This window comes from Pseudochaenichthys georgianus, chromosome 23, assembly GCF_902827115.2.
Source record: "Pseudochaenichthys georgianus chromosome 23, fPseGeo1.2, whole genome shotgun sequence".
Classification (NCBI taxonomy): domain Eukaryota; kingdom Metazoa; phylum Chordata; class Actinopteri; order Perciformes; family Channichthyidae; genus Pseudochaenichthys; species Pseudochaenichthys georgianus.
In genome coordinates this window covers 12,884,205-13,172,562 of record NC_047525.1, presented here as the reverse complement: position 1 = coordinate 13,172,562, position 288,358 = coordinate 12,884,205, and the positions used below count along the sequence as shown (strand labels likewise).

At 41.6% G+C, this 288,358-nt stretch overlaps 9 protein-coding genes across 14 annotated transcripts in view; 3 read left to right on the top strand and 6 right to left on the bottom strand.

The window, feature by feature from the left end:
- parpbp (PARP1 binding protein) overlaps positions 1-11,753 on the top strand; it is a 19,031-nt gene extending 7,278 nt beyond the window's left edge. For both annotated transcript variants that reach the window (XM_034074987.1, XM_034074988.1), the window contains exons 7-11: positions 13-196; positions 303-484; positions 5,006-5,087; positions 10,159-10,345; positions 10,865-11,753. In XM_034074987.1, the coding sequence (XP_033930878.1) occupies positions 13-196; positions 303-484; positions 5,006-5,087; positions 10,159-10,345; positions 10,865-11,187 (958 nt within the window). In that variant the 3' untranslated portion in view covers positions 11,188-11,753. The remainder of the gene's footprint in view (positions 1-12; positions 197-302; positions 485-5,005; positions 5,088-10,158; positions 10,346-10,864) is intronic.
- Positions 11,754-11,850: 97 nt separating this feature from the next.
- On the bottom strand, positions 11,851-15,528 carry pmch (pro-melanin-concentrating hormone). Of its 2 annotated transcripts, XM_034112290.2 has the most exons (4): positions 15,471-15,528; positions 13,986-14,176; positions 12,258-12,399; positions 11,851-11,923 (listed from the first exon to the last, which is right to left on the bottom strand). In XM_034112290.2, exons 2-4 carry the CDS (start codon positions 14,145-14,147, stop codon positions 11,874-11,876), a joined length of 354 nt encoding a protein of 117 aa, XP_033968181.1. In that variant the 5' UTR covers positions 14,148-14,176; positions 15,471-15,528; the 3' UTR covers positions 11,851-11,873. The 2 variants fall into 2 exon arrangements, with proteins under 2 accessions (XP_033968181.1, XP_033968180.1); XM_034112289.2 differs by lacking the exon at positions 15,471-15,528 and having other exon boundaries at positions 13,986-14,222.
- A 4,149-nt stretch (positions 15,529-19,677) lies between these two features.
- igf1 (insulin-like growth factor 1) lies at positions 19,678-41,147 on the bottom strand. The gene is made up of 5 exons (XM_034074970.2): positions 40,822-41,147; positions 39,369-39,528; positions 29,736-29,992; positions 29,249-29,284; positions 19,678-23,514 (listed from the first exon to the last, which is right to left on the bottom strand). Exons 1-5 carry the CDS (start codon positions 40,867-40,869, stop codon positions 23,455-23,457), a joined length of 561 nt encoding a protein of 186 aa, XP_033930861.1. The 5' UTR covers positions 40,870-41,147; the 3' UTR covers positions 19,678-23,454.
- Positions 41,148-46,762: 5,615 nt separating this feature from the next.
- LOC117439231 (zinc finger protein 11-like) lies at positions 46,763-54,259 on the bottom strand. The gene is made up of 7 exons (XM_034075046.2): positions 54,082-54,259; positions 52,661-52,863; positions 52,172-52,273; positions 51,970-52,065; positions 51,730-51,840; positions 49,924-50,047; positions 46,763-49,591 (listed from the first exon to the last, which is right to left on the bottom strand). Exons 1-7 carry the CDS (start codon positions 54,107-54,109, stop codon positions 47,013-47,015), a joined length of 3,243 nt encoding a protein of 1,080 aa, XP_033930937.1. The 5' UTR covers positions 54,110-54,259; the 3' UTR covers positions 46,763-47,012.
- Positions 54,260-61,406: 7,147 nt separating this feature from the next.
- Positions 61,407-250,124, bottom strand: btbd11a (BTB (POZ) domain containing 11a). Of its 3 annotated transcripts, none has more exons than XM_034075211.2 (17): positions 248,568-250,124; positions 112,316-112,465; positions 94,091-94,301; positions 90,170-90,322; positions 88,658-88,823; positions 80,337-80,426; positions 77,947-78,048; positions 77,142-77,235; positions 74,971-75,106; positions 69,284-69,516; positions 66,229-66,407; positions 65,403-65,508; positions 63,286-63,388; positions 63,128-63,209; positions 62,571-62,639; positions 62,359-62,472; positions 61,407-61,784 (listed from the first exon to the last, which is right to left on the bottom strand). In XM_034075211.2, exons 1-17 carry the CDS (start codon positions 249,430-249,432, stop codon positions 61,521-61,523), a joined length of 3,117 nt encoding a protein of 1,038 aa, XP_033931102.1. In that variant the 5' UTR covers positions 249,433-250,124; the 3' UTR covers positions 61,407-61,520. The 3 variants fall into 3 exon arrangements, with proteins under 3 accessions (XP_033931102.1, XP_033931105.1, XP_033931104.1); XM_034075213.2 differs by having other exon boundaries at positions 61,408-61,751; XM_034075214.2 differs by lacking the exon at positions 77,947-78,048.
- LOC139433008 (uncharacterized) lies at positions 134,373-187,764 on the bottom strand. Its single transcript, XM_071201840.1, has 3 exons — positions 187,647-187,764; positions 136,580-136,850; positions 134,373-135,362 (listed from the first exon to the last, which is right to left on the bottom strand). The coding sequence occupies exons 1-3, from the start codon at positions 187,762-187,764 to the stop codon at positions 134,465-134,467; spliced, it is 1,287 nt and encodes a 428-aa protein (XP_071057941.1). The 3' UTR covers positions 134,373-134,464.
- Positions 250,125-253,851: 3,727 nt separating the features above from the next.
- Positions 253,852-266,463, top strand: cry1a (cryptochrome circadian regulator 1a). Of its 2 annotated transcripts, none has more exons than XM_034074864.2 (14): positions 253,852-254,740; positions 259,898-260,006; positions 260,093-260,235; positions 260,806-260,990; positions 261,107-261,195; positions 261,391-261,531; positions 262,209-262,520; positions 262,947-263,098; positions 263,525-263,727; positions 264,401-264,508; positions 264,614-264,712; positions 264,895-264,936; positions 265,199-265,301; positions 265,698-266,463. In XM_034074864.2, the coding sequence occupies exons 1-13, from the start codon at positions 254,583-254,585 to the stop codon at positions 265,297-265,299; spliced, it is 1,842 nt and encodes a 613-aa protein (XP_033930755.1). In that variant the 5' UTR covers positions 253,852-254,582; the 3' UTR covers positions 265,300-265,301; positions 265,698-266,463. The 2 variants fall into 2 exon arrangements, with proteins under 2 accessions (XP_033930755.1, XP_033930753.1); XM_034074862.2 differs by having other exon boundaries at positions 264,895-264,957.
- A 258-nt stretch (positions 266,464-266,721) lies between these two features.
- Positions 266,722-269,494, bottom strand: mterf2 (mitochondrial transcription termination factor 2). Its single transcript, XM_034074949.1, has 2 exons — positions 269,411-269,494; positions 266,722-268,557 (listed from the first exon to the last, which is right to left on the bottom strand). Exon 2 carries the CDS (start codon positions 268,548-268,550, stop codon positions 267,411-267,413), a length of 1,140 nt encoding a protein of 379 aa, XP_033930840.1. The 5' UTR covers positions 268,551-268,557; positions 269,411-269,494; the 3' UTR covers positions 266,722-267,410.
- Positions 269,495-278,703: 9,209 nt separating this feature from the next.
- tnnt2c (troponin T2c, cardiac) lies at positions 278,704-279,995 on the top strand. The gene has a single exon (XM_034112288.1). The coding sequence runs from the start codon at positions 278,857-278,859 to the stop codon at positions 279,691-279,693; it is 837 nt and encodes a 278-aa protein (XP_033968179.1). The 5' UTR covers positions 278,704-278,856; the 3' UTR covers positions 279,694-279,995.
- The last annotated feature ends 8,363 nt before the right edge of the window (positions 279,996-288,358 follow it).

Sequence of the window (288,358 nt, the reverse complement as noted above, 5' to 3'; positions counted from 1 at the left end):
TTTTATTCTCAGTGTGTGTGGAGCCCGGCTGGTGGCTGCCATCAGGGCGGTGCTGGTGAAGGGACGCAGCAGTGGAGATGCAGTGTATGCTGTGTCTGAGGAGACAACAAAGGAGCTGAAGGAGAGGATTTGCCAGCTATATCAGATCCAGAAACAGATTGCTAAAGGAAGCGGGACTGGGATAAGCCCTGCCAGGGTAATGCATAACCTCTGCTCTTTTTGGAATCCATACAATTGTATAAAACCCACGTAATCTTCTCCAACAGTGTACTGATTGTGGTTGTGTTGTTCTTCCTCTTCAGCCAAAGGCGCACACAGTCAATCACTGCACTGCGTACGGAGGTCGGGACACTGTGAAGGTGCTGCTGGCTCTGCTGGATGAAGAGGCCCTGGCTCCCCCGTCTCAGAACAAGGCGGACCTGCTGTCTGAGGACCAGCCCGTCCTTAGTGGGGCAGAGGGGACCTGCATCCTCAACTTGTTCAGGTTGGCGCAAACACATGCAGTAGAAACTGAGACATGCCCCTTTGTATTTTTGAATGGGAGCATATTCTTTGGTTATACTTGTTCCCACAAGCTGTGATCCTGGCTGTTTGATCATGTGTATCTCTCTGTCTGTCAACAGCTAATCTTTAAAGGCCCCCTATTATACTCTTTTTCATCAATATGGTTATAGTTCTCAGTTATATACAAAACATGTCTCTGGAGTGTTTGGCTAAAACGCCAAACAGATCTTTGTAGCATCCCATAATCCCCTCTGTTTCAGCCCTGTTTCAAAAGTGCTGATTCTCTGTTACTTTAGATGAAAATAAGGAGCCACTCCCCACGCCCAGAGGTGGGGGACTCGAGTCAGACTCGAGTTGCATATTTTTGGACTTGAGACTTGCTTGACTAACATTGGTAAAAGACTTGACTTGACTTTGACTTGGTATTCATGACTTGAGACTTGACTTGAGACAGATGACTCGAAACGACTTCACTTTTTAAAATTGAATATTTGCATTTGTTTTTGTATTGTACGGAGCCCCTAAAGAGCAATGGAAAAAAAGAAAGATACTGTATCTCGTTCGTACGAGAAAGTTACCAAGTAGGAAGTGGAGCACACAGGAGACAGCCGTTTCATTGCAGACTGTTATGTTTATGTTGGGAAATGGCAGTCCATACATTATTTTAGATATATTTCGAACTCGGACTCTCATTCACTTCATGAAATCGCGACAGCACCAGGAGTAGGGCTGCACGATTTTGGGGGAAAATCCAATTGCGATTTTTCTGACAAATATTGCGATTGCGATATTTGTTTTTAAGCAACCCAATGGAAGTTTATTGTAAAATGTGGCCATAACTCCGGCTAGGAAGGTCGTATCAATGTACTCCCGTCTCTAGCACCCCCGCAGCCCGAGCTACGAGTGAAAGAACTAAACTTACATGAAACTTCCGTTGGGTTGCTTTAAAGTCGAGCTTCAGTTTAAGATTCACCCTGTAATAGAAACATGTGATGGAGCATTACTAACCTGACTCAGATGGTTCACCAAACCATCTAAAGCTCCATTGGAAGCCATTTGGAAAGGGCAGGCACTTTCAAAAAATACTTGGCAGGTGATTGGCTCAATCTGTCTATCACCTTCTATCATGGGCCACTTCTGATTGGTTAACAATGGATGGTACATGTGGAGCACAGCACTTCTGATTGGTGTGGATGACTGACACACATGAAAGAAAAAAAAATGGTAAAAAAATGGTAAAAGAAATCGCAGCCTTTGCGATTTGATAATCGCAACATTTCAAATTTCGATTTAAAATCGATGAATCGTTCAGCCCTAACCAGGAGGTAGCGGGGTGTGTAACTCCGCCTCTGAAATGCAGCACCAGCGCGCAAAGAGCTGTGCCTTCACTGTGTTAACTTTCATTAGAACAGCTAAAGAGCGACCGCAGGCTGCTACGTTTTAACGACACACACCTCTACACACATCGAGCTGCCCGATTAATCCCCCTATTACTCGTTTTATGAAGGAGATGTCCGGTCACTAAGGCGCATGATGTGTGTTTGTGCTCTGCTCAGCTCTGCTCTGTGTGTGTTTGTGTGTTCGACAACGGCATTTGTTTTCAAATTACCATGAACAGTAATTTACACACATCTGGCCCAATTTATAGGGTTATAATTTCAGCGCCCCACTCTCCATTGCTGTTTATGTTCAAATAAAACGAAACTTTTCATAACCACAATATTTTTAACTGATTTAAATGCGGAAACTGGGGTTATTCATCAGAATTTCGTATGACTTGTGACTTGCTTGACCTGAGCAATGACTTGACTTGATTCTCACCAAAGTGACTTGGGACTTGCTTGAGACTTGTAGGTTAAGACTTGAGACTTGCTCATGACTTGCACACGTAGGACTTACTCCCACCTCTCCCCACGCCCCTCTGAGAGATATTTGGTTAAAAAAAAACACAATGGTGCTCTAGGGGGAGATTCAGGTGATAAGTTGGGGGGGTGTTACCTTGATTGGTTAGGACAGGGGTTCCCAAACTGCCATGCCAAGGACCCCCATATAGCATTATCGTCTGGCGGGGACCCCCCTGTTGCAATTTCTTTTTTAAATGAGGAGTACATTATGATGGAGAATATGACAAATTAATCATACAGCTTAATACATTTTCTTAATATATATTTGTATTAATAATCAGTTCTTCTAAAAACAAATTTTATTTATCTTTTGTTTGTCATTCATTACATTCATTGTGTCTTCTGTTATAAACATTCTTAACACAATATTAAACCGTAATATCAACAGTAAACATATTTTTAAAGTATTTTAAAAGTGATTTCTGTCTTTATAATATTATATAATTTTGAACAGTAATATGAACAATTAACATATATTTTTAGCATTTTTGAAAGCTACTTATGCCTTAATAGTATTATATTTATATATATATATATATATATATATATATATATATATATATATATATATATATATATATATATATAATATTCAACAGTAATATTAACAATAAACATATTCATATATATAAACATCAATATGTGCTACATCCGTGCTCTCATCCAGCTGCAGAGCGAAATATTCACTAGCTCTCACTTGCTCCAAAAGCTGAGCAGATACTGTTTCACTCTCAGTAGCGGCAGCTCGATTCTGATTGGCTTGGTCGTGTGATTTAAAAAAAAAAATATATATATATATATATATATACCGTACTTTTCGGACTATAAAGCGCACCTGCATATAAACCGCAGCAGCTAAATTGTCCGTCTGTCTTGCTCTCGTTCTGTCTCTCGGTTCCACTTTTACTTTGGCGCGTCTCTTTTCCGGACTCCAGCTTTTCCTGCTGGAGCCATGGATGTATAGGCTGGAGCAGAGCCATATAATAGAATAATTCTATTATATAGCTCTGGGCTGGAGCAGAGCCATGGGCTGGAGCCCGCCGCTTAAAGGTGGCGGGCGCGGATCGGTCATAGAGCCCATAGTGTTAAAGGTGGTTAATTTTACCTGTCAAATCCATAGATTTAGGAGGTTCCCTAGTGGCCGTTAGCTGTACAAAAGAAATTGGGGGGGGGGGGGGGGAGTCGCCGCTTACAGTCTGAAAAGTACGGTATGTATATATGTGTGTATATATGTGTATATATATTAATAAGTAAAAGATTGGCATCAAAGGACACATAGATTGATAGATATGCAGTTATTAATAAAATCCAAAAAAGAAAAGTAACTTTAAAAAAAAAAAAATTCCCCTTTCCCTCAAACTTTGCGGCCCCCACTTTGAAAAACACTGGGTTAGGACATCACAAAGTGGCCAAAATGTGATCAGCTCATTTTTAGACAGGTTTTTATAGATGGATCAGGACAAAAAGAGAGCAGGGCCTTTGTTCCTGAAACTTTCAGAATCTCGTTACACAGAGGGGACACATGTTTACGTATTAAAGACATTAAAAAGTGAATGCAAAACATTTTTGCATAATAGGTGACCTTTAATATTATACTACTAGACCAATAAACCTGATGCACTCAGTGATTCACAATTTATGAAAAACCCATTGTCTCAACAGTTTGATACCTCACTTGCGGCCTCCTCTGCAATCTACTGAGAGCACTTTCCTACATACATTTAATTGAAGCACCAGTATACCATCTGTAGACCATAGACGGTGAATTTCAATAGGTCTTCAACGATAATTCAGTAATTATTTTACTAGGAAAAAGACACAGAGCTGTAAATTGGATTAGACTATTTTCACTACCACAGGAGGCACTCGGAGTGGGAAAGCCCCTGAAAAAGCCATTAGACCAACATGAGACTGTACAACGCTCCACTGAAACCATATGGAGGAAAATCCTCCCACACCACACTGGAACAATTTCTCTGGTCAAACATCTGAAATAAAAATAATAGTATGAATAGCCACCGTGGGGGGGGCTCTACATTGGGTTGGAAGCGCATGACATTTACAGTGTGCGAAAAAGCACACGTCCCACCGTCTGGGACGTGTTATTTACAGTATCGGACAAGTAGATCTTTCAATTGACTTGTCCGAAGGACAAGTGACGTTTTTCGCCCTCATTTATTGACAAATTATAGAAAAATTCAGTTTACAAAAGGCAGAACTCGTTCGCAAATTGTCCGTGTCCCCCATTGTTCGTTTAGAAATGTTAGTTTCGGTTCTGCTTGTCGATTCCTAAGGAAATGCATCTCGCCGCTTTCTGTACTGTTAGACGGGGGCGGGGCGGGGCGGGGCGGGAAGTGTAGCACAGTGTCAGGGTTGGGAAGCAAAACTCGGTTCCGAGTAGGAACAAAGGACAATTGTCCGGTACCGGGATTAATAAGAGTTGTAAGGACAGGAGGCGAGGCATAAAAAACATTTTTATGCATAGAACATATTTTTCCTGTTAGAAATATGATTTATGTGGAGCTGAAATGAAAACGGAACATTTTTTAGGACCATATCACTTTCTAATTCATAAACCTCTTGTCTTTGCCCCTCAGATCCCCTGAATTGTCATCTGGAAGCTCTCCAGAGCCTCTTAAGAACCGAGTCCAGAGTCGGCGAGACCTGCTCAAACCCAAGGTAACATGGGCCCCAAATCCAAACCATCAGTTACTACAAATTGAATCAGATGTACAAACACTGAAAATAATGTCTTTACATGCTGTAATTTCTCCCTGGTATTATATTATTTATTTGCTTAGCTGAAGCTCACATCTTAACTGACTTCCACCGTTCACATTTGCACAGCTGTGTTTGAACTCTTAGTGTTGGTTTGAGGGTGCCGTTTAAATCTGTGGCATAAAACGACTTATTCGTGGGGGATTCAAACCATTAACCAGTCCTGATGAGAAGTTATCCTGTTCCGGCTCTGGTCCATTTGCTTACAGTGCACAATATAACACACTGTATATCTGATATCAATATCTCCCTCTTCCTTCCTGGCTGTAAGCTCAGCTGTTCTGTTTTTGTTCATTGATATCTTTTTAGGTCAGCGTGAGAGAATCCGTCACTATGATTATGCAGCCTTGGTTGCAAAAACAGTGGGCCAACTTAACTGATGTGTTTTAGCAATTCAATCTATGTAAATGGTTTCATTTCATCCAAATTGATTTAGCACTTGCAACTCTTTGCATACAGTTAAATGGTTTAAGTAACTTGGTACATTTACCTAGTTATCATTTTAAGGTACTGCTACCACTTAAACGTATAATATTCCACGAAAAGGTCGACCGATGCTGTCATTTCAAAACTGATGCCTATAGTAAAAGCATAACATTAACTAAAAAACAGAAAATTGCAGTATTGAAATATACTGGTTTGACATGATTATAGTTTGTCTACAAAAGAATATTATAATTTTTTGTTTGGTTTTAAAGGAAACACAAGTTTTGCACATTGGTCTATGAAAAAGGTTGTATGTAAGTGGATACTATCATAACACACCTCAATGTCCAAACTGTCTGGAAGCATTGGCTTTGCATTATGGGTAATGTAGGCACCAGGTTTAAGTCGAGTTCATTTTATGTCCCACAATGTTATAAATGTACAATTCTAAATTAGTTAATGCTTTTTAAGGGATTTAAATCAAGGTTTTTGTAAAGGGAAAACAAATCAATCGACCTTCATGCTTCTTCTTATTTCCACCACTGTATACACTCCACAATTGCTGAGTCACCCAAAAAACAACTGACAAGACCTGCTTTAGATTTGAAGGTAGGACTGGTCTTTTTGAAGTAAAGCAGCTTCACTATGTGAACTCCTTTTTGAACATGTATGCTAAACACATTTTGTGAAATGGCTCCTTTATTTGATTGCGCTAGCAGATGTCATTTTAGCTCCCCACAATCTGGCCGCCTTCCTGTTTGAGTGCGCTGTAATGGTCCCTGGGCAGCTCACCGCTTCCTGAACTCTGCGAGCGGAAGCTTTCTGCATCAATTTCACTTTGAAGATGCCATATCAGTCGCGTAATTCGACTAGCAAGGGGAAAACCTGAAAGGTTATTGTTTCCTGTTGTCTGCTGAACAACTTCATCCCAGACTTCTCCAGCGGTTTCATCATGCACTGACGTCAACTGGCACACACAGAGATGGACAGATTTTGTTTCTGCTTTTGGAACCTATCCAAATCCTTGTCTCTGTGCCACAGACGATCCAAACACAGATATTTGTTTTGCTCCTCTGTGACGTCAGTGAAGGTGTTTGTGAAAATATCCATTCCATTATCTGGGATCGGTCTCTGATGGTGATAATAGTAATGTTGCACCTGTTCTCACTTCATATACCTAAGAAGCAAAGCTGCAGAAATTGCTTGCACCTGTTTTGGAAGTACATCAGGAATGTGTTGGTCAGGTGTCTCCAGCGTGGGGTCAGTCGGTGTGCAGAGGTTATTTAATGACAGGCATCTCCTCCCCAACGAGGGCTCTCTGACCACATGGTGCCATGTTGCGCTCCCACCTGTTGTAATTGGATTAGACGTTATCCGTCAGTCATAGTTTGGCTGTGTTCACTCTTCTGTCCCCTCCCATTGTTTCAGGGGCATTCCAGATATGTTTTATTAGCATGCAACCAGGGCAGCATACATTTTTAGCTCCATTATTAAAGTGTGCCTTGTTCCTAGGGTAGCTGTTGTTGTAGGTGCTCCTTTTTAAGAAGTTATTTTGAAAAGCGCAAAGGCTTTGATCCCTTTTTGTGCTTTATGGACCCACACAGCTTTGTTCACTGTATTTTTCCCTCAGAATGTTCCCTCCCTACTGTGGCCTGAAGGGTGAAATCCTTGGATTGTGATAATCCCAAGCAGGCGTAGATCAAACAGTGGTTGTAAAGCTGTGGATCTGCGTGCCCCAGGGCCAGGATTGTAGCCTTCGGTATCATTCACTTTCTTATTACCAACTAGGCTATCCAAAGAGGATTTTAATGAGGTGCTGCTCTACTGTCTCAGACATGTAATTGTGATAAGATTGGACAAACAGAATGTCCTGTTTTAAGTGCTGTAATGCTGGGCTAGTGTATGAACTGTCCCTTATCAGTGAGTAAGGCAACTGACAAATATTTTATAACTAATGAGTAATATTTTAATTGTTGAGTCTCGGCAAAACATTTTCAGCCCAGTTTTCTTAAATTATTAAGGCAAGGCAAGTTTATTTATATAGCACTTTTCAACACAAGGCAATTCAAAGTGCCTTACAAAAATGAAAGACATTAAGCATTAAAAAAGAAAAGCTAATAAAATAAACGTTAAAAGGAAAAATACATGGATAAAAGTTACAGTGCAGTATAAGATATGAATAGTTCAATTAAAAGCAGCGGCAAAAAGAAAAGTTTTCAGCCTGGATTTAAAAGTAGTAAGAGTTGCAGCGGACCTGCAGATTTCTGAGAGTTTGTTCCAGATATTTGGAGCATAATAACTGAACGCTGCTTCTCCATGTTTAGTTCTGACTCTGGGGACAGAAAGCTGACCAGTCCCTGAAGACCTGAGAGATCTGGATGGTTCATAATTTAGCAGGAGGTCAGTAATGTATTTTGGGCCTAAACCATTCAGTGCTTTATAAACCAGCAGCAGTATTTTGAAATCTATTCTTTGACACACAGGAAGCCAGTGTAAAGACTTCAGAGCAGGAGTGATGTGATCCACTTTCTTAGTGTTAGTGAGGACTCGAGCAGCGGCGTTCTGAATCAGCTGCAGCTTTCTAATAGATTTTTTAGTGAGACACCATTGCAGTGGTCGAGTCTACTGAAGATAAAGGCATGCACAAGTTTCTCCAGATCCTGCTGTGACATTAGTCTTTTAATCCTCGATATATTCTTTAGGTGATAGTAAGCTGATTTAGTAACTGTTTTAATGTGACTGTTGAAACTCAGGTCAGAGTCCATGACTACACCTAGATTTCTGGATTTATCTGTTGTTTTGAACATTGCAGGCTGAAGCTCAGTGCTAACTTTTATACGTTCTGACTTGGCTCCAAAAACCATTACCTCAGTTTTATCTTTTTTTAATTGGAGAAAGTTCTGACACATCCAGTCATTGATTTGTTCAATGCACTTACTCAGTGTTTGAATTGGAGCATAGTCTCCTGGTGAAATTGTTACGTAAATGTGTGTGTCATCTGCATAGCTATGGTAACTTATTTTGTTGTTCTTCATTATCTGAGCCAGTGGTAGTATGTAGTTGTTAAAGAGAAGAGGCCCCAAGATGGAGCCCTGAGGAACCCCACATCTCATATTTGTCAACTCAGATGTGTATTTACCTATAGAAACAAAGTTGTTTCTGTCCTTTAAGTAGGATTCAAACCAATTTAGAACTGTTTCCGACAGTCCCACCCAGTTTTCCAGTCGGTCTAGTAATATGCTGTGGTCAACAGTGTCAAACGCAGCACTGAGATCTAATAATACTAACACTGAAGTTCTGCAACTGTCTGTGTTTAAGTGGATGTCATTAAAGACCTTTTACAAGAGCAGTCTCAGTGGTGTGGTTTGGACGAAAGCCTGACTGGAACACTATTTAAATGCAAGAAATTACTCAACTGTTGAAAAACTACTTTTTCAATGATTTTACCTAGAAATGGGAGGTTTGATATGGGCCTGTAATTGTTCATTACTGAAGCGTCTAGATTATTCTTTTTTAAGAGCGGTTTAATGACTGCAGTTTTCAGGGCCTGTGTAAAAATACCTGAGTGAAGAGATTTGTTTACTATATGAAGTAGTTCTGAGGCCATGCAAGGCAAAACATCTTTGAAAAATCCTGTTGGAATAATATCAAGGCAGCAGGAGGAGGATTTCAGGAGTTGTATAATGTCCTCTAGGTTTTTATCATTAATCTGATGGAATTGTGTCATGATGTCTGAATTGATGTTAAGTGGACACAGAGACAACACATTTGCTGTTCCTGATGCAGAGGCACTGACTGCTTGTCTGATTTTCTGAATTTTGTCAGTGAAAAAGGAGGCAAAATCATTGCATAGAAGTGTCTGTCGACGGTAGCAAACAAGGCATGTGCGTTGTTTTTGCTTTTGGTAATGATGTCAGAGAAGAACGATGTGTCAGAGAAGAACGACAAAAGAAGACAAAAACAGGAAACTCCATATTTTAGAGGTTGAAAACGGCATTATCACGGTTTTCAAATAATTTCTTATTTATTTTTCCTGAATAGACTGTGTGTGGACTGTAGTTGTAAAGTCTCACATAAAATAAAACATAACATATATTTGATATATATATATATATATATATATATATATATATATATATATATATAGTTTTTGCCCCATCCTCTATTTTTGAGAGCACTGTTTTTCAGAACAACAAAATAAAAGTATAATGTGAAGGCCATGTACTTGGCCACAAGTCCAGAGTCATTTAGACTGATCAACAACCATTTTACATTTCTGTTTTTAGGTGAAATCTGTTGACAATAGCACAGATATTCAATGTTCCTGGAGGATGACTTTTAAGGGTTTTGGGGATCCCCTGCCATCTGATTTATTTAGACATTCTTGAAATAGCAGTGTGTTCAAGGGGGCTTTTTGGTTTCAAACATCAATATAAAAGCCGGGAATTAGGGAAATTTGGGCCAGCTGCATTGAGCCATTGATAATGATCATCAACTATGTGACAATATATCAGATGGACTAACAAGTTTCTTTCTGTTCACCCAGCCCAAAGAGGGGGTCATTCGATCCCAGTTTGCATGCACATACAAGGATGAAGAACTGCCACTCAACCGTGTGCTGGAGTTCCCCAGCAGCAGCCAGATGCCCACCTGTGTGCACCCAGCACCCAAACCCCAAAACACCCCCCCTGTGGACAAGGAGTGCAGCTCTGATGTGGTGGTCAAAACCAAAGGTACAAACTCAAGCTTAAACTCCTCAAATCCTATAGTAATTTCTGTGCTCCACTACATGCTGAGAAAAGCTTAAAATGTCAACACAAGCGGTGCAGCATTCCCTTTCTGCTGGGATAGATTTCTGTTTCCTCTGACGCACACAGCTGGATGGAGGCCCGGGAACGCCTTCTCAGCTCCAGCCTTGAACCTTTCACAGCCCCGGCCCTGGGACTGGTACTTACCCATTAAACGAATCCCCATTCTATAAAACCTGCTCACACCCACAACTGTAGTAAAAACCCAAAAGCACACACACACTCACAGACTTTTTGCCCATTTCCCCTTCTGTCTTTTGTTCCGTGGGAATTCAGGCTCAGCTCCATCGAGTTACGTGACAAATGTTACATTTCAGCTCCACAGAATAATCACACTGCCTGCCTCCACTAGCGGCTAACGTCAGCAAACTCGTCACAGCATTTCCCCCGGTTTTTCTCTACCAGGTTGTCACAATTGCTTTTGCTTTGTTTCAATCTTTCCAGCCAAGTCTACATCTGAATGCCTGAATAAGGAGCAGAGCGGTGTGCAGCAGGGGGCTGTGCTTGGGCCAAGAAGTGGAAATACCCAAAAAAGAGTTGCAGGCCCGGGCATTAAAAAGAAAACTGGCACTCAGGCGCAGGGAAAGGGCAACAAGAGGAAGCAGGTGGATTCTGACCATCATGAAGGGTCGGAGAACGAGCCCCCAGAGAAGAAGCAGCTCACTGCTGTCTCAGTCAAAATGCCTGGCAAGAATGTTAGTAAGGCCTTGAGTAAGAAGAAGCTGATAGCTGGACAGGGAAAGCTTACAAGCTTCTTCAGGGTCTAATGAATAATTTTTAATCATTTTATGATGCAGCTAAATGTTATTCAGTGTGTGAATGTTCCAGTTAAGGCTGCAACTAATCATTACTTTCAGTCTCAGTTGATCTGTTGGCTGTCATTTCAGTGAATACCTTTTGGAAAATGTTTGTTAACTTGATCAAAGATGGATGACGGTATGTTAAATTCGAAGCTAGCAGGTTTTATGTTTTAGCATAGAGCAGAGCTTTGCTAAGCTAACTGACAACCGGTAGCGTTTAGCATATAGATCATTTTAAAGTTTTAAGACATTCTGTTAGTTTTGAGAAAATCATGGCACATTCATTTTCTATTGATTTACTATGCAAATCATGGTATCCTCACTAATCTACTCACTCAACAGTGAAACATGTGGGTTTATCAGTTGATAGCAGATCATTGGAAACTTGGCCAGTACATTTTCTTTCAAGAAAAGTCCTACTTGAAATATTTATATCACAAGTTGTACAGTTTATTTAACTTGTTCCTCAGCAAAATCAAGTATGTAAATAAGATGCAGACTTTTCACTTTTAATAAACTTTTATTTTGTTTTACATGTTTGTGAGCTCTCATTTTCAACAAGGGAATGTATTTCAGTGTAACATAAGGAAGAAATTGTACAGCACTTTCAGTGCAGGAGGGCAGCTCGGGGGGGGGGGGGGTGGAGGGAGCCTTTATGCTTCCCAGCAGGGTCGGTACACTCTTCCTATCATACATCGCATAACTAGAAGTAAAAAATAAAGAACGTTAGAACAGTTAGCAAAAGTTAATATGAACATCAAGACATTTGATATTGATTTTTATGTATAGTGGAATAAAAAATGTTTCCAATGAAACAACCCCCATCTCTCAAAGAAAATTAATTAAAAAAAATATATAATTTTAAGAAATGTTTACATTCGTGAATTTAAATAATAGATATACAAATTACCATAGGGATATTGTAAAAATATTTGTAAAAAAAGCACATTTCTGGACAAAACAGATATGAAGGAGTATAACATTTCTAAATCTTATCTTCACAATAATACACAATCATGGGTTTGACAGGTACTTACTGTCAAGGTCAGTGTTTCGGCGGTCAATTTTCAAAATGTGCTCAGCGGGGGTGCGACTCACGCTTCGGTCTGTGAGCAGAGGAAATCTGTGGGCGAAGGCCGGGTTCAGCCCACGAATACTCTGCCCTCTCAGCCCCATGTCCTGAAACAAAGCATTGATCAGTATCACATGTGACACTTCAAGACCACACACATTTCCACACCGCAGGATCTGAACTCTGGATCATCACAGTTGCAACAGCTTTTAAAGATTATCTTTTCACTTGCAGGCAGCACAGGTGTTGGATCTGCCTTAACCCAGCTGATCCAAGCCACAGGAACCCCAAATGGAAGAAATGTGTTCCCCCGTTTTTAATTTTATCACAGTGGACCATTTCTTCCACCCAGGTGGCTTTGTTCTCTCCAACATGGCTGCCTGTTCCCCATTACCGCAGAGATAACCACCATGTTCATGACACACAGGAGACACAACCGCCAGATAAACTCTTAACACATCGCAGCCAAGCGTTTGAGGGAACACAGATATATCATCATTCTTCCCACTGTGATTCCAATAAATCTTTATAGGGTTGTGATCATTTGAACTTTCTCAGCTTTACCGGTTTTCCAGTGCTGCTGTAAAAGTTTTTTTTATAGCAGTGTATGGAATATTGACTTAACAGTCGACATGGGGATGGCGACCAATTGAAAGGGGTCAAATGTTCAGTCAGAGGATGGAGATAATCTGCTCTCTGTTGTTTTTGAACTACGGTTTACTGCGGTTGTTTATGGAAAGAAATGTCGTACCATAAATAGTTATGATGCATGACTGTGTTGGTGGAGTTCAGTGGGTGGGTGCAAGCTGAGACTAGCTAGAAACAGTACATTTATTTGGGATAAGTTAACCAATATTATGCCAGTTAAAGGTGGGGTAGGTAAGTTTGAGAAACCGGCTCGAGATACACTTTGTGTTATATTCCATGGAATGCTCTTAACATCCCGATGGCTATGAATATCTTAAGTACTGACAAAAAATCCATAAATGTCATCTGTGGAAGCCGTAGTACTGTAAAAAGCACGACCAATCATTTTTGCCTGCCCGGCTAAAGTAACTGGATGGCCTACCTGCCTGTCAGCCTTCCATCTGTGCACAAACTTATCTCGTGCCCTCATTGGTCATGTGCGCGTTCGTGTGTGTTGGAGGAGGGGCTCTGTAAGGAAGTGGCAGATTTTTTCCCCCACCTTTAACCGGTACATTTAGATTAGATTAATTTGAAGTAGAAATAATGGATTATAAGGGTTGGTTCATTCAAATAACAAAAGAAAAGATGCTCACAACAATAAAGAATGACAACTTCTCCATCCATAAAGCAAAAGTCATGTTGAAATCATTAGTAGAGATTTATCAACCACTAATAAAGATAACAGCTTAACACTCAGCTGTTCTCCTTTCTAGATACATTTCCGAAGAGTATCTTTTAAAATAATAAAAATATCTTTCTTTTGTTGTGTTTGGTAACAAAGAGAACATCTGCTTAAAACACACCAACTCAAAGAATGGAATCACTTAGCAATATAAATGATAAGGTTGGAAAGCTAGCTTTGTAACTGCAAACTAATACTTTACTAAAGTTAAAACATTTCTATGTTGATAACTTGTTAGAATCTTAAAATGTACAGTATTTTATGTTAGAAGCTATTTGTTAACAACCTCAAACTTGAAATCAAGCTCTGCGATGTGACACTTACGGAGACGATGATGATTTTCGGACTCCCGTCTTCATCCCTCTTGTTGGTGTCCAGCACAAAGTTCCGTCTGTTGGCAGCGGGAACCAAGGCGGGCTCAGTCATGGGTTCGTCCTCCAGGAAGAGGCCATCCTGCTCCATCGCTCCGTCTTTAGCTGCAGGCATTGCTCCAGTGACATAGTGGCTGCTCAGCTCTGAGAACAGCACCAGAGTGTACAGGAAAGAGTAGACAGAGATCATGGTATCTACAAGGTTTAGTTCTGTTCTGCTTGACTGATCTTCTCTCAGCTGACGAGTGGTGATACTGGGCTCACAGGCGTCTTTATATTTTCAGTGAGAGGGTTCTTTGCTTACAATTATAACTGTTACGTGTCAGAAAGCGTCATGTCTCCTGCAGAGGTGCATCCGTCTTAAAAGCCGAAGGTCACAGGAAGATTAAAGGTCATTTCATTGATAGGTGTTCCTTCGTGGGGAAGAAGGTGAATGGCTCTATTGTGTCTGTTTAGAGATGTGATGAATTCAAATGGATAATGGTGGTGAAACATGGAGGGCTGTACTTTTCAAAGGATCACAGAGCAGCGTCAAGAAGGCTCACATCAGGTCAAAGGACAGGAAATAATCATCAATCTTTTTCATCAAAATCCACATGCTGAAATGAACCCAGCAGGTGAGAGGACATACACTGACAGAGCTGAATTAAACACGCCTTTTCATAAGTGAAAGAATGTAATTTTCTCTGAATGTTGTACATGGCTTAAAAATACCCTACAATGAACCATCCACAAAGGTCATTTACATGAATGAAAGCCTCTAAACCTTAGCCACTGCTGAGACCAAAGATAACTTACTAATCCAATAAAAGAAAAATACATTTAAAAGGACATTTTAGGAAATGCCAAGAGTCAGAGTTAGCATGCTAACATGCTAAACTGCACTGGTGAACAAAGATAACATTACACCTGCTTAAAACCAACTTTTCCCAATGTTAGCTTTGTCAATGTGGCTAGCTGGCTATATTAGCATCCAAACCCTTGGATAAAGCTAATGGGAACCCCCCCCCCCCCCCCCCAAAGTCACATTGAGAAAAGCCGTGCCACAAAATCCAGTGGAAATGTGCGGGGCGGAGGATAGCGTCACAGAGGCGTTAGAATGGTTGAAGATGTTTCTCTTTCTATGGCATACACTTGTTATAGTACAGATTAAACGAACATGATAGAAGATGTTAATTGGAGAGCTTTGAGATATATAACTGATGGTTGAATCAATCTTCTCATCTAACTCTCGACAAGAAGGCAAATAAACATATTTCCTACTACTAACTATTTATTTAAATAAGAATGTGATATGCTTCAGCTCTGTAATCAGGCCTTGGGCGCATTTGATCGACAAGCTCCCACACCATCATCAGCTAACAATATTAAGGCGGAGGCAAGCAGAAACCAAAAGGTCTTAATGTTGACATAGCTCTTCGCGGCTCAAAAGGCTTACCTTATTAACATCACAGGAGCCGTAGCACAGGGGATGGAGAGCCGGGGCATGAATAATAGCTATTGAACTCAGCTGAAGTGATTTTACTTGGAGCGGTCAGCCTTTATTTTGTAAGTATTATTGTTGGAGGGCGAGGACTTCTGAAGAACTGAACTGACTCCACAGGGGCACGGCCGTTCCAGCAGAAGCACAACTGAACTTGTGAGCTTAATGCTCTGTTGTTGTAACCTTTTTCGCTCTTTCTCTCCTTCTGATAATATCCCTTCCCATTTCCCCATATTTCTCCTGATATAGGCAGCATTAACGTACTGATATGGACAGCAGACAAATCAATGCCTCCAAATCCAAAGCTTCTTGGCTCCTCTTCCTTTGCACACTCGGGGGAATATTCAATGAACTTTGAGCCGTGGTGAAGGACATAATCTGGTAACGGTGATTTCTCCATGTTCTGAATTTTCTTAGAAACCATTACCATAATTCTTTTACGAAGAACATTAGCAAAAAAGCCAAGATTCAAATAATCTTATGAGCAACAGATGTGAAATCGGTGGGTATCCAGAAACATCCACAACAAAGCTTGCAAAATCTTCAACGTGTGCCAGTAAAGTTTATTTAACTACTGATTGCGCTGTCTCTTATTCCTATTTGGTCTTGTTTGTATGCTTTCTAATTTGGTTCAGATTTGATTCAGCATCGTAAATGGTTCAAATGTTTTATTTGAGGAAAGCTGCAGGAGAGTTTTCTTCATTGGCTGCTTGCATCACCTGTCAGTTGCCATTGCTGTGTTTTAATCACACCACCACAGTGTTTATGCATCAAGAGACCTTAGAAGTATGGGCTCTATGACATCAGTAGCAGAAATGTTTTATAATGATCAGTGGGAAACACATACGTTTCTCTCCCTGTATTGACATGCTGCCTTTTATCACTTGTCTTCTAATTGAAAATATAAAACAGTGGCGCAGCAGAAGGAAATGTGATGCGCTGATGCTCCACGCATGGTGTCTGATATCTGTGTGTTACTGCTGAGGAGACTTGAGTTGTGCCAGAGGCCAGCGTGCTGCATTCAACAGAGATGCGGGTGCAAAAAGAGGGGACCACATCTTGGGCAGTTTTTTTTGCCCAGAGAACAGGCCATGGTTTCCTGGAACAATGCAGCTGATGAGAGTCCCTCCAAGGAAAATAAGGCTCTGACATCATGGGTTCTTAAAGCACACAGCTGAGCCAACACTCTCTCCTGCTATAATCAAGCCTCAGTGAATTTCCACTGTCGACTGAAATTGAGAAAGAGGGAGATTCTCCTCCAATGGTTTGGACTAACACTTTCCTTTTTTGTCTTTCACAGAAGCTTTTACCAAAGTCCTCACATCCCGTGGTGGCACGAGGCTCAAGGTGCACTTGTTGGACTCAAGGTGTGTCTGTTTCCTTTTACATCTGGCCTTGGATCAAAATAAAAAACAGCTACCTGTACATTTGTAAGGATCCTCTTATCACAAGCCAACGCTGGATGCTAGCTTTCAGATTTGAGAGTTTTTGTGAAGAAACAAATGCTGAATTGACAAACGCAGAAGCAAAAGTTAAACGCAGCATAGTGAAATCGTGTGTGGTTTATTGGTAATAAAAAAAGAATGGTTGAAGACTGATGAAGCCTTACAACCTCTTTTCCTGTAAAACAACCAATAAAATAAGTAGTGAAATTGGTGAGTGTAGTAAAGCAGACCACAAGGTCATTCTAAAGACAATTGTGTGCTTAAGATGAGGAGTTGAAGAGTGTGGAGGGATTGTGTTTCAAAGCTTGGTCCAAAATCTGTGTCCTCAGATGCACTGAATCCTGAGTGTGCGCAGATCAATGGGAAACCGATTGTTTTTTTCAGTGTGGTTTTGAGGTTCTTAAAACATCATTGCATTGCACTTATTGAGTCACCATGTAATCCAAAATTAGCACATATAAGAGGATAAACAGAGCATTTTCAAGACATCTTGGGGTTTGTATTTTACTATAATTACAACTGGATGATACCGAAACATCCGTATTATATTTTGGCTTATTTGTGATGGCTTGGTTACTCGCCACTGGAAAGGACTCTGCACACATTTTCTCTCAGATTTATTTGAACTCTAAATCTTGCAAGCTTGCAGCCTGCAATTGGACCATTAGGGTGAGATAATTGATTCTGTATTAGCCATAGAGACAGATGAAATAACATCCAGGGTGGCCGGGACCTCGCCAACCTCCCTGCTGCTACTCCACATTTTGATATCCGCCGCCTGCTGTGCGCCGGCCAGAGAGAGAATTTATTAGGGTTTTATTGTTGTCCAACATTCATCCGTTGAGAGAAAATGCTGACAGTGAGTGAGAGCTCCGTGCTGTCACTGTGAGCATCCTCCAAAGAGCTGAACATGCAGCTCCGGCCTCTGGGAGCACCACGCCCCGCTGTGTTTGCTTTGGCAGACTCCGCCACCTCTTAGGAAGTATCACTTTGTCATTCAGCACACACTCAGATTCACAGTGCACGATTCAGCTTGAATTACGGCTTCATATGGCAAATATTTCTTATAAGATTTGCACATGCTTAAGAGAAAAACCTCAGCTTTGGGTTCATCATAATGGTTGTAGAGTTTACCAGTGTGTGATGTTGCATAATATGCCTTTGGAGCAGGGAATCTTGACTTGTTTTGCACTATTGCAGAACGAAAGGGGCTCATGGCCAAGTGATATAGTCTATAGTCAATTTGTATGCTTTTTAATCCACTCAGGGCATAGTATTTACATTGAAAGCACATTATTAGTATTGTAAATCAATTTATTTTCATTCTGCATAAGAAAATGGTCAGCATGCCACTTGGCTGCTATTTTGAACCAAATGTGGCCCCCAGGTTGAGTATCACTGCTTTACAGTTATGATATTCCATGGTGATTTTAAAAGTGTGCAGTGGAATCACATAGAGCTGAACACCTTCACATTTTGTTATGTTTTAGCCTTCTAATACAATTATTTAAACAAATTTCCCACCTCATCAATCTCAGATTGTGCAAATTGATTGAAAGGTTTCTAGGGTATAAAGCAACAAGCTGTACAGCTATTTTGCAAACTCAAACATGATTTCCAATGTCTTTCACGAAGGAGATGCAGGAATGGTTGTCCTTCTGGAAGTTTCTTGCATTCACAAAAGGAGCTCTGAAGCTCAGTTAAACTTAATTTCTTGGTCACGTCCCTTAACAAAGTAGGATATTTGGGATATCCATCGTAGCCAGGGTTTACGATCAGTTTTTAGGTGAGTTGTACTGAGGAACAAGTATCACAGCACCGACGGGTGAAAAATAGTGTTATGGTAACACGGGGTGTTCAGGTAACAATTAAAGCCTTTGTTATGAAACACAAAGCAGAGTAGGGGGCTAGTACACCCTCCTGAGGGTCCGATTGTGGATGTCATGCGAGCATAACATGGTGAAAACAATCAGTCTAAATTAACAATCGGGACGGAAATGTTCGGATTTCCAAAGGGAGGTTCTTTGAATAAATTAAAAATCAAGAACCAAAATAATTGAACTATTCATATCTTAGACTGCACCGTAACTTTTATCTTTTAATGTTTATTTTATTAGCTTTTCTTTTTAATGACTGATTTTAAATGCCATTTTCTTAATGTCTTTAATTTTTTGTTTTTCTTTTAATGTTTCTTTTATTATCTTTTACTGTTTTTAAATGCCTTTGTCTGAATGTCTTTCATTTTTGTAAAGCACCTTGAATTGCCTGATGCTGAAAGGTGCTATATAAATAAACTCGCCTTGCCTCGCCTTAACAAGGCCCTTTTCCCCCTAATGTTGAGTATTGCCTGATAGACAACTCTATAGTATGCCACTGTGCTCTTAAATAATTTCAGCAGGCATTTTGTGTAGCCTTTTCTGTATATCTGTGCCTCGACACAATCCTGTCTTTAGGCCGGTGGATCAGATGTGAGGCCTTTATATATCAGGTGTGTGACTGATCTCTAATAAGTTGAACTCAGGACAGGTGGACTCCAATCAAGGTGAAGAAACAGCTCAAAGATAATCAAGCTAAATGTGAAGCACCTATGTCATAGCAAAGGACCCAAATACTTATTTCAATGTGAGATTTCCGTAATTTCGTCCTTTTAAATCAGAAAATATGTAACGTATGTACATGCTGCATTAAAAAAGACTCTCCAGGCATTTATGTGATGTTGACAAGTGGTTTATTCAGCAGGAATGGTGAAAAATGTGTCAGTATTTTTTTTCTACAGAAGGCAATAGAGCACCAAAAATAACAGCGCTCTAATCAAAAAGTTTTCTTGGACAGTGATGGAAATTATGTTTTCTCATTTAACACCTCAAAGAGTTGTGAATGTTTCAGCACCACTTTGTAAACTTTATTGATCATTATTTCACACAGGTCACAAACAAAAATGGTTGAATCATAGTCACATTGAAGCTGGTTGCTGTAGCTTTCTTTAAATATATCAGACACACAGAAGGACTTTTGTCTGGCTAACCTTGCTATTTATGACATTATAAGCTATATTTCAGGTACCAGAGACAAGTTTTTGGATGGCGTTTTGTAGCTGCAGTGCACTTCGTACCTCAATTGATATAGAATGATTTGATTCATGGCATATTAATGCTGACTGAGGCTTTGTTCTATTAAAAAGTATTTGGTTTGTACTTTATATCTGAAAATCTTCGAGAACCAGAATGGCTCTAAAAGCAACGTTGTTAACATTTTAGCTCTGCATGTCGATTATGTAATTTGTAAATAATTAAAGAACAAAAGTAAACTAGCAAATTCCTATGTTGACAGATAAAAACAGTATTCAATATTGATCGTTGAAAATATTAGTCATTTAGCTGATATAGTAAAATGTTTAGTCAAAAATGCATAATCATTTCCGTGTTTTAGGACTCAGCCCACAACATCAAGCTACATCCAGAAGCCAGTTAGCTTTGTTTGGCATAAAGAATGAAACAAGCGGGAAAGCTCTCGTGGCTAGCTTGCCAAACAGTACCCCTACAACGTACATACTAATATAGAAATGTGTTTGCTAAAGGTGGGGTAGGTAAGTTTGAGAAACTGGCTCGAGATACACATTTTTTTTATATTCCATGGAATGCTCTTAACATCCCGATAGCAATGAATATCTGAAGTGCTTTGACAAAAAATCCATAAAAAAAGTATCATCTGTGGAAGCCGTAGTACTGTAAAAAGCACGACCAATCATTTTAGCAGGCCCGGCTTATTTTGTGCCCTCATTGGTCATGTGCGCGTTCGTGTGTGTTGGAGGAGGGGCTCTGAGGAAGTGGCAGATTTTTTCCGGCTGTGTATTTTCAAACTCTAGCGCACTCGAGCTGGTTTCTTCATTCTTACCTACCCTACCTTTAAATCTGTAAGTAAAACAACTGAGGTGTAAAAACGACACCATGTGGCGTATTTTGTTGACATTTCTACAAAGCAAAACTAGATGATCCTCCTGTTACCAATCTGTGTGTTTAGCTAAGCTAACCGGCTGCTGGCTGAAATCTTGTGTTAAACAGAGGAATCTGAAATTGCTTCTAATCTTCTAATTTTACAAATTGTCCCAATATTTTTTTTAAAGCTAGCCGCTGTGCAATATTAATAAGTAAATTGGCTGACATTATAGCTCTTCTCTAACTGTGCTCTTGTTACACTACAGGTTAGCGTGACACAGATAACATGTTGGTGTCGGACTCATGAAGATCTTGGGAAACAAGTCTAAGGAAAGTTTAATTTGCACTTATATCATAATTACAACTTGTAGCCACAGTGGCCGCTGTTCAGCAAAAGTAGTGTAGTCTCGCGATAAGTTTTTAAAAATCAATTATTTTTCTTCCAGTGAGGTGCATGTAAACACACATCTTAGGACAGACAAAAGCACACCATGACTTTTATCAATCTCAATACAATTGGAAGAATCACAGTTCACAGTACTTTTGTCAAGTTATTTGGCATAAGGGATGTATATTGAGAAAATAATTCAAAAACAGTAGAAAAAATTGCATTTTGCCTTCTTGGGACCACAACATTGTATTTTCTTGTATTTTTTGATCTCCATGCATTCACATATTTCACACAGATACATTTACTCGCTTACACTACTACCTTACTTAAACAGCTTACAAAATAAAACACTATTAAAATGGTGGCCACAAGGCTGTGCAAAAGGGAAGACCTCCAATGTAAGCCCTGCCATCTGTCCGACTTAGCCATCTCTTGCAAGTAACAAACTACAAAATAGCACCATTATACAGTGGATAGGATTCTTAATACAGTTTTAATATATGAAACTATCATGTACAATGAATGATAGTGATGCATAGGTATAACATAAATGGGAGTACTGTTTGATTATACACAGGCAGAGATGAGATGTCTTGGGCGGTTTGTGCAATAAAATGACTTTAAACTTGCATGGAGGCTTGAGCAAACAGCCAGGGCGGTCAGTCCTCATGCAAGGACTTCTTAGAACTGGCTTATCATGAAACGTGTGTGTTTTATGTGTGTGTTTGACTCTTGCTCACAGTTACACAACTCTCATTTACACTGTGTGTGCTTTGTCTGTGGGTTTGTTAAATGCGTGCTGTATCTCATATCTCCAGGAAGACTTCTCATTTTGATTTGCAATATTAACAAAATAGATTTTTCAGGTGGACTTTGCAACAGATGCTGTGGAGTTTTGTTGTTCTCAAGCCGTAATGGCAGGTAATGCAGTCCAAGCGACAACTGAAGTAGAAACTAACATAATATATCAGCCCAAGATTGATATCTATATTTAAACCTCCCATCTTTGCCCCTATTGGAAGAACCTCACCTTCTTTTGTTTCAAACTCAGGTATTGACAGATTTGGGAAAATATTGTTCCAGAACAATGTTCTACTCTTTTTTGAAAGCTTGTTGACTTGCCGTGACTAAACTTGCATGACTTGCGCTTAACCTTGAACACAGGCCTCCACTCAGGGACTGGATTGTTGACAAAAAATGTGATTTGGCCACAACAAACATTTTTGCCTGATTATCGTAATTCCACTTATTCCACTGACGTATGTCCAATGCACTTTGAGTCCACTGAACGACCCCTTTCTAAAACCACACAAGCACCATTTAATGAATAGCCAATACACTAAATATCAATTTATCTTCAGGTTAATCTTCCTTAAATTCCTCTCCAATTGGGTTTGTTTGTAGTTATAGAAGTTTTGGGATTTTACACTCAATCTTCAGGTTTTTAACACTTCCTGAAGATTTCAAGGGACCTTTAACCTTGGTAGAAACACTGTGCTAGACTATAAGAATTAGGGATTTTAATTTGACCCAAATATTACTACAACAATGTTTAAATGTTAAAAGTAAACCACCTGGTCTTTGTCCTTTAAAGCAAACCTTGATTTTACTAATTCTCATGCTGCATAAAAACTCTGACGGTAAGGTAACCAGATGTTAACTGGGGTAGTAACTGTTATGACCAGTGAAAAAGTATCCTGTGAAACCAAAGGAGTGAATGAATCCACTCTCTCAGACTGAATGAATTTACCTCCGTTAAGTTCAGGGGACAGGATGGACAACTCATTCAGATGCACAGCCTGCTGCTCTCTGATTGGCTGATGCTAAGATCCATTCAAACCTTTTCTGAAGCCAGGGGATGCTGCAGCCAACACATGGAGGTATAATAAGCTCTTGTTTGTGTCTCAGCAGCTAAACTAGTCTTTTACATTGCATTAACAAAGAATTCCTCCCGATATGGAATGGTGCAGTGTATAAAATAATCACAAGATTCCTCATCAAACCCTTAAACACAGCTTAGCTTTCAGGTTTTAATAATTTTGAAGAGCTTTCCGGACCTTTGTTAGCATCATTTTTGTTTTTCAGTTAACCATTCCACAGGGGTACCAGGTAAGGCCACTCCCTTCTCTCTTCCCAAGCAGCTGGGCATTTGTCCATTCGCTTCTTCCCTACATTCTGTAATTTCTGCCCCCCGTGTTGCCTCGACTTGAGTTTTTCTGATGCACTTCCTGCAATGAAAGAGAAACGCATTTTAGACATTGAACAGAGACACCGTAGAGACAGGATAAAATAAGCAGGCTTTGAGACAGATGTAGGAGTTCTCATTCATAACACTCCGTTCGATGTCTCACTATGGGATGCGCCTCATCGCGGAGCAAACAGAAGCATCAATATCATTACGCCAATCCTGATTAGCTGGTGAACTTGACGTCAACGTCAGGGGAAATCACCCCCTATAAGTAGCCTGCGCCACGACGCATGCGTCATTCAAACACCTCTTCTCGCTTCAGAGCACATCTCTAATGGTAGCCGGGCTAGCTTAACAGTCCACAGACTGAACCAAAGCTAACTGCGGTCGACGGGCGTTAGCCGGCTACTCTTTCTGCTTTGCAAGAAGACTATAGTACTAACACACCAGTTAGTATTATAAATAATCAACCCCGCCGTTCTTCCTCTGGAATTAAGGTAAGGTTTTGATTGTTCAAGCTAGCAAAACACCCGTTGCTAGCTTGTTTTTTCCCTCACTGCCGACACCACGGTAGCGAGGACGCTTTTTTCTTTTCTCTTCTCACGGAGAGAAAAGGATTAAAAGAATATTACCACACCAGGTAATATTCTTTGAGAAAAAAGACCCACACCGTCCTTTTTTCTCCGGATTAAAGACAGGTTGGTAACACTTTTTTCTCGACGTACCTGTTACGAGCGAGTCCTCTCCTCTCCACGTCACGCGGCGAACGAGATGGACGCCTCTCTCCCTCACACCAGAGGAGTCAGGGACTCGGAGGCTCGACTCTGTGGCTGCGGGTTGAAGGTATCAGGCACAGACTCACACCAGGTCTGCTCGTCCTGCCTCGGGCTGGAACACGCCCAGGAGGCTATTGACAACCCCGGCTCGTGCGGGCATTGTGCCCGCTTCACCATGAAGAGCCTCCGCCGACGGTTAGCACGACAAGCTAGCTTGTCGGGACAGGATCCCCTCATGTCCATTGATTTGCCGTCTGGCAATCAAGACGCGGGGGCGTCTGCCGCAGAGACTGAGCCCCTCACCATTACGGTCTAGGGCTCATCAACAGCGGCAGCCGCGGAACCGGATTCCCGCGCCATATCAGGCCGGGACCCGGTGGCGGCAAGAGACGCGGGAACGGGGCCCCACGCTCTACCAAGATGGGGCTCCCGGCTGGACCTCACCATGGTTTCACCCGCGGAGGATGTCCTAGAATTGGATTACATGGAGTACGAAGAGGATGCCTCTGAGTTCCTCCTGTCTGATTCGGATGAGCAAGAAGACGACATCTTCATGTCATCAGCTCAGGCTGCAAAGCCGGGAGCGATGGCTGCTCTCCCTGGCGATAGCACACCAGCTTCGCCCTGTCTAAGCATGGACCTGCAGGCCGTGTGTCAGCACACTGCGTCCAGGCTAGACATCCCATGGCCCGAAATGGCCAAGGAGACCTCCAGGTCCCGTTACGAGGGGAAACATTTTCCCCAAACAACGAGGACAAAGAGGCAACTCCTTCCGGTTGTCCCGGAGATGTTGGATGAGGTGTCGGTCTCGTGGAGAGACCGGCCCTTTAGCAACAAGGCCCCAATCCAGGGTGCCTCCTCCCTAGACTGTGACGGTATGGAGAGGCTCGGCCTGCTCCGCATACCGCCTATGGAACCGCTGGTGGCAACCCACCTCCTACCAAGGATGGGCCCGTCACCAAGCAGGAACCCCACACTGCCAGCAAAGGCGGACCGATTCCAGTCGACCATGACTGAACGGTACTACAGAGCCGCAGCGCTGTCCGCCAGGGCTCTGAACGTTTCCTCACTGCTAACTGCATACCAAGCGGAGCTCTGTGAGGATCTGTCAAGCAATCCTGGACCGGCCGCTCTGGACGAGATGGCTGCGGTCACAGACATTTGTCTCCGTGTCCAACGCTGCGCCGTCCAGGCCACGGGCAAGGCAATGGGGATCATGGTGGTGCAGGAAAGAGCTAGATGGCTCAACCTCACCAACCTCCCAGACCGGGAAAAGGAGGATGTGCTTGACATGTCCATCGTTCCCGAGGGGATTTTTGGCTCCGCTCTCGCCTCCATGTAGAGGAGATGCGAGTTGAAAAAGAAGGAAGACGAGGCCCTCCACCTCTGCCTCCCTCGAAGGGTCCAGCCGCTGCCTTCACAGCGGCAACCCTTCGCCCAAGCTGCCCCGAACCCTGCTCGGTTTAAAATACCGAAACAGCAGAGGTCGCAGCCCGCCCCGAGTCCCCAGCCCAGGCAGGAGACGAAGGCGAGTTGGCCTAGAAAGTCTCCGGTTCCGGCTGCAGCCCAGGCGCAGCCAACCCAGACTTTCGACCAGCAGTCGAGGAAGAAAAAGCGAGCGGCCTGACAGCCCCCGCTTCTCTTCTCCGTGAATGTGTTCCCGCCGCCTCGAGAGATGCCTCAACACCATCCTCAAGTCCGCACAAACACATGTCACACACTGGTTGATCACTCTGTCATTAAACATTTGCCGCTGACGCGTCCAGGCTTCAGGCTGAGGGCGCAGCTAAAAAAAAATGAATAGAAAATCAATAAAACCAATAAACAGCCCGCCAATTCTTCCCCTTTTGAGAGCAGCTACGGCATCTCTCAAGAGGCGGATTACTGACGGGTCCGTGAAGACACCACCGCCACGCACATGCGCAGTGCCGGCTGGGGTCATGAAGGCTCCACCGTCACGCGCATGTGCAGTGCCGGCTGGAGCTGTAAGCGTGACATCTCAGCTGGCTCTAAGGAGCATACAGCAGGAGATACTCACGACATCTGCCTGGGCTTCTCAAAACAGTTACACTTTATCTGTTTTCAAAAACCCAGAGAGAGTCAACCCATATTCTGGAGAGAGAGGTTCTCTCTCTGTTCTCTCTCTGTCCCTAGAGCAGAGACCTCCAGCGGGCACACGTAAACTACCCGGAGCTTTTAGCGGTGTTCCCCACCCTAAAACGCTTCCTGCCTTCTCTCAGAGGACACCATGTCCTCGTGAGGACAGACAACACGATATCGTGTATGAACCGCCAAGGGAGGTTGCGTTGTCTCCAGTCACACACACTGGCACACAAACTGATCCCTTGGAGCGGCAGACGTCTCCTCTCTCTGAGAGCGACACAGGTACCGGGAGTGATGCACCTCGGGACAGAACTACTGTCCAGAGGTGCACCACTCTATGCAGACTGGACTCCACATCCAAGGATCGTGAGTCCGCTGTGGGTGCGTTACGGCGGAGCCGCGTTAAGTCTGTTCGCAAAAAGGAGAAAATGCTCAATGACAGCTGTTCTCTTTAATGCACGATTTAAACGCACTGTTAGGCGGGGACGCACTCGTACACGATCGACCTCCGGGTCCTCTGTACGCGTTCCCACCCCTGGCTCTGTTACCCCCAACTCTGGCCAGAGTGAAGGAGCAACGCCACACACTTACTCTGATGTTTCCGCCCTAGCCCGCAACGTACGGGCTGGCGGAGATATATCAGCTGTTGTGCGGGCAGTCATGGCAGCCCCCACCACGCAGGGACAGATTGTCTCAGGCGGGGGGGGCGATCCTTCACCCACGCCCTGAGCGCGGGGCACTATGGGCCTGACCCGTGAGTGGTACAATCTGAATACAGTGGGACTCCCTCAGAAGGTGATAAACACTATTCAGAGTGCGAGAGCTTCCTCCACCAGGTCTCTCTACGACTGTAAGTGGAGGGTGTTTGAGGAGTGGTGCCTTCAAGAAGGACACATCTCTTTTCAATATCCTGTCGGGGTGATTTTATCATTTCTACAGGACTTGATCAAAAAACACAGAGCTTTCTCCACGATCAAGGTGTACCTGGCTGCTATTGCTGCATGCCATGTGGGCTTTGAGGGTAAGACGGCTAGCCAACATTCTTTGGTTTGCCGTTTTATGAAGGGAACTCGCAGGCTCCTCCCTGTCTCCAGGTCGCTGGTGCCCTTATGGGACCTGGCAGTGGTTTTAAATGGGCTCAGAATTACCCCATTTGAACCCCTGGAAAGAGCTGACATGAAACATCTGTCACTCAAGACAGTGCTGTTACTGGCCCTGGCATCCGCCAAGCGGGTCAGCGATATGCATGCACTGTCTGTACATCCCTCATGCACTCAGTTCGCCCCAGGGCAAACGAGAGTGTTGTTGAAACCCAACCCTGCCTTTACACCAAAGGTGGTTGGTTCGTGTACCCCAATTGACATTGAGGCATTTCCTCCGCAGCTGTTTCCTCCGGGGAGCAGCAGCAGGATCTGTTGTGTCCAGTCCGGGCTTTACACACATATATGGACAGATCAAAAGAGCTTCGTCTTAATGACCAACTCTTCGTGTCCTGGGCTAATCCTCACAAGGGTAAGCCTGTTACTAAGCAACGGCTCTCCCACTGGATCGTGGAGGCAATTGCTTTGGCCTATACGAGTCAGAATCTGCAAGCACCTTCGGGTCTGCGGGCTCACTCGACTCGGGGCCTGGCTACATCCTGGGCTTTGTTCAAGGGTGTTTCCATCCAAGACATCTGTGCAGCGGCAAGCTGGTCTTCGCCGCTCACTTTTGTCCGCTTTTACAGACTGGACGTCTCCGCTCCAAGCGTGGCCCGAGCAGTGCTGGGCACCTTGTTGAGTCGGGACTCCACCTGTTAAATTCTGGTTGATCGGTGATCTTCGAGATAAGCTCGTCTGGCAATACGGGAGCTACAATATCCCATAGTGAGACATCGAACGGAGTGTTATGAATGAGAACTATAGGTTACTTACGTAACCCCATTTCTCAGAGTAACATGAAGTGAGATGTCTCACCAGACGGCCCTCCTTGCTATGGTGAAGCGAGAAGAGGTGCTTATTTTGAATGACGCATGCGTCGTGGCGCAGGCTATTTATAGGGGGTGATTTCCCCTGACGTTGACGTCAAGATCACCAGCCAATCAGGATTGGCGTAATGAGATTGATGCTTCTGTTTGCTCCGCGATGAGGCGCATCCCATAGTGAGACATCTCACTTCATGTTACTCTGAGAACTGGGGTTACGTAAGTAACCTATAGTTTCTGTATCTACAATTTTTGGATGGTGAGAACAAAACTTGGTCACAGAGGTACAGTAAGTACTTTCCTTAAGTCAGGAACTTTTTAATAATTGGCCTGCGAAGCAATACGAGTTTGCTATCAGGACAACAAGCTGTAGGATAAAATGTGAGTCCAATGAGACATTCTTCAGATTATTGGGCATTGGAATAATTGACCATCGGAATAATGGGCCATGAGAATAACTGCTAGTTCCAATATTGAAATGGAAAAAAACAAACTAACTATACAAATGTGAGGGTAATGAAAAGATACGAGTGCTTTGAAAGTCACTGCACACAGATATGCACTGAAGGTGATAGGCTTCATATCTGGACCATGCATGTGTCAGTCTGTTTATGGTGAGATGCCAACATTTCCGCACATAATGTACAGTAGCAGAGTGGAAATTCTGCCTGGGGAGCAGGAGTGCTACTGGGTCTACCACAAAAACCACTTAGTTCTGTCTCTTGCTAATGGTTTTCTTTTTTGAGAGAAGGGTAAAAAGCACAGTGGAATCTTAAAAGGATCACACTCTCCTGCAGGTTTGCAACTCGAGGATGAAACAGAGTCTGCATTTAGATCTCAAGTTGTCTTTCTCGGGCCAGATGAGACAAAGATTTCAGAACGGAGATCTAAAAAATAACATGTACAAAAAAGGTAGCCAACAACTTGCATACCTTGAAGGAAGAATGACTATGTCCAGGTAAAGGTCTCTGTGGAAAGAAAATGAAGATATTTAGATTAGATGTATTCATTTGACTTATAGGCCTACAGCAAGTTAGTAGCAAACTTGAACTTACTTACTGACCATTTAAAGTAACTGAATTAGATAATAAGTTTGAGACCACTCCAATTTAAAGCTGAATAAACACTAACCACAGCCTTCAGCTAGTTAGCTTAGCTTAGCATAACGAGTGGAAACAGCTAGCCTTAGTAGGCCAGGCGTTTTCACCTACTATCAATTTGTAAGCTTTGGGTTAGGTTATCTATTCAATTGGATAAAAGAGTGGTATCAATCTTCATCTAACCCTTAGAAAGAAAACAAATGGATATCAAGTATGCATGCTCCGATAGAAGCTAACAAAACATTCATATTTGCTTTTTCTTACAAATTTCCTGAAGAGTACATTTTTTCAGAGTATATCTGTTTGATGCTGTGCTCACCTTCTTGTTTTTTGTCTTGTCTGGCTGCTGTGCTGTCCTACGCTCTGTGCCCTTGTCCACTTTGTGCCCTGCGGTACTAACCTTAGGTGCTCTGGGCAGGTCTGTGTGGCGCTGGGCCCGCACAGAGCGGGCAGCCTTGTTAGGCTTGACAGGTGCACAGTACATCTCCAGGCGCCGCAGCTCACAGCTTTGGAAGCAGCACTCGTCCACAATGCCACGTGACCGCCGTGCATTGGGGCCATAGCCTGTTGGTTTACCTGTTTGAGAGGAACAGCAGAAAGAGTCAAAGTAAGTTACATTTGGGCAAATACAAAGCTGGCGATTATGGAAGCTGCCCATTGTTCTGATGGTATTATTACAAAACCCCAATGTGAGGATGAATGATTGATTGGACTGAAAACCTGTTTGTCTGAAGTCTTGCTTTTGCTGAAATCCAGAACTCTTTGTTCTAATGGCGCATTTACTACAGCGTGGAGCTTGCTTTAAACATGCCCGGCCCGTTTTTGGTTGCGTTTCCACTTGGCGTAGTTCCGGCTAGCGGGTACTATTACCTGTTTTTCTGGCCCCATAAAATCGAGGTTCTTTCCGGGCCAACAACCAGGCTGAGTCGGGCTGAGTATGCTAAACTCGAGAGAGAATCGCTGGCAAGGGGGCTACAACTACAGCAAAATGAACATATTTGACCGTGATTTAATTGTAATACACGTTTCAAAATGATGCCGAAGTAACAACATACTGATACCGGTTAGTAAAAACCATGAATTAATGCTTTGACAAGTCTGCAGACAGACGGCAGGCAAAAAACCTTTTTAAAATGCGTGTTTTCTGAATGGAGATCGGCTAAGCTAACGCAGTATATGCTCCGACCGTCCACACTCACAACAACGGCCTATACAGACATAAATAAACCAGCGACTGTATTCGCCATGACACAGACAGTCTGTGGTTTGTACTTGTTTAACTTTTGTCTAGTTTCTGAACAGATATGAGGAGCTGTGAGCTTGAGTGCTAACAGCTAATGTTGTTTTTCTGGGGTTCTCATTGAAGATGACGTCACAGCTCCACCTACACTGCGTTAATATAGTTACTGCCCCAGCTACTAAACTGTAATGGAAACGCAGCATAAAGTGAGCCAGTCCTAACAAGGCCTAACGAGGCCTAGCCATAGAGAGCAAGGTCGAGCGAGGCCCTGTAGTGGAAATGTGCCATAAATGTACTAAGACATTTCGGTCGTAAATCTCATTATGACAGAAAGTTTAACAAACATATACAGTTACTACGGGGTTTTATCAACTTAAGATCATTTTTTTTACTTCTACATTGCTTTATCAGGGTTAGCAGATTTAATCAAACTAATTGTGGCTAGTGGCCAAACCCTATGCTTGTAATAAAGCAGTGATAATGGCCAGGTCAGGGTCTGATTCCTCTGATGTATGAACGCTGAACGGCCTTAATTATATGGATTTCTTCCGCGTATAGTTTACAGTGTATCACATTGCACACTATGGACACTTTTTTGGCAGCTGCTTCCCTGTAAAAAAATTAGCCGCAGTCACCCAAACGTTGAGAAAATCACGCTCAGCCATTTTGGCCCAGGTATCTTTTACACAGAGTCTCGTCCAGCGGGGCCAAACCACAGGCCCTCTGGGTCTGATCAACCTGCAGAAACAGCCAGGCAGTCTTGGAGGCCTCACCCCCATTGGCTCCGCTGCACGGTTCATTCACATCTTTGTTTGGCAGAAGCCCTAGCCCCCTGGAGCCTCTCTGCTAGAAAATGGGTGCAAAGATGGTGGCATGATGCAGCGTGTGTACAAGTTTAGTAAGAGATGAGGTGGAAATATATTATGTATATTATCACTTAAAGAATGTATAAAACCTTATTTAAAGGTGTGATACTCTAGTAGACTGAGTGGCCACATCAAGTTACCATGACGCAAATATTCACTTCCTCTTTCAACTCCCTTACCCCCCCAAAACCCACCCTCGGTTGGTGGCCTTTAGAAAAACGCAGACTCTCCATTAAATATTCCCTACTCACCTTGAGCAATATAGCCCTGATGGGCTTTTCTCTTTTACCAAATAAAATAATAATAATTTAATATGGCATTTACAAGGAGGAAATGCCTTTCCCTCTCAGAGTTAATAGCTCTTGGCTCAGAAGCCTGCCAGTGCTGACAAAGTCCATTAACTGCTGCTCTCTGTCTGCCTTGTCCTAACAATGTTGTTCTGGACAGAGAGAAGCTTTCATTCAGAAACAGAAGCATCTTTCTCCTCGGACCCCCAGACACAAAGCCAGGTAATGGAAGTGTGAATGAGAGGGAAGGCAAGGGGGACAATAGGGAGGCTTTCGTGTTGCACATCAGGTAGAATGATGCTAAAAATACATTGTGCACCTGCATTATTTAGGGAACAGGAAGAAACAGAATCACACAGATCTCAAACTGCCAAAAGGGATGTATTAAATGAAATATGGAGATGACAAAAATCTTATTCAGCTTTTGACTATGCCAGGTATTCCACTGTCATTCTTTCTTTTTCCCTGCAGTTTTCCTTTGCATGTTATATATTAACAACTGATTTAGAAAGAGAGAAACATGAAGTTGAGCCCTGGCTAACGATTATATAATGTCTGCTGAAAGCCAAAAGAGGGGCCATGCCTTGTTGCCTGGCCTGTTTTGGCAATTCCTCCCAATAAAGCCTTACAAATTAACATCCGCTATTATTCTGGAAATAGCTTGCAACGCTGCTGCACAAACAGCTGGAAGGGAGAGAAAAATCAGCTGGCACCGGTTGTAACATGTAGGATAATCAGCTGGGGCAGGTTTGGGAAAATCATGCATGTAATAATGAGGTCTAAAAGCTTTGCAAGGTTTTAAATGCTTCAATAGCATGGATAGCAGCTGTAATCCCTCATAAAAGAGGGCTGTGGTTGTGACTGTTGTAAAAGAAATAAGGGCAAGCAACCTTTTCTGCCAGTGCTTCCCGCCTCGCGGCCCCCTGCTGTTTGAAATGGACTCTAGATTAGGGATGCACGCACGCTGATGAGGGAGGGTTTCGGGTCAGATTAGAAAGCGTGTGTCAGCATTTAAGCCATCATGACGATGCAGAGTGCAGTTAGTGGATTTCTGTCCTCTTACATGTATGATTTACTATGTTGTAGGGGAGAAATGGCAAGCGTTCTGTACCCTTTCAAACCATATGCAGCATTACGTAAGATGCAGTTCTGTTCTGCACTATTTATGTACAAAAAATACGAAGCACCACCAGAAGTAACTGTTGTAACTTGAAGCTTGAGACATGGAATGAAGAGTCCAACAGTGTTATAGAAGTGCATTACTAAATACGAAACATGTTTGAGTTTGACAGCTTGTCGGAAGCCAAAACACTTCTGACAGTGCCTTTTATTTTAACAATGTGAAGAGTCAACATGGGGACACAAATGTAATCCTCTGTCTTTACATGAATGCATGTGTTTTAATGATCCATGCAGAACCTATGCAGATGTTATAATGTACTTTGGCAAACGTTGAGTAAGAGAAAATGCTGGATGACATTGCATTTTCTCTGATGGATCTGCTATTAAAAATGAGTTAGGATGTTTTATGAACACTGTCTTATGCTCCAGTAGTGTGTTCTATAGATCTTTTTTTATGTTCTTAAAATGTTTTGGTTAAGAAATGGTATTCACTGAGAATCCAAGCTGACTACAACTGTCACCCATATGAGCAGGCTTTTCAGAACCACCTTCAAAATGCTTAGTACTATAAAGAGTATGCCTTTGAAGTGGAATGCCAGTAGCCTTTTAACAGAAAACTACCCACTGTCAAATGTAGCGTAGACTAAGTGTTTCATCTGATGCCACTCCACTGCTCCATCTAACATCTTTTGCTTCAGTGTTTGACAGCCTCAGCACATAGTGTTCATTCCTCCAAGGAGCGGCACTGGAGAGAGATGGCTGGATTCCCCCATTCCAGAGTGGGACAGAAAGCATGGTCAATAAAAACCAGTGGATTCTTGGAGCCTGTTTTTATTATATGTACAGCACTTTGGCTCGACCAAAAGTCGTTTATAAATGTGTTATATAAATAAAATTTGATTTGATTTGACACTGCTCTTCCTGCGAAGTGTCAAGCCGTTTACAGCGGGGAAGGGATTAAGTGCTGCTAAAGTACTGGAAACTACCTCTTTATTATTAGTAGCACAAAGACTTTATGGAATGGGGGACGTGTTCCTCACACTAATGGGCCACTACAATGAGTGTTGGTCACAGCTTTATCAATATAGATCAAAAAGGGATTTATTATAAGACATCAGTTAGAATTCAATGAATGGGGGATTTTGTAACGAAGAGATTGGACAGGGTTAAAAAATGCATGGTTATCTTAAACGTAATGTTAATTAATCAAGCAGGAGTTAGACGAGGCTGCTGAATGCAAATGGATAACAACTTTTTGTGGATAGGTGGGCTGGTACAAATCTCCTGACTTTGTTCCAGCAAAAAAACAATGGATTTGCCCACTGTCGCTCACATGTACAATAATTAGAGTCATGGCAAACAACCAATCCTATCGTTCTAGTATAAGGGAGTGTTGGATCAATAGTGTGCAGTAAATGGAAGACAATTTATGAGACCACCTAAAGTTAAGAAGAAAGAATGCCAGAAAGGTCCAGGAAATCAACCATGAACCTTGGTGATCTCTGCACTCATGCAACTAGATACGACAGTCCCCGGTTTTCTTTGTACATGTCCTACAATATGTGGTGGGATTAAACTGATGACAGGTTTCAAAGGTAAAGTACTGTTTGGTCCCTGAGTGTCCTCAAATCCCTCGAGTCTCAACTTCAGCTAATGAACAGATCTAAGTCTGGGGGGCGCCTGCCTGTTCTTTTCAAGAGACGCCTCTTTGTTCCACCAAGTAGTAATTCACTGAAGGGTCTGAGATTTTTAGATCAGGTCTTAATGGGAAAAGGACACCTTTTCTCATAATGGAGAGGACACAGGAGGTCTTTCTTCAGATCTCAGCCTTCCGCCGTGTGTTCAGTTCCAGTGTAAAACTATGGAGGAGAGGGGGTGTCCTGATCATCCTGTAATCCACATAATCCCCTGCTGCTAAGGGACAAGACCTAGCTTTGTGTGTGTTTGAGTGTGTGCGTGCATGCCCGTGACATTCTTGTTTGCACATTCTACCTCCCACCAGCTCCAGTGGCTTTGAATAAAATGGACAGGGACAAACACAGAAGAGGAAATCTCATCAATGGCTGCTAAAGGCAATGTTCCTTCTCTTTTCCACCTTCAACTCATGTCATCACTACAAGCCAACACACCTAAAATGGTTTAACCAGAGAGGATATTTGGCTGAACTTCGTATACCAACAATTGGCTCTTGACCCAAAATGATGGATTGTGCCATATGGTTGTAATTCAAGAGAGTTTGAGCATCAATCATTTCACAGAAAACAATCCTAAGATTATATATCATGTACACTCGAGAATAAATGTGAATACTTTAACATGAACTGATAAAATATGAAGTGATTTAGGACTGGGAGCCACTTAGCCCTCATACTACAGCCAAACAAATCCCATAACATCTGATTCATGGAATGAACATTGGAGTGAAATAACCCCAAGGTCCTGCCTGCTAAAGCATTATAAAGACAACTGAGGATTTCTAGGTCAGGCAAATAATTGGAAAAACTGACTACGGTTGTGGGTTTTTTTCAGTTTCATAGACTGCAGTTTTTTTCATTATGTAAAAAAAGTATTTCCACCAACTAGTATTTAGCATTTCTGTCAGGGTTGGAACCCTGCAGTCTCTAAATGAAAGTGGGCTATTTTACTGGTTGCAAGTGTAAGGTGGATTGGCAAAAGCACTCTCAGCACAGAAAGCCCTCTGTCGTTGCAACACTGTCTCTGGACACATTATCAATCAGACGGCTGCCAAGTTTAACACGGTCAGACTGGAGGGGAAGAGTTCAGGGAAAGGAGTGCGCCTCCGTTGGCCAAGCTGTTACGCTGCCGGCTCTCATAGATGACAAATGGATTATCCAGATATTTTTACTCAAACAGCCACTGGTGCATGTGGCGACCGAGAGAGAGGAAAAGGAATGACAGAGAGAATATGATAGAGCGAGAGAAACAGAGGAAGACTGGGAGCAGCATATTTTCCAGGGCACAGCACCCTGCTGCTCAAACCTCATCGTCTTTTCAGAAAAAGGATGGAGTGTCTTTTTTCAATACAGGAAAATGTGGTATTGATAGATGGACACTGTGTAGTTCAGTGACTGCACAGTGTAAGGTAATGCGGCAAAGACAAATATATTCTATGCACCACAAAAAGGTCTGTTCCTGTTTAAGAAGTCTATCCTACGTAAGGATTCATGAGTAACATTGGCCTCCATTCAACACTTTCTCATGAGATGAATACGGACAGTACTGCTATACGTATATAGCCTGTGAGAAACATGTACAAAGCTGTAGTCAAACTCTGCAGTAGCCAACACGTTATCACATGCTCACATCATCCAATCTCTGAACACTCTCATACCTCGTCAAACATTTCATCAGCTTTACGCTACAGCTGCAGACACTTCTTGGAACATTTTACAAACCTTCAAACTGAGATTTGAATCATTAACATGGGATTTACCATTGAGCAAGAAAAGATTGACCAAAGTTGAAGAAGAGAATGACAAGACCCTTGCAACACATAGATGCTACATGTTATGCACGATCCAATAAAACCCTCTCTTTGATCAAACAGTCCATGGTCTTCCACCATCTCTCAGCTTACACGAAGAGAACATGGTCATATATGCAAGTGAAATGCTGAAGCAGAGGGAATCCACAGACCAAAAAGTCTTAACTGGCAGAAAACTGGCAATGGAGCAGGCTGTCATGACCACTTCACAGCATGCAGGGGTTGCCAGCAGCATCTGGATGAACAAGACTCGCAGCTTTGCAGCAGCTTGGTCGCCCTCCAACAAACTATGTGGCAAACACTGCACAAAGCAAAGGGCTTGATGCAGAGACCGATGTTGACTGGTCCTGGAAAAGCTGCATGCAGGGGTGGAGGAACGAGGCAGTGTCATGGGGGGGGGGGGGGGGGGGTGCAGCAGCAAGGTGCATGGTGACACAACCTCAAGACAATACGTTGGTATTGGAGGATTCTGGGAAAACTTCAGACTATGTTCGTGGAATTTTTGGAATGGTCCACTCAACCGTTTTATCAGGGGTCAGGGATGGATGTTGACTGGACACAAAAACCGGCATGGCCCCCATTCATAATCCCAGACTTTTATTTTACATTTAGCTATATAGAGCACTACTTTTTTAACTGGTAGTATTCGTTGACATTGGACATACATTGTGTAACCAAACCGACCACTTTAATATACTTGGCTTTGCAGTGACAAGCCTGTATACCTTGGAGTTCCCTCTATATTTGACTAACATTTAGGGTACATCTAATCCAATATGCAGTGCTAAAGCAGAAAGTAGTGGATTATTTATGTTGGCACATGCAGGAACGTTGGGGTGGTGGATAATCGTGAAGCACCTTCTTCAAAAAGCTTTCCCTACCCTTCACCTACCAAACACTATGCAGAAAGCAAACATCTTTTAAATTGTTGACATTGGAAAAACATCACTGAACGTAATCCTGGGTTTTGTGGAATTGTCCAACAATCATGGTTCCATGATCATCCAACCAACTGAGGCAAAGCAGAGCTGTCACCATCACATGTGCTTCAAGAGCACACTGTTGGACCACATCTTCAGCTGCCTTGAAACAAGAAGCTATGTCAGTACCATAATTGGGTGCTAATGACTGTAGCAGGTATTATTTGCAAAGGCCCCGTCAACAGGAAAACATAGTTTAACCAATTGGGTTTAGACGGGGTAAAAAGCCTGAGCCAAACAGGAAGTGTTGGCATAAAGGAGAGCAGCTCAAATTCGCGGATGAAATACCAACAAAGGCGGCCAGAGAGTACAGAAGTGAACAGAGGGGTCATGAAAGAATTGGACTGAAAAGCCAAGATCAAGAGCAACCCCTGCAGGCACTGGATTGGTTGGAGTTCCTACCCAAATGGACTGTCAAGGATTCACAAGGCTATGAAGGTCATTGTGGGCTTTAAGATAGATCTAGTGGATGATAATTCTAGATGGATGAAACTTTGAACAGACATTCATGGTCCCAGAGGATGATAATGGCAGCACCTAGGGTTCTGAGGGAAATGTCTACAGGTTGGGTTTAAATAAAATGTCTTCCACTTCATGATGAACTGTATCAACTTTGGTGATTCATTTAATGTTCCTAAAACGCCCTGATCAAGTCAATATTTCAGATTTAATAAATACTTTGGTTTATGGCTGATATCCCACAAAACATATGCTCATAAGCATTTAGCTCAAGCTCCACTGTACAAGACAGTACAGTCTTACAAAGCTAGGATGGCTAGACCACTTTGTCATCATCTTGCCGATAAAATGTACTTAGGTTTTTGGCTTGTACCTGCGTTTGATTTGCATTATTATAGTTTACATTGGGCCAATACTACATTTATTTCCTTGCTGTACTGTGGCAAAGACTGGCCCCCTCCTGGCCCCTAATCCTCCATCAGTCACCAGGTTCTCCAGAAGGTGTATCCTCAAACCACTCCAGGTTCAGGTTCCGGTGAAAGCAATAAATGACTGGAAATATAAAACTATATATGCTGCTGATTTCCCACAGAAATCTTATATCTTCTTCTTTCTCTTTTCTTTTTGAAATTGGCAGCTGACAAAGTCTACCACATGTGGAAAATCTTTCATAACTTTGGGCCCAAACCATTAATAATGGATTTTTATGTCAAAGCTGCACGGAAGTCACCGGGACAATCAATTATTATGGGAACTTTAAAATGACTTTCGTGGAGATACAACGCTCCTCCAGGACATTCAATGTAAATTGGGTTAATTGGATGGAGGTCAGCCAAATAAATGTGAATAAATCTTAGCCCTGTTGTGTGTGAGCCAGCTATATTGCTAATGTACGATCACTCTGTTAGTCTTTGACAGAGAGATCGGGATACATGTCCGGACAAACACTGACAGCCTGTGGAACATTGCACCTAACCTCCGTAGCTCCATTTATCCTATGCTGCTCGGTTGTACCATTAATGGAAAAATCTGAGATTTAAATCCTGGATTGTTGGTGGAGGGTTTTCTTTGGGTTGCTTTCCCTTCTCTGGTGGAAAGAAGAAAAAACTTCCCTGTAACATTTAGTTTCTACCCCTCCCCTTTTTTTGACATAGTCAGCCAAATTCCACTTAAAACACAGTGGGCAAAACTGTGATTTGCAACCAATAATAGGTGTTATGATTATTCCATAGTTCATTAACATTTGCATGTTCAAAATATGGTTAGCTGTCCATCAATGAGGATTAAGCATTACAACATATGTGCAGGGATGACTGTGAACTTTAAGAAAGGATGTAAGAGGAATGATTGAAGGAAGAAAGGGAACATTAATGAAGGGAAAGCCAAGACAAGATGTCAAACTGGCTGCTTTTTTATTTATGAGCTCGCTGGAGGTGGAGAGCTCTGGGACAGATACAGCCAACGTTTATGAATAAATAAAAAGGTGCACTTACTGAAATAAAAGCCTCTCTCTCCACACACAAACTGCAGCGTGTCGACCAGCTCCGCCCCGCACAGGGTCTCTGGGCCCGCCCCTGTTGGCGTCGGAGTCAGGGTGAGGACGCACAGCAGTAGTGAGAGGGTGCGGCTACAGGAGATACAGCACATCGCACTCTGCAGCACAGGGAGAGAGGGACAGCTTTAACATTTCCACTGCTGTTAAACACAGAGCATCATCACAGACAGATTTCATTTTCATTTAGTGTAAATCATGTTTTTATTAAGCTGTCACATAACACTGCTGGCCACTGAGTCTATCTGCTGTGATCGTTGGTGGCACAGTGCCTTGCTCAATGATACATCAGAGGGTGAAACACTAAACATTTTCCCACACAAGGTTTTTCCCAGTGAACTGAAGCCTCGTTTCCCCAACTTCCACTTTGCTCTGATAAATAAGAAATAAAAGAAGAAATAAAAGTGTCCATGGCCACAGATGGTAACTTTACAGGGGTTTGGAGATGTGGAGGAAAATGACTTAAATCCAAACTTCCACTTGGTGCCAGAGTCAAAGAGTCAAACAAGAGGCTGGGCAGCTCTGATGCTCCGGAGCGCTTGTGCGCAACGAGCAGAGCGTGTCCAAATTGAAAAGACACATTTCATCTTGTCATCGCACCACTCAGCCCCTGTATGCGTTATCACATGGTAATACAAATCAATATTAATCAAGAACCTTTTAAAATATATCATTAATCAAATCTAATGAGGCAGCAGTTTTCCCTGTATGCGCATTATCACGCACAGAACTGGACTAAAAACGTAAACATTCAAAAAGCAGAATAAGAGCTGCAAAAAGCGCCAGGGATCTTTCCGCGAGATGGAAAACGGCTCTCCCGCAAAACCCGGTCGAGGAAGCTGAGTGGGTCAAATATAATAACACGAATAAACATAGGACACTATCCATCTGCATCCAAACACAAACCGCACGGTCCCGACGCCGTTAAGCATTTCATGTTAAGCTGCTCTGTCTTAACCCCGCAGCCTAAGGTTGGATATTAAGCTCTTAATAATGCAGACTCAGCAGTAATTATGTGAAAGTTGCAGAGCTGCATTAAGACTTTCTGGAGAAAAAGAGCGCACAGAAGCTCTGAGAATGAAAACCCATTCATCCGAGCAGTAAAACTCATGCACGATTCATGTCAAAATCTCCAACAGCAAAAAAAGTCAATTAAAGCACAAGGGACAATTTCTAGTTAGAATAAAACATCATTAAACGTATGCAGCACAGTTTCTCTGTAACTGAATACAATGATTAAACATATCGAAATAAATCCACATCTGTCATGCATGTAAAAGCATTGAAATGATCTGAAACTGAAACAAGTATTCTTACAGTTAAACCTGAGGATGCTGTGTGCAAATAGTGAGCAAGTGAAGGTGAATATATACAAAGGAAAGCAGGTAAGTTACCTTGAAGACATCACATAAATGCCACTGAAAGGAAACAGCGCTAGACATCCCCACGGGTCTCCGCAAGACAAAGCCCGGCGAAAATGAACTTGTTTGAAGTCATTAAAAACGGGGAGAAAGAGGATGAGATGCGGGCAATGTCACATCTCAATATTCCGACTTTGTTCCATTGCGCAGGCTCGTTTTGGAGAAGTGAGATTTAGCGAACAGGAGACGGATTTAGAGAAAATCCCTCACATTTATCTACATTACACAGACATTTTCAACAGGAAACAGCTGGGGCAGCATTTGCCTCCTACTCGTCCTAAGTTATTCATTAAGGATTTTGGGCACATATTCAAATAACGTCATTTCTCTTTTTTTCTCAGAACGGGATTGAATTTTGATCTCTCTAAGACTTGGTTAGTAGTTCAGATGTAGATAGAAAAGCGGTTCTGCCCCACCAGCAGCAGCTCACACTCTCACACATATGCGCTGAAAGGAGAAGTTAAAGGCGAGCTGGAGGTTTTCATAAGAGTGCTGGTTGTTGTACGAAATTTGGCACAGGCTTTTATCCAAAGTCTGATATGATAAAAGCAATAACAAGCCATTAAAACAGTTTGAAAAACAACTTCAATACAAAATAAATATAATAAAATAATCTCAATATTTTTTTTTATAACGAGTAGAAAGACATAACATTGAATTAAAATACCTATAGAGAATATAAAGCAGATATAGCCAGAAAAGATTAGTCTGAAGTCTTGTTCTGTCTAAATGTTGTTCTTCTATGCAGTATTTGTTGATTTCCTATACCTTATCTTTATCATTTCGAGTCAGAAATTAAGTAATCTCTGTTTTCTCTGTTGAAATTAAGTCAAAATATGAAGGTTTACCTGCAAATCAGATGTGATCACGTGATGCTTTCATGAACCGAGGGATCTGAAAATAAAAGTGTGAAAAACAAAAGACATGTGACCAATAAGACATTTTTCTCCTATTTTTCAGATTCCAGCCAACTCCTTGGCACAGACTATAGCCGGATGCTTTGCTCCTGGGCTGACAAACACTTGATGGCCCCCGCTGTGCAGAGCCACATGTTAAGGTGAGGGCCCCATGTTCCCACTGTGCCAAGCTAAAAAAAAAAAGCCCCAGCAATGACAGGAAACAGCTTCGCACGGAGCGGGGCTTAACAAGACCTGTTTTCAGCAGGGACGGCAAATAAACACTCATCCAAGCACTAAACATGAGATAAGTGCTGTGACCCAATCACATCAGCACATATCCCAGCATGCTCAGCCAGTGTGCAAATGCATCAGGAGCAGGGTGGGATCCAGAGGGGCCGAGGGTGGAGACACGCAACAGTTAGGGTTGTTGGGGTAAAGTGGGTCAGAACACCAGCACGTCCACACAGGACACCGAAACGACTCACACGCCTATCCAAAGTTAACTACTGGTTTACAACATGAGGATTGGGGGGTCAGGGGCCACAAGATCAATGTGAGGGGTCACGAGATGAGAACATTTGTTATGAGATAAAGGATTGTTTCGTAATGATGCACATTCGTAATGTTTGCCACACCCATGGTTACAATGATGTCAAATGTTTAAACACAGAAGTCAATGAAAAGTAATCACGAATTTCTGATGATCAATCCTGGTAAGTGCCAACTGGAACAAATAACAATAACAATAAATGGCTGGTTTGAAATAAAAGCCAATCCCACAAACAGTAACTCAACCAGCGACCATACGACTCCAGGAAGGTGAACAGTAATCTAAATCTGGCGAGGGAATGGCGGACCCCACCACAACCAATAAACAGTACTATATGAATAAAATAATTACTGTGTAAGTGTACTGTACGTTTAAAAACATGTTGCTTTGCAGAACATAATGCAGATCAAAAATAGAAGGTTTGGAAATCAGGATGAAATTCGTACTTAAATCTATAACAACTTTGATAATAAATGAATCATTCTAAACCAAAATTACTAAAAGCTTTTCAAATGGGAATATTTGTTTACTCATCCGTCTCAGATAGTAAATTCATCATCTTTGGATGTTTGGACTGACCTTGGAATGTAAATAAACAGAATAATTAATAGTAAACTGTGTTTCTTATATATGTGGCCTGTTAGTTACACAAAACATGTGATGGGAAATTCTTACTTTGCATTAATCGATAATGACAAATATTGTAGTTTAAGCCCTGCTTTATATAGTCATATTTACACACAATGCAGACGGTCAGTGCATTAAATTAGATATCTGAATTCAATATCTCAGCTCCTGTCTCTGTGAACGCACTGATCTCTGCTCGAGACCCCGGGCAGGGTCTCTGTTTGCCTCCCTGGTGGGTTGCGTCACCATGAAGAGCTGCTGATACAACGTGGAATATGATGATGATGCTCCTCTGATTATAGAGACAAAGCTGCTTTCAGACCAGAGGATGACCTTGTTAGCATCAGATCAGGACGTAGCCGGTCACTGATGCCCATAAGCCCCTCTGTCAGTAGCTCGTCTTAGATGTGAAATTCTCCTCTTTCCCTGACTCCTGACATTAATATAACCCTCTGCGGAGCGTGTAAACGCCTCATCACAGACTCTGCTGTTATCACTGTGGTCGGCCAGTATTGATGATGGGCTTGTACATTTGCTGATGCAGGAGTAGGAGGAAGAAGAAGAAGAGGGGGTGGGCTGACCTTCCCTTGTTCGCCGTCTCTAATACCCTTCACTCTGTACCGTCTTGGTGCCAGGTTTCTCTCCCTCCCTCTCTCCCTCCCTCATTCTCGCTTTTCTCTTTGGTTGCAAGACTTTTGACCCCCCCCCTGCAGCCCTGTCTAAGGAGACGTCCGCCCCAGTGAACTCATTGACCAGGGAGAGGCTTGTTTTCACTCCCTTTTGGTAGAAAGAAAGAGGAAGATTCACTGCAAAAAAATGTGAAATGTGCATCTTCGCGATAAAATCTGTGAGAAATGTGGCAGCAAGCAGAGTTATCTCACCCCATTTGGAAGGCTGTTTAATGCGTTAACAAAAAGGCAATAATTGCTAAGAAGCAGACACTTTTTGCAGTGTTAACAGCATCTTGTCTGGTGTCTCCTGCCAAACAAAATGTCCGAGTCAGAGAGAAACAGATACGGACAGCGGTGCAGAATGCAAACGAATGAAAGTGGATCAAAGGGAGAGGACGAGGACGAGGACGAGGGGGGGGGGGGGGGGGGGGGGGGGGGGGGGAATTAGAGAGTTTGAAAATAAGATAACCCGTGTTAACAGCATGGCGTGGAGGGATGATAGAGGGCTGGTACCCAAGATGGGAGGGAATGTGTGAGGCCGGGCACACACACAGGTTCACATGAGGACACACATGCAAATGTACACACTCTTGTTTAGTATAATCCTTCTCTATTCTCATGATTAGTCCGAGGGGTTTCCAGCACAGTGGGTATGCGTTACCTTTGTTATCATCGACTAAAACTAAAGCTTGAAGGGAGTGTGGCTCTGTTGTCCATGCAGTAAAGGCAGATATTGTTATCAAAGCCCTGTTCTGTGCCATATACTGTTCATATGGAAGAAATAAAGGTGCGTCATGGAGCAAAAGCAAGAAATGTGGCGCTTGTTTTGATACGCTATGTTTCCGTAGTAACTCGCAGGGGTCAAAGTATTTTGGCAAAAAGGCCCGGAAATTCTGTGGTGCCTGTTGATGATCAAAACCTACTTTAAAAAAAAATATCTCTGGGACAGTTTAACTGTTTGTGATCGCTGAACATGCTGGAAGAGACTGGGTTTTCATCAAATCAGGAAACTAAAGTCTGGAGGCTGCACCCCCTGATTTACTGCTGATGAAAACAAAGGAGCCACATGCTCAATGTGGACTCCCAACTGCAAACAAGCTGGTAGTTATTTAACTGGTAACAACAACTAAAGCTAATGTGATTGGGCCTGCGTAGCTAAACAAACAAGGAGTAGCTTTACCATTGAAGTCTAAATAAAGCTTATCAGTTAAAGCTGCACAAATCAATATCCTTATACAAAAAATGTACGAAATGGCTTGGTGTTATATAAAAGGTGTTGCTCATAACGACAACTGACGAATAATCTGCTTGAAAACTGGTGAAAACAAACATGACTTAACATAAATATTACTTCAAGTCTGCTAGGTGTAAAATAAAAATAAAAACCTGTATGCAAACAAGCTCATATAAATTAACAAGGTGATATGTCAGAGCTGTGTCTTCAGCTTGAAACAGTGCCTCCATGTGGCCAAGCACTGTTATTGCAACACTTTGCACTGAATTAAATAACTTACAACAATTGTTAGTGCTAATGCAACAGCAATAAATGCCCATTTACTCATATAAATGGCTTACTTTAGAGTTGCCTACTGGAATACAACTCTAAAATGCACTCGTCTTTCATTTGTCACAACAAACTCCTTAAAACAATATGTTTACTGTTCAACTGTAAATGCCCCGTTATGTTCAGTAGTGCTGTGCTGGTTTACACTAAGTTTATCCAAGCTTTTTTGCTGAAATAATGCTCTCTATTGCAGCTGGAAAGAAAGTGAAAAATATCTAGTATTTTCAAATGAAAGCAAAAATGAAAGAAAACTGATTTAAGTCCAACATAAATATCGTATCTTTTCTATAATACTTGTTCATCTTCTGTCCACATGAACTGCAGGTGCAACGTATGGCACACACTGCAAACACAATGGGGGACTTAGCCTATTCGTGGGGTGTTTACATTATTTTGTGCACAGTAACCTGGAGACCTGTCAGAGCGTGCAGGCTTGTCTATTATAAAGTCCGGGAATGTTCCACTGAGTCACGAACAAAAAAACAAAACAAATACTAAAACAAAAGCATGTTCGGTAATTACAGAGTTAATATATGGTTCCAGTAAACACAACTAGTCCTGGAGACAAACCAAATGCGCACATTCAGGACTTTTGATAATATGCTGCCTCATTCTGAACGAGGGCATGAGAGATGCCCCCAAGCATGCAGGGAAGTGTACCGTTTGTGCCGGGTTTTTTTTGGGGGGGGGGGGGGGGGGGGGGTCGAGGAAGGACGAGGCTATGTCTAGGGAACAGACCTCTGCCAGGCCTCAATTACAGGGGGAATAATCCAGGACACACTGAAGCAATTACAGCCCCATATAAATCAATATGCTTCGGGTTAAAGAGTGATATGCTCCCTACACTCTGCAGAAGCTCTGACTCAGTCAGCCTTTGATTTTTTTTGGAGAGATGGGAGCAGTTTCTCTGGGATTGGGCAGGGATGCTGCTGCTGTTGAATCCGTCACTCAGGCTGAGCAAACATTCAGGTGACACACACTGTGAGGGAGAGCAGAATATAACTATTGATTTGCAGACTTTGAGCCTCTGTAAACAATCTTGGGGAAATGTATGTTGCACAAAGTAACACGCTGACTAAATAAAACAAGCTTCGCCCTGCAAATGACCGTGTAAACAGACGTCTTTATGCATGCTGTACTGGAGATATGGATGCTAATGAAGGATAAACACTGTGTGATGGATGTGAAAGGAAGAAAGGGCCTCTAATACAAGCTGTGGCAGGGGGAGGAGTGTGGGGGGGGCATTCTGACAGCTGCTGTGCTGGCTGCTCATTATCACTGCTGTGCTGCCATCTTCTGGTTCAACAACAGCACTGCCAACATGTGGTAAAAACAGCTTTAAACTTCTAAAAGGTCACAATCAAATCTCGAGATCTGAAACAAAAACACTTTGAAGTCTATCACTCAAAAATATGTTTCCCTATTTTAACTTGGCTAACACTTTACTATAAGGTGAACAGCATTTTGACGAGTTACCAGAGGAAAAAATGAGGAACTAACTGCTAATAAACCCCGTATTTGTTATTCGTTAAATGCCGCATTTCTTTCATTGAACTGATTTATTGACAGCAATACTTTTACATTAAAGTGAAGGAAGCAAGAATACATTTAAGATAAACTTTATTTCAAAACGCCATTTAAGCAGAAAATATGAATTGGCTTTGAATATATACATTCCTCAGATCTTCAATGTGGTTCACAGAGCATGTGACTGTGTAGTTAACAAGCAAAAGAGAACCAACTAACAAATTGGTCAAAATCAAATAACGGAGAGCAAATTAAGAATGAAGTGATTTGGTGATGATGCTCCAATTTATCCTCATATAATATATAGAACTAAAACACAGGGATGTCTATTGAAATTCTATTCTCACTTCCTCAGTGAATGACGGTTCGACTTTCACCTCGTGGCTGAGCGAGTGTTCCCAGAGGGCCTTCTTATGGAGGAAGGCTAACCCACACTCCTCACACACGTAGCTCTTTAGCTTCCCGGCGTGCGTCCGCCGGTGTTTCTTCATGTGATAGGACAACCGGAAACCTTTATCACACACGTCACATTTAAATGGCTTCTCTCCCGTGTGGATGCGCATGTGCGACTTGAGATACCCCGACTGGATGAAGGCTTTCCCGCACACCTCGCACTTGTAGGGCCGCTCCCCGGTGTGGTAGCGGTTGTGGAGGCGGAGCTCGTTGGCGGTGAGGAAGGTCTTCCCGCACACGGTGCACTGGTGCGGCCTCTCCCCTGTGTGGATGAGCTCGTGCCTCTTCAGGGACGTCTCCTTCATGAACTGCTTCCCGCAGCTGTTGCAGGGGTACCGGACCCCGATGTGCACCTGCTCCACGTGGTTGGTCAGCTGCAGCTTGGTGCGGTACGCCAGATCGCACTGTGTGCAGCTCCAGGGCCTCTCCTCGGAGTGAGTGCCCATGTGCACCGTGAGCTCCGAGGCCGAGCGGTAACACTTCCCACACTGCCAGCACAGGAAGGGCTTCTCCCCGGTGTGTTTCCTCAGGTGCACCGTCAGGCAGTTGGAGGACCTGAACTTCTCGGGGCACATGCTGCAGATGTACGGGAACTCCCCCTTGTGGATCCTCTGGTGGATGGCGAGGTACGAGAGCTGGATGAAGGTTTTGTCGCACTGAGGGCACGGGAACGGGCCGGTGAACTCGTGCTGCTTCTCGTAGTGTTCCCTCAGGCGCCGGAGCAGGGTGAAGCTCTTCTCGCACATGGTGCACTGCATGGGCCGGTGCATGAGCTTGTGCCTCTCGAAGGCCGGCTCGTTGGCGAGGATCTTCCCGCACTCCTTGCAGTAGAGCGCGTCGTGGATCCTCTGGTGCACTTTGAGCATCGTCATGCTCTTGAACTCTTTCCCGCAGTCGCCACATCTCATGATATCGCTCATTTCTACTTTGCAAACGTTCTCCTGGTGCTCCTTCAAAGCGAACGGGTATTCAAAGTGTTTGCCGCAGTTTGAGCACCACACGGGTATTTTCAGAGGAGTGCCCTGTTGTTGCTCAGCGCCGGCTGCTTCGCTCTGGCTGGGCCCTGCTCTCAGCTCTTTCTTCCACGAGAATCGGGTGATTTTCTTGTGACAAATGGCGTAAATCTGGTGTCTCTTTAGCCCGTGCATGTGTTTGAAGCGCTTCTTGCAGTGGATGCAATGATACGGACGGTCCTCTGTGTGACACTGTACGTGCCTGTTCAGAGTCTTAACACTGTCAAAGCCCCGCGAGCAGACGGGGCACACTTTAGGGCCTTTTTTCTTCACTTGTGGCACAGATGCAGAAGCCGATTCCTCAGAACCTTCTGCAGGTACGTCCAGCTGTTTCTTATCAAGGTTACATAAATCAGCCTCAGCTAAAATCTGTTCCACCGTCTTGCACTGTTCCTCCCTGATCCCCTCGTGACCGTGGATGATCTGATGCTTCTTCAACGTGTCCTTGTACTTGAAGCCCTTTTCGCAAGTAATGCAGATAAAAGGACGCTCTTCCGTGTGAGACCGTAAATGCTTTGCGATGTCTGCAGTGCACGGTAATATCCTGTTGCAGATAGGACACACTTTGCCCTCCGTCGAGCCCTCGGTCGGTGGCTGTGGAGTCGGGCGCTGGATCTCTTTCTTCTTTGGCCTTTTCACCTCTCGGCTCTTACAGATCTCCTGCTTGTGTCTCTTTAAAACGTAAGGATTCTTGAATTTCTTCTCGCAGAAACAGCAGTTGAACGGCCGGTCCTCTGAGTGGGACCTCATGTGCCGCTCCATGTCTACTTGGCGGCCAAAATACTTCCCGCACAGGGAGCAGTTTTTGTTTTCCGACAGCTCAGAAGTGCTGGGATCTGCTTCCTCTTCCTCTTTAGTGCTGGTACCGTTCTCGTCCTTCTCGTGAACGCGCATGTTGTGCCGGTTCATGTCGTAATGGTCCCTGAAGCGTTTGTCACAGTTGGAGCACTTGTACTTAAACTCCCGGTTAGCAGAGTGAGTTTCCTGGTGTCGTCTCATGGCTGCCGCCCGCAGGAAGATCTTATTGCACACAGGACACGTTTTATTGTTAGGGAACTTTTTCCTTTGCCTCTTAGCCGCCTCAGAGTCGCTTTCTTTTTTAGCTTTCCTCTTAACCTGGAGCCTTTTGCTTTGTTTCAGCGGTCGAAAAGCTGCTGGCTTTAGAGCATCACTCACATCCTCATCCGTTTCCTCTTCGTTTATTTCACGCTCTTCTTCCTCGTCAGGCTCAACCAGAGGCTGAGCCTGCTCTATCTGTATGTAGTCCAACAAAGTCACAGTCTCCCCTTCCACCTGCACCGTCACGCAGCCCTGCATCTGCTCTGACTGAGGCTGTAGGTGGATTTGGTCTGCGTCAATCACAACCTTCTCCAGCTGAGGGAGGGACAGCGAGGACAGGATGCAGTTCCCAAAGGAAGAGGGAATGCTCTGACTTTCATCTGCGGGGGGAATAAGAATCCCATCAGTTTTATGGTAAGCAGGTATAAACAAAAGAAAATTAGATGCGAACAAATATGGTAATTCATTACACTTAGTGGTACCGAAATTAAATGTTTCAATCTTCTAAATATCTGAGAATTGTGCAAGCTAGCATGCTCCCTTTTAATGAGAAATAACCTGTACAGAAACTGAAGATAAAATGGCTTTCTTATATTGAAATAAAGCATGTTTTCTGAATACAGGAAAATACAGGAGATACCTGATTCAATAAAGATATTATAATAACTTATCATATCGGAGAAAGGATGTGCTATGGTCAGAGGTGACTCACCACATAAATCGTAATGTCCCAGCGTGGTGTGGTACTGGAGGACGGTCCTCAGGTGCTGAGGGTCGGGAACAGAGTGCACACACTCCTCCAGAGCAGAGGGGACCGCACTGAGCATGGAGGCAGTCTGGAGAGGAGGTACGAGATTACAGTAAGAAAGAGTACACATTTCATTTATGTATAACTTGTGTGTTTTTAAGTGTGGCTACTCAGAAGTTGATTCATTTGCATGCCAGTTGTACTGAACATGTTAAGAACAAACAACTGCATATGTGAGTATAAGGGTTACAGGAATAGAAGGACCAGGTTGATGGGTTATGCTGAGGTTTAGTAATGTCAAGAAATACTGATAGTGAAAAAGTTAATAGATAAATGTAAACGGGAAGAAAACAAGTCAGTGAGATTCAATGCACCTTTAAAGGTCCCATGACATGGCCATTTCTACTGATCATAATTGCATTGTTGAGGTCTACTAGAATAGATTTACATTGTGCAATGTCCCAAACTCACATTGGTTTCTCACACAGCATCTCTGTGTAGTATGTGTATTCACTCTCTGTCCTACACGTCTTGTTGGAGCTCCTGCCTCCCCCCTCCCTGTGAACCCACTGTGCTCTGATTGGTCAGCTCGCCCACTCTGTTCTGATGAGTCCACCACCGTTACAGCGGAACATCAGTGTTTATGTGTTACAATGGCGTTTGTTAGCAACCAGGAAATGACACCAGTAATGACAAACAGATGAGAATGCTGCGCGGGGTCTGGGGGCCGTGTTGGCAGGACGTTGCGGGGCTCGCTGCTCCGCCCTTTGAGGCTCGAGGAGCGGACAGTGTGAGCTGGATTACTGGTGTCATTTCCTGGGTGCTGCGTGGGGTCGAGACAGTGAGACACCGCAGAACTCAGCCTGAGTACACACACACACACACACACACACACACACACACACACACACACACACACACACACACACACACACACACACACACACACACACACACACACACACACACACACACACACACACACACACACACACACACACACACACACACACACACACACACACACACACACACACACACACACACACACACACACACACACACACACACACACACACACACACACACACACACACACACACACACACACACACACACACACACACACACACACACACACACACACACACACACACACACTGTTCGCCACACACTCACAGCCTGAGAAAAGATAAGGCTGAGTGAGTGTTTCTCCGCGATCCCAACTCGTCTATTACCAACGTTCAGGGAGCTCTATGCAAGTCAATGGGACTCCCTGATAGTTGAAAATCAACGCTAAAGGTCCCCCCACTGCATTTGATAGTGACGCCAAGGGATCCTGGTGTGTGAGGAGCTCCACGGATTGGTCCATTTGGTCGTCGTTAAGTTACTTAAACCAGTAAGAAAATGATGGAAAAAGAAAAATGTCCAACGAGGCGTTCTGGGGAAGCACAGACAGGTCTTTTCTGTGTTAGAGTTTTACTCGCTATAGGGTGTACTTTGAGGATTTGTGACTCTGCAGACCGTTCACATGCAGAAAAAGCTACATAACGCACAAGGGGACGGGTGATAACCGGAAAAGCATGACATGGGACCTTTAACTTAAGCCCTATATATTAAGTTAGCGTTCCCTATTTGCAATTTGCTCACGATGTAAAGAACATTTTTGCTGGTTAATTTGAAACAAAATAAAAAAACCTATTGTCTTGGGTCTGTAAAGAGCATCTCTTTTTTATTCTATGTATCCTAAGCTGATTTATGTTTCGTTACCTGTTGAATGTCAGGTACAGGTAGAAGCTTCTCCAGCCTGGAGAGGAAGTCCAGCATTAGCACCTGAAGAGCACTGTCATAGTCAGGCCCAAAGTCCGTAGGAAAAACCTCCTGGAAGAAATAATCACAGTTTAGTGAACCTTCAACCTCTATTATATATTCTGTAGAATTTCAGATTGCTTCAGTAAATACAGGAATCCATCCTATTAGTAAAAAGTTGAATACAACATAAATTCAAACCTGGAAATACTTCTCCTTCTCTTCGGGGTCTTTCAACAGCAACTCAATTTGATCCGCAAAGTTGGATTCTGGAAACTCGACCTCTGCAAAACATGGCTGGAGCAAAACAATGCAAACATGTAAATTAAGAAGAAGAAACATGATCATTTGTTGAAAAATGTGACAACACTATGACCTACAGATCACATTTAAAGAAGCTAACCTGCGCCGCCCAAGTGGAAACGAGGGTCTTGATCCGCTCCAGGTGCATCTCGATGGTTTCTGTGTCTTGTATCTGCTCAGCACGACACAACTCCAGAACCACCTGCAACACAAGGTCCACCTCAGGGTAAACACATCTGACAACACTGCACCTGGAGATATCATTCACTCAAAGGACTCTGCACTGGAACATTTAAATCTTTAATAACTCTAACCGATGAGACATACATTGCTTTGCAGGTGATATTTTCCATCAGAAGAGATATTAAAACCCTTCATCAGCTGCACCTTGACACTCTGCGAGGCAATCATTTAGCTTTTTATTGTTTATATGCAATGAATTATGAGGTCATAACCAACTGAGCTTAGGGAGACTGCTAGAATAGGTTTTTACACCTTGTTTTGACACATAAACATCTGCAAAGAAGGAGCAAACTTGATTTTTCCTTAAAGAGTTCAATACATGAGTGAAAATATCCTTCAGTCTTACCCGGGCTCGGAGTCCGAGGAGGAGTTGAGCTTTCTGATCAGCGTTCAAAAGATCAGGAACAATTTCTGAGACTGTGCTGATGAACTCCTCCACCATCCCATAGTCGTGCACGCTGCCCCTCTGCACCACCTGCCACATGGCCGCAGACACCAGGCGCAGCGGGGGGATGAAGAGGCGGAGGGACGGCAGCAGGAGAGGGGAATCTGGAAAATATTTTTACAATGTCAGGATCTGAATTTAAATCAAATATAACTTCAATACAATTACTATTTGTACAGAGAGGCTTTTACATGAGTTATATTTGTAATGTAAATGAATGGATTACACACCAATAGGAATACAGTATAAATACATGACTGTTATAAATAACACACTTAGGAAACACTTAATACCTCCAGTTTTCATAATACAATTATATGAAGATCATTAAAAATGTAAATCATCAAATGGTAAAACAAATATCAACTATTATTTATGTCAGAATAAGTTCAAATTAAAACACAAAACGTGTATTAAAGCTGTTTTTCTTAATTGTTTATGATAATACAATTGATATATTTTCAATTTAAACCATCAACTTCAGAAATGTATGTATTTTTCGCAATTGGTTGACATTGTCTTGTCTTTAATATTCACTAAACATACCATGGTTCAGTGACTGATAGCTTCAGCCAAACTTCTAGTAAAGGACAAAACAGCTGATTACTATAGAAGCTCAAATAAACATTGCCAGCTGAACCCAAATGACCCAATGGTAACATATATTAATTATAGTGTAGTAAATAAAACACATGTACCATTTCTGTCTAAACAGTAACAAAAAGAATGTCTAAAAACTGACATATGTTTATCCTGGCCATGGTTGCCTTCATGGACTGGCAACTGTGTCGTAATTAACAATTACCACACATGATCACCATATCAAGTGATGAATATGGCTTCGAAAGTCGTGACTTTGCTACACAAGTTGATGGAACAGTAAGGAAGTTGTCCTTTTTTGGTAATGTATCACGACTTTCCTTTAGCTGGAATGACAAACGTTAGCCATCTGTCTTGTATTTTTAGCCACTAGCTAGTTTTAGCTATGGAGTTTGAGTTGTAGCCTCAAAGGCAGCATCTGTCAGCCAGTTACACTGCTAGCTTTTAGCTAACTAATGTCAGAAAGATGCTCATCTCGTTTCGTTAAAGCATAACTCTCATGATAAAATGCCAGTGTGTATTAACTAAGTAGCTAGCTAAAACTCGCTTAGCTAACGGGAAGTTCCTTATAGTATCTACCGGACACATCGCTAGTAACTTAGCACAAAGCCACCGCCATCTCACAGCGGCGTACGCCATGTTTAGAATCGGACGCACACAATCCTAAAGAAAACCCCATAACTCTAGATGAGTAATACATGTTGAAACTATTCTTGGCTTACCGTCATCACAGCGATACAGGCTCTCCATTTTATATCGGAAAATGTTCAACTAGAGGAAGAAATGAACCCTGGGTTGTTGTGAGTTAACGTCCGCCCGACCCTACGGCGCGAGCTGGTGGGGAAGAAGGGCGGCTCGATAATCGATGTGGTGCAGAGTGCGCATGCGTAGTAAACGAAAACAAACCCTGGTTTTATTCAGTAACGGTGGTTAATTACAGGTCTGTTTACTCATATGCCCTGTTGAGACAAGCATTATGTTAATTTCAGTAAAAAAAAAAAACACAAAGTGAAATTATTTTAAGAAGATTGATTTTAAAACCAGTCTTCTGGAAATAACATAATTAAATTCTTATTTTTTTGTTGAACTGAAGGGTTAACTTAAGCGATTTCTTTATTAAATCACTTTGCCATATATGTCATGTATTCTGATGTATTGTTTGAGTTATTGTAGATTCAGATTAAGTATGTATTGTAGTGCCGAGAGATAGGGAGTCTGAGGCGGTGCAAAAGGGTACTTTATTGGAGAGCAATAAATGTTGGTCATGTTGTCCGGTTGCATTGCAGTCCGGGAAGAAGAGAGGAGGGCACACAACATATATAGTAAAACACATAACATGTTCGTGTGGGAACAATACCCCCAACTGTAGTTCCATGTATGAATTATGAACCCAGTGTATAAATAGGTGGTCACCACACAAGCCCCCCCAGAATTCAAACATGGCAAAAAATCCTCGCGTGTGGAGGAAGCACCACAGGGGCCGAGGAGGGTGGGGTCGCAGGTGAGGGCCGGGCCATGGAACGGGCCGACGAAAGGGGGCAGGGGCCCTACATAAAGTAACTCGTTACTTTACTCGCAGGGCCGGCTCGCCCCTCCCTGCAGATCACGCAGACTGCTAAAGTTTCAAATGTTCTCTTTAGTTCAGTTTCCATGATCGCATAAGACTGATCTAGATCCTGAATGTTTTCCTATCTGACCATGGCTGTCCTCTGTCTCCTGCTATCTGTATATTTTGCGCAGTCTGTCTCTGCTCACGCTGTTGCGTCGGCGTGTTCTCCTGCGTGTTGGCCATGCTGCACTGGAACCAGACACCGCAAAGACTTCAGCCGAGCACGTACGAACTGCGCATGCGTGAGTGGCAATAACTCCTTACCAGCAGGCGGCGGTAGTGTGTATTCGTCATTCAAAACAGGCAACAACCGGAAAACAGAGAAGAACAGAATACGTGATATAAACAAACAAATAGCTGTGCTTCAGCTTCACCTTAGCATGTGTTCTTTGCAGGAGTTTGTTGAGGTTTGATTATGACTGATTTTAGTAAGTAACGAAGTAACGCGTGTCGGGGCAATGTTAGTAACTGTAGTGTGATTACTGAATTATAAAAGTAGCGCGTTACACTACTCCGTTACCGAATAATATTATTACAGTAACGCGTTACACCCAACTCTGGTCGTGGCGGAGGAAGGAGCAGTCACCCCGGGAGGAAAGAGCGCAACCCGGCCGCAGGCAGACGCACAGCGGCGGCGGGCTTGAAGTCCTCGGCAGGCACCGAGGTATCCCCGGGAGGAAGGAGCGCAACCCGGCCGCAGGCAGACGCGCAGCGGCGGTGGGCACGAAGTCCTCAGCAGGCGTTGCGGTATCCCCGGGAAGCAGGAGAGCAACCCGGGAGGAAGGAACCGTGGACGGATGAGAGGCCAGACAGGGTCCCGGAGCGCGCCACCCATGGGCCGATGGCGCATGGGCGACGTCCGGAACTGTCGAGGCGAGACGGGGTCCAGGAGTGCGCCACCCAGGCGCCGATGAAAACGTGAGTGGCGTCTGGAACCGCCGTCGAGGTGGTGAAAAAGGTGAGTGTCCACACGAGGTCAACCGGCTGGTCGAAACTCCTCTCCGGCACCGGAAACAAATGGTAACAGTCAGATGTTAAGAGAAATACATCGACAGCCGTTAGCTGGCAGCCATGGGTATCTGCTAGCCGTCGTTAGCCCCTCGTGGTTAGCCGCTAGTCGTCGTCAGCTAGCGCAGCCGGGACGTGCAGCCGCACGCTCTGAAGAAACAAGCCCACGCGATAGCAATCGGTTTGCTGGTCGACCCAGCAGGTCGTGCATCGTCCCCCTGTTGGATGGAAGGCTGATGCGGGAATGGCGAGCAACGTTCCCAGCTCTTCTGCGGGGCGCGCACCGAGCCTCAGTCCGCGTGCCGGTGGCAGCCACGGACGATTCCAAAAAATCCCCTGCCGTGTTCGGGTCCGTCCCGGAAACTTTTCGTGACGTTTCGGGGTCACCAGTGTAGTGCCGAGAAATAGGGAGTCTGAGGCGGTGCAAGGAAGGTGCAAAAGGGTACTTTATTGGAGAGCAACTACTAAGGTCATGTTGTCCGGTTGCAGTCCGGGAAGAAGAGAGTGAAGTGAAGAGAGGAGGGCACACAACATATATAGTAAACACATAAAATGTCCGTGTGGGAACAATACCCCCAACTGTAGTTCCATGTATGAATTATGAACCCAGTGTATAAATAGGTGGTCACCACAGTATCCACTTATTTTCATGTGAAGTTATGGCACTGAGGAGGATATAATTGCCCTTTTAGTCCTCTCATAGATTTAGGAACTGTTTGTTTCAGCTCTAATATTATATCTGTCAAATTCTGCACAAGTAAATCTACCATGTAGCACCATTGTATTAGCTATTCAGGTTTTCTTTATGCAATAAGTGCCTTCACATCCGCAATGGTGTTGTTACAACCCATATTCACATTCACCTTACCGACTACTACCAGATAAAACATTGCACAAAATACTTATTCTACTAATAGGTATAAATGAACTATTATTATTAAAATTGCTAAGGTGGTATAATACTTTCATGGATGAATGGCCAGTTCCTTTTTGTTGCAGTGTATTCCTGTGGAGACAGAACAAAACAGGAATCCCCTGTAAAAGGGGATCACGGCCAAATTCTCCTCAAGACTTTTTATGACCTTGTTTTTCTTCATCAGTCTCACTCTGTGACAGTCTGCTGGCTCTGTGAGCGCGCTGTCACGACTTTAAGTACTTTGAGTCATTTGCTCGCTGGAAGTAAAAGGATCAATAAAACACCTTGCTGCTGGGCTGAAGCCAGATATGTCACATTTTCATTCAGGGGATGCTGCAGTGTCCTTGGAAAATAATACAATTATTCCAAGGAAATGTTGCTTTACTTACTTTCGTCTGTTATATCTGTGTTGCTGTAAATTGTCCCTAGATTGTGTCCACATTCTAAGTAACTTTTATAATAAATAAAGCCAAAAAAAAGACTTTGATACAGTTTAAACTCTGGTCATTTATTAGCTGTCCACAAAAGCATGTCATGGAACAACAGAAACTGCAGCATGAGTATAACATTCGTCTGTGTTGTTATACTCTACCACATCCCTGCTTCTCACACCATGTATACTTTATATATATATTTTGTACAATATACATGTTCTCATCAAAGGAAAAAAGAATAGCACAAAAGTTCAACCCCCGTCCCCCTCGTTGATGCATGTTTCCACTGCGTCTAGGTGTCACCATGTTGTTTATTACCAGGAACAAATACGCAGGCACATAAATGCTCAGACAAACTAAGAGGAGAGTGTTGTTTGACAAAGCTGGTGTACAAAGCACATTCTCAACAACATTAAACAAGAACAGCCATGCAAACCCACATTTAACAGCTTTGACCCAGTTTCTAATCAAATCGCAGAACAGGGGCAAGCTAACGTTAGCCTTTTAATAGCATCACATTAAGACTAAGGCCCATTCCCAAACCGCCCCCTACACCCTACCCCCTACCCCTCCGTTTGCGCGTTCACGCGGAGGGTCCGCCATATTGAGGGCTGTTCCAAAGCAACGAGTGTGGAGGGGGAGTGGGCTATCAAGCCCTCAGACAGCGAGTCTGCAGCGGTGCTGACTTGAGACCGGTCTCTTTCTGACCGGAGTCACGCTGTGTGTGTCCGTCAGGAAACACGCTGTTTACAAGTAGTTCCAGCAAACATCCACTGATAAACTGCGATGTTAACGACCTCATGATGACCTCATATCTTTTTAACTTAGGATCAAACCTGTGTTTAGTCTAGAAAAAGGTAAATGTGTGCATTTTATTATAAAGTTGTGTATATTTACAGACCGTTGCAAAAACTAAGAAGCTTATAAACATCAGGTTTAAAACTAAAAGAGCTTTGAAACACAATGAAAGATGTTTGGAGTTTTATTTGAGTTATTCATTTAAACTTTTTGTCTAAGATGCTGATTTGAAACCGTTGTTACATACAGTTACATGCATTTCCTGTTTCTTCCGGAGAGAGGGGAGGCCGTCCCAAAGCTTGCTGCTGTATTTACTCCCTCCATCTGACAGGAGGGAGCCTCGTTGAGCTGCGAGTGTGGCTACAGACGGAGTTCACTCCATCACGGAGGGGTAGGGTCGAGGGAGTGGTTTGGGATTGGGCCTAAATAAAAAAAGATTCCGGCGTATTCTCTTATTCTAAAGCCATATTCAGCTGCTGTTTATCACAATAAGACTAGCTCACTGTTATAATGCTTCTGAACGTGTGAGAGTAACACTTGCACAAGAAGTGCTTGACATCATTATGAACCTTTTTATCTCAGTGGAGACAAAATGGTTTGCATCTTTAAGTTACATTTACCCTTTAAATAACATGTTTCACTTAAAATGTGGGAAAGTTTGATGATTCGGTATAAAGCTTAATGTTATTTATTTCAGTGTTAAATCAACAAACTGGCACTCTATAAGTTATACAATTTCTTTTAAAATGAGGGAAATACATACAAAAATGGAATAAATGGGATGTCACAGAAATATAAAGACAGCTATTATATTCAGGGTTTTTCAGTCACTCATTTGTTTTTGCTAAGTGTCGTTCAATTCACATTTATACTGTAGCTCAATATCCTGTGGCATATTCACCATACTACTCAGAGTAGTACAGTTTCACATAAATATTGCTTGATTTCAAAACATCTTTTTATATAATCTTTTATAACTTTTGTAAAACAAAATAGCTGTGGAATGTAAAATAAAATATAGAGTGCTATGTAAGTAGGTAAGAAAATAAAGCCGTAGGTTAATATATATATTTCCCTTTCTGTAACTATTTACAGAACTTTAAACTAACTCTTATATGCTTATATGTTTCTGTTAAAACGTGGTTGGGCCTAACACATATATAATTTATCCATTTTGAGTGTGCTACAATAATTTAAGGTCTGTCCAAAGGTAGAGTCGGATTCCTTTAGGAACAACATCACAAACTATGAGGGCACAGGAGACACCGTTTCATTTTTTTGGTATGCTGCTGGACTAAAGATATTGCACATTTTTGTAAATATTAAACTTCTGTTGCATTGTTACATTCAATCAAATACTGTAGGTTCAAGGATTCCTCCTAAATACAGAGTGACGGGGCTCAATTTAGAATAAAAACAACAAAGGCTGCTGCTGAAAAGAAATGTGGCCAGTTTAACATTTTGGTCCTTTCAGATTTGATTAGTATTATATAATCCACATGTGGTTGATAGTTCTGTAGAAAGAATATGTGGACAAAAATGTTGAATTTCTGCACTGAGTTTATCAAAGACACAATATTTTGGTAGCAGATGTTTCCCAGGATTCACATTATTAAACAACACATCTTTATACTAAAGCTGCTGGCTCTGACTTCACACGGTCACACCTGAGACGGATAACAAAACGCCTCGAACCGTCACATTAATAATTTATATTGACATCTGAATGTGACGATCATTATTTTTTAAAACAGGTAGAATACAAATGAAACTTGGGTATGAAACTTGAACTGGTACTTTTCAGATCTATATTTGGACATTTATTGATTGTCTCATTTTAAGTATTTTATCTTTGATTAATTATTGCTGTGTTAATAGTCTCAGGTGTTTGACATGTTGCCCTTTATTTTGTGTTTGAATATAAAGATGTGTTGTCTTAAATTGTGAATTTGATGACAAATGAAGGTCAATGGTTTAAGAAATATAGTGTTCCCAGAAAATGTTAGGTACAATTTGAAAGGGTGCGTTAAAGCAAATGGAAGGGATGCACTACATGTATAAGTCACATAACTGTGTCTCTAATACATTCACTGCCTACAGTGTGATGGAATTCAACCTATCCTTGATGTTATTGAGGTAAAGCCATGACTTTAAAATTCATCTGAGTTACCTACCCTGATCATATGGAATTCATCAGAAAAAACAAAGTAATTGATGGTCTTTTTGACTGGTCTTTTTCCGGAACAATCCACACGCTGCTCAGCCTACCCATCTACACGGAAAGCACACCTAAAGCGAAACGGAGGATTCAAACAAACAAGATTAAACATGCAACGTTTGCAGAAACAGACACATACAAACTGTTCAGGAGAACATTCAGTGAGACTGGTGTCATCAGCCAAACGGGTGTGGGAGTATACTGTACATCAGGTTACAAAAAAGAACGACCAGCACGATGACTTTAAGGACGTATTTACACTTTGCTTCGAATAAAGTCCCTGCCAATCCAAATCCATCTCAGCTCAGTCAGTTTTGCGATGGGTAGAAAGTTAATAAGCAGCGTTTCCCCTTCTCCCCTCTGCGAAAGTAGTCCATGAAGAATGCTCTGCATAAAAAGCAATATCAGGGCAGCTCAGTTGAGGAGGTGTCATGCAAAGAACAGTGTTCGTGGAGTTATCACAAGTTAATTTCCCAGTTGGACATCCGTGTTTCAAGCATACGTCAGCATAGATTCCACTGAGCGGTGAAACTTCAGGTGTGGAAGTTCCTGTGATCAGTTTGGCCTCTGCACACAGTAGATATAACAGTGAAACTTATCCAACATAGAAGTGACAGAAATGTAAATAAGTCCACGTAAAGTCCGTCTGCTGGCATTGCTACGAGTCACTTTTATTGGTTGTACAGTATAGTAGGAATATATTTTGGCATGTGTCAAACTATACTGCGATGGCATCCACTTCCATAAGATGATGTTTGTAAACCTAAAGTCTCATATTAGAGATGATGAGAAAGCTGCTTTTATTGAGTGAATATCCTACTTCTAGAACCTTTTTAAGCAAAAAAAGGTGTACAGAATTAATTCATGCATGTATCCTATATGAATTTCATAATCATGATTAGGTCCAAGTGATACTGCTGAGTGGAGTCAGTATTTGACAGTTCTTGTACTGTGAGGTGATCAGTGCCATTTTGACGAGGAAGAGAAAGTTCTCTATTTGATTTTGTCATCTTTATCCCTTAAGGGGGGGGGGGGGGGCTGCAACAGGCAGAATTAAAGGGAATCCCTGACATAAAAACCTCCCACAGCCCCCCCCCCCCCTGAGCAGTGGGGGCGGGACAGCTGTGGCTGGATGTTGGAGGCGGTGTTACATGGACGCTGTGCCTGGTTGGAGGGCTTCACACCACGGAGCCCTTGGAGGTGGAGAGGTGGATGGAGTGGATGCGGGCGGCCAGGGTCTTCTCCAGGTCCAGCAGGATGTCGGAGCAGATGCCGGGGCTGGAGGCGGGGCTCTCGGGGGCGGGGGGCTCGTACAGCAGCTGCTTGAAGCCGTCCAGTTCAACGAGCAGCACCATGTTCTTCAGGAAGTAGCCCTCGATGAAAGCCGTCAGCTCCGTGGCACCGAGGAACTGTGGTGTAAGAGATGAGGGGTTTTTACTATTCTGAAGGGTGATAAGAACATCAATATGAGACTTTTTATATGATGGAAGTATCTTTCAAATGATCAAACATTGTGTTTGTATTCCTGGTTAAAATCAATGCAGTGTTGTGCTCTGTACTTTTGGCAAAGCTCCCTGGGAAACAAGACTTTTAAGAACATGCTACAATGGCTATGATCAGCAGGAGAGCCACTCTATTTTGTGTTTGTTGTTTTTGACTAAAATGGGTTAAACAGTATATTATGAATTTTGGAAATAGGAAGGCCGACACCTGTCGTTTTAAAAAAATCTATTTAGTTTTTTGGACTTAATGCACTGGAGTCATTGGACATGTTGTTTGGATTGCTAGCCATGACTAGAATATAATTCTACTGAACACATTTAAAATCCAAATAATGAGTGAAAAGATGCTAAATGCTCTGAAAATGGGTGATAATTATCTAAAGATTCACACATACAAATAAATGGCTCCCTTGATAATATAAAAATGAGCAATAGAGAATCTTTAAGAGACGGTTTGATTTGTGTGAAAGGTTATTATTATTAATTTAAACTGCTTATTAACAATCTGTCTCACCTTGGCGTGCTTGTAGAGGTCCACACAGGTTTCCGTGGTGATGTTCTTGGAGCAGATGATCTCACAGTGTCTCTGAAGGGCCTCGAGTTGGAAGAATTTGGCTGCAGAGAGGAGCTGCAGGGAACAGTAGAGCCACACAGAATGAGGCACAGGACTCGGGATTAGAAATGCTAATACTGTCTCTCTGCAGGCTGCGAGCGAGTCCCTCTTACCTCCATCACTTCAGTGTTGCGTATGTGCAAAGACTCAGTGCCTCCACAGTACAGATACTGCATGACCAGCTGAAATACAGAGGGCAGGGCTCAGTCACGCATTAGACATTAAATCCATTCATCAATCCACAAACAAATAATCACTAGGCAACACTTTTGACAAGTGAGTATCTTTAAAACAAATGTTCAAGCTAAAATGTTAGAAAATGCAGTTTCTAACCCCTCAAATATGGAGATTTCCTGCTTTTATCTATTTCATATAATAATAAACTGAACATCTTTGTCTTTTTGACTGACAAAAAGTGCATTTTAAGACATTACCTTTGATATAAGTAACTGGGATGGACTTTTTCTTATATTTTATGACATTTTATGGACCAAATAATTAACATATTAATCACTAACACGATTTGCATCCCGAACCTATGGCAGGATTTTGATTGTTACAGTTTTCATTGGGTCTTTCTATCCTGGAAGACTTTATTTGCAGCCCTTACTTACTGCATTTGATAACGAAACCACAACGTACCTACATTGTTTTACAACACATTTCTTACATGGAAAATATTGTACTTGACGTGGCTGATCTCGATGCAGGTGTTCTCTGCTGCTGGTCGGTTCTGGAGCAGCGACTTGAACCTGGATGAAACAGAAGAAATAAGTAGTACAGCTGTGTAAGGAAAGAAATACAAATAAACGGTTATATCGCCCTTACCTGGCTGAAGCTGTAAACAGCAACACTTTATGTGCATAAAATGGTTTCCCCTCCACCAGGAAAGTCACATCAGACATGTCCTTGTTGTTGAGGAAGTGGGGGTCTGAGGGAGACGACAAAAAGATCCAATAAAAGCACCAAAGATGTCTCATTACTCAAGCCTGCTAAACTACAGAGGCAGAACCGCAAACAACAGAAGATTAAGCTAATGTGGTCATTAATTCTTTCAAGGGTGATTTATCACTCAGCTATCAGGGCAGCTTTATCAAATACAACAATTTCCATTTCATTAGCATTCTAAAAGGCCGGCGGATTAATTTAAATCCGCTCCTCTGAGCCACTTCTTTAATTGTAACCTTGAACATCTTGATCAATTAATTAGTTGTCAAAGGCATGATTATCTGAGTAACAAACATTAGGTTATTGTAAATGATCTTAATACTGATAATTCAAACACTAGGTGGTGGTGCTGCTACATGTCACTTCTCATGCTCTAATTATGTGAAATTAAAAACAAAATAAAATGTGGAAATGTCTATGACCTTCCTTACTTTAAAGGAGCTTTCAACACCTGATCAGACTGACAAATCAAGTCATTACGAACATGCAAATACCTGCTGAAACATGATTTTCATTAACGTTAAATAGGATTTTATAAATGTGTAAGGTCTCCTGCAATCCCATACAAACATGCTAACATTACTGACTCCAGCAGGCAAAAGAAAGAGTGACATTTTGTAATACCTTGCAGAGGTTTTTTATTATGCAACCAAAGTGAATGGGTTTTAAAACTTGGTAAAAGGAGACCGTGAAAAAAATCTTATTTTAAAGCGATTTATCAAATGCCAAGAAGAAATTGATGCATTTGTTAAACAGAGGTAAAAATGATCTGTGTTACATGATGCGTTTGAATCATTAGTTTGTGACATTTTGATCAGTATACAGTTGCAAGAAAAAGTATGTGAACCCTTTGGATTCTCCACACATAGCGTTGTGTGTTCCTTCCAAACAACTCAACTTTGGTTTCATCTGTCCACAGAATATGTTGCCAGTAGTGCTGCGGAACATCCAGGTGCTCTTTTGCAAACTTCAAACGTGCAGCAATGTTTTTTCTGGACAGCAGTGGCTTCCTCCGTGGTGTCTTCCCATGAACTCCATTCTTGTTCAGTGTTTTACGTATCGTAGATTCGTCAACAGAGATGTTAGCATGTGCCAGAGATTTCTTTAAGTCTCTAGCAGACACTCTGGGATTCTTCTTCACCTCATTGAGCATTCTGCGCTGTGCTCTTGCAGTCATCTTTACAGGACGGCCACTCCTAGGGAGAGTAGCAACAGTGCTGAACTTTCTCCATGTATAGACAACTTGTCTTCCCGTGGACTGATGAGCATCAAGGCTCTCAGAGATACTTTTGGAACCCTTTCCAGCTTTATGCAAGTCAACAGTTCTTAACCGTAGGTCTTCTGAGAGCTCTTTTGTGCGAGGCATGGTTCACATCTGGCAATGCTTCTTAAGAATAGCACATTCAAAAGTGGTGTGTATTTTTTATAGGGCAGGGCAGCTGTAACCAACACCTCCAATCTCGTCTCATTGATTGGACTCCAGGTTGGCTGACTCCTGACTCCAATTAGCTCTTGAAGAAGTCTTTAGCCGAGGGGTTCACATACTTTTTCCACCCTGCACTGTGAATGTTTACATGGTGTGTTCAATAAAAACATGAAAACATATCATTGTTTGTGTGGTATTAGTTTAAGCAGACTGTGTTTGTCTATTGTTGTGACTTAGATGAAGATCAGAACACATTTTTATGACCAACTGATGCAGAAATCCAGGTCATTCCAAAGGGTTCACATTGACATTTTGAAGAGATGCATTACAAAAGCAACTCAAATTAAAATCAGCTCCAAAAGCTGGAAAACAAAGTCACAGAGGAAAATTGGAACCCATCTCCTAGCAAGTGATCTTTGACCTTTTCAAAAGTTGGACACATTTTCTTCCCGGAATAACAAGAATCTCTCAGGTTGCCACTTTACCTCTAACCCTGCTGTCAGGCCGTCAGTGTCATCAAAACAGGAGAAGCCGTCGAGGAACAGAAACTATTTTTAACTCGCTCTCTTACCCAAGCGCGAGGTTTGCTTCCTCTTGAGCTCTGTCAGCTTTGGGATGGGGAAGGGTCCGTAGCACTGGGTGAAGATGACTGACAGATGCTGGCTTATCACCTCGTTCTGCAAACACGAGTGAGGACAGAAACTATACTGGTTACAGTTTTCCATGTGTTTGGAGTGCAACTAAATATATGCTAATATGAGAGTTAAAGGTCTCCTATCATGTAAAATGCACTTTTCGATTTGTCTTTTATACATAAATATGTGTCCCCGGTGTCAGGGAACTCACAAAGTGTCAGAGAACAAAACCCTCTCTCTTATGCCTTATACCCAAATCTCTAAAAACGGGGGTTCAACAGAGCTGATCCAGATTTGACATAATATCGGAAATGTGGACTGGCTTTACGCCCGCGGCCCTATCAGAAACGTTGCTATCAGAAACAATGCCCGACGTGTTTTGGAAGTAATATGGTCTTTGTTTAAATAATCCTTAATGTGGTTTTGAACATGATATGGCGTTTAATCACGGCAGCATTTAGCTGCATCCGTTTTGTTTTTTAAAGCTTTAGACCCAGAATCAGCACTTCTCTAACAGGGCTGAAATAGAGGGATATTAGGGATGTCTAAAATGCACGATCTGTTTGGTATTTTGAGCAAAACACAACATAGACATGTTTTCTATATATATTTTTATATATCTGAGACCCATAATATATTCCTAAAAATAGCATGATAGGAAACCTTTAATGTCACTGTAGCACATGAACGCAGGACAGTTTGTATTCCCAGTCTTATGAGTCTGATGTTGTTGACATGCACATGAAAGAAAGCCACGGTCACCTTGCTGGTCCGGAGGATCTGGAACATGAGCGGCAGGCCGAGTGTGATCAGCTCCTCGGTGTACTCGTCCTCCTGGATGCAGCTGAAGTCTTTGAGCAGGCCCTGGATCAGCGGCCGGCGGTGCTGCATGAAGCAGGTACGCAGGGACTCCAGCCAGGTGTGCAGCGTCCAGGGAACACCTGGGAACACCAACGCAGCGACAGTGAACACACAGCAGAGCAGAGCGGAGCGTTTCAGGGGAGGCACCGACCATGTTTCCATCAGTGAACTGAGGGGCGATCGCATGGTAATTAGTGGGAAATCAGAGGCTCCAGCGGGAATGCTAAACACCACTTGTGTAATTAAGGAGTGTAAAAAGAATGGCTACAGTATGATGAGTGAATGTGTATGTGAGATTAACATAACTAATGGCATGACAGAAGAGGCTTTGTGTTTCATATCTGCTGAAATGAGCAGATTAATGCAGTAGAAAGCTATTTTTGTTAGCGAGTTATCATTTATCGAGCTGAGTCCAGCTTCTCAAATTTGACTATTCTTTCTATTTTTAACGTTTTATATATAAATAGTTTTGTTATCTCTGGATGATAGGATTTTGGTCCGAGAAAACAAGCAATTTCGATTAAAGTTCATTCTTGAGCTTGGAAACAGTAGTTGACAAAACAATCCCACCACAAGGCCCATTTAGAAGCGACAGCCAGAAGATGGTTAGCTTAGCTTCGCACAAAGACAGGAAACAGTTAAGACTTGAAAACACTTCAATACATAAAGCGGCAGACTTGCACACAGAAGGCGGACACACACGTACACTTATACAAAAAACAGTTTGCATACAAAGACATGTGCTACACACTAGACATTATGATGGGGAGCTCCTGACAGCAAGAACAGGAGTTCCTTTGTTGGTTGTTTTTGGCTGCACAACATGAACATGTCAAAACAGAAAACAGTGTGGGACTGCTTTAGGAAAATAGGAGAATATAGTACAAGGGCTCAGTTTACTTTTCTGCTCAAGGACCGGCACAGGGGTCTATAAAGACAGTCTTGGGTATGTCATAAGCTTTTATGAATTCACCTGCGCCTGTTTCTATACAAATGCAACAAATTCAGCTTACCAGGATCTCCAAGAAACTATTTGTATCTCCATTCTTATCGAGTATTTCTTAAAGGTCCCATGTCATGCTTTTTCTGCATGTAAACGGTCTGCAGAGTCACAAACCCTCAAAGTACACCCTGTAGCGAGTAAAACTCCAACACAGAAAAGACCTGTCCATGCTGCCCCAGAACGCCTCGTTGGAGATTTATCTTTTTCTTCCTGCGTACAGTGACGTATTGTAATATAACGGCTCCAAATGGACCAATCCGCGGACTTCGTCACACACACTCAATCTTTTTTCTCAGCTGCAGCTCTGCGGATTTCTCAGCCTGAGACGGCGGGACGCGGCGAGGCTGTGAGTCTGTGTGTGCTCGGGCTGGTTTCGGGCTGGGTTTCGCTGTTTCTTGCAGACGGCCACTCGGCTCACAGGGAGCGGGGGGGCAGGAGGTCCAACAAGCCGCTTAGGACAGAGAGTGAATACACATACTATACAGAGATGCTGAATGAGAAACCAATGTGAGTTTGGGACATTGCACAGTATAAATCTATTTTAGTAGACCTCAACAATGGAATTATGATCAGTAGAAATGGCCATGACATGGGACCTTTAACTAAATCTTTACATTTATAGCTGGCAAGTCATTTGTCTTTCAAAGCGTCATGTACAAGATTCCACCTGGGTGAACTAGATACTACAAACATAACAAACAGTAGTGTAACAATAAACAAATTGATACACCTACATGAAGTCAAACAAAGTCCAACACGATCCAACTTCTTTGGAAACAACAGAGCTCGGAGGCAATGCGCACATCAAACAATAAGCGACCTGCTACGCTGATAGTAGGCATTTTTAACACTTTCTGTAAAAAGGCGGCACTGAAGTCTACCTTCAATACAAACAACTAATGGAGACATTCTGAAGACAACTCAAGATAAAGCCTGACTCTAAGATGGTGCTATAATGGACAATAGAACAAGTGCACATGAATTTAAAACCTCTCCCAGATCTCACAAGTGTAACATTTCTATAATTTCAGGAAAATTGTTGAAACTCTATCTGCTGAAAAATCATCCAACCAATAAGCAACTAAAAGGTTCTTATGAAGAGACTGTTTTGTCAACTCAGATAAACTAGTCATTAATCCTACTCAGCCTCATCAGTGAAAATGAAGTGGAAAATGTTGGGGTGAAATCTGATGATTGCCACATGTATAAAATGAGCTTGAGGACACTTGGGTAAATAATCCTTTTTACACCTTTAATCCAAGCTATAGAGTGGTGCAGGAATGAGTCCTAAAACTCAGGAATGAGTCAACATTTTGCCACTTCTGGTTCACAAATGTAATGCTTTTGGTTAGATGCCTGAAATACGGTCTGAGGTAAACACACGCTTAAAACATGTTCAGCCCACTATGTGTCTGAAGCTATTATGTGACATAAAAACAGTGGTTGCTAACAAGTAGCTTAAGGAAACTACTTAACGTCATCATGCATCACGATCATTAGCCGCCTTTAGCTGAGCGGTGGTGACGTGAAGTCATTTGTCCATGATGTAGTTAGTTTATAGCCTACCGTAGCTTCTTCTACTTGTAAGACTACACTTAAAAAAATCCAAAAGGTGTTGTTAAAATGCCGCGGTTATTTTGCTGAACAAATTGTCTAAGTTTCATAAAGGTGTGTTTTCCACAGATCTTATTTACTGCTATATTCTGAAACCAAATTGAAAAATCCCAACGCTTTTTGGCGAGGGAGACGTTAACTTACGGGTCAGCCAAGAAAAATACATCATCACTGAACCACTCTATTATCACCTTGGATATAAAAAGCCAGGCCCTGCGACTGGTTGATGGTTGGATGAGTATTGGTGAGTGCTGAGCGCATGAGCACACCACCAGGACAGCTGGAGGCACAGGACAGCCATGCATGTGTGCCAGTGAAGCATGTATTAGTAAATCTGACCTAAGCTGCGGATGTCTATGGTGATGTCCACATGGCCGTGCTCTGCGCTATGGTACATGGCCTCTCTCAGGGCCCTCAGTCTGGCCTTTCCTGTTCGCAGCGTCCCTCCTCCGTTGGCCTGCGGCGGCAACCTCTTCTCCCCGGGCTCCGAACTCTCGGCCAGGATCTCCTCCAGGGACAGCACGTCGCCCTTTTCCTGCTCCGACTGGGACAGGAGCTTTCGAAATACATTCCTTGACGAAAAAGAGGAGAAAAATTGAACCCAGACAGAGATTATTTCAGTTTTATGGTCAGGTTAAGAGATAAAAAAAGATCAAATAGGTTGAAACCAGAGGTAAGACAAAAATAAGTAATTTTTTATTATTTATTATTATCATTACTTAATTAAATGTTACAATTCTTTATATTGTGGATTGGGAATGACATACAGTAGCTATTATAAGGTTTTTTGATAATTCTCTTATTTCTTTCTCTTTTGAGAAATCAGTATTGTAAGGAATCTTAATTCAACAAACACAGAGTATAAAAAAACCGAAATATATAGAGCTGAAATCAAAGATCTCCTATGTAAAAAAAAAATCCAAAACTGTGGAAATGTCGCAAATGCACACTTGTTTTAGTCTGCAGATTCATGAGAGCTCTTTCTGCAACAGAATGATGTTCCTCATAACGTATACGGTGTGATTGAAGCCAGAGGATGCATCACCGCACCATCTGCTTTAGTTAGGGGGGGGGGGCAAAGATCAGCACAACATCATATCTTGTTTTTTTAAAATACGACTATTGGCTAAGACCAAGTCGTTTTTATCTTTTAAAGACCTAGAAAGGGTTATTAACGCCTTTGTTACCTCGAGACTGGATTATTGCAATGCTCTGTATGTGGGTATGGACCAGGCCTCAATGAGACGCCTACAGCTAGTGCAGAACGCAGCTGCACGTCTTCTAGCTGGCCATAAAAAGCGTGACCACATCACCCCAATTCTGGCCTCATTGCACTGGCTTCCAGTTCGGCTCAGAATAGATTATAAAATCCTTTTATTTGTTTTCAAAGCCCTAAATGGGCTGGCTCCGGTCTATGTAGCTGAACTCCTCCATCGCTACACCCCAGGCAGAGCCTTAAGGTCGGCTGATCAGCTGCTGTTGATAGTGCCTAAGACCAGGCTCAAAACCAGAGGGTACCGAGCATTCGCAGCAGCGGGCCCCAGGCTCTGGAATATGTTGCCCCTCCATGTGAGGTCGGCCCAGACCCTGGGGGTTTTTAAATCAACACTTAAAACTAACTTTTTCTCTCTGGCCTTCTAGGCTTCTCTTATCAAGAATAACTTTTACCCAAGACCTTTTCCCTCTCTAACCTCTCGAGTTTTATTAGAGGGAAACGGTTTGCAGAGTGGCTTAGACAAGCCAGGGAGTGTTACGATTCGTAGACACAGCGTACCTCCTTATCTCTCATCAATTTCCAACTAAGGCTCCAGTGGGGACCTTGTTCCCTGAGTGTGCCTCTCTCCACCTATGTTTCTTACTCAATTACTTGCTACCCTTTGCCCTCAACCTATTCTAAGGGAGTGCTTGTTCTTCCGTCTGTCTGTGTCTGTGTATTCTCTTGTTCCGATTAACCCAGCCAAATGTTTTCTTGTCTTGTGTCTATATCTACGCCGGGATCCGGAGTCGAGGCTGATCTTCTTGCTGTGGTCCTGTATCCTCTATCCTGAGTTCTGGATTAAGTCGTGGACTTCGGGTCGTGGCTAAACCTGTCTCTGCGGTCCTGCCTGGGTCTCGTCTTGCTGCTTCCCTGAAGGCTCCCACAGGATTGTAGCTGACATCTTCGTAGATTCATCTTCTTATTCCAGACACATGCATTTCCTAACATTTGGACTACCTATGCTGCAAAATGTATTATCTCTTCGATTTACACACGGCATCTATTGCACGTCTGTTCGTCCTGGGAGAGGGATCCCTCCTCTGTTGCTCTCCCTGAGGTTTCTCCCATTTTTCCCCCTTAAACTGTGGGTTTTTCTCCGGAAGGTTTTCCTTGTACGATGTGAGGGTCTAAGGATAGAGGGTGTCGTTTTTTTCTCTTACTGATATTCTGAACAATCTTTGCTGTTGTATTTTCTGTAAAGTGTCTCGACTGTAGGCTATTTTTATTATATGTACAGCACTTTGGTTCGACCAAAAATAGTTTATAAATGTGCTATATAAATAAAACTTGATTTGTTCTTGAGATTGTTTGATCACACTGATGACAAGTTGGTGGGAGGCTCACTGCCCTCACTTTTAAGCTGTTCATAAAATGTTGTTGATGTCCCTGGAGTTCAAGCATACTGCAGCGGTATCTTCTCTGGTTTAGACCATCGTTCGACATTACATGGGCAAAAATATGAAGACACCAAACATAACACCTCTAAAACTTAGGGTGCATTCACACCTAATAGTCCGCTCTCTGGTGCGCACCAGATGACAGTTTGATACATTGTTTTATTTTTCAGAAGGTTCGGTTTGCGTTCACACGGGCAAAACTCAAACGGACTATAAACTTTAAACACAAGTCATGTGCTCGGAAATGCTGTTCAACCATTGGTCAGACATTAAGGGGGTACAAACGCAAATCCCGGCAATTTCTAGCGGAGCCTCCGCCATGGAGCATCGGCACTTTCGGCAGGTTATTCTCATGCTGCTGTTAGTCTGGAGATCAACAGACATATGATTATATAATCAGACAACGTCCGTTAAAAAACATTATTACATGCTTTGTTGAATATTCAATTCTGATTGGTCAATTCAAAAAACGCGACACGTTTTTAATCCAGAACAGACAGACCGCTGTCAAGGATTTATTGACCGTTGTTAAGGACGCTCACATCTGCACAAAGAAGTCCGTTCGATTTAACTGTATACAGTTTGGCTGAAACGAACTGACAAGAAAACAGCGGAGAAGTAACGGGCAGAAACCCTCCTTTTTACGCAGCGGTCCAGACATAGGTCAGACGGCGACACATATTCAGTTGCCAGTTACTTTGGCATTAGGGCAGGGATATCTAGATACTTCCCAAGGTTAAAAAGGTCAAAACCGCTATCGAAGCAGTTCCTGCCGTTGCTACGTTAGTTAGACCCTCCAGAAAAACGCGATTCTGCGATCGCAGAATTTCCCGCATAATCAGCAAAATGGCGCAGATTTTTAAAAAGCCGCATATTTATCAAAAGGCCGCATAATCCCCGCATTTTTCCACACAAAGTTGAAAAAATAAGTGAACTCGTCTTGACGTGAAGTGATGATGATGCACGACGTCATCAGCTCGCGCATCACAGAAGGTAAACAACACCGTAGAGTGGACGTGTGGAGCTCACACGATGAAACAATCTAATCCATCTCATTTACCGACGAACATTTCTGCTAAAGACCGGGCAAAGCAGTACCCCGATGTCTTGCACGAAAGTGGGGGGAAACTATTCTGCACCCCGTGCAACTGTGTTGGAGCATAAGAGAACATCGACGGTGACGACCCACTTTGATTCATTCAAAGATTCGAAAATGCTTTCTGCTGCTGCGGACAAGAAAGCCAAACAACTCACGTTCACCGAGGCATCAACCTCCAAAACCCTTTCCAGGGCTACAAGAAACAAAGTGAGAAGCCTACAAGACTGAAGCTGGTCAGATAACGAACGAGTAAATGAAAACAGAATGAGGCGGAGAAGTGTGTGTGTGTGTGTGTGTGTGTGTGTGTGTGTGTGTGTGTGTGTGTGTGTGTGTGTGTGTGTGTGTGTGTGTGTGTGTGTGTGTGTGTGTGTGTGTGTGTGTGTGTGTGTGTGTGTGTGTGTGTGATTAAAATAGCCCAATTGCTTTTACAATAAATAAACATTGATTGTGTTTAATTGAATAGTAAAGGGGTTTAACGTTAGTGGCAGGTTGTGTGTGAGAGAGAATAAATAAATAAGACAGCCCAATATTTATTTATTTCGCAACTTTCCGCATATTTTGCAACTTCCCGCAATTTCACCGCATAAAATCACATAAAACCCTGCATGTTTGATCGCATAATCAAGGATTTTAGCCTGCGTTTTTCTGGAGGGTCTAGTTAGTTCAAACGGTAACAACGGACTATTTGTCTTAGCAGATGCATGTCAATTTAAATACAACTATTTTTTAAATCAATAAAATCATTTTCTAAATCCACAAAAGCATTTCAATTAATATTGGGAGTCATGTCGTTACTTTGTTGAGAATGTGGCCGTGTAATAAGCGGGATAATGTGCAGCATTATCCATGAGAGACGTTCTGCAGAGGAGGGGCGTTTCACCGACGACAGGTGTTCTTACTTGTATGTAGCTGACGGAGAATTTTTACTTTACACGACACTGTTCAACACTTAATTCTGCTTTACTCTTTAACTAAACAACCGCGGATGTCTTGAAAGACTCTTTCGCTAAAGATTTTTGAAGATATCCGCGTTCTTGTGACACGTAAATACTGCGCTTCCTATGTTTTGGTGCGGACTGCGTTCACACCAGCAATGAACCGCCCCAGAGTTCGCAAGCAAGCGCTCCGAGGCCACCTATTTTAGCGGATCAGAGTCCGGTTGTTTAGTTCACTTAAGAGGTCTCGGATTGTGTTCACACCGACCCAAATGAACCGCACCAAGCGGCTAAACGCACCAGGGTTCGATTCAACCGGACTATACAAGGCAGGTGTGAACGCACCCTAATTGTGGGATCAAGCTCAAATCTTTAAAAAGCAGCCATACCGAATACAATTTTGTGCAATGTCCTTATATTTTTATGTCATGCAGGCTAGGTCCACAACAGTTAAAGGAAATACACTTATATACATTAGATTAGAAGATCAGCAATTTAAGCTTTTTTAAATGTTAATTAATTATTAATGTATCTATTTAAACATTATAGTTTAATTTAGATAAAACTTCCTTTTTAAATTCCAGCTTATCATACAGATTCATGTGAACTTTGGCCAAACGTGTCTTGGTCCAATCTGGCAAACTAACTCTAATAAAAGCACGGAATAAATGAATGTCAATATTCTAATCTAATTTAAGGTAAAACTAGTCACATTTCTGAAGAAGTTTAAAAGGGTAATTATATTTTTTAATCCTGACGGCTCATTTCCAATTCTTCTATTTCTTTTTGCCTTAAATAAAAACATCATGTCATGTGATCACTTTTACACCCAACCATCTCAAACCAATTCTAATGAAGTTTGAATGCACTCACGACACATTGCTGCACTGTAATTGACTGTCTTAATAATGCTGTATTGTGTTTTTGAGTACCCACTCCACTTCCTGACAGCTCTGACTGCTTTGAATGTTAGCAGGCTTTATCTCACTGTGCTGCGGGGTGAATGATGTCAAACTGACGCCATAAGTGCTGCTAAATGGACCGCAGCTCTTATCGTCGGCTGGAGTCTGACAGCGAGGGATCGACCTCTCATAATCTGCACGACTTTGTGAGAGGCAGATGGACCAGAGCACAGTGTGTAAATGGATCAATACTGTGGTAATAGACACGTCTCCGCTGACTGGCACTGTGTGTGTGTGTGTGTGTGTGTGTGTGTGTGTGTGTGTGTGTGTGTGTGTGTGTGTGTGTGTGTGTGTGTGTGTGTGTGTGTGTGTGTGTGTGTGTGTGTGTGTGTGTGTGTGTGTGCGCGCGCGCGCGTGTATGTTTTCCCGTATTACCTGTGGCCATGTGCTGCTGCCAGGCTGAATGAGTTCATGTCGCCCAGCGGGAGGGAGGAGATGCCGTTTCGACACATGGTCCCGATCATCGGGTTGGCCCCTCTCTCCAAAAGCAGACTCACCAGCTCAAAGTTACCTAACCAGGGCGAAACATGAATACACTAAAATACAGCATACATCTGATGTTTTACAACTATTTACGTTGATCAGTGTTGTAACGGAACTATGTGCATTACCACATTGTATTAGAGCTAGCCTATGAACATTTCTGACATATCTCTATCAAATAATTTAATTTTTTCGCTACTTTATACTTTGACACCACTGCATTTAATTTCATAATGCTCATTCATGTTTTCATAACATTTTGCATAATGTGTAATCCTGACTTTTTAATATTCATGACAATGCTCATTTAAAAATCAACTGATATTCGCATTGCTTACTCAACTTTTTATATCCTTGTTAAGTACATGTGAGAGTAAAAATTAAAACAGCAGAAGATGAGTCTGAACCTGAGTACAATTATTCTGTGTTTCACTTATTGCTATTCATTATCTAAATGTGCACTGGAATTATGGTCTTTATTTCTTCTGCATTATTTATTATCTAATGAGCACGGTGTTAATAGTGTTCATTATCTGAGGCTGTGTGTTTTGAATCAGTTGTTACTGTGGCAACGCGCGGCTGCCTACACTTTTCGTGAGGTCAAAATAAGATTCACTGTTGTATGTCAACTTGTTAAGTTCAATTAATGTTGAAAACACTTCAATTAGGAATAAATTATATAGGACAGCAGCAGTGCAGAAGGCTTTATTCTAAATAAAGAGACAATCATTGGGTAAATACAGTATGTGAAGTATTTAAAGGAACAGTTTATTTCTGTCAGGTTGATTTGTGGCTACAGCTAGCAGCCTGTTAGCTTAGCTTAGCATCAAGACAGGAAACAGGTGAAAGCAGTCAGCCTGGTTCTGTCCAAAGGAAAGAAATATGCTTCAAGCACCACTAAACTGAACTTTTTATTTAACTCTTAATACAAATTGGGAATTCATCTTTTCAAAGTGTTAGAGGTGTTTATGTACTAGACTAGAGTCAGTGGCGGTTCTAGACCAATTTGACTGGGGGGGCCACTGGGGGGCCAGTTATTTTCTGAGGGTGGCACAATAAATGCAGGACGAAAAAGAGAACTAGACAGTATGAAGTAATTGCGCATAAGAAAACGATGTAATACAGTTATTGGTATTTGTTTCAGTACACTTATTTATTTCAGATAGATCTTATAGTTATTACTGTTAGCTTCAGCTTAAGTTATAGTACAATGTTTGCACTAACACCATATTTATATAAAAATAAAGGCAATGAACAGTTACATCTCTACTTTACATAAGGGTGTCTGCACAATCTCACATTACAGCAACAAAATCCTGCGGTTTTTGGCAAACCGAGTACCAGAAAATATACATTTAAAAAAACCAAAAAAAAAACCTTTTCATTGTTAGGGGGGGCCACAGGGGGGTCAGAGGTCTGTGTTAGGGGGGCACTGGCCCCCCCCCTAGAACCGCCCCTGACTAGAGTATTTCTTTGCTGGATTTTCCACTGGTTGCCTGGCTACCTCACCTTTGACAAGACTTCTTCAGTTTGTGCAAATTAAACCCATTAAAGTGTTCCTTTTTTTTGTATGTCTATTTTATTACATTTGAACAAGCCAGGCTAGCTGTTTCCCTCAGTGTCCAGTCTGTATGCCAAGCTAAACTAACTAGCTGTTAGCTTTAGCATGATATTTAAAAGGATCTCTTCTAACTCTCTGGAGAGACAGCAAATACACTCCCCCAGGTGTCAAACTTTTGTGCAAATGCACATTTGCTTCTGCTTTGACAGATACATCCAGTCAGATTAATAATACATTTGACGGAATAGAAATATCTGTCGCAGGATCTTTCAGAAGTGGCTGCACAGCAACACAACAATGAGGAGGAGCAGTTCAAATTCAGTGCATTCATGATTCTCAGATAGTAATTGAAAGTGATGAATTAATTAGATAACTAAGGCAGAGTGAGAAAGCCTTCTGGGGGGCTAAGCATGTGATGACTAATCCTTTAAGCCAAGAACAAGAATACTTGGGTCATATAAACGCTTGGAATCTAAAAATAGAACATATTAGCTGCTTGTACCTGCAGCAGAGGCCAGCTGAAGCGGGGTCTCCGTGTAGTTCTCCGCCCCATCCTGCAGGGCTCCCTCCACATTCGCTCTGTTATCCAGCAGCAACTGTGGCAGGGAGGGGGGGAGGGGGAACAAACCAGGAGGGAGGGCAGGGAGGGAGAGACGCTATGTTACACTCATGTTGGCAAAACAGGAAAATCCTCAACTATGGGAAACCTAAACCAGCTCATTTAGAGAAGAACTGTGGACACCAAACACTCTCCTACCCTCATTCCCTCATCAGCTTCTTATTGTTGGGGATGACATGCCTGAGCTGAGAGAAGAGCAACATGGTTTCTTGTTCTATCCAAAAAACTGTGTTGATTAATAATTGAAAAAAGTCCTGAGGGTGACGCTGCTCATCAGGCTTTCAGCAAGTGTCAGCTCATATAATAATGAATGCAACACAGTGCATTATATATTCAAAGAAAAAAACTAAACAGAAATCACCCTGAAATCAGGCTGGCCTCTGGAGGTATTGTTGGACCAATACTGAGATCAGTTCTGGTGAAAAGCACGGGCTGGATGACTACACATGATAAAAGCATACATTAATACAAATATATATATATATATATATATATATATAATAATTTGGAGAGTTTGCCTTTTCCTCTTTCACATAATTATTGCAGATATCGGATAAAGAATGGGAAATGTAAAGGATATATGGCATTGAATATTGTTATTAATGTGATGCACCATAATTATAATCATCATTATTGGTGCAGATTTCAGGGGTACAGGTTAAGGGTTACAGGTCAGAATTGTCACTACCTGCACAACAGGCACGTGTCCGTGTAACACGGCGAAAGTGAGAGGCGTCCCCTGGCGCGTTTCAGGATAAACTGAGGGGTGCTTGTTTACTGTGCTTGGCACCTGGGAAGTCATAGGTGAAGTTCAGGGAGAGAGATATACAGCCATTAACATTCACAGCTCAGGGTGGGAGATAGAGAGGGGAGGGGGAGCGAGAAGCAGTGTGCAGGAGGAGAAGTGTAAGCAAAGAAGGGCAGGGTGGCACAGGGAGAATTCCCCTTTTGAGTTTCACAGAAAAGTTGAGCTTCTACATCTCTATCCTAACCCTTAAGTGAATATTTTCCTAGTTATAACTCACTGACCACACTATCTGCTGAGCTGAAGTGTTTCATTTCAAAGGGGAATGAAACTGGAGAGAGAACACAACATTGGCAAAGACTGAAAACACTGTGGAGACGGGCGGTGCTGACTCATGAACAAAGCGGCATTGGAGTAAAACTAAACAGCCATTCAATTCACAGAGTGATTTGCAGAAATGATTCCTAAATGTAGCCAGGAGGACGGCCTAGTTTCAAAAGACGTTTAATGTAATGTCACATCTCATCAGAGCGCTGATGCTAAACAACAGTGGGACTGTTAGTGTTGTTTTATTCACGCTGATGAATTATGAATTAGTTTATGATAAAACCGAGACTGCAAAATATCATGACTCTAGAGAAGTATTTCAACAAAAGGTTTTACATAGTGGAATGCTCAATCAGTGTTATGCAACTTCATTTCATTCACTCAAGGGCTCAGTTCACCGAATTACAATCAGAAAGATGCTTCTCACTTGCCCTGCGGCGTATTGAGACATTTTGTCAAGGTTTAAAGAATCCTGTCAACACCTTGATACAGTTGAGGTGATTGGTGATTTAAAAAATGTATTACGCCAATTTACCTCAGTGACCTCCCACCTGATTTTTTTACCACCACCATTATTTTCTAAATCCCCACAAAACCTTATGAGAATAAAGTCTGTGGACAATGTTGGTGTTGTGGTGGAGTTTTTTTGTTATCCTTTTAGGCTTTTTAGCCCACAAAATGTGGAAATGACTTCCTTTGGCACCAATCACAGGTTACAGCTATTTTGCTCTAAACACCAAATGAAGCATGTTTAGAAAATAACAATGCTCTTTAATATAACACATCTAGACATAGCAAACCTTTTCCAACTGAAATTGACTTTCAAAAATAATCTTTCACATGCTAAGCATCCTTGAAAAAAAGTGTTGATTGTAATTAAGTTAATTGATTCTTAAAATATTTATTCCATGAGATGGACTCAGGTAGCGCTTTGCTTTAGAGTCAGCACATCTGCACTGAATACAGCCACTTAACAAATGGAGAAATCACAACAAAACAAAAAGAGGGAGACAGAATCAGGATGTATATTAACAAAGCCTGACTGTTACTTTGAATGCTCAGAGCTCAACACAAGTGTAATGAATGTCATGCTTCGTTTGGTAGCAGGTTACACTAAGTGCACACACTTGTACAGCAGTAATGCATTATTGATGCGGTTCAAAGCTACTAAATGCTTACAGTGTAAAAAGTAATGAAGTAACTGGTACACTGAGGGACTATCAGTGGATTATAGAGTGGTGCAGTAAGGACCTGGAAGTTAACATCGCAAGGGCTCCGTTATGACAATGCAATTTCAGAATATTGCAGAAAATAAGCTTTGTGGCAAACATACATTTATTTATTATCCTTACACATATCGTTCAACAGGATAATCTCCACATGTTAACACCAATTTATAGTTTTTTAAGAGTCAATGCATTCACTTGAAGTAAATTGCTAATGTTATAAAGGCTATAAAGAAACTACATGACAGTCACATAACTTTACGTTGCGGCCCCTAAGCTAAAGGCGGCTAATGTTTGGCGTGATGTTGTTAAGTAGTCTCATTTAGTCACTTGTTAGCATCCGCTGTTTTTAATACACCTGTCGTGTATTGACTGACATTTTATGTTGTGTAAAGTAAACCTAAACAAATGTCTTTAGCTTGTATTTACCACAGACCTGATTTCATGCATCCAACAAAAACACGTTCAAAAACTAGTTGACTTCGAGAATTGGAACCGGAAGTCGTAAAATGCTGACTCATTTCTGGGTTTTTGGACTCATTCCTGCACCACTATTTTCACTCTATCCTTTATTGTTATCGGTGCACTTGGTGTAATAAGCTGCCAGGAGAAGGGGGAGCATGCCGACAGGAAAGGGGGGGACGACAGAGAGGGGGGAGAGAGAGAGCAACACAAAGTGGGTTCATCGTTTTCACACAACAAATGTAAATGAACATTTTGGACAAGAACAAAAAATGTGGAATTTATGTGACATTTTGAAGGTATCTGGTGAGCACTGACCTCACTGTTGATGTCGGCGCCGGCGTCCAGCAGCATCTGAACCATGGCCTCGTCACCACGGACACAGGCGTACATGAGGGGGGTCATCCCCTGTGGAGAGGGGGGGGGATTCATTTATACAATGTACTTCTGTAGAGGAAGGGTGTGTCTTTCAGATTGTTTGCAGCCAATCACAAACTGAATTTATTTAATTTCCAAATAGTAAACAAGCTTTATTGAGCCATTCTTTAAATCTTAAAAATCTAAAATAGAGATTTCCAGGGAATTAGTCTCAGTTGTAAACAAAAGTTATATTATGAAAGATATATATTTGAAAAAAGTAAATCTGTTTCACATAATCACAAAGACTTCATTGAGGATTACAGTGCCCAAAACAGAAGATTTAAGCAGAGTTTGGATCATCATAAATTAGATTAATTATATACATAAATAGTAATCAAGATGGATCCAAAACAGCTCCAGAATATTTAACTTTTTTGGAGAATTTTTTTTAACTATGACATGGTGAAATTATCATCCAATTAAAAATGACCACAGATTTCGTTATAGTATAATTACAATAACTACTTACACTACTTACACTGGCAGATATAAAACAAACTAAATATAGTGTTTTATAACATGTTCTCTCTGTGAAAAAGGTTGTTTGCTTTTTGTCTGTTCATTCCCAAATGACAGTGTTCAAGTGCTCTTTTTATGGATGAACAGCTAATTATTTGAATGTACTCGGCTGCTGGAGTTGAGCATGTTGATTCATTATCACACTTAACTAACACACATGAGTCTTTGGTCTTTTCTCTTTTCTAGAACATGAAACATGTGGATTTTAGCATGAAGCCCTTTAGAGACTATTAGCAGATATTTTAGCAGCGCACCAACGGCTGTGCTTGTTCGTTCTATAGGTAACCAGGAAAAATCTCTCTTAATGTTCTCTATAGTTTTTAAAGAGAACCTTTGAAGTGCCATATGTGCATGTTCACTGCTGGATACTAATCAGCCCCAAGACTAAAAATCACACTAAAATATGCCCGGTATTCATTCCTTACATCCAAATCCATGCCAATTACCTTGCAATATGTCAGAAATTATGTAGCAGTTGTTGGTGGATCTAATACATTTTAGAAGCTGCACTCCTAACATCATATTTTATATTTCTAAATTCCACCATATGCACACAGTGCATTAAGATCTTTTTTATTTGTTACAGACATAGTGCAAACTACATGAGGAGATGCTTGTACAATTAAACTTGTTGTATCCTAGATACATCAATGCATGTCTATTCTGTACATTATTAGGACATACTGTACAACCTTATTGGTAATAATGATTTTCTATCAAATACAAGCACAATTGTCACAATTCAAAAACTGCCCTTCTCTTACCATCAATGCATTGACCACAATATTATCCTAACAATAACCCATTTATAATAAGAATACAGTGAACTAAATAAGAGAATAGAACAATTCTAATCAAATTAATAATAGACTAATTAATAAAGAGGTGTGACCAGAGTTCTGGTATTAATGGTGACCATCTTTCAGCACTATCTGTTTCTATCTTTAATCCTGCTGTAATCCTTTTATTGTATAACGTTTTCTACCCTGTCTCTCCATTGCTTTATGCTTGGGGGCTGCGTCTTCCCACATTAAACTGTTATACATTTGCAATAATAGGTAGAGTTCTCAGTAAGGAAATCCCATTTCTATCTGTCAAATTATCGGGCAGAGTACCATGAATATAAAGGGCTGGATCCAAAGTGAAGGCGATGCCCAACACCTGCTTGAGCCTGACATTATGTGAAGGCTCATTTAAGTGTTATTGCAAGGTGAAACATAACAAAATCATTTTCTATAAAAGGCAGGTGGTGAGTTTTACCCATTTATCAGATGTACTGGTCTGAAACAAAACCGGTTTTAAAGTGGGCACGCTTCCATTAAACAGCCTTCAATCATAAGCCAAATCTGGGCTATTATGTTCAACAAAGGCCTTTTACGACTCGCTCATAACACGGCGAAGCACTTTAATACTGGTATCCCTTTGTGGTGATTCATTCTTAAATATTTCCTGGATGCCGATCCACTTAATCAGCAGACAGCTAAAGGGCGATATGTTTGTCGGACCCTGGTGATCATTGTGATGAGTTCAAATGCCTCTCAGCCGTGATGGCAGAACACAGCTTTTACTTTATTGCCATGTAATGCTGCCTGGCCCACTGCACCATTTATTGGGTTTTTACAAGTGAATCAAAAACGTGTATGTCACCACAGTTTGTTATTTATTTAAGGAGTGAGGGAGAAAAGTGTCAAAACAACTTCTTAAACTCAAAAGGACCTGTTAATACTGAAAACAGTGAAACAATCTGACTGAATGTGAAATGAATCAACCTGCCGAGAGACCAAAATGGAGGTAAGGGCCTCCGTCCACACATCCATTCTTTATATGGGTATCTGAGTAGAAAGAGCTTCTTAAATGAACTCAAACAAGCAATGGCTTTCTCACCACAGAAAATCAGATTGCACTATAAGCTTCCACTTAACAGCCCGAGGAATAACCAATATTTCCATTAGGTAGAAAATCCCAAATGCCATTAACACGTGAATGCAGTAAGACTGAATATCGACCCGAAGGTGGAATTAAACCCAGTCTGGGAAAAGTGTTGCAGTATCAGGCAGAGGTGGGGGACTCGAGTCACATGACTTGACTCGAGTCAGACGAGTCGCATATTTTTGGACTTGAGACTTGCTTGACTAACATTGATAAAAGACTTGACTTTGACTTGGTATTCATGACTTGAGACAGATGATTAGAAAGGACTTTACTTTTTAAAAATTAAATATTTGCATTTGTTTTTGTATTGTACGGAGCCCCTAAAGGGCTGCCTCGGGATGGAATACGCCCGAGGCGCTATCGACAACCCCGGCTCATGCGGACATTGTGTCCGCTTCACCGTTAAGAGCCTCCGCCGACGGTTAGCACGACAAGCTAGCCTGTCGGAACAGGACCCCCCCATGTCCATGGACCCGCCGGCCGGCAGTCAAGACACGGGGGCGTCCACCACAGAGAGTGAACCCCTCTCCGTGTCGGTCTGGGGCTCATTATCCGCGATGGCCACAGAACCGGAATCCCGCGCCCTGGCAGGCTGGGGCTCCCGGTTAGACCTCACCATGGTCTCACCCGCGGAGGATGTCCTCGAGCTGGACTACGAGGAGGACGCCCTGGCGTTCCTCCTGTCCGAGTCGGATGAACAAGAAGACCTTCATGTCATCGGCCCAGGCTGCAAAGCCTGGAGCGAGGGCTGCTCTCCCGGACAATAGCAAACCAGCTTCGCCCGGTCTGAGCATGGACCTGCAGGCCGTGTGCAAACGCGCTGCGGCCAGACTCAACGTCCCGTGGCCTGAAATGGCCAAGGAGACCTCCAGGTCCCGCTACGAGGGAAAACATCTTCCCCAAGCAGCGGGCAAAAAGAGGCAACTCCTTCCGGTCTTCCCGGAAATGTTGGATGAAGTGTCGGTCTCGTGGAGAGACCGGCCCTTCAGCAACAAGGTCCCAATCCAGGGTGCCTCCTCCCTAGACTGCGACAGAATGGAGAAGCTCGGCCTGCTCCGCATACCGCCCATGGAACCGCTGGTGGCGGCCCACCTTCGGGAGAAGGTGGGCCCCTCACCGAGCAGGAACCCCACGCTGCCAGCAAAGTCGGACCGCTTTCAGTCCACAATGACTGAAAAGTCCTACAAAGCTGCAGCGCTGTCCGCCAGGGCCCTGAACGTGTCCTCGCTGCTAACCGCCTACCAAGCGGAGCTCTGCGAGGACCTGTCGGGTAGCCCGGGAGCAGCCACTCTGGACGAGATGGCAGCGGTCACGGACATTTGCCTCCGTGTCCAGCGCTGCGCCCGTCCAGGCCACGGGCAAGGTAATGGGGATCATGGTGGTGCAGGAAAGAGCAAGATGGCTCAACCTCACCAACCTCCCAGACCGGGAAAAGGAGGATGTGCTGGATATGCCCATCGTTCCCGAGGGAATTTTCGGCTCCGCTCTCGCTTCCATGCAAAGGAGGTGTGAGACGAAGAAGAAGGAGGACGAGGCACTCCACCTCTGCCTCCCTCGAAGGGTCCAGCCGCTGCCTTCGCAGCAGCAGTCCTTCACCCAAGCCGTCTCGAACTCTGCTCGGTTTAAAGCACCGGACAAGCAGAGGTCGCAGCCCACCCCGAGTCCCCAGCCCAGGCTGGAGACAAGGGCAAGTTGGCCTTGAAAATCTCCGGTTCCGGCTGCAGCTCAGGCGCAGCCAACCCAGAATTTCGGCCAGCAGTCGAGGAGGAAGAAGAAGCGAGCGGCGTGACAGCCCCTCCTTCTCCCCTCTGTGACAGAGCTGGAAGTTCATTCCCCGGCTCTGAATGTGTTCCCGCTGCCTCGAGAGATGCCTAAACACCATCCTCAAGTCCGCACAAACACATGTCACACGTTGATTGATTCTTTTGTTATAAAACATTTGCCGCTGACGCACCCAGGCTTCAGGCCCACGGCGCAGCTAAAAAAAATGAAAAGAAAATCAATAAAACCAATAAACAGCCCGTCAATTGTTCCCCTTCTGAGAGCAGCTACGGCATCTCTCAAAAGGCGGATTACTGACGGGTCTGTGAAGGCACCATCGTCACGCGCATGCGCAGTGCCGGCTGGGGTCGTAAGCGTGACATATCAGCTGGCTCTAAGGAGCATACAGCAGGAGATACTCACGACATCTGCCTGGGCTTCTCAAAACAGTTACACTTTATCTGTTTTCACAAGCCCAGAGAGAGTCAACCCATATTCTGAAGGGTTTTATCTATAATGCCCACCGAGCAGAGTCAGATTACGCAGACAAATGTCCTCGTAAAGCACCCGCTCAACATGGGTCTCATAATAAAACTAAACCCCGCGCGCCACGGCGTGCGGAGAGTATTGGTTATTATGTAATGCGTAGTGGCACTACACCCGACTTTTCTAGTGCGGGACGCGCCTAAGGGTGCTGTCCTTTCACGGAAGGTGGTCACCACGGACGCATGTCAGACAGGCTGATAGGGTATTTACGAAGGTCGCCCGGTGAGAGGTCCCTAGAGCAGAGACCTCCAGTGGGCACATGTAAACTACCCGGAGCTTTTAGCGGTGTTCCCCACCCTAAAACGCTTCCTGCCTTCTCTCAGAGGACACCATGTCCTCGTGAGGACAGACAACACGATATCTTGTATGAACTGCCAAGGGAGGTTGCGTTGTCTCCAGTCACACACACTGGCACACAAACTGATCCCTTGGAGCGGCAGACGTCTCCTCTCTTTGAGAGCGACACAGGTACCGGGTGTTATGCACCTAGGGACAGAACTACTGTCCAGAGGTGCACCACTCTATGCAGACTGGACTCCACATCCAAGGATCGGGAGTCCGCTGTGGGTGCGTTACGGCGGAGCCGCGTTAAGTCTGTTCGCATAAAGAAAAAATGCTCAATGACAGCTGTTCTCTTTAATGCACGATTTAAACGCACTGTTTAAACTCCCTCAGAAGGTGATGAACACTATTCAGAGTGCGAGAGCTTCCTCCACCAGGTCTCTTTACGACTGTAAGTGGAGGGTGTTTGAGGAGTGGTGCCTTCAAGAAGGACACATCTCTTTTCAATGTCCTGTCGGGGTGATTTTATCATTTCTACAGGACTTGATCGATAAACACAGAGCTTTCTCCACGATCAAGGTGTACCTGGCTGCTATTGCTGCATGCCATGTGGGCTTTGAGGGTAAGACGGCTAGCCAACATCCTTTGGTCTGTCTGTTTCCAGGTCGCTGGTGCCCTTATGGGACCTGGCAGTGGTTTTAAATGGGCTCAGAATGACCCCATTTGAACCCCTGGAAGGAGCTGACATGAAACATCTGTCACTCAAGACAGTGCTGTTACTGGCCCTGGCATCCGCCAAGCGGGTCAGTGATATTCATGCACTGTCTGTACATCCCTCATGCACTCAGTTCGCCCCAGGGCAAACGAGAGTGTTGTTGAAGCCCAACCCTGCCTTTACACCAAAGGTGGTTGGTTCGTGTACCCCAATTGACATTGAGGCATTTCCTCCGGGGAGCAGCAGCAGGATCTGTTGTGTCCAGTCCGGGGTTTACACACATATATGGACGGATCAAAAGAGCTTCGTCTTAATGACCAACTCTTCGTGTCCTGGGCTAATCCTCACAAGGGTAAGCCTGTTACTAAGCAACGGCTCTCCCACTGGATCGTGGAGGCAATTGCTTTGGCCTATACGAGTCAGAATTTGCAAGCACCTTCGGGTCTGCGGGCTCACTCGACTCGGGGCCTGGCTACATCCTGGGCTTTGTTCAAGGGTGTTTCCATCCAAGACATCTGTGCAGCGGCAAGCTGGTCTTCGCCGCTCACTTTTGTCCGCTTTTACAGGCTAGACGTCTCCGCTCCAAGCGTGGCCCGAGCAGTGCTGGGCACCTTGTTGAGTCGGGACTCCACCTGTTAAATTCTGGTTGATCAGTGATCTTCGAGATAAGCTCGTCTGGCAATACGGGAGCTACAATATCCCATAGTGAGACATTGAACGGAGTGTTATGAATGAGAACTATAGGTTACTTACGTAACCCCAGTCTCAGAGTAATATGAAGTGAGATGTCTCACCAGACGGCCCTCCTTGCTATGGTGAAGCGAGAAGAGGTGCTTATTTTGAATGACGCATGCGTCGTGGCGCAGGCTACTTATAGGGGGTGATTTCCCCTGACGCTGACGTCAAGATCACCAGCCAATCAGGATTGGCGTAATGAGATGTATGCTTCTGTTTGCTCCGCGATGAAGCGCATCCCATAGTGAGACATCTCACTTCATGTTACTCTGACACTGGGGTTACGTAAGTAACCTATAGTTTTATGAAGGAGATGTCCGGTCGCTAAGGTGCATGATATGTGTGTGTGTTTGTGCTCTGCTCAGTGTGTGTGTGTTCGGTGTGTTTGTGTGTGTCCGAGAACGGCATTACCATGATCAGTAATTTACACACATCTGGCCAACTCCATATGTATATGTGGGTGTTCCCAAATGAAAGAAATTTGTTTAATCTTAATGACGCACTGTCTGCACACACACATATCATGCGCCCGGTACATACACTATTCGGTTGTATTGGCTTTGATGCAATATTTATTTGTGCACAGACACAGTTAGGAAAACAAAGAGACAGTGTCATATGGGAGCACCTTAGACAGGGGAAATGCTGTGACCCTGCTGAGGGGGAGCCAGGGCAGGAGGCTTAATAGTTGATGTAAAATATGTGTGTTGTTGTAGCCTACTCCTGTTATCACTTTAGAGCCCTTTTAGAACTTTTAGAACTTATCATTTCAGCGCCCCACTCTCCATTGCTGTTTATGTTGAAAATAAAACTAAACTTTTCATAACCACAATATTTTAACTGATTTAAATGCGGAAACTGGGGTTATTCATCAGAATTTCGTATGACTTGACTTGTGACTTGCTTGACCTGAGCAATGCAATGACTTGACTTGACTTGCTTGACTCTCACCACAGTGACTTGGGACTTGCTAGAGACTTGTAGGTTAAGACTTGGGACTTGCTCATGACTTGCACATGTAGGACTTACTCCCACCTCTGGTATCAGGTACACATGGACCATGAGAGCAGCCTTTCCTCTCCATTTGTTGGATAAACAGTCAGGATTTAACAACAACTACTATAAGTCTTTGTGAAAAACCTCTTTGTTTGATTCATACCGCAAGATGTTAGTAATCGTGAAAGACTATTTTACGATTAAACCATTAAGCTTGTGTCATTTTAAATGCAAAACTGCCAAATGATGATTACTTGCAGAATTTTAATTGTGAGCATTTGCTGCTTTTATGTGGTGATAAACAAACTATCTTTGGGTTTTTAATGATGGAGCAAACCAAATCAACATTTCGCATTAGGGCTTTATGCCTTAGCAAGATTTTCACTTTTAAAATGTGCCCTTCTCATTATGTATTTATGGGGTTTCTTTAATGGACGTTAGAAATGCTGACACTCATTTAAATGTTGGGTTTAGTTCATAGTTAGGATATTAAGCAGGTTTTATCTTCACTGAGTAATGACGAATTATGACTTTAGCAAATATGCAGATGTTGTATTTGTGTGTTGTATCATGCCATACACCTTTAGAACATTGCATGAGCCAAGCATCTGTTTGCGCTGGGATGGACGGCCAGGTAATACTTAAAAATCCATTTTGGTTTATATCTCCGCTCCTCTGCTGTGTAGGTGTGTGATGTTAATGATGTAGCTCTGTGTTGTTAAGTGTTCCCGACCTGTTCGCTCATGCTGTTGAGGCCATCCGGACCCAGCAGGTTCACGGCCTGCTTCACTAGGTCCGTCCGTCCGCAGTTGAGCATCCTGAAGCCCAGGTCCTGCAGGAACTTGGCCTCTGTGGAGGCGGCGTCCAGCTTCCTGGTGGCACAGAAACAATCCTCCGCTCTGCAGAGGAAAAATGACTGAGTGACTGGGAACACTTGTAGCTAAACCTCATCTTTTAAGTTTAAACACTTTTTGCACAGCAGTAGTTTGCCGTGCAATCAATATATCATTAAATAAACTTAATATGATTTTATCTTTAGTGATTTAGGTATATTTTGATGCAAATACTTTCATACTTTTGCTAAGTACTTGCTTCTGAATGCAGGACTTTTACTTGTAACAGAGTTCTTCTACACTGTGGTAGTAAAATATTTATGTACTTCTTCCAGCCCTGGCCAGACTCTGTTAGAAAAACATGAGAAATTGTGTTTAGGTCAACTGATGCTTTATACATTTATTATTCCCATTAGAATTCTACTTTTACAAAGGCAAGGCTTTAAAGCAGACGCACTAAACAAATGGAGAAATTACAACAATCAACAAAAAGGTCACTAGGTGAAGCGACAGAAACAGGATTTATAATAATAACTGCACTGGGATGTTCGAGTATAATTCAAGTATTGAGCTCTTTGCACATTTTCTATCTATCTACTTCCCTTCATTCCTAAAGTAGCTTTTCTCCAGGAAAGGCTTTTGACTCATGACTCATTCCTGCCTCCCCTGAAGCCTCTTAATCCGAGCTGTGAGCAGCTGTCACTGCTGATGTTGTCACTGGGTCACAGAGGAGCCGTTTCATCATGTTTGTCAAATGTTACGAGACAATTATACCTGACATATGTAAAGTGATGTTAATTGGCAATTCACACCTCTAACCGTATCATTTATTATTTCTTGGTGAGTATTTGACATTTGACTCTTAACCCACTGACACAGAAACAACGTCACCGACAAACATTGTGCAAGGCTTTGTGACTGCTGGGCCGTGTGAAGGAGAAAAGGAGGAGAGACAAGCATGCAGAGAGAAGATTTATCCCAGAGTCACGATCTGCCTCGTTTGTCCTTCCTGCTCCCAGAGCTTACAGCCAATCAGCTGCCTGCCTGCTCTGTTGCCTAGGTTTTAGTCAAACTCAAAGTCAACTTTATTGTCAATCTTTCAGTTTGTGTGTACAGACCTATGGTACAGACAGAGAGATCGAAATACCGTTTTCCACAATCCCGAATATAACAAATATGTATATACCTATATATATATATATATACACAATCTACAGACACATGTATAGATATTTAGATATAAATAAAAGCAGAACAATCAATATATACAAAATAACAGTCACTTCAATAACTTTGAGAAATGTGCATTAGTCCAAGACTGTCCATAGCAGCGTACAAATTGTCTGGTGCTGGGTTTGAGTGTCAGTGTGTGTGGTGCTAAAGTCCAGCTCCAGACAGCATAATATTCTTACTTTATTTGTCTGGGTTCACAGTCAACACCGGGCAGCAGCAGCCTGGCGGCCTGCCTCACATCGTCGCTGTCCACAGAGAAGCTTCTTCGATGCTCCGTGTGAGCGACCGCCACCCGGATCCACTCCATCAGGGGAGGCAGCACCAGGAACGGCCTGAGGGGGAAACAAAAGTGTGTTCAAATGTGCAAATCTTACATACATTCTTTGCTTGTGCATCCCAGATAAGCCTTTTATGCATCTGATGGAAAATGAGAAATAAAACTGGATTTAAGGATACAAAAAATTACTTTAAACTATTGAGATAAAGGGATTTATCTGTTACTTACTATAATAACTCACCACGTCCAGAAGAGAAAGAGATATGGATGCTGCAACCGCCCTCAACCTAGATATTACCTTCTTTAATCAAAATCAGTAATGGGTCTTCTTGCCTGGCTGACATGTCCTTCTTTCATAATTTACTTCCAGAATGTGTGTGTGTCGCAAATCACCTCGTCTTTTTCTCTCTTTATTTGTTCTGTCTGATATTCATCTTTTCCCCCCACAGAGCAACAGCAGCGACATTCAGGTCAGTCATTCATCAGACATTTAACGTCAGTTCATCACTATTAATCAGTTAACTTAGCATTATGAAATAGCTATCCTTATCAAAAGGTAGACTAAATCCGCCCCCACAATCCATGAGAACATACGTTTTCTTTAACAAAACAAAGACAACAAACTGTTTTACTGGACTTGATGGAGTTCATAGATCTGAGTTATTGAAGTCCATCTGCTGGCAGTGTACCTTCAGTCAATCCTTTACATCTGTATAAGTGAAGTGATGACAAAAGGAACGTCTTTGGTATATATGGCTTATAAAGGCCTTTGGAAGTCCCTATTATTAAAGCAGGTTGTATATAGATAAAAAGAACACTTTCACTAGCTTGACGTTGTTCCTTTTTGTACTCAACCATTATTACTCTGACCCTGTGAACTCAACTGTTCAGGATACATTTAGAAGCACATGCACTTACAGTAGTTTACAGGGAACATTCATTATAGTGCAGCTGTATGCCAGGGCAGGTTTGCCTTCACCTACTGTACGGGGCTCAGTCATTGGTACATGTTCATATATAAAGCCATGTTTGGTAAACTCCCATCTGATGTCTGCTCTCTGATCACACAGAGAGTTGCAGGTAGCTATTGCCTGAGATCACATGATGTGGTCTTGTTACATGTGCCAAGTGCAAGGACTGACTTAGGTACGAAAGCTTTTATGTGCGCAGCTCCTCTTGCTTGGAACAGTCTTCAAAAATAATTAAAACTGAGCAATTTGGCTCCATTGCGACTCCTGACATTTCCCTGTGTGTGATTTTTTATTTGTGCTGTTGTATTTGTTGTAAAGTGTTTTTATTGTAAAGTGCTTTTATTGTATGTACAGCACTTTGGCTCGACCAAAAATCGTTTTAAAAATGTGCTATATAAATAAAACATGATTTGATTTTGCATGTTTTTAAAGCTCGGATAGGTGAAATACTGTTGGTACTTGTAAATGTCGATAGGTATGTAAATGTAGCCCTGTAAATATGCTATATGACGTCCTTTATTGTTTTATGTTGTCTCTTGAAAAAGAGATCAATGATCTCAATGGGACCTACCTGGTTAAAGAAAGGTTTGAAATGAAATGAAGAGTAACTCTGACTCACCAGATCTCAGTTTAAATGTAATAAGACTAATGTTCCTTTTGGGCTTTTAAAACCACGAAGCAGATGCACATTAGGAAACCTTACAAACCTTCAATTAAATTGTCCAATCTCATGTTCACAGTCAGTTCAATTATATTAGGAACCCATCGGTAAAGGTCCCTGTAGAGAGTTATTCCTTCATGGCCCTTTGGCAACTACCATTTCTAACATTTCTTGAACAGAAGCACAGACTTCTGTGGTTTACTGTGAGCACATGTTTAATCAAGACAGCAGCTTTTATATATTGACACACTGTGTTTGACTTTTGTGTGAATCAGATTCCACCACCAAAGCTATCCTCGTCTCTACACCTACAGTCTGCCAGGAAATGTGAACTCTGGCAAGGATTTAAAAAAAAGAAAGGTCTCTGCTGGTGTTTAGCAGTTGGCTGACTAATGTGCAGACCTCCTCCCTTTGCTCAGAGCTTATGCTTTAACTGATGTTTGCCTCCCCAACAAGACATATCTGGCTGTTGAAAAAGAGGGAGGGGAATTTCATCCAATGATTCAGACGGCAGGCCTGCAGTGACAACCAACACCCAGAGCTGCCAGTGCAGAAATCCCTCCTTGGAAGCAAAAGTCTGGGCCAAAATACAGATTATATCACTACCTTAAATCTCCTGCAGCTCAATTGCTGTTTAAAATTCATCTAGATTCTTCACCTTTCTTACAATGTAAAACAATTGGAGTAATACAAATATTTTTAGCAATTTATCTCCCCTACAAAAGGCATAATTCAAGCTTCATGTCATTATGAGAATCCCCATTAGTACTAGCATGAGCACTGGCATTTCTTGGATATTTCATCAAGGGTGGAAGTGAAAAACATCCTACCACCTTAAAGCATCATGAAGCCAAAGGGAAATTAACCATCAAACAATTTCCTGAATGATGAATAACACATTTCCACTATAAATAAATAGTAATGCATGGCAAACATACATCTAGGCCTTGTCTGAAATGACCTTAAATGTTATACTATTCTATATTGTGCTTTCAGTTGTCGAAATTCCAAGAAAATATGGTATTAAAAAGAGAATAACAAACCCTAACTCACATAATCATATTCCCCCTCACTCTTATTCCACTTTTTACTCGGCTTCAACCTTTCAGCAGAATGCTAAATAGAGTTTTCTCTCCGGGGACCGAGAGCCTGCTGACATGTCACTCCGCCTGACATTCCCACTGCTCCCCAGGGTCGTCAGGAAGGAGTTTTTATCTCCTCGGATTGATGGAAAATTCTGTCCATCCGTCCATCCCAGTGAAGTCCCGTTCCGATCAGTCTGATCGGGGAGTGTCACCAGCCCACGCAGCATCTTATACAGTCTAAATATCTGTACTAACCTTTTAGTCCAGTTGAAATTAATCTAGCTCAGGAGCGGCTCTCACTGACAGAGGCAATATGGTTGAAATGATATATGTGTTTACCTATCAAGACAGAGAGCTTTTACAGTGTGTGGAGTGTGCCAGAAATGTTGGTGATGGATGTTTCGGGAGATTGGATTTCGACTTACAGACACATTTCTCACAGATAGAAATCATCTTACTGCTTGATTTATTGCCTGATGAGAGGAGGCGAAGCATAATATATCATAGTGTACAAGTTAGCTAACTGACACAATGTAATGGATCAATATGTCTCTTTTTTTGGCTCTTTGGGAAACTTTGGTGTATGCTGTGGCTTGTCCCATTTTAAACGCCTCATAAAAATCACAGCCAACATGGGTAAATGTTTTAGAAGGGTTCAAATGATCCTTGAGGGGACTTTTACTAAACCTGGTAGTTGTTTTGTCTGAACAATACCAAGTAGTCTTGATGCATTTTATTTCTCTTACGAGGTTTAACATCAACCACATATATGAAAGACTTGAATGATTTTGCAGTTGAGTTACATGAAAATATAATTTTGTAGGCGACAAAGAATGGAAAATGATGTTTATCTCAACAAATTAAACAGCCACTTCAGTGTCAATATTGGTAGCCAGACCTACTGTACATGGCATTGTGTGATATATATATATATATATATATATATAGATCAGAAGTTTCCTCTGGTAGCATGTCCAAAACCAATCCAACACTACATTATTTACTTGGACTTGGATATGGATTCTTGGTCCACTGCAAACAAGTTTTCTGGCAATCTGTTCCTGGTTTTAGACCAACCCAAAACTTGTGGTTTCTGGTGGACTCACCTCTCGGTCTGTAAGGAGACTTTGGAGGGCTCCACGTTGGGGTTCTCCCACTCCATCTGTGGGCAGTGCATGAAGTAACACAGGGTGTAGAGGGCCTCGGGCTCCCAGTGCACCGTGGTGTTGGGGGTTTTCTGGTGGACCGGGGTCCCGTTGCTGGAGTTCTTGATGTGCAGGGGCTGCAGGTGGTGCATGGCCCGGGATACCAGATCACCTAGAAGATATGTTCATACATGAGAATGAATACATTCCAGAAATAGAAACTCATTAAAGATGACGTGTAGCACACCGAGGGAAGATCCAGTCATAAGGTTTTTCCTACGCATTGCTATCGGAGCACAAATTCATTTTCTCCACCACTCCTTTGTCATGAGAGTTCTCGCAGCACTTCTGTGATGGAGTAGAGACTCACTCCTTCATTTGCACACCCTCTTAATCATACACATATACCCACACAGGCCTTGCTGAGTGGGGTATTGCTGCCTGGAAATGAACTCTTACACACGTCATGCTTCTCTCTCTTATGAGTAAATTACTAAGGAGGATGAGCTCTTATTCTGTCCTCTTTAGTTCTTATTTTTCTCCCACTTTCCTTGTATGATCACTAAGGAAACTACTATACATGAGTCAGTGTGCATGTGTGGGTGCAAAATCTCAAATGAATGTGGAAAGGATTTTTTAAACTTGTGAACTTCCTGTCATGAGAAATGTGATAGTAGGCTAGGATAGGAAAAACACACAGAATATTTTTTGAAAATGAGACAAAGCAAAGTTAGCGTGCCCCCCTGTTTATAGGCCTTGAGCTGAGCTAAGCTAAGCTAACACCAATCACCAATTATTTGCAAAAGGGTGGTATTATCCTTCAAATGTGGACTTATTTTGTATTTAAGGTTTGCTTTGATGTTGAGATAAAACAGAATGCATCGTCTTACAAGAAAAAACAAATGTGTATTTTAGGACACATAACTCAACATTTTTATTCTGTGCATTTTACAGTTTATTCATGATGGAGAACATTGATTCCCAAGATCTTGAGAGCTCAAACAAAATAGTCAGTTGAAACCTGAGTCAGAGTAATCATTATATATATGTATTCAAGAACTATTCCTGATATTGTCTATAATTACTTTGATCTATTACTTTGAGTATGAACTTATTTCCAGCCGTAGCAGGAGCAGCGAACAAATGAAAGCCATTTTCTAATAGTTCGGAACCCCAGAGGGGTTTTGAAATTCTAAGTGTGAAAACCTGCAAACCACAGCGGCAGATACTCAGCACTGACATATAGAGTCATTATTCTCTGCTGTAAGATTTTATCGATGAGTTCATTAGTGATGCATTTAAGAATAACGAGAAAGCTCTGGAAGGGGAAAATACTGCAGTGAGAGCCTGCAGTGTCGATTTCTCAACAAAAAAAAGAATATCCCATTGATCTGTTTATTTACTTAGATGTTTGAGGCTTACATGAGAACAAGACTCTGCATTCAGATAGAAAACATCACCGTCCCGTGAGTTTATGCATTCTCTTACTGCATGCACGACTAATAATCGAATGAACAACATGTGTAAAAGTGTGAAGCTCTGAGCTGCAGCACACCCTCTCTGATCCTGTTTGATTGTTTGTTCCAAAAATACCCAGGCTGCTGAAAGTCGGCCTGTCTTAAAACCTCATTGCTGCGACAGAATGACACAGTGACAGTGTGCTTAGAGATTCTCCATCCGTCAGACTAAAGGCCCCTGACAGAGTTCACAGGCAGACATTTGTAAACACAGTGCCATGCTCATAGCTAAGGCTTCAGGCAGCCACGTAGTTATCTAGAAATTCATCAACAAATAATTGAAAACAAGGGAAATCATGCCCTGTTTCTATGATTCAAGATGTATGGCGGGATAAGACTTCCATCTTCAGGTATGACTTTGGACAAAAATGATTTGGTCATTTTATGCCTAAGTGCTTTTTGTAATTTGCCATTAAAGTTTTCTCCATTTACTGTTTTGTCTGAGCACTTCTGACTGGTTTGAAAACTTCTGTGCACTGAAGGTTGGAGGGTTTTTGTTGTGATCAAACCACATCCAAAACAGTCCTGAGAACGCAGATCAGGGGGAATTGTGACTGTAAATACTAGAGTTTTACATTATAGCTTAAAGGGGACCTATCATGCAAAATGCACTTGTTGATGTCTTTTATACATAAATATGTACATTTAGAAAAAAAATAAAACCCTCTCTCTTTTCCTCCGTAGCCAAATCTCTAAACACGGGGCTACAACGGAGCTGATCCAGAGATTTTTTTTTTTTTTTACCTGGTTAAATAAAGGATATATATATATGATCCAGATTTGTGTCCGATATGACGTAATATCGGAAATGTGGACCCACGGCACTATCAGAAAGTTGCTATCAGAAAGAATGCCCGACTGTTTTGGACGTAATATGGTCGGTGTTTACATTAGCATCGCTAACACTCAGAGCTAACCTGTACTGGAGAGCACGTGTGTGAAGAAGCTGGATATAAAAAGGAACTCACCGGCAAGAGAGAAAGCCTTTGAGCTCCATACTGTTTCAGAAATAATCCTTGATAATCCATGATATGGCGTTTCATCACCGCAGAATCTGCCGGTAGAATCTCTCCTTTTTATTTTATCAATTTTTTAAAGCTTTATACCCCAAATCAGCACTTTTGAAACAGGAAGTGAAATAGAGGGATATGAGGCATGGCTAGAATGGGAGATCTGTTTGGTATTTTTAGCAAAACACTTCATAGACATGTTTTTTATATATATTTTTTATATATCTGAGACCTATGCTATTGCTTAAAAATAGCATGATAGGTGCACTTTAAGCATTTGATCCTGTAGAGATAAAAAGGTTTTAAATGACAAAAACTGATTAAGATTTTCCTATCATTTAATTAGGAATATTCCTCAACCTTAACCCATCAGAGGAAAAATGACACTTTGCAACTGTGATCTTTTATGTTATTTGAAAGGGAATGACAAATTATGCCAGATCAGAAACCACTTACTAATCATAAGACAATGAAAAATGCCAGGACTGCTCCAATAACACAATGTGAGACAGTATTGGATGTTTCCATTTATTGTGATTTAAAATCCTTTGGGCTTTATACTGCTGACTAAACATAAGAGGCAACTAAATAAGTCCTCCTGGGCTTTGGAACGAATTATAGCTAATCTTTCACAATCTCGTAACAAAAAAATCAATAGATAACTCATTAACTGCAACAATTGTTACCTACAGCTCCCCGGAAACCACAGGAATAAATGTGACATGGTTCCTCGCAGCTTGCAGATTGTTTGCTGGGCATGTGTGGTACTCAGCAGCACTTCTGAGGAAACATCAACCAAGCGGATTAATTCAGCAAAGAAAACCTCTCCACTCCAGGTACTCAGAAAGTCCCCATGCTCCTCAGTGTGAGTTTACGCAGTGTGCTACCGGCCTGACTATTAAGGAGATTAAACAAAGAGGGCTGAGATATGCATTTCATTTACAAAACCTCCTGCTCAGTGGGAAACTAAAAATGCTAACCACCAAACAGAAAGCAGAGGAGCACCAAGTCTGTCAACGCTCCCTTGAGGTTTAAAAAAGAAGGAAACAAAACTCTAAAACCAAACCACGTCAATAAACAAAAGGAATTTCCTTTTTTAACCACATAAAGCAAATGTTTAAACCGCATGGGCCGATAAACAAGCTTTCTCTTCATCATTAATTGTGACTTTGGTTTTGTTCTGTTCTCCTTTGCTGTAAATATTCAAGAAACACTCCTAGGGATCATGCTTCATCTAATTTGCTCGATCACAGGGGAGAGAATAGTTTCTTTCTTTACTCCTAGCCAAGTCCTCTCCTCTTGGAAGGACTCATTAAAAGGACAAAAATGTTCTTTGTTCCTGAGACAAAAATGTATGACATGATAGAGCAGAAAGTCCCTGCTACCTTAAAATGTCAACACTGTGAATTCTGTCATAGAGAAGCTATGTAGTTAACTTGTCTTTCTCTACTGCATTACAAGCAATAGATAGGAATCCATGTACAACAAGATAAAAGTCAAAACTCTTTTCACTACTTTCTCAACAGTCAAAAGTGTGACTATCAATAAGGCTTAGTTTACAGTATTACTTTTAGATAAACGCTAATGCTAACATTGAAACATGCTAATAGGGGGAATTGATACTTGGAAAGGTTTAATTGTCACCATGTTCATACGCTTAGTAGAGCATGTTAGCATGCCAACAAGCAGGAGTGGTGCAAAAATAATTACCTAATGGCTTTTTAGCACTTTCAGGTTCCCTTGTCTTGAAGTCAATGTTTTTTAGAATGATGTTTGGGTTAGATGCCTGAAATAATGTATGTGGTTTATAAAAGCTTACAAGATTCAAATGTTTTGTTCTGTACGGAGCCCTGGAGGGTTCATTGAGAGAAAAATAAATAAAACGTGGCCACGTTTTACTTTCTCGTTCGCACGAGTTAATAAAGCGTGGGCACGAGTTAATAAAGCGTGGGCACGAGTTAATAAAGCGTGCGCACGAGTTAATAAAGCATGGCCTCGTTTTATTTAAATTGAGGGATTCCTGTCCGTGACTCACAGAATCTGCTGCTGCCCACAGCTGTTTCATAGAAGGAAAACATCCTTCACTTTATGAAATCTCTGTGGCACCAGTGGCCTGTACTACGAAGCAGGATTTGCTATTTACACTATTCATTCATGAAGTATGACGCTGCGCTGTCAGCACGCGTCTCCATGTTTGTGATTGGTCAAATGTTGGTAACCCCGTCCCTTTCACGTGAACGCACTCTCAGCCGGACAGAGAAACCCTGGTTGGTTTGCTGAGTTGATAACCAGCTTCGTAGGACCGCTTAGCGACATCGCGTTTGTTAGGGTTAGTTAAGCCGGGTAAATCAAACATATCCAGGGTCTGTTGAACTGGCTTCGTCGTACAGGGCACTGGAGGCAGTACCGTGTAATTCAGCAGAATCTGAGAAGAGCAGCACCAGCTGCAAAGAGCGGTGCCTTTTACTGTTTACTTCACTGCGTTGCCCTTCATTAGAACCGCTGGATAGAGATCGTTTAACCACACACACCTCTACACACATCGAACTACCAGAGTATTCCCCCTCGTTTTATGAAGGAGATGTCCTGTCACCGGGGCGCATGATGTGTGTGTGTGTGTGTGTGTGTGTGTGTGTGTGTGTTCGGTGTGTTTGTGTGTGTCCGACACCCCCGGCATTTGTTTTCAAATGACCACGAACAGTAATTTACACAAATCTGGTTCTCCATAGTTGTATGTGTATTCCCAAGTGAAAGAAATTCGTTTAATCTTAATCTCGATGTGCTATAGTCCTGCCGGAGTGCACCGGAACGAACGATACTATCATAAACAAATGCCCACACACACACACAAAACGAGGCCACGCTTTAGTAACTCGTGGCCACGCTTTAGTAACTCGTGCGCACGCTTTAGTAACTCGTGCGCACGAGTTACTAAAGCGTGCGCACGTTTTATTTATTTTTCTCTCTATGAACCCTCCAGGGCTCCGTAGTTCTGTGCCATAAAATACATCAATAAACATGACATTTGTGAATGTCGTGTCCTAAAAATGGCCGTTGCTAACAAGCTAACATCATCACACCGGACCTTAGCTGCCTTGGTGACGTGAAGTCATGTGAGCGTGATGTAGTTTATTTATAGCCCAGTGTTTTTACTTGAGGCATTTGCATTTATGCTTCAACTATTAGCTTATCCTGCAAAGCAAAACATTTCAGTATCAAACATTTGTTTGCCAAAGAAGCGGGAACATTTGATTTCTTCCGAGGGACCACTTGCGATGCTAACATCTGGGTCGGCTCAAAATAACACGTCATCACTGCAGCACTCTATTGTCACCAAAGTCATTACGACTCACCCTTATTTTTTTTTGGTTTAATAGTCAGCAAGCAGGCCTGTAATTCGAGCAGACAAAGTGCAATGAGCTAAATGTGAGCAGAATCAGATGTGACCTGAGATTATCCCGGCGAGACAACTGTTGTGGCCCTTAAATGAGGACAGAGATGGAAGATTCCTCAGCTGTCCTCTGACACACTGTCACGGCCCACAGCTCCCCGCGGGCCGCAGCGAGGACATTTAATCATCACTCGCTAATACGACTCTGCCTTTGGGGCACATTAGCAATTCCATGGCAACTATTAATCATAGTCAATTACAGAACACGTCATCATGCATTATACCGACGGTAGGTTGGGTCCTCTCTGCATCCCAACATCCTTCATTCCTATATTTTCACAAGTTTTGCCTTGACAAAATTGTGATCATTACAATTTGGATTTTGCTCTTGTCCATATTGCGATCACCAGCCCTATTTGCAGTCCTAACTGCTTTTAAGACTATATTTTATTGTTCTCATCTTGGTGTTTTTTTTAATCTAGAGTAATTTAGAGTAACCTGACAAGGATGCCTTGAAAGGCTGAGCGACCATCTGGAGTTTTTGGTGCAACAGGAATAAAAGAAAAGGGTAAAGATATAACCGAACATGTTCTTTCCAGAGTTTTCTACAGGCTCCATAGAGGGAGGAGAAGGAGTTGGTCACGAGGGTTTTTATACACTGAACTCTGTAAGGTGACACACTGTTCTGAGTAAATCCAAGCAATATGGAAAAGCAGCAGGACACCATCTGCAAAGGTGGGGTTAACACAAATGAAGAGCCAGGCTACACATGCTAAACAAAGATGTATCCGCTCTGGGTAAAACCATTAGTGACGTTCCAGACATTATACTGCGATGAAACACCGCTGAAAATATCAGACATTACTCACATGGTTTGTTCATGATTACCAAACAACACAGTAAATATAAAACTTGAAAAAGACGAGATAATACATGAGCAAATATACATTTTGATAGCATACTGCACAGATAGGTGAATGCTTATAATGTTTAGGCTGTATTGATTAATGATTATATCTCATTTCAAAGGGATCAATCTCGTGGAATCACTGTATATGGGAGCATGTATCTTTGCACATCTGAAGAGCATTTTTTGTCAGGCTAATGTATTTAATCAGTTCAGCCAAGTTTCTTCAACCCTCTTTCCAACTGCACCAGTTGAATGTATTCATGCCATGTAACCATACTTGCCAACCCTCCCGATTTTCGCGGGAGACTCCCGATTTCATTGCCCTCTCCCGGTTTCCTCCCGGGGTCATATTTCTCCCGCATTTCTCCCGATTTCTGACTAAATCAGATTTACTCACGACTGTTTCCACTCGGACTTTAATACAGCTACACCATTGTTTGGTTTCCATGGTAGCGCGTCTCTTTAGTAGCGCACGCAACTGAAAGTCAGGGTGAGGAAGATAGTCACAGAAAACGGAACAAGAATCGACAACTCGACCCTCTGCTCACTCCTTTCACATATGCTCCATCAAGGATGGTGCTACAGGCCGCAAGGCACTTAGAACTACAATAAGCATGTTAATGTTAATCTAACAGCTCCGGCGATCCACTAGCCCCCCCCCCCCCCGCGGTGGTTTTGAAATGCTCCCGATTTCTGAGGTCTCAAGGTTGGCAAGTATGCATGTAACACAAGTCTGAAGAACAAGGTAATACTTAGCTTGTGATGTGGAGCATCTAGCAGCTATATCCATATGTTTCTGTGGATCTGGCACATAAAAACTAAGCAAATATTAGACTTTCATTTATCATTTGGCCAGAAAGACGCTCAATGTAATGCTAATGTTGCTACTTGTTAGATGGGTGTGTAAATAGACACATCTTTGCTGCATGTAAGTTATAGCAACATGGTGCCGTTCAAGGATTGACTTGTGAAGTGTGTCACTTTTCCAAAGGTATTTTGAAAAAAAATGCTTTTTAATAATGCAAGAACATCATTTTATTTCCATCATATGTTATCTTTTTAATGTTATTGCTTTTCCTATTTTCCAAATCACCTTTGGGTAATTTATTTCCATTTAATTTGTATTGTTGTAATAGATTTTATTTAATCATTGCAGTCCTAATTTTAATACAGAAGTAATAACTTTTTATAGTGCTGTATAAAAAAAGTAATCATTATTATTATAAGGATTCAAACTTGGTTAATGTGCAGTTTCTAAGCAGCTACTTCCTGGCAGAATATGTTATCTCTGGAGGTGGGGGTTTAAAGAACACTTGCAGGCAGCAGCAGCAGCTTGATGCCATCTGTTTTACCCCAGGATCTATCTACATAACAGGAGGGTACAGAATAATTCATTACAATGTTTAGTTTTCCATTACCTTTATCTAAAAAGTATATATATTCATTTCAGAACTCTACTTGTATTGAAGTATCAGGGTCTGCCAGGGTCAAACGTTCAGAGTTGTTGTTTTTACCCCCCAGGCTCCCTGGAGGATATTTTGATTAAATAAGTGGAATAAAGGTCCCATGATGCAAGATGCTGCAAATATCAAATGCTGTTTCTGTATTATGTGATAGTTAATGCTTCAGAAACAATTACAATTTCTTATTTTTTGGCCATTTTGGCGTCAAACAGAAGCCCCCAGAGCAGCTGTGTTTCCTGGACTGATGACTGTGAGCGAAAGCAGTGACACATCACCAGAAAAGCTCAGTGCACGGACCAAAGAAGTGATGGCTCATTTGTCCCAGAGCAACTATTGTGACACTGTGGGAAACAATACCAGACTTCTCTCATCATCTTGCCTTAGTTCTTCCAGATATTTCCAGTCAGTGGCGATGGAGCGGGAGATTACACAAACGGACTCCCTCGCTCTATTGTCATCATCTTTCTGTCAACTCACAGGAGGCGACTTCTGAATGGCTGCTACTTTATTCTGTCTAATGGCTCTTTTAGGGACATTAATGGCCCTTCTGTGAAGATCTGCAGCAGCACCACAATATGCTTGAATAGCACTGCACCAGTCATGTTTCAACTGAGGGCTTTTTTTGTTCCTTTTTAAGATGTGCTTCCCAATCACATCTCCGATGGAAATGACTATAGCTGCTGCTTACCGAAACACAGCAAACAATCAAATTCAAATGACAATTTTTAAGGCAAACTCTATGCACTTGAGTGAACTGCAAGGCAGCAGCTCATTATGTGTAGAGAAAAACCTAATGTAGAACATACAACAGTAAGGTATAATATACACAAACAAGAAACTCTGTAAAGTTGCACTTGCCAACGTCACCATGCTGACATGCTAATTACTGAGCAGGTTTGATTATGTTCATCTCCTTATAAGGCCAGCTGTTGGTAATTAGAACAACACACATTGCACAGCTGAGGCTGATGGGAATGCCATTGGTTTACCAGTGTTCAGGGAAGATGACGTTTTTTTCGACCTGATGATGACACTAATGGAAATGTGAGATGATGACCAAAGTCATTATCAATCCACAAGTTACCTCCTAATAATGCTAAATAAAAAGGGTTTTCCTTACATTAAATGGAAGTGTCTACTTATAGCAAATGACTGATGAGTCACTGATAAACTGGTTGTGTGAAGCCAGAGGATGACACCCTTCTTACGACAGAAGTTCAGTTAAAATACAAACAGCTATTAGGCCCTTTTTGTGAATTCCTCTTTCATCGAAGCAGTGCTATAAACAGCTGCCTATATTTGCCTCTAACAGCTGCCCTGTCTTTCTCTTTTTTGTTTTTCGGCAACAGTGAGGTGAGAACTACAAGCAGTCTGTTCAATTCACCGCCTTATTACCACAACACTTCCATTAGCCTTCTGGGCTCTCTGTAAAAAACTCTAATTTAGTGTGCTTGCATTATCTCTCAGCAGCACTGCTGTGAAGTCTACGGCCTAATGTCCGTCGTATTATTGCAGCAGGGCTTAAGAGTAAAGTGGAAGTTAAACTTCAGCTTGTCCAGAGTAGTGAAGGAGCTGAGAGAGGCAAGCTCAAGTATCATCAGCTCTCACATGTCGGGCTGATGGGTAATAATTCATTAATAAAGCACATCTGCCTGTGGGTGTTGTACCCCTCCTGGGAGGTGTCACACACTTGAACACTCACAGATGTCGGTTCAGTGGCGTGGACTCATCAGCCTCGTTTAAAAATACGATGCGTTCAATAGACTTTAATTAGAATCCAAAACATGGGCTGCCCGACAACATGGCAACAGCAAGATCAAATTACGACATTGACAAGGGACGTCGATGGAAGACGCTGACCTGAAAGACAAGCAGGACACAAAGTAATCAGCTTAAACAGCAATTTGGTGATTATTAACTTGAAGAGTCCTCAGTCCATGTTTGTGTCCTTGTGAAGGCTCTCAAGAACATGACAAGGAGAACGCGTCGTAGCCTTTTGAATTGGTCCTGTGTTTGTCGTTTGATGTTGTGTAACAGTTGTTTGGCCGTGACAGATTATTCTGTAAGTGAGTCTTTGGCTCTCCTTCGCTCTCCCCCATTCGCTGCTGCCAGCCAAGTCTCCATGTGATGTGTGCTCAGTTGGCAGGTAACAGGCTGGAGTCTCTATTCCCCGTCCGTCTAAAGGACACGCTGTAATGCTTTTAAAGAGAGACCCAATGTGATTAACAAATACAAGAAAGCAAAGTTGATACTTGTCCTTGTTGGAAGTATTCCTTTTGGATAGTCGATGAAAACATAGTTTATTTTTGCCAATAAAAGTCAACGAAAGAAGAGTGGATACAAATTTAATTTGAAGTAATACTATATGTAATTGTTTGTAAGTGGAATTGAACTAGCTATAGTCATGTGTCACATTATAAGTAGTAGACATATAGTCGTTGGAATGCTGTTCAAACTAGTTTATGCATTTCTTAGAGGTCAACTACAATATTGTTTGTTTCATATATCAAGCTTTCAATTTATTTAATTCTTACATTTGTAGTTTCTTGTTGTATTGAATTTTCTTTGCTTTCAGCTACATTTTACCTGCTTTTGACCTTGACGTCTTTTGACCTTGAAATGACCAACATCATGCTTCCAGTTGGAAAAAACAACAATGCAAACTGAGGAAGACCCACAGTGTCTGAGAGATTTAGCCCAGATAAAGTGGTTTAATATCTTCCTTTTGAAAATACTCGATTTGTTGCACAAACAGCTCTTTAATCGCTGTTCTAATCTTTGCAGCACTGCGATGAGTGAGTGGGATCCTGTGGCAGGTTTCGAGGGACATTAAACCATTATACCATAATTAATCCAGCTTTGCATAATTACTGCAGCAACGGCCTACAACATTTTCCAGCATGAGTCTTTTGTGCGAGATGAAGAGGTGTGTGTCTGGAGGATTGTGAAGAGGGTTGTTTGTGTCAGCATTTCCCCCCCCTCCTCCTCCTAAAGGTGCTTGGAGACAGATAAGGAAAATGGCCGAATGTGAAAGCATCATCTTTACCGCCAAGTCAACAATTTTCTCAAGCCATGGCGTCTCTAAGATGGACGGACATGGAGCGGATGGCACTGCAGACCTCTGAGAGGACAGAGAAAATGAAATGAAGAGGACTACATGACAGCAGGGACCTTTCCCAGCACATTGAGATACTGCACTGTTTGACATGTCTATTAGATAGAGACGGAAAAGGACATGAGGGTGACATTATCATCCGTAGCCACAGTGGTCAAAAGCAGCAGAGAAAGGCAACCTTACAGTTAAAATCACCCGATTTCGGAATGTATTAGGCTTTTATCAACTTTTATCAACTTAAGAGATAAGAAGTCTGACTGATTCATTTTCTTCTTTTTTCTTTTCTATTACCCGGGCCGAGAAATGGGTCAGATGTGAGATTAGGAAAGATGATACATGGTGAGGTCTTTTAAATCTAATATAATGAAAAATGAGAATGGCATGGACGGTCTCAAGATGATCCCATTGCTGAGTGTGTGTGTGTGTGTGTGTGTGTGTGTGTGTGTGTGTGTGTGTGTGTGTGTGTGTGTGTGTGTATTTGGTGTAGCTAAGCCATTAGCTTTCGTCCACATAGTGAGTGTGGGACAATGGAGCAGAGACACGACGAAGGTATTCTGGAATATTAATGAAATCCTTTCCAAATGTAAGGTGCTAAAGAAGAGTAGGAAGGGTTAGCTTATTTCAAATAATGGTCTATCGTCATAATAACATATGTTTACAGAGATACATTTGAAGCACATGTACAGCTAAGTCAGGTACTCAGTTAGCAATCACTTCCTGGAGAAAGAGAAAGAACATCCCATCGCTATGCAATTTTCTGAACCCTTTTAAGCCAGTGAGTGAGTGGCTCTGCAGGCGGAGAGGGATTCCTCTTTGGGAAATCCACTCAACCCTGAACAATAAGCACTTTTCCTCTCTGCCTGTGCGCTGTACAATACACAACGACTCATTTTTCAAGCTAGCAATTGTCATCCCAGAAAATACAGAGCGTGAGATGCCTGAAAGTGTAAAGCTCATGGGATATCAAAATAATCTCCCTAGAACCTAAATTATGTATTTAGTTGTGAAATAAAAAGCGACAATTTTAAATATGACAAATTGAGTGTAGCTTCAAGTTTATTTCTGTAGATATCCACTGTAGTAACAGCAAGTGTAGTTGTCCTTGAGCAGCTTTGTTAAAAAGACAAAGATAATCTGTTTACAAGGCGGATAAACGTACTGTTTTGATTCGATTTTCATTAGCTATTCTAATTTTGTGTCCATTACCTATGGTAGCAAGCAACCAGCGTATCCTGCCTGTATCTACTTACATAAGTAATTCAAGCGCAACACGTGGTAAGGGTCTGCCATAAGCCTCTCGGTAAATAAGTTCCACCTGTTGACGTTTTTGTTGGTTGAGTAAAAGTGATACAAAAGCATGGATAAAAGTCCCCGGTAGAAACTGACAGGAAATGTTAACGTAAAATACCTTTTCCATCTATAGTTAAGTTAAGTAGCAATTCAAAAAGTAACAATTGAAGAGTTTTTGTAAATCAGCCCAAGATATGAAGCTTGTCGTCAACAGCTCTTCAACTTCAATGCTTTTAATATGAAGCAGCGGCAGTAGAACATGTTTTTTAATTAGCAGTATTGTAATCCAACTCTGACACAGCTGCAGGGGAGTAAACAGTAAACAGGGAGGCTGATATTAATGTGACCAATTTAAAATCTTTGGTTAGATGCTGCATTATTGTATGAAGAATTATTTTGACTGACAATGCAAGTGTGATATGATGCGATCAATCATAGAGGGAATTATCATTAAATATATCAAAATATCTCCAAAAAATATATCAAAATGATCCTGTTGCGACTAAATAAGTTTGTTTTTGTTATTAAGTCTGTATAGTACCATTTGAAGGCCAGGATTCTACTGAAAAAAATAAATAATTCAGAATGTTTTTTTAACATAATTTGCCTTTACTAAACATTGCGCCTACTGACATTTTGATTGCAATTCCGTTAATTGTGCAGGACAATAATAATAATACCAGCTACTGTACTTGATAGCGTGAAAAATGCCAGCCATGTATAGAATGAAATATGGGGTTTCTTAACTGAAATCTTAAGAATAGTGAACTTTACCATAGTCCATTCTTTGAATATTTCCTATGTGGTGGTGGGGGGCCCCCTAGCTTCAGGAATGGAGGGCCCCGTTGTTAGAGGCCTGCACTGTATTACATTACGCCGTTTATTTGACTAGTGGCTACTCTGTGACCCTCAGGGCGGCCGCTGATGAATGGCCTCCCTCCGCCACACCTGGACACACACACACACACACACACACACACACACACACACACACACACACACACACACACACACACACACACACACACACACCACACACACACACACACACACACACACACACACACACACACACACACACACACACACACACACACACACACACACACACACACACACACACACACACACACACACACACACACACACACACACACACACACACACACACACACAGGGAAACAACAGGAAATAGATATCCTTCATGGCAAAGTGTCATTAAGACATGAGGAGTAGTGCAAAAAAACAGAGCTCAACTCCGCCATCAGCAATCTGCTTTTATAGCCCAGACCAAGAAATGAAATATGATTAGGGAGGTAATGGTGACCTCAGAAAAAAATGACTTCTTTCCACCACTAGAGAATACAATTATGGATAAAGTAATGAATGTTCCTCTTCTATCATCCATTAATTATCGAGCAACTCGGGTGTGAAATTGCCGGCTCTGAGTGGCTGCTTAACTTTAAAGTGATCTTGTTTATTGTTCAGATATAGAGCTAACGGCTTAAAATTGATTTAAATCTAAACAATGTAATTTGTAGAAACCAAGCATCTTTTTTAAGAAGGCACACAGCGCCTGACCGTGAAACACCTGCTCGCCATCATCCGTTTGTTCGGGTCTCTGCTGTAATATTACAGCGTTTGTAGCATTTGCACATTAACCTATCATTAGCATGATGTTTGTTATTATGGACGTTAGCTGAATTATGTACATAAACCAGGCATCTGCTGAGACAGCCTCTACACACCTACATACACTGAGGAAATATGCAAATTCTCATCATTTGGCAGTAACCTGGTTTCTATAAACATATGAAAACAGGAATCCTAGTGTGTTTAATTCAATTTATAAACACACACAAGTGTTCTGGCCAGAGTTGTTTAGATGAATATTTCAGTGCACCACCTTCCTCCAACTGGCCCTCACAATCAGTGCCAACGTAATGTCACATTGATTTGAAGTGGAGCTGCAGCAGGAGGACATGTCCAGTGTGCGTTAGCAGCCAAACACAGTGTCTCTCACTAAAATCACTCTTAACAACTTCCTCTTACCGCCTAGCTCTAAAATACAGATGCAGATGGTTTTTTAATTAAAATACAAGTTACAGCTTTAAGAGACTCCAGATATTCCCTCTCATTTGGTAGCTTGTATGCAGACTTATCAAAAAACAGATTTTTTCTAAGCAATCATGAGTCAAATAGGAGTAATTAGAACCTTCATGGGGACTATTTTATGTTGTGGAATTATACACATTTGTTGCTGTAGTTAAGACTTTAAATACACCAATCCTTTAAAGAGTTGAAGAGAGAGGTTGCCACCACACTGCTGCACTTTAGGTAAAGGGCAACTGCTCTTCCAGGTTTTTGCACCTGTTTCTGATAAATAATAATACAAAAGTGTCTGGAATAAGATGCGAGGGCTCTAGCAGATCTGCTCCTATACGTTTCTAGCACAGGCAGATGGTAGAACATGCTAAAAGTTGCACCTTTAATGCAATCTTCATGTACTTGGTGAAGCAGATTCACACTCGTCATCCTTAGAGACTCGTACTCTGTAGATCAATCTGTCCACATAACGCCACAAGAGGAGGATATTATGCCATAGAATTCACACAAAAAACACCCGAATGACTTCCAGCAGCTGGCATAAAACGTGTTACGAGCCACATGTCGACGTCTGGCAGTGTGGAGGTGAGGGAGTCCAACACACGGTGCATCAAACAGGAATCAAACGGCAACCTGTGCTGTGTACCTGATGGATGTACTTTACGGCTACATGGTACACAAACAGTTCTGCTTCAGAGCCAGATGTAACCTCCAGGGAAGAGACCAAACCAGAGCTTTAAAGATATTTCATATTGGACTTCCATTCAGCGGATGAACATAAATACAACTCTACATGTTAATGGATGCGTTATATGTGTAAATAGGCAGGGGGGGTGCTATATATATATATACAAAAAAACACCTTCAATTTCAGGGGGGGCGCGGGGCTCCGTTGGCGGGGGAAACACCCCTCCCCCTCCAAGACAATGGCAGGGGAAACACTGGTTCAGGTGATTGCATTTTTAAAAAGGATATTGATTTTAGTCGTTAGGTTCTTTTATCAACATCGTTATACTGTAGTGTCTGTTATATATATATATTTTTGTCTAAATTCAATAAAAAAAAGGATATCCACTTCAACTTTTTCGCTAGAAAATTCAATTTGTTTACTAAATTGTTCTTAGGTATTCTTTCTAACTTGCTATTACTTCTCATGTTATTTGTATGTAAAAACCTGTATTTAACCATGGTGATCGTAGAGAATAATAATTGGTTTTTCAAGAGCCTCTTGGACCTGACAGGCATCATCTGTTACGGTGAGTGAAGCGTTAATAAACGCTTAAAAAAGCCTTTATTTCAAGGATAAAATAAAAATAACTTGGACAAAACAGAACTCTCACCGGTGAACTCATTCACAAACAAAAGACGAACCAACACTGAACACAGGAAGAGACAAGACTAAATACAGGGAGGGGTAATCATAAGACGAGAAACGGCCGGGCAGGGGAGGAGGAACACAATCAGACAACGAGACACACCAGGGAAACTAACGACAGGGGACACACACAGGAAGAAGGACCAGACAAGAAACAAGGAGGAAAATACCCATAACCAGACATACAAAACTACAAATGTGACATAACAAGAGAATCCTGACATCATCACTGTTAAGGTGTTGCATATACTAAAAACAAACACATACAAATTTGGAAGAAAATGAAATAACAGATCTGTCAAATGACAAATACATTAATGTATCCGTAAAGATTCAGGCCCTTTCGCCACTGATTCCAAGCAAACGGAGCAGCATATTTAATTTAGTTTCCAAATTCAGACGTGGCTTTAGGGACTGACAGTAGGAAAGCTAACTGATTATATTGAATCCAAGAGTATCGTAAATATAACTGCTTCACAACGCTTTATAAACTGCTTACAGGCTCAATCAGTGACAGAGCAACTGATTCAGAAACTAAATCCCTGCTTTAAATCGACGATGCAAAGTGAATCGCTGGTTTGTAATGCACTATTGGCCCAGAACAAACAAGAAAGATGTGCATGGACACGGTGTTACAGTGCAGATGTCTAGGGGGGACAGCATGAGCTAATATGTGACTGTGGAGAGGGTGAGGACAGGGGTGGGGGAGCAGATAGTGGGAGTTAAAGGTGGAGTCCTCCCTTTCAAGCGGAGGTTAAAAGCCTTTGAGGCGGCGACCTTGGTTTTAAAAGGAGACTCACAAACAGGTGTCAGCACAGCTGTAAGAGTCAGAGGGGAGGGAGGGGGAGATGGATGAGGGGACAGCGGAGGGTGGGTCAGACCACCATGACAACAGGGAGGGTGCATTCCTTCACTCTGATGGGACGATTTGGCAAATAAATCGTTTCTTTAGTTGATCAGATGAATTGTTTATAACAATTACAACGCTGAATTCAAAATGGATCACTGTGGCCTTAAAGAGCTCATATATAAGAGTTCAATATTTAATGTCTTGAATTTCACTATTTAATGCCGTTTTAGGATACTTCCGCAGGGTAGAACAAGGTTTAACATTTAAATCTGTATAATATGTGTTGGCAGCTCTGAGAGAGGCGGGTTTTATCTCAGGTTTAAGGCTCCACTAAAGGATGGCGTTTGATCATCAAAGAAAAACATCAGTCTTAGCCTGTTTTATAGAGAGAGAATTAAATGTCTGTGATCTCCTACACATTAGATTAATCTTATTAGTTGTGACTTTCGATTGGGTTTGCATACCTCAAATGCCAAAGGGAGCAATTAAATGTCATCCATCATCTCTGGGGATGGTTTTGCTACACTTCGAGTCTTATGCAATCACGACTTTCCATACAAATGTTTCTGAGAAGGTTACTGCATCTAAGATCATCGGAATCAACATTTAAATATCTTACCTAGTATAGCACTCTTTATTCAGCAACCATTATCGGGATTTACGTTGGCAACATTACCTCAGATAATTGCAGTGTCATCCGGGCATTTTCATTCTTTTTTGGCAACATGTACAGTACATGTAAAAATGCTGTTAAAGAAACACAGCACTGTACACGAAAATAGATTTTTGAACAGTCCGTTTTTTGTGCTTCCATAAGGTAAATATAATGAGAAGTAAGAACCAGAGTCGCATATTGAACTGTACACCTTGAGGAAAGTATGCAGTGGTAGAATGCAACTTAGTTCATTTACTTAGCAAAGCACAGGGCCATTCACATCTGATGCTGAAGATAATGTGAGTGACTTCCGGCCATATAAATGACTTCCTGTTATCATGTGACCAACGTTTCATAATTAGCTGATGTCCATGTTCTATTCCCTTGCTCTCGATAGAAAAAGTTATTGCAGCTATCTTCAATATTTTGGAATAGAGGTGGATGTGAGTTTGGTCACGTCTCTAAATGGCACTGTGTTGGGTACACTGATGATTCTGTACTCACTCAGCTCTGCGATGCTGCCCACCCGGGTGGCGAGCAGCGACTGTTCCAGCGTGCGCAGCTCGGCCTGTGAGTAGCCCTGACCTTCGCCCCCCCGCCCCGAGCGCTGCTGGTCTCGGTGCAGGTTCAAACTCTCGGGCAGGCTCAGCACACCTGCAGGGCAAAGAGAGCACAGACAGGAAGCATTTATGCACACGCTTTTGGTGAATATTAACATCTCTTTATCTGCAGCACATTGCAGCCTCCCACTTATTATTTAGCTGATGTCAAATTAATCATCAACGCTGTGAAACAACAGAGGAATGCAGGCTGGGAAAAAAAGTCTACTGAAGCAGGGGGGAACACATAAATCAGCACTTTTAGTTTGATGTTCTAAACAGAGCAAGTAAGCTGGATGAAACACAACATTTAGACTGAGCATCAGAAGAGGGGATACATGTGTGATGTAAAGCAGGGAAGAAATTGCAGGTTAACAGGAAACTGCGGTTATAAACATAAACACAACATTTCAATGAATTGGAAGCTGAGTAATTACATAAAGAATTATTCATAACATCAAAATGATTGCAATAGCAGCATCGCTCAACATTTTTGAAATAAAATGTTTGATTTCACTCTCCTCTTGGCTTTACGTCCATTTTTTTGTTCCTAGTTCGATCTCTAATTGGGCGGAGATCCACATTTGTTTCTACTGTGAATTGAAAGTGTGACGTTGTTGCAATGTTTATTTCCATGTGGTCGCAGGTGTGTTCTGTGTCCCCCCCCCCCTCTCTGCAAACAAGGCCCAGCAGATGATGCTGGCTGACGAAGATGGATCCATTGAGGTGGTGTTAGTGCAGCCAGCCTTTGTTTAGCTGCAGGGAGAGACTTGTGACGGATGGGATATTGAGTTTTTCTTTGCTACAGGAAAACGGGAAGCAACAGCCCGCCGAGTGCTAATCCTAAAAACGACAGGGCGCAGGGGGATCCGCCGTTTCCCAGCAAACACTAATTACAACATGGAGGAACTCAGTCAATTTGTCTGTGTGAGGCCAGCATGTCAGACCAAACACTCCAGCTGCAGATTCCTCCCAACATGTCCTCCCCCCACAGTGAGCAGCCCCAGAATTCCAGTATTCCCCAGTCCTCTTCCTCCCACAGCCTTTTCCCTGAGGTCAGCTTTATTTGGAGCCTCCGATAATGATAACAAGAGATTTTTCTATTACTGTTTAACCACTGGACTGTAATGATGGAACAGCTGCTATTTGGGTGTGTCTCAAACGGAACTAATTGAAACATAGTCGATGTTTTGTTTGAGCATTTCTATATTTTGAAGCGAAGACCACCCTCTAAGCAGTGCTTGGTGATTAGCAGGAAGGAGAACATATTTGGATGTAAACAGAGGCGGAAGAAGTACTCAGATATTGTACTTGAGTAAAAGTGTGTAGAAATACTAGTAGAAGTCCTGCATTCAAAATGTTACTCAAGTAAAACTACAAAAAGGTATGAGCATCAGTTGAAGTACCAAAAGTAAAAGTACTTAATATACAAATTGGTCTATTTCAGAATATTGTATGACTTTGTATCCTGCAGGGTAGTTGGTGAATTATATTTCACATCATTAATCCAAATATTTGAAGTAACTAAAGGTATTGAATAATTGCAGTGGGGGAGAAGTACAAAGTAGCAAAACATGGAAGTACTCAAGTAAAGTACAAGAACATAAAAAGTGTACTTAATTACAGTAATTGAGTACATGTACTTAGTTACTTTCCACCTCTGGATATAACCACAACTTTTTATACATTTAACTTTTCTTCCAATAGCATTTAAATGACTCTTTTCCAAGTTTGATTTGGAGCTACCTCACACTAAAATATAGATAGTGCTGTTGAAATGGTTTTATGTAACCAAGACCTTTACAAATTGAACATGCACCTACATTTGGCCCAGTTCATCTTTACATCTTGTCTTTTGACCTGCAAATCGGTTTTACAAACGGAACATTTTTCGAAAATCAAAATGTGAAAACTGCGAAGCAAACATCACGTCTGTGTTGCAATGCTGCAATATGCTTAGCACTCACGTTTCCAGGGAAAGCAAAGCCCAAATAATTCTGAAAGAACACTTCAGAGTAACGGAAAGCAAATCAAGATTCCTCCAAAAAGGAAAGCTATCCATCTCCTGTCCCAGGGTGCAGCAGAGCAGTCTCCTCTAATCATCACAACTATATTTGCATTCATGGCCAGAGACTGTGATTTTTGAGGGGAAACATGTTGAATAATTCACAGTGTTTTCCGCAATCAAGGCCTCCCATCGTTTCCATCACCCCAACTTGATCTCCCCCACTGCCCTAACTATTGTTTAATATAACCCCGGGCTGCCAGGGAACCCTTTGCTGAATTATTCATCCTGTCAGATCAAGACATATAAACAAGTCTGCAGCTCCCTCTCCGCACCTTCCACTCCCTCAACATGTGATCTCACTTGGCTCCTCCTGATTGAAAAAATCCAAGCAGGAATATTTGATCGAAGGAGCTGTTTGAGTAATAAACATCAGAGTTGAGAAAGAAGTCAGTCGGAGGCGGGGATGGAGGGGTGCTGACTAAAAAATTTGAAGCAGCATGAGATATATATATTTCTGAGTCACTTCAACAACATCTTCCTGTGACCCCCGAGGCAATTCCCCCGAGTTGGGAGGTGTTTATATATCATACTTGAGAAGCCCAATCCCAGATAAACTGATACAGTATGACCTGTGTTTTCTATTCTGGGGCTCCCTCATCTGCTGTCAGGCGGATATAGCAGAGACTGGGTCAGAGCGACAAGACTACTTTAAGATCCGAGCGAGAAACAATTTCCCCTGAGTCGCCTCGTGCAAGTCCTCATAAATAATGTAGAGGATATTTGCAGGTATTTGCAAACAACAGCTGTCTGTACGGGGAAAAAAAACACATCTTCCAAGAAAAAGGATGGAAACTTAAAATAAATTCACATAGCCCAGAACAAAGCAATCAATACATCTCGCACAGCTTGGACCTTTAAAACAAAATATGCTACCCTTTGATATTTCCCAGATTTAAAGCCCCCTCCCTGCCGTGTTAATGAAGCAATTTCTCAACCGACAAGAGCGAGGTTCACACACCAGGTATGTTTCAGAATAATTCTTACATTTTGTTAAGAAACTTTACTTTTTTCGCATCATAGATTGGACATCTGTTGTTTATGAACATCATGAAAAATGTAAATAATGTAATCAGAAATTATAAGGTCCCCTGTTTGTGTGGCTCTGTTATTTCTTAAGTGGTATTATTTCTATATTTCTTTTTAAACACACATTTTTTAATTCTCAACAATGATAGACAGCTACAGATTATTGAAATTAACTATTCAGAATATTCCCGATAATCCTGATAATGGAAATTGACCAATTTTTATTTTATTGTGATAATTTTTTATCATGATCAAATCCTATACAGTATAACTTTCGATGTTGGTTGTTGTGTTTTTTACCTTTTGACAGATTTAAGCTAGCTGTTTCCAACTGCTTTATGCTAAGCTAAGCTAACTGTCTGTATGCTCAAGCTTCATATTTAAAAGGACAGTATTGGAGTGTCGTCCATTCTCTGTTCTCTGCAAGAAACTGCAAATGAAACCAATTGTATTTAATATAAATAAAATGAATCTGTTTGTTTCTGTTCTTCTTCTGCTGCTGAGGTGGTCGGTGAGTTCAGTGGACTGAAGGCTGCCAAGCTTCTAACAAATCATTACGCAGTGTTTACTGAACCTTGATGGAGATGGATGCAAGCCTGACCTGCAGGCATACGAGCTAATGACCTTGAGAATGTCTGAGAATCAATCGACAAGGGACTCGAGAAAAACAGCCATGTTTTCAGCCTCATAATGGAGAATTTTAACAGCATTCATCAGAAGGTTTGGAAAAGCTTTTATGAGAGAAGTTTGCGATCCTTCAGCTGAAATGATAGCCAGACAATCAGCTTTACAGTCCCTATAAGTCTGACAGCATTATTAAAACTACAGCTAAAGTTTTTTCCAGATCCATCCACCAAAGACACTTTTATTCCAACTTCAGAAGTTCATAGGAGTGACAGTAGACTTTTGAACAGGGAATAACACCCTGCTGGTTTACTGGTACACCTTGCACTTTTGAATTGGAGCTCTTTTACTATACCTGAAACAAAACGGTTTTTTTGTGTGCATTACGCAAACAAATAGTCTTGTTTTAAGTTTTTTAAAACATTGCATCAGGTGTCATTTTACCTCAGCTGCTGATATTTTCAAGTCAATCTAAATCTAATGGTGTCACTTATAATACTTAATAAATAACGCTAATTGTAATATAAACTTATCAGCAATTTATTTTCTCTATTAATAGTTTTGTCCTCAAACTGTCTTTCTCAAAAATGTATAAAAAAGCCAAGGTGATGTTTTTTTTTTATTGTTAATTTGTTAGACAAACATACCTAAATCCAATTTTCTTTATCACCTAAAACAAAGAAACATCTAATTGCTCATTGAGTACGTTTATTTTCTGTCGATTGACTAATTTATTTATTGGCTTAACGCTTCCAGTCTACATCTGGCTCTTAAGTATGTGGTTTTATATGCACGGGCCAATGCATGTGCGTGTAATGGATAGGCCATTATACAGACTTTCCTGTCTCTTGCATTAGAAAAGCTCCATTTAAAAAAGGTCTTTTCAGAAGAGAAATGGCAGAAAGGATTGTCTGGCCTCTTGGAGATCAAGCCCTGGGCATAATGGGATTCGTGATCAATGCCATCCCTTTTTAGGAAAGGCAGCCAATCCTTTGTCTGAATGGCTTCACCAGTCAAGAGCAAAGAAAGCTCAATCCCCTAATGCCCGACCTTTGAACAATCTCCTCCAGAGACTTCACTGCTGCAACTCTTAAGGAAATGACTGGCCAATACGAAGCGAACAGCTTGATGAGGACTGGAAGACATTTTTATTTGCTAAAAGCCACACAGACAGATACACTTCTACTCGAGAAAGGACAAGTCAAGGTCAATGGCCCCATTAAACACGAGTGCCAACATGTGCAGGTAATTCCGCACTATTCACCCGTAGAACACATGGCTCAGCTCGATTATTTTCTGCAGGAATGTCCAATAGATTTTTCTGTTGTGAGATAAGTGTCCCCCCCCCCCTCCATCGTTGGTGAGAAAACTCTGCCTGAATATGAACAGGTAGTTGCTATGGCAACAAGCGACTGAATGCCTGAGCTGAAAAAACCAGCATTTATTTTTCTGTCTTTTTTTACTGTAAGGAAAAGCACACACACGAGAGAACTCTCTGTGTGCTCGAAGCCCTGGAGCCACGTATCCGCCTCATGGATGACCAGCCATCCAACAAAAAGCATCCCATCAACGCTGCGGGTTGATACAGTTGGGTAATTGCTGTATACCAGAGAGACATTTATTCTCTCATCAATAATGAATGAATGTACTTGGGACTCAGACCACATTAGCGGTGCAATGGCCAAAATGATTAAGCGGCCGACCCAACTGGCTAACTGCAAATGTCAGCTGCAGATCCATGACCCACACAGAGGGAGGGGGGGGTGGCAGCAGGGAGCAGCTTGGTGGGCGATGAACAACACTAGATCCAATCGGGCCCCAATGTGCATTAATGTCTACGATGTGAGCGTATAATTACACGTAACATTTCATTTTTAAAGCTTCAATGTTCACCTGCATCCGTATCTCTTTACACAAAAATAGACCACAGGGATTTTTGATGTCAGCAACTGAATCATAATGACTCACAATAATATGTGTAGCCTATACACTATAGACTTATAGCTATATGGACACGCTTATAACGTTTTGTAGAATAAATCCACACTCTGAATGCTGTGTAACGATACCCCAAAGTCCCAAAAGATGATGCTTTTTTTAACGGGTAAAGAAAATATGGAGTTTTTTGTTTTATGCAAACACAATTCCCTCATTGATAGAAGTTATTAAATAAAGTTTTTAAAAGTCATGCAAACAGGGATCTAACACCTCCTTAAATCAAAATGCAAGGACTTTCAATGAATGGCGTAGTTTGAGACTCGGTCAAGGTCATGTGTAATATATTTACACAATATTTGCAAAAGCATTAGATCGGTAGATGACATAATCGTGTGTCACACTTATTAATAACACCTCTTAGATACATAATTTGTGTGGACAAGGTAATCATTTGTGGCCGCTGGGTTACCCTAACCAGATGTAATCTTCTGGGACTTCACAGGCTTTGTAAAAAAACATAGCCAGTGCATGCTTTTTTTACAAATAGGAAAAGGAAAATAGAAAAACACATTTCTGGATATCTAGCATTAAAGTAGGGCCAATTCTAATAGTACAATAAGTATTGCATTTTCGGGAAGTTCTTGGTCGCAACTATACAAGATAAATGACCTTTAAACTATCATAAACCAGAGTTTCTCTTGTTATCTATTATTTCAGTCTTCACCAGCGCTGATTACCAGTATTGTACATGTACTGTATGTACGGATGTCTTCTCATGGTGACAGTAATCACAGGGCAACTCCACTACATCAGGGTTAATAGCTCAGTTAGGAGTTATAAAGGTTTATTTCTCAGCGCCTGCTCACTCTGCAGACAGAAGACATACAAAGTGTCACAATTATCTTTCTCACACAGCGTGGGAGCAGCTCATAATGGAAGTCTCAGCATGCTTTCACCTAAATGAGGTGCCATGAAGGTCCTTTAGCTTTTATGAAGGTGCCCTCACGTGCATCCAACTTTTTTTTAAATGTTGAAGTTAAATGCATCAATCTGGTACACTTTGAGCACAAAATGAATGTATGGATACTGCTCTCAACACTCATATGAAAGAGAGCTGTATACTTTTCAATAATCCAAACATCTTTAGAATATGATCAACCAATAACAAATCATTTAAACTTGTTTATTCTTATCTTATGTTACCTAGTTAGCATTCTTTCTTTTTATTTATGCATATTTTACTAATCACTCCCCTTTCAAACTTTTGTTTTGTTTTACTTTCCTATAGTACACATTGGAATGATTTATTACTTTATTTTTTACAATTATATTAAATAGATAAGTGTGCTCTCTCTCTCTCTCTCTCTCTCTCTCGCTCGCTCACAGAGGCTGTGTGCTCCTCCGTGGCGATGACGTGAGCATAAAGGGAAACACTGCGTCATGACGCAGCAGCGGTAGCACTAGTCAGGCTCTGGGTGGTGTGAACAAAACGGGGGCTGAAAAGAAAAACCGGTTCCGAATCAGAAAAGCTTTAGCACGGAACTAGGACGGGAATCGCGTTGGTGTGAAAGCCCTAATAGACTATATTATGCATTACATTAATGCACACAAAGCTCAAATACTACTTACTGCACATATTCTTATCTCATATTCTATATTCACTGCACTCTATTTCACTGTAAATTACTGCTTTATTTTATTGCTATTTAACTATATTTTATTACAGTGTCCTTAAAGATTTGTTGTTATATATTTTATGTATGGAACATGACATCAAGTCAAATTCCTTGTATGTGTGAACCTACCTGGCAATAAATCCGTTTCTGATTCTGATTTAAAGGAAGATGTCTCATTCTCTCAGAGGCAAGATGTATTTGATGTATCAAGTGTTGTTCAAATAGAGCTACATTTTATGCAGAATGCTAGCAATTTAGGGAAGTAGAAACGTTTGTCGGTAAGGACGCTGGATGAACTATGAATAAATAGATTTCCATTACCTCAATCCCCAAAAGCCTCCACTACAAAGAGACTGGAATTGTTGAAATGGTTCATTTCACACCACTTTCCCTAAACCTCAGTCTATGACTACATAATGTTACCACCTCCTAACTTGATTTCAAACCTAAATTCTCTTTCTTTTTATCGTTTCGGATATAAAAGCAAAGCCGTGAAGGTGACAATGAACCATGGAAAATCTGTTAAGTGCAATATATCAAACGCACCCATTTTCCTTACAGTTACAATCCCTAAACTATATTAGAAAAATTAAAAAAGGAAATAGCTGCATGCCTCTGATTGGACAGGAGCTCTTTAGTAATGTGGGCACAAAAAACACAACCCAGGAAGTATATGCAAAACAAATTAAAGGTTGCATACAACGGTGGAAAAAAAGGTTGGCGTTTTCTATCTTTGGGTGAAATGATAGTATAACTGTTGTATTTTACCATGTCATTACGTCAACTGTCCAATGGATATCGACTCTACATTCTTCACAACAATTCCTGGATTACTTTTTTGTAATTCCTGCTAAGGGGGATGTATAGTAAGTGTATCACTTGGCAATACAACAATCAAGTCTAACTTGGACGCTTGTCATCACATACTAAGTGTAAGAATTGACACTATAGAACAGGGGTGCCCAACCTTTTTTGAACCGAGAGCTACTTTTTAAAGTTGCCAGTCTGCCGAGATCTACCAGTCCAAGTAGAGAGGCGTAGCCATTACTGACAGCCTACTACCAGGTAAATACACACTACTTGTATAAAACTACGATTAATACTTCATCAAATACTGCAGATCCTTTATCTTACCTCTTTCTAATCTACACACATACAAGTATTTAACTGAAGTTACACAACAGTGTTGTTGATACAGAGTTGGAGTTTATTCACAGGTCACATACTACAGTGGGTAATGTTTTCAAGAAACATTGAACAGTGCTGCCACATATGACACAGGAAAAAAGAAAAGACGCTGAACCCTTTCTTTGCCATTATATAAAAATAGTGTTGCTACAAAAGTATAAATTAGGCTTACTAATAAGACAACTCAGATCTGAAGCTACACAGGAATCTGCTGCCAAAGTGCAATAAAAAAGACAAAATTAATAGAATCAAACCCTTTTTTGTTGCATTTTAGTCGAGTATAAAAATAAATGCCTTTAAAATAGGATGCAAGCAACACTAGCTTCTTAACCTGAATTGATAATAGACTATAATCAATTTAAGTTTGCATTCTTATATTTTGTTCAATAATTATAATGAATAAGTTCAAACAAACTAAAACTTACAGCTGATTAATAACGGTATCTAACTTGAGTTTTTATTATATCAAAAACCTGTTGAAATGCTTCTGTTTTTTTTTTTTACTGTCCCACAAAAGTGCGTCGGCAGCCTCCAGGAATGCTTCTTTCACAACTTCGCCGTCTTTGAAAGACTTCATGTGTTTCGCAAGAACGTGACTGACACACATAGGCGTGAGGCTCAGGTTTGGGAAGGCTAAACAACTTTTTTTACCTGACGCTGCCCGCCTCCGGCGTCTATAGAAAAGAGATCAACTCAGTGTGCGGAGTTTAAATCTCTCAAGTCATATTACAGGATAAAGGAAATACAGTTTAAACTGCCGTATGCAGAGAAGACGCCGACGTGTCGCACTTATCATTCATATTAGCCTACATCATCAATCACAAAGCTTTGATGCTTTCAAGTGCATTATTCTGGCACAGGACGATTATGTTATCAGGACATTAACGATAAAACAGAATATTGTTGTTCTATTTTTAGACAGACCTCGCGATCGACTGGTTGGGCACCCCTGCTATAGAGAATAGAAACATTTCTGTTATTGTGTAATAAGAGCTTCAGCCTCATGGGGCTGCTGGTGTGGTTTAACAGCTGTATTCCTGTTTAATCTTCAATTGCTGCTCAATAACCTCAACATTTCTCAATCTGCTCATTAGCATTTGAATGCTCCACTGTTTACCATCACTCCATTCCAGTGAAAGATTCCCCTCTCCTCGAGTCAGTGTAATATCTTCCAACAAGATGAGCCCTCACGTCCTCATAAATATCTCAAAACAAATAAATGATTCCGGCTATGTAATGAAAACATGCAGATGTGATTACTTGGAAAGGTTTTACAGCATATGCTCATCCACTGAAAACCCTCTCTGCATGTGTGTGCCCTCAAACAACTCAAGAAAACAGTCCTGAAAGAAAGTTTCCACACATCTCTACAACTGAAGATGTGCTTCAAACTAGCACTTTAGAAGTATGCAAAATGGCTCTTTACAAAAATGTTATATCTGTGTTTACATGTTGTATTGTTAGTGGTGCTTGAAGAGTATGCGTCATATTTTATTTAGTTTGTGTTTTTTATGTCAGATCTGCAGTGTAAGTAGTAACTATAGCTATTGTAATGGGGGGAAAAGTAAAATTGTCCTATGAAATGAAGTGAAAAAAACTACAGCTCAAATAGTAGCAGTATTTGTCTATCAACCCATTCACTAATAACATAATATACATGTAAAGCACTTCACAAGCTTATTCTCAGTGGCCTGATGATATTCAAGGATGTCTAGGTAGAGAAAACCTTCTTCTGACAGAAAATAAAGATTAATGAGTCAAATCTATAAAACCTGACCTGTTGACCACATAGTATTAAAGCTCCCTTGATAACATTAAAACCCCTTAATATAATTCCCTTCACTTGTCGCTCAACATAATAGCTACAGATATCACGCATTACAGGAGAGATTTTTATGGAGAAAAGTGTTGCACCAGATGGACTTACACACAATTTCCAAAGAAAATGAAACATCAGGTGAGCTGAAACCTTAGTATTTCATCCTATAAATCCATATGTTCTACGTTATAATTCAGTAAACCCCCACAACATGAACATGGTATGATCTTCGAAGGCTTTGTTGTTTCTTAATCTATCTGCAGCGATCAACATTATGAAGAGGCTAATCCTTCATCCTTTGGGCATCTTTATCACGGCAAGAAATATGGACTGCAGGTGGCTCGCCAGATGCCTTGCTTTATTTTACAATCTCCATTCAGAGCCGCATCATAGAGGGAAATTAAATAAGCACACAGCCACACACCTTTGTGTCTCGCCCATCTTGTCAGTCAGTTTGTTGTTTTTGCATTATGCAGATTATATATATCCCAAACGAGTGGTCTGCAGTTCTGTCTGTTCTCAATGGAGCTGTGTGACTCATCCTAATCTCTGGGGGAGAGGAGGCAGAGTAATGCAATCAGACCAACAAAGATATCAGCCGGCGTGTAAAGAGGAAGGAAAAACAGTGGAGCCATTAAGTGGTCTGACAACGAGAAACTGAACCCAAAAACCTTTTACGTATTTTACACATGTAGTTACTCATCATTTCTAACATATGTTCAAAACTGAATGTTCTACTTTGAATTAAACCTTTTACCTCACTCAAATTCACTACTGATGCTGAAAATTTGATTATCCCACGGTTCGTTCTCTTTATGATAAATCTTTAACAGAAAGTTCCAGTACAACTTTGTTGTAATGAAAACAGTTCATCAGCAAAAAACATTAAACAAGTTCAGCCGCCAGGCAACAACAAATTCAATATCAATAAAAACCTGAAACATTCATATTTCAGATTTGTTCAGAAATTCAAATATGTCTGGTGCTCTTCAAAGCTTTTTCAAAGGGATCTCTTCGTGCCAGAATAAAAAAACATCAACAATAAAATTATCATAAACATCGCTACCAACCTTAATGAGATAAAAACCAAGTTTTACACCTTGTTGTTACAGTAGTCGACTTTACAAGAATAAAACCTCTTAAATCAACATTACTCTTTGAAACAACATGACAAATGTGTATTCAACTAAATAAACTGTGTAAAAGGGATGGATATGTCTGACACTGAAAAAAGAAAATCAGCCAATGGAAACAATATGTTTTCTTTTTGATATCAAATCATGGGAGTGTAAGCAATAGTTTGCACTGACAGTGACAGTGAGGAGTATATTCAGAAAAAGCTGGAATCTTACTCAAGTACATTTCACCATGCATAAAGACAATATGCACATTGGTTTCTTTTTCAAGCAAACTTTGTGAGCAGCTTCGAATGTTCAGCCTTCTACAGCTTGTATTCAGGCGTGTTCCTCGTGCCAGAGGAAGACAAACAACATCTTCAGGGATGAAAAGAAAACAAAAGAAGCTCACTTCCGAAGTACTTTGAATCAAACAATCGCCTATAGTCCAGGCTACATAACAATTCAAAGGCCCTGAAAGCCACAGTCTTTTCAAGCAGCTTCTTGTTGTGTTGTGCGTCTGTAAAGAAACACACAGGGCAGTTCTTTTGTTTTAGTTTTTCTGTGATCTTCTCACTGTTTTTAGTGGCTACACTAATTCAGATTTATCCATATTAAAATGTGATGCCACCACTGGGGTTCTTTGCACTGACACACTATTAACTGTTGTGCCCTTAACTCTTAATAAATAAGACAACTTTTCTAAACGTACATACAATTATATATTAGTTTGATGAAATGTCGCAGCTAAGGATCGTCAGCCTGACCATGATACCATGATTTGTTAGCTAAAACTGTAAAAAAAAATTGCGGGATTATTTGTCCACCTCAAATGTAAATTCAATGAAATTTGGTACGAGTGGTATAAGATTCTTTAGGCACATTTTAAACAACATGGGATACGGAAACACAAATGCATTGACTCAACATCTTGAATAGGGTAATGTCATATGGCCAATTTAGGAGTTCTCATTCATAACACTCCGTTCGATGTCTCACTATGGGATGCGCCTCATCGCGGAGCAAACAGAAGCATCAATCTCATTACACCAATCCTGATTGGCTGGTGATCTTGACGTCAACGTCAGGGGAAATCACCCCCTATAAAAAGCCTGCGCCACAACGCATGCGTCATTCAAACATCTCTTCTCGCTTCAGAGCACATCTCTAATGGTAGCCGGGCTAGCTTAACAGTCCACAGACTGAACCAAAGCTAATTTCGGTCGACGGGCGTTAGCCGGCTACCCTATTCTGCCTCGCAGAAGAGTATAGTACTAACACACCAGTTAGTATTATAATCAACCTCGCCATTCTTCCTCAGGAATTAAGGTAAGGTTTTGATTGTTCAAGCTAGCAACACACCTGCTGCTAGCTTGTTTTCCCTCACTGCCGACACCACGGTAGCGAGGACGGACTTTTTTCTTTTCTCTTCCACGAAGGAGAAAAAGGATTAAAAGGATATTACCACACCAGGTAATATTCTTTGAGAAAAAAGACCCACACCGTCCTTTTTCTACAGATTAAAGACAGGTTGGGAACAATTTTTTCTCTCGACGTACCTGTTACGAGCGGGTCCTCTTCACGCCACGCAGCGAATAAGATGGACGCCTCTCTCCCTCACACCAGAGGAGTCAGGAACTCGGAGGCTCGGCTCTGCGGCTGCGGGTTGAAAGTGTCAGGCACAGACTCACACCAGATCTGTTCGTCCTGCCTCGGGCTGGAACACGCCCAGGAGGCCATTGACAACCCTGGCTCGTGCGGGCATTGTGCCCGCTTCACTATGAAGAGCCTCCGCCGAAGTTTAGCACAACAAGCTAGCCTGTCGGGACAGGAGCCCCTCATGTCCACTGGTTTGCCGGCTGGCAATCAAGACACGAGGGTGTCCGCCGCAGAGATGGAGCCCCTCACTGGGTCGGTCTGGGGCTCATCGACAGCGGCAGCCGCAGAACCGGAATCCCGCGCCATATAAGGCCGAGAACCGGTGGCGGCAAGAGACGCGAGAACGGGGCCCCACGCTTTACCAAGCTGGGGCTCCCGGCTGGACCTCACCATGGTTTCACCCGCGGAAGATGTCCTAGAGTTAGACTACATGGAGGACGAAGAGGATACCTCTGAGTTCCTCCTGTCTGACTCGGATGAGCAGGAAGACGACATCTTCATGTCATCGGCTCAGGCTGCAAAGCCGGGAGCGATGGCTGCTCTCCCGGGCGATAGCACACCAGCTTCGCCCTGTCTAAGCATGGACCTGCAGGCCGTGTGTCAGCGCGCCGCGTCCAAGCTAGACATCCCGTGGCCCGAAATGGCCAAGGAGACCTCCAGGTCCCGTTACGAGGGGAAACATTTCCCCCAAACAACGAGGACGAAGAGGCAACTGCTTCCGGTCTTCCCGGAGATGTTGGATGAGGTGTCGGTCTCGTGGAGAGACCGGCCCTTTAGCAACAAGGCCCCAATCCAGGGTGCCTCCTCCCTAGACTGTGACGGCATGGAGAGGCTCGGCCTGCTCCGCATACCGCCCATGGAACCGCTGGTGGCAGCCCACCTCCTACCGAGGATGGGCCCGTCACCAAGCAGGAACCCCACGCTGCCAGCAAAAACGGACCGATTCCCGTCGACCATGACTGAACGGTCCTACAGAGCCGCAGCATTGTCCGCCAGGGCTCTGAACGTTTCCTCGATGCTAACCGCGTACCAAGCGGAGCTCTGTGAGGATCTGTCGAGCAATCCCGGACCGGCCACTCTGGACGAGATAGCCGCGGTCACAGACATTTGTCTCCGTGTCCAACGCTGCGCCGTCCAGGCCACGGGCAAGGTAATGGGGATCATGGTGGTGCAGGAAAGAGCTAGATGGCTCAACCTCACCAACCTCCCAGACCGGGAAAAGGAGGATGTGCTTGACATGCCCATCGTTCCCGAGGGGATTTTCGGCTCCGCTCTCGCTTCCATGCAGAGGAAGTGCGAGTCGAAAAAGAAGGAAGACGAGGCCCTCCACCTCTGTCTCCCTCGAGGGGTCCAGCCGCTGCCTTTGCAACAGCGGCCCTTCGCAACAGCGGCCCTTCGCCCAAGCTGCACCGAACCCTGCTACCAGGAGTACCAGGTAGCAGGGTTAGTACCAGTAAGTACCAGGACAGCAGCCCACCCCGAGTCCCCAGCCCAGGCAGGAGACGAGGGCGAGTTGGCCTAGAAAATCTCCGGTTCCGGCTGCAGCCCAGGCTCAGCCAACCCAGAATTTCGGCCAGCAGTCGAGGAAGAAGAAGCGAGCAGCCTGACAGCCCCTCCTTCTCCCCTCTGTGACAGAGCTGGAAGTTCTTTCCCCGGCTCTAAACGTGTCCCCGCTGCCTCGAGAGATGCCTCAACGTCATCCTCAAGTCCGCATAAAACACATGTCACATCTTTGTTGTTTAAATAAACCATTTTCCGCTGACGCATCCAGGCTTCGGCCAAGGGCGCAGCTCAAAAAAATGAAAAGAAAAACAATAAACAGTCCGTTAACTATAAATCCCCTTCTGAGAGCAGCTACGGCCTCTCTCAACAGGCGGATAATAAACGGGTCTGTGAAGGCACCACCGCCACGCGCATGCGCAGTGCCGGCTGGGTTCGTGAAGGCTCCACCGTCACGCGCATGCGCAGTGCCGGCTAGAGCTGTAAGGGCACCACTGGCACGCGCAGGCGCAGTGCCGACTGGAGCTGTGAAGGCACCACCGTCACGCGCATGCGCAGTGCCGGCTGGAGCTGTAAGGGCACCTCCGTCACGCGCATGCGCAGTGCCGGCCGGAGCCGTAAGCGTGACATCTCAGCTGGCTCTAAGGAGCATACAGCAGGAGATACTCACGACATCTGCCTGGGCTTCTCAAAACAGTTATACTTTATCTGTTTTCACAAACCCAGGGAGAGTCAACCCATATTCTGGAGAGAGAGGTTCTCTCTCGGCGTGCGGAGAGTATTGGTTATTATGTAATGCGTAGTGGCACTACACCCGACTTTTCTAGTGCGGGACGCGCCTACGGGTGCTGTCTTTTCACGGAAGGTGGTCACCACGGACGCATGTCAGACAGGCTGATAGGGTATTTACGAAGGTCGCCCGGTGAGAGGTCCCTAGAGCAGAGACCTCCAGCGGGCACACGTAAACTACCCGGAGCTTTTAGCGGTGTTCCCCACCCTAAAACGCTTCCTGCCTTCTCTCAGAGGACACCATGTCCTCGTGACGACAGACAACACGATATCGTGTATGAACCGCCAAGGGAGGTTGCGTTGTCTCCAGTCACACACACTGGCACACAAACTGATCCCTTGGAGCGGCAGACGTCTCCTCTCTCTGAGAGCGACACAGGTACCGGGAGTGATGCACCTCGGGACAGAACTACTGTCCCGAGGTGCACCACTCTATGCAGACTGGACTCCACATCCAAGGATCGGGAGTCCGCTGTGGGTGCGTTACGGCGGAGCCGCGTTAAGTCTGTTTGCATAAAGAAAAAATGCTCAATGACAGCTGTTCTCTTTAATGCACGATTTAAACGCACTGTTAGGCGGGGACGCACTCGTACACGATCGACCTCCGGGTCCTCTGTACGCGTTCCCACCCCTGGCTCTGTTACCCCCAACTCTGGCCAGAGTGAAGGAGCAACGCCACACACTTACTCTGATGTTTCCGCCCTAGCCCGCAACGTACGGGCTGGCGGAGAAATATCAGCTGTTGTGCGGGCAGCCATGGCAGCCCCCACCACGCAGGGACAGATTGTCTCAGGCGGGGTGGGCGATCCTTCACCCACGCCCAGAGCGCGGGGCACTATGGGCCTGACCCGTAAGTGGTACAATCTGAATACAGTGGGACTCCCTCAGAAGGTGATAAACACTATTCAGAGTGCGAGAGCTTCCTCCACCAGGTCTCTTTACGACTGTAAGTGGAGGGTGTTTGAGGAGTGGTGCCTTCAAGAAGGACACATCTCTTTTCAATGTCCTGTCGGGGTGATTTTATCATTTCTACAGGACTTGATCGAAAAACACAGAGCTTTCTCCACGATCAAGGTGTACCTGGCTGCTATTGCTGCATGCCATGTGGACTTTGAGGGTAAGACGGCTAGCCAACACCCTTTGGTTTGCCGTTTTATGAAGGGAGCTCGCAGGCTCCTCCCTGTCTCCAGGTCGCTGGTGCCCTTATGGGACCTGGCAGTGGTTTTAAATGGGCTCAGAATTACCCCATTTGAGGAGCTGACATGAAACATCTGTCACTCAAGACAGTGCTGTTACTGGCCCTGGCATCCGCCAAGCGGGTCAGCGATATCCATGCACTGTCTGTACATCCCTCATGCACTCAGTTCGCCCCAGGGCAAACGAGAGTGTTGTTGAAGCCCAACCCTGCCTTTACACCAAAGGTGGTTGGTTCGTGTACCCCAATTGACATTGAGGCATTTCCTCCGCCGCTGGTTTCCTCCGGGGAGCAGCAGCAGGATCTGTTGTGTCCAGTCCGGGCTTTACACACATATATGGACGGATCAAAGGAGCTTCGTCTTAATGACCAACTCTTCGTGTCCTGGGCTAACCCTCACAAGGGCAAGCCTGTTACTAAGCAACAGCTCTCACACTGGATTGTGGAGGCAATTGCTTTGGCCTATACGAGTCAGAATTTGCAAGCACCTTCGGGTCTGCGGTCTCACTCGACTCGGGGCCTGGCTACATCCTGGGCTTTGTTCAAGGGTGTTTCCATCCAAGACATCTGTGCATCTGTGCAGCCGGTTTCTCAAACTTACCTATACCTTTAATCGAGGGAATCTTTACAATATTGAATACAAAATGTAAGAGATTTACTTTATACCATTTCTGCTTTTGATGTTTCTATATTAAACATGTTGATATATGTTGGGTTGTACTCTGATTGTTGTGGTAGTGAAAAAACAAGAATACAATTATTTTGGTTCTTTTTCAAGAAAGTATAGGATAGAAAGAAACCTTAGTCGCTAACACATTTTTAATAAAGATCTGGTAATGGTTTCAAATATAATTTCTTACATACATCACTTAATTTGTCACCTATTTTATGAAGGGGCTTGCTAAATGGCATATATCCCATTTATTTTGGCTTTATACCCAAATGACTATAATAGAAAGCAGCTCTAGATAATAAAGGCTTGAGTAATTACTAATGATAAACCTTATCATTTCACCCACAGATGGTCTTTGAGGCAGTTACAGTATTTATCTATTTACTACAGCGGTCCCATCTCCTTTGGGGATATTTTCCAAAACAAGGCATGAAAATCAGAGACCGTGACCAAAGTAAAAAGAAAATCACAGAAGATTTGGTGTGGCAGCAGTGGATTTGGAGGCGATATGAGTTCGCCGTGATGTAAAGGTTGGAGACATGGCTGTTGTGAACATGCAGCGTTATCGCAGGTCAGCGGGCTGCAGGGCATTGTGGTTGGTTGGAGGGTTGTGTGGGGGGGGGGGGGGTTAGAATAGGCTGAGGTTACACAGCTGTGGCTGACCAGAGACCAGCGGCTAGCCTCCGATCTTTTCACACATCCCTGCAGAGCTCTGATCCCAGGATGAAACAACGAGAGCCCGACAGAAAGGATCAAGAGAGAGAGTGGAAGTACCATGGGGGCGATCTACAATGAACCTGCAGGACGCAGACAGAAGGTATTTGAAGAAAACTGACTATCTTTAGGGACAATTATTGTACATCAGTAATAATCACAAGAATCAAAAGCATTTGTTCATAACATGATTAAAAAATGACCTGCATCGTTTACTGTTAAAAACATATTTTAGATTTTTGCATCATCTTGTTCATATAACCTAGATCGGAAGTGACGGCGTGGTGTCAGGAGGTGTGTGTTTGCATCATCCCGTATGTGTGTGGCAGAGGGTTGTTGTGTGTCCACCATGCTGCGGCTTTTCTCACATTGCCATTCCCAGGCCACCTGCTCCGGCGTAATTAACAGTCGCCCGTCTGTCCTCTCCTAACCCTCCTGACTTTCGGCCCCAGAATATGGCCCCGTCACAATGTCCTGACATCCCTGCGCCTCACCAGATGGTCCCCATATGTCTGAGCAGCACGTACAGCCGGCCGCGGACAGACAGGGTGGAGGAACGCCCATTTCTAAAGGGTTTGTTTACCCCTTCTTCCCCTCTGGTGTTTGCTCTTCACATCTTATATTATGTGCAAATAACGTATAAACAGCCACAACAGTACAGCAAACAGAGGGCTCAGTACTCCAATCAACAGGAGTCTATCAGCTTTATTAGGAGCCTCATTAGCAGGAAATAATTTTCCTGTGTTCCACAAAAAAATAGGTGTGTGATCATTACAGTTGCCAGTATAAAATGAGGCACAAGCTTATTAATGTGTCAATGTAACCCATGATCACAGGTGATCTATCATGGAAATACAGCTTTATTCTTGTTTAGTAGTGGGAGGTTTATACTGGAAATCTTTTGAATCTGCCAATGTTGATATTATCATGAGATTAGGACTGTTTTGAGAAAACGCCAATGATTTTATTTTGGATCTTTTTTTATATTAAGACTTTTGGCAATCAATCCTTTTAGTAATTGATTTACTCATGCAATTAGCTCCTCAGATCTTGGCATTAAGTCAATGAACACAAGTGTAAAGTAAGGCTGCTCGATAATGGCAAAAATCATAATCTCGATTATTTGGGTCAATAATTGATGTCACGACTATTAAAAAGGATTATCCATTTACTTTGAAAACATCCATTTATTGAAAAAGAAAATGGAACAGTATGTTTTTAACAGTTGATTACCCTGAACTTTAAGTATAATTCAACTGAAAAACCAATAAAAAATAATTTCCAAAAATCAAATTTAAATAAAAAAATAAATAATGAAATAAATAATCGTTTTATTTCGATTATGTTGTTTTCATAATCGTTGCAAGCCAAAATCGTAATTCCGATTAAAATACGATTAATTGAGCAGCCCTAGTATAAAGTAATACAATTTATTAAAGTATAGTCATTTTTTAATCTGTAAAGCACTTTGAATCGCCACTTGCTGAAAAGTGCTATATAAATAAAATTGCCTTGCCTTGCATAGAGCAAGATGTCAAAGTTTTTAACGAATGTCCAGTTTATTCATATTAACTAAACCACATATTTTGAAGAGAAACCAAAGCGTTAAAGTTTTAGTTGACAGTTAAATTGAAGATCATGCACATTTAACCGAAGAACAATACCATAGAGAGAGCCATCATCTGAACATGTATGAGGATATCTTGGATAACATTGATGATGCATAATATATCTTGCTCTTCTTTACAACTTGTCAGATAGGTGCACTGCTGAGTAAAAATATAATCACAACATTAAACACAGCTACTGCTAAAAGGATTATTTTGTAAATGTATGATAATTGAGTTAATTTATACATTATAAAATGAATTATCTGGCAATAACTTTTAACATTTGCTTCATTAAGTTTCTCAAATTGTGTCATCTCTGTTTGCAAATTGAATCTCTTTTAGTCTAACCCAGGGATGGGCAACTTTGATGGTGGTGGGGGCCACATAATTGATGTACTGGCCACCAGGGGGCCGCAGATTCACTTGGAACACACGCACACACAAATTCCATGTGTTGTATGTAATTATTAACAAATATACTAAGTCTGACATCTTCATTGACATTTTACAATCAAAGGGAACATCCCCAAAACATGGGAACATCCTCTAATAAGCTCATTAAACAAATATCAGTTCACAGAAATGTTATTTCATTTTTACAAGTGGCATGTTTGTATTGAACAGGTTATTAAACAGTGGAATAAAGCTATTTTAAACTATTGGAAAGCACGGAAAATGTGTGTGTATTGAGATTAACCATTAAAATGACATAAACATGAAGTCATGAACACTACCCCAGACATTAGTTGTCTAACTTGAACCTAAAACACTTGTAGCCAGTCTCTGCATTCCCCTTATTCCACAATAAGGGGAATGTCAACACGCCCGCACTTTGCTGTTCCTCAGCGCCACTCCCCCTCCCTCCCTCTGACATTATGAATGAAAAGCGTAGTAATTATAGATAACACGGCAGGGTCCGTGACAGTTTGTTTTCATCTGATTTCAAATAAACAAAGTCTTTTTAAGAATATTAAACTTTTTTCGCCAAATTCAGATGATAAATACAACTTTTAAGCTTGTAAAGGCATAATTACAAGAGGCAATTTAACGTCACAGCAGGCATAACAACAGCCGGTGTTTCTTGTGAGGGTTTCCCCGGGAAACAAACACAATACACACATTACGGGTTACGGGCGCGTTGCGGCTGCGCCGCGGCATCCGCAAGGATCGCGGCCACTCTAGTCAATGGGTGCTATTCCACCAGACGCGGCGCGTTACGGCTCAGAAGCGTCCCAGAAGCGTCTCGCCGCTGGGCTCCGCTCGAAATAGGATTGAAGTCTATTTTTCGACGCGACGCAGCCGTAAGGTAATGTCGGGCAGGAAGTGGAACGGTGACAGCATTCGGCCCACCCCCCAAATAAACTAATTTGCAGACCCCCCTTCACATCACTACATCGTTTCCACAACGACACGCACAATGGACGACAACGTTTTTTTATTGGAAGTGGAAAAACACTTGATTTGATATGACACAACGCATCTTTTTTACAAGGACAACACCAGAAAGGACAAGTCCTGGTTTTTAATTGCTGGAATTTGTGGAGTGGAAGGTGAAAACTACTAATTAGCCAACACATTAATGTTAATGAATATTTGTAGGTACAGTACGGAGCCATTCAGTAGTTTCAAATCTTGTGAAAGTCATTTAATAGCTTTTCAGTAAACTTGCATTTCACAAGAAAGTAAGATCCTATTTCCTATATCAACATATGCCTATGTTGATATAACTATATATATTTTCATATATCTATGAACTGTATACATATATGTGTATATATATATATGTGTACATATGTATACACTTATATGTACACATATATGTGTATACCTATATTATATTATTCTTTATTTATTTTTTGATATATACTGTTTTTTTAACTATACTTTAGCTTGTTAATTTCACCCAGGGATCAATACAGTGTTGTGTTAACCTATTATAATGATAATAATTTTTTTTATTATAATTGTTTTTTATTCATCTTAATCTGCAAAGTATAGCTGTCTGAAAAATTGAAAATTAAGAAAATAATATTTCCCTCTGGAGGTGTATTGTAGTATTTGTGTAGTGTGCACAAGTGCCATTGTACAATAGTACAGTAATTAATCAAATCTAGGGCTACTACACTTTAATTGAGATTTTTTTTACATAATTGAAAGAAGTTCACTTAGCTATGTGAGTATAGTGTTATAACAACTACACAAAGTACTGTCAATAATGTTTAAATGGTGGTCCTTCCATTTCTAGTCTGAAGATACATTGTGAGGACAGACAAGAATCATTTGTCAGACAAAACAATTTATTTGAAAAGAAATAACATAGCATATTAAAAATAAAGAACACTTTTTTATAAATGCAAATGGTAGTACAATAACTTTTTTGCTTTTTATAATTTTCTGGAATGAAAAAATAACACATTTTTCAATCGATTTGGTGGTGTAATAACTATTGTGTTCCAGTAATCACACCATCCTATCCTGCCAAGTCACACTGCCCTCAGGAGAGTTGAAGAAGGTGCAGAAAGCCTCCCTCACGTTACAGGCATCTCTTGATGGCCTGTTTCCTCCCATGTTTCTCACTGGTGCCATGTGTCTACCCTGCTGCTCTGCCTCATCTAGCAACCTCTGGTTTTCACTAGGGGCAAGCAGGAAGTTGTGAAGGATGCATCCTGCCACCACTAGCGTGTCTACGTTTTTCGGTAGCAGGTTGATACGGCGATGGAGGATTCTCCACCTGGAGGCCAGAATGCCGAAAGCATTTTCCACCACCATCCTTGCTCTTGACAGTCTGTAGTTGAAAATCCTCTTTTGATGAGTGACGTTCTTTCCAGGGTATGGTCTCATGAGGTATGGCTTGAGTGGGAAAGCTGCGTCACCCACCATGACGAATGGCATCTCACCCAGGTGAGCAGCATCAGGTAGAGAGGTGCTGGTTGGAACATGAAGAGTTTTGGTCTCCATTCCTTTCCCCAAATCAGATCCGGCATACGTCCCACCATCACTTGTTCTTCCGAAGTCCCCCACTTGAATGACTCGGAACCTGTAGTCAGCATCAACAAGTGCCATAAGCACTATGGAAAATGTCTTCTTGTAGTTGAAGTACTGACTCCCAGACAGTGGTGGTGCTTGGATGACGATATGCTTTCCGTCTATTGCTCCCAGGCAATTTGGGAAATTCCATTTTTCCCAAAAGCATTGTGCGACCTCCTTCCATGTGTCTTCTGTTGGCCTGGGTAGGAACCTCTCCATCATTATCTTCTCAATGGCTGCATACACAATATGGACAGAGTTTGTCACAGTAGAGTATCCCAGGCGATAGCTGAATGCTAGGCTGACCAGTGAGTCCCCGGAAGCCAAGTATCTGTGAAGGGAAAAACAAGCAAAGAAAAATGTGTGAAATCATTTTATTCATCTGAATCTATTCTTTATTTCAGTTGATGTTTGCAAGGCGAGGTGGAAGTCACTGAGGGATGCCTTTGTCAAAAACAAAAACAAAGACTCTCCCAAGTGGATCTGCAGGTGGAACACATAGGGAATGGAAGTACACAGAGATCATGTCCTTCCTTTTGCCCTATATACAGCCAAGGAGGTATGTATGCAAATATTTTTAATTTATATAATTTTGCATGAAATTAATGAACTCTTTCTCAATAACAACTTGTAATTTGTCATAATGTATTGCAAAGGGTATGAAAGAGTTTATATTAAATTACATAAATATGTTCCTATTGCATAAATTAATCCCAAGAAAAAAGCTTAACATTTTTTCCATGCTGTTGTTTCTTTTCATATAGTTCAAAAATCAGCTTGGGGAATCCTTCTCCAGTTGACATGGAGATGTCATTTAGACCAGATTCGAGAATTACATCTGCATCTCCAGCACCACTACAGCCAACCACACCACCTAGAGCCCCACTATATCCAACCCCACCACCTCTGGTACCCACAACCTCTGGGGAGAGGCAAAGGCCCTCTAGGTCCCGTAGCCCCAGGGATCCCATTTCCGCAGCAGCGGCCCAGCGTTCCACACGGGACCAAAGGAGGAGGCCACAGAGCACAGACCTGGGAGAGCAACTGTTGTCTCTATTACAGGAACCTCCAGCCAAAGCACACATGCCAGAGTCAGAACTGGAGGAGTCCTACCACTTCGCTCTGAGTCTTGTGCCCATTTTACAAAGACTGGACAAAGACAGGCGACATCAGGCCAAACTTAGTATTTTAAACACCCTCCATAACCTGGAAAACACACAGCACCAACATTGGCAGCCTATTGATCATCCCCCCATGTCACAGCATTCAATTCACACCTCCAGGCCAGTAGCCTTTCGGCCAAGTGTACCACAACCCCCACAAGGCCCATCAACACCTATAGGGGCATTAACACAAATGCTGTCCTCCCCAGGTTGGCAGGACAGCCAACCTGGGGGCTCATATTATGAAGAGTTGTAGTACTCAAATTGTGTTTTTTGTAAATAGTTTGTTTGTTGAGTTAAGTTTCCAATGTTTTTTGGGTGAAATTGTAAAACGTTTATTAAACTTGTGGTCAGTGATTTATTGTCTGTGAAATGTGCATCTTACCTCAGTGCAACAGCCAGTCTCTGCTTGGGTTCGATGACAGCTCTGTCATTTGTCGATTGTCTGGTCAGTTCAGGGCCAAGAAGGGACTGAAGTTCATCCATCTGCTCTGCACTCATCCTAAAATATCGATGATGTCGTTGGCTGTCCAGCCTCAGCTCAGCCACAAGGTGATGGTGCACCCAAAACCGGTTCCTTCTCCTCCCCCCATCCCTCCTCTGTAGTCTTTCCAGTAGGAGAATAAAGGCCAGCGTTCTCCTTCGGTTTACAGGCACTGTGTGTAAATTATATAGAATATTAGCAGGATTATTATTATTATTATGATGATGAATGCATTTTTTTTACCACTAAAATACAGCAACCCATCTTTGATTCATGTTGTTTTTAACTGGACTATTACAATTATTATTAATTATGTCTGTAGTCTACAACACAACAAAATAGGAAATAACAACAATAAACACGATTTAAACAGACACAAAAATAAACCATTTAACTACGTAGCCTACTTACTTTCTTGTAGAAGTACAAATGTCCAGGAAATATGCCCAAATCAACAAGAACTGCGAGCCGGCATGCACGACGCTCCGCTTCCGTAATGCTTCTGAAACGCTTGTGAAACGTGCCCGGTAGGGCGCCGTAACGCGCCGCAGGCGGACCCGGTGGAAACTAGGGGTTAGTTTGTTAATTGGCCCAAACAAGAGTCACCTTGTGATTCTGGGAACGTGTGAAGGGCCTCTTTGCTGACATTCAAAGGCAAAACTAAAGGTCTTTCTCACAGCGTAGTCATAGCATTAAAAGCACAGGTGTTAGTATATCTTTATGAGCCGGTAAGCACAATGCTAGGACCTTAGACTGAAGCAGCTAAATGGAGCCCAGCCATCAATAATCCTTTTACTAATCGACCGCTTGATCACAGCACAGTCGTCACCAGTAGAAAAACAACACGTATTCTACCATCCAGTCAATTCTAACAAGAAAGTAAACAAGTCAAGATGGACTGAAGAGACAGGAAAATGACTTTAATTAAGATACAAATGGTTCCTAAGGGCTGCACAAGAAGGAGTCAGCTTTTTTTAGGGATGTCAGACAGACGTGGTGATGCATGCCCTGAAGCAGCAATATGAGCCGGCTGCATTTACTGTCTCACTGACATCGATTCAAACCGCGAAGAAACAACACCTGAGGAAGAGTCACAGCTGACAGCAGGTCTGATCATGTCTGTAGCACACACATTTACAGATGGGAGGTGCACATACATAAATATATGGAAAAGGGATATTTAAGTAAGAAAATGAACTGCTGACCTTCCAGTTGCCAAGCCAACTCCCTATCGACTTCGCCACCACCGCCAAACCATCAAACTTTTGTGAGGACAAGCTACATTTGATCTCATGAATATATGTATATATTATTCTCAACAGAACTTTATAACTCTGGGTGGGAGGAAGTCAACACAACTTACATTTAGCACGAGATATCAAAATCATGCATGTCATACGAGGGCAAAACCATACCTAAATGCTAGCCAAAGAGACCAATGTGTTTGATTGCTCAGATAAGGGCTGCACTACGGAAAAGAAGAGGTGTACCAGATTTATAATCTTGAGAAAGTTACAGTATCGCTTTAAATTGTTGTTACCAATCACTGTTGGGAAAAGACGACTATAGGACCCTCAACAACTGGTACAGCATACTTATTTTTTCCATCCAAGACTTTGCAAATCAGATATTTCAAGTCTAGTAAAAATAAATGGAATTACTGCATTGCAGTTGTATGCCTCTGTTTTACACCAATGACAGTCCAAAATGTCATCACTTTATCAAATATATTCTCTCAGACATTTGTAATAAATAAGCATTCTAGTCTTTGAGTTTTGGGAAAAACACTTTTTTTGTGTGGTAACTGTGACCGTTGAAAGATGGGTAACTACGTACTGACAAACAGAAATCTTAGCACCTCTAGCGGATTTGAGAATATGATTCAATTCATGCTTTAAACTACTGGTTAAACTGGATGTATTTGCAATGTTTGTACAAAGCTAAAAAGGAAATCACCCTTGTCTTTAGGCTCCATGTACATCCAGTCACAAATCACAGTGACCGTTACCTTCGACCAACTAAACAGAACAGATCATTCTTGATTCCAACTGAATATTTATGCTTATTTTTAGGATATTTCTTCAAGCATTCCTGACTGTCTGACATATCGCGTTCAGGAATAAAATGTACCTAAAAATAACCTGAAGACAAAATGCCTCCAGTTCTGGGCTGTCGTCGCGCAGAGGCATAAAAAAACTGTTTGACAATATGATTCAATTCCAGCTTAAACGCAGGCTTAATACACTCTGCCAGGAAAGGCTAAAAAAGGGAACTTCATCGTCTTTAGAGTTCATGTGAGTCTCCAGTAACAAAATCCTCCAAACCTCAGCATTCTTACCACAGCACCCCCCCCCTCCACCCCATTACTCATGGCTGATGTGTCTTCAGGGACTCAGGTGTGGTCGTGTTATCACGCCTCACTCCCCTCACTGAAGAACAGCGCGATATTACAAAAAGTTTTAGACTCTGTCTCCTGGTTCAATTAAGTTAAATAATTCCTAACTGGATCCCCCAGATGCTGCTTTGGAGTGCTTATTTGATTTTGTGGTCTTGATGTCATATTATACTTAATGTCAGAACACATGCAATACTGTTAAGTCCAATCAGCTTTCAACTTACTCCAAGTTCCTGTAGATATGTGCATACATGAATAATTGTATTGTATAAGTAGTATTGTACATGTTTTAATGTAGTTTTTTTTATATATGTGTTTAATTGTCCTGGCTGAAGACTGTCTGTATATAATTTGATATATAATTTCCCCATCAAACAATGATTTGCAGTGCGAATTCCTGTCTAAGGAGGTTTCTTGGCTATCACAGCTACTGAAAGCTAGCCAATTTAATTAAAGTCTCCTTCGAAAAACCTTTATTCTGTAACTATTCCCCACTTTGCCTAATACATATAGGATTAACGTATGTATAGAATTAATTTGAAGGATATTGTAAAGGATGGTTGGATTGTATCAGGTTGATGTAACTTGAACTCCTCGATACTGTTAGGTAAAGATTGTGGTGTTGGTGAAATATCGATATTGTTGTTGTTGTAGAGAAGGCAGACCAAAAATGCAGAGACTGCATCCATCAGGAACTTTAATAATTAAATTCAAGGTTGTGCAGGCCAGGCATCAAAGATATAACTACGAAAACTGAACAGAAACCTGAAGAGGGGATGAGGTGCAGGTGGAGAGAAGGGAGAAGACACTCAGGTGAGGGGAACAAGGTGATTAGTGAGGGAGAAAAGCAGCGAGCTGATTGGCTTATCCGGCAGTGGCTCAGTCAGTAGGGGCTTGGACTGTGAGCCGTGGGGTCGCCGGTTCAAGTCCCCGACCAGACCTAAATATGGAGTGTGGACTGCTACTTGGAGAGGTCCCAGTTCACCTCCTGCCCTGCCGTGGTGCCCTTGAGCAAGGCACTGGACAACCCGACAAAGTCGAAAGAGATGAGTTTTCAGTCTGCGCCGGAAGGTGTGTAAGCTTTCTGCCGTCCTGATGTCAATGGGGAGCTCATTCCACCATTTTGGAGCCAGGATAGCAAACCCACGTGTTTTTGCTGATGGGAACTTGGGTCCCCCTCGCAGTGAGGGTGCAGCGAGTCGTTTGGCTGATGCAGAGCGTAGAGCACGCGCTGGGGTGTACAGTTTAACCATGTCCTGGATCTAGGAAGGGCCAGATCCATTCGCAGCATGGTATGCAATTACCAGTGTCTTGAAGTGAATTCTAGCAGTTACCGGAAGCCAATGAAGGGAGGGGAGGAGCGGCGTGGTGTGGGAAAATGTAAGAAGGTTGAAGACCAGACGAGCCGCTGCATTCTGAATGAGCTGCAGAGGTCGGATGGCACATGCAGGTAGACCAGCCAGAGCCAGGAGGGAGTTGCAGTAGTCTAGGCGTGAGGTGACGAGAGCCTGGACCAGAACCTGCGTCGCTTTCTGGGTCAGCTGGGGACGTATCTTCCTGATGTTGTAAAGCGTGTATCTGCAGCAGCGGGTTGTAGCAGTGATGTTTGCAGTGAAGGACAGGTTGTTATCTAGGATCACACCCAGATTCCTTGCAGTCTGAGTCGGGGAAACAACAGAGGTGCCGATGTTGATAGTCAGGTCAAGAGTGGGACAATCTTTTCCCGGAAGGAAAAGCAGTTCAGTTTTGTCAAGGTTGAGCTTGAGATGATGAGCGGACATCCACTGAGAGATGTCAGCTAAACAAGCAGAGATGCGTGCGACGACCTGGGTCTCTGAGCGGGGAAAGGACAGAATTAATTGGGTGTCGTCAGCGTAGCAGTGGTATGAAAAACCATGCGGGCTAATGACAGATCCGAGCGAGTTTGTGTACAGGGAGAAGAGGAGGGGACCAAGAACAGAGCCCTGAGGGACCCCTGTAGTTAATTGACAAGGGTCGGACTCGGACCCTCTCCAAGTAACCCTGTAGGTACGGTCTTTGAGGTATGAGGTGATGAGGGAAAGTGCAGAGCCTGAAACTCCAAGTTCTTGGAGAGTGCGAAGGAGGATCTGATGGTTCACCGTGTCGAATGCAGCAGACAGGTCCAACAGGATGATGACAGAGGAGAGGGAGGCTGCTTTAGCAGTGTGCAGTTCCTCAGTGACAGCAAGGAGGGCAGTTTCTGTGGAGTGACCTGCCTTGAAACCAGACTGGTGCGGATACAGAAGGTTGTTCTGATGGAGATAGCAGGAGAGTTGTTTAAAGACAGCACGTTCAAGTGTTTTAGACAGGAACGGGAGGAGAGAGACAGGCCTGTAGTTTATAACATCAGACGGGTTGAGAGTGGGTTTCTTTAGGAGAGGGTTTACTCTTGCCTCCTTGAGACTGTTTGGAAAGTGACCAGAAGTTAGAGAAGTGTTGATGAAATGGGTGAGAAACGGTAGAATATCAGGAGCGATAGTCTGAAGGAGGTTTGAAGGGATAGGGTCGAGAGGACAGGTGGTGGGGCGGGCAGAGGTAATGAGGGTAAGAATCTCACTGGGCGAGAGAGGGGAAAAGGAGGTTAGTGTGCGGGTGGAAGGAGGGTCTGGTGACCCAGCGGTGAGTAGAGGTGAGTCAGAAAAAGAAGAGCGAATATCATCAACCTTTTTTTCAAAGTGGTTAACAAAGTCGCTTGACAGAAGTGAGGAGGGGCTTTGGGGGGGTCCAAGAGGGTGGAGAAGATGGAAAATAGTTTTTTGGGATTGGAATAGGAAGATTGGATCTTGTCTTGAAAGAAAGTGCTTTTTGCCTGAGAGATCGAAGCAGAGAAAGAGGAGAGGAGAGCCTGATAGGTTTGGAGGTCGTCATGGTGTTTGGATTTCCACTATTTACCGGGGAATATCGCTGATTTCTTCAGGGTATGGTTTAAACATAATGTTTCACTAAATACTGAAGTTTTGATTAATTATCTAATGAGTGGAGCATTCCTTTAAACACTTGATATTTACAACAGGAAAAAAAAAACTTTTACCAACTGCCTCGAGGTGATACATCTACAACAGCACCAGGATTATTTATTGATGTATTTATTGATATAAAACTCACATTAAAGTTAACTTTCTGCAAGTTGAATATGTTAAACTCGCTGAAGCAGAGCAGTGAGAGAGTCTATCTGTTTTTCACGGTGGTTTGCCTATCGCTTCTCAGCTGCCTTCAAAAGGTAGCAACCTCCCATTCCTCCCCCCTCTTCTCCCCCTCCTAACACCCTTTAAGAGTGAGAGCCAGAAGCAAAGTGAGACTCCACACAGAGCTGTGGTTGTGTAATAATTAATACCTCAGGACCCTACAACCTCCTCGGAGACAACTTAACTGAGGAGTGAGGGAGGGCATCCAGGAAGGTTTGCGAATTTAGTAGAAGAAGAATAAATACCCCTCTGCATGTATCACATGTCAGATTAGCATTATAGGCGGAGGGGAAAATGATTTGGCATGAATATTGTGCTTTGAAATGTGCCTGCGCGGCTCCCTGTTCCTCCTCTGACAGCTGCCCTTGCGTGACTTTGCCGAGCTGACATGCCTCTCGCGGTCTGTTAGAAAGGAGATAAACCCACGATGGGTGGCAGAAGAAGGGGAGATGAGAAGCTTAGTGTCAGGCTCTGACGGAGCCTTGAAGCCGAGGATGGGCTCTTCATGAACATGACGGGAGGAGTGGAGTTACACGGTGACCAACCCGCTGCCTGTCGGCTCGCATCTGAAGGCTAATGAGACTCCTGACGCTGCAGCAGAGGTGTTGGTACACTATCAGGTTGCTAAGAAAAAAGGAATTCTTGCAGATGAAAAAAAACAGCTTATTTGACTTGAAAACATAATTATGTTACTAAGTCTAGCTCCGAGGTAAGTAAAGTTGTGCTTTGAACTTGACATTTTTTTATCCACAAAAATGTGGTTTAGCAAGGGGATCATTTGCAGTCAATGATCCATAACGTTTCTGACTCAACCCTGCTGTCCCCATCAGCTCAATGGAGCGTTTAAGCATCTTTCAGCTTGTTTGTTTGTGGTTTTCAGGCCCTTTTAGCACCAAAAGTCAACTATATAAAGCTTTATAAACCAACCGTACACTATCTGGTCAGCAAATACAAATGACGGACAAAATATACAATTTACCAACCTCTAAGGTGCAAAAAACTAACAGCAAATAAACCCATTTATGCAGCTTCAATCAAAGTAATACGATGGTGGCAGAAACCCTTTAAAACATATGAAATCTGATACAAATATTAAATAATTAAAAACTATTAAATGATTGTGTCAGGTGTAAAGATTAACAGTAGGTCACTGCATTGCACAGATTCATTAATATTATTTATTATGCATATATTTCACAATGCTTCAATAGTGCTACAGAATATCAATGTATAAGACAACAGAAAGTCAGTGGGTAAAAAGCTAAAATATGTGTTACTGTTGGACCACATTATGATTTTTCTCTCTAGAGACATTGAACAGAAATACATTGTTAAGATGACTGTTCACTTGAGCTGCAACATTTGAATTTTATTGATTCGTTGATGGATAAATAATTGGCGACAAATTTGATAGTTGTATAAAATCGTTCAAATTGAATCTAAATGAAAATATCGACATTTCCAAGTGAATAATTTGGTCACCAAGACATGATAAGACAACTGGTTGCTGTTACCTTGTTCAGCCCTAATCAGACTGTGATGAGACCCCTGCTTTGTTTCCCTGGGTGCCAAGCTGAAAGGTTTGGGATCACTGCTCCACCACCTTCACCAGGATGCTCTTTTGTTATCTGCAGTGCACATGGCTGCGTCAAAACTGCAGTAAGATTAGGCTCAAGGACCCGAAGAGTGCCGAGGAGCCAGCTCTCCTGTCAGGCGCTGGGCTGACAGGTGGTGACGGGTGGTGCTGACTCGCAGAGGGGCCGCAGAAGAGCCCGGCTCAAAGCTCCAGCGGGTGTCACATCAGGCCAACGTCTCCGTCTGCCACTTACTGTCACTGCTGTGCTGCCCAGGGGCATTTTGGGTGACAGGGCATGCTTTCAGCTGCGTGGAGAAAGCGGACTTGTCACCTCTGACCTCTGCTGTCACCTCTTAATGGAGGTGTCAGGTGAGAAGGAGCCCTCTGAAGCTCTTTTACAACCAACATCTGACATGCTCCTATGGAATGGTGCCACAAGTTAAACAAATAAAAGGATGGGGGGGGTCATACATCTCCGCAGGGCTCATATTATCCACCTGCTGATGCTTTATTCTGTGGCGGCGTCCTGCTGCTATCAGCCAGGATTAGCTTGCGGGTTGACTACAAAATGAGACAATTACTGTGCACAAATGGCAGAGCGAGACTGCACAGTAGCAGGTGCGTCGGCTGTCAACCATGAAATCGCTAAATTGACAAAGAGAAAACAATCAGAAAAAGGGCACCGTGACTTCATTTGTCTTCATCTGTGTCTTCTATGATGGAGCAGTGCGGCATGGGCAAATACAGATGGACGAAAAAGTTGCTAGTATAATGCCCATAATTTATTTAGCAGTATACCAGCTAAAGAGAGTGAATTCTGTGTGTGGTTTCCATAGGGGTCAGTCGACATATCAATAGTTCTGTTCCTTCCAAGCAAAATGTGGGTTATAACAAACGACTATTTATTTTCTTAATCGATTAATACTTGGCCTATAAAATGGTCCCAAAGTCCAAAGTTATGTCTTTAATTAGTTTCACCTTTACACATTAATATGTAAAAAAAGAAGGAAATTAAAGCTGGATATCTCCACAGCAGCCCCAACTTTATGGAGATATCCTTTGTTTGATTAAAACTGTTTTTTCTGCCATTTTGCGAGAAAATGACTAATTATCGTAATCTTACTGGTTGTAATATGGTCAATCAATCCGTTTGTCAACTAACTACAGTACATTAGCAATTATTGTATTCGAATAATTGAAGCTATATGCCAAACATTCCTACGTCTCAGTTTCCAGATTGTGCACACTTACTTCTTTATCTGTTTTATATCATACCAAGTCACCATTGGCTCTGACAACGTGTGATGGCCGTCTTTAGTTCCAGCTTTAAACTCTAAAGGGACATGATTTGCCATAAGTGCAACTGTTCACTTCAAATCCTTTTTTTTCCTTTTTAAAAGATACAATCTAAAAAGGAAAAGAGCAAACATCCCTATCTAAAGCAAGACACCTTGAGTGGCAGATACATGTGAGGAATCAAAAGGTTTCATCCACAAACGAGAGTATTTTTGCTACAATGATTTCTTCAGTTTGCAAATATCCATTCCGATCCAATCAGTTCAAATAACAATCTCCTCAACTTCAAATGCTATGAATTCTCTCAATGTGTGGTATAACCACAAGTAAAGAATCTCAAACAGCAACTCAACACTGGTTCTCAGCTTACATAAAAGCTCTCAAATAAAAGGAATGAAATCAAAGGTCTGTCTCAGTACAATTTGAGGGTCAGGTAGGCCTTCTGTAAATCCACAAGCTGTTCAGTTTAAGGCGGGTCATCAAATGTACCTGCCTGCTCACATTTCCTGCAGCTTCAGGGAGGAAGAGGAAGAATCAACCTGACAAAGACAGCATGGTTTATACATGAACTCCAGCATGAATTATTAAACATGAAGACAATCCCATGAACTGTGAGCAGACACCTTCTGAAACACAAACAAGACGCGGGAACACTCAGGTGAAGCGGCATGGAGGCAACTGTGAAGCAACAATTAAAACGTGTAACACGCCGAAGCATGGAGCAGCCCCACTGAGGGGTAACCAGAACAGAACAGTTGCTAATATAACACCTATCATTTAATTAGCAGTATTCCAGCTAAAGAGAGTGGATTACAGTAGTGTTCATAGGGGTTAGTCAACATATCAATAGTTCTGTTCCTTCCAAGACATTTGGGCTATAACAAACAATTATTTATTTTCTTAAATGATTAATACTTGTCAGAAAATTGAAAAACAGGCCCCAAAGTTATGTCTTTAATTGGTTTGACTTTTAACACATGAATATGTAAAGAAATAGAGGAAAGCAGGATATCACCACATTATGGAGATATCCTTTGTTTGATTAACATTTCTGGCATTTTGCGAGAAAAATGACTAATTATTGTAATATTACTGGTTCTAATATTGTCGATCAATCGGTTTGTCAACTGACTACAGTACATCAGCAACTATTTAGTTGAATAATTGTACTTTTTCAAGCTATATACGAAACATTCTCAGTTTCCAGATTGTGCACACTTACAGCCAGAACAGAAAATAATTAAAAAAAACTGCCTATGATGAACTCACCATGATGTACAGTACATCAGGAGGCAAATGTGCAGTGTAAGGACAGCATGAAAACTCATTTCAGTGTGGGGGCGACATGACTGCTTATTAAAATTCATTACTCTGACCTATAGTTGTGACGCCCCCCGTTGAGCTAATCAGTAAACATTACAGTGTGAATCATTCCCTCAAGTTTGTATTCAACATAACAAACAGATGGATAAACCGTTAAAGCCTCACTAAAGAAAAACAACACATAGCTCGCACTGTATGTACCAGCAAAGGTAAATATAAAGGTGAGAACACTACGCCTACTCAGCAATCATCATATGGTAAATAAAACCCAGGGGAAACACAAATCAATTATTTATTGAGTCAAGCATTGATTTATGCCGTCCTATCTGCATATTAAATCAAATCACTTGAATGATCCTTAAACCTTTGAGTTTGCATCCTTAATCAAAGTGAGAAAGTACAGAAAGTCACTTTAGTTGGGTGTATTGTGCCTGATCATAAGCCAGGAATCTTAGTGACCCAGTCTTATAGGCAGAAACTCCCAGAGTGCACTTCTTTTTCAACCGTGTCCGCACCATATGGCAGGCCGCCCGACTCAGTGGGAGTTAAGGTGGGAGTTTGGGACAGCCAAGGAAACGGCTGCCAGTAGATATGTGAAATGACTTCAGCGAGATGATATTCCTTTATCACAAAAAGTGAAGCGGCTGGGATGAGGATCAGCACCTCCAAATCTGAGGCCATGGTTCTCAGCAGGAAACCGATGGACTGTCCACTCCAAGTAGGGAATGAGTCCTTACCCCAAGTGAAGGAGTTCAAGTATCTCGGGGTCTTGTTCTCGCGTGAGGGATCAATGGAGCGTGAGATGGGCCGGAGAATCGGAGCAGCGGGAGCGGTACTGCAGTCGCTTTACCGCACCGTTGTGACGAAAAGGGAGCTGAGCCAGAAGGCAAAGCTCTCTGTCTACCGGGCCATTTTCGTTCCTACCCTCACCTATGGCCATGAAGGATGGGTCATGACCGAAAGAACGAGATCGCGGATACAAGCAGCCAAGATGGGTTTCCTCCGCAGGGTGGCTGGTGTCTCCCTTAGGGATAAGGTGAGAAGTTCGGTCATCAGGGAGGGACTCGGAGTTGAGCCGCTCCTCCTTCGCGTCGAAAGGAGCCAGTTGAGGTGGTTCGGGCACCTAGTTAGGATGCCACCTGGGCGCCTCCCTAGGGAGGTGTTCCAGGCACGTCCAGCTGGGAAGAGACCAAGGGGTAGACCTAGGACCAGGTGGAGGGATTATATCTCTTCGCTGGCCTGGGAGCGCCTTGGGATCCCCCAGTCAGAGCTGGTTGATGTCGCCAGGGAAAAGAAAGTTTGGGGCTCTCTGCTGGAACTGCTACCCCCGCGACCCGACCACGGATAAGCGGGATGGATGGATGGACAAAAAGTAAATATATATATTTAAAATAACCAGCTTTGTGTCAACGTGGTGAGCAAAAAGCCCCTCTTCCAGCGTCTAGTAGTATGCTCGTGACGCGAGGATCTCAAAAGTCACAGTTTCCCCGCAGCATCCTCTGCAAACCCACCTCCACCGACCGGCAGGGCTGTTGCCTAGTTACCTGGCTCTGCATTAGTGCAGTGTGGGCCAACGTGGGGACCACTTCACTACCCACATTGACTGTGTAACCGGGAGGGAGAGAAGAAGTGTGTCAAGTTGTTTTTCTTCTAACGGAGGTATATATTAAAAGCAAACAGGAGACAGGATAGGAGAAAATAGCCTGAAAACTTGTCAGTATGACATAATATGCAACTCCTGTATGAACCCATTCGCCTTGTTCCATCCTCACCGAGTTTAAAAACATTGGGTGATTGTGTGGCTTTTAATTCCATGTTACAGCTGTTTAAATGTGCTGTTTTGTATGCAAAATGTAAACCTACATACTTTACCACCTTATTTCGGTTTTGGGCTTCGATGTTCTAGTTTATAGAGACCAACTTACAGCATGCTTCCACTGCAGCCAAATGGCCCAAAATATGAGTTAGATTAGACATACTTTATTGTGTCCAATTTGGGAAATGGTTGAAATGTGGAAAATTGTTTGTTAATGCCTGTCTAAAGGGTGGTTTTGGCACATTGGGCTAGACCGTTGATCCTCAGATGAAGGGGCGTTGGGGAACAGGTTCGAAACCCGCCTCAGCCGCCAATGCGACAAATAAGATAAGATGGACCCCGTTGTGTCTTTGGGCAAGACGCTTCACCCTAATTTGCCCCTGCGGGTAATGTCCACAGTATTCACTGTTACATGTCTGATATGTGTAATATGTAATGTAAAGCGCTTTGAGCACTTGGAAAAGAACTCTAATAAATGTAATGAATTATTATTATTATTAAAGAATTGTGACGGATATGTATTCAGGGGGACATTTTACAGTTTTACAGGCATGTCTGTAGTTACGATGAGGGAAGCAAAGAGGGAACTCATAACAGTCTGAGGAGTTGAGTTTCATCAGCTGCAATAAGATAGCCGTTATTATTTAAGCCGTTATTATTGAACTGACACGTGTTTTTAACTAACTTGATGTCAATGTCATTTAGTATCTCAGAGGGGAACCAACACCGCAGTGAATAGATTTGCTTTTAATAACAACCCTGGGTAAGGACACACATAATTGTATTGGATCTAATATGTCACCTCTTGAGGCAGATTTCAATCCCACACCGTTGTTATTGAATTCTGCTGTGATTATCAGGCGTCCTGTGTTACCTCCCCTGCTGTCGGAGGCTCCCTCTTGTTTAAACAGAACCACTCACTGTGATGATTTCCACGAGCGAATGCATCTCGTCTCTATGGACTTTCTCAACATGAAATTGGTTTGAATTGCTACGAACTGGATTTCAGACGTGACACGCAGCCATCCAATGTGACCAGAGATTGATTTTAAGGTTCTTTTCAAAATAAGATTGTAACGCCTCCCGGGATGATTATCATATACATGAAAAGGTAGCTGTTATAATAATATGTCTTGTCTCCATTAGATACGTTCATCTCAGGTACGAGACAGTATGCTCTGAAATGCATTACCAATTTATTATCCTGCTCGCCCCCCCCGACTGTCAAGATTTGAATATAATGACCATACTCGATCACTAAATTCTAAAGTAATGAGTGCTATTAATATTTATTTTTTTAGCAGAAACAGGTGTAGCATGAAGAACCATTACACCAACTGTCACTGACACATTTATTCTTCTCCTAATTACTCTCAAGTAAGAGGATGAGGAAAGACGCATTAAATACTTATATTTGTCCAGATCTGTTCAGTCGAAAGATATAACAAAATGATGCAAGACGGGGTACATATGATGACAAGACATATGTCTTTTGTGATTTTTAGTTTGACAGTTATTATTAAGATGAATGTGTGATGGCAAAAGTTTGGGTAAAATGTGTTTATTTTCTTTCTTTCAAAAAGAGCTAAAAATGAGGCTAGAGCTAGCAGTAAGTTAGCTTAGCACAAAGACTGAAAGCAGGGCTGCTGCTGGATTCTGCTTTTGGCAAATAATTAGTTGACTCCTTGTTCATTTGGTGACTTAAAAATACAGTTGTATTTTTCATTTGTTTAATTTACTTTGCTGTACATTGCCATGTGTACAATTCCGTGTATTCACCTTGGTTTTATAAACATAAAGTAGCAAATATATAATGTTGGAAAGGGTTGACCACAACCACAAATAATTCAGTCTTAGACCAAGGCTTACTTGGCGAACATGGGGGAAAATGAGGCCTTTTCTCTTTGGTTTAGTTATATAGATTTGTTCAGCATGTCTCTCTGAATATGGACATTTTTGACGAGGCTCCGTCCATTCAGATCATCAAGGTTGTTTGTTAATTATTTTATTATAAATAAAAGCAGCCTCCTCTGTAGCACTGTACAGCCCTCCATTATTGTTTTTATCCACCTTTTGGTAGTCGCAAGATGAAAAGAGCTTACCACGCATTAACGCTGATTACCCATTTCATTCAATATTATTCCTAAAGAGATAGAGCTCTAATAAATGTGCTAGGGTTTTCCATTACTGAATACTCCCTGCTAGAAAGCAGAGTACTGTACACTGTCTTAATCCAGCAACTTGAGGAACCCAGGCTTACTCTTTTCATGCTATAGGTGTACTCCGATGAGGCTGTGAAATGCATGATTTGATTTGAAAGTAAGTCAGGACAGTTTAGGCTGGCTGAAAGGAACAATTGGAGATAATCTCCCTGTCACTGCAGTGCCAGCATATCATTCATTTCCAAGGCCTTGCCTTCTCTTTCTCTCTGAAGGATACTGCTGCAGCGCTTCAACAGGCTCTTGTTGTCATTAGAATCCGTGAAGACAATGTAAGGTCGGGAAATATCTCTTTCTTTTTTTGAAATTCATGGTGTCCTTTGTAACCGGGAAAATACGTTTCTTTATTTCCATCTGCAGAGTCATGACTAAGTGGAGCGTTTCCCATCACCGCCTGCTCTCCACACGTTGGACCAAAGCCTGGAGCGAAAACAAATCAACCGAAAAAAACCTTCACATAATCAAAGCGATCACTTACCGGTTTAATCCCAACCCTGATTTATACTTTATAAATATACCAGGCGATTTCATTTGATCATTGTTTATTCATGAGACCAACCTGCCTCAGACGCGGACTTCTATCATCACACAGAGAGACGCTACTGTTCTGTAAGATGTTTCAAAGGTGCCGTTGTAAACCTCAGCATCCTGCAGTGACAAAGTGAGGGAAATAATTGAACACTTAGAGTATAAGGCTCTATCACCATCCCGTTGAGCCCTAAAAAAGTATTTAGTCACAACAAATAAAGCCTAAAAAAGCCTCTTATTGCTCCAAAACACCTGCCCTATATGGCAGCAGCTATAACAAGACTTTCTAAGGATTTCACATGTTCAAAGCCTGCCAGTTCAAGGGTAAACACAAACAACTAAATAACAGCCTTGAATATTTAAAGAAAATATATCATTAATTCCATTTCATAGCTTTAATTGTTTGACTTTGAAGCAATAGCAAGGTCTACACTCAGGGTTTAAACACAGTTTTGAAATGTGTTATTACTGAAGCACAGTGTTGGGAAAGTTCACTTTCTCCATGAACTAGTTCAGTTCACAGTTCACACATTTAAAAATGAACTAGTTCAGTTCATAATTCAAAATGTTGAACTAAAGTTCATGGTTTCAAAAATGAACTAATTTATAGTTTATAGTTATTTTTTCAATACGTTGCTACGAGCTATTATTTGTCTCCTGTACGATGTTAATGGGATTTGGGTGGTAGTGGATCTGTTTTGGCTCTCTTTTTTATTCGCCACTCGCACATACCTTGAAAGGCTAGTCATGTGCTTATTCTTTCTCAATGTGCCGTTTAAGGTTTGCTGTCGACGTCGTCGATGTACGGAATTGCTTTTTCAAACCAGGCGGACACAGTTTACAGGCAAACGTTAGATTTTTTCCGTCTGAGTCAGTACTGACTTTAACGTAAAACTCTTTTAAATGCTCATACGCCGACGCCGTAGAGACTCTGAGCGAGTGCTGCTGCAGCTGCTCTCGGCTTCGTCCATACTAATTCATTCATTGATTCAATGCTCGCCGGTTCCGCGGTTCCACATTGTTTGTTGCGAGGAGTCTGATGACGTATATTTTAGTGCGACAGCCAGGGGTGACAGGGGCGTACGCGTCACAGGCAGCTTGCTGTTGCCAGATTGGGTGGTTTTCCGCATTATTTTGAAGCCTGTTTATTACGGTGTGTTTTAACTGGGTTTTCGGCTGAAAGGCATATGAAATCTGGCACACTTTTGAACGCCGTTATTATACAGTGCTGAGAATGAACGCACTTTTGAACGCCGTTATACAGCGCTGAGAATGAACGCGTTCTCAATTACGTTAATCTAGCAGAAATACAGTACGTTCAGTTCACGTTCGCCCAAAAATATGAACGCGTTCATGAACGATCGTTCATTGAACGCGTTCAGGTACATCACTGCTGAAGCAACAGGATGTGCCGTATATATTTAATTGTTCACCTTGTTGATGTTACCAAAGGATGTTACAAGACCTGTGGTAAACAACATCATTTTTATGACTCACAAGCTATTATTATAACAATAAGTTAGGAATATTTGTTGCCCTTTGAGTTTAATATTCAATCTTTTTTTGTTTGTTTGTTTTCTAATATATATCTGGAGCTCCCTCAACAATATCCACAATTATTATTATTTTTTCCATGGCTATGAGCAGCTCAGTGTATTGCATTGTGGGAGCAGATGAACAATCGACTATATTTAGTATGCATGCTGGCGTTAAGTGTACCTAATTGTTAATTGTCTATAGGCTAAAAACCTGCTTAGAATTACTCTGAAGTATTCAGACTGTATACTAAGATATTTACACATGTGAAAAGATTAACCAACATTAAATATGTTTGAAATGTTAAATAAAAGCCCCATTGTTATTTGACGTAACTAGACTTCCCATAGTGGTGTATGCCAGACAGAAGGCTCTTTCCAGCCTTCAACACACTCTACTAAAATTGTCCCTGTGATGACTCCTGATAGCGTCTTATAAGATGAAATAGAAAGGGGCTGGGGGGGCACTGTGCTCTGAGCAGACTATAGCTGCAAGGCTAACGGATGCTGGTGAAACTAATGAAGCGGATTCAAAGACAACATTAAGACTATAGAGCAGCGCATGCTTAGGAAGTTGTTGTGAGTCTATCTGCAAGATCCCTCAGAAAAAGTGAAAACAAGAATGCAGCTCCGAGCTGTTGGAAGGACAACACGCACTGCCCACTGAGGGAATCTCTGCTACCAATTAAAAGAGAGATGCAATCAGGCTTGACACTTGAGAATAACACCGTGAAGCTTTTGTGTTGTCAGCTGCTTTGTGTATTTATCACAAACACCATTTTCACGACAGAGAAACCTCCAATTTAGCCCTGAAACCACCGCATACACAACACATCCATGAGAGCATCATCCCTGTATACACTGTGTTTTTCTTCAAGTGCACTGGGAGAGTCTAGCTTATGTAACACTTCCCAATTAGGGAGCTGGGTCAGCTGGAGGAGCGTATACTCTCCTCTCAGGGCGCGGCCACTCCTCTGCCCTTCTCCCACTCGGAGCACTTTGGGAGTTGAATGTGAACGAGTCAAACCTCGAGCCACAGCAGAGGAAAGGAAGCCTGATCCCGCCTGACCTCATGCACTGCGTTAGCATACCATATACAGAAATATATCCATACATATAGAAAACCGAGGATGTGGCTTTTGGAGAAGGGAAAAAGGGGTCAGCAGGAGTCAGCAGCAACTTAATGTATGTTTCTTTTTTCAAAGCGTTCTGTGGATGTGCAGCTCTAACTACAGATGTTGTCCAAGGCTCATGTGAACACCACACACTGTACACACTAACAAGCAGCTTGTCTTAGCCAACATTTGTAACTGAAGCCAGTACAACATGTTTTACATAGTATTTCAAGGAAGAAATGCAAAACAATCCCTAGTTCCAGCCATGGGTACTTAATCATTGGCTTGCATTATACACTGAACAAAAATATAAATGCAACACTTTTGTTTTTGCTCCCATTTTTCATGAGATGAACTCAAAGATCTAAAACATTTTCTATATACACAAAATAACCATTTCTCTCAAATATTGTTCACAAATCTGAAAAAATCTGTGATAGTGAGCACTTCTCCTTTGCCGAGATAATCCATCCCACCTCACAGGTGTGGCATATCAAGATGCTGATTAGACAGCATGATTATTGCACAGGTGTGCCTTAGGCTGGCCACAATAAAAGGCCACTCTGAAACGTGCAGTTTTGCTTTATTGGGGGGGGTCTGGGGGGGTCCGAAAACCAGTCAGTATCTGGTGTGACCACCATTTGCCTCACGCAGTGCAACACATCTCCTTCGCATAGAGTTGATCAGGTTGTTGATTGTGGCCTGTGGAATGTTGGTCCACTCCTCTTCAATGGCTGTGCGAAGTTGCTGGATATTGGCAGGAACTGGAACACGCTGTCGTATACGCCGATCCAGAGCATCCCAAACATGCTCAATGGGTGACATGTCCGGTGAGTATGCTGGCCATGCAAGAACTGGGATGTTTTCAGCCTCCAGGAATTGTGTACAGATCCTTGCAACATGGGGCCGTGCATTCTCATGCTGCAACATGAGGTGATGGTCGTGGATGAATGGCACAATAATGGGCCTCAGGATCTCATCACGGTATCTCTGTGCATTCACAATGACATCAATAAAATGCACCTGTGTTCGTCGTCCATAACATACGCCTGCCCATACCATAACCCCACCACCACCATGGGCCACTCCATTCACAACATTGACATCAGAAAACCGCTCACCCACACGACGCCACACACGCTGTCTGCCATCTGCCCTGAACAGTGAAAACCGGGATTCATCCGTGAAGAGAACACCTCTCCAACGTGCCAGACGCCATCAAATGTGAGCATTTGCCCACTCAAGTCGGTTACGGCGACGAACCGGAGTCAGGTCGAGACCCCGATGAGGACGACGAGCATGCAGATGAGCTTCCCTGAGACGGTTTCTGACAGTTTGTGCAGAAATGCTTTGGTTATGCAAACCGATTGTTGCAGCAGCTGTCCGAGTGGCTGGTCTCAGACGATCTTGGAGGTATACATGCTGGATGTGGAGGTCCTGGGCTGGTGTGGTTACACGTGGTCTGCGGTTGTGAGGCCGGTTGGATGTACTGCCAAATTCTCTGAAACGCCTTTGGAGACGGCTTATGGTAGAGAAATGAACATTCAATTCACGGGCAACAGTTCTGGTGGACATTCCTGCTCTCAGCATGCCAATTGCACGCTCCCTCAAAACTTGCGACATCTGTGGCATTGTGCTTTGTGATAAAACTGAACGTTTCAGAGTGGCCTTTTATTGTGGCCAGCCTAAGGCACACCTGTGCAATAATCATGCTGTCTAATCAGCATCTTGATATGCCACACCTGTGAGGTGGGATGATTATCTCGGCAAAGGAGAAGTGCTCACTATCACAGATTTTTTCAGATTTGTGAACAATATTTGAGAGAAATGGTTATTTTGTGTATATAGAAAATGTTTTAGATCTTTGAGTTCATCTCATGAAAAATGGGAGCAAAAACAAAAGTGTTGCATTTATATTTTTGTTCAGTGTAACTTACAATTCCATTGGGTTTCTTTGGGTATAGCAGTTTATTAGTGCCAAATATCATCTAGTCCAGCTTCTAAAAAGTCATATTTTTCTGCTTTTCTCTGTTGTATATCATTATGATATAAATATCATTTCATATTGGACTGTTGGTCTAAAACCATATTGAAGACGCCACTTTGGGCTTCAAGAAACTTGGATGGGTATTTACAATTTCTGACATTGATAGATCAAACGATTCATCACAGATAATAATCAGCAGGTTCATTGAAAGATAAAATGGCACTAAGAGAGCACAAACCAACGGCAAGGCCAACAGTGATGCTTCTCTGATAGCTTTATTGCCCAAGCAGGGAATGTGTTTGTCTGACTTCAGTGTGTTTGTGATATTTTGTATTTAAGGGCAATAAGCGTTTTAACAAAAGGTTGATATGTGTTTCTTTGTTGTTTTGACTTGAGGGGAGGGTTCATGTGAAATTTCCCGTGAAAAAAATCTTTCAGACTATTCCAACACCACAAAAAATGCAACCATACGCCATATCTTGCAGAGTTAATGGAAGTGAAACATAGTTCATGTATCCACAGCGATATTCAGATTCTTTCCAAAGTTGTATGTGTTCTTTCTTGATGCATACTCTACCCTTAAAAACCAAATGTCATTCATATTGGGCCAGTCATATTTCCCTTATCCTACTGACAGACAACCGAAATAACATACAGTCAAACTGAGACAAATCTGTAACCACCTTGGCGGGAGAAATAACCGTTGAATGCGGAAGAAGCTTTTGTTTTAGATACTCGAAAATATCACCAATTATAGCAGATGCCAAAAAAAGATCCTCCCTCGCCAAAGACACACAGTCCCTACTGCATTTTGAGTTGTTTTTCTTATTGAGGTCAGAGAGCCTCCGTGAGAATGAAGAAGCTCCTTAAAAGTTGCTGTAGGCTGCCCGTGAGATTAATACACTGCCAGTGCCTTCTCAAAAACACGTAGTAAATTCCCCAGCATTGCCGGGGAAAGCTGCAGACAGGTAACTCCTTTAATGAGACACAGATTTCTTCGGAAATAAATCCTTAACTGTGGCCATATAAGAGCTTCTCATTTGCAATAAGGTGTTGAAGTGTCTCACCACCCCCTGCTGTGCGACACGCTCCTGCTGTTTCAGGTGAGACACAAAGTTCCCTGAAGTCTTCCAGAGATGATGAAATGATGCAACTCTCTGTTATGTGGCTGAAAGCTCAAAGCAGGAAATGATAACAAATAGTGTGAGACCATTAGCTTTCCTGGAGCATAAATATTTCACTTTGAAAGTTTTACATCTTACCCTCCTATCCCGAATCCACCGCTGTTACTGATCTGACCCGACATACCCTGGAAGGGTGGAGGCTTTACATAACACCCCCTCTCCCTGCAAAACACACAGGCTAGGGCTGCTCAATTAATCGTATTTTAATCGTATTTTAATCGCGATTACAGCTTGCAACGATTACGAAAACAACGTAATCGAAATAAAACGATTGTTTTTTTATTATTACTTTTTTTTTTTTGGTTTTTCAGTTGAATTATACTTTCAGGGTAATCAACTGTTAAAAACATACTGTTTACATTTTTTTTAAAGTCAATGAATAATTGCATTTAATAATCGCAATTACAATTATTGACCCAAATAATCGAGATTATGATTTTTGCCATAATTGAGCAGCCCTAACACACACTGAAACGAGAGAGCAAATGTGCCACAGCTGGCCCAAAAAAAAGTCCCTCAAATAACCCAGGGGTTAATTATTAATTAATCAGGGGAGTAAGGAGAAGGAGACATCTTCAAGCTGTTCTCTAAAGCATTTCCCTGACAAAGGTATTTTTATGTAAACCAATCCACGAGGGTGTTTCTTGTAAATCCGTCCACATTAGAGAGATCACACAGTCAGGAGGAGATATTGTTTTTCAGATACAGATCTCTCCCTCCGGGGAGGGAATTCTGAGGATAAAAGAAAAGCGGTGGGCTGTTCTCTCCTTTCCTCCTCAATGTTCCACTGAACGTGTTTTAATTCTTTAAATGCTTTACTAATCCAATTTGTTGGCAGCGTGAACCTTAATGAATAAAAGGACCTCAAGGAAGCCTGTATGTTAGACCCTCCAGAAAAACGCGATTATGCGATCGCATAATCTACCGCATAATCAGCAAAATGGCACATATTTATTAAAAGGGCGCATAATCCCCGCATTTGTTCACACAAAGTTGAGGGGAAAAAAAGTTAACTCGTCTTGATGTGAAGTAGTAATGATGATGATGATGATGATGATGATGATGTGACGTCATCAGCTCGCGCATCACAGAAGGTAAACAACACCGTAGAGTGAACGTGTGGAACTCACACGAGAGAGAAAACACCAAGATGAAAAAATCTAATCCATCTCATTTACCGACGAACATTTCTGCTAAAGACCGGGCAAAGCAGTACCCCGATGTCTTGCACGAAAGTGGGGGGAAACTATTCTGCACCCGGTGTAACTGTGTGTTGGAGCATCGACGGTGACGACCCACTTTGATTCATTCAAACATTCGAAAATGCTTTCTGCTGCTGCGGACAAGAAAGCCAAACAACTCACGTTCACCGAGGCATCAACCTCCAAAACCCTTTCGAGGGCTACAAGAAACGAGGTGAGAAGCCTACAAGATTGAAGCTGGTCAGATAACGAACGAGTAAATGAAAACAGAATGAGGCGGAGAAGTGTGTGTGTGTGTGTGTGTGTGTGTGTGTGTGTGTGTGTGTGTGTGTGTGTGTGTGTGTGTGTGTGTGTGTGTGTGTTTAAAATAGCCCAATTAATTTTACGATAAATAAACATTGAATGTGTTTAATTGAATAGTAAATGGGTTTAACGTTAGTGGCAGGTTGTGTGTGAGAGAGAATAAATAAGACAGCCCAATATTTAAAAAAAAAAATTCTTTACGCATATTTTGCAACTTTCCGCATATTTCGCAACTTCCTGCAATTTCACCGCATAAAATCACATAAAAACCCCGCATGTTTAATCGCATAATCAAGGATTTTTGCCCGCGTTTTTCTGGACGGTCTAGTACAGGCATCCTCAAAGTCCGGACTCCGGTCCAGATTCGGACATAACCACAACAGTCTCTGGACTCTGAGCAAATGATACTTTTCATATGTATTATCTGTGTTATCTGCGAGACATCGCCACAACGCAACGAGTCAAAATGATCCGCTATGTCCATAGACTGCAAACAGCGCTCTGCATGTCCTGTTCCACTGTGTCTGTCAACTCATTGGTCCAATCACATTCAGCATCCCGTCAGCGTTTTTTCCCCCCAAACAATCTGCGAATCAGAGGCACAGTAGGGCGGGTCTTCGCGGAATGCGGGTGGGAAAAATGTGTGTCTCGTCTCTTTCAACCTGTCTGAGTCAGAGCGAGAGTTTAAAAAAAAAAAAATCAGAGCGAGAGTTAACAGCTCATCTAGTTCCATCTGTACTGTAGCTAGTAGCCTAGTTTCACCTACCGGGGTAGCAACTGACACCCTAAAAATAGGCCTTGCCACCCCAGCTGCCACCCCAGTTGGCAGCTTTGTTTTGAAAGAAAAGTTGTGGCTCATCGGACATTTATGAGAGAAAGTCTCTAATGTCCGAGTGCAAGTGAATGCAGCACAAGATGCACGTCATGTAACCCCTTCCCCGGTCCTGGCGCAAGCGTGGACATATGATTGGCGGCAATTTCATTTGAACGGGACGGCGCAAAACGAGAAGCATTCGGACCCAAGCACTGAAGGAATGAGGTATTTGCGGTCTACACTGACAGAGAAGAGACTGTCAGTTTGGCTGTACTCAGCATTGAATCAAAACGCACTGAAGCTGTTGATCTTAATACGTTTGTGAGGCGACCAAAATGGTAATCGCCGCATTCAGCTGTAATACACGTCAACTTGATGCTCTGCTCACGGATGAGCATACAAACCTATGAAGATGATGACCTTAGTGTAAATATATTTTTTTCTTTGAGGGGGTCTGCCTCCAAAAAACAGTTTTAAGTCCTGAGAAAGTCAAATAAGAAGGTGTGTAAAACTACACTGCCCAGCCAAAAAAAAGTAACCACTTTGATTGAAATAGGCCAGTAGGTAAGGACTGAATAATAACTGAAGTATAAAAGAATGCATGACTGAAGTGATGGAGACCATGTTGAAGGCAAAGAAAAAGAGGAAATAACAAGTAAAATCAAGCAAATCCCCCTCTCAGATTCCACAGCAACCAAAAGAACATAAATACTGGCTGGTGATTTGATTAATCATCTTTGTGATGGAATAAAAAATGCACAGTGTATTTCCTTAGCTGTGGATGAGTCCACTGACACCACTGACAATGCTCAGTTGCTGGTGTTTGTGAGTTTTTATGATGAGGCAAAGGGGGAGTTTGTTGAAGATGTGTTGGGCCTGACGAACCTCAGTGGACACACAAGGGGGTTTGACATTTATAAAGCAATAATGGGAATGCTGAATGAAATAGGGTGCTGCTGCCTTTATTCATAACTTTGCAGCTCTGACACTGCGACTCTGAGGGATCAAGCACAGACACAATAACAATGAAAACTGCTACATCCAGATTATTTTTGTTTTTGCAACCTCGTGTTAAGAATCTTGTTGCAATTGTTTAAAAGTTTGAATGACCGTAATAAACGGACCTTTGTCTTACTCTTATTGAAACATTTATTTTGGACCTTTAAGATTTGTATTTGAGTACCCCTGGTCTAGTATGTTCATGTTTAAGAATATAAAAAAACAACCTTTTTCTTTCTTCATTGTGATTCTTAACAATCTCTCTGCATTTACCTCGCAGCTAATGTTAGACAAAATCGTTTTGAGGCACCTGAGGCCTGTACTACGAAGCTGGTTCAACCTAACCGGGATATGTTTGAGTTAGCCGGTTGGCCTAATCCAAAACATACGCGCTCTCGCTAAACGGTACTACGACGCGGGCTATCAAGTGGATTACTCAAGCCACCCATGTCCTATCTAGTTAGGTGCGCGTTCACATGAAAGGGGTGGTATTTGGAGCATTCGACCAATCACAAACATGGACAAGCGTACTGACAGCGCAGCATCACACTTCCTGAATGAAAACTCAACTATATAATTAGACAAATATGAAGACGTTAAACTTTAAACATCCATGACTTAAACACTTTATCCAGGATAAAAGCCACATAGCTGCACCTGCAAGGTGAATACAGCTGGTAACAGAACAAGTGTTTGAATGCGTACATTAACAGGTTTATGATATCACTGCCCCGTCTAAGACACGAGTGGATCTGACTTTAATTACATTTGTCTCGAGTGTTTCGTCAACTTAATGTGTTGCTTAAAACTAAAAAAAGTTGCACGGCCAGATACGGCTCAGCTGACTCAGATAAGGAAATATATGATACATTATGACGGGATATGCCACGGACTGTACTTAATGTTACTCTGATCCGGTTACTTATGTTGTGGCAGATATTTAAGTAGCCTAAGCTTTCTTAACGCTAATGTTATAATAGTCAGATTGCTCTGAAGATGGAGGTGATATTCTATTAGTGTTCACGTTCACACAGTTGGTGATTTTTGCCGGCCGTCTTTCCTGCAACGGCAGTTTTTCTGTATTTCCTTTCTCCTGTAATATGACTTGATCGCTTTAAACTCTGCACACTGAGCTCTGATTGGTCAGCAGGCGGTGCTTTCACTGAGTTGAGCTCTTAGCCCCAGATTACTTTCAGGAACACTACCTGAAATCTGTTGTATTGATACAAAGAGTCATTTTCTCTCCTAATGTTGTTTCTATACTGTTGTGCTTAACTGCAAGATATGAATAGCTTTATAAGCAAAGCAAAAGTCCCTCCAGTGTTCTGGAGGGATCTTTTCATTACACCAATAAACAATATAATAATTTTATTTGGTAAGATCATCAAAGTATTTTTCATTTGAATTAATCCAAGGCTTCATTTTTATTTTGGTCAATATAATCGTAATGAAATCACTGTACTGAATAAAGTAATATGTTACATATGACACAGTACATTTCACAAACTATAGTAATAAACTGATACTCAAGTAATTTAGTAAAAATCTATTTAAACTTTTCCGATGGATGTTTCCTCTGACATAATAGTCTGATTCGGTTGAAAGAGTCATAGAGGGGGCAGAATAATTAAATATCTTTTCTCCTACAGGAATAAAATGAGAAAAATGTACTTTCAGTTAAGAATTGAGCCAACTCAACTTCCTGCCTGCAAAGAGGTGAAGGACTAATTCTGAGCTGCTGTGATATGAAAAATAAGTAAAATCCTTTCTGATCTTTCCATCACCGCTCCAGTGATTTTGGAATCCCCCCCCGCCAATTTATGATGAGAGAAAGTCTGTCAGTGTGAATATAACACAGCAAGGGAAAAAGACTTGGTGGATTGAATTATTAAATACAATCATTCTGGTGTTCTGTTAAAAACATTGCAGAATAATAATGACAACATCAGATAGAAACCTGACAGTGATCTTTTTAACAGATGTTAATAACCTCTTGAGGTCTGTTGGGCCATGCAGTGTTGACAATTATTAATAAATGTGGTTATATTGATATACTGATGAGTGTGTAATGTTTTTCAATTGATTACCAAAAAGTGCATGCCATGTACCTGAGTACACATACTTTAGATTTAGTTAATCCCAACTAGGGCTGAACGATATACCGTGTCATGGCGATAACCGCGATATGCGCATGCGCGATATTCACACCGCAGGGACGTGCGGTTTTATTCTTTTTTTTTTAAAATGCTAACGCACTTTAGCACAGAATTCAAAATAAAGATACCCTTATTACTTATCGAAACTTCACATACAATATATCCGATTAAAGCTGAGACTCCACAGATTATTTAAGTATAGTATCTAAGCAACAAAAAACGCGGCTGAATCGGTTGATCCATAGGTTAATAATGTATCTGTGGCTTTGAAGCAATTGTTTATAATCCATAATTCCATTTGTATGTAAAAATCGGACCACAAAAGTTAGCTGCTAATGGTAGCCACCAGAGTGTATGCAGCTTCCGGTTTTGGCTACGCGTCACTCTCACTCCTTATTTGGTATAGAGAACCGCAGTGACGCGTCCTAAAACCCGGAAGTAAGTTAGCATTTTTACCACGTCCGGTTCCTTCGATAAAAAGCAATGCAATTTCTCCATAGGATTTTGGAAAATAGCTCCAAATAAGGTCTGTGTTTGACACAAATTGAAGAGACAGATCACGTTTTGTTCTACGACATTAAATACATCAGCAGCTGGTGATTTTTGAAGAGTTTACGTGTCTGAAAAACGATGGTTGTTAACAAGTGGCTGAATAGGACTACAGAAGTTGTCCAGGCCGCTAGGTTTGTTTGCCCTGTTCTGCTTGAAAGCAAGTACCTGCCTCCTGCAAACTGTTCAAACAAACTTGTACCATTTACAATCTGTATGTTTGAATATGGATCTTAAGTTGGCGTGACGTTGAAGCAGCGACCCTGCTGTAGTTCCTTTATAGCATAACGTTAGCATTTTGCTTCTTGCGACTAGATTTATGCTTCGAAAATTATAAAAGTAGGATAGACATGTGTATATTATCCGACAGAACAAAACGTGATCCGTCTCTTAAATGTGTGTCAACCACAGACCTTATTTCGAGCTATTTTCCAAAATCCTATGGAGAAATTGCAATGCGTTTTTGACGAAGGAACCGGAAGGAGTTTACATCCGGGTTTTAGGACGCGTCACTGCGGTTCTCTATTGTGTGTGTATTAGACTGCCGCATAGCCAAGACCGGAAGCAGCAGCCACTCTGGTGGCTACCATTAGCAGCTAACTTTTGCTCTGCGAGTTTTACATAAAAATGGAATTATGGATTATAAATGAAATAATTTCTGTATACAGAGACGTTAAAAACCTATGGATTAACCGATTCAGCCGCGTTTTTTCTCGTTTTAATGCCATTGAACACCTTTTGATCAGATTGACAGCTACTGTGAGACATCTCCCCTAGAAGCTCCGTAAAGGTACGTGTTGTGATGTCTGTGTTTGCTTCCCCTGTCGCGAGTTCGAATGACTCAGTGATGATACTATATACCTAAATAATCTGTGGAACCTCAGCTTTAATCGGATATCTTGTATGTGCAGCTATGATAAGTAATAAGGGTACTTTTATCTTGAGTTCTGTGCAAAAGTCCGTTAGCATTTTTCGCTCAGGGGTCATTTAGATGCTTCTTATGAGACTTGTGTTTTGTTTTGGTAAAAGTTGTTTGTATCGTCAATTAGCTGAGATTATTTCCGTTAATCTGGTATAACACATTAATAGGTTCTTAAATATTAAGATCCCCTGAGACACAGTGTCGTGAAAAAAAAAGTAAAGTACCCGCCGGGACCTTGGGGTTTAACAGGTTAAAAAAAACGCAATATATATCGCAGGGGAACAAAAAACCGCGATGTCAGTTTTTTTCAATATCGTGCAGCCCTAATTCCAACATTTGACAAGTAAAGAACCTTGAAATCGTCTAGATTTAAGGCAATTATTTGTCTCCATTGTAAGGGAGGTAGTACTAAACCTTGGTTGATGTTTTATTATCCTTCCTAGCTCTGGAGTTGGTCACATACCAGATTAAGTAGTGTAGAATGTGTCGTGTTTGTTTAATTGGGGCCTTTTTAGTTGAGAACAGCACTGCTAATGAAGCTCTGGCATCAATGTGGTTACATTCTGGTACATTGCTGTATCATGAAACCCAAAAAACTGAGATTTCTCTCTACATTTTAACACAGACACATGAGTTAAGCTGATGTAGACACAAGGCGAGGGGATCTGGTCAACTTGGCAGTAGTGTAAACGTATGTCATTACGGCTTGGTTTGGCACAGCATGGCTTAAGTGAGTGACCCGGGCCTGTGGAAAAACCCTTAAAGTCAACACTGAGACCAGAGAAAAATAATCTTTACAGAGCCAGAACAGGCAATAATGTTCCAGTCCAAATATAAGAAGGATTTTCCAAATGAGCAGCAGCAACATCTGCTCGGCTCCGTATAGAACCCTTCGAACATCCACCAAACAAAACGGGCCGACCTCCAGCTGGAGCGGCACGCTGCCCCTCCCTCCGGTCCATCACAGTGGGTTCAGCTCGCCAGAAAAGTGTCTGATCACAGACTGGATGTCTTCCTCATAAAGCCTTTGTTATCTTACACCTCCGATCTGAGCTCCTTCCTGTCCTCACAGATAAGAGCGGATCCAAATGGCGACTTGATTTCAACACAGCCACCATTACACACTGATGCAGCAAATCTAATGTGTCTTGACAGGTGGAACCTTCAACTTTTATACACTGGCAACACATGTGGTAAATATTATCATATCAGTGAAGGCGGTGAGGTCAAACGCAGGTCAATAACTTCAAATATGCTTTTCATTATCCTCCAAAGGATGTTTTGTGAAAAAATACTATGAATGTTTATCTTTTACAGCAATTTCACATCATAAATGGCTGCAGTCCTCCATCTGTTTCTGGGTTTTCTCTTACAAACTATATCAGCTCTGATTGTTTTTCTTTTGGCTACAAGCTAATGCTAAGTGACAGATCCAGATCCTGTGACATGCTATACTTTCCTAAATGCTCTTAAATTACAGGTTAGAAGCTGCAGAGACTCAGCATGGGGACATTAAAAAACATGGAAGGATTTTAACCTTGGAGCTTTATTTAAGTTCTCAAACTTGCTCCGGGGAATTTTTAAACTTTTCATCTTAAAATTGAGTACAGTCCCCGAATGCCAACATCTAATTTAGTTTGAGTTAAGTATTTGGCAGGTACTGATGCGTGTTATTACATTACAGGACAAGGACAATCTGTAATCATGTATTAAGTCATTTGCTAATTAAAAAGAAAGTTATATATTTGTTTGTCATTCAAGCAAAATGCAGTCTTCCTCTCTATTGTAGTTAAAGAGATGTATTTTTAAGGAGATTCCCTCTATATAATTGTCCTTTAAGTCACTTTCAAGTTCTGCTGATTCATTTTGCTGCTTCATATATACGCTGGGTTGCAGCTTTTACTTTTACAGTTAAACCCTCGGATGTCTTATATAATGCTGACTGAGCTGCCAGGTGAATTAGATGCTGGCGCTTGACGGGGAAGATGTTTACGAGAGGAACTACGCCTTGGACAGAAAACCCCCAGTGTTGGCCCACAGAGAGAGGGGAGAGAGGGGAGAGAAGCATTCCTCATCAGCAGATCTGGAGTGCTACCACGGTCAGCCTGGGTCACAACTCACAGGGAGCTTTGCTGTAATCAGAGGCTTCTTTCCCCACCTCCTTTCAGTGGATTGTGGTGTGCTAGAAAGGGGACAACGAGATGGCCTTTGATATAGCAGAAGCTCCGTGGGACTTGTTCAGATTGATTTGATGAACAGCGGTAAAGACGTTTGTTCAGCTGGAATGGCTGATATTGACTGGTGCTAACTGAAGAGAGGACATGAAGAAAGCAGCTGTCCACTATGGAGTTCACTCAGAGTCAATGCACCTGAAGAGCTGTGCAATTGAAACATTTTACCCCAATTCTAAGGGGAGGCTTAAGAACAAAATCACCTCTGGCAGACATTTCCATCCAATGATTTATTTTAGATTTACTAAAGTCATTGGAGGCACCTTTCTATGGGATACATGGGGCTCTCCTCTCCACCCTTTTGTATTAATATCTATTTTTTTAATGCACATATTTTATATATTATTCCATTGTATTTCAATGTAAATACTGCTTTATTTTACTATATTTGTTCTTATTTTGTTATGTTATTATAGTGTTCTTAAAATTGTTCTCTGTCCGTGTTTTTTTAATTGTGTTTTACTTTTATGTATGCACCATGACACCAAGTCAAATTCCTCGTATGTGTCAACCTACCTGGTAATAAACCCGTTTCTGATATGAACCGACATTTCCTTGATGCATTTCAAATGTCCTGATCATAATCCAGATGCATTTGTGTCTACATCCAGACGCTACATCACGTCTTTCTTTTCCCATGCTGAATCAAATATACCAGTGATCTCTCAATGATACCAAATATTTGACTGATTCCAGGTAAAAATCCAAAAGCAGGGTTGGATTTAGTGAAAAAAATAACTTAAAGTAGATTTCTCACATTGAGTAATAATTCATTCTGGGTCTCGTCCTCAGGGCCCATCAACATCTGGGGTCCAGATGATGAACAGCCGTCAGCAGATCCACAGAATCACTGCTGACTTTATCGCTCATGCTATTAAAATAAAGAAATCACCCTGCAGAGAATAAATATGTGCAAAGCAATAAAAACTGTACCTGAAATGACGGGTGAAATACGACATGATTTATAACTTACAGGGTTCATCAGATACACCTCGGTGTGAAACCTAATATCACCCAACTTAATATCCTGAATTGTGTTTCCAGAAAACTAATGAAGAAGTTTGATATGAGCTAATGAAATGTCAGTGCCAAAATTAGGCCGATACAGGAGGTTATTAACCAGCAATAATTAGCGGTTGGTGTGACAGGCGGGGAATAACAGTGCTGTGCGATAACAAACCCATACACTTGAGGGAAGAAAATGAGACAGGCCTCGCGATGACATCCTGCTGATTTTAAATTTTTCAAGACGGTAAAGAAACACAGTAAAGAAACACATTTAAGAACACAAACAAACTAACTAAGGCCCAGATGAATTGGTGGTGATTGAAAAGGTATTGAAAGATTATTCAAGTCATTTATAAAGCAGGCAAATATAGTTCCAGCCTCTCAAATATGAAGATGTACTGCTTATCTATTATTATTAATTTAATAAAGTTGAGTTTTGAATTGTTAGATCAGACGAAACCAAACCATTTTTAAGAGGTCACCTTGACAGAGACGATGGGGGTGTTTAATGTTTGCTAACATTCTGAACAGAAAGCAGAGCTGCATCACTACAGCTTCTGAACTACAAACATCATGAATGACTTACATTTTAAGCAATTCCCTTATATGTCAAAAGTTTTTAAAACATACTTGACAATGAACTGTATTCTGACTCTGATTCTTGTGTTATGAGAATAGTATGGCTACTCAACTATGGTGGCCCTAAGAGGACAAATCACTGCTATTTGAGAACATGTGAAGAGACAAAAAAAGAGAACGTGTTCACCAACCTGACAGACAAGTGCAGCATTTAGAACAAATAATGCTAACAATAAGTGAAAGGGGCAAGTTGAGCAATAGCAGGCAACACAACAAAATACAGAACATACTGGGTTATTCCATTTTAACAGTAAGACTGCACGACTTTAATCCTATTACTGCAAACATCTTTATTCACTTTGTATTGTGGAAGTGTATATTGTGTACGAGATAATAGAGCTTCTATCATGCTTAGTCATGGAGTAAGAAACTCCATTAGCAGAAAATTGCGGGCCTCATCCGTTCTTAATTTCCCCTGCAATTCTTCTTTTTTGTATTTCCATGAGCAGTCTGTTGTGTATCCGCATGTATTTTCTTTAGTGAAGCATGTTGAGATCTCAGGGCCATGCACTGAACAAATGAAACACACGCTTTGGCTCGGTAACTACAGTGTAACAATCTTTTGCCTTTTGCTCTCAGCTATTTCTGGATGGCACACGGAGATACAGACAGGCTGCCGAGGATATTTAATGGAGCGTTGAATTCTGCTCAAATTCTGCTAATTACCGAGCTCTGTTTCCACCAGTGTGCTTTTGTATAATAATCCGATTAGGGGGGCTTTTCTCCTCCCGCTATGCAAAACATGTGCACACAGGCAGTGACCACATGCATAACAAGCTTTGAATTTAGCCAACAGAAAATCACTAATGTAGGCTGTAATTGTTTTGACATTTCAAGGCTGAGATTTAAATCATCTTCTGACCTACAGCGAGAAAAAAAAGAAGCAAAAAGACAACTGAGTTCAGACTGACATTATCATTTCTCCTGCATTTCTGGAGTAGTAGAAGAAAGAAATAAACACTGTTTTGCTATTATTCAGGCATATATAATGTAATACTAAGATGTTTGTTAATAGCACATATAGTGATAACAAATCTCTTCCCATTCAGGGAACTGTCTGGCCATCTTGCCCCCCCCCCCCCCCCCAGAATGGTGCGTCACCCTCTAAAAGGCAGGAGCTACATTAGACAGCAGTGTTGCCATGCAAGGCTGGGGCCAGAGTTGCCGTTGATAGCTGCTGTGATATTAAGGGAGGGAGACAGGGAAGAGACAGATCATAAAGACCCAGGCTGATCTAAGGCGTAAAAGGCGGGAGGGGGAGGAGGGGCCGGCCAAGGCGCAGGGATACCCCCATAAACCTGCCCCATGAGTCTGGCTGAGCGCAGACACTGATGTCAGGGCGGCGCACGATAAAAACAATCGTGCTTTCTCCTCTGCCGCTGCTCAGCAGATATAACAACCGCTCTGTTGGGATCAAATTATCTGAGGAGAGCCTCGTCGCAAACAAACTCCATGTTATTAAGCAATCACTGTTTATGATCGAGTACAAATAAAAAAAATTCAAACAAGTGCCATTGCGGGAGAAGACAATATAAGTGTGCTAGTGTAAGAGAAATGCAGCTTCATTTTGAAACAAGTCCAGTCATTGGACATTTATCATTTTAGGGCAAGAACTTCATTCAGGCAAGTACAATATTGAAGACTTAAAAACTAAGGAAACTAAACAACTAAAATAGAACAATATATGTGAAATAAAATATCTATATTTGTATCCATATTATATATCCATAAGGAAATGGAAAAGGGGGGCTTCCTGGACAACTTATTTCTTTTAACAAATACACATTGTTTTCAATAATTGCATGTCTGTATCTTTAAACAAGGCTAAGCACTATAATCAAAAATGATTGAAAAATACTTTTAAGTAATACCCATTAAAAAGTTTGAATTGTTCTGACGGCATTGTAGATAGTCTCCCATTGGCCTAAGGAAATAAGACCATTAGGACTCAATTTGCGGACTATAATAAGTAGAATGAACAAAGTACTAATACTGTACAGAAAAGCAACAACTTTGAGGTATCTGTACCTTACTTGAGTGTTTCTATTTGCTTCTATTTTACGATTTCCTCCTCTACATTGCAGAGGAGAATGAGAGAGTTAATGTACTGGATACCAACTGCAGTGTGTTTTCCAAACAGAAACCTTTCAAACAGCATTTTAAATTGTGAAATTGCTCTTAAATGTCTCCGTAATGAAAGCCTGCGAGCATGAGAGCCGTCCTCTTTTTAATCCGCCTCTTTATTCTGTGCTCTAATTGCAACGCTGATCAAAAACTGTGCGAGCTGTTTTTGTTGGAGCCCGGCACAGTTTGACTCAAATTACAGCCTGCGCCCGGACTCACGGTGAAAATGACAGTTTTGAGTGAGTAATGGAATAAAACAAAAGCTAATTTAAGCGTTGTGTCCATCGTGCAAAACTTTTGCTTTGATCTGTTTATTTTAACTCATATTAGGGATGCCAGCGATTATTCGATTATTCGAATATTCGCTACAGTCTCCATAATCGAATATTATTTTTAAAAATCGATTTTATTTATATATTTTTATTTTATTTTATTTATGTTTCAACCAAAATATATATTAATATATATATGCTAATAATAGTAATAGTATTAATAATTGTAAATGGCCATTGGTCACACCACCAGTTTGTTTTACTGTAAACTTGGAGGAAGCCTGCGTGCAGAGCAGACTGCTGCTGCAGCACGCTACACACCGACCCCGCCCCCACCCCCCTCTCCCTCACACGTGCGAATAAAGATGAACAAAGCGACAGGTAAAAAGAGTTCCTCCTCGTGGAACTACTTTGAACTTACAAGTCCAAAGGAAGTTAAATGCAAGCTCTGCGAAAAGACGTTGGTCTATCACAACTAGTGCTGCGTACCGGTACGCCGAACCGGTACTGGACTTGTAAAAAGTTTCGGTACAAGTCCGGTTAAAACCGGAACGTCGGGAACCGGTACTTGGACTCGCAAAAAAACTAGCACTTACGTATATTCTGGTGTCTGTGGTTATTTAAACATTCCCTGATGAACGTTATTCAGTGTGAATAAATGAGTGCTAATCCCAGTGTGCTCAGTGTACAACATCACATGTCATTTCACCTTCGATTCACGGTTTGAAGATGTAGAATTTCGCCACATGCTAATGCTAACCGGAAATGAAGAATTTTCAGAATAAAAGTATTAAGTTAATAGTGTGAACTTCCGGTTTTTTCAGAATAAAAATGATTTAAATTAGTGTATTTAATTCAAAATTACGCCATATCAACATTGATTTTAATTTCTAACAGTATGTATGTACATCACTATGTATGTAGTATGTACTGTATAATGTACACATGTAGATTGTAGAAAATACATGGTGCACAGACAGTACAGTACACTCTGACTGTACAGTCACTACAGCCTATACTGTATAGTAGGTGTGTAACAGTGTAATGCGTATAGTCTACTCTACACTCTACCTTTCAGCAACGTTTTAGGGATTTAGGCTCAGTCAGCTCAGGGACTGTTTGGTTACTTTAGTTTGGTAAATGAAATACATGTTTGAACTTTGTAGTAGTTCACTGTAGTTGCTGTCATAAGTCATTTGTAGACTAAGTGGCACATTTGTACTTTGTAGAGAAATGTAGACACAAGTTGGAAGGGAGCACAATAAACCTGATGAGTGAATTTGAGTTGATTATGAGTTAATTTTCAATTGATAATTAGCTCACAATAAGTTCACTTTAGTTACTCACACAACTTGACACAAGCCATGGGTTCAGGTCCGGACTTATAAGTCCGGACCTGAACCTGAACCTCTGGACTTGAGTCCGGACCTGAACCTGAATGTGAGTCCAGGTACGCAGCACTAATCACAACTCAACCTCAACAATGCGTTGGCATTTGAGTGCGAAGCACGCCAAAGAGGTTACAGAGAAAGACGCAGCACAGCTGGCCATTACCAACTTCACTTCAAGGCCACGTCGTTGTGATGACATGTTTGTTTGTTGTTTGTACTGTTAAACAGGTTCTAGTAAAGAAAACAACGGAATTCCTTTTTTTCTTCTTTTTTTTCTCCCGCGTGGTGGGGGGGAGGGGGGTCGGTCGAATAATCGATTATTATTCGCCAGGACTGCCGAATAATCGATTTTGATCATGGTCAGTTTCTGGCAACCCTAACTCATATAGATAATTATGTGAATGATTCAAACCGAGGAGTCTCTGTGTCAGAAGCTGTGACTCAGAGATATATTTCTATTGGTGGAGAGGGATCGATGCATGTTTTCCTCCGGGCAGTGTCCACTCATGCTGGATGGCCTGAACGATTTTTGCCATAACATACCGCACGAGATCAATACCTCCCCCTCTTGACTCACACATCATCACAGCGCTGTTTACAGATTTGTTTTTCACTCGTGATTATCAGGCGAGCTGCAGTCACCGCGTCGGGTCGAGTTGAGGTTAATTGCACACTGGAAGGGAAGGTGTTGGTGAATAATTATTTTCATATTTTCACAACACCGATTCCATTCAGTGACAATGTCGGGCATGAACAGTGCAGCAAAAAGTGAAAGGGGGTTCAGAGTTGTGAATGTATGTGCAAGTAGGCTACTTATCTGAATCTAAATGTAACCAAAGTTAAGCATTGGTGCAGGCCATTAGCACGGATTGCAAGAGTATTCATTGTGTTCAAATGTAAAATCTAGATCAATATTGTGACAAGTTCACAGTTTAATTACTAATGCATCATACATTTAGAGGAATCGCAAAAGTGTGTTTAATGTGTGAATAGTAAAGACTGGTTAATAGTCAAGAAATATTTATAAATGTCATGAATAATGTGGTGTGTTATTAGTTTGAGTTCTGAATGGGATTGATCGCCACAATTTCACAGGGATCAAGGCGACGTCTTCGTTAGGGCTGTGCATCTTCACTGGTCTCACGATTCGATTCGATTACGATTATCCTGTCAACGATTCGATTCGGTTCGATATCCCGGTGCATCACGGTGCATCACGATTCATACCAATGCGTTGGATCCAACCTGATCTCACCAGAATGCGTGACTCCACCACGACTCCTTAACACCACAATGCGTGGTGGAGTCACGAACTTTGTTACATTTGCGTGTCGGCACCACGCAAACAACCCCAATATAAAGTGAATGAGGCTCCTTTGTCGTGGTGCACACACGCATTTCTACAACGTCCCGCAGTGAGCTTTTATTCTATACAACGTTTTTTAAATCTACTTTATAGCGTGAAGTAACTCACGGGAGGCTTCTTTTATTTTATTTGTATTCATAATTATTTTTATTTTTCGTCAGAATGTAAAAATTACATTAGTTACGAATTTGTGTTCTCAAAAAACAGTGCATTGTGTGTAATGCAACTGTTAATTTTATTAAATTAGTTTGTTTTTAAGGAAGGCCAGAGCTTCAGCTGTGTCAAATAGATTGTTCCCTTCAGTTAACGTTATTTAAAAGATAATGATCATGTCTTGTATTACGAGCGTCCATTCCCATTGGATAACGGAGAATTGTACACCCGGAAGTAAGTAGCCTATTCTCCTTACTGTCGATTGATTTTACAGTGATATCTGCACTACTCATCGACTAAAAAACACCAAATTGTCCTTGTTAATTACACAACATTGATTGGTTTGAATTGTGTGCAATGCTTTTGTATTTTCCCCCTTCGATTCGGAGAAACAAATATTTTTTCGGAGTTTTTGGACGGCAGAAGACACTACACTACCCAGAATCCTCAGCTATCGTTTGGGACTACACCATGAACCCCGTGATCAGCCCTCAAGCTCTTTGATTGGTTGACCTCCAACTGCATTCCATATGAAAAAAAGGTTTCGTAAAAGAGAAAATCATACTTTATTCAGCAGTGCTTGCTTTACTCTTTGATAGTCATCACATGAATGCATTGTAATAAATGGTTTGGCTGCATTACATATTACACATCTGTCTTAGTTCTTTATTTATCTACAGAGATCGGGCATCAGAATAGACCGGAAACTATTCTTTTACCGTTCTGTTTTAATTTCACAATAAAGTTAGTAGTAATATTTTGTTTTGATATTATTGTTTTTTATTAACTACTAGACGACTGGGTCATGTTAAGACCATCTTTTTTTGGTTGCTATGGGTTTTTTCCATCGCTTTTGTGTTACAAATATCAAAACAATAACAAAATAATATTCGTCGTAAACTAAACCGGAAACAGCAGTATATTTTATTTTGTTAACACTGTAAACTTGACAGCCTTTTAAGCTATGCTTTTAACCCAAACCACCTACTGGTTAAAGCACGTTATTACACGTTTAGAGTAATTGCAATGCAGGAAGATTGTGTTGCTTTTTAATGACTGTTTAAAATGCCTTTTTCTTAATGTCTTTCATTTTTGTAACGCACTTTTGAATGTGTTATATTTTATGAAAACATTCAAATATTAAGAGTACATACAAAATAGTGGGAAAGTAGAAGGTCAATTATATAAATATAGAATAGAAAATATCAAGAAGATACTCAAATGATATCTAGAGTAAAACAGTTTAGGGCCTGATAGGAGGATGTGCTAACTAATAAGGCTTTATTTAAAGAAATGTGCAGAATACGACAGTGTAATGGTGGAGGTACACACATATTGATAGATGTCTTGTAATGCACTGTTGATGAACCTGTGACCCAAGTTTGTCATTCATTGCATAACTACGCTATTGTGTATATGATATGTCAATAAACCTTAGAAAATCTTGAAATCTTGAAAGGGATGTGCAAAATAGCAATTATATACAGTCTTTAATGAACTATTAGAGAATAACGAGTAATGAACATGCTTTAAACGGATCTGCAGATAAATATTTAGTCTTCTCAAGCACCAACTATCAAATATCTCGCCTGATTGTTGGCACTTGACAATCACCTTCACTGAATTTCATTCAGGTGTAACTAAAGTCTGATTTAAGGGTTGTTTATATTTCACATCATTAATCCAAATCTGTAAAGTAACTAAAATAAATGTAGTGGAGTAAAAATACCAGGTTAACCTTAAAGAAAGCCCTCAGGATTATAAAAGACCACCATCACCCCAGCCACAAACGGTTCTGTCTGCTGCAGTCTGGCAGGCGGTACCACAGCATTCGGACTAAAACCACCAGACACAGAGACAGCTTCATCCCACAGGCCAGAAGACTATTAAACACCTGAACTTAGAAATAACATTCATCTGGCTGCTACTTAGACATTATTTATCTAATATATCATATTCCAATCACTTGTATATAGACTCTTATTGCACTATTTCACTATTTTTTCTGTGTATCTGTTTTATTGCGTAGCACTGTTGGAGGAGCCTGTGACCTAAGGGGGGAGGAGGGGGTAGGACACGTTCGATTCCTGTTTTGAATAGTGTGCCGTAGATGGGTTTCATTCCATTTCAAAGTCCTTTTGGACTCTCTGTGTAAACGTCGCGCATCCAATCAGAGGTTGAGGACTGATCACGGGGTTTGTCAAGCTAAGCACATGGTGTAGTTCCAACCGATAGCTGAGGATTCTGGGTAGTGTAGTGTCTTCGTCCATCCTAAAACTCCGAAAAAATATTTGTTTCTCCGAATCGAAGGGGGAAAATACAAAAGCATTGCACACAATTCAAACCAATCAATGTTGTGTAATTAACAAGGATAATCTGGTGTTTTTTTAGTCGATGAGTAGTGCAGATATCACTGTAAAATCAATCGACAGTAAGGAGAATAGGCTACTTACTTCCGGGTGTAAAATTCTCCGTTATCCAATGGGAATGGACGCTCGTAATACAATACAGAGGACATGATCATTATCTTTTAAATAACGTTAACTGAAGGGAACAATCTATTTGACACAGCTGAAGCTCTGGCCTTCCTTAAAAACTAACTAATTTAATAAAAATCACAGTTGCATTACACACAATGCACTGTTTTTTGAGAATACAAATTAACTAATGTAATTTTTACATTCTGACGAAAAATAAAAATGATTATGAATACAAATAAAATAAAAGAAGCCTCCCGTGAGTTACTACAAGCTATATAGTAGATTTTAAAAACGTTGTATAGAATAAAAGCTCACTGCGGGACGACAAAGGAGCTTCATTCACTTTACATTGGGGTTGTTTGCGTGGTGCCGACACGCAAATGTAACAAAGTTCGTGACTCCACCACGCATTGTGGTGTTAAGGAGTCGTGGTGGAGTCACGCATTCTGGTGAGATCAGGTTGGTTGGATCCTCAATTTTCTATATTACTGCACATGGCTTATTTTTCATCAATGCATACATGCAGTAAATACATATGAACTCTCTTTTTATTATTTAGAAAGTGCTTCAGAAATCAATAACATAAATGTCTTGACATTAATTTATAAACCAAAATAAATGAATTGTATAGGTCTAGCCTCCCTATATCTGTGTGAAGTTGTTCCATCCTCAAAAACAAAAAGCTAATGCTTCTGCAGTCTAGCTGCAGCTTCTAGCCATGGTCTTCTGTTAAGAAAGGACACTGAATGTCCTGAATGTGGCATCACACACAGGACTTGAGTCTGAACACAGCAGACAACAGGAGTATTTACAACAGCATATAACAACTGAAATAGTGCATGTGGGTGCACACTCACATTCTCTGTCTCACTGTTACATAAATCCCATGAATGTATGAGATTAAATTAGCTTCATTATATCTCAGTGATTAAGTGAATAATAAAGTTTCTATCGGGTCACTATCAGCATGTCACTCATTATTTTCAGGGAGGGGGCGGGGCTTGGAGGAACGGAGAGGCGACGGTGATCGCGGAAGCTTTTTTCCTCCTGCCTTCACAAACTTTACACCCGTATATATCGTCTGAAAATTGCTAGAGGACATTCATACTTTGCAATCCAAGACTGAATTAAATCCACCAAAAACTTGACATGATTGTAACGCGATTATTTTTGGAAAACATAAATCCCTCCCTGTGTCTCTGAGCCGCAGCAACACGGAGTGATTCAGAGCGGGTCCTTCTGCTGTTGGTTCTGGACTGGTGTTCTTGTGTTGGTGGATAAAGCAGACTGCTCGGTATTGCCGCGGCCGGAAAATCAGGAAGCAGCGTTACTTCGCTATAACCGATTATCTTCCGTCACTGCATCGAGACCGAATCGTCTACGTCCGCATCGCAATGCATTGTAGAAACGATTATTTTCAACACCCCTAGTCTTCGTACATTTATTTGTTGGTGGTGGTCGTTGTGCTGGTGTCCACATCCTATTGATTGCTTGAATTATATCATAAAACAACTGTAAATGTGGGGAACTTGCTACACACAGATTAAAATAAAGATGGTCAAAACCACTATTTTTGTCACCGTTTGAATGTATCTTACAATTCCCACAACACAACTTGTTGGCACCTTTTATTAGACCCGGTTTCGAAAAGCCTATTTAATACATTTTACAACCGTTTTCAAGTAAAGTGAGGCCCAAATGAAGTCCTAATATAATCACAGCATACAATTATGCACTAAAGTCTAAGTTTTACAAAATGCACTGTGTTGGTGTTATGTGTGGTAAATCATTTATTGTCCGGTGAATACAACTGGCCATGTGCATATTATAGAGCAGGGGTATTCAACTAAAATTCAACGAGGTCCAGTTAGAGAAAATGTCCCCATGCAAAGGTCCGGAACATCAAAATGTCTAACTTGCTTTATGAATTTGTGTGATATATATTGAAGTAGCCTGCAGCTTTATCAATGTCTGCATGTAATCAACAACTGACTGCCAATCAAATAAAGAAAGTACAATTCAAAAACAACAATATGTATTGTCAATTAACATTGAACTATACAGATATACAGTAAATACTGTGGATATGTGTAATGTTCCTCTCGGGCTGCATTTAAAAATAAAATAGAGAAAATAAATAAAATAGCTTTTGAAAATATGTGCATCTTAAAAGTGCTTAATTTTAGATAAATAAAATAAAGTGTAGTAGCAGCTTGAGTTTCCCTTTTTCTTTGTTAACCGTTTCACATCATGACTTAACAGTTTCAGCCGATTATAGAACAACATCAGTCTTTACACATCATAACAATTGAACAGTTTTAAAGTTTCTCTTTCTTTCCCTCTTATATTGCAGTCCCTCACTCACTTTTTTTAAATTCAGTGCGAGAATTGAGCTTGAGATTGTCCTGCTAGGAGTTTAAATCTGGGCTGAAATGGTGTCAGGGCCATTCTCATACACACATGCAGGTGCTCATTGGTTACAGTGATGCAAACACAGGTATGGTGAAAAAAGAGAGAACTATTCGAAGAAGAAAAAAACAGCGTAATATACCATCTGACAAAGGCCTGTGCTATAATGCTTCAATTAACTGGCTATTCTTTAATATACTCAGCCTAACCTCCTCTAGGGGGGGTCCTGGCAGAGATGTTCACAAGTCTTTTTTTGCAAGTCCAAGTAAAGTCTCAAGTCTTTGGTCACGAGTCCAAGTCAAGTCTCAAGTCTTTGGTCACGAGTCCAAGTCAAGTCTCAAGTCTTTGTGGGGTGAGACTTGATCAAGTCTCAAGTCTTTGGTCACGAGTCCAAGTCAAGTCTCAAGTCTCTAAAAAAATAAAAGTCTCATGTCTCTTCTGGTTGTAATAAGCCTTCTAGTGTCTGCTGCTATCCAGTCTGTTAAGAATACTGCACAGCTATATCTAAGAAATTCAAAGCATTTACTGTGTTATTATACACTGGGTCTCTAATGACATCTTTTAAGTTTACTATTAATAAACATAATCCTCTATCCTCTCACTCAACCCCGGTGTAATGGTAACCTGATAAACCTGTAACATTAACGCTACGTGGTCAACAATAAACCTGTAACCTGCCTATAAACCGACAGATGTATTATGTATGTAACTATGTATTTTTCTACGTTTAACGTTAGCCAGTGGCAGCGGGTAATGATTAACGTTACCGACCTTTTTTATGTCATGTCAAGAGTTGGATGTCAATGCCACTCAACTCAAACAAGTGTGACAAGCAATTCACTAATCTTTTCAAATATTCAGTTACAAAGCTAGTAGCAAGCTAAGTTAACATTACATAGCTGATGCTGAGCTAAACATGTTTGCTAACCGTCCATATGCGTCAATGTGACTGACCTCTCCGGGTGACTTTTCAAGTGCCTGATGAAATTCGACGTTGTTGCGCCAGCATCCTTGACTTTGCAGTGTGTGCTCCTTTTGTTGGTGCCGCCGGCGTTTTGTTCGAAGTTTTTGTAGTTGAACCTAATTACAAGCGGTACAGCCGCAGGTGTGCCGCCGGTCGCCATTGTATTACTACGAGGTAGTAACAGAGGCGCGCACGTCTGCGTAATGAGCCCGGCTAAAATAACTGGATGGCCTACCTGCCTGTCAGCCTTCCATCTGGGCACAAATTTATCTCGTGCCCTCATTGGTCATGTGCGCGTTCGTGTGTGTTGGAGGAGGCGGGCTCTATAAGGAAGTAGCAGCCTCTAGCAGATTATCTCCGGTTGTGTATTTTCAAATTCTAGCGATCTCGAGCCGGTTTCTCTCAAATTTACCTACCCCACCTTTAATACGCCAAAAATAGAAAACACAATGATTGTTCACGAGTCCCAACACACGAGTCCAAGTCGAGTCTGAAGTATTTTGGTCACGAGTCCAAGTCAAGTCTGAAGTCTCTGTGTGTGCGACTCGAGTCCGAGTCGCAGACTCGAGTCCCCATCTCTGGGTCCTGGGCATGTTCCCTCGGGAAGATTTTTTTAAATATTGAAGTTAAAAGCATCAATCTGGTGCACTTTGAGAGTAACATGAAGAGATCTATGGATACATCTTTCAACACCCATATGAAACAGAACTGTAAACAGATTTTTCTTTTTGGATATTTTACAAATCACTCCCCTTTTAAACTCTATTCTTGTTGTTTTTAACAACTTTTTTGTTACTGTCATATAGTATTTTATACCTGTTTTTCATTTAGTCGCATTAATAACTATAATGATCATATCAAGGTGTGCCTTAACCTCACTGAGCTGAGGTTATTTGAGCCTCTCAGGAGAGAGCTCTCTTCCACCTGGTTGTAGAAAGGCTCTTTAAATTCGTTAGCATAGCTAGCTAACCAGATGCTAATAACAACAGATCGCCACTGTGCTTACAACTAAAGACACAGCCACGCAAACACTGCGGCATGTGTACGGCTCCTTATGGGTACTGCAGTGGCGGTTCTAGAACATTTTACATGGGGTGGCAAAGGGGGGGCAAGAGGTCATGTCAGGGTGGCATGGGAGGGCGGACAGTACGTGGTATTTTATACTGTATATAACCTATTTATTGTTAATTCATGCACTAACACAAGTGTTCTTAATGCACAAGAGAAACAAGGTGTTCAGACAAACAATCGGGTGCCCTTTGAGTCCCCCAAGCTTATTTCAACAATTTTAAATGAAAGGAAACTACAAAATGTATTTTAAAGCAATGAATTAATGGAACAGGTTGTTTTGCATTACAATGTAAAACTAAATGTATATATATATTTTGTTTTTAAAAGATTGGTTGTCTTAGTAGTAGACAGACATATTTGCATGTCCTCACTAAGCATTATTACATATTAATTTAATATTAAACAAATCAAAATAGCCAATTATCCCAAAATGTTGCTGCTAATATAATCATATGCTTGTCAACTTTAACTGATCAGAAAGAAATTCTGAAAAAATACTTGAATTATCTATGAAATTGCAATATTGACACACGTCCCTCAGTTTGTTTCAACCCCGTCAAGCCATACCATTTACCCTCCTATTAGGTTAAAATAATGGATCAGTCCATATGTGATCTGCATCTGCATTGAGGGAATTACATCACAATGTAATGTCCCGTAGACATGGGGTACTGCAATATTTGAAGGGCTGGAGCGGCGTTCCGGTGCTCTCTGTCAGCACTCCTATCAGACGAGACATATACCACGTGAAGACACGTTACGCTCGTGTTGTGTTCAAGTAACCTGTCCTTTGCCAGGAAAAACAGGTACTCGCTTGTTTAATTATTTTTGCGGTCTAGATTTGTTCTTTTTTGAAGTGAGAAGTTGTCCGTCAGTGCTGTCCCCAACCCCACAACGAAAACTCTTCGGTTCTCCATGAGTTACACAAGTCACCCAAATCAGCGATAAAAAAGCGGGAGGTGCCGGAAAATCCCCTATTAATGTATTGATTATAGCTCCGGGTCCGTATAGTTCGGCGTCTGGGTCCAGATCCGTGTATGCATGGTCCTTCTATAAATAAATACAAAAAAAAAAAAAAAAACAGTTCCCTTTCCAAACAACATGCATGGGAAAAAAATCCATCAGGTCAGGTTATAGGTGGCTGGGGGCATACTGGTTCTATGATTGGCTTTTCACTAAGGCCATTGTTCACTGTCATTGCTCTTCTCCTCATGTTCAGATCAATATGACACATATTTCAAAATCCTGCCATATGAACATCTCCCTCGCAGAACCTCTGGTCTATCCCCACATTCTCTCTCCTAGGAGTTGTTGCTGGTGCCTCTCTAAATCCACAAGTCAAGCTGCTGCGATCGCTGCAATGTGAGACCTTGTGAGTCACGGCTGATTCAATTGATCCCTTTCACGGGAGTCAATCCTGATTCAGTGAAGCCAACAGGGGTGGCCCCGATCCTGATTCATTCCTCTGCTGGACGCTCAAATATACAGAGGCCTCGCCAGTGTGAAGTAACACTCCACTTTTTTTTGTACTTGATTGTTTTCTCCATTTTCCTCCATGTGTCTCCCTTCAAGGCTGTGTGGAGGAAGCGAGGGGGGGACTGCGACAAATTCTAATCCAGCCCCTGCAGCAGCGCTTCACTCTCATCGATCTCTTATGCCTCAGCTGCCTTATCTGCTGGATCACTTGTCTGAAGAGTGAAAAAAATCAAAAGCTGCCTTGGCAACAGAGGATAATTAAGAGATTAGACAAGCGAGAGATAAAAGGTGAAGGTTTATGTTATCGGAGGAAGGGGGAGAGTCCTTGTTAGGGCATAACAAATCTGGATTTATACCTCGATGTGGAGGGTATTCAGGGCACTTATAAATGTAAACAGCACCACACATTTGTTGGTCAGTGTGGGAAATCTAAGTGGAAGAATAAATGCACTACCTAGACTTGTTCATTCATCTGTTGCCATATGGCTGAAAGCATTTTCTTTGGCACTCTTTGTTAATTATGGCTTCTAAATGTCTTCTCTTTACACAGACATGATAACAAATATAATTAGATTTCATAAATGCTTTCGTTTTTTGTCAACATCAGAGTTGCACAAATAAGCCATAAAGATGCAGAAATAACATCTTCAGTCTGGCAGATCTGGCTGCTTTGAGACTTGACTTACTTTAGCCTCGACTCCCTAAAGACTTGAGTTGACAAACTAAACCAGACCAGAGGCATTCAAGTTTTGACCTCAAAACATCAATATAGCGACAGGCAGATGTGGTAGAGCCCCATTGGAGGACACCATTAACACCGATTTGACAGCAAAATGTTAAAAGACGGTTGTTGTATTAGAATCCTAGAAACATACATGATAATTACTCATGAAGATGTGTGACATACCTTGGATTTTCTACGCACTTTGTTCCACTGCACTCTCTGCTTTCACGTATGGAGCCAGTGTGAATGTCTTGAACAACAACAATGGTAACCAGGATTTAGGACCTCAGGCTGCTTAGCGATACGAGAGTGTGTGTGGGTGGTTTAAGTCAAGTAATTGTTGAACTCTATAGCTAGAGGTCATGGTTTGTACAGCAAGAGTAGATAAGTACAGTAGATATGTACACAAAACTTTTCCTTCTATTTTTATGAAAAATATTGACTCATGGTTCTTCAAGGTTTCAGGGTACTCTGTAGGATTCATCCTCTGAGGATCATGAATCAATGTATAACATTTTTAGTTGCTATATTCATTTATTGGATATTTTGGGTTAAACCAAAGTGGTGGACTGAACAATAATAATAATAATAAGAGCTTTGATTTATATTGCGCCTTTCAAGGGACCCAAGGTCGCTTTACAAGTAATAGGGCAAAAACAAACATAACAAAACAAAAGTCAGACAGACAAAACAACAGATCGATTTAGGGGCCAAAAGCCTTGGCAAACAGATGGGACTTGAGGGCCCTTTTGAACAATGTTACCATTATCATCCACATTATCATGTGTAGAGCCCACAAGACAACAAATACCCACAACAACTAAATGGATTTCCGATTTAGGTGAGGGCTCAGTCCAATCACCCACCTTTTAGAACAAAATCAATTACTTTCAGTGAAATTGAGCAGTAAATTGCACAGCAGCCTTCAACTTTTTGACAAGTCAATTTGAGCTATTGACTAGTTGAAAATCTTCCTGACAGTGCTGACCTTTCTGGCAATGGAGAGAAATTCCAAAATGGAGAATTCACTTTTATCAGCAAGCCTTCAGTACTACCTGTCTGTTTGCTGATGCATATGTGTATAAGCGTAAAGAGTTTTTAAATTGGTTCCTGATAGGAGAAATGGCGGTTATAAAACAAGCCAAATATGTGTGAAAAATGAAAGTGGATGTGACAAAAAAAGCAGAGGACACGACCTCCGTTATGTCCGGCAGACACATCGCTGCATTACTGTTAAGAAACTAAAGAAATGTCTCGAAGCATTTCATGAAGTTTTAATTTGAAAAGAAGCGAGAGGGTTTTCAGATTCACATTCTTCCATGTCATAATCTCAGGTGAAAATGGAGATATCTCCTGTTACCGCCACACGTGCAGTTATGCAATAACATGCACACTTTATCCGTTTCCCTCACAGTTATGAGAGAGAGGCAGAGAAACAGTAGACTGTCCAGCCGTGACCTCTTGCCTCACCCCTCCTCACCCTTCCTCACCCAGCTGATGTGAGGGAGGCTGACAGCCCGGCCCAGAGCAGGGAGACAGCGAGGCCACAGGGGCATTCTGGGAAGAGCCCGGCTTCTTCCCTAGTACATCAAGTCAACCAACGTGCTGGAAATACAGCTTACAGAGCAATTACCATTTACACTGAATCAAACCCTGTTTTTCACATTTGTCATTGCTTACTTTTAGACTTTCAATACATTTATTATACATATTTAGCCGTTTTCATTGTTAGTCTGCCTGAAATGTTATGGATTAGAACCTTAAAGCTTGAACACTTAAATGTGTATTATAACTCACAAAATGCATACAGAAAGAATGCAGCCAAAAAAAAGTGAACGTATGAAAGATATATATATATGTAATGCAACAAGAAGGGATTGGATCTTATGACGATTCATAAGCTAACATATATACATTCCTGAAAGAAACCTGGCAATCAAATAGAGATATTATCAATGGAAACATGGAGAAACTCAGATATCATGATATGTCGGATTCAAATACCTCAACATTACGACAATATTGTAGGTTTGACTATTGGTGCTTTCACAACATATTTATACACTGAAATGTTATATAATGGTCCAAAAAAACCATCACTTTACTGTAATGCAGCCTTTAAAATTAGAAAAAAACGTCACTTTTGCGATGTTACGATATCAGAAAGTAAGACGTATATGTTTTTTTTCTATTTTCCCAGCCCGAGTAGAAATCACAATTTTACACTTAGTGACACTTAGTGACTTTGACCACTGATCCTCAAAAGGCATAAATCCAACAATATCCCACTGATGAAGTCTGTTTGCTGTACAGCCAAAAAGCTTGTGTAACCGAGGCGATGGAGGATCTCTGCGTGAACACCAGGTGGCCTGCACGCCGTGTCCTTCACCCAAAAACATGACAGGAAACACGTAAGACGAGGGCCGCCATCCTGCATCTTCATGGTAGCAGCTCTGAATTATTCAAAAAGCGAGCTTCAGAGCTGCTTCTAAAATGCTCTGCAGAATGTTGGCTCCCTGACGTGTTATGTAACTTTGTTTACAAGTGCAATGCATTATGGTCTGCGAGGAAACACATGTAACTCTTGAGATGAAATGAAGCAGGTGGAAACCATTACAATAACTCTGCAGCCATTAAAACAGTATGTCACATCTTCTGTCCTAAAAAGGATGCATTAATATTAGATAAAGAACTTTCAGCTGAATAAAGTATATTCAACACATATTGCATTTTCATTGTATCATTTTTAGCAGTTGCTCCACTGTGTACTCTGGCATTCATTTATTTAAGGGGCTATTTAAAAGCAAAAGCAACAGCAGCCAACATCCGCCGAGCTAAATCATATTCTGGATAAATGGAATTGAAGGGCTGGTTGAATATTTTGGCTAAAACTAACTGACCTGATCCAGACACATGCTCCATTAGCTAATGATATCCCTTCGAATGACAAATGCAGCAGTGAGAGGGCAGTCGCCGCATGAATACTAACAGGGTTTGACCGTAGAGTTATAAGCAGAGACTTTAACATATAGCCAGGAGAAATGATTGGAGGGAAACAGAAGAGAAAAAGGCTCCGTGCTGTAAAGTAGAAAGACCTACAGTAGTAGCTGTTGCAATTGAATGTGATTAGGCCGAGTGGAAATAACGGTGGTGGAAAGTGGGAGTGAGCTGAACAAAACTCAATCCTCTAATGTGGTTCCACATCATGGAAACTCTATCGCTTTTCCTGTCCCTCCAGGGGTGAATAATAAATCACTTTTACTGTAATACACTGTGCAGGAGCGGCAGCATTTCAACCATTTGTCCAGCAAGCCGAGGTCACTAGCAGAGAGGCCATTACACCTGGGACACAGGTGGTAGTAGCAACACCATGTGCACTATGAACGAACAAGCCGGAGCCATTCATCATTTTTACAGGACCTTTTCTTGGTATCTCACAAATGTAAGAGCATATTTCTTCTGAGAAAATGTCTTCAGTAGCTTGAAGTGGTGCACTAGAAGGGTATTATATTATAATGTATAATAAAAAGGCATTCTGAGGTGTCGTTGGTCGCCGTCCTCACACCTGGAGCGGTGGAGGAGTTAAGTGTGCAATTGTTGGTTTATTTATGGCGGCACAAGGCGAGCTATAGTATCATTACAGGAAGAAGAAGCAGGATTTATCACCTCCTACATCTGCTGTATACGTCAATGTATAGAGAACACACTTTTTGTTGTCTTCACAGACACATAAGCCACAAGCTAAATGTTTAGCAAACTGCTAAAATATCATCCTATAACAAGTCAGACCAACACGACGGCAAACATTTTCCAACATGAGGGGGATATGTAGAATCTGTGCCTATTTTTCTTTTTATCTGTGAACAAATATCGGCCAAGTGTAATCACACAGTTATAGAGAGCCCCTTGCTTTGATGAAAAGCCCCTCCTGCGTTCATGCTAATTCCAACCATCGGATGCGGGGCACGCTGCCCGACAACCGTAGCCAGAATCTACAATTGACTTTCCATCCCATCTGCCAGGGACAGGTAAACTGAGAAATGTAACATCCAAACATATTTTTTACTGACCATTAAACTGCACCATTCCACACTGTGTTGTTCAGCTGAAACATTTGTGTTGTGGAGCGTACAGGCTTCAGGATTTGTTACGGTTAGGTTTTATTTCCTTAAATCCGAACATGACATTTTTGTAGTGGGTCATAAAAGGGTCATCTTATTGTTCCAACATTATCTCCACTGGTCTGAGTAAATAAAACACAGTGATTTCAGCACAGTGATTTTAACCCCATTTTATTCTCCCGCCAAAGACCATTTTGCCCGTGTTCGGCGCTCAGTGGGCTATAATATTGAACGGTGGCCAGAGCACAGTGTTGCTGCAGGATCAACGCTCCAAATCCTAGCTGGAAGACACATTAAAGCAGATACAGGAGACACCATGTAGCAGAGGCATCCAAAACAGCTGAAGGGAATCCAAAATGAGGACAAGCAACACAACAAATGTTTTAACCAGATACTACGTCATTATAATCAACATACAAAGTGCTGTATATGCTCCTGTTTCATGCAAATAAATATGTGATATGGTACTAGTCAAGGGAGAAAGAGAACAAGTATTGAGAAAGTTTAAAGACATGAATTTGAAAGGGGATTCTAGAATATCTTTAGAAACACGCTCCATTTAAACACAAAGTTGATATTAATGTATTACTCAGTGTTGCTGGAGATATCATGGATTGTATCCTTGACTGTACTCATGTGTATGTCTATCAGTATACAGTTGTGAACAAATAGTTGTTAGAAGATTAGCTATCATTTCTGTCCACGTGTTTGTCTGTGTGTGCTCTGCTTAGGAAGTCATTTTTACCATCGTTTTTGTGAATCTTTATACAACCTGCTGTGCACTGTCCAAAAGACTCACTTGGCGATTGCATACATGGTATTGTGCTGAGATAATGAGGCTAAATCTGACCACCATGGTCAATGTAGAAGACAGGTTTAGGCTACATTGAAATAATGAGTTTGGCTGGAGTTGCTAGAGTATAACATTCCTCCAAATCCAATAGCAAAACATGCTAACATGCAGCTTATTCTATATATGGTTCAAAATAGTTGAATAATTTCCTTAGATGTTTGCCTTTATGTATTTTAACTGATTTTAAGTAATGACAAGTTAGACCTTTTTTCCCGCCGGAGAGGACACTGGCGTTGACTGTTCGCCGCTTCTCCGCCTCTGTTACCCTCTATCACCCTCAGCTAACATTCGTTCTTGCAAAACTTTCGAATTGGTCTACTGCCCTGCATTGCACATCTTTATTGCACTGCACATTGTTTTTAATTTGAACTTATTTTAGACTTCTGCCTCCGTTGCCGGCTGCCGTTGCCGGCTGCCCTCACTCAGCCATCAAAGTGCCGGGTGGCTATTGCTATCTGCTACATCGCCTACTTGTCTGTCTCCGTCCCACGCAACAACCGTGGACTCTCTCTGCCTCCTGTCTTCATCTCTGGGGTACATCTGTCCCGTCCCGCTGTTCACACCCTCCTGCCATGTCGTGGATCTTCCTCGTCTCCACAACAATCCTCCACCTCTGTGCACCTAGCTCGCTAGCCGCTATCGCTGCTAACACACTGCTCCCAGCATTCCCGCCTGTCATCATGCCGACATACTCCATCTCACAGCTTCTGTCATACACCAACTCCTCCACCCCGTCTTCCATCTCAGTCATCAGACATCTTGGACTCCTTCGTCGACCCCGCTACATTCACCGAAGCACCCGCCGCAGTTTTGTTTACTTTCAGCACGGACAATCCATAGCATCCATCTGCTCTACCCAACGCACTGTCGCACACCTGACGCGCCATCAGAATGCAACTCCTACTGCTCCTCTCTCCCCCGCTCACCTACACTCCCAGCTGCATGAAATACCTGGAGCGGATCCCACTCCCCTCCACCTCCCAACACATATAACAAGCCATTTCTCCCCACCATCAAGCCCCCCTCCTCTGCTCCACTGCCCCCTATCTCGTGCCCACCCCCGCGCTGCTAACCTGGCCAACCTCATACCTCTCCAGCCTGCCACCACCCCTCCAACCCCCCACTTGACCAATTTTGCCCTCCTCAATATCCGGTCACTTAACAATAAAGCCCACATCCTCCACGAAATAATTCTGGACAAATCCATCGACTTCTTTCTGCTCACTGAAACCTTGCAACAACCCAATGACTTCTTCTCCCTTAACCAAACATCCACCCCTGGTTTTAATTGCATCACTAAACCCTGCCCCTCACGCCGTGGTGGTGGGCTGGCTGTCATCTACAACCACAACATCCGGACTATAGAACTCACCCTCCCCTCAGTACCATCCTTCGAATTCCTCGCCTTCAAAGCCCCTCCCTCACTGACAGTTATCCTCATTTACCGCCCCCCCAAACCACACCCCTCCTTCCTCTCTGATCTCACTGAACTCCTCACCATTGCTTCATCCCTCTCCCCACGTCTGTTACTCCTCGGCGACCTCAACATCCACATGGACTCCCCCACCTGCAAACTCGCTCCTGAATTCTCCTCCCTTCTGGACAATTTCTCAATTACCCAATATGTCACCTTCCCCACCCATGATAAAGGACACATCCTTGACCTTGTCTGCTCCACCAACCTCCCAGTACTCGACCTCCACCCCTGCCCCTTTCCCCTCTCTGACCACAAACTCATACAGTTCACCATCGCCTCCCCCGTCCGCCACCCCCCCCCATCCAGGAACATCACCTTCCGTAATGTATGCTCTGTTGATCCCCAGCACCTCTCCGACCTGCTTTCCTCTACTCTCCCCCTGGACTCGAACCTCAGCTCACCCGATGAACAACTCAACCACCTTAATTCCAGCCTACTCGCCTCCCTCAACAGCCTGGTCCCCCTCAAAAGGAAACATGTCACTTTTAAAACCTCCTCACCCTGGTTCACCCCTGCACTCCGTAAGCTGAAGCAAACCGGCCGCCAGCTTGAACGCCTAACCAAGAAATCATCCCTCACAGTTCACCATGAATCCTACAAACTCCATCTCACTACCTACAGAGACGCCCTCACTGCCGCAAAAACTGCTTACCTCTCCACCATCTTTACCGACCCCTCCCATAACCCCAGGATCCTCTTCTCCACCGTCAACAAGCTCCTCAAACCCTGTGCTGACTTCCTCCCCTCCTCCACTTCCACTTTATGCAGTTCATTCCTCCACTTTTTCTCTGACCAAATCACTGCCATTAATCTCTCCCTATCCGCTGCATCTGACACACATACATCTCCCCCATTATCCACCGCCACAATTTCTCCCCCCATCTCCCTGGACCTCCCAAGCCCTCCTCCCCATGGCCACCTCTCCCAGTTCACTCTGGTTACCCCCCCTGAAATCCTCCAACTGATCAGCTCCTCCAAACCCACAACCTGCTCCGTTGACCCTCTACCCACCCCTCTACTGAAGTCCTGACTCCCCGTCCTCTGCCCCTACCTTGTCAACCTTTTCAACTCCTCCCTGTCCCAAGGAACCGTTCCCTCTGCCTTCAAAACTGCTGCTGTCACTCCCATCCTCAAAAAACCCGGTCTGGATCCCTCCTCCCTCAGTAATTACCGTCTCTCAAAAACAATAGAATGCATTATCTCCAAACAACTCCACCGCCATCTCCAAACCAACCAGCTTTTTGAACCCCTTCAGTCTGGTTTTCGTCCCCACCACAGCACAGAAACGGCCCTCATCAAAGTCCTCAATGACCTCCTCACCTCTGCTGACACCGGTTCCCTCAACATCCTCATCCTCCTCGACCTGAGTGCAGCCTTCGATACCGTGAGCCACACCATCCTGCTTACCCGACTCCAGGACATCGGTATCGAAGGTACTGCACTCAGGTGGCTCCAGTCCTACCTCTCCGACAGATCCCACTTCATCTCCCTCAACAACCACTCCTCTGCCACAGCTTCAGTCACCCAAGGTGTTCCCCAAGGTTCAGTACTCGGCCCCCTCCTCTTCATCATCTACATCCTCCCCCTTGGTCAGATTCTCCGCCAATACAACCTGGACTTTCACTGTTACGCCGACGACACCCAGATTTACCTCAGCACCAAATCCCCCAACAACCCCCCCCTCACCCACATCGAATCCTGTGTGACTGCAATAAAATCCTGGATGCAACACAACTTCCTCAAACTCAACAGCAATAAAACTGAACTCCTCCTCATCGGCTCCAAATCCACCCTCAGCAAAACCCCCAACCTGACAGTCACCATTGATGGCACCCCTGTTTCCCCCTCCACCCAGGCACGCAACCTCGGCGTTATATTTGACCCCACCCTCTCCCTCGAGCCCCACATCCGTCAAGTTGTAAAAACCTCATTTTTCCACCTCCGCAATATTGCCAAACTCCGTCCCTCTCTCACCCGCCCTGCAGCTGAGCGACTCATTCACGCCTTCATCTCCTCCCGCCTTGACTATTGCAACTCACTCCTCTACGGCATCAGCACTACATCCCTCAATAGACTCCAGCGTGTCCAGAACGCAGCCGCCAGACTCCTCACCCACACCAAATCATGGCATCACATCACCCCGGTCCTCAAAGAACTCCACTGGCTCCCCGTTTCACACCGCATCCACTACAAACTCCTGGTCCTCACTTTCAAAGCCCTCCACCATCTGGCCCCCCCCCCCCTACCTTACTGACCTCCTCATCCTCTACCAACCACCCCGGTCCCTCAGATCCACCTCAACCGGTTTGCTTTCCATCCCCAAGGCCAAACTCTGGAGCTTCGGGGACAGAGCCTTCTCTGTGGTAGCTCTGGAACTCCCTCCCCCAATACCTCCGTGAGTCTGAGGCTGCGGCCACACGAGGACGAAAACGGCTAAACGCATAGGATTAACGCAAACGCAATCACAAACAAGCTTCCGTCCACACGCAATAGTTATCCGGATAGTGTCTGCCCACACGAGACCGCTCCGTTTAGCTCCAACCGCTGGAGAAGCTGCAGTACATATGCAGGAGCATACGTGGCGCTGTAACTTCCTCCACAAAAGCAGCGAAGAAGCATGGTTGTCATGGTTGCCCTTCTGTTTATTCTCCGTGGTGGGGGCCGAGGGAACCGGGCAGAGTTTTTCGCCAGTCAACGTGTATTAAAGTTTAAATCTTCCGGACAAAATCATAAAATCATTCTTTGTTATGTATTGAGCTTTAAAACAAATGAATAACGACTCTATATAATATAATGATAACATACACGGAGCCTCTCTTTTTCCTCCTTCTCTTCGGACAGCGTCAGTGTCTGTCTCATGCAGCAGCTGATCCAGTAATGAGTGACCCGGCCGACAGTAAAAAATAAACATATTTATAACTAGTTTAGGGAGTTTGAGAGGTAATTAAAATAGCTAAGGGTGATGATCTGACTTGAAGTGTGTCACAGTCTTAAGGAGAACCCAAATGCAGCACTCGAGAAACCAAGGAGAATTGGTAATATCCTTTATTGGAGATTCCACTGGATCGGAGGAATACCAACCGGGCAGTATAACGCACCGGAGGACAGCGGGCAGAAGGTGAGTCAGGGACAGGCAGAGGGTCAGGGAGTAAGCGAGACGGTCAGCGTGGATACAGGCAGGGTCGGATAACAGGCCAGGCAGGATAGTCGAGGGACAGGCAGGATCAGGAAACAGGCAGAGCAGGCAGGTCGGGGACAGGCAGGGTCGGAACCGGGTAGGCAATCTAGTGTTGAACGCGGGAGAGACAAGCATGAGGCAAAGTACAATCTGGCAAAGAGTGTGTGTCAGGTGCGAGTTTAAATACTGGCAGAAGCTAATGGGTGCAGAAGAGAAAGAGAGTGAGTTAACGAGTGGGTGTGGAAAACAGGTGAGACAGGTGAATGGAAAACTACTGGTGAATGATGGAGCAGACTATGACAAAGTGTGTGTTTTGCTGCAGTGGGAGGAGCTGCAGGTGAGCAGAGCTGCGTGTCTCCGTCCTGTCAGATTAGACTTCACTCGCGTTTAGGTCCATATCGAGAGAAAGATAAATAATCTGGCGATCCGCCATTGTTGTTGTTGTTGGTGGCGAAACACTTCAGCAATGGCGCGGGGTAAGTGGAGGTGAGCAGAAGAGGTGGGGCTATTGCGCAATCACTATCAGTGATCTGAAAATGTTCGGATAGGGCGTACACACGGAGCCGTTTGACCCCCCAGAGAGTTGCGTATGCCTTTCTATCCACCTTGGGACCCGTTATCGTTTCCTCAGTCGTTTAGTGCCGTATTCGGTCGTCCTCGTGTGGCCGAACGGTCTATATGACACTAAACAGTAACGCAAACGACCGAATTCGTCCTCGTGTGGCCGCAGCCTGAGTCCCTCACCCTGTTCCAGTCCCGCCTCAAAACCCACCTCTTCAACTCTGTATCCATAAGCCCCCCCCCCCCTCTCAATCAACTTCCTCCTGACTGCTTTTCTGTTTTGTTTCTTTTTGGCTTTGTCTTTGTTTTTGTTTTGTTTGTCTACCCTCCCTCCCAAATGTAAAGCATCTTTGGGTTCAAGAAAAGCGCTATAGAAATAAAATATATTATTATTATTATTAGACCGATGAAACTGTGCCAAACAAGGCTCCAAGGATAAACCTGTGGAGAACACCATCCTATTGGTTGACTCAAACACCGTGTACTACAACAGTGGAGTTATTTTGCCAAGCGTTACAGGTGAGGAGTTTTTCTCTAAAACCCCAAAGAGCCACAGCAGCTGTTCAGCCCATGCAACATAAATATGAATGCAGAAAGATAAAGGTTGGCATCAAAGCTGACCTGCACAGCCTCCCAAGCACAGTCAAAATGCACAACCAGATGTTTCAAACTCCATTGCTTTCTTGAAATGTGCTTTCCTGATTCCAGCACCGTTTAAAACAGATTTAGGAGCACAGCTGCACACGTTTTTGATACGAGAAGGCCATGTACAGACAGCTGCTGAAACATCACTTACATATTCAACACAATAACTATTCATCTGGTACACTCTTTCCAAACCTGTTTAAGTATTGTACAACAACTCGCCAAGGTTCCACAATATAGAAGATAATAATGAAGTGCAGATAGAAAGAGGAAGGTTTGAAAGGATCGCAGCTGCTTCTTTAAGGAATTTAAAGCAGGAACTAAAGTGTGCAGCGCTTCACTGAAGCAGGGATTTGAGATAACAAACCTCCTGAGATAAAAAAAAAGCCAACAAGCAGCAAAGAAGCGGCCTGCTAATGAGATATCACACTTTCTAAACTGTTAAAAGAAAAAAAACATAATACAAGGAGTAATCAGCTACAGCCCCATAAAGACATAGCATCACACAGAGAGCTGTTAGGAGGAGTCAATGAGAAAAAAGGATTTTCTCTCAGCTTCCTCTAATCTGTTAACATAACACACCAACTAAATGACGTTTACTTTTCAGGCTGCCAACTTCAGAGCAATGAAAGAAAAAGCCACCACGTCCACTGGCTGAAATACAGTTGGATAATATACAGATTCCAATTTCACAACCTGTTAGGCTGCGGTAAATTGTTTTCATGCTTTGGCAAGCGGCCATAACACTGCGAGTTTAGTGAGAGAATACAGCACACCCGATGTTAGAGCAACACAAAGAGGCTTACCTGGAGTGGACAGCAGCAGATCAGGTCCAGCAGCATGGAAAGAAGAGCAGAGATAATTATGTTAGCAAGGATTACACTCTTAAATCCAGCAGAGACTCACATTGTGGGATCATTGCGATACATACTCGGATCTTTCAATGAGAATAGTTCACAACGTGGCTCAGCTGTTTACTTATATTTGAAGGCAGCATCACTTTTAAGCATTCAGATACGATTTCTGAGTCAGGGTGTTGAATGGATGGCATTACATTCTAGGAGGTAATTATGTATTCATTGATATCAAGAGCATTAGGGCTTGATGGATGCCTCGTTTTTCTATTCAAGGCCCCCTGAGGAAGCTATTACTGTTTATAATCGAAAAGAAATGCCCCATCCATGGCAATGCATTATTCCACTTGTTTTAATTAGACTGATAATCATTTTTAAAGAAAGACACGCATTAAGGGGAATTCCTCTCAACGTCTTTCCTAGGTTGCTATGGTAATGTATGCAGAGCCATTAGGGCTGCTCAATTAATCGTATTTTAATCGCAATTACAATTTTGGCTTGCAACGATTATGAAAGCAACATAATCGAAATAAAACGATTATTTATTTATTTAAAAAAAAAGTTAAGGTTAATCAACTATTAACAACATACTGTTCACATTTTTTTTTTTTCAATAAATGGATGTTTTCAAAGTAAATGGATAATCATTTTTAATAATCGTGATATCAATTATTGACCCAAATAATCGAGATTATGATTTTTGCTATAATCGAGCAGCCCTAAGAGCCATGGTATCATACTGAGGCCATGCGTCATAAAATATAAAATAAATGGAATTGCTGCAGCAAATGTGCTTGAAGAAAATCAGAATGTATGATCAACTATAGAGAAACACTGATATTAGTCACTATTTCACAAAGCTTTGTGCACAACCTATATTCACGAGGATCGGCATACAGTACGGCGCCTACGGATACCTAATCTTCTTTTTTAGTGATTGGTTATGTTTTTTATGTAGAGATTTTGGTGAAACACAACAGATTCCGACAAAGAACAATGTCTGCTGCCGTGTGGTGGATCTGTCCTGATAGAGATGCGCCCATTGGGGGTCAAAAGGTTGGTCTTCATGGACGCATAGCAGCCAAAGTGAGTCAGGACATTCACCAGGGCGCAAACACTATTAATTCCAAAAATATCCTGCTTTCATTTTGAAATATACTTAAAAGTAAGTTCAGAAGCATCTTGAGGCTTAAATGTGCAACTATAGAACCACAGCTACATCATGTAAACACAATAATGAATAGTTCTATTTCCATGTCTTACGCATGCTTTTGAACTTATATTCATGTATTTCTTAATGGTCTTGTTCTATGAGTTTTTTTCAGTTTGTATTCTCTTTGCTTTTTAACAAAAAATGCACTTAAAAGTAATTTTATGAAGAGTTGTTATGAACTTTTAGGCTTTTTTGTAAAGCACTTTCAATGGCTCTGTGTTAAAAATGTGCTCATTAAATGAACTTGTCTTGCAATTACATCAAATCTGTTCATGTAGTGAGTTTTTAAGAGGTGCAGTATTGTCATGTTTGACCACCAGAAGAACTTTAGCTGATCGTCTCAGAGAGATGTTTTCCCGTTCACCTCTGTAATATTCATCAGCTCTGAATTTTAATGAGTCATTTGACAGAAGAGGTTGATGGGAGCACATTTGCTAGGAATTGTGATCCAACGAAAAAAACTTCACAGATGTGTCAGAGCGTCCGTTTCAGGCCAAGTATATCCCCATGCAAGAAGTGCCGATGTGAACAGAAGTTAACCTGGATGTCAGACTGTCAGAGTAGAAAATCCATTCTGCAATGTTCCCGTGTCCAATTATCTCCCAGAAAATAATGACATTTATTTGACTCCCCGCGAATGCAGAGAAGTTCCCAAGGAGACAGGCCTGAGAGGAGATTTGAATACTAATGAAAACACAGAAGAAGCACTTCAATAAATCGTCAGAAGGTAAAAGATTTGCTTGTAGAAAGCGCTGTTTCAGAGGTCAGCTGAACCAAAACATGGTCAGCGATAGAGCTATGATTTGTATATAAAAAAGGAAGGTAGAAGACTCTCCGGAGAACTTTCCCCATCTCTATTGAGCCATGAGGCGTTAAATATTCAGCTTTTTTCTCCCGTATAATAGAAACTGAATCAGAGAGAGCAAGGAAGGACTACAATGATAGATATTTTAGCTGCTTTGATATTTTCCGAGAGCTTTGTATATCCAGGACAGAACATTTCTGTGATGCTTGAGTACTGTAATTCCAAAAGTAAGAATTGAATGAGTGAGGAAAGTTTTCTGAAAGATGTGAGACTTTGAGGTATTCTGTGCTGACTCAGGGAAACGGGAATGAAACTGGAAAACTGACACAAGATATAATGAGGAGGATAAAAGCCAGAGAACATAATTCAATTATGTGGGTTGGAGAAACTATTCCTGTTCCTTCACTGTTATTATTTATTTCGAGCAAAAATCAAAAGGTTAAATGTGCCTTTTTGGGGGTTATAGATAAAGGTTTTCTACAATGAGACTCAAGTAGTTGCTAGATAAATGGCTTTAGATGTATTTTAAAGTGAACCTATTATGCTATATTTGAAAAATATATTGTAGGGCCATACCTATACAAAACATGTCTGTGAAGTTTTTTTTTCAAAATACCAAACAGATCACCCATTGTAGCCATGCCTCATACTGCCCAAACCCCTCTTTTGAAGCCCTGTTAGAGAAACGCGGATCTTGGGTCCTTAGCTTGAAAAAAAAGAAGAGGAGGCAGAGCTAATGCCTGATCAGAATTCTACCAGAGATAAAGTTAAATTCGGGTGTGATAAAACGCCATCCTGTTTAAACCACGTCAAGGATTATTTCTGAAATATGATGGAGCTCAAATGCTTTTTCTCTTGCAGGTGTATCACAAGGTGAGTTTTTTTTTTATTTCCTGCTTTTTAAACACATGTGCTCTCTAGGACAGGTTAGCTCTGAGTGTTAGCGAGGCTTGCTAATGTAAACAAAGACGAGATTACGTCCAAAACACATCAAGCATTGTTTCTGATAGCAACTTTCTGTGGGTCCGTCGCCGAATCGACGTCAGTTCTGATGGAATCTGTATCCGCTCGTTGTACACCAGTTTTTAAAGAGGAAAAGAGAGAGGGTTTTATTTTCTGAAGCTCCGTGAGTTCCCCGACACACCGGGGACACATATTTATGTATAAAATACATCACATAGTGCATTTTGCATGATAGGTCCCCTTTAAGTTAAAAATCTAGAGAAATGTTTCAAAAAATGCCTCTTAATGTCTTGGCCTTATCTTTAGCATATGTGTTTGAGTGAATTACACGGATAAATATAACTATATTTAGTACAGATATATATGCTAATCACAGGTTTAATTGTAATCAATTTGGTGATATATTCATTTTTCATCTAGCCCCATGATCAGGTAATTTATGACCACATTTATGCAAAACTAAAACCATCAGTCTCAGCTGCACTTTGTTTGATGCTAATTAGAAAATGTTATCTACAAAAAGAAAGCACATTAGTACCGTCATTGTGAGCATGTTAGCATCTTTAAATTAGCATAGATGCCGAAAAAACATCTTTAGAGAGCTTCTCTTTTTTTATTTGTAATCAAATTTGCAACTATGTTCATAGATGGATAAAGGTGTCCAGTTTTATTATAAGCTTTAAGGACACACTATTCTTTTTGAAGGCCATCCGGGTTAATACAGTTTGGCTGGTGTAACATTTCCACACCACTGTTTCCTTGTTTTGTAAGCTTATCATGTAACTGCAACAGAAAGAGCATGAACCTGACGAGGCAGCTTTCTCTATCTCCAGTTATTCCCTCCTCTCTGAGCTGTAATCAAAGGCAAATACATGTTAAATCTAATCACAACATGATTGTAATTTGTGATAAACTGCCACTGCGAAACTAAATGGAAAACTGAATTTGTCATCATCTTGTTTAAAAACCCGTGGCGCCTGTAAGTCTGCGTCCCTACCGGTCCGCGGGGGAGATAAACTCCAATATGGCTGCCAGATAACCCCCACTGTACATGTAGGTACTGTCTGTGTGTCCCCTGTGGCACTCTCCGCCTCTTTTTTTAAAGACTAAACCAATGACAGTCTGACCTTACCAAACACTACAAGCTGACAACATGATTTTTACTAGCTGCAGATGAGTGAATTTGGCACATCCCCCCCCCCCCCACTCCACTGTATAAATACCTTCAGACAACCTCCTCTCCTCAGTTAGGCACTGTGTAGTATAGTATCACAGCTTTCTCTTTGAATCAGGGCATTGATATGATTTTTTACTTTAACGTCATACATGTTTTTTATATTGTATTGCATATTCTTATTTAAAATCGAATGAATTAATACATATTTGTATTCATTTTTATCTTTTAATATTTCATTTGTATACGGAGCAACCGTCACGTAACACAATTTCCCCGGGATCAATTATGTATTCTCTTTTCAGTAATGTTAATTAACTTGCATCCACTGAGATTCACCTTTGGAAATTGGAAAATTAAAAAAAGCTCAATGTTTAGCAACATAACAGGTTGAAATGATGGCTGTTAGATCTGGAAATATCAACAACAGCTTAACCCCTACTTGTGCTATCACCTTTATCCCACTTCGCTCTAAAAAGTAAAGCAGTGTAAGCACTTTCCCACTGAAGCCAACTCCTGTGAGCAGGACCGGCTCCTGCAGCTGTGGCCCCTGTAATTGAGCTTGTTAGCTGGAGTTGAGCACAGATAAAGGGCAGCTGCCTCAGCGCCAGCGGTCACTCCATGGATGCAGGACCCTGTCTTTTGAACTGGACTCTCGCTCCACTGAGCTCTGACTGAGAGTCAGCCGGTCCATCACCAGGTTCGACAACACAGAGAGCTGAGGAATTAAGAAAGTCCAAGCTGACACTTTTAACATTTTTCCGTATTAAGACCTATTTTGTTGAGTCGTGTTTCCATCAATTTGAAAACTTAGAGAAATCCGTATTTACCTCTAGCTACAGAAAATTACTTTATTCATAATTCATCACCTTCTTCCCATGTTTCCGTATGAAATAATGTGTTCCTGATTTGTACCTCACTTATACCTTGATAACCTTTAATATAATCATCTGTTTTTTTCACTGAACACAAAAGGTCAGTCCTTCACCTGCATGTGTTAAACATAAGTGTTGTGTCTCGTCAGATGTGTTAATATTATTTCTCTGTTAGTTTATATTGTCAAGTCCGTGTCTGCCATTTCCTGTTTTACTTTGTTATTTCCTACCTTGTCAGTATGTTCACTGACCTGATTACCTGCCCCGCCCTTATTGTTTGCACCTGTGGAGTCCCTTGTATGTGTATATATTCTGTGTGTTCCCTGTGCCAAGTGCCAGATCGGTTTTGAACCTTGTGAATGGATTACCTTGCTTATCACCACAGTAAAAACCTTTTTTTGAATCATCTTTTGTCTGGAGTCGTGCATTTGGGTCCTTTCAGTTTTTGTGTGCTCCAGTCGTAACAATGAGTCACACTTCCTGTCATTTTCTCTTCACACCACCGGCAACAGGTCCACCTTCTACCTCCCTATAAATGATTTTAGAATCTGGTGATGTGTCTGTGTTCAGCAGAGAACCCCATGGCCCTGTGTTGTTGCCGTGGACACGTGCTAGCTGCCTGTTGCCTAAAGGTAGTGATGTCACACTCACTCAGATGGGACATTGATCACCAGCTTGTTGGGTCAATGACACAGTCCACATAAATGTGCGGGGGGGTGATTACCAGCATGCCTGTCATTATTTCATCCAGACATGCCATTATCTGTTTATCGATTCTGCATACAAATGTAGCCTCAGCATTGCAGTGCTTGCACAAAAAGTCAACACTTGCTGTAATGCAATATAGCTTAACTTCTTACAGGGTTTTCTGTTGGACAAGCTATTAGCTGCATTTCTCACTAGATTCAAGAAATTCCCAGAGGGTTTTTATGCATTATAACCGATAACATCTGCTCTCCTCTGGACATATTCAAGCAAAAGCACTGCAACACCACCTCCCTAAACCTCAAGAGATACATTATTGACCTCCACTTTGGAAAGTAAAGCACAGATACAATTGAACAAGGGGAGACAATAACTAAAAGGAGGCAAAAATAACATAGACAGTGAAAATGGCTTTGAAGATTGAGGGCACAAAAAGGCCAGAAACACAAAGCTGGCAATATAAAACGGCTGCTCAAAAACCTCTGGGACCTCCACCTCCAACAAGCCCTGCTTAGGATTAAAATAATTATTCAGCACAACAAAGGAGCAACAACTGAAGGTGCTCTCCAAATGATCCCTTGTCCTCATTTCTAGGAACTTCTTCCAATACATAAAAGGTGAGTTGCCAGTCCTACAAGGCCGCTGAGAAACGGAAGGGCAGACACTACATGGTCCCTGACCCCGCTCACATAGACTAAAACTATCCTGAGGAACAGTGAAGTAGCTCGTTCTGCCCGGCACCGCCCACCATCTCAACATCCGCTTCCCTCCGGGTGTCTGCATGCTCAGCCAGCCATACAGTACTAATAAGTGAGAACTGGCCGAGGAGCCTTCCCCGGTGGGCGTGTTGCACTGTCTACTCCTGCATTATAGGGGGATGTGAGATCCTTTGTCCTTGTGCTGTTTTAGCCCGTACAGTGCTATATGGGTATGAATGGGACCTGAACAGTGCGCCAGAATCAGTTTGTGCAAGGGAAGTAGAGGGAAAAAAAGAGTTGTTAAGGTAAAATATTGATTCCAGAACAAAAAACATTGCTAGATTGGACCAAAACCAGCAGATTTGGCTTCAGCCCCAAATTGACTTCAACATTAAGTTTCTTTTGTCAATATAGCTGTTTTTCTTTATCTTTGTCCATTTATCGTTCACCTATAACAAAGTTCCTCTTGCCCCCAGAGTATCTCTGCTTCCCATAAATGAATTTGTCTTGATGAGTAATTCACCTATATCACTGATTCACGGACAATTATTATCCACAAGGTGTTCATAAATAGAGACTTGAGACTAGGTGTTCCCTTAACAGGCTGCAATTACCTCATTATTACCCATAAGTCATCAGTCCTGAGACTCATTTTATTATGATGGCTGATCCCGTGTGGTAGGGCGTGTGCTCGATCAGTGTGCCTGAGTGTGTTGTGGCACCGGCAATATCTGATCTGCCACATTAATCGCAAAATCTACAGCGTTGTTTTCCTGCCAGAGTGGGGCTGTGTTGAGGGGAAATCAATTCTGACTTACACTGTGTTTGGAAGTAAGCCCAGTCTAAGTTCTTATGCTCTATTTTAATTGCATGATGTAATAATGGGTGATGATGAGCGGGGCTATAAAGGGAAGGGAGGTTTTAGTGTGAGTGTCTAGTCTTGCCTATCATTGAGAGGACCATTCATTTAATCTTAGTCTTTTGGAAAGTGAGGACATTTTGGCCAGTCCTCACTTCTTCAAGGGGCTTTAACGTTAAATAGATAGATGAGATCAATAGCTATTAGGGGTCGACCGATTATCGGCCTGGCCGATTATAGAGGCCGATATTCCGCATTTTACAGATTATCGGTATCGGCTTTTTTTAGCGTCTCGCAGCGGAGAAACTGTGACGCGCTGGGACGGCTGCTAGTGGAGCCTCGCAGCAACTCTGCTTTCTGCACCACAATCTGGTGCTGCTGAATTGGGACTACTAATTGAGTGAGACTCAAATATCAGAAGAACAAGTTTTAGTAGTTTTTATTTTATTTTTACTTCATTTACTTTTCTCAGGGTCACAGAGAGGAAACCAGTTTTAAGATGTTGAAAAGTTCATTAAACATAAAAAGGCATTTCATAGAAGTTGTGTTATTCTACATTTTGACACCAAGATTTTCTGATTTTACTGCAATGTATATCGGTTCCAAATATCGGTTATCGGTCTCCTTGATTACTAATTATCGGTATTGGTATCGGCCATGAAAAAGCCATATCGGTTGATCCCTAATAGCTATGTTATTACTGTACCACTTGTCTGCAAGGTAGATATGAAGCTAACGCTAATTAGCTTAGCATAGACTGGAAACAGATACCCTTGCCTTTATATCTTGTTTGTTTTATGAATGCAAAATGCAACAACATGTTGTCCTTTTATATACTCATTTATACTCTGCAGCACATTGGCAGTGAATGAACGTTTGGACTGATGTCAAGCTTTTCCCCTAATATAAAATAGGTTCAATAGAATATGGAGTATAATAATAGGTCAGGTGTAATGCATATATTTGCGATGGATAAGGTAATGCAGAGTTTTCTTTTTTTAAGAAAGTCCTCACAAGAATGGTACTACAGAAATGTAAGTGTGTGTGCGCCTGTGCATGAATGTATGCTTATGTGCACAAGTTTGTGTCTTGTTACAATTTATCCACTGAAGCAGAGACTCAAAGATAACCAAAGATACCACACAGCTCCATCTTAGTGCTGCGATAATGAAACCAATCATTCAGACATATTAAACACTGCACTGCACTGTTTGGAATGATTTAAAAAAAATAATTATTCATGTCATTTTCTTCCAATCTCTAATTGCTACTGGGAAAGTTTTTATCTGCAAAGTTCCAGCGCAGAAACTTCCATTTGAAAGCAAACATTCAAATGAGATGAAAATCCCGGCGGCAGCAGAAGAAGAAGAATGCCAGATCTGCCAGATCTGCCACCTCGTTGCGGTACCGACATTTGGGAGACTCTGGCGGCGGGAATGAGACTTTCTGATGTCATCCGTGACCCAGGTCATCTCTAAACTCAGAGCAGAGCCGTAATGGCTTCCTCCACAAGCCATACGCTGTGGCTGTTACTTAAATTAGGAAGCCATAACGGGCCCATAAATGTAAAGGGTTTCTGCTCTGAATGGTAGGAAAAGGGTCAGAGAGACAAAGGGTAGCAGTTAAGTTTTAGAAGCTTGTACTTCTTTTTGTAAAGACAACACACTCTCCATAAAACATAATCAGATTAAAAAAAATTCTTTTAAAGTACCATTTAGAAAAAAAAAAAACAGTGAACGATCCATCAGTAGATTCATGACTCTTCGCTCAGTTCCCATTTCTAAATTAAATAAATGGCGGTTTCATATCCTCGAAACCCCAACCAACTATGACTGCACACCCACACACTGTAATGAAGGTAATGTTTCCATAATTGCCCCGATTCCTTGCACTGGATTTGGTCACCATGGAAACGCGATCTAATGTGCTGTAGGAAATGATGAGAAATAGAGAAAAGATTTGTCGTTAAAAGACTTTTTTAAAAGACATCAAATGCTGGGTTATTCCCAATTATAATACTGATTATGGAAGACTTTAATACCCCTCTCCCTAATCATTATTTATACAAATTATTTCTTTATCTTGATTGGACCTTTATAAGAGATCCTTGTAGTTTAATTTACAGTTTAAATACATAGGTACAACTTAGTGAAGAAGGTCGAGCAAATGACTACTTGAAGTAAAAGTTACAAAAGTTACAACTCTGTAAGCACTGATTTAGTATTTTACGGGGTTTTCCCTTTTAATTGACCTACATTTCTTGCTACTAAGGTTTAATTTATGAATAATTCAGTATTAGAATTGCCAGTTTAAGGTTTCTTTCTCTTTAGTCTGGAGTAAAAAAAGCACTTTTTTGTTATATTTATTTATTATTTTATTGTCGATTTTTTTTCTCGAGATGAGCACTAATTGTAATCACTCGTACATTATGTGTTAACATTTTATGTCTGATTTAAAATACTGATAATGTTTGTTTACTGATAAAATCCATAAAAAAGTGAATAATGAATAAATGCTGTGTGTGTGTGTGTGTGTGTGTGTGTGTGTGTGTGTGTGTGTGTGTGTGTGTGTGTGTGTGTGTGTGTGTGTGTGTGTGTGTGTGTGTGTGTGTGTGTGTGTGTGTGTGTGTGTGTGTGTGTGTGTGTGTGTGTGAAGTATCATTTAAATTGCTGTATGTAACAAAAGAAAAAAAAGACAAACACATAAAAAGTAACACTGCTATTGCTTCTCGCATTAGTTTGATTTTTCCACCATGCTTGCCATTGATTTGCCCAAAGAGCCTGAACAAGCACGCTGTAAAGTGAACGAACAATAAATCCCTGCAGGAGATCCCCTCAGGGTCACTCTGTGGGTCAGTGTGTGATTTGAGTCAATTACACACACACTGTTTGGAGATACAGTAACTTGGCAACAAAATGACTGCATGATAACTCAGTTAAAGCATGTGACAAAAGAGAGCTGCTCATGTGTAAAACTGGTACAAGAACACAAGGAAATGTTTCCGCAGGGCCCAGTGTTGATGTGCCGCTCCACGTTTGCTTTGTCAGCTAAGTGTGTGTATGTGTTGTGGTTGAGCGGTGACTTCCTGCTGCTGACGTTTCTATCCATCCTGCAGATTTAAGGTCATGGCTCTGCTTTAATGTTTAACTTCCTAATGACAAAGGCTGTATCACAAATTGACCATTCATGACCTTGTTATACATAGTATTCCTTATCCTATTAAAGTAATTTAAACTGGAGACTTTAAATAGCACACAACATAGGTTGTAATTCAATATATGACCTCACACCAACTTGAGGTCATATGTTGTTGTTTCAACTTGCATAAGCCATCAAAGTTGTTTCTACGTGAAAGAAAAAGTCATACCAACATTATTGGGTTTAATTTACAAATGTACAATTTGTAAATGCCTTAACATTTTATGTAGCCAACTTTAAACATATGTTCCCACTATGAGCAATATTAGGCTCGGGGCAGACCTGAATCTTTACATGTGTAGCTTTCTAAACAAAATGTATATACATAAGATGTATTGCTCTGTTTTTGTTTTTAACGCGGTATCAAACTGATATCGGGAAACGCAGATTTTCTCCGGAATTTGTATGAACTACAGCATTTCTCCTATCGTCCCATCCGTCCTCATTACATTGAAAAGACATCACCATCGATGCAACTGTCTTGCTGTTTTAGTGACAAGTGATTCACTGAAGAGCTATTAAAACACCAGGAGGTGTTGGTTCACTTCTAAACACTATGATCAAATTCAAAACACTGAGACTTAATAAGCCTAGACTTAATTAAAAAGCCATCGGGAGCTGCAATCTGCCTGCTTCCAACATTCAATTTAAACTGCTGAAAAATGGTGACATAAATGTAAAACTCTTTACTGTGACTTGGCTTTCGATAAAAAAACGATTCTAACATTTGATTAAATGTAATTTCTCTTTTAATAGTTCCGTTTGTCTTTGCTGTTCACTAAAAGGGAATAAGTGATCAACTTTGCTATTGTTAGCAGGTTGCCGGGTTAACTGCAGATATGTGGTGGAAAATACCTTTCTCTTTCGACATTATTACTTCTTGCTTCTTCGTCACGCTGCGTTCTTTGGGAGGGTAATGGTTTCATTTGGCAGAATCCATTCTGCACTTCAGCAGACTCATTCAACCTGCTTCTCCCTCTCTTACCTCACTTTTCTAATTCTAAATCTCTCTGTTGTTTTCCAAATGTTCTCAAGTGCCTTCTTCCTGTTTATCATGGACACAAAAACTGAAATTGTTGTATTTTTCCTTGTGAGTGGCCATGTTATTAAATTGGAAAGAAGGCTTTCTGATTACATATTGCTACAGTATGAATCAAACTTACTAAATAAAAAAAGGTTCATGTTCGTCACTTCTTTATAAAACCCATGAGAGTGTTTTCATGTCTTTGATTTGGCCATCATGCAAACAACACATAAAGGCCAAACTTGTTACAAAGTAGCCAGCTGAGTATGATTTTTTCTTCTCTATTTGGTAAAAGCTATAATTTCCTTTGTCAAAAGCTGCTTTCACACCAAGTACGTTGCCGTACTTAGTGCCCAGCACTTAGTGCCAGCACTTAGTACCCCCATGGAGATAAGTACAGATCGCGTTCACACCGGAATAAATTCCCTGAGGGAAGATTACGCAAATGAAGCCGCTGACGTCACTTCTTCTGCTTTGGGTTTACTGGCATGCCGCAAACCACTTCACGGCGTTTACTGCCACCCAAAGTTTCCGGCCAGAAGTCCCCGGAATTGGGTACTGGCTTCAGTAGAAACTGCTGGGACTCCCAGCAGCTTCTACTGAAGCCTTCCAAGTAAATCGCCAGAACGCCGACACCTCCTCATCACTCCACCGCTCTCATGTTTTTTTCTCAAGTTATTCTCTCTCCGTTGGTGCGTGGGGCTAAGGCTAATGCTAATGCTAATGCTAATGCAAGCAAATACAATGGCGGCTTCACAAAACTTCAGAGTTTTACGGGGCGTGGTTTGCAATTCGCCCAGCCAATCGAAATTGGTACTTTTTTCTCCCCGGGATAGTACCACCTCTCTAGCAGGCACTACAAATGGGGGTAAAAGTTATCGGAACTAAGTACTCTTTTTAGTGTGAACGCAAAATTCCAGGCACTAACGGAACTAAACGGGAAAAGTACGGCAGGGCTCAACGCTAACTTTTAAAAGTGGTTGCCAGACTGCCATTTTTAGTCACCTTATATTTTAAATAATTAAGATACTATACAGTTATACATCAACTTAATAATGAAAATGTGACACAAACGAATGTTCAAATGCTTTAAATTAATTGAAACCTAAGTCCACCCTCAATTACTGGTATACAAAATACCAGTAGTGCAGCTGCTGTCATGTTCTTCCCAGATCCCTCACAAATGAATTGAGCAAGTCACTAGTTTCTTGGTCATCCGTTGTCTCCCTTTCAAATGTGGGTTGTCTTGACCTTTGTGCTGACCCCACCATAGATCCACTGGCCCTTCAGCATTGAAGTCTTGATTGTGGTTCTGTCATTGGCCAGACTAATACATGTCTAATATTAAATAAATGAAAACCATTCACAGTTAAGAATTAGATATTAATTATTAATGCTGTAAATTACCTTTAATATGTCTAACTATATTTAAAATGTGTTACCTTTTTATTATATTTGTATGCCAATATTTCCCTATTGTAAAGTTTCGTTTAGCACTTTTATTTGGGTAGTAATAAGATCAGGACTGTTATTTTGAAGGAACTTTTACCGGAAGTAAATGCACAACGAAGCAGAATGTACATATATTTCGCCTCCCAAGACTTTACACATTTCCGCTTTGCTTTCATTCGGGTTCATCTTGCGCTTTATCAGTTGAATCACTTTGAACATTCGTTTGAGAAGTTGAGGTGTTGGCTGAACTTTTTACCCCACAGTCAAACAACTTAATTTGCATCGCCATTTTTGGTAAAAACAAACACACGGCGCACCGCCAACGCGAGTAAACGTACATCGCTTTTTGGCCGTAATCACACCAATGCACGTGCAACTTAAGTATCAGGTTCCGACTGGTCACAACAATAATTAAATATCACTCTTAATACAACAAATAATTAACATTTATCTATTTTGGGGTGCACATTTTGCTGTTTGCTGTCCTTATTTATTTATGTTAAGAACTGGTTGCCACTGATGGCAACCAAAGGCCAAGAAGTGGTTTGACATTTTTTCTGAATGGTTGCCAATGGCAACCTGGCAACCGTTACTGTCGAGCCCTGTACGGGTAAAAGTACTCCGGTGTGAACAAGTGACTCACCACATACAGCTCTTCCTATTACCGACTGTCGAAAGATTAGGGCCATTGTCGCTCAAATATCTTTTTGCTTTCTTTTTGTGTCCTTTAAAGGTGGGGTAGGTAAGTTTCAGAAACCGGCTCGAGATACACTTTTTGTTATATTCCATGGAATACTCTTAACATCCCGATAGCAATGAATATCTTAAGTGCTTTGACAAAAAATCCATAAAAAAATGTCATCTGTGGAAGCCGTAATACTGTAAAAGGTACAACCGATTGCCGCCCTGTCTGTCAGCCTTCCATCTCGTGCACGCACAAATGTATCTCGTGCCCTCATTGGGCGTGCATTGCAGCAGTACTTCAATGACTCGCCAGCAACAGGCGGCCACTTTCACCAGTCTGCTGACGTCATGTGCGCGTTCATGTGTGTTGGAGGAGGTGCTCTGTAAGGAAGTCTGAAGGAAGGGGCGGATTCTTTTAGTGCACTCGAGCCGGTTTCTGAAACCTACCTACCCCACCTTTAAGCATAACAATTGTGGAAGTAAACACAACTATTTTCTGTTTCTTATTTGCTTTGTTGAAGTTCAGCATAGAAAACTGTTTTGACCCCTGGTGTGTGTGTTGTCCGCCAACGCAAAATGTTTTTGCTGAAATAATTAGGTGCTGGTGTCTTAACATGGCCTTTAGTGTATTTTCAAACAATGCTTTATGCCATGCAACTACAGCAATCACAAAGACAGAACATCCAGTGGGCGATGTTTATGAACAATGTATCTTCTCGGAAACATCTAAGGCTTCTTTTTACGAGTGCAGATGACTCAATTGGGCCGGGTTTCAGTTTGGCAATTCCAGAACAACTAGCCGATGACAGATGGTGTCCTTTAGGGCTGAAGAGCACAATGACAGCCAGTCAATAAAAGGCCATCCGAGAGATTACAGTGAGGTCCTTCCCAGGGCAGAGGTTTATTTCTATTTCCTTAAAAAATGTCCACCACTTGCTCATCACTCTCTCTAAAACCAATTTTCAGCTCTGTATACTTTCATACACAGAGATGCAAACAGATAAATACTTGACCACTGCAGATAAAAAGCGGCCCTCTGCAATCCCATGAAGCGCTGTATACCGGGGATGGATAGGGCCCACATGGCGATAAGGGGTGTGATTATTCATTTGAGTCAGAGATCTAGTGCCTGGAGATAAGATGGGCCCTCGGCAACAATGGAGGGCCTCAGAGAGGGTAGATAATCGAGCCACTGACCCCTGTAGTATGCTAGACTCAACCACTCGCCTGCTTCCTCTCTGCTTTCTTTCAGCGGGCTTATCTGCTGGGAATAGCAGAGCGTTGCGTGTCTATCTTACTGTACCAGCTTGGCAGCGTTCCTACACGGCGATGTCAGTCCCCACAGTACAAAAGCATCTGTACGGCTTTACAGCTTGTGTGTAGAAAAGCAAAGGGGGTGCGGGAAGCACGGGGCGAGGATGGAGGAGCTAATCTGGCACATGGTTTATGTTTAAGGCCTGTGGATTTGGAAATGAGAAGGACACGTCTGCAGAATGATCATACTTCCTTTCCCCATTATGTTTCTCTGACGCTGATGAGCAAGAGGCACAAATATACAAATAAAACAAACGTACCATTTGCTAACCTGTACAAGTTTAATTAACAAATAATGTAATGGCCAATCCTTAATTAATACTATTAATTAATTTTCAGACATGCTTTTGGAGAGGCTCTAAGCTTTTACTGTATTAGTCAGTCTGTTGGTTGGTTGGTCCATCGCTTTAGACTTAGGCTTAAATATATCAACAGCTATTGGATGGATAGCCATTGAATTTGGAGCACCCATTCATGGTCCCCTGAGGATAACATCCAATTGACTTTGGTTGATCCTCTGACTTCTTCAGAAGAAATTTGTGGATTTTGGTTTAATGTCCTAACAACTATTGGTCTTGCTTGGTCGTAGGCTGCTTTATGAACATACCATTTATTGATTGTTATTTTTCCTGTCTATTGACTAATCAATTAATTAACTAAGTTAACAAAATATCAGTTTTAACAAAGGAACTATAACCAAGGGTTTGCCGTCTGTACTTACTCATGTCTGCACTACTCATGATGCAGATAACACAGTAGCCACTTGACATACAACACATTCAGATATGTCTAAAAAATATAAATTAAGTGTGCGTTGAACATGTTTTAATAATGTGCCACTTTGGCCTGTTTGATGCTTTGTTTTGGCTTTAATGCCTCTGACTTTATCCTATTTAAGGCAGATTTGTGTAAGAGAACTGACCCCAACAACACCAAAGGATAGAAATCATTAAATAACCTACTTCAAGTTGTTGCGTTTGACTTCTCTGAGTCTTTAGATTGATACGACAGCACCTGCTGAGCAGTGGCTTATTTTAGTAACATTAATATATATCCAACACCTTGAGGCAGCGAGTCAGCGAAGCCTTTAAAGGTTCCCTGCCGAGAGTCTAATCACATGCTTCAGGAAAGATTCCCAACCAAGAAAAATACAGGCTTATAAATGAACTTTCATCTTGTTGTTTTGTTGAAAGTGTCTAACTGTTGCACAAACTGAAGATGCCATGTTTGTATGCAGTAAATCTCACAGATGATATGTCCAGCATACAGATAGCCTCATTAGAGTCTGATTTATGTCAGTGTGGTGGAATCTGGCTACCGCTAAAGCAAGGGGTTTCAAGTGGTGACAAGGATGGAGAAAGTACAAGAGAAAGTTTCATTTTGTAATGAGAAAAATTGCTACCAGCACATTTAACACAGACACACAAATGTACTCAGAATTCCGAATTGATTCACAGCATCACTTCACAGTGATTTAAAAAAACTGTTTATCCTGCAAAACAACGTAGATATTGCATCTACTGGACAGTTATCCATCACATAAAGTCACAATATGTGATGGTTAGCTGCCTATTAGCCTATGAATATAATTTGGTAATGTATATCTTGAAGTTATTATTCTTAGAGTCAGTAGGATTGAGAAATACTGTTTATGTGTTAGAGTTTAGCATGAATAAAGCTTACCTTTTGTTTTAGATTTGCCTGCGTATACTTTACTGTACGTTATGTTTTGTACGTACATAATTGCAATCAGTTGATATTATCAAATAGGAAAGCTTATTTCCTACACACTTTACTCTGCTGACACATTGCATTTAGTAGTTAACAACGGACTGGAGTAAATCCTGATATTAGCATCCTCCTGATATAGGCCACTGAATCAAAATCAATTTTAAAATCTGTAATTATTTTGAATCAAGAGCAGAGATCAAATTGTGAGTAATCAAAAGACTTACATCCCTAGAACACAGCAGTGACACCGTTTTACAGATCAGAGTTGCTCTCATGTTTGACAGAGGGTAGACGCAGCTGGAAGCAAGTTTTCTGCATGAAGCACACAAAACACCATCTGCACGACCGAAGGCACCTTTAGGGACATCCTGTACTAAAGCTACATGCCACGTACAGGTAATAATCTGCATGGGTGACAGTGCTGCCTTTGTATTATTTGGTTATTCATTAGTTATGCAACCCTGTGTTGTTTTTAGGCTAATCTGGATTCTGCCTGCATAATCTACTTCTTTAGACAAACAAGAATGAAGCCACCCTGTCTCTGTGACCTACCCAAATAAGTATGTCATATGCGTTATTCCTGAACCACTTGGTGATTTTGTTTAACAAACGCAAATGTCAAGATCGGCTCCGAGTGACCCGGCTAAGGGCTGCACTTGCCATTCACAGTAAAGATCACATGCATGCTTAATCAGGTGTGAGTATCACCGAACAAAGAGGCAACATCATCTCAAGAACTGGCCTTGGGGCCCGTGTTCTGGTCAATTAGAGAATTAGAAGTGTCAGGCGGGGTAGTTCTGCCCTCATTTATTCATAAGGCTGTCTGGAGCCGCTGGGTCAGCACGATGAGGCCGCTGGCGATGGCTGTTGAATTTAATATCTCTGTCGCACGATTATACAGTTATTCTGCAGGAAGGCGGTCATTTTGGTCCAACAGCTGGTCTGAAATGTTATTCTCTGAGGCAACACTGAACGTCACACAAGAGCCTCTAAGCTCTGAAAACTCCCTGGTACTCTCTGCACAGCCTCTTTAACTTCAACACATCATGTGGTAGTGACGCTTAAACAGAAAATGGAATGCCATCACTACTTTGTAATTTAGATACTATAATTGTTGTAATCTGTGTCACACACAAATTATCAACTGAAAATGCTGCTAGCCAAACATAATTAGCCATAGCCTTTTCAGCTAGTTACCTAAAAAGCTTTTATTATAAACTACACCTTCCAGCGCATGTCATTTTGGACATGTTGCTGTCGTATTCTATTCATTATTTCAACAGCATTTAAAGCATTTTAGCTCAAAGCAGTTTAGTACACATACACAGGGATATAAATACTAATGTTTTTTGTAATCATAATACGGACGATTTACCCAATACAAAATCAGGATAGGACTCATAACTATTTTATCAGTCTTCGTGACCAACCATACTAATTTGCAGACTCCATGTTGGCTAGTCTTACAAATGTTAAGTTAAGTTGGAAGAAAAGTAATTTTGCGATAACCACCCTCGTGGATGCCTGGCTTAAAGCACTGAATCATAAACCACCAGCAGCTTTGCATGCAATCCTTGAACAACTGTGATAGGTAACTTAAAACACTCCTTATTTTTAACTTAAGATAAGGTACCCTGGAGATTTAACATCTCCACAAACTATTTATGGTGCATTCGCTGAAGGAAAGCAGCCTTGTTTCTCCATAATTCAAGAACTGACACATAGGGATACACAAATGCACTCAGACACACACACACACACTTTTGTAAATGCGCTGGCAGCTAAGATGGAGATGTGCTGACAGTGGAAAGGAAATGTGTGGGGAAACTGAAATTAAACTCGAATCATATGGCAAAACATTTCTCACTCCCTGCAGAACTAATGGCATTGCCATCATGGTCAGTCACGATTTGTGTGTATCAGTGCTCTCAGCATGCTGATACGCTGACCTCTGATTGCGAACATGGCAATCATTAAACCTGTTAAACACATACATGTTAGCATCGCCATTCTGCCTATATGTTAGCATGCTGCTGGTAGCATTCGACTCAAAGTACTGCTAGGTAAGTACCGCCTTACGCAGCTTAGAGACTCTTTGTTTGTTTGTTATTTAATCTCATTTCTTGTTTAAATGGGGGGGAAAGGAATTAGTGTCTGTATTTTAAAAGGCAAGTAAGTTAACTAGAATTCAAGAAAGTTACAACTGAATCTAGACCTTATTTAAGGTTAGAAGCAGGTTAGATCTACCTCAAATGAAAGCTTAAAGTGCACCTATCAGGCTATTTTAAGGCATATATTATGGGTCTCGGATATATACAAATATATAAAAACATGTCTATGATGTGTTTTGCTCAAAATACAATCAGATCATGCATTTGAGACATCCCTCACATCCCTCTATTCCTGCCCTGTAAGAGAAATTCTATCGAAGTTCAATTCTGCTGTGATAAAACGCCATCCTGTTCTAAACCACATCAAGGATTATTTCTGAAATAGTATGGAGCTCAAATAGTATTTCTCTTGCGGGTTTATCACAAGGTGAGTTCCTTTTTTTATTTCCTGCTATTTAAACATAAGTGCTCTCCAGTACAGGTTAGCTCTGAGTGTTAGCGAGGCTTGCTATTGACAGACCATATTACGTCCAAAACACATCAGGCATTGTTTCTGATAGCAATTCTCTGTGGGTCCACCATCCGAAATTACGCAATATCGGCAGCGTTTTTAAAAGATGTGGGTACGGACGAAAAGAGAAAGGGTTTTATTTTCTGACGCTGCGTGAGTTCCCACATATTTATGTATAAAATACATCAAAAAGTGCATTTTGCATGATAGGTCCCCTTTAAGGACAAAAGGTCACTTGGAGACATTAGTACTGAATCAACTGAACTATTCATCTGTGAAAGTAATATAAAAGAAACTGAAGAATATAATGTTTTATCAAGGGACAGAGCTTCACTAAATTGTCAGTGTGCATCATGTTGAGTTTCCTTCATCAGATACTATTTTCTTCATTAGATATGTGACATGAGCTGGATTTAAATTGGACACCGATATGCTCATCAGTCACTTTTCATCAGCGCTGACATGTTGACTTAGACATCTCCGAGTAGAGCCTGCTGATGGACGTCCGCCGTGCATTTCAAATGAGACAGCGATGTGCAGGGCTGTAGTCCCGCCTACTGAGTGACACACTCACACTCTGCGCTCTCTGTTGGCACACACTGTCCATCTGCAATCTGCATTATACTCTGTAATGAGTCAACACACTTCGCATCCAATATGAGCTCCATTTAATGACACAAAACTCCCATACACATGCTAACACACACACATGTTCTGCTGTCTGTCCACTAGTGTCTCCATACACACCTTTCAGCAATCAAACATACATATCACACACTCACAAGACTTCTTAAAAGGTCCCATGTCATGGCCATTTCTACTGATCATAATTCCATTGTTGAGGTCTACTAGAATAGATTTATATTTTGCAATTTTCCAAACTCACATTGGTTTCTCATACAGCAACTCTGTAAAGTATGTGTATTCACTCTCTGTCCTAAACGGCTTGTTGGAGTTCCTGCCCCCCTCCTCCCTGTGAGCCCAGTGTGCTCTGATTGGTCGGGACGTTGAGAGGCTCGTTGCTGCTCGCAGCTGCTGCGACAGGCAGACAGGCTTCCGTGTCGGCAATACAGCGAGAACAAGCGAAACTCATCCTGAGCACACACAAACACTCACAGCCGAAGTAAAAACAATAAGTGTGGCTTGATATTGAGTAAGAAAAAGGTTTATAACGCTGTGAGAATGGATCTACGGAGAGCATTTCTCCGCGATCCCAACGTAGTAGCCCGAAAAACATTTACCCATTTAAACAGTCGTGGTAGATACCTTGTTTGTTTTAAACATCATAAATACACAAACAACAATGAATACTTACAGGTTGTGTACCCAAATCTCCCGCTGGTCCAAACGAAGTAGGAACAGCATCGTTCTTCGGTGCCCTACGCTGTACATATCCGGCATGAATCGCTGAAAGGTTTGTGAAGCTTTGTTTCGTGAAATGCTGGCAGAGCGTGTGGCCTCTGGGTATCCCCACGTCAGAGTACCCAGGAAGTAAACAATGGAAAATGAGAAATCTCCAACGAGGCGTTTTGGGGCAGCATAGACTGTGTTAGAGTTTTACTCGCTACAGGGTGCACTTTGAGGGTTTTTGACTCTGCAGACCGTTTACATGCATAAAAACCTTCATAACACACAAGGGGACATGGGACCTTTAATGTATATTTTTAACACTGCTTTTGATTTCTGAGTTTTTGGCTACTTAGGGGCAGCTGTTATCACATAAATGCTTGTGAGCTTGTTAGCAAACAATTGCAAATCTAACAGATATGGAGCAACATTAGCATCCAATTGGATCGTTGTTTGTGTCCATGTAATGAATTAGTCCAATATTTACTCTGGGTCACTTTGTTCTTCTGAGGAAATGATCTGGCACCCAACATGAGTTGGTAAGAAAACAGCTGCAAGCAAAAACAACCCTGACACAGATTATGAATCTCTTTGGGTTCATCACTACAAGTTATCACATTTACCCTAAATCAGTTATCCACCTTTCATATAAAAAAACACTAAATATAACAATTGTAAAGCCTTGAAAAGTGGGACACCTCCATTGTTACTTTTAAGAGCCCAAGGTAAAGTCTTATAATTGTACTTTTGAAGCACACACAGTCAAAGATCCAAAGCTGAACTAAGAAAATCTAATGCACTCAATAGTTGATTGACAATGTCTCCAGATGATTATGATAAATGATGGTGATGTGACTGTGGCAGGCCAAATTTGATGATTTAAGTTAGTTGGAGTAACATATCTTTACATAAAAAACCTTCTTCTTATTGCAGCTTCAACCTGCTTTGATGGTGACATTTAAATCATTCTAAATGGCCCCATCCGTCACCCATTCCTTTAAACCATGAAGTTATCTGTTTGGTGTGATTTTGTGGGGAGATGGACATATTTTGATTGGGCAGACCTCTCACGGAGAGTGACAAATAAGCTCTCCCTTGAGGCCTTCTCCCCTGGCAGTTAGTGTTTACTGCCTTGTTTATTTCTCTTGGCTGCCGATCCCACAGCAATGGGCCCATGAGGTACACTTCGGGCCGGGACACAGTCCAGCCAATTAGAAACTAGGCCTCAGATTCCTCAATACAGTCTAGTCAGTCTTCTCTTACATTATGTTTCACCGAGTGTGACCCAGTGGTAGTATAAAGGGGCACGTCTAAGAGCAACAAGGAAGTATAGTGGGTCTATTTTCTAGACAGTTGAACACGCTGCATTTTGGCAGCAGGACAGGATTCAGGTTATGGAGGTGCAGTACAATAGATCAAGGTTGGTTTCGGTTCAAATGAAGAAGCTCCGGACATTTATTATGTCACTGAGCACAAGCAGATGAAAACATGTTCACAGAAGCTCCATATTAGGAGTTGTGTGTTGTTGTTGATGACATTCTGCTTAGTTATGTAAAGCTTCAAACTACATGTACAAGTATCATTTCAATGTAACTGAATTAAAACCCAGAGGAGTCAATGGTTTATGGTTGGACCAAAGAACTACACTCACCATAGGAGGTCAATCTAAGTGTTCTCGCCAGTTATTTAAAGACGCAGTGTAGTATGATGACTGTTAGTTATTCACGGCAGCTAATTATCCTAATGGCCATCTAAGTTCACTTTAGCCATACTAGCCTAAGGCTATGTACATCATTGGAGCCTTTATAATTACATTTCTGATGATAAGTTATTGATATCTAAGATTAGTTATATGAGTCAATATGCACTTAAAACCTTGTTGACCTCCTCCCATTCCTTCATGTTCACCTCATTGTTTGATCCAACATGATGTTAATGTTACTGACGTTTCCAGCTCATTGAAGCCATTCTCAGTCGGCTATGGTTGCTTGAAGCAGTTGACATAACATTGGTTGTGTCTATCAAAATGAAAGTCATTACTTCTGCGCTTCCACACGCAACGGTACAAATGTGTGTTTTGTCAGTCTTGTCAACTTCTTTCCATTTCCTGACCATTTGCCTGGCTCTGGTTCAATAACGTTGTCCCACACTTAATCCTACTGTATTGCTCTGGGTTTTTTACAACCACATCACAACACCAGATGCAATACAAAATGTGATATATCATGTGGCCGACAATTCAGAGGCGTGTAACTAGGCTACTGAGGCTAAACTCAAGCAATGGGATTGTTTCTACCTGGGGAGCAGCTCAGCCTCCAAGACATATTTATATAACACGTCACCTGTGTTCCCGGGGTAAACATTTGTTCTCAGCGGTCATTAACAACATTTTTGTCGTCAGTCTTCTCTGTATCTCCAGGTATCAGGCTACGTCTCTGACCACCTGCAGCCCACTGCTTTCTCTCCTCACATTCCTCCCCTCGCCTCCCCTCTCCTCCCTCGCTCCCAGAGGAGTGTGCTCACTGTGCGCTGCCATCCATCAGGCTTGTCATCGGTCGCTCCGGGGCGCTTGGTGAGGACTGCGTGGGACTCGGCTCATTTCCCTGCTCTGATTATCCCGGCCTGCTCTCTGGGAACGGGCCCCTGCCACTCGGGCCTTCACCGCCCCCTCTTCCACCTCCTCCTCTCCGTCTTCCTCATCTCACTTCTCCTCTGTCTGTGTGTGTTAGTTTCCCCTTCAGTCAATGCGATTATTGCATTTCTACCTTATCTCGTCACCTCTCCTCTTTCCTTCCTCCCACACGGTAAAGATGATGAGGAGTGATATTTGCTGTGGTGTGTCTGTGTGAATACATGATTGCAATGAGTCTCTCTTTGTGTTTCCCCGGACTGTGGGAAAGTGTTTCATTAATAGATCTGGCAGCTTGGGATTCCCTGACTCTTTAACAGCTATCGCTATTTCATCATGGAAGCTGTTAAACAGTCTCCTGCTGGATCATGACAGTCAAATAAGTGGAGTCAAGGTCCTGTTGCGAGCGTCAGGAAACACCAATCCTTTATTTACGGGAAGTGGAGACATTGTAAAGGAAATATTCCTCTGATACAGCTGCTGCATTTGGTAATTCAATAGCAGCTCAGTATTCTCTAAGAACATGGAAATATCAAAGTTAGAATCTCATTTTTAAAGGATTGTAGGCCTGTAAGTGATTTAGATTTTTGTTCTCAAATGTGTTGGTTGCTAAGGGGAATATTTGATTTCCTCTTTAGTTAACCGATAGTTGCTGAGATCAGGTAAACAATGTTTGTTTAGTGTGTTCCCTGAAGGAACATTGCTCAAGTATAATAACCCACTGTTAACTATGCACTTGCACCCGATTTCAGGGCATTTCTTTTTTTCTAATAGCTTTAATTTAACCTACTAATGTGTTCCATATCACCACCATGAGCGGAGAAATTAAATTAAGAGTCAACTGCAGACTCCGGGAATGCTGAAGTTTCAACCTACATACATGATTTCAGACACTAACAATTGATCTTTCTTATTGAACTGACTTTTAGTATAATAGACGAAATATTTGATCACAATTGTAATCAAAAATCAGCTGCCGCCCTGCACAAAATATGAGGCTTTTTTGTTACTGTTGTAAGTGACACTACGTGAGTCTTTCTTTTGCTGCATTTTGACTTTTTCACATGGCCCTGCCAGCCCGGCTCCCCGGGGGCTGCTCCAAAACGCCGCCTCACAAGACAACTGAAGAGGTTCATTGGGTTCACGGCTGCTCAGGCATGGGCTGGCCCACTTTAAAACCCATCTGCATGACCGACAGGCTGAACTAGTCTGGCCTTCCTTTATCTCCCATCCTGCAAACCACCATGTTTGAGTCCCCACAAGAGGCTTGGAGAATCCACCGAGGTTCTGCGTCAGGTAAAAGCATGTCCTCGCTGTCAGCTGGTCCATTTAAACTCAGCTAGAGTCATGACCCCATCTGTGGCTCAATGGAAAGCCTTCCAAACACGCACATGGGCACAGCAGGCCACAGTGGCCATTTGGGACACTTGGATGGATGTAGCCTGTCTGTGGCCCAAATACGCATAGAGAGGAAACATGCATCAGTGCATTAAATGACTGTCTGCAAGCAAGCAGATGTTCAGTTGTAAAGCGGACATTCAGTTACTTAACCTCGTAATGAAGCAAGAAAAATGATTTGCAAAAGGGTAAGAAAATAAAATGGCTCAAACTACAAGTTATATTTGCAATTTCACATTCTGTATTTGTACTTTTGGTCAAAATATAGAAAAATAACAATATGTGGGCCTTACTGGATAACTAAAAGTAGAATGTCTCAGTTCAGCCGTAGCAACATACTTAAATCGCCCCTTTCCTTCCCACCCGTCCAAATTCAGAATTTTGAGTGCAGGCTGCATCCAAAAATGTCAGTTCTCAAACAGAAACATTTGAGCTATTTACAATACCCAAACTTACCGAAAAAAACTACCTAAATGCAATGATTTCTGTTTGATAATAAATACATATTCCAACCCTGGCCTACACAACCTTTGATAAAATGAATGGAGAATTTTTACAAGTGGTTTTCTATTCTCAGGTTGTCTAAAGCTGCTTGTTCTTTAACATTGAAATAACCAGCTTAAGCCCTGTTGAAGTGTTTTGGTCTTCATCAATTACTATGCCTCTTGATAGCTCAGTGATGAAGGTTTTCTGGGCATGTCTAACTGGAAGAACACACTGAAGCAGAGTCAAAACACACTGGTTGGATCATATATCCCATCAGGCCTGGGAATTAGGGATGTCCCGATCACTTTTTTTTGCTCCCGATCCGATTCCGATCATTTGATTTTGACAATCTGCCGATACCGATTTTTCCCGATCCGATCTTTATGCAATGCATTAAGAGAAAAAAAAGGAACAGATAACGGCTGGTCATCCGGCTGGAATTCAGCTATCTTGGCTGTTATTGTTTTGGCCATTTCACTGTTCTGGGGCAGTTTCTCTTTCCTTTTAAAAGTCTCTGAAAGTGTTGGTTGTTTCAGTGCCGTTACCTGAGTGGCCGCTGTGTACTCGCCGTGTTGTTGTCGGTGTTTGTTTCTCAGGTAGCGTATTAGATTGGTCGTGTTGAAGGTAGCTCTGTTCTTTCCACCACGCGGAACCTCTGCCTTGCAAACATTGCATCTGGCTGTTACACTGCCTTCGCTTTCAATTTTATAATACTTCCAAACTCCTGACATTTTCTCTGTGCCGACTCCCGAGTCACCAGCTGAGCGTAGCCTCTCGTTAGCTTACTGCTACTATTAGACACTGCGCCCACTCTGTTGCCAGATTTCAGAGAAATAAGCAACCAGGTCTGAAAACAAGCCCAAAGAAAGCAACACATACATGATGTTGTGTAATTTTAAACCAAAACTAAGTCCTCAGGATGACTTTAAGATGTGAACATGGTCATTTTTGTTTTGTAACATTAAATAAAATAAAAATATTTTATATAAAAAAAAAAAAATTTAAATCCCGATCCCGATTTTTTCCTCCCGATCCCGATCTTTTGAAAATCACGTGATCGGCTCCGATCCCCGATCACGTGATCGGATCGGGACATCTCTACTGGGAATGTCTCCAGAAGAAGTAATTAAGAGATGGGATAATTGTTGGCTACACCGCCAATAAAAGCAGAAAACTGTCAGAGGAATAATCCATATATATATATAATTTCTCAAACTGTGTTCCATACTGTATTATGCAACGAGAGTCTTATGTACTCACAAACAAGAGAGCACAAGAATTGTTGTTCACAAAGCCAAGGTTGCTTTTATGAGCTTTTGACAAGTGCTGTCTCACCCCGACACGACACTACTTGCAATGCAACAAAACAGCAGGAGCATAGCAACCGCAGCGAGCTTGTTCCTCCGCAGCTATGACACGTGGGTGAGATGGGGGTGACGGAGTGGGTGTATGACAGATCAGTCAGTTCTACTCAACTACTGCTATTGTTTCCAAAAACCTCCCGAATAGGCACAATGAGAAAATGCTGAAGTGTGGTATTTTCAGTTTCCAGCTGCTAGGCGGGAAAATTAAGTTGATATTTGTATTCTGAAATGTTATATCCGCAGCTGTGTTGCTTAGCTAAGTTGTCTCTGGAAAACAATTGGTAGGCAAAAGGTGAATTTAAAATGATACGAGGAGTCTTAAGGCGAATAAAGCTCCCTGTTTTTGTTTTCCTTTTAACAATCGTTATCAAAGCATTGTTTTCACTCGCAGCAGGCAGATGTTTTCAGCCATGCTGTACACTACCTGCTCAACATTAGACAGTACACACACAGAGTTAGCTGCTGAATAAAGTGTAGCATTAGTGTAGCAGTAGCTAAAGAGATGATATTTCTCTAAGGAGTTAGAGACCCAAAAGAGAGCTAAAGCAGAGGGAATATTATTACTCCAAAGAAATGCTTTTATTGCTTTGATTCTACCAGATGTGTAAAATATGCACCACATATAGCTACGTATCAATATGGTATTTAAACCCACCCTACACTTTTCACAAACTTTGGCAAAAGAAAGGGAAATATTTTTGACATACTCTCCATGAAAAAATGACCTCTATCGGCATTAACTTTATTATTCTATTCCAATTATAAATGTCAGGTTTCTAAGCTCCCTAAACTAACACTTGAATACACTGTTGAATTACTGCCTAACTAGCCCTCAGAAAAGCCTTTCCATATTAGTCTGGTCCCAATTACTGCTGTTCTGCTGAAGATCATCACACACGTCCCAAATCAGCTCACTCGGCTATTGTGTTTTTGAAACTGTCAATTTGTGCATTAGGTGGAGGATTGCCACCGTTGGGCGTAATTATATTGGAGACTTAAGATTTCCAAAGAGGGTCTCTGAGGAAGCAAGAGATTTAAAGAGCAATTTAGAGACATGGGAAGATGTAGTGTTTCCTAAGTAAAATCAGGAGCCTATTTGTAGGAAATGATTCACTTTTCAAATGATCACTAGACCGAATCAAAAGGAGGCTTAATCCCATTATGAACTGGGCAAAAGACATGCATACAAACTTCCAGACCCTTGATATGATTTACAGGGAGACAAACACATTCTCGTTACAACTACTGGCAATTTCAAGCCTATTATACCTTCATGTCACCATAGATACTTAATAAACATGTTTCTATTATCTCTCTAAAATACTTTACCGCTTATATTACACAATACAAGGTGTACTCCTGTTTGCTTCAGATATGTAAGAATAATACAAATGGCTGTAACTCGTAACAACAGTACAAGGCTGTAAAATGCGCTAATTGGCACTAACCAGGGCTAATTGATGAGGGATGGGAAAGTCATTAAATGTGCAGATAATTGGTCATAAATTACAGTGTTGGAAATGGATCATTTTTAAATTGATGATGGGCTAAAGGAAAGTTTAAGTGTTCATTCACAGTTATTTTGTGAGGGACATAAATGCTTATCATGGCAAACTGTTCAATAGCTGTTGAGACGTTTCACAAAAATGTCAACTCCATGTAGTGTCCAAAGTCTGGGATCATTACAGTAGTTAGGACGATATTTGATCCTATAAGGTCTAAGAATTTCATGGCAATCCATCCAATAGTTGTTAAGATATTATTGTCTTGACCACAGTGCTGATCCGCCCAACAGACGGACATTGCCATCCCTAGAAATGCCTTCACTTAACCCTAAAGTTAACCAAATAACCACATTGGAAATCCAGAAAGTGTTCCCCCTACAAAGAATGGGACAGTAAAACTAACTTTGTAAACAATATAATAAAAGTCTGTGCAGAATAAGTTTGATTTATGAACAACTCCAGCCTAATGTATCCTTAGATATTGAAGAATAATCCCGGTTGTTCCCATCACAATATCTACAAAAACACCTGACTTATGGTTTTAATATCCATATCAGGAGCAAACATAGTTGGATTGAAGTACTCCTTACTGCCTGTCGGCCTGTGTTTCTGTCTCATAAATCTGTTGCATAATAAAGTTCAACCACAGAGAGGGAACGTCGCCAATAATGCTAAGTAACAAGTTTTATTCTGACAATCTTAATGGCAATGTCACTGACGTAATTAGTGTCTGAAGGGTTCAGTGATATTCAGAAACTTCTCAATAAGGAAACCTTCATCTGTCTGTTCACACCCTGCTCCACTCGCACCATACACATGACTGTGCCTGTGACTAACATGTGGTCACAGTGGATGTCAATCATGAGACACTGTGTCATCATGGGTGCTGGTATTGTGTACAGTATGTTTGACAGTAAATAAAGTCATAATGAAACCACACTGAAGTGGTGTGACCATGCATCTTTAAAATCAGGTGACACAACCTTCTGCAGCTGCACCAGGTGCTACTGAGAGAGATAACATAAGATAGATCTTCTTCCAGATTAAGATCCTATTGCATCTTAAAAGTTGTGCCTTTAAATTGTCAAGGGAATTGGCTTTGTGATATCTTAAATTGCAAAAAAGACACTAAATTATTCAACTTGAAGTGACGTAAAACAGAGCAAGCTGCCAATCCCTCTGACGACAAAACCAGCAAATGTTTGACCTTTTTTGCCTGACACACTTCAAAACAAAATGGCAAAATTAATTACTATTTTTTCGGATCAAAAGCAGTGTCTGTGCTTCTGATGAGTCCTCCGGGGGAAAGCCTTTGCTATTTTGTGTAAAAACTCTTTTGTGATTTTGAAAGTGTGACAGCAATGTCAGTGTGCGAAAAAGTACACGTCCCACCGTCCGGGACGTGTTATTTATAATATCGGACAAGTAGATCTTTCAATTGACTTGTCCGGCGGACAAGTGACGTTTTTCGCCCTGATTTATTGACAAATTATTGATACATTCAGTTTACAAAAGGCAGAACTCATTCGCAAATTGTACGTGTCCGTCATTGTTCGTTTAGAAATGTTAGTTTCGGTTCTGCTTGTCGATTCCTAAGGAAATGCATCTCGCCGCTTTCTGTACAGTTAGACGGGGCGGGCGGGAAGTGTAGCACAGTGGCAGGGTTGGGAAGCAAAACTCGGTTCCGAGTAGAAACAAATAACAATTGTCCGGTACCGGGATTAATAAGAGTTGTGAGGACAGGAAGCGAGGCCGGCTCATGGGGCTTTCCCAAACCTGTGTCGAGAGCTGGAGTTAAATTAATAGTTTGTTTGGGTCCCTCACTTCCGTTTCGCTTCTCATGCACTGATTCGCTAAGCTGAACAGCCAATCAGAGTGATTTATTTGACCGACAGCGATTCTACATGTCGAATCGGCAGGTTTTCGGCCAAAAAGGTGTCGGCACCGCCGAAAAGACACGACGGTACGGGACACACCAATCTGAGTAGGGCGACAGGATGCTCATCGTCGGCCTGACATCCATCGACGGCCAAAATCGGCTTGGTGTGTCCGGGGCTTTAGGCTGCCTGTCTGAATACTTCTGTCAATGTGAATGGTGTCAGCATCACAATGTCTGACAGAGCAGTATCTGCATGAATTAAAGGCTCACGTACAGGTGAACACACACAATAACAGCCAAGAAGAGCGGCTGGCACATGAGCAAGTCTGACAATGGAAACAGAAATCGGTCTATGAATAGATCTGCTTCTGTAGATTCTTCATCATAGAGGATGACTACAATAAAAGTTGCAGCATATTTATTCCTGAGCCTTGAATTATAAGCAGGGAGGCTACAGGCTGCATCATTTTCCTCCATCTATCACACAGTAAACTCTCCTCTGCGTATCATTTACTCTGTCAGATCACATTATTTATCTCCTGTGTCACCTTTCTGACAGCTCGCTATAAACATGGGAATTATTTAGGGCAGGTCATCTCGCTGTCTGCGGAGTGATGAGACTCTAAACGACGAAGAGCAAAGTATTTATCTTTTCTGCAGGAAGTGTGGAAAGTGCAGAAGGTTTTTATGGCTCTTTTAATTGTTTGTATATCTTTTAGTGTTCTTTTTCTTGATTTTCCAGTTCAATTGTTTTTTCATAATTTATCATTGTTGATTTTTTATATAACGTTTTTTTAATAAATGTTTTTTAATGCTATAATTATGATTTCCTAATTCTTGATTTGTACTCAATATCAAGCCACACTTATTGTTTTTAATTCTTTATTTTAATTGAATAATGTAGGACTTTTGTTGCCGTCAGTTATGGGGAAAGTAGGGGCTCAGAATATTGAAATCTGTATCAGTATCTGTATTAATGGACGTGCCGTTGTGCGATTGCGTTGCCAGGCAACGCAATAATTTACAAACTCTTCAACTACAACCCTAATTATATTTAAAAACATTTTAGAAGGCCTCACGAAATACTTTAATGTAAATTTAAATTTAAATGTGAAGTGATGTGTGCAATGTGGTGATTACATTATTCACCCACGGATCTATGGGTTGGGGTATTGTTCCGCACGGACATTTTAGTTAACCGGACTTCCTGTTGATGTGAAATACGAAAAAAAAAATTTAAATAAAATGATACTTTATTCCGAGTGTGCTTGCTTTTCTCTTTGAAAGTCATCACATAACGGCATTGTAATACACGGTTCGGCTGCATTAAATATTACATATCTGCCGTAGTTCGCTATTTATAGAGCCCTGATGAGAAGACTTCGAGACACACAGGAACAACTGCCGCCGAAACTGAATATGTGACGTGGATCATAAATATATCAACAATCAAACGAAATCTTCCATTTCTCTTCACACAATACGTCTCCTTGCAGTATCAACACTAATTCGGCTGACTTTTTTTGTAGATAGGCTGTATTTACACCATAACGGTGCACAGCTGATAGAAAGGGACACCTGGTAGTTAAAGCACGTTATTGAAATGTATTAATTTTATTATTAGATATTAATAGGAGACACAGACAAACTAATAAGGCTTTATTTAAACATTAAAGAATACTTTAGGTTAAGGACTTATTTTGAATAAGAAAAAAGCTTTGGGGGTATAAATAATAAGACTGACAAAGTACTAATATATTGCTTTCCTGCAATGTTAACTACTGTATGTGTAAGCACTTATTTTAACTGATATTATACATATGTATTATACTCTTATAAGATGTATGTAGATAGTATAAGAAATGTGCAGAATACGACAGTTTAATGGTGGAGGTACACACAAATATTGATAGATGTCTTGTAATGCACTGTTGAGGAACCTGTGACCCAAGTTGTTCATCTCCGACCTTGTCAGGTATTGAATATTCAATAAATAAAGAACACAGAATTATTAAATATAAAACACAGAATTTGTGCGATTATACTAAATGATTTACAAATAAACACCACTGCATATTTAGTTACAACTGTTGTTATCAGTTAGGGCGAGTAGGGGCTCAGAAAACTAAAATCTGTATTGTTTCATCGTTTTTTCCTTCTAATTTTGTATTCTTTTCTAAACCACACACTGTTATTTACTCAACAATACCACACAATTATCCTTGTGTTTATTTATTTGTTTGATTAATAAACACAAGTTGGAGTCCGTCAGGACCGAGGGTCGGAGCAGCTCATAGTAGTTGCTTTAGAGAATTTTACACCCAGAAGTAAGTATTCTCTCCTCTTCGCTTGACAAACCCCGTGATAGCCTTCTAGCTCTGTGATTGGAGAGTGTGCTCCGAGGGTTACGCCGAGCGTCGAACAGCACTTGAAATGGGATGGAACCACGGCAGACTGTCCAAAACTGGATTTGGACATTTGCGTTACATCAGCATGTGTAACAGTTGTAAATATGCAGTGGTGTTTATTTGTAAATCATTTAGTATAATCACACAAATTCTGTGTTTTATATTTAATAATTCTGTGTTCTTTATTTATTGAATATTCAATACCTGACAAGGTCGGCGATGAACAACTTGGGTCACAGGTTCCTCAACAGTGCATTACAAGCAGTGTTGGGACTAACGCGTTACTATAACGCCGTTATTTTTGGCAGTAACTAGTACTCTATCGCATTACTTTTTAAATTCAGTAACTCAGTTACCGTTACTACATGGTGCGTTACCCCGTTACTGCGTTATTTTTATTTTTTTCCTCTCCCGCGGGGGGGGGGGGGTCGAGTCGAATAATCGATTATTATTCGCCAGGGCTGCCGAATAATCGATTTTGATCATGGTCAGTTTCTGGCAACCCTGACGTTAACGTGTTGGCACTATTTTACACTCGATGTCTCCAAGACCTACCGAAGGTTAACATCAGTGATGTACATCGGCTGGTAAAAGCGTCAAGCTCAGCCCCGAGGAGCAAAAGAGAAAAGGGGTTCAAGATGTACATATCCAGTTACATCGACAATTATGAAGGTAAGTGACAAACAAAGCTGTAGTTGTAGCTGTAGAAATGCTTGTATGTGGCAAATCTAAGAATGTAATATTGTTCATGTTAGACATAGTTTTGTTTCTTAAATTAGCTTCCCCAAATGAAAGGTGTTTTTCAAACTAGTGGCCATAACAACACCCTGATAGCCTTATAAACAAACCTGGTGTAGAAACGAATGTCCTCGTCCGACCCTGCCAGGTGTTGTATCCCGAAACGAGATCTCAGTTGTAACACTTCCAGCTGGTGTTGGAGCTCCCTAACCTGAATTTTCAAGGCTTCGTTCTCGTCGGCCACCTGATTTGCCATCACTGTCGTCGCTGCATTTAAAGAGTAGTCATGATCCGGCGGTGCCACCTCGTACTCAGCTGTCAAGTCCGGGGTGGGACTCTCTGCCCTCGGCCGACGCTCCCAAACATTACGTCTTGGTGTAGGTAGCTCGTAGTTATTCCATACAAAGAGAACAGGTGTAGCTCCTTTCTGTACTCTGTTCAGTCCTCCAGCTGTGACCAATAAGTCTCCTGGTCGAAAATGCCTACTACACACACGGGTATTTTTTGTGGGGCTGAAATTGTCCCTACGGACCTTGATCAGCCACTGAGCCTTTACCTCAGCATCAATAGGAAATGAATGGAAACTTATCTCCCGATTATAATGGGACGAATTTGTACAAAGGGGCACACAGCAATGTAGTGCCGACTTTCTTACCCACTGGAAGGCCAATCGCTGTTCTTTACCTCTCATCATCGATGCTATCTATCGCTATCTGTATGCTATCTATCTATCGCTATCTACCCGCTCAACCACTCCACACCGTAGACCGGAAGTTTACAACCGCACACCCAGCCGCCGGAAGTTGATAGACGCCATCTTGTGCAACTAGCCAATACTGTGGACAATCCCCACAGGAGCAATTTGGGGTGAAGTGTCTTGCCGAGGGACACAACGACATGCTGACTGCAGTGGGGTTTGAAACTGTGCTCCCCTGATCCGAACACCAAGGGCTCTAACCACTGCGCCACACGCCTCACATTTCTTATACTATCTACATACATCTTATAAGAGTATAATACATATGTATAATATCAGTTAAAATAAGTGCTTACACATACAGTAGTTAACATTGCAGGAAAGCAATATATTAGTACTTTGTCAGTCTTATTATTTATACCCCCAAAGCTTTTTTCTTATTCAAAATAAGTCCTTAACCTAAAGTATTCTTTAATGTTTAAATAAAGCCTTATTAGTTTGTCTGTCTGTGTCTCCTATTAATATCTAATAATAAAATTAATACATTTCAATAACGTGCTTTAACTACCAGGTGTCCCTTTCTATCAGCTGTGCACCGTTATGGTGTAAATACAGCCTATCTACAAAAAAAGTCAGCCGAATTAGTGTTGATACTGCAAGGAGACGTATTGTGTGAAGAGAAATGGAAGATTTCGTTTGATTGTTGATATATTTATGATCCACGTCACATATTCAGTTTCGGCGGCAGTTGTTCCTGTGTGTCTCGAAGTCTTCTCATCAGGGCTCTATAAATAGCGAACTACGGCAGATATGTAATATTTAATGCAGCCGAACCGTGTATTACAATGCCGTTATGTGATGACTTTCAAAGAGAAAAGCAAGCACACTCGGAATAAAGTATCATTTTATTTAAAAAAAATGTTTTCGTATTTCACATCAACAGGAAGTCCGGTTAACTAAAATGTCCGTGCGGAACAATACCCCAACCCATAGATCCGTGGGTGAATAATGTAATCACCACATTGCACACATCACTTCACATTTAAATTTAAATTTACATTAAAGTATTTCGTGAGGCCTTCTAAAATGTTTTTAAATATAATTAGGGTTGTAGTTGAAGAGTTTGTAAATTATTGCGTTGCCTGGCAACGCAATCGCACAACGGCACGTCCATTAATACAGATACTGATACAGATTTCAATATTCTGAGCCCCTACTTTCCCCATAACTGACGGCAACAAAAGTCCTACATTATTCAATTAAAATAAAGAATTAAAAACAATAAGTGTGGCTTGATATTGAGTAAGACAAAGGAAGTCCTACATTATTCAATTAAAATAAAGAAGTAAAAACAATAAGTGTGGCTTGATATTGAGTAAGACAAAGGTTGATAAAAGCTGTGAGAATGGATCTGCGGGTAGCATTCACTCGCGATCTCAAGTCGTCTACAACATACGTTTAGGGAGCTATATAGAAGCCTATGGACATCCCGGAAAGTTGAAAATGTACGCTAAGGGCCCCCCCCTTGCGTTGGAAAAAGCCGACACAGGGGACTTGACAGAACGTCAACATAGGCCGACCAGGGAGTGAGGATGTGTTGAACTAAACATATCTATAACTAGTTACGGTAGTTTGAGAGGTCATTAAAATAGCTACGTGTGATATTCTAACCTGAAGTGTGTTTTGTTCCGCTCACCGCTGCAGGTGATTATGCAGAGCTGCGTGTCGACTCGTCAGCAGTGCAGATCTCTCTCTCCCGTCAGATTAGACTTCACTCGCGTTTCTGTCCATATCGATCAGATCTAGCTAGTTCTAGCTAATGATAGGACTACCTGCTTATTAAAAGACACCTAAACAATAAGCGTCGCTATACAACCGGGTGAGGCCACAAAGTATAGCGCAGCATTATGCATTTGTTTACATGCCCACCGGAACCCCGAGCCAGGACATCTCTTTCTCCATATTAAGTGTTAGACATTAGAATTGACTATTCTTGTCTGTCTGAACGGACACTTTGACCGGAGAGATTTAGATTTTGCCGGTCTTCAGCATATTTTACCGGTCGTAGTCCGGTAATTACCGGCTAACAGGAACTCTGTGCCAGATACTCGCATACTATTATTGACGCCAGGGGGGCGTCTTGCCGTCATTTGACAAAATACAATTATTTGAGAGAATATTGAGAGTTTCTATAGCTTGAAATGACGAAAAGGAACAAGGACAAGGACATCCCTCTGTTGGAGGGGCAAAGGAGTCTGGTGGGATTTTTTTCGCCGCCAGCAAAGCGTGTTCCTGTGAAGTGTGAAAGTGTACTGCCGGCTAGCCTTGACGGCAGGGCTAGAGCTTAAGCCCCACCCGTCAAATTGACGGGCGGGGCTGTCACGATGATTTAGGATTAGGTAGGCAGGAGTTGTGACGCAATGCTTCTACCTCTCCTCTCTGCTTAAACATGTCTGTCACGTAGGCCAGAGGATGACGCCAAGCAGGTTCAACCAGCCAGGTGTTACAGGGGAGTTAAATAAATACAAGTCAGAAACCTCAGACAGTAATTATGAGTTATTATTCAATATTGTGTTAGAGCTACAGGTGTACACATGTAGCAACACTATGTAAACAGAGGAACCAAGCTTGGCAACAAACTGAAGTGGCAATGATCAGTGGGAAAATATTTGATTCACACACACACACACACACACACACACACACACACACACACACACACACACACACACACACACACACACACACACACACACACACACACACACACACACACACACACACACACACACACACACACACACACACACACACACACACACACACACACACACACACACACACACACACACACACACACACACACACACACACACAGCTCGGTTTCACTTTCAACTTCGCTAAATGTCCTCTATTGCGCTCCTTGGAGCTGATTTTCAGGACTCAGTGGGGGTGCAGTTGCACTTTTTGTTTGCATTTTGTTTCCGAGAACCCAGCTGTGTATTGACTTCCTAATCCCCTTTTTCTCCTTCATGAGTTGTGCTTTCTTTACACACAATCCATTTGGTCCTGATCAATAACCTGAACACAAACAACAAAACGATCCATTCATAACCTTCCCTACACACACTGACATTAGTGTTTGATAATGTTCCTGTAAAATCTGCCTGAGGACGGCTAACACACTCCGGTGTAATTTTTGGCACCATTTCATAGTAGTAACCACATAAGAAGCACATGTTTTCTAACGGGTAACTTCACAAAACATGAACTGCAAGATTCCTTTGAATGATTTAGCTTTTATAGCTGGTACATGATGTAATTTCTCTCGCTTTACAATACAAATAAAGCTTCCCTCATTAAAAAAGAAAACAGCTTGGATATGACAAGACATCAGGCTGAGATGGCATCAAAGTCTAATTAAATATCCTGCCTTTGCATAAAAACAGGCAAGAGATTGAGGCGCTGGTGGGAGCAGCAACCATAGAGTGATGGCACAAAGATGAGCCGCTTTCTTCTTGTGGCTTTCTTTTCAACGTCTATCTTGTATCAGTTATGAAATGCTTCATGTCGGTGGGAGGATGTGTTCCTGCCTACACAATAGCAGTGAACACAATTGCTACATCTTCATATTAGTCAAGTTGCGAGCCACTCAATGTGTGAGGAATACAGTATTGGGACCGTGTCACCGTTGCGAGAAACATGTTATGTAGCGATGGGCTTTAAATCCACAACATAAAAAAGGCTTTATTTTTCTATTGTGGGCTTTGCGAGTTGGCGTTTGCACTTGTCATGTCAAGATTAAGTGGTGTTGACATCCAAAGCAGAACCGTGGAGGGAGGATGTGCTCAAGTAAAATGTCTTGTAGAAGTAGGTCTTATGCACAAAGGGTATTTCCCTAGACTGCATCTCCAGAATGGTAAAAATCCCCATCATGTGTCTTCTTCATGTCACTGTGGCACCAGATGGTTCTCCCCAGAGCATGGAGCCTAATTTCCCATCACCACCTGGGAACAGCTAGAAACTGATCCCTCGCTCACCCCGCATTAATTTTACTGTTGTAGTGACATGAGGAAGTAGCTGCCTGTCCATGTCGGGTTTCACACAACTCTCAGACTCTGTGGTTCTGTTTAATCGTTGTCGACTTTACTGACCAGTGCAGCATTTGGTCCCTGTTACAGGCCGTCCACACTACAACGTCGACAGCGTCGGAAGCGTCGACAACGTCGGAAGCGTCGACAACTCCAATCTGCCCATTCACTTTCAATGGGGGTCACGTTGCCTCGCTACCCACAACTGAATTGTGGGTAGCAGAGCGGTCCGTCTCCGCCGGAGAAGCCGGAGTAGCCAGCGCCAGCCAATCAAATCCCGTTTCTGAAAATCTGACAGCTCAAGCCGTAGCCAATCAAACCGCGTCTAAGCTGGGAGAGATATCCCGCCGTTCATTTCTATATTTCAAAAAAAGTTGGAGGAGAAACTAACTATCGCCGTAGCAAATCACCCGGTTTTGTATGACCAGACCCTCTTCACCTACCGAGATACAAACCGGAGGAACCAGGCATGGAGGGAGGTGGCAGAGACAGTGGGGGAAACTGGTAGGTTTTCGCCTGTTTGGGGAGTTTATATATATATTGCTCCCATAAAATCCCCGGGGTTTTTTGCTTTGTATGTCGGGGCGGGAGATTCATGTCATTGGTTGTTGGTCGTGTTGCTTGAATAAAATCCCCAAGCTCCAGACACGCCCAGCTCCAAGCTTTTTTTGATGCTGTAGTGTGGACGCTCCGTTACTCGCTCTCTGTACAGCTATACTGCTCAATTCTATGTTAGAGAATGAAAACGTTTGAAAAAAGTATTGCATTAGGGATGCACCAGATGTTTATTTCATTACCAATTATTAATTTGAACTAGAGATGTCCCGATCCGATCACGTGATTTTCAAAAGAACGGAAGAAAACAAAATCGGGATTTTTTTTTATTTATAAAATATTTTTATTATTTTATTTAATGTTACAAAACAAAACTGACCATGTTCACATATCAAAGTCATCCTGAGGCCTTAGTTTTGGTTTAAAATTACACAACATCATGTATGTGTTGCTTCTTTTGGGCTTGTTTTCATAGACCTTGAGACCCAGCTTATTTCTCTCAAATCTGGCAACAGAGTGGGCAGGGTGCAGTGTCTAACGAGAGGCTACGTTCAGCTGGTGACTCGGGAGTCGGGACAGAGAAAATGTCAGGAGTTTGGAAGTATTATAAAATTGAAAGTGAAGGCAGTGTAACAGCCAGATGCAATGTTTGCAAGGCGGATACTTTTAAAAGGAAAGAGAAACTGCCCCAGAACAGTGAAAAGGCCAAAAAAATAACAGCCAAGATAGCTGAATTCATCGCATTGGATGACCAGCCGTTATCTGTTACCTTTTTTTTCTCTTAATGCATTGCATATAGATCGGACCGGGAAAAATCGGTATCGGCAGATTGTCAAAATCAAATGATCGGAATCGGATCGGGAGCAAAACAAGGTGATCGGGACATCCCTAATTTGAACTATTCAATTTGAGCTGAGAAATCTGTATGAATTTAATATCACTGGTAATAATTGCTTCCATATAAAATAATCAAATTGAACAGTGTTGTTATGCATTACATTTTTAAAACAAAGCCGAAAAAACTCATTCTTACTTTAGCATTAAAACTGTTTGAGTTTTTTTAATTTAAACAGTATAATTGGACAGAATGGTAAAACACTATAATCATGTTGTCTAAATTCAATCACAAAGAAAGTGGAAATATTTGGCTCAGGTCTATAAAAATGTAAAAGAATAGGAAATGGAATGGAAATTGTTCGCATACATAAAACAATATATGTATAATGTTTGGCTGTGTGGCTCCTGTGAACGCTCCAATCCTTGACTCTGAACAATGTGGTCTGGAAAACCCTTTCAGTTTTACTCCTTTAACTATTGGTATTGTTCATGAAGCATTATCCAAGTTAGATCCTAGGAAACCGGCTGGCCCGGACAACGTAGAACCTTTCTTTTTAAAGATAGCTGCAGACTTTATTGCCCCACCTCTTACTTCTATTTTTAACCTCTCCCTCAGCACGAACACAATTCCAAAAGTATGGAAGTCTGCTTATGTCTTGCCTTTACTGAAAGGAGGGGAGGCAACTATTTTAAATAACTATAGGCCAATCTCTAAATTGTCAGTTCTGGCTAAGGTGCTCGAACGCTTAGTGAGTGAACAAGTAAAGGAGTTTTTATGTACAAATGACATCCTGTCTAAACATCAGTCAGGCTTCAGAAAGAAACACAGCACCATCACTGCCACAATGAAAGTGGTGAATGACATTACTACTACTTTAGATAATAAGCAGAGTTGTGCAGCTCTGTTTATTGACCTTTCCAAAGCGTTTGACACCGTTGATCATCGCATCTTAAAGCAGAGGCTGGTCAGTATTGGCATATCCAGCCATGCAGTGGGGTGGTTTGTGAACTACCTCTCTGAAAGGTCCCAATGTGTTCATTTTGATGGACTGTCTTCTGAGTGGTTAAACATTTCTAATGGTGTACCACAAGGTTCTGTTTTAGGACCACTTTTATTCTCCATATATATTACCAGTGTAGGTGATAATGTGGATGAAGCTACTTTACATTTGTATGCGGATGATACTGTGATGTATTGTGCAGGTCCCTCCATTAAAGAGGCTGTTGTTAAATTACAGGCTGTTTTTAACATTATTCAGACTCAGTTCTCTGAACTAAAGCTTCTTTTAAATGTGGATAAAACCAAGGTAATGCTCTTTTCAAAAGCTAAAAAGACACCAGAGCCTGTTTTAGATATTGTAACTACGCAAGGAACAAAACTTGAAGTTGTTGCCTGTTACAAATACCTGGGTATCTGGCTTGATGATTGTCTCTCTTTTAAACTTCATGTCAATAACCTGCTTAAAAAACTGAGGGTTAGGCTAGGTTTCTTTTTCAGAAACAAGTCCTGTTTCTCGCTTGAGGCCAGGAAAAGGCTAGTCACTGTGACCTTTTTACCTGTGCTGGACTATGGGGATCTGGTCTATATGAATGCACCTGCCAATTACCTGAGCAAATTGGATGCTGCGTATCACAGTGCTCTGAGATTTGTCACAAATTGTAAAGCGCTTACACATCACTGTACCCTGTATGCCAAGGCAGGTTTGCCATCACTTACTGTACGGAGGCTCAGTCACTGGTACACGTTTATCTATAAAACTTTGTTGGGTAAACTCCCGTATTATATCTGCTCTCTGATAACACAGAGAGTTGCAAGCAGCTATTGTCTGAGGTCACATGATGTAGTCTTGTTAGATGTGCCAAGAGCAAGGACTGTCTTAGGTAAGACAGCTTTTATGTGCGCAGCTCCACTTGCTTGGAACAATCTTCAGCAAGAATTGAAACTGAGCAATCTCATTCCTCTGCATGTTTTTAAAGCTAGGCTAAATGAAATGCTTGCTGACACAATGGGCACTTGTAAATGTCTATAACTATGTATCCTGTAAATATAATGTATGATGTCCTTTATTGTTTAATGTCTCATGTGGAACCTATATGCTGCAGGTCTCCCTTGAAAAAGAGATCTATGATCTCAATGGGACCAATCTGGTTAAATAAAGGTTTGAAATGAAATGAAAATAACAATATGTATATAGTAAGGTAACAAAAGCTCAAAGCTTTGCTTCATAACACATTCAAATTGCATCTCACGGTCAATCTCCCCCCACCTAGTATCAACACTGCTTTCCAGGGAGTTTGGTGTGTATATTCATAAGAAACACCATCAAATTAAAACATATCAAACAGTCAACACAGTCTGTTAAACAAGTGTACTGGTGTCTAGATTTCCTGGTTGTGTACTACTGATTTCAGATCGGCCCCATTATAATACTGCAGGGTGATCTTGAACGCATCATTTCAGTTTGCATGGATGTTTGCATTGATCACAGTGTCTTAAATTATTATAATTTTTCTTTTTTTATATACAGTGGGGCAAAAAAGTATTTAGTCAGCCACCAATTGTGCAAGATCTCCCCTTTTCCTTGACTTTCGGGTCAAAAGTGACCGAATTACTTTTATTTTAATCATAAATATTTTGTTTTTCATCCAATTGCCTCAATACCTTATGTTATCCCCCACACTAGGCCTCTGAATACACTTGATGATCACCACTTGCATTGAATTTTGAGTGATTTATTCAAGAGTGAAACACCCTTGACGTTTTTGGTCAGATTTGACCGCCATAAAAAATGAATGGGTATGAGTGTATTATGTTCCTCCATCCTGCAGATCACACACACACACACACACACACACACACACACACACACACACACACACACACACACACACCACACACACACACACACACACACACACACACACACACACCACACACACACACACACACACACACACCACACACACACACACACACACACACACACACACACACACACACACACACACACACACACACACACACACACACACACACACACACACACACACCTTTCTCGCTCTGTATGATACAATGTATCATACCTTCTCACAGGTGCAAGCTCTGTGCCCCTCGAGAAACACAAACCTCTCACTTTCTCGTGCTAAATGCGCCTCCCTTCCTGGCTCTCAAGCAGTTATATTTGTGCCTTGCTCACATTTGACTCATTGACACAGTGAGCAGGCGACCGATTAGGCTATTTTCTGTACGAGGGGCTCGGGACACATTTTTGAACCAGATGAAGAGGATATAGAGGAAGATGTCTCAGAAATGGAAGACAACAGCAATCCAAACTATGAGCCTACAACAGACCAGGGAGAGGCCCCTGAGGGAGAGGAGCCTGAGGTGACATTCCATAATTTTGCACACATGTTCTGTTATGGTATATTTCTCTTTCAATACATTTTCATTGAAGAAAACAGTATCAGTGTCTTATTTTATATTCATCACAGTGAATGCTGAACTTGATGGGCCCACCGGTGGGTCCGGACCATGACATGAAACACTGGCTTGCTTGTATCAAATCAATACATCCCATACATCATTGGAACGGGAAGAATCTCAGCTACAACACTAAGTCAATCATTTCCATCTCCAGTAAACACAGCCTACATGGCAAGCATTTTTATAATATACTGTAATGTAAAATAAGCACTATCTTTGAACTTACTACCAAAAATAATATGAAATTCACCCCTGGTGTCACTCTGTCTGTCATCCCTTGATTCTACTTGCTTTGACTGTTCAAATGAGAAGTCAACCATCAAAATTGGATGAGGGGTTCCAGAGACATCACTGTGCAAAACACACCGGTCAATTTTGACCGAAAATAGCAAGAGAAGGGTTAAAAATATGAGAGAGGCCTGTAATTTTCATCCTCGGTACACTTCAACTATGAGAGACATAATGGGGGGAAAGAATCCAGGAAATCACATTGTAGGATTTTAAATAAGTATTTGGTCACCTACAAACAAACAAGATTTCTGGCTCTCACAGACCTGTAACTTCTTCTTTAAGAGCCTCCTCTGTTCTCCATTAATGGCACCTCTTTGAACTCGTTATCAGTATAAAAGACACCTGTCCACAACCTCAAACAGTCACACTCCAAACTCCACTATGGCCAAGACCAAAGAGCTGTCAAAGGACACCAGAAACAAAATTGCACCAGGCTGGGAAGACTGAATCTGCAATAGGTAAGCAGCTTGGTGTGAAGAAATCAACTGTGGGAGCAATTATTAGAAAATGGAAGACATACAAGACCACTGATAATCTCCCTCGATCTGGGGCTCCACGCAAGATCTCACCCCGTGGGGTCAAAATTAACACAAGAACCACACGGGGGGACCTAGTCAATGACCTGCAGAGAGCTGGGACCAAAGTAACAAAGGCTACCATCAGTAACACACTACGCCGCCAGGGACTCAAATCCTGCAGTGCCAGACATGCTTTGGGGCTGTTTTTCTGCAAAGGGACCAGGACGACTGATCCGTGTAAAGGAAAGAATGAATGGGGCCATGTATCGTGAGATTTTGAGTGACAACCTCCTTCCATCAGCAAGGACATTGAAGATGAAACGTGGCTGGGTCTTTCAGCATGACAATGATCCCAAACACACCGCCCGGGCAACGAAGGAGTGGCTTCGTAAGAAGCATTTCAAGGTCCAGGAGTGGCCTAGCCAGTCTGCAGATCTCAACCCCATAGAAAATCTTTGGAGGGAGTTGAAAGTCCATGTTGCCCAGCGACAGCCCCAAAACATCACTGCTCTAGAGGAGATCTGCATGGAGGAATGGGCCAAAATACCAGCAACAGTGTGTGAAAACCTTGTGAAGACTTACAGAAAACGTTTGACCTCTGCCAAGTAATCGTGTTATAGTTTGTAGTAATCTGTGCTTATCGAAGCTGCTCTGAGACAAAAATGATAACCCGCAGAGAAGCATCCATACAAGGCGTTAACACAAGCTACGAACAAGCCAAGATCAACTGAAGACGCTCTGATTCGGTAGGACTTAACAGGAAACAAGAGAAGAAGAAATGTCAGCTTGAGGAATTAAAGGCCAAAGATTGGGGGGAGAAAACTAGAAGAGATGAACGGTAAGGAGATATGTTTTCTCTTACCCTATATATTTAGAAGAAAAAATGCTGAAATATCTGGATAGTTGACAAAAAAAAGGACCCAATAAACAGTGAATTGTTGCAAAAACTAAAATGTTGGGTACACCATACATTACTTAGGCAATGGGTTTTTCACAGTTTGCTGCTTTGGCATCATAAGCATAAGCATTATTCCGGCCTTCCTTCTGGTATAATACTAGACAAACAGGAAACTGACGGGTGGATTCCATCATTTGCAACTGCTATGTGCAAACGTCCGACTAACAGAGGATATTGTGTTAATGATATTGCAGCACAAACACATCAATAGAGTTTTGCAGATAAGTGAAAATTGCCTTTTTTACATCTGATTGCAATTATCAAGTAATTGGTAAGTATAAAATGTATGTCACTAAGCAGGCAGAACACAAAGTAGATGCAGGAAAGAGTTTTAAAACCGGGAAATAAAACTATGTTTCTTAAAAAAGGCGGTTCTTAACAAATGAAACTCATAGAACGTAATCATGCCGTTCATTAGCCTCCTTAAGTTTAGTGGTAGTGACATGAAGTCATACTGTATGACCGTCATGGAGTCTGTTTAAAGCCTAACGTGAGCTTTTTACTGATTGGGATTGCATTTATGCTCCAAGTAGCCACATTTCCAACCTAGATTTTATTTCCTCACAAGAGAAATTTAGACACAGGAACTGTCAAATGTCCGTTCACCTTCAAGGGAAATGTGAGAAGGAAGGGATAAGTAGGAGAAAAACAGTCGGAGGAAATAAGTCAGTGGAGAGATAAGCATCTGTCCCTTTCACTCATTTTGAGTTTCAGTCAGCAAAGACTATCAACAACGCATATTGATAGCAAAGAACTCAGTTAACGCATGGGAATAAAGGGAAGAGTAAGAAACATATAGATTATTTGAGATTTTAATGTATTTTTCCACACAAACCTTTTAAACTCCAGGTATTTTTGATAATAAGTGTGTTGATTGATGCCTGCTGACTTTAAAAACAACTCACATGATCTGGAACAATGTAAGTCATCTGCCCCACTGCATAATTCAAAATCACAAGGGCTGAATGTTCATGAGTTACAAAAACAAACATGAATGTATTGTTGAATTGATCTGAATGCAGCTTAAATTGCTTTATTGTTCTCTAACAATTGATTTAATGAACCATTACACTCAAGTGGGCAATCAGTCAGAAGTCAGATTTGATTCTTCTTCTAACCAAATCTTTTGATTAATGCCCATTTTAAGCTTTTGTTCGGCTGATTTATTCTTGACCCACAATAGAAATTCCCTCTTGGACAGCATGACAACAAAGTAAGCACATGAGCAACACAAAGAGTTAGAAGTGCCACCGCCTGACTGAACACTTCAGAAAGCAATCTAGAAAAGTCCCACAAAGCCAAAAAACAATCACTTACCCAATAAATGAGTCTCACAGGATGTGATATTTTTTTAGACCAACATCCACATTCCCTGTCCAAGAATGACATCCCTAAATAAAACATTTCACAACCGTTCAATAGCTTGACTCATATAATAACGTCTGAGTTTCAAAACCGGTCAATAGATTTCGTCACAGTTGTGTTTCAAATATATTAGTTGCTGATTGTCAAGGATTCCAGTAAATGCTCAAGTCCAGCAGTTATATATTTGTACAATAAATATCATAACCAGGATTGTTTTCAAAAGAGTCATGAAAGCCTAAACATTGTTTGTGCTAAAGGTGTGATCAGAATGCAGCGTGATAGGTTTCAGAGAACAACCACAGGCCTGAGTGTACGGCGTGATAACGGAAATCTGAGACACCTAGCAAGGAGGGAAACAACAGTAAAGCTAAAAGACATACTGTGGTTTTCATTGCAAATGCAAACTGCCTAATGTAAACCTCACAGGTCTGCAAACTGCGTGAGACAGCAGCTATAATAAGTCTCACTTTTTAAATGCATTTGGCATAACTCAAGTAGGTGCAAAATTGTTCAATATGCATGTAGTTTCTCGGCTGCAATAAATATGATTATTTCTTGAAATGACATCCATTTATACGAGTCCTGATTCCAAGCAGAAAGTATGCATTTGTCATTTGGTTTAACTGAACCATTAAAGCAAATAAAGAAAAAAAATATTTCTAAAGTTTGTTATTACTTCAATTCATTTAGTTGTAAATCACTTGAAAAAAAAAAGGCCTCTGTGATCTGAAGTCAAAACTGAAACCTAACTTTCTGCATGGACATAAAATATACTGTTTTTTGTTGGTGAACTGAACCTTTGAGGCCTCTTGTAAGTCTCTCAACATGCTGCAACACTAACTTTATTAGTGTTGCAACTGATGTTGCTTCATGAAAGAATAAAAGTTGAATTACGTGTGGGTGCTGCAGACAGATAACATCAAATACCACAGTATGTTCTGACAGCCGCTGTCACAAGTTTGTCGACATCAAAGAAGCCAAGCGATCCTCCAGACTTTCAGGATGTGTTATCTAATCCCACCGTGGCATCACTTGGATGTATGTGTTAACTTGAGACTGTACAATTAGTTTATCTTGACATTGCAGACTTGTTTCCATTGATTTTCTCCTGAGTGTAAGAGGATGAACTCCATCCAACACAGCCAATTCCAATACCGATCTGCCACTTGTTGTAGCAACGTCACACCCAAACCACAGGGTCAAAGGTCAACAGATGGAGCTGATTGCACACATCAGTGCCAGCATGTCTCTCAATATAGCCATGATTAGGGAGTTGAATAATAAACAGAGAGAAAAGGATGGAGCGGAGGACACAAACACTCAAACACACAAACACACAAAACAGCAGCATGTGTGCACCTAATGCACTGCTGTCTCTTCCCCCATTAAATGAGTTCATACTACTGCGCTCAGATAATAGGAGGACTATGGCCAACAGAGGGTGGGATACATACAACACAGTCTTACAGCCTTATCTATTAGAGCAAAACACATTTAGCTCAGTAACAAGTTATTTGGTAGAACAGCAGCTTTATGGACTTTATATTCGAGATGAAAACATGGCTAAATGCTACCCAATCCCATACCCAGCACACATAAACACACACATTTAATGACAAACAGACGTCTTAATGTTGTCACATCTTGTGGCATACTTTACTTACAAGTTTTTGTTTTGTCTTTTTTACTACTGTCTTAATTTTCTTTGCAGGGATGTTGCTATTTGAAATGACATCCTTCAAAAATGTCCTTGTGTAGTCTTATATGTCTTATAGTCTCAGTGGAGCAAATACAACATGAAGTCAGTTTGAGGGAATTACCTAGCGCTGTCTTTTGTGATGCTAAACCAACACATGAGAAGCAAAGAACGGTACCTAATGTATGCAAATTAATAAGCACATTGCAGCAAAACCGACACACAATGCCAGCAGTTAGCATTGTTAGTTTGCTGCTGTTTACTCACCATTTAAACTGCCAGCTGAAGGAAGCAGGTAGGCTATCCTTGATGAACCGTATGCTAACGTTAGCCGCTAATGTGTTAGCTCGCCAGGTACAGTACACTTTTTTACATATTAATTTAGTTGCCTCAATCAACACCTTGTCTTCGAACTGACTCTGCGTTTCTTCACATAAAAACTGTTTCCTTGATGTCCATTTTCATGCTAGCGTGCAAGCCTGTTGACTGAATTTAGGTAAGTCATTGTCATTGTAGCCTAAGTCATCAATGTATTTACTTTCTCCAACTTTTAAAAAGTGTAATGTAGCTTCTTGTTATTGTTTCATTTCAATGGGTTTTAAGTTGTCACATTTGTTTAAATAAATTACATGTTCTTGTGCTGCTTGTATTAATTTGGAAGACAGTTTATGGCTTTAGACATTTGTATGTGTAAAATGCTCTAGTTGTACAAATTTAGTTTAAAGTCCTGTATAGGTCGTGATATAATTCATAATGACACTTGACCTTTTTGGATTAGATACACAGCCAGATGTGGTGTATCAGCCAACATTGCAAAAGCTGACTTGCATTCACAAGCATGCTGTCTTGTGTTGCATGCTGTTTTTCTGATTAACCATGCAGGCATCTATTGTTGGGTGTCGAAATGAGTGAAGTATTAAGATTCTTTGTGGCGCTATTCAATGATGATATTCACGGTCTGTTTTCCTGAAAGACATTTCATCTGGACCTCAAAGGCGGATCTGATCAAACATACGAAGGTGGACCTGCACAAGAAAGGGTATTAAAAATGACTGAGGAATTACCATCTTTGTTCTCTGCAGCTCCCTGGTTTTTCCCGCTGCTAATTCCTAATCTTAATGACTAGCAGATCAGCACAGGCGTTGATTAAAGAGAGCTGGATAATTATATCTCTGAGGGACTTGCGCCAACCACCTCCACCAGCTGACACTCCAGCCTGGTTTCTCCTCACGCTCTCTACTCCCTCACAACATTGCAGTAGGGCCTGGCTCATTTCGTGGCATCTGCAGGCAGTGGCAAGTCCTTCCGGCATATGCCACAGAGGCCGCTACTCTGTGGTAGCTGTGGCAAGTACTTCTGGAATATGCCACAGAGGCCGCTACTCTGTGGTAGCTGTGGCAAGTCCTTCCGGCATATGCCACAGAGGCCGCTACTCTGTGGTAGCTGTGGCAAGTACTTCCGGCATATGCCACAGATGCCACAACTTGCCGAGGCATCTGCCGCTGCTCAACGGGAGTTGCCACAAGATGCCAGAGTAAGAGAACGTTTACGGTAGCTGCCACTCGCCTTCCGTGGCAAATGCTGCTATTTAAACCCGTATTTATCGTGTAAAATGTCGCTGTTTTGGCATGACTTTATCGAACTGATCTGTACACAGGACTGATGATCTGTACACAGGGTTGGGTTGTAACGGAATACATGTAACGGCGTTACGTAATCAGAATACAAAAACCAAGTAGCCTAACTGTATTCAGCTCGCGTTACATTTGATAAACAACTAATCAGAATACAGTTACTTTCGTAAACCTGAAGTGAATACATTTTGGAATAATTATTGGTGGAAAAGTTTCCTCACAAAATGTATCCTAATATTCATTACCGGCAGAACTGTGTGCACACATGAATGTATAATAAGAGTGTGCACAGCGCAGCAGCATGTCTGTGAGGCCCCGCCCCCGCACGCAGATGAGAGAGAGATCTCTTTTTAAATATATTGAAAGTTAGAAACGGAGATGGTTCGATAAAACGTGCAAGATAACGTTTATAGCATTTCTTTATTGTCGAAATGATGACATTTCATAACTGGTCCAAATTAAAGTGAATGGCCTGCTGCTGCTGAAGGCATGGGGCAAATATAAGTCCTTTGCCTAATTTATAAAGTAAACTTTAGCATCTCACTAGCAGTGGCAACTGCAATCAGTTACAGCTGCCCTAAGTCTGTAGCCAAGTCTAATAACACCAGTGTACAAGTTGCTGTGTCAATACAGATATTTATTTGTTAATTATTTGTCTTTACTAGTCATATACCTGGTTTATCGTAGCAAGCAGTGGAAACTCCCCTCAAGAAGCGACAATTGCCAAGGGCGTTGCAACCCTCACTTGCCAATATTTTATCATAAATATAGCACGTTTGTTTATTTTAGCAAACCATGCTCCAAGTAAAATTGAATAGAAATGATAATGTATAATCTTTTTGAAAAATAGAGATCGCACATCAGTCCTGTGTACAGATCAGTTCGATAAAGTCATGCCTAAACAGCGACATTTTACACGATAAATACGGGTTTAAATAGCTGCATTTGCCACGGAAGGCGAGTGGCAGCTACAGTAAACCTTCTCTTACTCTGGCATCTTGTGGCAACTCCCGTTGAGCAGCGGCAGATGCCTCGGCAAGTTGTGGCATCTGTGGCATATGCCGGAAGGACTTGCCACAGCTACCACAGAGTAGCGGCCTCTGTGGCATATGCCGGAAGGACTTGCCACTGCCTGCAGATGCCACGAAATGCGCTTGCTGTCTCTCCAACATTGAGCGTTCACTGCTCTCACACTATTCTCATTATCTCATCCTGACCCAGTGCTTTCACCTACTTTCTGAAAATGGAAGTGGATCCATGCTCCAATGACATGGAAGTAATAAAACCGCAACATCCCAGCCCCACTTGCCCGGAGCAGAGTTATAGGTGACCAGTGGAATCACAGCGAAGCATATCAAGTGGAACTCAATATTTTCAAGCAAATTTGTAGTATTGGTGGCAGCTCATGAAATAAATCTAAGCCCCGAAAACAACCTCACATAACTTCGTAAACACTGATCATGGCTGGAAGTGCAGCGGGGTGGGTGCTGCAGTCTTTGGTCTTATGAAATTACCATGACATAACAATCTATCACAACTAGCTCGCCTGCCCGGGCACTCGCATCTCCAACAGAATGACGGCAATCTGTCAGCTCATCTGCTAGTCCACCCCAAAGGAGGGGAAGGACAGGAGGAAAATAATTACAGAATGGACAACAAACGGCTTTGCCAGGGTCGTGCGGATATGAGTTGAGCTTATTAAAAACCACAGTGGAAAATAAATATGCAAACATGCAGGCCGCCCTCTAGCAGGCAACACAATACAAGATGGTGTGAAAGACAGAGCGTGGAGGGAGAAGGAGGGAGAGCAGAAACCCCACTGCTAATTTAATAGACTGACTAGCAGGCTACGCAATTCCATTATGTTGTGTCATCTGTCCTGCGGAGCTTGGGTAAGCTCTATGGGGAAGGTCACAGCAAATGATAATCAGAAACAATCAAGTCATTCGGGATCCCACATTTAAACGCTGCCCCCGTAGGTTTGGAAGATGATGACCAGGCTGTTGTCTCTGTCGTCACTTATCATCGGTGGGTTAACATGACTGGGAAGAAAGAGTCAGAATCCCTGCAGAGAAATATAAGTCAGGAGGCAACAATTTGACACAAAATATTTTGACCGATATCTCACAACTTGGCAAACTGCTTTGTACCATGCATGCGTATTGTTGCTTTTGTCAGTTTAGCATTACATCATATCAGCTTTTAAATACAGAATGAAGTCAGGATGTGGCAGTCCAGTAAACAAACATTATCAAACTGCTGCTTTTCTTGAGAGTTGACCTACGTCATTGCTTGGAAATAGGACAGTGGCATGTCCAGAGGAGTTATTTGTGATGAATCGAGATGTCACTAGTTTGCAGTTAAACACAAAAAACGAGTTGCAACACTGGCATTTTGTGCCTTAAATCTCAAAAGCATTTGGATACATAAATCAGACCAAAAGATATGTTATATACAAATATAGTATGAGGGCGCTGATCTTGTGTATACAACATATACATTCTCGCGAGAACAAGATAGCGCCGTAGTGTAAACAACAACGTGACGTCGGAGCTCAGTAAAAACAAAGTCGTCTCTGCTGCCTGACGGTCTTTTTGACACGATGTTCATATTTTTTGAGTAATTATACACTTTTTGACGGACAGAAATATTGTTTTCTGGTGTCACTTTAAGATCTTACAGGGAAAATTGGCATTTTGGTGTGAGGGCGCACGTTGAAATTAAGAGGCCACAGCGCCCCCTGTTAGATTTGTATTAACTCATCGAAAACTCGGCCATCACACAAATCAAAGCACGACTTGAATCTGCACACAAATGTTATAAAAGTAACAGAATGCGGTTAAGACAGCAGCAGCAAAGGAAACATAGGAAGTGAAGAAAATCCTACATTTAGCTCTTCTAATCAGTCAGCAAATAGGCTGTAACGAACCTACGGTATGTGGGAGAGCAGAGAGACGTGTGGAAGTTCATTATGTGCTGCACTGCTGTTGTTATGTTAACCAAGGGAAATGAAGGCAAGTAGTGTGTGACTATGCTCTCTGTTACTAAACATACAGTAATCTCATGGTCTCAGTCAGCTTTGTTTGAAAAGGCTGGAAACAGAGAATATCAGAACCAACAGACATTTGATTGAAGACTCAGACCCAATTTTTCATTTTCAAAGGTGACATTTCAATTCAATATTCTTCTCTAAGTTTGGTCATGAACCCAACAGTGACAAATCCAGCTTATTAAAATGTTGGATATAAAATGGAAAGTCACCATAAAAAAACAGTGCTTTGCCTTCCTAGCTGTCACAGACAGACATCATGCAATTTTGTTTGAGTGCGAATTGTAGCCTCCTCTGCACCATCACACCGGGTGGGAGTGGGGGGGGGGGGGGGGGGGTGGTGCACGCTGGGCTCTGCATCCTGCAGACAGAGGAGTCCCCATTTCTCTGCTGCAATTTCAAGACAAAGCAACAGTCGTGAGCAGCATCTGCACCGAGGCCAAATATCAGAGTCACAGGATTTCTTAAAGAGGATGGATGAGGGGATTTGAGAAGAAATGTCTGACATCCAATTTAGAAGTAAAACTGTGATCAGCATTCTGTATATCACCAAGATTCATTTTTTGGATTGGATTTATTAAGAAAATAACTAGCAGGTTAATTGATAATGAAAGGTATATTTCTTTAGTGCTGAAACTAATGATTTCCATTATTGATTAATCTAGGGCTGTGCAAAAAATGCAATATTATAATCCATAATCTTTCCATGGAATTGTAGCATGATGAAATCAAACATCCTAATGCATAAAAATGCTTTTAAAAAATGAAAAAAATAGACATACTAGCTCAGAAAATCTGATCAAACTCAAGTGTAATCTACAAATTCACAAGAAACCTTGCTTTACATGTTGCTTTATTACGTTGACTTCATTAGTTTGACCTTTTTTTGTAACAGACACAATATCAAAGGTTTTCAGTTGGTTATGATGTAATACAGCAAATATTCAAATAAGAGCTTGAACCGTCCTAATGTTTGCCATTTCTGCTTGAGGCATCGACTCACTGCTTAAACTCTGATCCTATTGCCATGTTTGTGCATTAGGCTGGGGATTATTGGTCTATGAGTTCTGCATGACAGAAATTGAAGACTCTGGATTATATAAAATAACTTGTTGTGTGAGCAAAAGCCGCATCCATTGACATTGAATCTCAAATCACGTCATATCCCTGGGGAACCTAGTGCTGTTTCAGATCAATTCTTCTTCTGATTGCTTCTGGAACAATCTGTTCTGCTGCTGTTAGAGATGCACAGCTCATCCAGAAGACTTATTCCACATGTACAAAATCCCCTGAGCATCTTTGTTTACCACCTCTATTAAGTTGCTGAAAGTAAAAAAACAATGGTGCTTCAACAATTAACAAAAGAGCTGCAATATGATTCTTTGGTCAATATTGCTCTCACTGGAAGAATAACATTTCAAGTCCCTTCTGCTTTATAGTTCCAGCCAACTCGTTGAGGGCTTTGGATAAGAGGGCCAGCCCACACTGACAGCTTACACCTTCTGGAGTGAGACAGTAATAGCATAACCAACGAGGCCAGCAAACAATATAAACACAAAGCCTGTTTCTGCTAAATCCCGATGCACATATCAGCTACACACGCAAGGCAAAACAATCATTAACATTGCCGTCTTAAATGAAAGTCTGAGAGCACAACAGCTTCAAAGTAAATAGAAGTTTGAGCCTGTTTGATCTTTTTTAACCATAAATACCTATTCTTGCCCCAGGGCTTTGATAACCAAGATAGGCAGCTCCTGTTTCAGAGGTGGGCCTTGAGGTCTAAACTGGGGATCATAAATATTCAAGAGACTGTCAAGGCCTTTTGTTTGGATGTGAATTACACGTGCTAGATAAGCAGTAGTTATTCCATATAGCATAATTACACTATTTGCAGTCATATACTTTCCAACTGAGCAGATTATCATGTGAAGAATATTCTCACAATCACATACTCTTAAAAATCAATCAAAAATGCTATTTGAAACCATACTCTCCTCAAAAGATATGAATACCACTTAGCATAGAGGTTTATGAGTGTGTTGTTGTGATAGAAAATGCAGTTTTCTCCTGTCAAGACTCATCACTTCCAGCTGAGTCACCATTTTTTGGTTTAACGATGCAGCAACTTGTTTATAGATGTTTCTTGTCAAAACACATAGACATTCATCAGAATAAAATGGAACTGGGAAAAGTGAATATGGTTTGGCTTACATGATGGAGGATTTTACAAGTGTAGTGATGTAGATAGGCTTGGAGCACAAAAGTGACAACATATTGTCCAATCACATTCCAGCAGATCCTCACTCAGTTATTTGTCGCCATTTGTGCAGTCACTTGTTCCTAGATATTTCTAGTAGGAATTCCCTCTGAATAAGGTGTGAGTTGTTTCAGGGGTAAAGTTAAGTTAGATTATGGTGGATATTGCCACATTGGCCGGTACTGGGCAGAGGTGACACAAGAGGACCAAATCACATTCAATCACATGTTTAAACAAATAACCCCTGGTTGGCCCTGAGCTTACCACTTGAGTTCTTCCCACAGATGAGGTGCTGATATGGCTGCAGCAGCCCCCAGATCTCAGAGTCGTTGTTGATGGCTTGCTCCAGAGACTCCAGCGTAAACTTGGGCACGCCGTTGTCCCTCTCCACGAGCGCGCTGCGCAGCACGCGGCTGAACACCTCTCTGAACAGACTCTCCATGCAGGCGGTGAGGTATATGGCAGCGTGTTCGTGGATTCTGAGCGCCACCCGGCTATCCACCATCCACCTGAAGAACTTGCCCACCGAGAACACCATCCCGCAGCGCGCCGACTTCCCGCGGCTGAACTTGTCCCCGGTGCTCATGTTGTAGAGGGACAGGGCGCTGAGGGCCGCCGTGATGCAGTTCACTGAGATGGTCCATGAGAGGACCACCTTGATGGCGCTCTGGATCTCGTGCTTGGTGCATTTGGCGTAGCGCAGGCTGAGCCGCTGCGCCTCCCGAGCCACCCTCACCAAAGCGCTGCTGATGAGAGCGGAGAGCCGCGCCAGCACCTCGGGTGGAGGGTCGCCCACCATCAGCTCCTCGTCTTTCCTCAGTGCGCCCTCCACCTCGCCAAGGCTCCATGGCACGTCCTCCAGCTCGGGCAGCTTGGCGCACTGACCCGAGCACTCCAGTATGTCCGTGTCCTCCGCCAGGACGGTGTTGACTGTCTCCAAACTGTTCTGTCTGCTGTGCATGGACTCTGTCAGATGCCAGCCGTTACCCCCATGCACGATGGACTGATGCGTGTCGGAGCAGCACAGCGACACGCTGGACGACCTGACCGAGTCCGCGGCTCCACCATAACCAGAATCAAGCGTTAAATCCTCCAGCGTCCTCACGACTGTCTTACCATTGCCTGCCATAACTGCACCGCATACTGTTGGGTATGCTTGGTCTCCCAGTTAAATGCCACAAAGTCGTTTTATTGCTGTTTCCCAGCCGCTGCGTGGTTGTATTCCCCAGAATCAAAGAGTGAAACGTCAGAATAGAGCCTCTGCTTTCCTCCTACTCTAAGTGGCTGCGTGTCTTCGATATCCTCCAGTCCACAACTTCACACGCGTAACCTGAGAGCGCACACTGTCTGCAACAAGCTCAGGACTCTGGAAGGGAGGAGGAGCCTGCAGCCCCGCGGGCAGAAACAAGCCAATCCGCACCTCCAACAGCTTTGACTGACATCTACCTGCTGTACCTTTGAGCAGAGGCTACCTGGTGCTGCTGAGGCTGAACTGCAGAATCAGAAATGCAGTTGCTTTGCCAACCAATCTGATATTTGCTGCCGTGTATATGCAGTGAAGTGATGGAGGCAGTGTCAGGATGAGAGGAGGTTTCCCACTGAGAAGACACATTGGGGAAATGTGGATGCTCTCTTGATATTCCGAGGGAAATGGGCAGCGATGACAAGTAACAGCAGGAGAGAGGAACAAACATGTCCAACCTTTTTAATTGAATATTACCACAGGAAAAAATGTCACATTGTGAAAGAGCATAAATGGCTTGGAAGGGACACAAACATAAATGGTGCATGTTTTGATAAAATAACTTGTTTTTTAGAGGTCAACGGTAATTTGCATTACTCTCCTTCAGCTAGATCCTGATTCTTATCATAGCAGCAATGTTGGGTATTAGTGTGTATTGGTTGGGTGTGTATTAGTTTGCAAAACCTGCTGAATATGCAGTTTATTTCCTCAATTAAAGTAGAAATAGATTAAATGAAAAACAAACATGTGCCTATCATTTTAAATGATACGTTGAAGTCTTTATCTTTTCCCATATGCTCAAATTATGTCCTTTTGAAATCAAATATGTTTTTACATTCTGGATTTCGTTCAAAAGAGTTATTCGTCCAACTATCTGAAATGCAGGTTGCTCTTGTGTCTTGAGAAAAGAACATAGCAGAATATGATCAATACATTGTGAGGCTGAGCAAGAGCAGTGTGCAGGATGCTCAATCTCAAAACTCTTGACATTCCACCCTGCTGTGGAAAGTGTAGTTGTTCCTGAATCGCACAAAGATAAAACACACACCTCTGTGCAGTGAAAGGCTTTGTTGGCATGCTGTCCACAACTAGTGATGAAGTAAGAAGTGAAAGGGACTGCAGCACATTCTTGAGGAACACCATAACCTTTAATGCTATCATAAATATGTTACTGTCCAGAGCACATGTCCATCTACTGATACAGTCCTGCGTCAAGGTTTAGCATCACTTTATCATGATGTTGGATTTATTCTCCAACATTACATCTTTTATTTGCCGGGCCATAACAACAAAGAGTGGGTGATTTGGATTCTGAAGACATGCTGAGGGGAACAGTTGGTGGAACGATGATTCATGCGTTCTGCCGGGGCTTCTCCTAGTACGTCTGAGCTGGACCAACCATCTGTCCACACTGCCTGCCATGCCATTGGCCCTTTCAGATCTTCTTTGCATGACATGGCAGTACCCATGCCAGCACTGAAAAAAAGCAACTCATTACATTGGAGTTTTCAGAAATGATGCAACGCCCACTCTGGTGATTGACAGAGAGAAGTGTAAAAACAAATCGTGCTAGTGTGTAGGTTTGGTTTACAAATTATAATAACGCATTTCCACACTGCATAATGTGTTTTAGAGCAGATACTTTATTAATACTGGACATGGAAATACTTTGGGCCTCTGAATTTTAGTGGATACAACTTTTTCCAGATAAGAACTGAAGATTTTTATTGTGTGAATATGACTTTATTTATCTGTCAAGATAAGGGAGATTGGGATAGGTAATGAGAAGAAAACCAGTGATAAGAAAAACCAATACTTTTTTAAGTAGAAATTAATTAATTATTTATTAAAGGATAAAATGCATGTTGCATAATACTCCATCTATACATATACAGAGTTTATAATTATAACTGAATGTCGTCATTAACACGTCTTGTTTTCCAGTGTGTGACAGAAACTGAGTTCATCTCCAGCAGTGTGCCAAAGCTCTTGATGCAATGCAGCATATCTTGCTGACTAACCCAGGTGAGAGTGGTGGAGGTGGGCAGCTACTCCTCTACATGCACCGTGGTCCTCCAAAGCTTGTCCTCACGACGTATTGCCGTGGTTGCCTGGTAACAGCAAAAAAAGATCATGATTTTCCCAGCAAGATGATAGATTGCTAGTATTTTGCCAGCAGAATGAGTGTTCACTCAATTCTTTAGTCATGCTGCTCGGTTACATTTCAATTTTATAATTTCACACTGTTTTTTGGTAGATGTTCCTGCGAGTGAAGTACTGTGTAGTCTCTCTATATTTTATTAAGCCTTTTGCTTGTTCTATGTTCATTATTTTGTATATTTTTGTGAAGTGACTGTGAGAAACTTTGACTCATATTGTATTATTGTACATCATTATACAACATGTTTAACACCATATTATTCTGTGGAAATGTTGGCTGATGAAATGTAAACGACAAAAGGAAAATAACTCTTATCATGTATGGATGTAGCCTACATTAAGTTATCATCTAACTTAGAGGGAGGGGTTAGTGGCGTGATACTATACTGCCACTCAGTGACATAAACAAGGTACTACAGTCCAAAGGCTGCATTTCATGTCTTTCAAAATTACAATATATTGAGTAAGAGATTGTGTTTTATTTAGAGCAGCATAGACTAAAAGCATAGACTATAACAAAACAAGACAGTGTGGTGTATATCACTACTTCTACTTCTTATATGATCATAATATAACATTGTAAATAAACCTCACACTTAAAGCTCTCTATGTAAGGTAAAATAGGTACAATTACTTGTATATCAGCTTACCAAGTACATCAAGGTACGTTTATTTGTATAGCATATTGTAGCAGCAATGCAAATCAAACAGTTTAACATAAGACACGCAATGCTAAAATAAAACTAAGAGAAGCAATGTGAGAAACAAAAGACAACATTAAGATACACATAATCTTGAAAAGACTATTCCTGAATAACATAACATGCATTTGAATTCAAAAAGCACTTCTAAGCAAGCTGTGGTGGGATTTCAAAGGTCTTTTATTTTGAAACTCCACATCAGAATGTCCTGATTTTCTCTGGGTGAGTAGATGGGCTGTCCTTCTATCACCCTGCAGTGAGATGAGTCTTGCATCAGGGAGAGATTTCGTTTTATTCTTATCTAAACACAGGGCTGATAGCTCATATATGGGATTTCAAAGGTCTTTTATTTTGAAACTCCACATCAGAATGTCCTGCTTTTTTCTGGGTGAGTAGATGGGCTGTCCTTCTATCACCCTGCAGTGAGATGAGTCTTGCATCAGGGAGAGATTTCGTTTTATTCTTATCTAAACACAGGGCTGATAGCTCATATATGGGATTTCAAAGGTCTTTTATTTTGAAACTCCACATCAGAATGTCCTGATTTTTTCTGGGTGAGTAGATGGGCTGTCCTTCTATCACCCTGCAGTGAGATGAGTCTTGCATCAGGGAGAGATTTCGTTTTATTCTTATCTAAACACAGGGCTGATAGCTCATATATGAGATTTCAATATGAGATTTCAAAGGACTTTTATTTTGAAACTCCTTACATTTTACATTTACTCGTGGTAGTTATACGTAGTTTGTTTTAAATAATTATTGATCACATTATATAGTACATATTTCTTAATTTAATATGTTTGGTTTGTTCTTATAGGTGCTTTTGTTATTGACCGAGTAAGCGCTGGGATTTTACCGTAATTCTTCTAATATTCGCGCACCCCAATATCACGTGCGGGCTGGCTTGACTGTGTTTTCCCAAGTGGAGGCTGGCTTGACCGCAGTAGCTCTACGATGACACACACTGACACATGCACACAGACGCGTGAACCGCTCATCATGCCTGACTTCATGTGCTCATCCGGGTTCTTTTACTGTCAACAAGCCAGCTGGTTTTCTGTTTTTCCGTTTATACACCAACAATATGTCTTCTAAGTGTATGTGCACACATTATACAACAATTAACCATTAAACAATGTATTATTAGCTTGTCATACTTGTAGTAAATAAAAACAAAACAAATAGGCTACTAGGCTACTGTCAAAACAGGTCAAAACGTGCAGTATTTTTAAATTTGTAAAGTAGAGCCACGTGAATTAGCCTGCTAATATGAGGGGGACGTCGGGAGTCGGGACTACCATAACAGGTTATAATTCAACATTTGAAACACAATTATGTTCATTTTAAATGTACAACTGTCTCAGCTTAAAGCACGCTGCAGAACGTGACATCGCTGAGAGAGCGCACTGAGCATTTTAGACCAATCAGAAAGCTGGTAGCTTAGTCTGGGCGGGGTCACACTTGTAGGTGCGGCGAGAAGATCGATCATCTATTCGTGGACTTTGAGGATAATGTACTAAAAAACATCCGACTGACAGTGCAGGAGAAGACTCATGCGGGGCGGAGAATGATTTTTCACAGCTATTTTTATGTTCAGGTTGTTTTAGGACGACTCTCTTGAGAATATCGAAGGAACCGTGTCTACATAACACGACGAGGAGCAGCCTGTTTCCACGGTGGACCGATAGCAGAAACAATTTGTATTGACAGGCTAGTTAATCCCTCTGCTTCTTGCTATTCATTCAGAGTGCAGGTAGGCTATACAGAAGTGTTGTAGTGCATCATTATACACGCTTTTTTCCCCAGAAAAACCGGTTATACAACGCAACACGAGATTACTGCCTGTCAACGGACTGGGTCCTAAAGCCCACCGGGTTGCACATCTTGCCCAAATGGTTCAGCAGCCTATACTGTTTTTAAATTCTTCGACATTATGGAAAAAGTTCTGTTAGAACAAGTTTAATTGCAAACTTGGACTGTGTCACTAAAGAGCAACGAGCCGTATGCTTCAATAGCATACGAGCTGAAAAACATACTTTTCTTTTGACATTTGGATTCCCTGTGATCTGGTTTGACCTCCTTCGATATCTTTTTTGAAATCAAACAGTGAGTTGGAGTAAGAACATAGACTTATATAATAACACAAAGGAAAACTAGGACTCGTCCACTTGAGTAATGGTCATTAATACGATCCACTGGTTCAGGAAGGGCTTGCGGCTCCACGACAACCCGTCGCTGAAGGACTCCCTGCTGCGGGCGGATACTGTCCGCTGCGTCTACATCCTCGACCCCTGGTTCGCAGGATCCTCCAACGTTGGCATCAACAGGTGGAGGTGAGCATCCACACACGCGTGCATCCATGCATTTCATTGTAACAGAGGAGGCACCATTCACATAGCCCCTCACAGTGATCCATGCACTGATGCACGTCTGGTTAATGGCACACCCATTACCCCACCTGTTACCCCACCTGCAGCAAATGCATGCAATGTACCTTATTTGCATAATAGTTGTGCTTATATCCGATGATTAGTCAATACATCGATCGAATTTAGATTTTTTTTAAATTATAATCGATTAAATCATTTTTACAAAACAAAGGTATTAAAACAATTCCTATATTCTCTTATTATAATAATAATCATGAGTGATTATTTTTGATCATATGTTATTGTGATATTTTTGAACATTTTGCATATTTTTGACAATGTTTTGACGTTTCATAGACTAAAATTAATAATGATTTATTTTTTTAATGATTTGCAGATCATTAAATAATCCATGAACATCTGGATGCTGTGATTTATTTTCATATAATTCTAAATCCCTGCCCCTTGTTACTCTTCTTGCACCAAATGCAGGTACTGTGCCATATTTGCATTGTGCTTTTGTGCTTATGTCCGATTTTAAGTTGATGAATTGATCAGTCAATTGATTTTTGGACATTCAATGATTATTTTCGGTTACTTTTCAAGCATATGTTACTTCCAACCCCTAAGAAATTATGTTTCTGGCTTTTCTGTCCCTTTTTAATAAAGTTGCAATGATGAGTCGACTAATTGATTAGGCGGTTGGAAACTATTTTGATGTTGTCAGCATCTTAAAAATATATTTATTTCATGTATTTCTACTTTATATATGATAATAACCCCTATTGACCCCTTGATGACTCTTTATTGTGGTTTATTGTAACTGTTATGCAATATCTGTTGTGCTTGTTGGTGCACACATTGGCACCTTTATCTATTAAAAAGTACAACAATGTTTTGTGTGACTCCAAGAGAAAAGTACACAACATACCAAATATAGAAAGCATGTCAATCATAACAGCATGTTGCATTTGTTTACAGCAGGTGTTTCCTTGAGATGCCACTCTGTATGTTTTGTTTATTATGGCACAGAAGGAAATTTTAATCCTCTTAAATGTTGCAGAAGATAAACATTGTCTGTCTCTACATTCAATCAGATAATATCATAAAACTGTTTGTTTTACATCATCTGGATAATGACTGATATAGTACAGAGTACAGACATCATTTGGATATTTGTTAACACCATAATGAACACTTATTGATAACATTGTCAATAAGATGAGCGATAATTGGTTTGCACTCCTCCATTACATCATGATTACTCTACCCAGTAATTATCATAAACCAAACATCACTTGACTTCCAGATACAGTACATGATTAATAGTGGTAACAAGTAATGGGTCGTTTCTCCTTCTTAAATGGTGAGTAAGATCTTAAATTGGGTAAACACTATTTTGGCATGTTGATCCTCATTTCCCTGCTAAACTATAATTCATGTGTGATCCAAAATGGATTGCCGTCTATAGACGTTATAGCTTCTCACTACTTACAGCAGCAGCAGCACTGCTGGTACTGGACTGATGCAGTGTCAAAGACATTAGTTAATTCTCCCATGGGGATTAGTAGACACTTGGCATAAATAGACCATTCCACTCTTCAAAGTGACTAATGTGCTAAGTCCTGAGATAAAAATAGAGAAATGTCTTTGATTTATTTTGGCCTAGACACAGTGGTAATGTAATAGTAAAGAAACAAACGCTATTGTTTCAGTAATTTCTGATGTTAGCCTGTCAAATTATAGGATTTACTTCTTTTTGTGATACATGTTAGATTATCTGCATATTAGGACTATAAGTGGAAGACATTTAAAGATTTCACGTTACATGTGGTGTTCCATAGACTTAAACGATTATTGAATAGTTGGAAAAATGTCAACACTAATACCCACACACCATTGGTAAAGAGGCAAATCATGAATAATACTTACATTTTGTAACTGACATTTCCTGAATTCATTAAGTGTTTGCATGTATGAGGTCAAGATAGGGACATGCTTTTTAAGTCTGGTGTATGAAGCTTTACAGGCTCAAGATAGGAGTGAGGTGTTATGTGAGTGTATTGTGCAAACGCACTGGCTTTATTCTCCACCTTTATAGCCCTAAAATCAATCCTGCTGAACCTCGTTGGCATCTTATTTAGCCAGCCTGCTCTGTGTGACCCAGACATTAATTCATCACCACCCCGAACACGTGTGCTGTAGCCTGCAGCCAGCTTACTGCCTCTGGAACTCCTGTATTAAGGCTTGCATATGCACACCTGCTGCAGCAGAATGGAACAGCTCTGAGCTTCACAGTGCAGTCGGTGTCTCGTCGGATGTTTGGGCATCCTCTCCCGGCCACTGTGCGCTCTAGTTTGCATATGGTCCCATGCCGTCACTGGAAGAGTAGGGCAGCAGCACCGACAGCCTTTTAAGGAGCGTCCATGTTACCCTTCCACAGTTATGCATCAGCAGTCTGTGGTGACGATACAGAGCTCCCACGCAGATCACTCAGTATTCCCTGGTTCATTACCTTTAATTTATTTAACATCCGATGTCGACATAAAATGTGAGATTCCAAATCTCTTCTTTATTAAGGCCATAGGTATGAAAATGTGTCATCTTTAGCGCTTAATACAACTTAACAGTCTCAACCACCTCTAAACTAACAGTTAAATCAACACCACTTCTAAACAATTTCAACATACCTGAACATTATAACTTGCATGAAGGCAGGATTCACTGAAGGACTTTTGTATTGTAATGACACATTGTACTGTCTAAATCCAAATGTACTAATGTGCCCCTTCTAAAAAAACAACAACAACAACAACAACAACAAACTAACAGGTTTTTATGACACTTAGACTAAACAATAAAATAGTGGTATTGATAGTTATCAAGCTCTGGAACATTTCTGTCACGCTGATGCAACGTGATGATAATGCTGAAGGCTATCAGAAGCTCACTACAGCCTGTAGCGTCTGTAATTAGCGCTTGTTCTCACCCTCCTGCTATCGTTAGAGTAGCTTATGAATCAGTGAGTAGGGAGTATCCTCAGTGCAGGAGGCGGCCAATCACAGATTACATAACCTCCAATAACTTTCCCTCTCCACCGACATCTCCATGCATTGCACAAGTAGGTCAGTGTGTTAGTAGTGAACCTTCTATAGTCTTTTTGACCTATTTTTCCTCCTCTGCTGCTGCTTACGAGTCGACCCCTATTAACTCTCGTAACAGCGTGAGCTAGGGCTGAAAAAAGCAATTGAAACCTACTGTGGACTAATGCAATATCCAAATAGCAGGAGGCAATATTACTTAAAAGCTAAATATGTCTCAAAACCACTCTTAATGAAGTGTTATGGTGTTGCAGAGATGTTACAGCCTACAAATCATATTCTACCAAATTATCAAAGAATTGTTTTTTGTTACAGATCCTCAAAAAAGAATAGCAACACTATTATTTACATATTTGTTCAATTCAAATAACTACCTGCTATATTGTGAATCATGACACTTAGCCCAAACAAGGGCTACAACCAACAATGATTTTCATTATTAATTTGTATTAGTTTCTTTTTAATATTCATACATTTCTCTTTTGGTCTAAAATAAAAGCAAATGAAAATGTTTGGGATTTGCTAAGAGCTTTGTTTTTATCTTATCACCCTAGATAAACAGGGTGTCTTTGTAGCGTTATGCTGACCCTGGAGTTCAGAAAAGCTTATTTGTGATTTATTAGTGATATTCCGGGACTTAATACCAGACTGGCAGGATACATCTGGGCTGAGATATTAGAGGGCTTTTCAGTGGCCATCAGATAAGACTGGGTCTGCCTCCTGATGCCTCCAGTGAGCCGGATTTAATATCAGTACAAGACCTGATTAGACCTGGATGATACAGGAAGCCTCCTACAGAGTGTGGTACCTATAGCAACAGAACAGGAAGCACCACCATACTGCCTCTCGGTCTGCAAGCAGGTGTGTGTATGGCAAGGTTTCTTATTTTGTAAGGAACATGAAAACAAAGGACAGTTCTAATTTTAACGAACCAGTTGGATTGTAATCATGTATCATAGTCAATTCTGTGAATGGGACACTGACAAAAACGGTAAAGGTCAACATGCTGTTTGAAAGTAACACTGCAGTATAAGACATTCTGCTGCCGAAGCATTTCACACTTTTATTCATGAAAAGTGGAGGTTCAATTAGGCTTTTCTGAAGGGATGAATGTTCAATTGCACTGTGTAGTTCTACTATATTCAGGTCCAAAATACTGCAGTGATAATGTGAGAGGTGAAGGTTGCAGACAGTTATTTCTTATAGGGATGAATTGCCGTATACATGGAGAGAGAGATTATTTAAAGTTAAATAAAGCCATATACCAGGACACTGTTAAAATAGAGTCCCCTGCAGCAGTTGCTTTCATGCATTTTTAAATGTTGTTATAGTTTCAAGGATGTCCTTTTCCCCCATGTTATCTAACAAGGACATATTTACCCCGAAATGCGTTTCTTCAGCAGCAATAAGATGTCTGCTTGTCCTCCTGTGTCCCCCGGCTTCCAGACATTATCTGGGTTAAACCTTTCTGCGCACGTTGTAGAACCTTCGGATTATTTTGGGAGATGAATTGAAATCCCCAGGTGGCACATGTATGAATACTTGCCTGCAGATTGGGTGTAGAGAATCCAAACGCTTACGTCCCTCCTTAAATTATATTGATCTCGTCTTATATCCTCATTAACGTGAATAAAATGGCATTAAAACCGCACGTATGCATTGTATGTGCAAGTGTAAGGACAGTGGAACTTGGTGAAATTAAATCGGCATTTCACTTTCACAAGAAAAACGTCCATTGTTTTGTAACAGTACTAGCACTTGTCTCCTCTCTGTCAACCACAATACACATTTTCATTTTAATCAGGTAACTTTAAATCCTGGAAGATTTCCTGTGTGTCTGCACCATGTTGTGGACACAAGAATATTTTTTAGATTCTTGGATTAGAACCTAAACAGGTTTAGCTGTTTAACCTTCAAACTTTGATTGAAAGTGAACACATGGTCTCTTTTTCCAGCTTCCACTTGTCATCTTTTTGAACATTCAGCTGTATGTTGTTACTCTGTCCCTGTTGTCCTTCAGGTTCTTATTGCAGAGTTTGGAGGACTTGGACTCCAGCCTCCGTAAACTCAACTCTCGACTGTTTGTGATCCGAGGCCAACCCACTGATGTCTTTCCCAGACTCTTCAAGGTGAAGTCTGATTCACCATTAAAGCCTTAAACAAACCCTGTTTAGTTGATTCTGTAGCTAACTTTTGTTAATTCCCTGTTCTCCAGGAATGGAATATTTCTCGTCTGTCCTTTGAGTACGACTCGGAGCCCTTCGGGAAAGAACGAGATGCAGCCATTAAGAAACTGGCCTGTGAGGCTGGTGTGGAGGTGACTGTCCGCATCTCCCACACACTCTACGACCTGGACAAGTGAGTTCATTCCATCCCTGACCCCTTTACCACTTTTGCTTTAAAGCCAACTCTTTTTGGGTTTTCTTTTCATTTAGGATTTTCGTTGTGAAAAACCCAGTTCTTCAGTAGGAAGAAATATATTTAGTGCAGCTGTTGAATTAAAAAACAGATATAAAAACAAATAAATCAAATGAATGTTTCACAATAACTTATTTGGGGAAAAGCATTTAAGCAAAATGTCAGCAATACTTTTAACTTAATCTGTTCCAGTTCTTTACACATAAACAACAGTAAAATGTATAAAACAAAATGCATGAGAACATGTATAATGGGGAAAAAACTAATTTAATTGGATGTCGAATAAATTGTTGTGAATTGTGTTTAGTTTAGGCTAGTTTTTGGTATGGATAAGGGCATTGTTACTGGAGTATTTATTTAAAAAAAAAAGGGGTTGTAGGTTGTTAGAATTTGTAAAAAATAAATAAAATAAATCCAGGTTCCGCGTGACATCTTAATGCATGTACATTGAACTTTATCTCTGTGTCTATTTGGTGTTTGACTCTCTGTGTTCTCTTTTCTCTCCTGCAGGATCATAGAATTAAATGGGGGTCAGTCACCTCTGACCTACAAGCGGTTCCAGACCCTCATCAGCAGGATGGATGCAGTGGAGGAGCCTGCAGACTCCATCACGGCAGACATCATGGGGAAGTGCAGGATGCCTCTGTCCGAGAACCACGATGACAAGTTTGGTGTCCCCTCATTGGAGGAGCTGGGTGAGAATCAGTAATCTTTGGTTTGTGGTGTGTGTTCAGATAGAGCATGACCACACATTTAAATTATTCAACATTATAGTCAGATCTTTTATATTTTTTAAATGTGATGCCTCCAGGTTTTGATACTGAAGGTCTGTCCTCCGCTGTGTGGCCGGGGGGAGAAACAGAGGCCCTCACACGACTCGAGAGGCATCTGGAGAGGAAGGTCAGTCAAACCAGATAAAGAAGGACTAGCTTCTTTCTTGTTATTTAAAAGAAAAACCAGCAACTTCTAGCTATTGACTAAACATGTTTTCCTTATTACGTAAGGCTCTTTTCGATAAACCTTGCCACCTGTTGTGATATAACACCATGCTGTCAAGTTTTTTCATACCTGATCATTTCTCCTTGTTTCCTTCAGGCGTGGGTGGCCAACTTCGAGCGTCCCAGAATGAACGCCAACTCGCTGCTCGCCAGCCCGACCGGCCTCAGCCCGTACCTGCGCTTCGGCTGCCTCTCCTGCCGCCTCTTCTACTTCAAACTCACCGACCTGTACAAGAAGGTCAGTCATTAAAACACATCTGAACAAATGTAGTATCTAAAATATCTGATGAACACTGTAATGGTTAAAGTGGGTTAAAATGTTACAAATTAGAGGGTTTGTCTTGGACTTTTTATTATTCATGCTGCATTTATATTATTTTGGATTCAAAATAAAAACATTTATAGAAGTCTACTGTCTCTTGGCACACTGCTATTTGATGATCTAGCCTACATCTCCTATTTAATGGAGTGAGAAAACTAATTGAATTGGATGTTGAATAAGTTGTTTGTGAATTGCGTTTAATTCAGGCTAGTTTTTGGTAAGGATTCAGGCACTGTTACTGGAGTATTTATATATATATATATATATATATATATATATATATATAAAATAATAAAAAGGGTTTTAGGTTACTTTATCTAGTGGTTCCCTATTTATTATCTGTATTGAGGTGATGTCTTTCTATGCTGCGCTAGCTTCCTCTTGTGGTGTGATGATGAATTCATACTCAAAAGCAAACCGTTACAGTCACAAAAAGGAAGTATGATTAAGAACAATATATTATTATAAATATATTTATGTATGCCTGGCTGTTTTTGTAGACTTCTGTATCTTCTCTAATACTCAGCATTTTCACTCAGGCTTTATTCCTGATTTTAACAAACTAATCAAATGTCATTTCTCGACCCCCTCAGGTGAAGAAGAACAGCTCGCCCCCCCTCTCGCTCTACGGCCAGCTGCTGTGGCGTGAGTTCTTCTACACGGCAGCCACCAACAACCCCTGCTTCGACACGATGGAGAGCAACCCCATCTGTGTTCAGATCCCGTGGGACCGGAACCCCGAGGCGCTGACCAAGTGGGCGGAGGGCCGCACAGGCTTTCCCTGGATCGACGCCATCATGACGCAGCTGAGGCAGGAGGGCTGGATCCACCACCTCGCCCGGCACGCCGTCGCCTGCTTCCTGACCCGGGGGGACCTGTGGATCAGCTGGGAGGAGGGCATGAAGGTAGACATTTGCAAGTTTTATTATCTACATTTTATTTCTAAATGCTATTTGTACTTGTTATTCTGTTCATTCTTACAGGTTCCCACAGGTCCTTTAAAAATACATATAAGGCATTGAATTCATTCATTCATCTAAGTATATACTTTCTTGCTCATATCTCAATATTGTTTTAGTTTGTTGCAATTTACATTTTCCTTTTCCTACTGAAATGACCAAGTTTGATTATTAAAATGACCCAACCTTCTGAATCATAACACATTTTACAGGAGAACAAAGGGAATTAAATTTTTTAAGGCATGTCTGGCTTTAGAAACATGCCAACAATGAGGTTAATATACCCTTTTTAAAGCTATTTAGAAAATAAATCCAAATGTATACATTACTTTATGTGATATTAACCACATCTTGGCTTGTGTGTGTGTTCAGGTGTTCGAGGAGCTGCTGCTGGATGCAGACTGGAGTGTGAACGCAGGCAGCTGGATGTGGCTCTCCTGCAGCTCTTTCTTCCAGCAGTTCTTCCACTGCTACTGCCCGGTGGGCTTCGGCCGACGCACAGACCCCAACGGAGACTACATACGGTATGCTGAGAAAGTCATACCTTTTAATTGTTGCTGGGATGCTAAATTGATATCTTAATAGCGAGTGTTTCAAGGTTCAAGGTTCTTTATTTGTCATACGAACATAGCTATGTCAATGAAAATCTTAGGTTACAGGCTTCTCCAACAGTGCAACACAATAATACAGAAAAACTGAAAAATATGTTGCAAGTAAATATTAAAAAGTAAATACAAAAATAAAAATAGTTTTAAAAAAGTGAAATAAGAGTCCATATGCAAGCTATTGGAATGATATATTAGATAAATATTACTAAGTAGCAGATGAATGTTATGGATGTTGTTACAACAGTTCAGGTGTTTAACAGTCTTTTTAACCTGTGTCATGATGAAATCATACCACAACGATAAATGACATCCCCATAAATTCTTCTTCATCTCTTCACTCAGGCGCTACCTGCCCATTCTCAGAGGCTTTCCAGCCAAGTACATTTATGATCCCTGGAACGCTCCAGAAGGTGTGCAGAACGCAGCCAAGTGTATCATTGGAGTGCATTACCCCAAACCCATGGTGAACCACGCAGAGGCCAGCCGGCTCAACATCGAGAGGATGAAGCAGATCTACCAGCAGCTGTCCTGCTACAGAGGCCTCGGTGAGGACACACCACCAGATGCATCCACTTATTACAAATCTTTATTATACCACCACAATTTAACGAGAGGAAAGTTAATACATGTGAGTTTTTAAGAAGTTATTTAAAGAAATAATGCAGGTTTAAATGCTGAGGCAGGTTTTACCCTTCAGAATATAAATAACTGGTCATTGCTTATTTTTTAATTTGGACTTAAAAATGACATAGACCATTTTGCCCTGCCTGCCTCTGACAGCTTCCCATAAATCATCTGTTATATGCAGGGGTAGGTTCAGGGTTATGTAAGGAGTTGAACAACACAACAAAGTTAGATAACATTTCAGTATTATACAAATGTTTTAATGCAATTTAAGAATGCGAAATAAAATAGAGAAAAATCTGTTCAGAAAAAAATAATAAAAATAAAGCAGTCAAATTAAAAATATGTATCTAAATAGTTATAATAATATTGGAATACTACAATGACATTTACAAAAATTAAATAGGGTTAGGTCACGTTTTTAAATCTCATTGGTCAAGGCATTCTTAAGACCGTCAACATAATCATGTCAACATTTATAACCTTTAGAGAAAAGAAAATAGCCAACAAGAACTTGCCTTGTGCTACAGGTTAGGTAACCTCTAAAGTAACTATAGTCTGTATCAGCTGCTGACTGTCTGTCTGTGTCTTCAGGTCTTCTGGCTTCAGTTCCCTCCATCTCTAACGGTAACAGAGAGACGTCCTCTGAAGGGATGGGGTTGTCTGCTGATGGTACACACAACGCTGCTGCAGCTCCATCTGGTGAGCGGCATAATATGTGCAATAGCTTTTTGTTACTTACGCCATATCTCTGTAGGTGAAGTTGTGTCGAAGAACAACATTCAAATGTGTTGTCTTCTCTCACAGGCCATCAGATGCGCATTCCCTCGCAGGGAGACTGGCAGAGCGGCGTCAAGGAGTTGATGCAGGGGGAGACGCAAACCAGCAGCAGCTCACAGCAGCAGGGTAGGATTCCTCAGCTAATGCACATGTATTCATCTGTTTGAATACATTCACACTGGTCTCAATGCCTAATGTGTAACTTCCCCTTTTATATCAAATGTATTTTCTTAGTTTTGTCACCCTTATGTTGTTGTGAATTTCTTGATAACTTCTCGGCTAATCCTTGAATCTTGCTTGATTTCCAGGTTATGGAGGCAACAGTAGCAGTATGCTGAGTTACAGCCAAGGTGCACAGCAAATTCAGAAAGGTGAAAAATCACATTATTTTATACCAAAAATGGTGCACAGCTTCACATTTTACTACAGCGTATTATATTTATTCAAACATATGAATTGGTTGAAGATGTATCTTTGGATGAAAATTCCTCCTTAGAAACAGCCTGTGAAGTCCAATACCTTTATCATAAGCTCTTTTTTGTATTAAGTAACAGATATAGTAAAACTGTATTTCTGGGGCAGCTTCCTAAACTGTTCTCTTTGTTACATCAGGACCTGAACACCACGTCTCCACTCTGTCCGGTGGGAAAAGACCCTGCGAGGACCCCAGGAATGGCAGAGGCTCTAAAATCCAGAGACAGAGTACACACTAAACGTACGCTGGAAACTTATTTCAAACCCCCTACGAATAATTAGAACGAGTAGAAAATACTTTTAATGGGGACATATTATATATTAATGTAAGGTTTTAGTATGAATGCATATCACTGAGTTTTTGGAATCTTCTTTTGCAAGGAGGTAGGTGAGAAAAACCAATGATTTGCATTCAGGTACAACAGGATGAGTAATGATATACAAATATTCCTTTTAACAGCTATATTTATGTTAGAATTCACCAGAAATATTAATACTTTTCCCATATATATATATAAATATATCATGTAAAGCCAATACATCTTCCCCGGCCCAGTTTGCATTTATCAGGAGTGATGAGTCATTTGCTGAATCATTTGTTGTTGTCAGGTAATGTGTGATTTCTCTCCCCTTACAGGAGTATTTTCACACAGCCAACAAAAAATGGACGTTAAGACTTACATTTTTGTCCCAGCACTTGACTGTTGCACTTTAACAGGAGCATCATTAAACACACTAACCGGACTGAATATTATCATGTGGACATCAAAGCACTGCGACGCACTGACGAGTCTGAAGTGACTGAGTTCTTATCTTTAGCTTAACGTAGTCGTGACAACAGTCCGTGTGTATATAATGAATTTGCTAATGTGACATACAACTTGTACATTTGAATATTGTATGTGCGTTTTCTCTCTATGTAGCCATAGAGCCATTGATATATTTTTGATATATGAAATCATTGTGGATGGAGCTTTGTTTTTTTTAACATTTTGAATAAAACAACCTTTTTAAAATGTCCATTCAAGAGCGAAACAATTTGATAAATCTTGTATCTACCCTAATACAGTTGCCTGTTCTCTCATTTATTCGACTATCTAATTTGACTCCTTTTTAAGCCGTACAAGATGTCTATCAACAAGTGTTTCAATCATTACTTTTCTCTTTCTGCTACTGATTTTAACCTCAACACTGCAGAGGCCATATCAGTGTTTTATCAAGTTGTTGCCAGATCAACCGTTACTGAAAAAAGCCGACAGAAATACATATTCTTCAAATCTGCCACCTTGTATAAGCCCTCAATAAATGTACTACATAACGTCTTTGAGCACTATGAAGAAGCTACATAAATACCATGTATTATTATTTTAGAGAGCACTGCTTTACTTGCGTCTTGTTCTTTCTAAGTGGTGCTTCTTTTAATAAACTTGATTAACTATACAAATGGTTTAAGTCTATCTTTAAATGTAGCGTTGGGAACTGACAAACCTATTCAAATGCAACTTTTTTAGGTTATATTTAGTAATACCATTGCGCTGTTGACTGTACACATCAAGACATACAGCAAATGCATAGGTTTGCCCTGAATATTGACTTTTCTAATTGAGTCTGAACGGAAAAGCAGCTTTTTAACACCAAAACGATAAAAAAAAATACAAATACATAGTTAAATGTGCCATTTATTTTACATGATAAGTAATTACATCATTTTGTAAGTCCAGTAGTACATCTTGATTAACAAGGATGGCACTCATTTCCATGCTTCACTATTCCAGTTGTCACAGAAGATACAGTACTTGGTGGTTTTCTGTAGTTGAAACAGTGTCATATCTTCACTCAGCATAATGAAGGCCACAGGCGGAGAGGTATTAGTTTCACAATTAAGTTGTTCTCAACAGAAACAACTGTATTGCTAAAGGTTTGTTTTTTACTTGAACCTGCCTCCCTCTTTATTGTGTCTTGCAAGAATGATGCATTTGTAAACCCCTCCCAAAATCAGCATCAAATAACATTTTCCCGCCAAAACAATCACTTTATAAACAGCATATTGCAACTAGGAATGCGCAAGATATCTATTTTTAAGTTATCACCATGACATCAACGTACATCTACACTGAGTAGTTTCAGTAGAAAATTGCACTTCAAAATGTAGCTTTTTTTTGGTGCAGTTCAATTTGTTCAATAAAACAATAATGCATTTTACGTTTTACTTAAGTATACTGAAAGCACCAGAACAGAGCATACTTCTCTTTTTTCTAATCACAAGTAAAATCGTTATCGCGATATTCAACAACTATTTGCATATTTTCCTCATACTGTGCAATGGCAGCATATCGATACATTCTGTCATTCAGTCCTCAGCAGATCTGAGAGGAGCTACAGGGTTGAAGAGCGGCCTCTGCTGCCTGAGCTGCAGCTTTCCATAACTCATCTCAAAGTCGTTCTTGGTTCCCACGACAACGTCCAGGCTGCCGGAGCTCACGTCGTACCCGTAGGATGCCAGCTTCTGGATGCGATAAAGCACGATTTGAGTGGTGAGCTCCAGGACGTTTGGAGATTCCTTCACCTGCTCCATGCTCACTCCAACATCCATCAGTCCGTGAAACCGAGCCACCAGCGTTGGTAAAGAGTAGTACAAAATGGCGGGGCAGTGGATCACAATTACCTTGAGTTCGTCTTTGGAGCATTCGAGAGCTTCCTCAATGAAGGCGAGGGCCTGCTGCATGCACTCAGGCCGCAGCTCTGCGATGGAGGCTCGGAGGCTGGAGACCAGGCCGAGGAGCTCCTCCGTGGAGAAGCCCTGCTCCCTCAGGAAGCCCAGGCTGTCCCTCCAGGCTTCAGCCGGCCGCAGCAGGATAAACGGGTTCTGGCTGAGGAGTTTCTGCAGCCAGATGCGCAGGTTGCCTTCATCTCCGCCCAGGTCCAGGTAGGTCTCCCTCAGCGTGTGGATGACCTCCTTGTTCAGCACCACGGGGCGACTGAAGCTCTGCGGGGCGCTGGCCATCAGCTTTCCGATGATCCTGTTGCTGAGGTGCAGGCTCTGGAGGTAGAGGATGTTGTCCCGCTGGTTGCTATAGTGAGTCAATGTGAAGAAGGAGGCCGGGAACTTCTCGATGATCCTCATGAGTTCATGCTTGTTGGGGCACACGGACACCCAGAGGTCCCGCTGAGCGGCCACGTCCTCGGGCCGACAGAGGACCGCCTCAGGGTGGGTCTCCAGGATGAGAGCGATCACTGCTGTGTCCGCCCCCATGTCCCTCAACACGTCAGCCGTTTCAGACACATACGAAGATTTCTCAGACAGAACCCAGGCTTTGGACTTGCGCACCTTCCGGATGTCCACCGACAGCTCGTAGAGGGAGTCCACGGTGAGCTGGTTCTCAGGTTTTTTGTTGGGGGATGTCACTGTGAAGGCTGAGGCAGAGTTAGGGACGAGCAGCCTTATCCTCTGGCAGTAGGAGCACAGGGACGCAGTGGTGACACGAAGCATAGTGGATCTGCACGGAGAAAATAGAAGGTATAAGTGCATCAAAGTGAACACCGTAGACCTTTAGAAAAGGGATGGAGGAACAAATTGATTCCGTATAGAATCGACATTTGCATCTACTAAGATTCTGAATCATAAGAATTTCAAAATAATGATTTTTAAAAACTTCTTAACTACTGACTGAGTACCATTTACAGTACAGATGCAGATCACTCACATTTATTTTTGAATAATGCCTACGAATATAAATGTGTTGTTAAACAGTACACAACATGTAAATTCCACCATGAAATTGAGTAATCGGGGATCCCCAACAACCAGCAAATGTTTACATTTCAAAACCTTTAAATAAGAAATAGTTTTCACAAGAAAACCCATGAAGAAATCTAAAAGATTAAAGTCAGAAAAAACACATCAAATAATGTGTTGTTTTATCCTTGACTTAGTTCTAAGACACAAAGAAACTATAAAATGAACACTTAAGTTATAACCCCTTATGACTTCATGGACACTGCATACTGCCACTACACACTACACAGTCCTATAACTGGAAACAAATAAAGATATCAGAACATTTAAAATATAGTTAAGACATGTGATGTAAGAGTAAAGTTGAACTTAAATGCATGAATAATCATGAATGTTCTCACTCAGGAACAAACAGAGGGAACACTGTGTCCTGACTCCTGAGTGCTGGCACAATGCACATAACATGTGATATGAGGGCTGTTATCTTGCATAGGCTATGGTAAAACCAGTGCCACACTAGAGACCGACAAAGCATGCACTACGTTATATGACAACGTCGAAGAAAACACACTGAGAAAATGTGTTTGTGTGGAAAAAGAATGAGCTCATTTTACCAGCTTCCGACTCGAGCCTTTCAGCCAGAGGACTCCGATGTGTAGACTGCCCTGCTTTCATAACATGAGATGGGGAGCTGGGCGGAGTCAGAGAGCAGAAACACATGATAGACATGTGAGTGCAGCCCGGAGGGGGGCGGTGTTAAACATCATAAACATATCTACCTGATTTCTAATTTAAGGAAAACAACAACCAGAAAGTTCAGTAGACAATGTATTATTGCTACTGGGGAAATTTCACATCAATAAAGCCAAGTTCTCAAGTTGTTAAGATAATACTTTGAGTCTAATTTATAATTAAATCACATTTATAGGGATTAGTCTGAAGTCACATGAGAGTCCACACAGAAGGATAGTAATGGTTCTTTTCACAGATTATTTAAGCATTTGAATTAGTAGGAACCACTTGTCATTGTGTTTTATTGTTTCATTGTCTTTTGTGTGTTCTTTTTCTTTTAAAATATGTTTGAACATGTCCCTTTGTCAAGGTGTTTTGTTAATGAGAGGGCACAAGATGGAGAAACTGCCCACATGTGAATATATCTGTTTTCAAAATGCGCATCTCTTCAACAAATAACATAGTTTTCGAGGAAATTGTCACAACCTTGGCTTCAGGTTGTTCTGTTTCCTGTTTTATTTTTGAAAGGACACTCACCACTTGCCTTCGTGTGTTTGTTTTCCCGCCAATTTGATTACCTGACCCGCCCTAATAGAGAGGCGAAGTCACGCCCATCTACTTCCGGCCCATGGGACCCCGGAAGCGAAAAATTAACATTGAATTCAATGGTGAGAGAACACGTATCTTTTGATCCCGTTTGAATTGTGCCACGAACTACACATATGATGTTTGTCAATCTTAAACAATAAGTTCCATGTCAAAAAAGTCACATTTTGTCGTAAAGCTGTTGAAATATAAGACTATGAAAAATACGCGACTACAAAGACTACAAATCCCAAATCCCATTCTGGCTCGCGTAAGTGATGTCACAGGCGATAATGCTCCAAGTGGTTGCGACTCGTAATTAAAGCGAAGAAGAAGAAGAAGAAGAAGAAGATCTCATAACTGATTATTCCCTCCAATAAATAAGAGATTGCTAAAAATAAATTCACTTTTACAAGATGCCTGTGTGCTTTGTACCAGGTTGTAATCACATAAGTGATCATACTTATAGATCATAGCTCGTTCTATCGCTTCCCGTCTGATGAAAGGACCAGGAGTCGTTGGACCAAACATATCAGGTAATACACATGTTGTGCATGGAACACAGTCAAGCTAGCTACATAGCTAGTAGCGAGCACGTTAGTTAGCATCACATTACTTAGCCTTGTCATTTGTATTAGCCTTAACATGAAGTGAACCCAAATGTTAAACAGTAAGAGTAGTCATGATGGTAAGTATTTTGTGAAACATTTGAAGAGTAGCCTATCGCCCCCTCCACCAGGTGCTAAGGGGGCGGGAGGTAGGCTAACGGCAGATTAGCATCTGCGATCTTTTCTACTTAATGCGATCTGCTCAAATGGTTAACATTGAACATTAAAAGATCAGGCAGTTCAGGGAGAGTCGAAGGAAGGCAGGCAGGCAGCTTTGCATGACATTTATTTATTTATAGAAGGACCATGCATACAAAAACATTAATCTCAGCAAAGAGAAGAGATGCAATATGCCAGATTATAGCTAATAGCTAATTTCCATCTGTGGTCCATTCTTCTGGACGTGTTTCATTGTGATGATAGTGAGTCAATCTGTTTGTTGGAAAGACAGTAGTTGAGTGATTACTGATAGAACATTATTAAAAGAGATAATTATTCAAAGTGTTGTTACTGACCTTTTTCTCTTTTATTTTCTTTACCTCACCTGTAACTGCTGAGACCCTGAGGAACATGCACACTGGACTGACCTGCTCTGGCAACCTGATTTCCACTGTACGTAATAGTATTTGGTTATGGTATATTATTTATATACATCAAAGGCACAATGCACCCCCCAGAGACACACATGTATTGAGTGTGATATTTTGCATAGGTCATGTGAAATCATCTTTACACACTAGAAAACTGTAGGAGCGGCAACTTGTTTTGAAATTGAATTTTTAATATCCGATAATAAAGTTGATCTGTTTTCTTTATTCTTCTCTCTTCCCAGCTCCATCCATCACCATGCTCTGTTCCTGCAGGTCCTGCTTGCTAATCAATGCTTTATTTTTTTACACAATTACAAATAAAGTCAATGTATTGTATGACATGAAGTTGTGCTTCATTCAGAGACAATAATACATTCATTCTGCCTTCAACTGCACAATGACTGTGGACTGCACCGACATCCATGTAGCTGCCCCCAGTAAGATGAACCAAGCAAAGAGGGTCAACATCATGCCCAAGGACATCCCGCTGCATCCGCGGAGAGAGGGGTTAGACTGACCTGAGACCAGCACACCCAAACACAACGGCTCTTTTAAGAGCCACCTACAGTTTCAAAGAGTTGCAATCCTACGTTATTATAATGATTAAACTGGTTCATGCATCACTTAGTTCACTGAACCGTGATGAATGAAATAAATGAGTGAGGTAGTGGTTTAAATAAGTTACAAAGACATTAATATATGAGTAACAGGTCAGTGTAAACACAAGCTTCTGTCAATTATGGATCACTCAAACTATTTATATAAAAATATGTAATAAAGTTCTAAAACAAGTATTCGGTATATTCCTTGATAGCTTTTGGAGAAGGTTGTTTTTAAGTTTACTAAAATCTATCGTTTCAACTGTTTCACTTATAAAAAGGAACAGGTGAGTAGAGCATCATTGAGTTTCTTATTCTGTCAGTAAATTATCCAAATGAAATGTTTATCATTATTTTATTCAACCCTAAACAAATTGATTGTACCTTTTTAATAATGACCTTACATGGTTAAGTTAAATTAACTTCAGAAAATCAAATCTGTTCTGAGAAAAAACTAATAAATGTTTAAAGATAGGAACTTGCCATCCCACTGAAAAACAGTCCGTAGAGATTTAAAGGCGTAGTTGTAGTTCAGTCCAACGTTTCATTTGGATTCATTTCTCCAACAGTCAACTATTTTCATAAAGAATATATATATTTTTCAAAGTCAACTTTATTGTCAATCTTACTCAGTTTGTGTTTATAGACAGAGATCAAAAATACTTTTAAATCAAATAAAATTATACAATTTACAGATATGTATACAAATATATATATATATATATCCTATATAATGATGGTGGACACTTCACCTCCAGCAGGGCAGATGGCTGCACAAGTCCATCGGGGGATGCTCCCAAAACACCGACTCACTCACAAAGAGACCAGACTCGAACACTGTCTCCTGATAGGCCTGCACAAAAGCCTTCACCCCTTCGGCCTCGTTTACAACCCCCCAGTTGACAGCCATGACTCCGTCCAAGTTGTACCCCCCGAGCACCCTCTTCATGAGGGACGCGCATGGAGTGGATGAAAGTCCCGACCGCAGCACAGCACCAAACTTGCTGGCTGTCAACCTGCCCCGCCTGTGTAACTGCCACTTTGTCCGCTGTCCTCCGGTGGCTGTCTGGATGGCAGCTTGCTGGTCTCTGCTCAGTCGCATTGAGGCAAGAATTGCCTCAAGCCCCCATGCCCCTTCACCAGCTCCGGCACGGTGACAATGGCCTGATGTTGAGGCCGCGGTTCTGGCTCAGGTGACAAAAGCCATGCCACGCCACACTGTGCGCCCCTCAGTGCAGACCTGAACCAGTCTACATCCTGAGTGGCGATGTATCTGGCCAGTGGGTTGTATGTCTCCTCTCACTGTTGGTAAAGTTGAGACACCGGCTGGACTACTTTGGAAGTGCCAGGCTTCCTCCACTGGCACTCAACATCTACCATGTGGAGCGATCTGCCACATGGCACATATTGCCAATGCTGCAGCGTGGCTGCATTTGTACATCCCCCGTGCACAATCACAGACAGCGCTCTGCATCGCGCCATCGTCTCCCATGCAGATCTGTACAAATAAAGTAAGTACCATGTTTGTTAGCATGCTATAATAGATTGAATGAGCAATAATACAAGGATGGTCCGGATCTGGGGGTGGGAGGGGTTATTTTTCCATAGTTTTGTCTGATTGTTGTTATTGTTTGTTTTTTCTGTATTTTTTGTAATGTGTGTTGTACTGGTTGTGATTGTACATTGTATTTTTCTAAATGTGTATGAATACATTTTTGAAAAACATTTGATCAACAATAAAAAAGGATTTGGTCAGGATCTAGACTCAGTGTGTAGTTTATTAATTAATCAATGCTCTCTACATTAGGAAAACACATACCAGTGTACCCAGGGAGTCACACACAGCTGTGACTGGATAACCAAACAAATTGACAAGATAACCAAAACCCTTGAATCTACACACAGCAAATAAACTCAAATGACACAACGAGATGTAAAAGGAGATCACACATACAGTATAGTCGATATAAAACTGGCCGCTTCAATCTGAAGAGCAACTAAAACAAAACACGGGAGTTTACCTTGTTCTTGTGAACACTAATGTTATCCACAGCATACACACAGACCACGACGTTCTAAAGGAGAACACTAGTTACTGAAACAAAACACGTTAGTGTACCTTGTTAGCTAATGTTAGCTAGCTGACATTAACGTTACACATTGCACTCATATTACTCACCAACATCTTGTAAAGCCGGTCCCGCTGCTCTTACAGAACCGACTAACTCCCCTTTCGTGTATGTACAGCTCTCAACGTGTCCAGACTTGTAGTCACCTCGTTTTATACTTTTATTCTCATTCTGAAAGAAACAGGTGAAATTTGCTAACGTGACGGCCATCTTTGTGATGGTGACGCGTATTGTGCGAGACCAAAGAGGCTTCTCAATACTCAAATTTCCCCTCCTCGACTCCTCGACTCCTCGGTCCTCCGGTAGTGACCCGGAAATGAATTTCAGCGCGCCATTTTGAAGGACGTCTCATTTCTCTAAATGCACACCGAGGACCGAGGATCGAGCATCGAGGAGGCTCTCTGGAGGAGCTATAACCGAGGATACACTGATGGTTCCTCCACGGCTCCTCCGCGGATGCATTTCCGGGAACGGTGGAGGCGTGACGCACGGCCGGACTTATCTCAGCCAATGACAGCTCTGCATGCATCCCCTGGATATTATTTGAGAACCTGCTCTCATCGCAACGCGATGTTTACAGTGAGAACAGCTGTGAGGTCCTGCAGAAAGCAGAGCAGTGTGTAAAATATATATCACTCAGTACAACAGGCCTACTCTCTTTATTTGCTTTAGTTTAGTAGATATCTACAAAGAGTCCATATTTTTCTAAAACCATTTAGTGCTTCACATAATAAAATACACAACGGCTGTAGCCTGATTATGCTTTAGCAGCTGTAGGTGTGTGTGGTACAGTATGTAGGTGTGTGTTGTACAGTGTGTAGGTGTGTGTTGTACAGTGTGTAGGTGTGTGTTGTACAGTGTGTAGGTGCGTGTGTTGTACAGTGTGTTGTACAGTGTGTAGGTGCGTGTGTTGTACAGTGTGTAGGTGCGTGTGTTGTACAGTGTGTAGGTGCGTGTGTTGTACAGTGTGTAGGTGTGTGTGTTGTACAGTGTGTAGGTGTGTGTTGTACAGTGCGCAGATGCCGCGGACAGACGGGTCTCAGTTGGTTTGATGTCCTTACTTTTAATACTTGCAAATACAACTTTTGGCCCGTAATTTCAATTCCCCATTTCAGCGACCAGAGAGAGAGGGGGGGGGGGGGGGGGGTATATCCAGTCTCTGACTGTGTTACGTTATTATGAGAGTGCTCTCATACTTTAAATTGTATATATTTATATAAATATATTTGTGTGTGTGTGTCCGCATCTGTAGCCTGTTATTGTCTCATTATACCGCACTCTCAATGAATTCAAATAAAATATGTGGGGGAACAATGTTCAGCTGATCTAACAGAGATTATAAAATATGACAAAACACTCGACAGCTGATGCAGCTGTTGCCACGTCATAATGAACGGACGTCGCTTTAATATGACCGCTCAGAGGAGAGGAGTTCTCATTTCTTTAAACGTCTGCTGCTTCCCCTCCTCTCTCCTCGGTTCCCCTCCTCGGTCCTCCGCTCGCATCTCCTGTGGGCGGGTCTAAGTCTCGAGGAGGGGAGTCGAGGAGGGGAGTCGAGGAGGGGAAATTTGAGTATTGAGAAGCCTCTCAAGAGACCTGTAGTTCACTCAGCGGTTTCACACAAAAAAATGTGTAACTTCACAGTTTTACGACACATTTTAATTTTTTTGACTTGCAAAATATTCTTTTAAATTGACAAACATCATATGTGTCATTCGTGGCACAATTCAAACGGGATCAAAAGATAACCTTTCTCTCTCCATTGACTTCAATGTATAATTTTACGCTTCCGGGGTCCCATGGAGGCTCCCGGAAAGGGAGGGACTTCGCCTCTCTATTCGTTTTCCCTGGGTGCCATTGGCCCAGCAGCCAGCCACCTGTTATCAATCCCCAAATTAAAGGGTCTACAAATACCTGCTCTGTTGCTCGTTTTTTCGGTTTATAGTTACTTTTTTGTTTGAATTTCGGATACCTCACCTGTAGTTTTCAGCTATTTTCTTTTGGATTCTGGCCTGTTAGTATTTTATCAATTAAGTTATTGCGTTGTTCCTGCTACCTGCTCGTCTTTATCTGTGTTTGGGTCAAGCAGACACAATTGGCTAACAGGGATATAGCTGCACACTCCTGGCTTCTGCAACCAAATGTAGGGTTGCATGTGATTCTGATGGGTGAGTAACAATGTATTTTATTTCTCTAGTCCTGTTCCATTTGTATTTTTAGTGTATGCCTATGTATGTATTCTTTTATGGTGCATTTTAAGCATCAAAGGGTCAGTTCAGCTCTGGGTCAGTTGTGTTCGGTCATAAGCTGTTAAATATTAATTAATGAGTAATATTAGAATCGGTTTAGCTAAATATGCTACAAACTATAAATATGAATCGGCACCATTCCTGTCCTTAATTTGACAGGAATGGTGACAAACAATAATGTAAACTGGGAATAGTGTAATGCATACATCCAACCAGAAGAGGCCGCTATGTGCCAAGTGTTTCCTCCCAAAGTGCGTCTTCCATGATTGTCACTCTTTTGGACTAAATAAAGTTATTCCATCTGCGGAAAAACACTGGCTTCATTAGGACATGACAAATGACTGCTTTGCTCTGGATCAATGCAAGTCAAGTTGTTGTATTATGTGTAAATAGACATTTTAAACAATAAGACAAGTTGCAAGGCGAATAACTTTACACAAACAATAATTAAGACCAAATACAAAAGAAACACATTATCAAAGGACTTCAATTTGGTTGATCAGAATATAAATAATTTATCACAGCTAAAAAAAAGGGTTTCATGATGGCTGCTCCTTTTAGAATGGAATACTATAAAATATAAAAACATACAAAGTTAAGGTAAGAATGTTAATTCAAAGATAAAGTAAAGATATTTATATAAACATCACAAGTTAGGGTAAAACGTCCAATAAAAGTAAAATAAACCCATCTCTATAGTTTTTAAACTATTAAAAACCTTACTTCATTATCAATTAAGCAATGATGGTAATTAGAAGTGTTCACTAATTAGACCAAAAACCAGTTTTATTGAGTTCTAATACTGAAAGAGTAGAGTTTCTGAACTGTATGCATTTTACTCATCTGTTTATTTCGGACTGTATTAAACAGCAGAGGGTATTAGTATTTATAGCATGGATCATTTGTTGCTTTTCTTTCCTGATGGACACAGTTGTCCCCTGCCACCACTAAGAGTGCTTTGAGTATACAGGAACCACCTGTTGTCTCCTGTAGTGCACAGACGTGTTTAACGTGGATAACACAGCCATGGGACATTTTAATAGGCATCACAACACTAATGTACTTTTACTTGGCTACAATTTGAACTCCGGACTTGTAATGGAGTATTTTTAGATTTGTATTTCTATGTTATCGTGTTGTCTGCCACGTACATGTAGCAGACTACCGTGAGGAAGTTCATCCCAAGGAGGCGTATGAAACTCTTTCATTGGGATTCTCAGACACAGAGCACCTGTCTCTCTCCGTCAATTATCTCATCCTCTACAAACTGCGCTTCAGTCTCCACTGATAACTCAAGACTTGGAAACATAAATTCTTGACATCGACATTTAAGTGTTGCAGCGTTGGAGCAATTACACTTTAATCCACACAGCGCTGAAAGCTGAAAGACTCTAATAGCAAGAATGTTTTAATTACATTCCAAAGTGGAGACATGGCCGGGCAAGATGGGCAGTAGAGCTCATCTTGCACGGCATTGCTCTTAATGAGGTCTTCAGTGGGGCTTTTAGCAGTTTATTCTTTACAGAAATGACAGTTGTTTTCCAAACATTCATATTTCAAATGACTGCTATAACAATGGTTACTTTACCATTTTTTTTTTTATGTATACAAAACTACAATATATAGTACTTAACTTTGCTTACAGCTTTAGTTATTTGTCACTTAAAAAAATCAAGGTTTTTGCATTAAAAGCACAAGATGTACAGGGTTATTTTGTTAAGGCTGCAGGGTGCAAGATATTTAAGTGTATGACTCACGTTGGATATTGTGACAGCTGTAGCTTCGCGTCATTAAAATCCTCACCAGCTCTGACGCACTTAAGAGATTGCATTGTGCTTTGTTAATGGAACTTCTTAAACACCAGTTTAGTGGCTTTAGAACTAGCATAAGTCCCCTAATGTGTGCACGCTATTAAGGCTGTCCTCGACTAAAGGAATGACATTTCTTGATTTGTATTGACAAATCTGTAGGACTGAGTTTCTCCACAAAGAAAAGGCAACAGCACCATTTTTAACCCACCCACAAAGTTCTTGGAAATAACTCAACTAAGCCTGGGCAGCCCTGGGTCAAATATCTATGAATTCATCTACGTTGTTCTCTATTATACACCAGATTCCACATCTCTGTCTCCTGTCCGCACCAGAGGCTTGGTGGGCCTCTGAAAGTATGAATGCTATTTGTTCCTGATGATACCAAGTGTTGCATTGTGGGCCTGGAAAGCACCAGTGTGTGTGTGCGCATCTGTTGTGTATCTGAAATAGTCTCTCATCTTGTCCTTACAAAGGAATGAGGAGGCGCCGTAGGGTCAGAGTAGAGAACGGGGGGGGGGGAGTAAGGCTGAAGTTTGGTGAGGAGAAAATAGACTCCTCCATCTGTCTCAAAATCCGCCCTGCTTCTGACCCACACTCTGGAGACTTTGGTCCGCCTAACGTCACATGGTGAAGGCAAACCTTTAAAACCCCCCGCTCTTCAGGCCCGAGACCCCACTCATCTCCTGTGTGCACAACACCAGCTGGTCTTGGTGTTCATCCTGCTTTCTCTTCCCTGGACAACCTCCCACGTACCATCATGTCTGACACCGAGGAGATTGTGGAGGACTATGAGCAAGAGGAGGAAGAGGAGGAGGTGAATGAGGAGGAAGAAGTTGAAGAGGAGCATCAGGAGGATGGTAAAGCAGAGAAGCAAGAGAAGCCTGCAGAGGAAAATGAGCAAGAGGACGACTCCAAATGGCGTCCTAAAACTACTTATGTTCCAAATATCGCTCCTCCAAAACTCCCTGACGGTGAGAAGGTGGATTTTGACGACCTTCATCGCAAGAGGTTAGAAAAAGACTTCAATGACCTCCAGACCCTCATCGAGTCCCATTTCTCCACCCGCCAGAAGGAGGAGGAAGACCTCATCCATCTTCGTACCCGCATCGAGCGTCGCCGTTCAGACAGAGCGGAGCAACAACGCGTGCGCACCGAGCAGGACCGCGAGCGGCAAGCACGCCTGGCCGAGGAGAAGGCGAGGCGCGAGGAGGAGGCGGCCAAACTGCGCGCCGACGAGGAAGCCAAGAAGAAGATGATCTTCACCAACAAGTCCTTCGGCGGCTACCTGCAGAAGGTGGACCAGAAGAAGGGCAAGAAGCTGACGGCGCGGGAGGAGAAGAAGAAGGCCCTGATGGAGCGCAGGAAGCCGTTCAACATCGACCACCTGCACCAGGAGAAGCTGGCGGAGAAGGCCCAGGACCTGTGGCAGTGGCTCCACCAGCTCCACTCAGAGAAGTTCGAGCTGGCCGAGAAGCTGAAGAAGCAGAAATACGACATTGCGGTGCTGAGGAACCGAGTGAGCGATCACCAGAGGGGCTCCAAAGTAGCCAAGTCCTCCCGCAGTGCCAAAGGCAAGTCTGGCTCCTGGAAGTAGGCTACAGCTGGACTGTCTCTGGACTATTTGGCTCCTATTTCCATCCTGTATCATAGATCTCTCTGAGACTGAAGTACAACAAGTTAACCAAGCCTTGAATGATGTACACATATCGGATTGTTCTAACGTTATGATGCCTCATTAAATCTGATTGAATGTGGTGGTGTTGATTTCACGACACAGAGTATGCAGTGGTTTTGTCCTCAAAAGTTTATTTGGACCTGTGCTGTTAAAGATTTGTTTTGTATTTGACAAAGCACATGTAAATATTTTTATGTCAAAGGCCATTATTTCAGTATTGTTAAAATATCCGCCCTAAATAAAAGTTTTTGGTTCTTGAATGACTGTTTGTGTTTTTGTAGCTGTAGTTGTGTGGGTGGGGGGGTGTTAAGATGTAACAGGTGTTGCACAGCTGACTTTTTAAGGAGCTAATTTAGTCTCGGAGGCTCAGGACTATAGCATTGTTATGACTGACAGGTCAAACCCCTGACCCCCAGACTCTGCAGAGCGGAAGAAACTTCCCTGAGCAGCGTTTGATGTCGTAAAAGACTCTTGTCCTTTTGCAAAAAAGTCACAAAAGCTCTTGCAGATTTTAAATGAAACGGTTATGTCATTCTTTGCCCTCTAACTTGGCATCAGTTGGAAAGTAATATTAGTGTTTAGACCAAAGTTACCAATAAGCTAAACGAGGAAGTGTAAAAGGCTTTTTATTCACTCTTCTGCACAATGTTTAATAATTATAATTTATATGGCAGGTAAAGGTATTCAAAATGTACTAATTCTGTTTTTATTCAGTCCTTTTCATTTTAAGGATGCTACACCTGAAATGACAAATGTACAACTATTGTGTTAATGTAATCGTCATTAATGAGTTTTATAAAATTGAAATACAGTATACTGCATAACATTTCTTTACATTTCTATCAAGTATTTCATGTTTTTAAAACTTCTCTGGACCTTTTTCCTTTTTAAAATCACAACTCTCCTCAATGCAACAAATGACCTTAATCCTGGAAAATAAACATGACAACTTAATTAAAACATGTAGTACATACTGATGCTATATATGTACCTATCTAATACATACATGCATATAAATACAGTTTCATTGAAATGCTTAAGAGCACAATGCAGTTATCTGAATTCATTGACACACATGATATGATTTTCATATTTGTTTGTCCATTTGTCATCTTAAAATACATTCTTCTGTAGGTCAAATACAAGTCAAAGTATGCAGTATTGAAATGTGAATCCCACTAGGTGGCACTGGAGCACCTGCATTTTTAAAACCCCATATACGGAATATTTATCCATTAGATTAGAAAAGCAGTTTCTTGACATTTTGCGGGTACGAGCCTATTGGATGTTGAACTTGTTTGAAAGCCTTTAATCTAGAAAGTAACGTGTCGTGGCTCTTTGACTAAACGATTACTGGACCTCTTGTCATTTCCCCTGCTAGTTCAGACAGACTTTTCCAAAGAAACAGCAGAAAAACACTTTTTTTGCCCAACAATAATTCAATGAGCTGCAGTGCAACATGACGAAGATTCATTCCCCCCCCCCCCCCCCGCTGCTTCTGATCGTCACAGACTCCGACTGTAGATGCCTCACCGCTGTTTGGCTCTCAAGGCCGTGACAATCCATTCAATTGGAAAAGCAACAGGTTACCATAGAGACAAGGTGAGGCTATCTCTGTGATCAGCTCTATAAAGTGTATACTAACAGTATACAGCCTCAACACGCCCACTGTATTGATGTGTGAAAAACTCCTGACGGTCCTGACACACCGGTGCATCATCTGTCTATGTCCGCAAGATGTTCCCACACAATATAAGGACTTTCTTTGAATCATTCTATTCATTTATCCATTTGAAACCTTTTCCTTACATCCTCCATTACAGTCTTTCATGTATCAACAACCATTCTGGACCCTATTACTTTAGGATCCCAACTATACTCATCTTTGGCACCACAATGATCTACATCTTTGAAAAACCTTTAATGAATACATGCAAAAGTGCGATCAAACCCCAATGTGCTACTGCTTGATTCGATGGATGGAATTAAACTGAAGAGACATCTAAACGTAATGCACCTGTCTGCAAAACATAAATGATCACCTGTTGGTGAAAAATAAAAAGCATACGCTTCTATTATTCAGGATCTGTAGCACCACAGATGTTAGTTAGAACTGTGTGTGTGTGTGTGTGTGTGTGTGTGTGTGTGTGTGTGTGTGTGTGGGGCGCGGGGTCATTGCCTGCTCATTAGTAACCAGCAGAGACTAGAGGACAATGTGAGCAATGCAGGATTCACTGTTCCAGCCACACGTTCAGCTCGTATGTGCTGTTTTTAAAATTAGAATGCTGCAGATAATTTTGAATAACTACATTTGTATTGCCCTTTTCTAAAAATCATGTTTACAAAATCCCTCCATACAATATAATGCAACACTAACAATGGAAATAAAAGAATATAACACACACACACACACACACACACACACACACACACACACACACACACACACACACACACACACACACACACACACACACACACACACCACACACACACACACACACACACACACACACACACACACACACACACACACACACACACACACACACACACACACACACACACACACACACACACACACACACACTACACTGGACTAGTTTTGATATAGATATAGATAGAGAACGGAGGAACAAAGCAGTACAAGAGATTCTTGATTCAGTCCGAGGATTCCTGCGTGCCTCAGTGTGTATCTAAGTGCACAGGATCCAGAATAATGGCTTTTATGAGATGTTCATCGTTCCTATTAATAATTTACAAATGTCTTTAATGATAATAAAATTACATTATGCCTGTTGATGAGCACCATGAGAGATAAAAACACATTTCCAGTCCTCCTTAACGATACAGCAAACCCCTGTGTGCTTCAGGATTCAGGACACTTCCGTTTAATCTGGTTTTGTTCTAGTGACCAATTAGAGAAGGTGTTATTGCTACACTATTAGATTTTTCAACAGTTATCACATAATGTAGAAAAAAGTCAATCCACTCCAATAAAGATGTGTTGCCGTGTAGAAATACAATTCAGCATTGATTCGGAGTCACTGGACATTTGACATGGTAGCTATTGATACAAACTGAACTGCTGAATCTTAATATTTGTATAAAGTAATCTAGAATAATCCCTAAAAACGTTTGTTCTTGTTTGTGTTCAATTTAGTAATGACATGTTGTATGGATTTAGAGTCAATGGGTCCATGATGTAGAAGCTGTTGAACAAAATTGTGACTTTTCAGAAAAGCAAAAAAGGAATGTTCAAATACAGTGTAAATATGTATATAAAACTAAAATCCTGTGTACTAAAATCCAATAAGAAGAGGCGTGTCCTCCTCGTCCAGTGTAGTAATAATACCTGCTATGGATTTATATTTAAAAGGTCACATGACATGCAAGCTACTAAAAATGATTTTCCATTAAAACATTTAGGTAAAATCAATTCGTTAAAGATCTGTAGATTTGTTTGCGTAATTGTCACTTGTATTTGCTAGTTAGTAAGGAGGTGTTGAAAATAACATTACCATTTGAATGACACTAAAGTTATTTATTGAAAGTCCCTATTTGAAAGCCTGTTTTAAAGAGAAAGTATCTTTATCAATTTGACTGTTTAAGCTGTAAAATGTCCAAAACATCAGTTTCATTTTACTTTAGGATTTGAATACTTCCCTTCTCCACTGGCTGGACTTAATTGGCATATTAACCACTTCAATTAACTGAAGTCGCTAATGGAGTATACTTGCATTTTTTTATTAATTAGGGATACAATTGGGTACTAAGTAATACTCATGAATAAACCAGGAGCTGAGTTATAGTATGCAACATGACACCCTATTGAATACAATCCACAAATCCCTGTAAAAATGCACAATATATTTGTGAGGTTCATTTTCCTCTGAGTTCTCCTTAGCTAGCAGACTTCAACGTGTTGTTAAACACACACTTGCACACAGAACACCAGTGGGCAACGCTCTTGCTGCAGCTCTCTGGATGCCTTTAGCCTGAGGATAAATGAGCCTGCCCTGGAGACGCTGCCGTTTGCCTTCTCTCCCAGCCTCCTCCAAATTGAGGTGGGAGTTGGTGGCAGCCAGAGGTATAAAGGAGACTTAGCCTATCCGACAGGGCATTCATCTCCGCAGCTCCTCGCCATCCTGCAACTTTCCAGGTCGTAATCCCTCCGGACATATAAACATGTGAAGTCGCCATGCACCCTTTCAGCACTTCTTACCTCTAACCATGCAGTTCACATATAGTCTCTATAAAAGCACTCGGATCTTTTATTTAAGATTCAAAGGATTTGTTATTTACACAGTAGCTGTGGGGGAAACTTCTGAAGCGATTGGAGTCAGGACTCAAAGAGTCACGATGGAGAGATGGAGCTTTGATGGCAGACGCTGATGGTTTATTTGGAGCTTCGGCCGGAGAATTCACAAGACATGTCACGGGCCACGATCTGACCACACGGTTGAGGTGCACAATTAATTCTGAAGAACGCAACCCCAGTCCCATGAATTTAGCTAGTTCTGAGAGAATAATCAACATTGTGCATAACAAGATAGAATCATAACACCTCTATCAGCTGACGCCAACAGGGAGAGAAAACACAGAGCACAGCAGCCAAGGTTGCAGGTGCCTGTGCTCAATCAGGACAGCATGAACTGATCAACTGGGTCAAAGTCATGGGCCTTGGAAAATATTTCCCCAACAGTAGCTATATAGCAATGAACATCTTAAGTCATAGGCTCCTCCAAAGTTAGTGAAGAGTTCCAGCTTCGTCCTTTTTCAGTTTCAAAAGACACTATTGCCATAACACCTCCAATCTGAAGCTGAATGACTAGTCTTCAAAATATACTTAAAGTACCAAAACTGAAAGTATAATGCACTGGCCATTTTTCCAACGATAAATCATTAATCTAGAAAATGATATGCAGATCAATCACTAATGAAATAGTTCATGGTTCACAAATCTGAAACATTAAACCAAACTGAAAGTCAGCCTTGGTTTGCCAAGCGGTGCAATTGTAATCCCATCCAAAGTTAGTGAAGAGTGCTTTTTTTCAATTGCAGTTTTTCAGTTTCAAAAGTAGACACCATTGCCATAATACCTCCGATCTGAGGCTGCATCACTTGTGTTCAATAAAAGGACTCGTGCTGATTAATAGCGTTGGAAATACAGATGTATTGGTACAATTCACAGGGCCTGAGAGTGAGTCATTTTCAATGAGTGTGTGTGTGCTGTTCTTGTTTCGCCCACAAACACATTGTACGGATGTATAGGTCATAACTGTGACTCATCGCTGGAGTGTAGGAGCTTTTCATTCATAAATAAACTATTGAGATACAACTCTGACATCACACACCTGCTACCTACTATAACTAGTTGAGGGTTCAGACTAATACTGACGTGAAGATGGGACGTTTTTAAAATAGTTGATTGTGTTGAAATCATAAGTATGCCAAACTAAAAAGTTTAAGTAAATTGAATAGTAATTGAATAGATTGTGTATGTACTTGACTTAAAAGACAGTACAAATGTCAGAGAAACGTTTCTGGGAGAGGTTATAAGTCAGAAAATGTCTCAAAAAGATATTCTGAAACATCAAGACTTCGACAAAATGAATAGAAAAAGTACATTTTATCTTTAAAAGTTGAGATATATTACAATGAGGTCCATGAAGTGTTAATCTAACTAATTCAAGTCTTCTCAGATGTGTCTTGAACAACAATGCAGATATTGATGGAATTGGGTTTATCATGCATTTTAATTCTGTATAACTGTGATCCACTGAAAAATGTGTCCCGGCCCACTTGTTTTTAATTTGGACCTTGGATGTGTCTGCGGTTATGAATCAGGCTGTGCTGGATGAGTACCTCTGACGGCGTGAGAGGCATTTGATAAACGGATGCATTTATATTCATGCTCACATCCTCCGCGGTGTCCTATGCCTCTCCGGTGATTCATGCCGACTCCTCCACCTCTGCTCGGCATCATGTAAATCAGCAGCTGTAGGGTCCTGTTTGCACTCGCAGCCTGTTGGTTCCACTGTGACATGCTCACACCTGTTGAGTGTTCTTCCCATCTCAGTGGCGGTCACCATGTCCTAATTACCGGCTTCGGCCTATTTTTAAAACAGGGCTTTTATACTTGTCTGGTTTAGAGGCAAACACAGCAGCATAGATGGATAGAAAATCTTTAAGAGGAATTTAATGGCTTCAGTCTTTGTCCCTGGGAGTGTGAGTGATCAATACTGATCTCATAAGCAGGGCCAAACATGGTGAAGCAGAGATGTGCTTTCTTTTTGCGTTGTACAAATAATCAGTTTGTTCTTGGCGTGTGATGTTAACACAAGACTTTATCCAATGATACACAGTAAAAGTTAGATTGCTGCTCAACAGTATCTTGTTGGTGTCTTCTAGATTGTAAAGGTAATTTGAATGGAATATATTCTGTGGTCCCCCCTCACTGTGAATAAATAGTCTCTGAGGTTTCTTTTGTTTGTTCACCCTTCCACCTGTAGCCGTTAATGACAGTCTTCTGAAAGTGACAGTATTATTATCTCTGCAAGTATAAGGGGTGTGGGTGTGTGTCAATCACACACCCACTGACCCATTAAAGAATACCCACATGACAGAGCCAATAAAAGTGTGTGTGTGTGTGTGTGTGTGTGTGTGTGTGTGTGTGTGTGTGTGTGTGTGTGTGTGTGTGTGTGTGTGTGTGTGTGTGTGTGTGTGTGTGTGTGTGTGTGTGTGTGTGTGTGTGTGTGTGTGTGTGTGTGTGTGTGTGTGTGGTGTGTGTGTGTGTGTGTGTGTGTGTGTGTGTGTGTGTGTGTGTGTGTGTGTGTGTGTGTGTGTGTGTGTGTGTGTGTGTGTGTGTGTGTGTGTGTGTGTGTGTGTGTGTGTGTGATCCAATTACTTCTGGATTTTAGGTACATTTTGAACACATTCCAAAATTGCTAGCTGTAAATCAACCTAAAGGTCCTGACGATTATCTGAGTGCCATGTTTCTTTCTTTTTATGTGAGGATGAGAGAAAAATATTTGTATGGGAAAAGGGGAAATTACCTCCTTTGGTCTTCTCTCTCCTTTTACAAATATGTGTCAATATGAATATACTTTATGTACATAAGGTTATTACATAATTTGTGCTTAGGGGCATTGTTGTTGTTAGACAATTCTGTCAAGACAAATCAATTGAAGGAGGAAAAGTAATGAGAGGATTCCTGTGCTCTTACCCATGGGGTAAAACATCTATTTATAGTCTCTAACATCAACATGTAGCCTCCTCTGTCTTCGTAAAGCAGGCTTTACTGCCTTGTATCTCCTCTGCTAGTGAGGGTAAAGGCTTGTTACAGTCCACAGTTGGAGGCTTTCCTTTTCTGTCTTTTTTTCAAACACTTCAACAGGTTGTATAAGGTTTCCATGAATTTAAATGCTTTGAGTTATTTTATCACATATGTACAACGCTGCTTGTCCCTTGTTAGCTAGTATCTGCCCCAACAATTACAAAATTGCAGTTTATCATTTTCTGGAGAGCAATGAGCCTGCATCTCGGATAGCAAATCTATGGTCTTGCTCCAAAATCAATGTCTCAAGGGTCCTCTTCTTCCTTTATTTCCTCTTCTTCCTTTGTTTCTTGAATCCTTTGAAGGCAATCGTAATGGCAAGAAGTCCAGGACAACAGTGCTACTGTAGTAGCTGCTAACGTCTTACAGTAGCTTCTTTAGCTCCCTTTTATTGTTTTAGGGTTGTTTTAAAGATCTTATTGAGGAACCTTTTGAAGTTCTTCATAGATTATATTTGAGGACTTTTAAACCCTTATGAACGCTTGAATAGATTGAGATCCTTGAGCAGTGGTCCTATCTCTTTCAGACATATGACCCCGAAAGGGGGGCAGAGCTTTTGCCATCAGGGCCTTGAAACTCTGGAAGAACCTGTTTGAGGAAATGTTGACTGTCTGTGTCATGCTCCTTTTTTTAAACTTATGTTGTGATGCAAATCAGGATTTGTCTGTTTCGGCACTTTAATTTAAATCCCGCTATGGGCTATAAAGGCGATCAATAAACACGATAAGTCCATCCCATTGTTACAGGAATCGTGTAAATATGCGTCAAAACATATCACTGTGCTGTCTGTTTCATGCCACCACTAAAAAACCCTATGCGTTTAAAACAAGTTTTAACCCTATGCGTTTAAAACTCCCCCCCCCCCCCCCACCCCACTGTGTAGACAGGAGAGGACTGGTAATGTGGGATTAGTGATCAGGATGTAGACGAGCCTCTGACACGCTGGCAGACAGAAATCAGTACGCATCAAGCTTTGCCGACTCTCAGCAGATGTTCCTGCATGTCAGAGGGTGTTTCTTTCACTCTACGGACGATGAATAATATTCAGTGGTCGAATAAGCATTCAGAATTTATACAAGTATATCGTGGCTCATTTCAAATATATATAATAAATAACGTTTTGTGCAGGATATAACTGATGCTATTTATAGAAGTTAAATAAAAAGATTATGAAACCATGCCTTCCTTGACTGTGGTTACATTATATGTAATTATCAATCCTAATATCCAGATTCCTGGAAACCA

Excerpts from the sequence above, each read along its gene's own strand:
- pmch (XM_034112289.2), bottom strand. The coding sequence starts at position 14,222 with ATGATCTCTGTCTACTCTTTCCTGTACACTCTGGTGCTGTTCTCAGAG. Across the intron at positions 12,400-13,985 it reads CGAAAATCATCATCGTCTCC|GACATGGGGCTGAGAGGGCA; the intron begins GTAAGTGTCACA and ends GCTTTGTTTCAG. Across the intron at positions 11,924-12,257 it reads CCGAAACACTGACCTTGACA|TTATGCGATGTATGATAGGA; the intron begins GTAAGTACCTGT and ends TTTTACTTCTAG.
- mterf2 (XM_034074949.1), bottom strand. The coding sequence starts at position 268,550 with ATGCTTCGTGTCACCACTGCGTCCCTGTGCTCCTACTGCCAGAGGATA.
- btbd11a (XM_034075211.2), bottom strand. The coding sequence starts at position 249,432 with ATGGCAGGCAATGGTAAGACAGTCGTGAGGACGCTGGAGGATTTAACG. Across the intron at positions 78,049-80,336 it reads GCGCCGACATCAACAGTGAG|GTGCCAAGCACAGTAAACAA; the intron begins GTCAGTGCTCAC and ends ATGACTTCCCAG. Across the intron at positions 62,473-62,570 it reads GCAACACTGAAGTGATGGAG|CTCCTCTCTGCAGCCAAATT; the intron begins GTAAGAGGGACT and ends TGTTCCCTGCAG.
- tnnt2c (XM_034112288.1), top strand. The coding sequence starts at position 278,857 with ATGTCTGACACCGAGGAGATTGTGGAGGACTATGAGCAAGAGGAGGAA.
- cry1a (XM_034074862.2), top strand. The coding sequence starts at position 254,583 with ATGGTCATTAATACGATCCACTGGTTCAGGAAGGGCTTGCGGCTCCAC. Across the intron at positions 260,991-261,106 it reads CCCCTCATTGGAGGAGCTGG|GTTTTGATACTGAAGGTCTG; the intron begins GTGAGAATCAGT and ends TGATGCCTCCAG. Across the intron at positions 261,196-261,390 it reads AGAGGCATCTGGAGAGGAAG|GCGTGGGTGGCCAACTTCGA; the intron begins GTCAGTCAAACC and ends TGTTTCCTTCAG.
- LOC117439231 (XM_034075046.2), bottom strand. The coding sequence starts at position 54,109 with ATGGAGAGCCTGTATCGCTGTGATGACG. Across the intron at positions 52,864-54,081 it reads CCTGTATCGCTGTGATGACG|ATTCCCCTCTCCTGCTGCCG; the intron begins GTAAGCCAAGAA and ends AATATTTTCCAG. Across the intron at positions 52,274-52,660 it reads TCCTCGGACTCCGAGCCCGG|GTGGTTCTGGAGTTGTGTCG; the intron begins GTAAGACTGAAG and ends CTTGTGTTGCAG.
- igf1 (XM_034074970.2), bottom strand. The coding sequence starts at position 40,869 with ATGTCTAGCGCTGTTTCCTTTCAGTGGCATTTATGTGATGTCTTCAAG. Across the intron at positions 29,993-39,368 it reads AGAGAGAGGCTTTTATTTCA|GTAAACCAACAGGCTATGGC; the intron begins GTAAGTGCACCT and ends CCTCTCAAACAG. Across the intron at positions 29,285-29,735 it reads ACAAGACAAAAAACAAGAAG|AGACCTTTACCTGGACATAG; the intron begins GTGAGCACAGCA and ends TTCTTTCCACAG.
- LOC139433008 (XM_071201840.1), bottom strand. The coding sequence starts at position 187,764 with ATGACAGGCGGGAATGCTGGGAGCAGTGTGTTAGCAGCGATAGCGGCT. Across the intron at positions 136,851-187,646 it reads CCACGACATGGCAGGAGGGT|TGCCTGTAAACCGAAGGAGA; the intron begins GTGAACAGCGGG and ends ATTTACACACAG. Across the intron at positions 135,363-136,579 it reads AGACTGGCTGTTGCACTGAG|ATACTTGGCTTCCGGGGACT; the intron begins GTAAGATGCACA and ends TTCCCTTCACAG.